Source organism: Schistocerca cancellata, chromosome 6, assembly GCF_023864275.1.
Source record: "Schistocerca cancellata isolate TAMUIC-IGC-003103 chromosome 6, iqSchCanc2.1, whole genome shotgun sequence".
In the NCBI taxonomy this organism is placed as follows: domain Eukaryota; kingdom Metazoa; phylum Arthropoda; class Insecta; order Orthoptera; family Acrididae; genus Schistocerca; species Schistocerca cancellata.
Genome location: NC_064631.1, coordinates 398,626,081 through 398,914,438, shown reverse-complemented (window position 1 = coordinate 398,914,438; position 288,358 = coordinate 398,626,081). Strand labels below are relative to the sequence as shown.

At 42.2% G+C, this 288,358-nt stretch overlaps 1 protein-coding gene and 1 pseudogene across 1 annotated transcript; both read right to left on the bottom strand.

The window, feature by feature from the left end:
- Positions 1-55,956: 55,956 nt before the first annotated feature.
- On the bottom strand, positions 55,957-208,466 carry LOC126190887 (peroxiredoxin-6-like). Its single transcript, XM_049931497.1, has 5 exons — positions 208,326-208,466; positions 164,540-164,696; positions 78,437-78,654; positions 66,251-66,323; positions 55,957-56,432 (listed from the first exon to the last, which is right to left on the bottom strand). The coding sequence occupies exons 1-5, from the start codon at positions 208,406-208,408 to the stop codon at positions 56,250-56,252; spliced, it is 714 nt and encodes a 237-aa protein (XP_049787454.1). The 5' UTR covers positions 208,409-208,466; the 3' UTR covers positions 55,957-56,249.
- On the bottom strand, positions 163,718-163,837 carry LOC126089974 (5S ribosomal RNA; annotated as a pseudogene).
- Positions 208,467-288,358: the final 79,892 nt, after the last annotated feature.

Sequence of the window (288,358 nt, the reverse complement as noted above, 5' to 3'; positions counted from 1 at the left end):
CCTAGCATAATGTGTAATAAGTTGCAATTAAGAGAAATATATTCTTTGAAAAGCCCTCATCCGAAATTTTGAGAAGTACATGTGTCTCTATAATAGCAAAGAGTGTCACAACTCTGATAATATCGTAAGTTACACAGTATAAAATCGCAATGTGCTCTCACAGTTGTAAGGATTACAGAAAGCACTACAATGCTGAGCACTGACCTGCAAACCATGGCAATACGAGCATTTAGGTGAGGGAGAAGCCCCAATTTCAATCGTTTCCGCCTACGTTTGGAAAAAAATGGTTCAAATAGCTCTGAGCACTATGGGACTTAACTTCTGAGGTCATCAGTCCCCTAGAACTTAGAACTACTTAAACCTAACTAACCTAAGGATATTACACACATCCATGCCCGAGGCAGGATTCGAACCTGTGACTGTAGCGGTCGCGCGGTGCCAGACTGAAGCGCCTAGAACCGCTCGGCCACTCAGGCCGGCACGTTTGGAGAATCAGTTCTTTTAATGCACGGTTTTTTTCTGTCCTTGTCTTGCCGTTTCCACCTGTTGATTCACCAACCGTGCCGTATTAGTTATTGACAGAAGTAAGTCGGGTTTTGCATTTCTATCCTGACCTGGCTGGAATGTTTACCGGCCAGGCTTCAAGCCCGCCCATGTGGGCACGCCCTCAGGCAAGCGACAGAAAAGGATCTAGCGTTAAACGTAGCTTCCAAGTTCCATAATTAGTTACTGTTTTCGAGCCACTTAGTTTTCACGTACAAGTAGAACAGCGATGGGATTGAAATGGCGGCCGCTGCTAGGTGGCCATACTCTTCCCATAAGAGCTCTACAGGAGACAGTTTCCTAGTTGGGTCTGTCAGCCAATTGTCTGACTACATGTCCCACCCACTATTCGATTTTTATTTTAGCTGCAATTATGTCTTCCACTCTAGTCCGTTCTCCGAGTCAGTTGTTTGTTTCTCTCTGTCCTGGTAATTCCTAGCATAAGTCTTTGCATTGATCAGTGAGCAACCCCATGTTTTAAATAATTTTCGCAATAAAAATGCATATCGCACTACTCTAACAAGGGAACTGCATGTATCGCGGAACCGGAGGAAAATATGCTTAGAATACAAACCAATCAATCAAAAAACAATATTATGAATCATTCGTATGCAAAACGCAGTTGTCTGCTAGCGCCATTCGATGGTGGCACGCTGTACCTGAACTATCAAGTACTTACCCTAGTTGTGTGAATAGTATAGCTGCAGTAAGCGGCCGTCTTTCAGTTTTCGGTTCTGGGTTGGAGTGTAAAGCGTGCACATCGGTATCTGTGGCGAATTCAAATGGTTCAAATGACTCTGAGCACTATGGGACTCAACATCTGAGGTCATTAGTCCCCTAGAACTTAGAACTACTTAAACCTAACTAACGTAAGGACATCACACACATCGTGCCCGAAGCAGAATTCGAACCTGCGACCGTAGCGGTCGCACGGTTCCAGACTGAAGCGCCTAGAACCGCTCGGCCACAATGGCCGGCGCTGTGGCGAATTCGTCCCATGAATATTGTCAAAGTGTTAGAGCAAAGTTGCGACGTGGTGCGTATCACAAGTAACGTACCGATCGTTGTTTTATCGCCTGATTTCAGTTTGTGCTATACAATCGGTTTATGTCACCGATATACAAGTAGACTTGGTAAAACTCAGGCTACGACATTGACATGCCAGTGTCATTGTTTGCAGATGTAATTAGTGTGGGGTATGACATTCGGCTCCTTGAATGCCAAAGTGATGATGAATGCGAAAAAGTGGCTTCAGTCAGATGTGTATTCTGTTCTGTTCAACTTTGCTTTGACTACTTTGCTGAAACCCCACAACGAAGACTGAATATCTCTGCGACACTAAGAGGTCAACATAAAAAGTTTGTTGTTCAGGCAGCGTAATTATTTTAAGCAGAGGGAAATACAGTAATACGTTTCGACACAGAAAAATGTGTGCTTTTGTTTCTATTATATCGATGTTTTCTTCTATCGCGATACCAAAGTTCCTCTCTTAGACCGATTATTCCGTGTCACTTGTAGTAAGACGTGAAGTTTTGTGTGTGATTGGCTCATATCACTGTTTTTGGGATGAGAGATTTTTATTTTAAGCACATTCTCGTGCAGTAGTGAGCGTTAGAGGTCACGCACTTCACTTATATGTCAAAAATTGGAAATACTCACAGATTGTAGGCTTTATTTAATAGAAATTGAAGACTGTATTTTGAAATACCTAGTTCGTTTACCAAAAGCAATGAAAGCTATTTCTTCTCTTCTGTTTATTTGTTTTATTGCACAAACAGCCAGCGTCTTCAGCTACTCTAAACACAAAAACTAACCAACTGGTTCCACCAGTTGTCAATTTGTACAAACTTCTCTTCGGTATGTTAGTCGAACATTGTTTTAGTCTTATTACAACTGATTTTCATGTCTGCTTTCAAACCTGCTTTATGAAAGTTCTTCCATTTCACGACGAAGCCTATTGACACTGGACACAATCAGCACGAAGTCTTCAGCCAAATTAAGATAGTTCAGATAAATTCAATTAAAACTTACCCCACCTTCATTTTTCCACTTTAAGGCTCTGAAAGCTTATGTCGTCTCACAGTTGTGAATATTTCACTATCCTGAAGAGCCTACTAGGAACGGCAGCATCGCCATACGGGTTTTCTTCAGTATACGAAATTCCTTGCACCATGCCTTGTTTCTCAAGAACCCGAGAAAATTCTGATCCTATGTAAAATCGCTAAGAGGGTCTAAGGCTCCCATTCAGTTCCTTGTTTACCAGTCTGACGACAGCAGTGCTGGACGATGCGAGCTGTGTGAACAGGGGAGTGTCGTCTTGGAACGCAGCATCAGCACTGGGGAACGAACATTGTATCATGGGACGAACCTGACCAGCCGAAATGGCCTCATAATCTTTGCCCGTTATGCGACCTTGCGGAGTACGCATGGAATAAAACGCCCAAGTCATCACCGAACAGCACTCTTCGCAAAAGCACTCTGCATTGCAGGCTTGGGATGGCGTGCGCCAGACGTGAACTCGGCCAGAAGTTGGAAACGACCTGAAACAAGACTCATCCGACCAAATGACTTTCTTCCATTGGTCCACTGCTCAGGTTTTATGGCTTCGGCACCACGTTTTCCTGTTACGGGCATTTGCATCAATGATGTGTAGTTTTAGAATTTCAACTCTCTCTTGAATTCCCAGCCTACTGAGCTCTCTTCATGTTGTTTTGATGGTAACAGGGTCCGCGAGTGCGACATTCAACTCTGAAGATACCTTTGCAACTGTGTCGTCTTATTTGTTGTTTCAGTCTTCTACAGTGACCGTTTGTCACGATCACTCGATACACACTTTTATCCGCGTTGCGGCTTAACGGATGATGTTTTTCAGCTTTCCTGTGTGTGGTACAAAACTTCGATGCGGCGCCTCTTAAAGTATCAAACACTTCTTCCACACTGGTTGCGGAAGCACCCACCATAGGAGCACCAACAAGTTTTCCACTTTCGAATTCACTTAGCTCCGATATAACACATTGACAACTACACAGAACAATGTTCTGACCACGGCTAACACTTGCAATGTACTGAGGACATTGCACGGGTGCTATTCGTGGCCAGATACAACAGCACTACCTGCATTTATCTTCAGGCATCCATTTCCCGCGTTGCTCCCATATTTTTGTCCATCCCTGTACGCCACGGAGCATATCACGAATCGAAACTTGGAGAGATGCTATGCCCAGTGATATGTATTATTTCTCTGTATGTGTTGAAGTGTTCGCTTAATTGTCTTGTATTGGAGCAGGATAGCAGCATAAGTCTTTTCACTCTTTCAGCATGAGTAAGTTTGTTGGAAGTGGTATGAGACAGATGGATATAAGTTGCATATGAGACTCTCTGTGTGTTTGCAGACTAATGGGTCAGACCTTGGTAACTACCTTTATTTGTTGGCAATTTATATAGTTACTTACATGATCCGTAGAGCATTTGAACGATTCTGTTATCGGGATGATATCGAAAGAGTCAGTTTACAGGATATGTATATATGAAGATGTTAACTCTTGCTCCGACAAATGCATCATTATGGAGCTTCTATAAACAAATGAAATATGTTACTGTGTTCACATATATCTTTCGCTCAGTGTTGAAGCTGCTTGAAGCAGATCTTCCTTGGTGCAAGACGAGATAAAAAACAGACAACAGAAAAAGTGGTGAATGGTTTGCGCTGCTCTGAGGTTACAGTTGGTAGTGACTACCGCAAAATCCTATTTTTGGAGTTTGGATCTGGATCTTCTGTCTGCAGAGCGTAGACGATTAGGAGCGCACCGCACAGACCACTTATTTTCGTTGCCAGGAGGGAGATTTTCAGGCAGTTGAGGAGACTGACGATAACTTGCAACTTGTGATTTCCATGTTTATATTATTTCTTTTTATGGAGTCGTTTGCAACGAGTTGCTAATTTTCATGAACCTTTCCCAGGTGCCGGCCATTGTGACCGAGCGGTTCTAGGCGCTTCAGTCCGGAACCGCGCTGCTGCTACGGTCGCAGGTTTGAATCCTGCCTCGGGCATGGATGTCCTTATGTTAGGTTTATGTAGTTCTAGGTCTAGGGGACTGACGATCTCGGATGTTAAGTCCCATAGTACTTAGAGCCATTTGGACTATTTCCCTGGTCTTGAATCTCTGGGCGGTTGGTACATAATCATGCAACGGATGACTCAGCTTGGATATCAGGATTCTTCTTTCTGTACTGGAAGTAACCTCACCTGGCCAGAGAACCTTTCTCGTAACAAGATCATTGTTGCAACCGATTTGCGACATGTTCCGCCATCATGTTGAAACCAAACCTCTTCGGCATTCACTCGTTCTGGTACAGATCACAAAGCCTCTTTCAGCTTACGGCAGTGCAGTTCGCTATCTACTGTTAACGCGTTTCTGACGCCATCTTCGCCCGTGTCCCAAACGCCATTCACTCGTTGTGAATGTAATCGGTTCTCCATATTTACTCGTGGGTTTTCTGTGCTCGAAATCCTGCAATTTTTCTTGTTCGCTAAGCCATTCAACAGAAAATGCATCTCCTCAGCGAACATTATTTTCTTAATGAAATTGATTTCCGCTCTTTGTGCCACAAGCACCTAATGCGCAAATGCTTGCCGCTTTTCATGATCGATGGGATTTAGTACTTGTGTCAGGTGGATTTTATACACTGACAGGTACATTCATTCAGAATTCGTTGTATGCTGGTTCTGGGAATATTCAACTGTTGTGAACATGGGCGAATATATTTCACCGGTCTTGCAGAAACATTATCACTTACGTTGGCGTTGTTTCCCAGAGAACAACTAACACGAGGACGCCCCAAGTGTTTAATGTCCACAATCGAAGCGGTTTCCTGACATCTGGCCACCAGTCTCATCAGAGTCATCTTATTTATGCATTAAGTTGACATAACACCCACGAAGTTTGCAAACAGTCTCTTCACAACATATATCAAACTTGTAGTAAGTTTTCACTTGGACAACAACTATTCAGTTGGGAAACACTCTTTTACTAACCACAAATGAAACAGATCAAAATCATGCAACGATCAGCGCTGCCAAATCACTTGAACAGAAATGGAAGGCATTTCAATACTTGTATTCTTTATGAGACACCATTTGCAACATCCAAAGGAAGATAATCGACAGATCATGGATCTCTCAGTCACGAACTTTAATAATGGCAGTAGCTGTCTGCTACTCCCTGTCAGAACAAGCATTGTCTTGCCTGCTGAAGGTCTGCCCGCGCTAAAGAAGTGGACAGGGCTATAAATGAGAAGGGCACTCTTATTACTAGATCTCTGACACCTTCATCACTTGCCGTGGTATATAATTTGGAAGATATTGCTGCAATTTCACCAACACATTAATGTTCGTTGATGAGGTGCGGTTTCTGTTGAATGGCTTTACAGGATTGCGGACGCAGAAAACCGTCCAGTAAATATGGAGAAGCCATGACATCCACAAAGAGTGTTGTGTGGTGTGGCACCTGCGAGATGGGCGTAAATGGGCCGTACTTCTTCGAAGATGGCGACGAACTGCACTGCAATATGCTGAGAGAGGTGTTGTGATCTGTATCGGAAAGAGTGAATGCTGAAGAGGTTTGGCTTCAGCACGATGGCGCAAATGTCGCATATCGATTATTACGAGAATGGTTCCCTGTCAAAGAGATTCTCGCAACTGTGTCGTGAATAGGCTACCCAGATCTCATGATTCGACATCATCTGATTTCTCTCTGTGGGTGTACCTGAAATCTAGTGTGTACGCCAACAAACCACGATCACTTCCAGAGCTCGAGGGTGAGATTCAAAGCGTAATTTCAAGCCTGGAGATGCAAGTATGCCGAAAAGTTGTGGAACATTTCATCGATAGAACGAGAATATGCCTGCAGACTCGTGGAGAGTATTTGTGTAGCATTTTACATTATTAAAGGTAGCATACTTTGCAATAATGTGTATATTATTTGCCGGCCGGGGTGGTCGGGCGGTTCTAGCCGCTACAGTCTGGAACCGCGCGGCCGCTACGGTCGCAGGTTCGAATCCTGCCTCAGGCATGGATGTGTGTGACGTCCTTAGGTTAGTTAGGTTTAAGTAGTTCTAAGTTCTAGGGGACTGATGACCTCAGAAGTTAAGTCCCATAGTGCTCAGAGCCATTAGACCCATTTGTATATTATTTAATTTTCTAGATAAATTTGTGTTATGATGCACTCAAAACTTGTGTACCTTATGGGACAAATGTTTACCTTCCACTTACGGCTTTGCAATACATCTATCTACAAACACTTTAAAACGAACATTGTTAGTGATCACTATAATTTCTATAAAAATTGTGGATTTATCTACAATTTGCTTTAGACCAGACGTCACCAAACATTTTCTTAGCTATCCAGATAACTGAAAAAATGACGAGCGCTCGTCACATCACCATTCTGCACAATATTTTCAAACCAGAACGAAAGCTCTGGAAAAAAAGAAGAAACTAAGTTCGGCATTTCGTGTTAATAGTGGGTGAATTGCATGCAATGAATAAAACAAGAACAATCAACATATTTATTTACTAAAAAGTTGTCAAAGAGGGTGACGTTAAGAAAAAGATAATTACACCAGACCTAGGATGCACATATCTGAATCTCACAAACTAAGCAGCATAAAACGTTAGTGAGAATTGTGAAACAGACGTTTGGCTTTCTAGATATCATCAGTGTTTGGTTTGGTATTGCTGCATCCAATCGAGAGCAATTGGTTTCAATTGTATATTAGTCACTCTCATTCGATGTGCTGACTTCAGATACTTCTTTTCTGTGCTTCTGTTTCTCTCTGCTTTTCTTTCTCCGTCCTTTTCTTTTTCTGTGCTTTCCTTTCAACAAGGTATTTACTTGCAAATGAGTGAGCCCCCAACTGTGATTCTACTTCCACAGCATCAAGGTTACAATGGTTCAAAAGGCTCTGAGGACTATGGGACTTAACTTCTGAGGTCATCAGTCCCCTAGAATGAGAACTACTTAAACCTAACTAACCTAAGGACATCACACACATCCATGTCCGAGGCAGGATTCGAACCTGCGACCATAGCGGTTCCAGACTGTAGTGCCTAGAAGCGCTCGGCCACACCGGCCGGCAAGGTTACAATCAAACGGATTCTGCATCAGAAGAAAGTCACGCTCAGTTCTGTCAAAATCTGCAAACCTCTCGAACATGCTTCCTCAAGTCGTTAATAATTTTCTTCGGAAAGCCAAGGTTGACATCTTTGGGGTTGCAGCACAAAATTATTTAAAATGCAAAAGGAGAAAAGTTTTCTCCTTTCAGCCTGCGACAAACAATGACATCTTTCTCCGAAATCCTTCGATGATAATTTAGTGATCAGACGAGGTTATCCTTTCCCTGAAGTTTCAAGTTCAGTTCATCCATGTGGGATGTGATGTCGACGAAAACGGACCACTTTGACAGCCAGGGAAGATCTGACAGCTGCGGTTCAACTGTCTTTCTAACTGAGAAAAATATGTATTTCTTTTCGGAGCTTGTAAAAACGAAATAGAATTTTATCGTACTGACAAGTCACAGAACTCGGAATGATTTTCTTCCGGAAATGACGGCGATGACTGCATGTCACCGAATGATAATAGGGAGAATACGGGACAAGGGCTCGTGTACGGTGTTTGTAACGGTGATTTGAGAGAGTCTGCACGGAACACGACATGAGAACACGTCTGTAGATCCTTGTGTACAAAGGTTTGTAGGTCGGGATTCTGGCGACGGGCGAGGTTTGGAGGTGGACCTCTTGAGTTGGGTTGTTTTGGGAAGGAGACCAGACAGCGAGGTCATCGGTCTCATCGGATTAGGGAAGGTCGGGAAAGGAAGTCGGCCGTGCCCTTTCAAAGGAACCATCCCGGTACTTACCTGGATCGATTTAGGGAAATCACGGAAAACCTAAATCAGGATGGCCGGACGCGGGATTGAACCGTCGTCCTCCCGAATGCGAGAACTCTTGATTTGTTGATGTAGGAACGAAGGTTCTCGTGACGGATGTTCACGTTTTTGCTCAAAAACCTCGAAGGGGATGGTGAGTGGTTCAGCATAAACGAAATCAGTTGCAGAACCTACAACTCAGGTCCAACAGCGGCATGTGGTCGTAGTAACACCAGCAGTAGGGCAGATACGTCCATACGTTTTATCAGGGAAATCCAAGAGCCATCGGCGGGCAGGATCCGGCCCAGGACCGCATTATGGTGACCCCTCCTTTAGAAAAGTGGATGGTGTTATTAACTTAAGGAACGGTTGTTTTATGAATCTCTGAAACGAAAGGCAAGAAGCAAAATGAGTTAAAAGTGATAACGAGCTGCGAAGGTGGGTATCGGGATGGTAAAGTAGCTAAAGAACAATTATTGTGCCGAAGGACGCAGTCATCTGCGAAACGCCGCCAACAGTCGTGTGAGAGCAGCTAATCCTGCCGCTGCGCCACAGTCGTCGCTGTCGTTGCACGCTGCGGTGGAGCTTCGCTTCGGCGTCCACGCACCGCCTCGCCCACGCCTTGGCTGCGGGTGTAATTGGAGGGGCGGCGATCAATAGAGACGCCACGCGACGCCGGCGGCCACCACGGCGCCGGGGTGGCGCTGCCACCGTCGGGGCACGTGTGCTGTCAAAAGTCCGATGCGGCTTCCACCTGTTCATTCTCACCCACAACGACGACGGGATTAAAGCTGAGAGATAGAGATCTGCAGGACGACTCACCTTAATCTGCACCCATACTCTTCGGACAATTGTCAAGTGCTTGATGGATGATACTTCCCATTTTATCAATTATTTGGCCTTCTTCCCATTCCTCTCACGTGTGGAGCGGGTAAGAATGATTGTTTAAAAGTCTTTATTAAACGGGGTCCTCGCCCGGCCGTTTAGGTCAAATGGATTTCGACCGGCCGGCGTGTCGTCCTCCGCCTTGCAACGTCTTGCAGATGCGGTATGGAGAGGCACGTGGTCAGCACACCGCTACTCCGGCCGTTTTGCAGACTTTCCGGATCTTGGAGCTGCTACTAGCCGGTGAAGTAGTCCTCAACTGGCATCACGAGGCTGATTGCCTCCCGTACCAGTCCTTCCACCGCGGAAAAATCCTTAAACATACCGGGAATCGGACCCGGCTGCTTCGCATGGCAGCCATCTACGCAGACCACTCGGCCACGGAGTACACATCTTTATGCGCGCTGTAAATAGACTAATCTAGCCCTCGTGATGCCTCTGTGAGCGATGTGTAAGGTGCTGTAGTATATTTGTAGACTCATCATGTAAAGCCGGTTCTGCAAACTTCGTTAGCAGACTTTATTCAGATAGTATTTTCAAGAGTCTACCAGTTAAATCCATTCTACATCTCTCTGACACTCTCCTGCGATTCAAACAGGCCTGTGACCATTCTTGCTGTCCTTCTCTATATACGTTCAATAGCCCCTGTTAGCCCTATTCCCACACACTTCAGCAATATTCTAGGAAGGATCGCATGAGCATTTCGTAAGCGGTCTCCTTCGTACTTTCCTCAGTATTACACCAATCAACCGAAGTATGCCACCTGCTTCACCTACGACTGAGCTATGTGATCGTTCCATTTCATATCCATACAAACAGTTACACTTAGGTATTTGTACTAATTGAACGAATCCAGTTGTGATTTGTTGATATTGTCGTCATAGGATACTACTTTTCTGTTCTGTGTTGTGCACATTTATACATTCCTGAATACTTGGAGCAAGCTGCCAGTCTTTGCACCATCCTGAAATCTTATCAAGATCCGAATGATTGGTTGTGTAGCTTTTTTAAGACAGTACTTCATTATGGATAACTATATCACGTGCGAAAATTCTGGCGTTACTGTTAATACTTTCACACCAAACGGCGACCGGCTTTATTGCTGTCGATGTGGTTACATACCCCAAAAGTAGTGATGTGAGAGTTATTACAGTTGAAAGAATATTCCAACAACCTCTATCCAGACAAATACAGATACCCAAGTTCCATGTGCTGCTGTAGCTGACGAGACGTTTTCTAGGAACACTTACAAAATTAAACATTGTACAGGGTTTGTTTTACATTTTCGTTATAAATAATTGGATTTCGGGACGAGAACATACAGCCATCACAATACTGGGAGATATGACAGCGTCATTCGGCAGTACCGAGCATTCGTTAGGGCCAAGCCGTACATTGATACGAAGTTGTATAGGCTTAGACCTGTGATGTGATGCCAAGCAGGCGATTTTCCTGTCAGATATGACGCTGGGAAGGTAAAGACAACAAAACACCCACTCCCCGTCCCGAGAAAATCTCCCCTTCGCTTAGCAGTCTGCCACGCTGTCCCCCGAGCTACAGACAGTTCAGATCCTCGGAAGCGTCACTTCACCTGTCGCTTGAGCCGCTCTAGAAGGACGTCAGAAACTCTTTTGGTTTTATGACTCATACATTTAGGCTTTCCAATAGATTCAGGCCATTTTAGAACACACAGATTACATAATATTAACCACTTGCTTACCGCATGAGTGTATTCAACATACGAATCAAGGGTGCACTATCTCATTATGCAGTAAGTGGATTTTACGAGCGAGGGTCACAAACTGCAAAATTTATGTTTACAAGGAGGAATGAAACGACCGACAAAACGTGTGCGCAACATAGATGTAAATGGTAAAAAATATGTTTGTAATCTTGGTTCATAATTTGTCGCTATTAATAATGTAATAGGTAACTACGGTAATAAACATCAAGTTTTGCAACGTTTATTTGTATTTCCACTCCGCTGCACATGACTCCATGTTCCTGATGATGAATGAAACAACAAAAAACTACAAAATGAAAAAAAGAAATCAGGTAACTTCAACTTTTCTTGATTTGCACTGCCGTCAAAGAAATCACGATACGGACAAGGAGAAAATTTCGTTTGGAAGAAATCTCACAGTCAAAGTATGTTGGCACCGGCACGCCCACTTGAATACGCCCACTCATATTCTGCCAAGAATATTTTTAACTACAAAGGAAAAGTACTTATAAGTCAATTAAATATTTCCGAAATGAGATTTGTGTACCGTAGCCGTTCCTCTGTGGAGAAAGTGTATCGTGAGTGGACTCCCTGCATCATAGTTAAGAAAGGTAGTGTGAAATGCGACGGTGCACATGCCATAGCTGTACAAAGCAAATAGCGCTCCTGAAGAATAACTGAGTTTTCTTTTATCAGTCTTCTGACTGGTTTGACGCGGAATGCTAATGTTTCATACACCGTCTCTACTTATCGAACTCAATTATTTCTTTTATATATTCTAATAGCTGTCTTCCCCTATAATTTTTGTCATTTACGGTTTCCTACCCCTAGCGGTAGCGTTTTTGACTAACAATGAAAACGTTCTGGACCCATCTGCCTATACTTAAATTTTGAATAAACCTCATCAGTAATGGCGGCCGAAGATTTCCGGGATAAGAAATAACCCTCGTTCTGCCAACGGCCTTGTCAAATAGGGTGGACCAGAGTACAGAGTTTCAGGATACCAGCTGACAAATGGGGTGGAAAACTACCCCTAAAAGACGGAACAATCAGCAACGATCAACGGCACGAGGACGTAGAAGGCAATGGAAACCGCTGCATTAAAGACTCGTAATGCGTATCCACAGGGCATGTGGCCTGTAATTGAAAAAGCGTCATGATAATGTCTCTATTGGCCAAAGATTCCGGACCAGTCCTCCATTCCGTTCTCCGGGAGGGGACTCCAAGGGGAAGGTGAGAAAAAGATTGAATAACCAATGAAAAGGTAACGTTCTACTAGTCGCGGTGTGCAATGTCAGAAATTTGAATGCTGCAGGGAAGACAGAAAATCTGAAAAGGGAAATAGTAAGGCTCAATGTAGATATAGTGGGGGAAGGGGGAAGGGGGGGGGAGTGAAGTGAAATTAATGGGTGGACAAATACGCGGTAATACCAACATGCAAGGGTTCATCTCATCAAAAGCGACAGTAAACCAACGTCGATGACAATAATTCAGGTATACATGCCAATGTCGCAAGCAGAGGAAGAAGAGATAGATGAAGTATGTGTGGCTATCGAACGCGTGATTCAGTATGTAAGGGGAAATGAAGACTCTAATAATCATGAGGGACTGGAACGCGGTCTTAAAGGAAAGAATAGAAGAAAGGGTTACGGGATAAGAATATGGACTTGAAAGCAGGAACGAGAGAGGGGAAAGACTGAGTTCTGCAATAAATTTCAGATGGTAACAGCTAATACTCTGATCATATAATCTAAGCTTTCACGGCTGGTACTGACATCACTTAGAACTTCCTGGCTAATAGCCCGTGGTTGATGTATAAAACTTTGTCCTGCGTTTCCTCTCCGACTGGGGGAAACATCTGCAGAGGTAAAATGTCGAACTGCAAAAAGAATTCGAGGGAGTGCTGAATATATGGGCAGTGTAGAGGGCACCACAGTCCATCACGTGACGTCGGCTTCGAGATTATCTCTGGTAGTACCAACATTCTCGGCTGAAAGTAATCGATCCTCATTCTTCCTCTTTTTTTACGAACAGATTGTCAGGGTGGCTATGGGCAGTCCACACAGTCCGGCAGTGGCCAATTTGTTTACCCGTATGGAGAACTTTGAACAACGGGCGTTTGCAGACTGCCAGTAAAAGACTAGTCAGGTGGCATTGCTTTGTCGATTATACTTTCGCAGCATGGACAAACGGTGCAGAGGAACTGGGTGCCTTCCTCATACATCTCAACAGTATCAATCCAAAAATACAATTTACTACGGAGACGGAGAATAACGGCCAACTGAATTTCTAAGATATGTCTGTTATCAAGCGAGGAGATGGGACGTTGAACCATACAGAAAAGTCACGCACACTGACCGTTACCTGTACAAAGATCCTAACCACCACCCCAGACAACAAAGAGGTGTGATGGAAACCTTGGTGGACAGGGCGCACAAAATTCGTGAACCGACTTATTTAAAACATGAGCTTGAACTTCTACGGTCGACATTCAAGAAGATTGGTTTTTCGAACAAATAGATAGATCGAACACTTCGCTCTAGGTAGAGGATCAAGATCGACTAGGCTCGACGGCCACCCAAAGGGAAAGTTTTCTTTTCGTTCATCAGTACGATTACAGATCGCACAGGGGATATGTTGAGCAAGTATGGTGTGGAAACTACCTTCAGACCTACCAGGAAGGTAAAAGAATGTTAAGATCGGCAAAAGATATACGACATCCCTTGGCTGCGCCTGGTGTACGTAAAATTCCTAGTAATGGTGGTCAGGTTTATACGGGTACCACGAAAAGAAGTGTTCACACCCGTCTGGTTGAACACAAGAGGAATTGCCGCCTGGGACATACGGATAAATCTACTGTAGCGGAACGTGTTTACCATGAGCTTGGTCATGAAATAAAATTCACGGAGACGAGTGTTCTTTCGAAAACATCACATTATCAGACCAGTGCGAGTATGTACAGAGAGACTATCGAGATTTATAAGCACCGTATAAACAGAAAAGAGGAAAGAGTTAAATTAAATAAAATTTAGATCTCAAAATTGCAACGTAGGAAAGAGGATCGATTACTTTTAGTCGAGAACGATGGCACTGACAGAGATAATCTCGTAACCGACGTCACCTGATGGATTGTGGTACCCTCTACACTGTCTGTATTTTCGACGCTCCTCGAGTTCTGGTTGCAGTTCGCCATTTCACCTCTGAAGACGTCTTCTGCAGCCGGAGACGAAACGTTAGGAGAAAGATTTGTATATCGACCACGGCCTATTAGCGCGGAAGTTTTAAGTGATGAAGCTAATATTCTGTTCAAGAACCACAAGAGAAAGATCGGAAAAAGACACGAAGACACACGAAAATTCCAGCTGGATTACGTCATGTCAGACAGAGAACCCGACAGCTGATATTGGATAGTAAGGCATGCCCAGGTGCGGACAAAGACTCGCATCACATTTTAGTAATGATGAAGAGTAGACTGCAGTTTAAGAGAATTGTCCGGAATACTCAGTGTGAAAGGAAGTGGGATAGAGAAGTAGTCAGGAATGATGAGACGCGTTTGAAGTTCGCTAAGGCTGTGAACAGTGCGATAAGGAATACCAGAGTGACAGTCCAGTTGAAGAGGAGTGGAAATCACTAACAAAGGCAAGCACAGATGTTGGACGACAAACATAGCAACAAGGAAGGTAACTGCAAAGAAACCTTGGGTAACAGAAGAAAGACTTCAACTGATCGACGAAAAGGAAAAGTACAAATATTTCAGGGAACGTCTGGAATATAGCAATATAAATCCTTTAGGAATGAAACAAATAGGAAGTGCAGAGTAGCCAATGTGAAATGACTGCTGGAAAGAAACAGAAAAACTGACGATTCCCAGGAAAACTGATTTGTTATACACACAAGTCAGAACAACCTTCGGTGTAATTAATAGTAAAGGTGATAACATTAAGAGTGCAACGGGAGTTCCTCTGTTCAACGCAGAGGAGAGAGTAGATAGGTGGAAACTGCAGTTTGGACGACTTGTCTGACGACGTGCTAGATGAAGAAATCGAAGTCGATATGGAAGACTTAGGGGATCCAATATTAGAGTCGGAATTTAATAGAGCTCTGGAAGATCTGAGATCAAATAATGCAGAAATATTTAATCGGAATTTTTGAAATCATTGTGGGAAGTGGCAACCAAACGACTTTTCAGGTTGGTGCGTAGGATCTATGGGACTGGCGATGTACTTGTATACTTCCGGGAAAATATCATCCTCACAATTCCGAAGGTAGCAAAGGCAAATAAGTGCGAGAATTATCGAACAATCGAATTAACAGCTTATGCATGAACGCTGCTGACAAGAATAATCTACAGGAGAATGTAAAAGCTTAGGGAGTGGCGGGTAATATACAATATATACAAAAACCAAGAGGGAGCAAAACGACTGGAAGATCAACAACGAAGTGCTCGGATTAAAAAGTGTGTAAGACAGGGATGCAGTCCTTCGCCCCTACAGTTCAATTCAAACATCGAAGAATCAATTACGGAAATAAAAAAAAAAAGATTCAAGAATGGTATTAAAACTAAGGGTAAAAGGATATCAGTATTACATTCACTAATGACGTTGATATCTTCAGTGAAAGTGAAGAAAAATTACAGGCAGTCTCATGAGCACATAACATGGATTGAGAGTAAACCGGAAAAAGACAAAAGAAATGAGAATTAGCTGCAATGGGAACAACGAGAAAATCAAGATCAAAATTGGTGACCACGAAGAGGACAAAGTTGAGGACTCCTGCTGCCTTGGAAGCATAATAGCCTATGACGGGCGAAGCAAAGAGGACATAAAAAGCAGACTATCACAGCCAGAAAGGGCATTCCAGAAGTCTGCTAGTATCAAATATAGGCCTTAACTTCGGGAAGAAGTTTTTGAGAATGTAAGTTTGGAGCACAGTATTCTATGTTAGTGAATCATAGACAGAGGGAAAACTGGAACAGAAAAGAATCGAAGCGTTTGAGATGTGACGCTACAGAAGAATGTTGAAAATTAGGTGGACCGATAAGGTAAGCAATGAAGAGATTCTCAGCAGAATAGAAAGAAAGGAACAGATGAAAAACTCTGGCAAAAAGACGGGACAGAATGATAGGACGTGTGTTAAGACATTAGGGGATAATGCCTATGGTACTAGAGGGACCTGTAGGGGGTAAGGATTATAAAGGAAGAAAGAGATTGAAATACAAACAACAAATAATTGAGAACATAGGATACAAATGCTACTCTGAGATGAAGAGGTTGACACAGGTTAGGAACTTGTGGCGTGCAGCATCAAACGAGTCAGAAGACTGATGACTCAAAATAATAATAATAATAATAATAATAATAATAATAATAATTAATCAACGCAGTGTGAACTGCGAAGATAAATTGTATGCGAATGGGCCGTAGTCGTACGAAACAAATGAGGCACGTGCAGGACAAATGAGTTTTCTTTTATCAGTCTTTTGACTGGATTGATGCGGGACGCCACGATCTCGTATACAATCACTACATATCAAAGTAGTACTTGCACCCAGTGCTATCAGTCATTTGATCTGTGCCTTCTAATCTCTGTCTTCCACTGTAATTTTTACCCCCTGTGGTTCCCTGTAGTACCACAGAAGTTATTCGCTGATGTAACACATGTCCAACCACCCTTCCCACTAGTTACTATTTCGCACATGTTTCTTTCCTCGTCAGTTCTGCAGTTAACCTTCTCATTTCACATCTTGTAAATCCATTAAATATTCATGATCCTTCCGTATCAGCACATATCAAACGATTCAGTTCTCCACTTTTACGGTTTCCCTGAAAAATCCATGATTAACTTCCGTAGAATGCTATCTGTGCTCCAGATAAACCTTTGAAATTTGTTACTCAAACTCAGGCCGCTTTTTGATGCTAGGGAATGATGTCTCTTACTGCGCTGGACTGCTTGATAAGTGCTACTTATTTCGCCAGACGTTATTTTGCTTCCAAGGCAGCAGAAATCCTTCATTTCCTCTACTTCGTGTTTGTTTTGAATACAGTCAGAGAGAGTCCCTTTAGTCAACCATAGTGCCAGTAGTGCTAGTGTTTGTTTTCAATACAGTCCAGAGACAGGTAGCGCTATTTTCATTGTTTTCTACAAGAAGTGGCTAGCAATCACAGTTTAGTCAATAATCAGCCGCCTTTAGTGAATTATCAGTCTAGTTAAAAGATGATTAACTCTCTTCAGTAAATTGATTCCTTAGGATGGATAGGATGTGTGACTGCTGTGTTCGGTTGCAGGAGGAGCTGACCACTGTTCGCGAGCAGCTGAACGTGTTGATGGCCGCGGTCAGCCTCGGAGTGTAGCGGCAGTGGGAAGATTGGTGCGTCGCATGGTACACCCTAGGTGTTACATGCTTCACCCACTGTCCCTGCTGACGAGCCATCTTCGCGGGTACCGGGCGCGGTTGGGCCACCCTCTCTCCAAGAGGAGTGGCGGGTTCAGCGGCGTTCGCGGCGCACGAGGCGGAGGGTAAATGTGGAGGCTGGCTGTGTGGCATCGCCCGCTCTGCCTGTGAGTGGACATGTGGCTGCTCCTTCAGCAAGGTCCGAGCAGGCACACAGGGGAAGGGGTTTATTAGATATTGGGAGCTCCAACGTTAGGCGGGTGATGGAGCCCCTTAGGGAAATAGCGGAAAGGTCGGGGAAGAAGGCCAGTGTTCACTCTGTCTGCTTGCCGGGGGGTCTCATCCGAGATGTGGAGGAGGCCCTACCGGCGGCGATAAACAGCACTGGGTGCACCCGACTACAGATTGTTGCCCATGTCGGCACCAATGACTCCTGCCGTCTGGATTCAGAGGTCATCCTCATTTCGTACAGGCTATTGGCGGAATTGGTGAAGGCGGAAAGCCTCGGTCGCGGGGTGGAATCAGAGCTAACTATTTGTAGTATCGTTCCCAGAACCGATCGCGGTCCTCTGGTTTGGAGCCGAGTGTAAAGCTTAAACCAGAGGCTCAGACGATTCTGCGGAGATCTGGGGTGCAAATTTCTCGACCTCCGCTATCGGGTGGAGAAATGTAGGGTCCCCCTGAATAGGTCAGGCGTGCACTACACGCCGGAAGCGACTACAAGGGTAGCGGAGTACGTGTGGAGTGCACATGGGGGTTTTTTAGGTTAGAGAATTCCCTCCCTAGGCCCGACAAGACGCCTCCTGAGATGCGGCAAGGTAGGAGTAGTCAAAATGCTACGGGGAATAACAATATTAATGTGCTAATAGTAAACTGCAGGAGCGTCTATAGAAAGGTCCCAGAACTGCTCTCATTAATAAACGGTCACAACGCCCGTATAGTACTAGGGACAGAAAGTTGGCTGAAACCAGACGTAAACAGTAATGAAATCCTAAACTCAGATTGGAATGTATACCGCAAAGACAGGCTGGACAGTGAAGGGGGAGGCGTTGAAAGGTGGCTACACTGAGCCACAGCGCCAGAGATCGCGCCAGAGACTATTGTTCCGCCGCCTCCACTGGCAGTGATTATTGAGAAGTAGCGGCAGGCAGTTCTTGCCGAGAAGTTGTGGTGGACACTGCTTGTCGTGAAGTCGGAGTGGAGATGTGGTAGTAGGGAGTGTTTGTTCCATGTTTTATGCAGTTATTTGATGGGAGAGATAGCAGATGTTATTCTAATGGAGATATTGTAATGATCAGAGTGCATTTCGTCAATATATATGAAGGTAACAAAACACTATGTTCTTTTATCATTTCTGTGTCTTACATAATGCATCATTACAGGTTCAGTCAACAAAGCATCTGGCATGTGTTCTTGTATTAGAGTGTAATTCTGGGTTTCTTGCGCAATTATAGTATTTCTAATTTTTTTAATTACTTCAATATAAATGGTATTTAAAATTTCTTGTCTTGTTGAAGAAGAACTGTGCCAGATGTGTACGTTGAGTCACACTCCCACACACAGAACAATTATACTTGTGCTTTGGTTTCGTAGGTTTTATAGTTGCTGGGGACTTAATTAATTAATTGTGTTAACGGAAGTTGTCTTTCATTCCTTGTTGTTATTCCATGCAGTCAGATTGCGTACAAAAACTAGTCAGGGCCAACCGTTTACGAGACTTGCGTAACCGGACATACAGCTACTAAAAATATTTGCATATTTATATTAAATTAAGCCCCCATGCACGTGGCGACCGCTGCTTCGGATCGTCCCTTGGAATCTTCTGATTGTAAAAATAGTAGACGGTAGTATTGTTGTAGTAATTTGTAGTTTAGTAATTGTAGTCTATTTTGCATGTGTAGATTTGGTAATTGTCATTCTTCTAGTGGTATTTTTTTCTCAGAATTTGATTTGTTGTCTTGTATACGCGTTTGACAATTTAGTGCAATTATTTCAATTGTTCGATTAATCGTGTTTGAGGGAAACATTTCATGTAAATGGTATTGTTGGAGATAAAGAGTCATTGTGTATAATTTTCGTACAGTGACGAGTTTTGTATGTTTTGTAAATGATTACGCGATCGATGAAAAAGGCAAAAATGATGGATAGTCAGAATGACGAAATTGTTGACATGGCGAACTCGCCAACACAGGAGAACAGTGTGATGAATAATGAAGTGGAAAACAATGTAGTAAGTCGGGAAAATAGTCCGGAACCATTTCAAAATTTTTCTCAATCAGAAAATTCAAAGAATACGAGATTAACGATAGAAGATTCTGGAATAGTGTCGAACACAGATAGCTTTACAACTATGACGAAGGAAACTGGATTTGCGGAAAATGTTAGGGGCGAAAAGAATTTCGAACCGGCTAACATGGAGCAGTTGATGGGTGTAATATTAAATTTGGGATCAGAATTAAAAACACGGTTAGACTCACAAATAGGAACAATTAAAACTGAGATGGGAACTTTGAGATCTGAATTAAAAACTGATATGGGAACAATGGAAACACGGTTTGGATCTGAATTAAAAACCGAGATGGGAACTTTGCAAACACGGTTAGATTCACGAATAGGGACATGTTTCAAAAATATGAAAGATGAATTAAAGAAAGAAATCAGAGAAGAAGTACAACCGATTTTGAATTCTCACAATAATAGATTAATTGCAGTAGAGATTAGACAAAGGGAACAGGATAGAGAACAGGAGGAAAGAGATCGCGTGATAGTACAGAAATTTTCAGAGTTAAATTTGCAACGTGCACACGATAAGAAAGAAATATTTGAGAGAATCGAGGAATCCGTACCGAATGACAGAATAGATAACCTAACACAACAGTATGAACAGTTAACTACTAAATGTGTTAATACTGAAACCCGAGTCGCGACACTTACGGAAGACGTAAATAAACAGAAAGAACGAATAGGTGATTTATCGGAAAGATTTGAGGAGATTTCAGACAAATTGACAAGTCTTAGTTTAAATGGGGACAGAGATTCAGATGATACAGCACCATTGCCATTTGCAGAAACCGAAGAGTACCAGAACATAAATAAGCATGTTGAAAATCAGGGAAAATTTAATGAACGCGTTAAAAGGGAAGTTGAGGCATTACGAAAGCAAGTCAAACAGATCGAAGGCGAAATCGTAGGAAAAGATAGCAGAAGAAATTTAGAATCACGGATAGCAGAGGGCTTTGAAGAAAATAATTTGTTTCATTTACGGGATGCAACAAGAGATCGCCAGGCGCGCGAACTTGACAATAATCGACATTGGGACTGGGACAGACGCGGTAGGTCTTTGTCGCCACGAGGCGAAAACTTTGACTATAAACACTTTTTGACTGTTCGGAAATTTAAGATCTTCCGCAATTCTAAGAATGACATACATCCATGTTCATGGTTAGATCAATTTATGTACGCACTTCCACCAAATTGGCCACTAAGTCACAAACTGGAATTTATGTGTGGATATTTAGAAAACGAACCGGCGACGCGGATGCGCGCACTCATTAGAGATTGTAATAACCTAAATGATTTTTATCATGCATTTCTATCGGCATATTGGTCCGAAAACACGCAAGACAGAGTCAAACACAGTCTTATTATGCAGCGTAATTTCAAACAGTCTGAGTTCCGCACGCCAGCGGAATATTTTGAAGACATGATTCGAAAGAATCAGTTCCTTTCCAACCCTTATAGCCCGACTGAATTAATTCGCATTTGTTTAACTAGGCTGCCACAATCCATAAGACAAATTGCTTTAGCTGGAAGATGTAAAGACGACATCGAGACTTTTAAGACTTTGTTGCAAGAACTTGAGTATGACAACGACGACGGGACTTCTTGTAACTTTTTCAGTAACAGTAATTACAATAGATTTTCAGAGAAAAGGGATAGTGATCGGAACGGGCGTTATATGGGTAATTTTGACAATGACAGACGTAACAGACAGGACAATAGATACCAGCCTTATGACAATAACAGACGTTCTAACAGAAATTACACAGACAATTATAATAACGGTAATTCGTACCGGAATGATCAATCATACGGAAACAGTAATCGGTATCATCAAGACAGAAATTATTCAAACAGTAATAGAAATTCTTACTACAGAAATAATCAGGGTAGTAGATACAACAATAATTTCAGAAGTGACAGTAGAAATTACACAAGAAGTAGTTACGCAGACAGACAGGAAAACAGAAATTTTAATAACAGACACAACCAAGAATTTGTATCTAACAGACAGGAGGGGCCTAATTGGCATCCTCCACGTGACAGAACTTCAGAGAGACAAGTGCAAATCGTAGAAATGGATCCGCGAAATGACGCGAATAATCAAAGACGTGACGCAAACAATCGACAATGACTAGCAGCTTCGGCTTCTGGCAGCAATATAGACGGTTCAGAAAGTAATGACACTACGACTTTACACTACGTACGCCTGGAAGACATGAGAGACATTTTGTTAGACGAAAAGGAAAATCCTGTTATTGAAGTATGTGTGGGTAAGAATAAGTTCACTGCAGTTTTAGATTCTGGGAGCCCATTGAATGTCATTAGTGAATCAGTTTTTCGGATATGTGAAAGAACTATTGCCTGTCCTGTGTTACCTGTTTCTAAAACAACAATTCGAGGAGCGATTTCTGGAAAAAGTGTAGAAGTTAAACAACGGACCAACCTAAATTTCAGTTGTCAAGGATACGAATTTTCTGCTAATTTTATTATTGTTCCATTACTCATTTCACAAATTATATTAGGTATGGAGTTTCTTAACGCACATAAGGCAATTTTGAACTTTAAAGAAGGAAGTGTGAATTTGACTGTTGCCGGAATGCCGAAATGTTTGAAATTTTTCGAGTGTTTAAGAAGATCTGAGTCAGATACAAAATGTTTAAAGTTTCTTACTTCTGATGTTTTCGTTGAGCATTATGACGACAATGTGTTTATTCATGACAACGACAATAGATACAGAGACGCGATGGGTGATATAATTAATAGCGAAGAACTAATTAATGAAAAGGTTAAGAAAGCTGAAGTGCCAGATGACGTTGCAAGAGAAGAGCTGCACCAAATTTTGACTTCACATGCTACAGTGTTTAGTCATCACACGGGAACTATACAAGGCTTACAATATTTATTTAAAGTAAAAGAACACACACCATTTCGCGGGAAAACGTACGCTATTCCTTTGGCTTACAGAGACAAGGTTAAGAATGAACTTCAGTACATGTTAGATCAGGGCATTATTGAGCCTGCAGTCAGTCCATATACTAGCCCATTACACGTTGTTCTTAAAAAGGATGGGTCAATTCGTTTGGTTCTGGATTCCAGACAGATAAATAATATCATCATTCCTGAAACTGACCGTCCACAAAATTTAGATGAACTTCTTCAACATTTTCATGGAATTAAAGTTTTATCCACGATTGATATGCGCGCAAGTTTTTGGCAAATAGAACTCCACCCTGATTGTAGAAAATATACTGCCTTTTTAGCCTTTGGTAACTGTTACCAGTTTCGGAAATTACCGTTTGGACTTACTGTATCTTCAGCAGCATTCATTCGTAGTTTAAACGAAATTTTACCTGTTTATCTTCGTGACAATATTACTTCATATGTTGACGACATTCTTATTGCTAAACATTCTTGGAGTGAGCACAACAAAATTTTGGATTCATTGTTACGTATCTTTGCAAGAGTTGGCATTACTGTGAACTTGGAGAAATCTGAATTTGGTCGTTCACAGGTGAAATTTCTCCGTCACATTATTTCTACAGAAGGTATTCTTCCTGATCCAGAAAAATTAGACGCTATTCGTAACTATGCTGTTCCTACCACAAAACGTGATGTTCGTAGTTTCCTTGGTGTCTGTAATTTTCTTAGACGCTTTGTTAGATTGGACGATTTGGCCACACCTCGTTTATGTGAACTATCTGGAAAGAAATCTAATTGGTGTTGGGATGAGGAAGCTCAATCAGAATTTGAACAACTTCGTGATGCTTTAGTTGCTGCTCCACTTCTTTCACATCCAGATTTATCTAAAGATTTTTGTTTGGCGACAGACTCATCATACAAAGGCCTAGGTGCACATTTATTTCAAGAGATAGAAGAAGACGGCGTTGTAGTCCAGAAAACTATTGCATTTGGAAGTCGTGTTCTCTCTAAATCAGAAAAGAATTATTCGATTACGGAACTTGAAGCTTTAGCTGTTGTATGGGCTTTCACAAAATTTCGCACATTTTTGTTTGGCAGACATACTAAGGTTTATACCGATCATCGAGCTCTGGAATTTCTTATGTCGACAAAATTAACTCATGGCAGATTGTCACGATGGGCGTTGTACCTACAGGAGTTTGATTTTAGTATTGTTTACATACAGGGTTCTTCAAATATTGTTGCTGATGCTTTATCACGTGCACCTATGCGTTTGAAACAAAGTGCTGAAGAGGACTGCAAGGAAAACAATTATTGTTTGATGTATATTCAAGGTGTTGCGTTTGAGAACTTTATTTCGTCTTCGCTCCAGGACATCGCTAAGGAGCAAAATAAGGATCCAATCTGGAAGGACATTAAGGAGAAGTGGAGGAGAAAGGAAAACGTAGCGATTAGACAGCATTATTTAGTTCGCAATGACATTCTTTTCAAAAGAAAATCGGTCGACAACTCTGTTTGGTTAGTTTGTATTCCTGATGAGTGGGTTAATAAGCTGATTTGGTATACGCATCTCAGTTATGCACACTTTGGTCCTAGAAAATGCTTTCATAAATTACGGGAAAATTGCTACTTCAGTAATATGGAAAAACGTATTCGATCTGTTCTGGCCAAATGCGAATTATGTCAAAAGGCTAAGCCGCCAACATTTTCTCACAGAGCAACGTTGTTTCCTATCATTCCAGCGAAATTAAAGGAGATGGCTGCAGTTGATTTGTTCGGTCCAGTGGTTCGTTCTACTAATGGTTTTGCGTACATTTTCGTAGCAGTGGAATTGACATCAAAATATGTGTGTTTTACACCTTTACGGAAAGCAACGGCTCGTTCAGTATCTAACGCTTTCATCAAACATTTTCTTAAAGAAGTGGGACATGTTGATAAGGTTATATCAGATAATGGATCACAGTTTCGTTCTAAAATTTGGCTTCGTACTCTACAGCGTCGTAAGATTAAACCAATTTTCATTTCACTTTTTCACCCTCAATCTAACGCTTCAGAGAGATGGATGAAGGAAATCAATAAATTGTGTCGTCTTTATTGTCATCAGAATCACAGAACGTGGGATCAGTATCTTCATATTTTTCAAAACATTCTGAATGAACTCCCTAATGATTCAACTTCTTTACCGCCTATATTAATATTAAAAAACAAAGCACCGACAAATCGCATTTCTGAAATCGTTCCTTTTCTGCCTTCACGGAAACTGCGGCATTCTGAAGTTGTCAACCTGGCTCTACGAAATATTACATCTGCGGCTGCTAGAAGAGAGAAATCAGCTAAGCATCCTGGTCGTTTAAAAATCTTGTCAGTTCGTCAAAAGGTGTTAATTAAGTCTCATCGTTTGTCTCACAATGGAAAAGGCTTGTGTCGCAAATTTTTTCTGCTTTATAACGGTCCATATAGAATTCGTAAAATTATTCATGATAACACTGTCGAAGTAGAAACTCTTAAATCTCGGCGCTCTAAGGGAATACATCATATATCTAACGTTAAAATTTTTGTGGAATGATATACTTTTGAAAAATTTTTGTAGAATGACATACTTGTGAGAAACTAACAGCTAGATGTAAACATGCGGAGAGTACAAGGATACCGCGCTGTGTTTTGGCGGCGGCATATACTCAAAGCAACAGTCAAGTCTGCGCACCGCACAGGGCAGTCGTTGACCGCAAACAATTGCTTCCCACGTCACGCGCCTACAGCTGATCGAGCGCTCAGTGCGAATGCACTGACAGCCGTAAACAATTACACACTGTTTAATTTCTCCGATTAAATTCAGTATAAAGCTATAATGACTTGATGAATTATGTTATTAACATTCAGTATTTTTCAGGATACGGTTTTATAAAATATTTAAGAATTTCAGGTAAATTCTGTGGGTGTCCGACGTTAAGAGGACTTGCTATCGAGAAAATTTCAGAAAGAATGTAATTTCCAAGAAGAAACTAATAAATTAAAAAGGTAACTATTAATTGAGTTCATTTTTCAGGTAACATATTTCCACTTAGGTACGTACTTTAGACGTAATTTGCTGCTCGCGATTACGTGATTTATACTTCGTGCTAAATTTTATGTTTTATGAATTTACTTGTGAAGCGACGTGCTTGCGTACATTAACTGATTTTGACAATGATTGATTAATGAACAGGGTTGTTATTTGTGTGTTATACATCGCTTGGCTGCACTGCTTTTTCACTGATGTCATATTTTTTAATTATGTGCCTGCTGTGCTTATTTATTTAAATTATAATTGTCACCTGATTAATTGTGCTGATGTGGTTAGGTATGTAAGTTATACTTTGTGATTTATCTGCTTGCGCCTTCATGTTTACTTATTAAGATGACATATGAACATTTATTTGCTTATGCTGATATGATGCTAATGACCTGTTTGCTGCTATGCGTATGGATTGCATATTTATACATCTCTGTTTGTTGTCATAACTACTCTTTAATTTGGTATATAGCAATGCTGATGTACAGTGTACGGACATGGAGTTTGGGTACGCTGTGGTATGGGTTACGGATTGTTCGCTTGGCGAAGCCTCGTTGTAGAAATTGTGCTGCATCCACTTGTTGACATTCTGTTCACTACTGGTATATTTACTCGCTGTTGCTTGTTTTGCTTACGCTCAGTGCTTTATATTTTAACATAAGAAAATGAACTGCAGTAATTCGACGAGAGACTTTAGTACAAGAAACGTCATAGAAGTCACATGAGCTGGAGGTTTTATGGAAGCTGTATAAATTTATGCTAATAGGAAGGAAGCTAACGACATGACATACCAAAACTAGGTTTAGACCATTGACAGTTATTACACTGCATTTTTCGTGAGCAATTGAAATAGGAAGTGACACTTGACACAGAAATACTCCACATGTTTGCTTCTGTTTGCCATAATTCTTGAAGTGGTGTCCACACTGTGAAAAATTAGGATCATTCACACTCCGTAATCGTACTTAATTACTGAGAGTTATTCGAACTAAGTCTGTTAGAGGTCATATATGCATTTCTTTTGTTTATAATTCATAATGAGTAGAAGATTTTGGTCAGATGGATTACACAGAGGTTGTGTGTTGACATTGTGTCTTCAGATTGTATGGGATGATGAGGTTTGCATTAGGATTTTATCTGTACTTGTTCGAGGAGACTGACTAGAGGAAAGAGTTGTTATGGAAGTGAAATGATATTGGTAATAAGGTTGATATGTATTGATGATTGAAGAGGTATTATTGAGGTATTGAGATTGTATGAAGTTAATGATTATTGGAGTTTTTGTGGACAAGAGGTAAGGTAAATGATATTGCTGATAAGATTTATATGTATCGACGTAAGAGGTATTATTGAAGTATTGAGATTATGTGATGCTAATGATTATTGGAGTTTTGGTGAATAAGAGGTAAAGTAAGTGAGGAGCATATTTTTTTTTTTGTTGTTGGTTTATATGGAACAAGGAAGATGAAGATGGCAGACTAGATCACTTAAGTAGAAGGAAGATTGTCTACACACACACTTTGTTAAATCACTAAGCAGTACATATTTTTTTTTTTTTTTTTGGAGAGAGGAAGCATTGCATATCTTGGCTCACTGACAGTTGTTCAGCAACCGTACATTTTGATTTAGCTTGGCAAACATTGGTCTTGACATGATGACTATGACGTTGACTTAACTATTATTGACTGTTATACATTGCTGCCACTACCACTTGATACACATGATGAACATCAAATTTTGACAGAATTGCATTTACACAGTTAACACTATTCAATTACACTGTAGTACTTAATGTGGATGAAAGATGAGTGAGTGTGTTTTGTGTGTTTTCCTTCCCTAATCCTACCCACCTATCTCCTAAATATTATTTTATTTGTTTGTAGTGGCTTGCACTGACACTCATAAATATTATAGGTTTACTGATATTTGAGTATTTGTAATAGTAATATGACAATTATCTGATATCATTTGTGTGTTTATTAGAATTTGTATGTTTAGTGTAAGAGCATTGTAAAAGCATTTGTATGTGTATTCAAACTATTGTTCATGCTTGAACTGTCTGAGTAGTGATGGTGAATATTATGAACTGTTACCTGCACTTTTCAACATGATGTGTGACACTTAGAAATGTTTAATTTCTGCTGATGAACTGTGTGATCAGTAATAGTAAATATTATGGACTGTTACTTGTACTTTTTCTACATGATTGGTGCCACTAGGACATGTTTAATTTCTGCTGATGAACAGTGTGATCAGTGATAGTGAATATTATGGACTGTTACTTGTACTTTTTCTACATGATTGGTGCCAATAGGACATGTTTACTTTCTGCTTATAAACTCTGATGAACAGTGTGATTAGTGATAGTGAATATTATGGACTGCTGTCTGCACCTACTCAACATTGCTGGGTGCCACTGATGGACTGCTTCTACTGAAATGAAGTCACCAGTTGGAGTCTGCACCTGTTCCACATTGCTGGGTGCCACTGATGGACTGATTCTACTGAAATGATGTCACCTGATGGTGTCTGCACCTACTCAACATTGCTGGGTGCCACTGATAAACTGCTTCTACTGAAATGACGTCACCTGTTGGTGTTTGCACCTACTCAACATTGCTGGGTGCCACTGATGGACTGCTTCTACTGAAATGATGTCACCTGTTGGAGTCTGCACCTGCTCATCATTGCTGGGTGCAACTGATGGAACTGCTTTTATTGAAATGATGTCACTTGTTGCTCTCTGCACCTGCTCAACATTACTGGGTGCACAGATGGAGCTAGTTCTATGGAAATGATGTCACTTGTCGGTGTCTGCACCTACTCAACATTGCTGGGTGCCACTGATGGACTGCTTCTACTGAAATGATGTCACCTGTTGGAGTCTGCACCTGTTCCACATTGCTGGGTGCCACTGATGGACTGCTTCTACTGAAATGATGTCACCTGATGGTGTCTGCACCTACTCAACATTGCTGGGTGCAACTGATGGAACTGATTCTACGGAGATGATGTCACCTGTTGCTGTCTGCACCTGCTCAACATTGCTGGGTGCCACTGATGGACTGCTTCCACTGAGATGATGTCATTTGTTGGTGTCTGCACCTGTTCCACAATGCTGGGTACCACTGATGAACTGCTTCTGGTGAAATGATGTCACCTGATGCTGTCTGCACCTGTTCCACAATGCTGGATGCCACTGATGGACTGCTTCTACTGAGATGATGTCACTTGTTGCTGTAGCACCTATTCAACATTGCTGGGTGCTACTGCTGGAACTGTCAACTACTACATTTTATGTGAATATTTGTATAAACTGATTTTTTGTGCATTACTGTTTGTGAAAAGTTATGAGACTCTTACCTGTACATATTCGTCATTGCTGACGCTATTGATTGAACTGTTTAACCACATAATACTTGTGTAAACTATTATGTAAAGTCATATGTATGAAAGAATTTGTATTCCTTACTGTATTTTATATATTAGGCTATTGAAAGGTCACTGCAAAGCCAAAATTTTATCTAGTTATATGATATTTACGTATTAATATTATCTTTTATTTTTGTCTGTATTTTTTTTTTTGACGAATTTGGTGGTATTTTCACCACCAATGTTGGCAAAAATACCATCAAATTCTAGCCCGTGGAGGAGGGGCATATGAAAGGTGGCTACACTGAGCCACAGCGCCAGAGATCGCGCCAGAGACTATTGTTCCGCCGCCTCCACTGGCAGTGATTATTGAGAAGTAGCGGCAGGCAGTTCTTGCCGAGAAGTTGTGGTGGACACTGCTTGTCGTGAAGTCGGAGTGGAGATGTGGTAGTAGGGAGTGTTTGTTCCATGTTTTATGCAGTTATTTGATGGGAGAGAAAGCAGATGTTATTCTAATGGAGATATTGTAATGATCAGAGTGCATTTCGTCAATATATATGAAGGTAACAAAACACTATGTTCTTTTATCATTTCTGTGTCTTACATAATGCATCATTACAGGTTCAGTCAACAAAGCATCTGGCATGTGTTCTTGTATTAGAGTGTAATTCTGGTTTTCTTCCGCAATTATAGTATTTCTAATTTTTTTAATTACATCAATATAAATGGTATTTAAAATTTCTTGTCTTGTTGAAGAAGAACCGTGCCAGATGTGTACGTTGAGTCACACTCCCACACACAGAACAATTATACTTGTGCTTTGGTTTCGTAGGTTTTATAGTTGCTGGTGACTTAATTAATTAATTGTGTTAACGGAAGTTGTCTTTCATTCCTTGTTGTTATTCCATGCAGTCAGATTGCGTACAAAAACCAGTCAGAGACTTGCGTAATCGGACATACAGCTACTAAAAATATTTGCATTTAATTTAAATTAAGCCCCCATGCAGCGTGTTTATAGCGATATGAAGTGTAATAGTATCGAAGGAAATTGACGGAGATCCGAAGTGTGAAATGATTTGGGTGAAGGTCACGGTTAAAGCAGGCTCAGACATGGTAATTGGATGTCTCTATAGGCCCCCTGGCTCAGCAGCTGTTGTGGCTGAGCACCTGAAGGATAATTTGGAAAATATTTCGAGTAGATTTCCCCACCATGTTATAGTTCTGGGTGGAGATTTTAATTTGCCGGATATAGACTGGGAGACTCAAACGTTCAAAACGGGTGGCAGGGACAAAGAATCCAGTGATTTTTTTTTTAAGTGTCTTATCCGAAAACTACCTTGAGCAGTTGAACAGAGAACCGACTCGTGGCAATAACATATTAGACCTTCTGGTGACAAACAGAGCCGAACTATTTGAAACAGTTAACGCAGAACACGGAATCAGCTATCATAAAGCGGTTACGGCATCGATGATTTCAGCCGTAAATAGAAATATTAAAAAAGGTAGGAAGAGTTTTCTGTTTAGCAAAAGTGACAAAAAGCAGATTACAGAGTACCTGACGGCTCAACACAAAAGTTTTGTCTCAAGTACAGATAGCGTTGAGGATCAGTGGACAAAGTTCAGAACCATCGTACAATATGCGTTAGATGAGTATATGCCAAGCAAGATCGTAAGAGATGGAAAAGAGCCACTGTGGTGCAACAACCGAGTTAGAAAACTGCTGCGGAAGCAAAGGGAACTTCACAGCAAACATAAACATAGCCAAAGCCTTGCAGACAAACAAAAATTACGCGAAGCGAAATGTAGTGTGAGGAGGGCTATGCGGGAGGCGTTCAATGAATTTGCAAGTAAAGTTCTATGTACTGACATGGCAGAAAATCCTAAGAAATTTTGGTCTTATGTCAAAGCGGTAGGTGGATCAATACATAATGTCCAGACACTCTGTGACCAAAATGGTACTGAAACAGAGGATGACAGACTAAAGGCCGAAATACTAAATGTCTTTTTCCAAAGCTGTTTCACAGAGGAAGATTGCACTGTAGTTCCTTCTCTAGATTGTCGTACAGATGACAAAATGGTAGATATCGAAATAGACGACAGAGGGATAGAGAAACAAATAAAATCGTTCAAAAGAGGAAAGGCCGCTGGACCTGATGGGATACCAGTTCGATTTTACACAGAGTACGCGAAGGAACTTGCCCCCCTTCTTGCAGCGGTGTACCGTAGGTCTCTAGAAGAGCGTAGCGTTCCAAAGGATTGGAAAAGGGCACAGGTCATCCCCGTTTTCAAGAAGGGACATCGAACAGATGTGCAGAACTATAGACCTACATCTCTAACGTCGATCAGTTGTAGAATTTTGAAACACGTATTATGTTCGAGTTTAATGACTTTTCTGGAGACTAGAAATCTACTCTGTAGGAATCTGTATGGGTTTCGAAACAGACGGTCGTGTGAAACCCAGCTCGCGCTATTCGTCCACGAGACTCAGAGGGCCATAGATGCGGGTTCACAGTAGATTCCCTGTTTCTTGACTTCCGCAAGGCGTTCGATACAGTTCCCCACAGACGTTTAATGAACAAAGTAAGAGCATATGGACTATCAGACCAATTGTGTGATTGGATTGAGGAGTTCCTAGATAATAGAACGCAGCATGTCATTCTCAATGGAGAGAAGTCTTCCGAAGTAAGAGTGATTTCAGGTGTGCCGCAGGGGAGTGTCATAGGACCGTTGCTATTCACAATATACATAAATGACCTTGTGTATGACATCGGAAGTTCACTGAGGCTTTTTGCAGATGATGCTGTGGTGTATCGAGAGGTTTTAACAATGGAAAATTGTACTGAAATGCAGGAGGAACTGCAGCGAATTGACGCATGGTGCAAGGAATGGCAATTGAATCTCAATGTAGACAAGTGTAATGTGCTGCGAATACATAGAAAGATAGATCCCTTATCATTTAGCTACAAAATAGGAGGTCAGCAACTGGAAGCAGTTAATTCCATAAATTATCTGAGAGTACGCATTAGGAGTGATTTAAAAAGGAATGATCATATAAAGTTGATCGTCGGTAAAGCAGATGCCAGACTGAGATTCATTGGAAGAATCCTAAGGAAATGCAATCCGAAAACAAAGGAAGTAGGTTACAGTACGCTTGTTCGCCCACTGCTTGAATACTGCTCAGCAGTGTGGGATCCGTACCAGATAGGGCTGATAGAAGAGATAGAGAAGATCCAACGGAGAGCAGCGCGCTTCGTTACAGGATCATTTAGTAATCGCGAAAGCGTTACGGAAATGATAGATAAACTCCTCTGGAAGACTCTGCAGGAGAGACGCTCAGTAGCTCGGTACGGGCTTTTGTTAAAGTTTCGAGAACATACCTTCACCGAAGAGTCAAGCAGTATATTGCTCCCTCCTACGTATATCTCGCGAAGAGTCCATGAGGATAAAATCAGAGAGATTAGAGCCCACACAGAAGCATACCGACAATCCTTCTTTCCACGAACAATACGAGACTGGAATAGAAGGGAGAACCGATAGAGGTACTCAGGGTGCCCTCCGCCACACACCGTCAGGTAGCTTGCGGAGTATGGATGTAGATGTAGATATTTGTTTCTTTATTTTCTTTTCAGACATCAGTCTTTCGACTGGTTAGATGCGGACCGCCACGAAGTCTTCTGCTGTCCGATCCTTTTCATCTCTGAGCAGTAACTGCAGCGTACGCCCTCAATTATTTTCTGAATGTATTTCAGTCTCTGTGTTCCTCTAAAATTTCTATCCCGTACAGCTCACTCTAGTATCGTATAAGTTATTCCTTGATGTCTTAACTTCCTAGCAACCTGTCCCTTCTCCTTGTCAGTGTTTACCATATATTCATTTCCTAACCAATTCTGTGGAGAATCTCCTAAATCTTTACCTTATCATTCCATATAATTTTCAACATGTTTTTGTAGCACCACATTCAACTGCATCGATTGTCTTCTGTTCCTGTCTTCCCAAAGTCTGTGTTTCACTATCTACAATGCTATGCTCCTAATATACTTTCTCAGAAATTTCTTACGCAAATTGAGGCCTACGTTTGATACTAGTAGACTTTTCTTGGCCAGAACCTCCCTTTTTGACCTTGTTTCGTCCGTCAAGGGCTATTTTGCTGTCTAGGTAACAGAATTTCTTAACTTTATGTACTTCGTGGTCCTCAATTCTGGTGTTAAATTTCTCGCTGTTGTTATTTCTACTATGTCTCAAAACTTTGGACTTTCTTTGTTTTACTCTCAGTCCATATTAAGCAGGTCCTGTAACTCTTCCTCATATTCGTAGAATAAAACAATGTCATCAGTGAGTCTTATCGTTGATATACAGTACTGGCCATTAAAATTGCTACACTACGAATATGACGTGTTACAGACGCGAAATTTAACCGACAGGAAGAACATGCTGTGATACGCAAATGATTAGCTTTTCAGAGCATTCACACAAGATTGGCGCCGGTGGCGACACCTACAACGTGCTGACATGACGAAAGTTTCCAACCGATTTCTCATACACAAACAGCAGTTGACCGGCGTTGCCTGGTGAAACGTAATTGTGATGCCTCGTGTAAGGAGGAGAAATGCGTACCATCACGTTTCCGACTTTGATAAAGGTCGGATTGTAGGCTATCGCGTTTGCGATTTATTGTATCGCGACGTTGCTGCTCGCGTTGGTCGATATCCAATGACTGTTAGCAGAATATGAAATCGGTGGGTTCAGGAGGGTAATACGGAACGCCGTGCTGGATCCCAACGGCCTCGTATCACTAGCAGTCGAGATGACAGGCATCTGTCCGCATGGCTGTAACGGATCGTGCAGCCACGTCTCGATCCCTGAGTCAACAGAGGGGACGTTTTTCACGACAACAACCATCTGCACGAACAGTTCGACGACGTTTGCAGCAGCATGAACGGCTGCGGTTACCCTTGACGCTGCATCACAGACAGGAGTGCCTGCGATGGTGTACTCAACGACGTACCTGGGTGCACGAATGGCAAAACGACATTTTTTCGGATGAATCCAGGTTCTGTTTACAGCATCATGATGGTCGCATCCGTGTTTGGCGACATGGCGGTGAACCCACATTGGAAGCGTGTCTTCGTCATCGCCACACTGGCGTGTCACCAGGCGTGATATGGTATGGGGTGCCATTGGTTACACATCTCAGTCAGCTCTTGTTCGCATTGACGGCACTTTGAACAGTGGACTTTACATTTCAGATGTGTTACGACCCGTGGGTTTACCCTTCATTCGATCCCTGCGAAACCCTACATTTCACCTGGATATTGCAAGACCTCTTGTTGCAGGTCTTGTACGGGCCTTTCTCGATACAGAAAATGTTCGACTGCTGCCCTGGCCAGCACATTCTCCAGATCTGTCACCAATTGTAAACGTCTGGTCGATGGTGGCCGAACAACTGGCTCGTCACAATACGCCAGTCATTACTCTTGATGAACTGTGATATCGTGTTGAAGCTGCATGGGCAACAGTACCTGTACAAGCCATCCAAGCTCTGTTTGACTCAATGCCCAGACGTGGCATATCAAGGCCGTTATTACGGCCAGAGGTGGTTGTTCTGGGTACTGATTTCTCAGGATCTATGCACCCAAATTGCGTGAGAATGTAATCACATGTCAGTTGTAGTTTAATATATTTGTCCAATGAATACCCGTTTATCATCTGCATTTCTTCTTGGTGTAGCAATTTTAATGGCCAGTAGTGTACATAAAACACGCTTGTCCACATGTTCCACATGATCGTAAGTTTGCTTTGACTTTCTATTAACAATGGTCTATTTTGAGTGATGGATTGCGATAATTTTTCGTTCAGTATTTTCTTTCAATTTATTTTTTTTTCAGTATTTCATAATTCAATGTATCGATTTTATCACTTTGTGGTGCTTGCATAACTAGTTCAGCTTGTAAAATTTGATTGTTTGTTGCTAAATATTTTCCTTCGAAGTGAATAAGTGTTTCACTAAATATCTCTTCAATGAACTTGATATTCAATTCTGCATTAATTTGTTGAACCTGCTGCTATACCTCAGGGGTTCTCAAACTTTTTCCATCATGCTCGCATTCTGAAACTTAAAATATTTTTTAGTCCACACCTATTTTGGTTTCCTTCCGCAGTACCTCTCATATTTGGCACAAAAACTACCCATGGTATGTATTTACTTCTGTTTAATTATTGCAGTTATCAGTTACAACACCAAACCTCTAAAAATAATTAGAGACTGTCATTCATATACATCGGAGGTAAACTTTTTAAAAAATTATTACATATTTGTGCTATTCAAAGGTGATACAAGATGACAAATACAACTAGTCCATTATAATTATCCGGGCTGTTATGCCGTGGTCGGTTGATGAATGCTGTGGTGCTTCCCAACGTTTCGTCTCCGACTGCGGGAGACATCTTCAAGGGGGTCCGTAGCTCGATGGAAGGTCCAACACACACACTGGCTCGCTACTGACTGCCGCTAAATTCCGTGTCCGCGCGCCCCCGCGCCGCGGCGTGACGTCACGTGTTTTGAAAATACAACTAGGTTATAAGAAACAATGGCTGTGAGTAGACATAAGACAGCAAATTAACAATGAGTCATCTTCCTAACTTAGTTCATGGAAATGTTAATGTAATGCTAGCACTATTTGTTCATCAGAAGTTTTTTTCTTGTATAATATGAAATATTAATATTTCATTGAAATCCGGCGCCCCCTCTATTACTCTCTGCACAACCAAGGGTGGGCAGCTCGTCACCCTTGCCTCCACTTCAAGGATGGCTGCAATGCATCTTCACTCACATGTTCTTTGAATTTCTCCTGTAATCCAATTGGATATAGTGGATTACACATTGTCAGTATTGCTACAAATAGATCTCGTATTTGGTCTGTGGTTGGTGTTAGCACAGCTTCTTGAAGAGTCAAATCCCAGTAATTCCCATTTGCAAGCAATCGTAACAGCTGACATTCTTCTCTGTACATTTCTCATAGGTATCCATTGACTTTTTTTTCTATCTGTGAAACATGTTGGTCCACGAATTTCATGTAGTAGTATTCAGAGATGCATGCACTTCGCATTTTTTGGATGCATAATGTACTCTCGTTCCAATGAGTCCCGATTTTGACTGCTTTTGTATTTGCCTACCTGTTATTAATAAGGAATGTTTGTAATTTTTGTACCTTTCATAATTTTTGTTCACACTGGTCTTTTGTATGTGAGAGCTCTACTTATAAAAGTATAAAGTAATTCCCATATATTTTATTATAATACTCATTGATTAACTTGACTTGATTTTTATCTTTTATGGGCACTTGGGTTGGACACAGCCCTGTTATTTTACCTTTATTTTCATTTTGTCACGTTCCAGCAATATGCCTTCATTGGTGATATGTATATTTTATCCTGCTAATTAACTTTCCACCAAGAGGTGTGTTATTGTAAATATTAGGTTGTGTGTGCAGTATACCATTACTGTTAGGGGAATTTACTTCATTTTTGTTATTGTTTTCTGTATCAATCTTTAATTATACAGATATCCCCCTACCTTTCTTGCTGGAGTTTTAATTTAGATGAATTGGCACTGTACTGCCACTTACAACTAATAAGGGCTTAACTTTCCATATGTGTGTGCCAGGGAGGTATTTACATCTATTACTCCCTAGTTGTCAGTATGTGCTATGCTATGTGTGGGACCATTCTGCACACATCTTCTTCCCACTGCCTGTGTAGGCACTATACAATTCCTAGTGTTCTTAGCATAGATTTTCAATTTCCCATGGGTATCATTCTTTATCACTGGGATTCTTTTGTAATTTGATTGGGCTCTTAGTATCCCTGTCTTTTCCTAGCTTACATCTCACAAACTGCCCACTGTAAAGATTTTTGATAGTATGTTTTTATTCTATGGTCATCATGGGAATTGGGGACATCTATGTTTTATTCCATGTCTGAAAAGGTCTGTGGTCTTCCTTTTGTTATTTATAATGAAATTTTATCGTATAGTTTATGCTATGTAGGATACAAAAAAATTTTATGGTTGTTCTTTAGGTCTGTTGAATGGAACCTGAGGACGTGGCTTTATAGTCACAAAACTAGTTGTGAACCAATAGGAGAAAAATAAATCTTCTCACAGCAGCTGTTGTGGTTATTTATTTTTTCAAATGGATTTCTGCAGCTGTTCATTCCCCACTCACAAAGTGGTCTGTACACTTACTTTCTTTCATTAGATGTACTGATTTCTGTCTCTTTTTTATTTTCTATAATCTGCACTGGACATGGTTGTTTTCTGAGTTAAAAGGTGTTTGTTACTGGCGTATTTTACAATGGTTATATTGTCATGTAATTAGTCACGACACCATATCCTCTATGCCATAGTCACACAACATGTCTCCTTCAAATAGAATGTCAGTCACACACATTCTTGTGGCAATATGAAGTGCAGTATAAATTTACCGCTACTATAATGTACATCATATTGCAGTAGACTGGTTTAACCCTAGGACTCACTCTGCTAAAATTTCCCTAGTACTCCATCTGGGGTCATACATGACCCCAATCAATATATAATTGACTGTGTGTACTAATCATTCAGAGAACAACGTACTGTCGTTTAATACTGTTTGTTTATATTTTATTTATTATTTAGACACATTTCGCAGCTTTTTTAACAGGTATGTATATAGTAGAATTAAATTACATATGGCAGAGTAATTACATATCAGAAGTTACAGTATTACTCTAAGTCATAATTTGTTTCACTCATAAATGTTTCACAATGGCTTCAAATTTACAGAAAATGTGATGAACAACTCAACAGGAAACATAATTCTAACCGGAATCCGTACCATAGTCATCTGCACATATTTTTCAAGTAGTAACTATTTCAGAATGTTCCTTGCAAACAAATTTGTTACACTTTTTGCATGTTGAACTGTATTTTGTGTCCTTTGATCGGGGGCAAATGGAGCATCTACCTCGCTTTCTCTTCTGATTGTCCGGTATTACGTCTGGATGTCCATTGTCTAACAGATCATCAAATCCACACCGTTTGATACTGCTAATAATATCCTTGTTCTTTGCTTGTGGTAAACTCAAATGACGTTCCACTTGAGGCTTTGCCATTTCTTTGGCCAACTTCATTAGAAAAAGACGTCTCTCTGTTTTTTCAACAGCAACACAGAAGAGTCTGTAGGCATTGAGTGCAGCTAGATCGACAAGATCATAAAATACTGCTAATGGCCAACGTTTTGTACTCTTTTTCACAGAATTGTAAGAGCTCATTTGATCTAGCGTATCAACACCTGATTTTGTTGAGTTGTAATACAACACTACTTCTGGTTTTCGTTTCAAGTTGTTTTCTTTGGGCACTTCAGATGATTGATGTTGTGTTGACAGGAGTAGCACAGCCTTATTTCTTTTTGGAACATACGAAACTAATAGGGTTTTACCACTGTATGCAAATCTGGTAGTGCATTCTTCCCTAGATTTCGAAGGCAAAAACTCTTTTGGGACTTCTTTTCTTGTAGAACGTAGAGTACAAGTGTCAACTTCATTTTCAACAATTCTTGGCCAAGGTCATAGCTCGTGAAAAAATTTTCAGTGGTAATATTCCTACCACTGCCAGCCAGATGACGCACTAAATCTAAGACCACTCTCTCGCCTTGATTCACTTCTCTCACATCACCACTCCTTCCAGTGAACATTTGAAGATTTGTCAGATAACCATGTTCACAGTCTACTGCGCACCATATCTTGATGCCATACTTTCCTGGCTTTGAAGGAATGTAGACCTTGAAACTGCACCGACCTCTGTATACGCAAAGATGTTCATCAACAGTAATGTTGCTGGAAGGTATAAATGATGTTTGACATTGAACGGCAAACAAATCAAATATTTCCTGTACAGCTTCAGCCATATTTCCAGTCCTCTCTTTCCTTTCAAGTCTTGTGATGTGGTCGTCAAAACGAAGGGAACGCAGAATGTCCTGATATCGCCTCCTCGACATAGTAGCACGGAATAGAGGAGTGCCATATTCAGAGTCCCAAAATTCGTCAATAGGTTTCCCCCGGCTCTTCTGTACGCCATACAGAATCAGCAAGCCTAAAAATGAAAGAAGCTCGCATCTGTCTGTATCACGCCAGTCAACTAATTTTCCAGACACTTTCAATTCATTTCCTCGTTGATTTGTGAACTGAACTATTATATCCAGCAATTCATTAGTAATAAACTGCCTGAAACAGTCAACAGCTGAGCTAACACTAACTGTACTAGGAATACCTGCTGAAAATCGTTGTATGTTGCGGATTGGAAATCTACGAATTGATGGTTCTTTTGTACTCCATGCAATATCCCGACCCCTGCTTACCAGTACTGCACTTTCATCTTCTCCACTGTCATCATTTTCAGCAAGAATATCATTTTCTTCTAATTCATGTAAACAAATTTCATCACTTTGGTCTACCTGTGTCTCTGTTCCATCATCTTCGGCGTCACTACCTTCTGAATCACTACTGCTACGAAATAAGTCTTCCACAGCTTGTTCTACACTATAGCCAGGATCAAAAAGTATTCCATCCATGCTGAAATTACACTGCAACAACAAACGTACAAACGAACTTCCAGTTTGAGGTTAGTTCTGAGTAACACCTGAATAACACCTGAATTCAGTGTTACCAACTCAAAATACCTAAGAAAGAGATTGATAGTTGATAATCTATACATTCTATGAATGTTACATATAATCCATCTGGGGTCATAATTGACCCCAACAGTAGTTTTTGTTAATTATTGATTTAAATGCTGCGTCAAGCGCTCTAAAAATTTTTGTGAGAGAACTACAATACTATGTGATAAAAGTCATAAAATTGTGGATTTTTAGAAGAAATAGAAATATTATTTTATCCATAGTAAAGATGATTGGGGTCACCTATGACCCCAGAGTGAGTCCTAGGGTTAGGTACGTGTATAGCACTTGGTTGAATTATTTGTCTTAATATTTAGTTGGGTGTGGTCTTTATTATGATATGTAGAGGTATTCGGTGAAGCTGAAGCTATATCCAGATTTTTGGAGGTGCAACTACAGAACAAAAATACCCTCAAGAAATCCAGATACATTTAGCAGTGTTACACACGTCACGGTATCAGCAGACCTATTCAGTGAAGTTACATTAGAGATGTTTTCTGGAATAAATTACAGTAACAATAAATGCAATGGAACTATGGTCACACTATAGTGAGTAGCATTATGTACAGATATATAGCACAAATAAAAAGATATGTAACTGTCCAGCACTCCACTTCCTCCATCCCACATGAGAACTGAAATACAATGAAAAATTTTTCCTGTATCTATAAAAAATGTATCTTTTTGTAGAATAGGAACAGAGGTTAGATAGGTTTTTGTAATTATTATTGTATCTAAATGGATTGTTGACTTTCATAATAGGAAACAAAACAGAAGAATCTCAGAACTTAAACAGAAATTAAATGAAACTGCAGATGTTTAATAAAGAAAACTCAATGAATATTAATTTGTCATCCATTTGAGATGAATCTGACTTTTTTTCAGAATGTTTGGTTTGAATTGCATTTTAAAGAAGTGAAGAAGGATCACACAGGGAGGAAAGATTCGAGATTGAGATTAGAATACCGGTATAACATAATCTAGATACATTAGTTATTTTTTAAACCTTCGCTCACAACTAAAACAGCAGAATAAACGTTTCTGGAAATTCACAGCTGCATTAATGGGTGAGACATTAAGAAAGGTGCAATTAATTTCCAGTATAGCTGAACACATTAACTGTGCTTATTACTGCATGTGCAAGGATCACTTTTGACAAGCAGATTTTGTAAACTCTCTAGGCACAGGTTATTCTCAGACGGATAGCACTTGTTTTATATCAACTTTTGATTCAACAGTTGTTAGTAGTAGTACTGTTGACAGTATTTTCACTTCAGCATCAGAAGCAAAACACAAGTACACATGACAAATAAATAAAAGGTAAGAAATGTGCTAATAATAAAAGTTGTACATATGTTTCGTTTCATTATCTAATAATGGATGAGTGCAGCCAAAAAGTTGCCCAGTTCAGGAGAAGAGGTAAAGAACACAATAATTTGTCATATAGTAATTTTTTTACAGGTGTCATTAACAAAAAATTTGGCCACAGTCATGAAATGTATACCTTCCTTTGTTCTCAGTTTGTCTTTCAATTGATTTAATGAAGAATTTTGTGGTTATGTAAGTTTATTTTGCTTGAAAGTGGCTGTACGGAAGGGTGATTGCAGATGAGTGAATATGCTTGTGACTGAATATGCATAAATATTAATCAATATAGATCGAGTTTACTAGACATTAGAGAATACCCTTATTTTACAGTACAGAATGTCATCCTGTTTTAGTAACTGACGTTATGATCGTCTTTTAACTCTAAAATTATTTATTTGTACACTCTGTTATAGCGATTTCGGCCATGTGGCCATTATAAAATGAAGATAATTGCGCTTTAGCACATGTCAGAAGCTAGAAATCATCTGACATATAAGCCAAAATATTTTTTTTGTTTTGATGTTTGCTAAAGAGCAATTACCTTCATGTAAGAATGACCACATGTGTGAAATTGCAATATTGGTTTTTACAAATAAATAATTTTACAGTCAAAAGGTGACAACAATGACATTAACAAAATTTGACAGGACTCTGAACACCAGCTACGAGAAGTTGATCTCAGTTTTTCATTAAGATTTCTTAGTTTACTATTTTGCAAGGTCAAAAAAACATTTCCAGGCAGGGACTTTACCATTAAACTATGAGAGCCACCTATCAACTAAAACTAAAAAATATTGTCATCTAATACTTATCCTTCGAAAAACAAAAAGGCATATTTTCTCACTCTTGAAGTTCAGTGACAAACCACGAGGACCACTGCTATCGTTCTCTGCTGCCGCATCGTAACATGGGAAATGCAGTTTTATATTTTAGTGTTCTGTGCTGAGATGGTTGTGAAAATGGCGGTGTCTCCAGTTCACATTTACTAAATTCTCTGAAAATTACTGTCGCCAAAAATACAGGTCAACGACAAGAAATATTGTATACACTCTATGGGAAATTTGAGGATGGATCAGATGCAAACAATGTTCAAAACACTGTATATAAGTTTAACAATGGATACCCACCAATAAGATTTATTTTTATGACAGTGTGCATATTTATTTAAAACTTTTGTTTCCCACAAATCATGTGCTATGACCACTCAAATAACATTAAACAGTTATAAATTATCTGTAACATATGGAAGTCGACGCAATAGTTCTGATGAACCGTTCATTAATTTGCAGCAGTCCATGTACACCTTTCTATTACTGACAAATAAAGTAACTTGTAACTTTCCTTGCCTTACGTTTTTCTACTTCTGCCAACATATCTTAAATAAGAGTCCACATAGTTACTCAGAATTTTTCAAACTCAATGTAGTTGCCTTCTGTCATCTGACAATTGTTGAACTCTGCTGTTCTTCTCTTCTCGCTTGCAAATCTTCATAAGAAAACTGATTTTCCTCCTTCTTCCATCTCCCAGTCGGCTTCTCTTCTTTCTTAATCTGCCTCCATACTTTTAAACAATTTCTACATATGTGATGTCTCATCTCACAGTTCGTGACGCCATACTAACACGGCGGCATTACCGTCTGCAACAACAGTCTCAATTACGTCGGCAATATCTCAAAATAGCTTTACTTTAACTTCTTCTCGTTAAAATACTTCCTTCGGCACTATTTTTAACACATCACAGTCTCAGCATTGCTTCATAATTATTCCTTTCTCATTATATAAAACATTACTCCCTAATGTACCACTGTCAACCTCAGTTCGCCATCTACTCACTGTTAGCTCTTAGCTTAGGGATCGAAAACCATGAAATCAAGATCACACATGAAATCTCTTTTATTTGGATGGCTTACTAGTTTCGGCTAACAATCTAGCTATCTACTGATCATAAAACATTCTTGATTACTGTTGGTGCCATTATAGCTTCACACACAGTTAAAATCTTTCTTAAAATAACATAACGTAATTAAAAATTGCGTTTCATCTTTCGTGGCCAGTGTAATTGAACGATGAAATGCTGATTGTATTTATGTTATGTATGGATGTTGTCATTTTAAGAACACTTTTAACCATGTGTGAAGCCATAATAACACCAACACTAATCAAGAATGTTTTATGATCTGAAGACTGTTGGATTGTTAGTTGAAACTAGTAAACAATCCAAAGAAAAAAGATTTCATTTGCGATCTTGACTTCATGGGTTCTCAGTGCCTAACACAAAAGTCTACAACAGTCAAGTATCTTCAGGGTGACAATTCAACGAACTTGATAATTCTTAACTGTCTACCTCTTCCTCGCTCGATTGCAAAACACAGATATTAATTTTTACCTAATGTGCATAGTATTTGGTTACATATCATAAAACTTACATTGCATACTTTCAGTAGATTAACATTATTGGTTCAAATGGCTCTGAGCACTATGGAGATTAACATTATTCACAAGTAGAATAAAAGGAATACATTTACAAACAAAGTTTCATACATTGAAATGTATTCATTCACATTTTATAATTGTGTTAATAATAATCGGAAACTAAAACTGCAATAACATTACACTGGAATCAAAAAAAGTTAACAAAAGAGTAAATGCTGTCAAACTAACACATAGCAGTTCATAGCAATTAAATAAGACAAAAATCTCTGTCACAAACTAAATAAAAGGGCTGGCAGACTTGTCTACTACAGTAGTTGAGCATACCATGATGAATGGACTGGCAGTTCCAGTGGTGAATACCTTGCAACAATTAGTAAATGGACACAAAGGTATGGGCTCAGTGTTATGGTCTGCCGTTATTTATTAGTATTATTCTACGTAAAAGGTAGACAGGTTTGGCTGGAATTCAAATGATCAGAGAGTATATTCACTCATTGAAATTATAGGCGTGTATGTGAAAGATGGGATTTTTCAGCAGGATAATGCTGTTGACATCTGCCTACAAGATTGGTGAATGTGGTTACTTTTTCAGATTATTTCCCTTTTGCCAAATTGGCGAAATTTGAATGCAACTGAATATTTATAGGACTGGCTCGACATTTGCGTTCTCTCTGAGGATCCTTCGCCACATAAACTGCAACAGTTGCGGTTAAGTCCTGCAGGCAGCATTGCTCTAGATGCCCTTCGCGTTTTAGATGCATATTCTCGGGCTATTAACAGGTCACCTTGCTGGTGTGTGTGTGTGTGTGTGTGTGTGTGTGTGTGTGTGTGTGTGTGTGTGCAACTTTAGTAAATTGCAGGCCATTGGACTATATTCATCAAATAGATCAAGTGCTAATATAAATAAATTACCATCCTTCTTGACTTACATATTGAACCATGATTCTATGTGATTCCACGACTTAGACCATTCAGTTGTGATCTGAATGAAGTTTCAGTTGGAAAATAACTGGGACTATTGATATAACATGAACATCAACAAAAGCAAAACGAGGATAATGGAATGTAGTCGAATTAAGTCGGGTGATGCTGAGGGAATTAGATTAGGAAATGAGACACTTAAAGTAGTAAAGGAGTTTTGAGCAAAGTAACTGATGATGGTCGAAGTAGAGAGGATATAAAATGTAGACTGGCAATGGCAAGGAAAGCGTTACTGAAGAAGAGAAATTTGTTAACATCGAGTATAGATTTGTGTGTCAGGAAGTCGTTTCTGAAAGTATTTGTATGGAGTGTAGCCATGTATGGAAGTGAAACATGGACGAAAAATAGTTTGGACAAGAAGAGAATAGAAGCTTTCGAAATGTGGTGGTAGAGAAGAATGCTGAAGATTAGATGGGTAGATCACATAACTAATGAGGAAGTATTGAGTAGGATTGGGGAGAAGAGAAGTTTGTGGCACAACTTGACAAGAAGAAGGGATCGGTTGGTAGGACATGTTCTGAGGCATCAAGGGATCACCAATTTAGTATTGGAGGGCAGCGTGGAGGGTAAAAATCGTAGAGGGAGACCAAGAGATGAATACACTAAGCAGATTCAGAAGGATGTAGGTTGCAGTAGGTACTGGGAGATGAAGAAGCTTGCACAGGATAGAGTAGCATGGAGAGCTGCATCAAACCAGTCTCAGGACTGAAGACCACAACAACAACAACATTGATATAACAATGATGCTTGCAGATGAATAACAGGTAGGCTCTACAACATTTGGTTATCTGTTGCTGATGTTTACTGGTATTAAATAATCATTATAAAAGGACTAAAAACCAATACAAAATTTATGAGTATGATTAATCCACAGAACAGTCTGCTGAAATAATGTGCTGCAGCAGAAGTAAAACACAAATTTCTGGATATTATAAACCAAACTGTCGTATTTTGAAGATTTCAAAAGAGAGAAAGAGTCATCTAAATGTTCTTTTTATTTTCTTGAAAGTCTCGGCCGAAATTTTTACGGGAATTACAGAGATATAAAACTCTCAGTCTGGGAAATGTAATGTCTGCCAATACTACAACAATATACTGAGACACACATACACATGTGCGCCCCACTACTACACTACTAACAGTACGTATCCATTTCAATGTACCACTCCACTGTCATCCATTACACTTTCCACAATCTGTCAGTAACCCAAGCAGGAATGACAAATGCAGTGAGCGAAAGGGCTGTGACATTAAATTAAGTGAGAACTTTGATATGAGAAGCTTAAGATCAGAAGCACTCAGAGAAAAGCCAGTCGACATACATCAAACACAGGAGGCAAAAAATGAGTGCACACTCTACATCATTGACTTATAAGTAATGTGAAAATTAGGCTATTCTAAAAGTGCTGCTATGAAACATTAAGAATCTATAAGAAAAAAGTGAACAATTATGTCGTTGATATCCTTTGTCTACCACTGAAGATGCTTAAAACTGGGGGAAATTGTTTGATTGAAAACAAAATAAAAATTCATTTGAAAAGGAAGAGTAACAGTTATTATCTAAAACATAAAAACCACTGAAGTAGATGCAAATGTTCTCAGTGGTTCAGAAGATGTTTCCATCTTTCTTGAGGAACACAACAACTTTGAGAAGATAAAAAAATAAAATATATGTGTCTCAAGATTGCATAGAGCTATTCATAATACTGTGAAAGAAAGAAATTGACATATGGACGTTACAGAATAGGAAATTTAAATAATTATTATTGCACAGTAATGCCAAGGACGTGCTCTGAGCTTTCAACATTACTGCTTATGGCACCTTCTGTAACTGTCACGATAGTATGCTGAACGATATAACGAAATACTAAATGGCCCTTTAAACAACTGATACAGACATTTGTTATAAATTTTTGGCGACTGAATAAGTGGTGTTGAAGAGAGAGACATCGTTGTATGATGCTCTTAAAATTTAAACACTGCAATCTACAGACATAACATGGTAACCAGTTTCCTAATTCACGTTTCAAATCATCAACTGAATGTAATTAATAATTTATTTAATAGATTTGCAACTAACATCGTGAGTTTTTGTGGAGATTTTGCAATCGATGAAGACAAAGGGACCACGAACATACTAATGTGTCCTCAAGTAAGTGCCCATATAACATAACGTAATTCTTTGCAATGCTGTTTTAGTGGATATCTTTGAGAGTCAAGAGATATAAACTGGCGTTACAATACAAGACAAAAAGTTTTGACTACGTATTAGACAGTAGTAAACATATGTAAACAGTAAGGTAATGCCTAGTATTTTGAAACATTAACATCTGAAATAGACAGAATTTGTCAGAATAGCTTATGAATGTATTTGGATATCAGCAAGGGCAGGAAAGTAGTAGGCGCTTTTATTCAGATGACGAATACATTTGTGAAGCAAATGTACTTCTCACTGAGTATTTGTCAAGCCATCAAGGAATCCCACTTCTCCTTGATGGGCGGGAATTCCCTGCAGACGATGTTTGTTGCGTGTGGATAGACGACTCTGAGCAGCTGCTACTTGAGGGACACTCCTCAGATTGTCCGTAATGGTTCACCTTCCCTAGATATGTGTATGCACATAGGACACACGGGGATGTTCAGCATTGTTCTCAGTATATTGCATGCCATTAAACTAAGTAATTAACGAGACTTTTAATGCAGTATACTTACAGAAATTGATGTGGACGAGTGAGAGTCATATCTAATTACGTACACAGGATAATCTGCAGGATTAACATTTCATTTCAAGGATCACAATAATGGATACTGGGGAACGTTTGTTCCCATCACGATGGATAAGGCTGTGTAAGGCAATTTTAATCGGTAAGAAGACGATGCGATGGGTGACAGTTGTTACAACACTGAACTCGTGTTGCAAAGTAGCGAGATTCAAAATCGCGATTTCGTTTTCGACGGTGTATTAAACTCATATTAGCTTTAATTATTTGTCGTGAAGGCAGATATGCTACAATAATAATAATAATAATAATTATAATTATAATAATGATAAAGATAATGAAAGGATGAAGAAAAATAAAAATATAAAATTTTCTGCGAAGCATTACCGGAAAGCCAAATATGAAGTTATGAAAGTCTCAACCGAAAGTCAACACGTTAGAGATGGATTTAAATACCTGAGGAATTGGATGTGCCGAATTATTCTGATCGTTTCTGTAAGGAACAATTATTCGATTCCGCCCACCTTGCTGTAATTGCGGCTGCCAGCATGAAAAATCAATTGCAGTCTGTTTTAACTTGGAGAGCAGAAGTACAAAAAGGTGGTTCAGATTGTTACAGTACTTTACGTGGACTATACAGGTATCCTCTAAATCAAAATTTAAAGAAAGGTCTATACGGTGGGTGCAATAAGGAAAGCAGATACTTAATTCTAGCGTTATATCTCGATTCAGGACCTATAGCACTTCGAAAAACTCCGAAGAAATTGTTAATCCCTTAATTCAGATCAAAATAAACAGCAGAACATCAGAAAAAGGAATCCGAAACAGATTAGTATGTGAACAACTTTATCAGTGCTACGGCTTTATAGGGGAACTTACAAGCAGCCCAACTGATGTGCCCAGAGATGAATAATATTCAGTCAAACTTTACCGGCTACACTGATTGTAAGAGTCTTTGTGGCCTGAGCTTTGATTATTCTAAAAACAAAATTGTGTAATCATTTCATTGAAATAGTTCAATTACAATAACCACAAATATCAGTAAATCTCTAGACTATAAAATATTAAGTAATAAGGTTCACGAGGAAATCAAAAGTTTTCATGAACACACAGAACTTCTGACTGTTGCTCCGAGATAAGGAAGTTCATGCGTGCAAACTGATGTGGCTACGTAGTTCAGTTAAGGCACTAGAAGTGAAGACCTAAGTGAAAAGATTAAACAGTTTTTGATGCTGTTGAGAAACAGTTGTATAATATTATGCTTATCCATTACTGATATTTTAGAACCATGACTGTAAATTGAATGTAAATAAGTTATGTGAAACTGCAATCTGTCACTGTTTTAAATAATTATGTTTTATTCCATGAACCTGTTTTCGAACCTTTTCAGGTTCATCTTCAGATGGTTTCTGGAAGTTACATCATTATTTCTAGCATAATGCTGGGTGCTGGCTCTATGACAAAAATATGGAACATTCTTTAATCTATCGCCATGACTATTGCTTACCTGTCGATATGGATGTAAATCTAGTTTTTTACTTACTTTGAAAGTATGGGCGGCTTTTTTCGGTTAGTGTCCATCTTTCTGCCTTCATTTCGATGTCCAGTTGTTATATCACTAAACGCACTTTCACCAAACTACATTAAATTACACTCTGACAGCGAGACTTTGTCAGCATCCAGCATGCGCTTTACAACTGTTGCTTGTAACAGAGATCTTGACAAAAAGATATGGATAGGCCTACTTTTTACAGAGATGTAATTTGTTCTTTTCTACATGTATTAAAGTCGATATAAGGGCATATACTTGCCTAGTCGGCGGTGCGGATCTCCCGCGTCGTTCCCTACACTCTTCGGAGTATGGGACCTCATCATCATCATCATTTTCATCAGCATGAGAAAATATTTGCCCTTATATCGACTTTAATATATGTAGAAAAGAACAAATTACATCTCTGTGCCATATCCTTTTGTCAAGATCTTTGTTACAAGCAACAGTTGTAAATTGCATGCTGGATGCTGGCAAAGTCTCGCTGTCAGAGTGTGAATTAATATAGTTTGTGTGAAAGTGCATGTAGCGATATAACAACTGGACACCAGAATGGAGGCAGACAGATGGATGTTAAGTCCCATAGTGCTCAGAGCCATTTGAGCAGACAGATGGACATTAACAGAAAAAAGGCGTCCATACTGTCGCAGTAAGTAAATAACTAAATTTACATCTATATCGACAGATAAGCAATACTCATGGCGATAGATTAAAGCATGTGCCATCGTTTTGTCATAGAGCCAGCACCCAGTATTATGCTAGAAATAATGATGTAATTTCCAGAAACCATCTGAAGATGAACCTGAAAAGGTTCGAAAACTGGTTCATGGAATAAAACATAATTATTAAAAAAAAGTGACTGGTTGCAGTTTCATATAACTTATTTACAGTTGTATAATAATTTTGAAATGAACACACCGCCATTTGACTGTACTGATGTTTATTTAATTACGACCCATGTTTCGGCCTTTTATGCCATTTTCAAGTGATTGAGTTTATGTCATTCACGTATATTGCAGGACGTCAATAGCAAATTTGATCAACTTCTTATACGTCGTTACCTCAGTAGAAAAAGAAGAGACATTCTCAGCGGCATTGTATGAAACTGACATTTGTATGAATCTGAAAAATCTGCAGCAGTGCAAAAATATGAATGCTGTATGTGATGTTACCAGCAACCGTTTGAATCGCCAAGTGGCCAAAACCGTTTTCTAATGAATATAATTACCATTCTGTGGTAAGCGATTTTTATGTGTGTATCATCTCGGGTCCCACGGGATCTGCAAAGTTACTCGGTCGTATATACGTAGTTTGCAAGATATTGATTTAAAAACCACTGAGATTTGTGACAGTATATACTTATACGAAATGAAAGTCTCAAACATGGTTTTGCGAGGAACTACTGTACAGAATAAAAACGTGCAGTCCACTTAGAGGCCTTCCGGCTGATGGTTGTTACTGATTGAAAAGATAAATAGTCCTATATTTAAAATTGATATTTATCGCTGTTATTTTCATTTCTACAGGACATCTATTCAACATGTAATGTGTTGTATAGTCACACATCACTGATTGAATGCTGCTGTTCTTTTTGAATGAGTCAGTTTTATTAGAAATAAACCACACGAGAAAGAACAAACTTGCAGAGCTGTTGAACAGTGATTTAAATGAAGTTCTTGATCAGCACACTAGAACATCTAGATTTCTCTTTCCTGGACAATGCATGTCTACGTGAATGCATAATATTATCAAAAAATTACGATAATATTTTGGTACCAGTGCAATTACTTTTATAGTGCAGATAACAAAACACTGATTGTATACAAATTCAGCATCCGACTCCAGCCTTTGCAATTAAAAGTATTCAATTTATCTCACTTTTTGATCAAACTGCGATAATAAAGTCGCTTTTAATAAACTTGTGTCAAAGATGTATACATTACGTTTATTGCAGATATGTGTGAATTTTTTTGTGTAAGGCAAGTTTTATTCTACTCACTTCTTTAGTTTCGTGGAGATTCAGTTACCTTCCATGCCTTTCTTAGTAAAATCTGTGTAATGTACAGAAATAGAAAAGATTGAAGCAGAATTGTGTGAATCGTTCATACCAAAATGACATATTAGAAAATTATAGAAGTGTTTCCCAGAAGAGGCAATGTTCTGGCACACAGTTATAATGTGCAAGGAAGTGTCATACATCTAAGAGATTTGAAGATTATGAAATATTGTGACGTAGTGGGAAGACTAACCTTTATTATGCCATTGGAAAGTACTTTTTATAAAGAAAATGTCATTATATAAATACTAAAATATTCAATGAATCTTTGAATTAAGCAACTCAGAGGAAAAATATAACCGCAATCCTCAAGACATTGGGTAGGCTATTGGGAGAAATGAGTAAGATAGTCATTTTCCACAAAGTACCAGAATATTTAAAATAGAACTTAATCAGTTAAGTGTGCAACGATATGATTTCATTGGTGTTCGTATTGTTTGCGCTGGTGAAGAGATTGAGACAAGACGTGAATGCATTATGAATGAGTTATCTTCTTCTATACACAGTAGAGCTAAGGAAATGTGATGCTTAGTCGCATAAAAAAGTAACACATTATGAGACATCACATTGGTGTACTTGGGAATGAAAAGCCATGTAGGAATATTTTGATATCCACGACAGAGTTCAGATATAAATGTGTGGAAACAGGGTAATCTATAGAAGAATTAAAACTCTGAAGATGATTATAAGAACGAAGAACAAGTGTCACAATTCGGCGCTACTCCTATACTTAGAGGTTGTGGCAAAGATCATGTACTTACAGAAGAACTCGAGAGCTACAAAACTATTCGACCTTTTGTTTTTTTAAGGAACTGAACACAGTTTGTGGAGACGGTAGAACATTGGCACTGTATTACTGACTTTAATAATTTCTCATCATATTCCCGTATGGAGGAATACATAGGAAACAAACATAAAGAACAGACAAGATTGTAGGACACGTTTAAAAGATCAGGGAATAACTTGCAAGGCATATAAAGGATCCGTATCAACTAGAAGGGACTGTAGGGAAAGACAGATAGGCGGCGACTTGCCAAGCGGTCCCATTCTTTTAATGTTTTGGAGACGTTCAACGGTGTTACAAAGCCAAGGGAAACACAGGCCGTGGTGCGTACGTCATAACAAGTACACTGCAGGTCTTGTGAGTTTCTCTGGCGGGGAGAGAGTAACTATTTAAGACGAGTTTAGTAATTCTTGATTGTGCGCTTAACTGCATGTGCTCTCGACAACACACGACAAGTTTAAGACCTTTAGTGGATACCTTTACAACTACATACCTGCACGGTGCCGAACGTTCGCAAGGCGTGGCGGACAAGCAGACTGGCGTGACATCACATCACAGGTTCGTTGCAGAGCCTCTCACTTCTGATGTAATGGTGTGGGGGCAATCGAGTATGATTTCAGGTCACAGCTGGTAGTGAATGAGGCATCTCTGACTACGGGACAGTTCGTTACGAACTTTACGGGTCTCGATGTATTACCTCGAACGCGACAGTACTACGGTGCCATTTTTCGACAGGACACAATAGTCACAGATGGGACGTGTCTCTATGAATTGCTTAGTTGATACTGAGGTGCTCTCGTCGCCACCAGATCTTCAGATCTATCCCAACAGAACACGTGGGTGACCAGCTCGGAAGTCAGCTCCACCCCAATGTTTTGGTACTGGCTGAAACAAGTGTCAGCATCCAGGATATCAAGGATGAGCTACAGCAGTTGTTGGTCACCTTGTCTCAGGCCTTGTGATACACTTAGCAACAAAATAAGTGTGTGCATCCAGGCCAGAGGGCCTGAAACGTCATACTGATAAGTGTGCTCATTCTGCCAAGTTCTTTGTAAATTTGATTCGATTTTGTAATCACTGAAATAAAATCAAATACTGTCTCAAACCGTGAGGTTTCATTTCCTTCCCTTCTCGGTGCTCCACTTTTTTTTTTGTCAGGCAGTGTATAAAAATATTACTGACTTCCGAGTATGTGTGTTGTGCAGAAGAGATTAATAATCATCCCTACGGAATGATATTCTGGAGCAGTGCGCTTACTTGATGCTTTAGCGTTAAAGATTAGTACAATAGAAAGTATACATTATATGACAATATTTCATGAAAGGCTGTACATTGATTTCGTTGTGGTGTCATGGAGACTACAATCATTTGCTTTGTCATGTTTATACACGCCGTCGTGAAGAAGAACGAAGCATCAGGCAAATGTGGTGTATTGTGACATCGTAATGAAAATTAGTTACATATATTGAACACACACATAGGGTGGGGACAATGAAACTGGTCCGAAAAATACGAGGGGCATTCAATAAGTAATGCAGCACATTCTTTATCGCCCAATTTCAGTTGAGAAAATGCGGAATTTGCTGTGGGGGATCGCGGAATATTCACGCTTCAGCCTCTATAGGTGGCGGCGCTACATATAGCCTTTAAAATTGCGTCCGTAACGGAGGGGCGTTCCAAGCACAGAACTGCCATTGAGTTTCTATTGGCGGAAAACCAGAGCATCGCAGATGTTCGTAGGTGCTTGACGAATGTCTATGGAGAACTGGAAGCGAACAAAAGCACGATGAGTCGTTGGGCGAGGCGCCTATCGTCATCGCAACGAGGTCGCGCAAACCCGTCCGATCTCCCGCGTGCTGGCCGTCCGCACATAACTGCGACTCCTGTAATGTTGAACTTGAGCGTATTCGTCGCCACAAAAATTCAAACGAACTTCTGCTTCTCCATGAAAACGCGAGGTCTCACACAAGTCAGCGCACCCGAGAGTATCTCGCAAAACTTCACTGACTATTCTTGCTCATCCACCTTACGGCCGGGATGTCACACCTTTCGGGTTCCATCTGTTTGGCTGAATTCCCTCCGCTGGAAACAGTACATGGGGCGGTTACTGATGCAGTTAGATGTTGGCTGCGACATTGACTGGTAGAGTGGTACAGTGCGGGCATACAGACTCTGCCAGTAACATGACGCCGTCGCACTGAATGAAGATCATGCTGAAAAGTAGGGTTTTGTAGCGAAAAGAGTGGATAATTATATGGTGTATTGAATCCTGAATGAAACCAACCTGCTTTCAGAAAAAATGCATTACTTATTGAACACCCCATGTATTTCGTGCAGTCTAGGATGGGCTACCCAACTTGCAACGCGTTCCTTGGGTGCGGATTATGTAGCGCGGAACGTCTATTTTAGGGTGCTGGAAGTATTTTCTGGGCGTACTATTTGTTACGAGGGTCACTCCAAAAGAAATGCACACTATTTTTGTAAAAATACAGTTTTCATTATGCATGAGTGAAAGTTTTACAGTGTGTAGATACATCCTTCCCGCTTGTTTTCAAACTTAGTTCAACCTGTTCCCGTGAGTGGCGCCGTCACAGCTTGTCTTCAAGATGGTTGCTACACTTGACGTTCGTCAGAAGCAACGTGCTGTCATAGAATTCCTGTGCTATGAAAACGAGAGAGTGGGAAACATCCAAAAGAGGTTGAAAGTGGTGTATGGAGATGCTGCTGTCGATTGCAGTTCGGTTAGTCGGTGGGCAAGCATGTTACGTGGTGAAAGCGGGCACGGCAATATTGAGGATTGTCCTCGAAGCGGCAGGCCTCGTACTGCACACACTAAGACAATGTGCAGAGAGTTAACGAATTGGTGACTGCTGATAGACGCATCACAGTGAACGAATTGTCACGCTACGTTGGGATAGGGGAAGGAAGTGTTTGCAAAATACTGGAAGTGTTGGCGTTAAAAAAAGGTTTGTGCCAGGTGGGTTCTCAGAATGTTGACAGTGGCCCACAAAGAAACAAGAAAAACGGTATGCAGCGAACTTTTGGAGCAGTACGAGAATGGTGGAGATGAATTTCTAGGAAGAATTGTGACATATGATGAAACATGGCTCCATCATTTTTCACCAGAGACGAAGAGGCAATCAATGGAGTGGCATCATGCAAATTCACCCAAGGAAAAAAAAAATTAAAAATCACACCTTCTGCTGGAAAAGTTATGGCTACGGTCTTTTTCGATTCCGAAGGAGTCTTGGTTGTGGATATTATGCCAAGTGGAACCACCATAAATTCGGATGCATGTGTGACGACACTGAAGAAACTTCAAGCTCGACTGAGTCGTGTTCGACCACATCGGGAAAAGCAGGATGTTTTGCTGTTGCACGACAATGCACGGCTGCATGTCAGTCAAAAAACCATGGAAGCGATCACAAAACTCGGATAGACAACACTGAAACACCCGCCTTACAGTCCTGACCTGGCTCCATGTGACTATCATCTCAATGGGAAACTGAAAGACTCTCTTCGTGGAACAAGGTTTGAAGATGATGACTCCCTTGTGCACACAGCCAAACAGTGGCTCCAACAGGTTGGTCCAGAATTTTACCGTGCGGGTATACAGGCGCTGTTTCCAAGATGGCGTAAGGCGGTTGAGGGGGATGGAAATTATGTGGAGAAATGAAAATATTGTTCCTAAAGGATGTATCTACACACTGTAAAACTTTCAAACATGTAGAATAAAAGATGGATTTTAAAAAAATAGTGTGCATTTCTTTTGGAGTGACCCTCGTATCTATCAGAAATAATAGAGGGTATCAACCATCGGCAGAAAACAGCAAAGACTGGTTGTTAACTAACAGACGACTATATATTGTGAACAGTGCAACCCACATTTTCGTACGGTTCTTCCTTTTCTCAATAGTTAAACAATTTTGCTAGTTTTGAGTGAGTGATTTGCAAAATTTGTTCACACCCCGGGATTGCAGACGCTAACTAATTACAGGAACGCCTGCTGGAACAGGAACACGTGGCTGAGCGTGTCACGGCAGATCTGTTACATGGACATTGCAGGGAACGGTCAATAGCATCACCGTTGTGTGTGTTTGCCTACAATCACCGTCATTTCTGCCAGGCGCATATGACGTGTTTAACTTTAGGAAAAAAACTAACAAGAATCCCGTCAAATGTGAGGCCAGTGCTCAGCAGTTCGTGCAAAAATTAACAAAGAAGTGATCAGACAGTACTGGAGAAAGTGATAAATTTAAACGATTATTACGAGTATTTTATATTTAATTAACAAACGTTATTTTCAGTACATCAACAACGATATTTATCATACAGAAATTTACCTGTCTGAAAGGTACAAACAGTAAAGTCCGATGATACGCTTTAAAGTATGGCTGCAGTGTCAATGTACGGCTGTGAAAAACATTCAGCTGCTTCTGAAGATTTTACAAATGCAGTGTCCGTAGCGGAGATACGCCAATGATGACTGGTTTAGTTTTCTCGGGCTTCTCGGATGTACAGAAACAGCGAGGAGACCCTGCGAGACGCGCCGGTGCTCAGCTGTCCCAGAACTCGCACGTGGAGGGCGAGGAGTCGTAGTAGAACTTGGTCTTGCGCACGTACGCCAGGCCGGACGGCATCTGCACCGTCTCGACGCGGTTCTCCGGCACGGCGGCGCGCGGCACGGTGCCACACTGCGAGGGCCCGCTGGTCGTGTCCACCATCAGGTCGTCCCCCATCTGGAACACACAAAAATGGTTCAAATGGCTCTGAGCACTATGGGACTTAACCTCTGAGGCCATCAGTCCCCTGGAACTTAGAACTACTTAAACCTAACTAACCGAAGGACATCACACACATCCATGCCCGAGGCAGGATTCGTACCTGCGACCGTAGCGGTCGTGCGGTTCCAGACTGTAGCGCCTAGAACCGCTCGGCCACTCCAGCCGGCTCTGGAACACAGCGCGTCACATCAACTGGTATAGCGTGCGGCCACGCACAGCGTTATGTACAGAGGATAGTAGTCATAAAGCTTTAATTATCCCCTACAAAAAAAAAAAAATAAAGTTACGTCAGGAGCAACATGTCTGCAGTCTTGGCATACACTGCATTCCCAAGCCCTTATCACGTCGTAATGGACAAGTGAGGCAAGTGTTTCCGAATTGATGCCGCCGTTTACAGGGGCGAATATCAATACTGGCCTAGTGATTTGAAGGGTTTGAGAGACAACGAAAAGAAACTGAAGAACAAAATGGATGGTACTTCGTGACTTCTACTGACAATGAGTATTCAAGTCTGTGTTAGACGAATCTGATAGTTTCCTAATTTTCTATTGGATCGTTGTAATTAAAGAGCAGCTACTCACGGAAGTCCGGTGTGGGTTGTATTTATCGGATGGCAATGAAACTTCGTAGTTAATATAGAACATGTTTACGCTGAAAAAAAAGTTCCAGATTTGGCCACCAGGTGCAAATCTGCCGCTGTACACTGTTTGTGTGGCGGTACGACATCCACGCCCTCATTTGACATGCCAGAAAGGTTAATAATAAATTCAACATTATGCCTTTCTCGCTTGTTTGACCTTTTCTGCCCAAGTCCTGTTCCTAAACCATTACATATGGAAATATTTCTATAGCCCTACAGCACTCACAGCGCCAGATGTGCACTTGTTGACCAAAATTGAAACAAATGTTGTTCCAGTGGAAATCGGTCCCGCATTAACGCACTAGAATATCTCCTATTTTCACTGCCATACGATAATTATAGCCCGCACTGAACCTCCCTATGTAGCTGCACTTTAATTATAACCAGACGGTATAACAGGTCTACATCAAAGGACGGGAAGTTCTAGACACCCACTCGTAAGGTTCGTTTCTTACAAGTAGGTACGAAAATGTGGCAGGTTATCGATTCAGGACAGTTGACTGAAACTACAGAGCAGCAGATGGTGAGATTATTCTATAATTCACTAAGTCTGTAATTTGATTTTGTGAAGGACAATTTTATCTACCATCCTTTTCTCAGTTTTGCTGTATTTTTAACTAACTTGGGCTTCAACAGCCGATCTCCAGTATAACTTGAATTAGCCATTTCATTTTCAGACTTCTTTCTAACAGGCATACAGAGTTCTTATGAACGTTATTTGTAACTATTAATCAAGTGTATTCAACGTTTTATCAGATGTTTTGCCCTGCAAAATGCATCGTCACTATGGAAACGCTACACTAATGTCACAGAACGGTATGGTCATTATTAGTAACTCTATGTGAAATCCCAGCACCACAAAAAAATGGCGCATCCCAGATACAAAGTGTACTATCGCGCGATAATTTGCTTCCCGCATTGGAAGGATAACACCGCTGGAACAATCAGTGCAAAGTTCGTGCAAGTGTTCGCCAGTAGTAAATCATCATATGAACGCTTGTGTATAAAAAAATGTTGAGTTTTGCAATTTTTGGGGAAGGCATTGATCCTTGTAAGTGAGGCAGAGATGTGCCATGGAGTGTATATTTCTTCGCTCTCTCCCAACAGAGTCGGTACTTCCAAGACATTAATGGGCTTTGTCCATAGACTGTTGAATTTGGCGAACTGTCATTTGGAGTTCCACATTTTCAGTACGTCTGCAGGCGATTCAAGTATGCATATACACAACAGTGTATTGTATATTTGCATAAGGGGCGTTCAAATGGAAACGAGACATAGAGAAAAGAAGTAGTTTCGAGGAGCATCGTTTCCTAAACAACCAACATGCAAACTTCTTCAACGAGGGTCTACACAAGGCCATCCATTGCTGGGAAAATACTGTCGCATTGATGGTTGAATATGCATAGGATTTACACCATTATATCCCATGATAGCAAGATATTAATTAAAACTTTACGGTGATTTTCGAATTTGGCGAAACATTACACGTCATAAACAAAAGAGGAACAAGGAATTATACTTCAGTTGAGAACATTTATGAAACGCACAAATGTAGTTAGATATTGGAGTAATACTGTACTTATAGCTAAGTGTAACGTTGTTAAAGATGGTGTCTGTGATGAAACTAACCCTGCATTCCGGCCCTGATGTCCATGGAAGCGGACTGCTTACTGAGTCAGTCTCTGCCAATGATGTACTTTCGATTCTAAAAAAAGCAGGTGCTGACAAGTGCGAATATTACCGAATCATCAGTTTAATAATTCATGACTCCAAACTATTGATACGAATTTTTTCAGAAATTACATTCACTACAGGAATAGAAAAATTGGTAGAAGTTGACCTAGGGGAAGATCAGTTTAGGTTCCAGAGAAATGTAGGACCCCTCTGGGTAAAGCTTTTGACGATGTTGACTGGAATAATCTCTTTGAAATTCTGAACGTAGCAGGGATAAAATACATTGAATGAAATGTTATCTAGAACATATCCAGATATCAGACTGCAGTTATGAGTCGAAGGATATGAAAGTGAATCAGTAGTTCAGAAAGGAGTAAGAGAGAGTTGTAGCCTATCCTCGATGCTATTCAATCTGTGAATTCGGAACGGAGTAACGGAAACCAACCAGAGATCTGTAAATGGAATCAAGGTCCAGGAAAAAAAATTGGGGTCTGTCGACGATATTGTAGTCTTGTCAGATACGAAAGGACTTAATCATTTGAACGAAATGGATACTGTCTCGAAAAGAGGTTACGGGATGAACACAAAGTAAGTAATGCAAGGGTAATTGACTGTTGTCGAAATACGTCTGATCAAGCTGAAGGGATCAGATTAGGAAATAAGACGCTAAAGATAATAGACGAGATGCTGTTTGGGTGGCAACAAAACTGACGGCCCAATTAGAGAGGATATAGAAAACACTGGCAATAAAGTAAAAGAGGTTCCGAGAAAAAAAAAATTGGTTAATGTAAATTTAAGTGTTAGGAACTCTTTTACGTAGGTACGTGTCTGGAGCGTAGCCTTGTATGTAAGTGAATCGCGAATGATAAACAAAACAGAAACTTTCAAAATGTGATGCTGAAGATATGTGGATCGGATAATTAACTGCAAGGTGTTGTTGTTGTTGTGGTCTTCAGTCCTGAGGCTGGTTTGATGCAGCTCTCCATGCTACTCTATCCTGTGCAAGCTTCTTCATCTCCCAGTACTTACTGCAACCTGCATCGTTCTGAATATGCTTAGTGTATTCATCTCTTGGTCTCCATCTACGATTTTTACCCTCCACGCTGCCCTCCAATGCTAAATTTGTGATCCCTTGATGCCTCAGAACATGTCCTACCAACCGGTCCCTTCTTCTTGTCAAGTTGTGCCACAAACCCCACTTATCCCCATTTCTGTTTAATACCTCCTCATTAGTTATGTGATCTACCCATCTCGTCTTCAGCATTCTCCTGTAGCACCACATTTCGAAAGCTTCTATTCTCTTCTTGTTCAAACTATTTATCGTCCATGTTTCACTTCCATACAAGGCCGTCAGTAGTTATAGTGGAATGTTGTCTACTCCCGGGGCCTTGTTTCGACTCCCTACAAATACTTTCAGAAACGACTTCTTATCACTAAAATCTATACTCGATGTTAACAAATTTCTCTTCTTCAGAAACGCTTTCCTTGCCATTGCCAGTCTACATTTTATACCCTCTCTACTTCGACCATCATCAGTTATTTTGCTCCCCAAATAGCAAAACTCCTTTACTACTTTAAGTGTCTCATTTCCTAATCTAATTCCCTCAGCATCACCTGACTTAATTCGACTACATTTCATTATCCTCGTTTTGCTTTTGTTGATGTTCATCTTATATCCTCCTTTCAAGACACTGCCCACTCCGTTCAACTGCTCTTCCAAGTTCATTGCTGTCTCTGACAGAATTACAATGTCATCGGCGAGCCTCAAATTTTTATTTCTTCTCCATGGATTTTAATACCGACTCCCAATTTTTCTTTTGTTTCATTCAATGCTTGCTCAATATACATATTGAATAACATCGGGGAGAGGCTACAACCCTGTCTCACTCCCTTCCCAACCACTACTTCCCTTTCATGTCCCTCGGCTCTTATAACTGCCATTTGGTTTCTGTACAAATTGTAAATAGCCTTTCGCTCCCTGTATTTTACCCCTGCCACCTTCAGAATTTGAAAGAGAGTATTCCAGTCAACATTGTCAAAAGCTTTCTCTAAGTCTACAAATGCTAGAAACGTAGGTTTGCCTTTCCTTAATATTTCTTCTAAGGTAAGTCGTAAGGTCAGTACTGCCTCACGTGTTCCAATATTTCTACGGAATCCAAACTGATCTTTCCCGAGGTCGGCTTCTACCAGTTTTTCCATTCGTCTGTAAAGAATTCGCGTTAGTATTTTGCAGCTGTGAATTATTAAACTGATAGTTCGGTAATTTTCACATCTGTCAACAACTGCTTTCTTTGGGATTGGAATTATTACATTCTTCTTGAAGTCTGAGGGTATTTCGCTTGTCTCATACATCCTGCTCACCAGATGGTAGAGTTTTGTCAGGACTGGCTCTCACAAGGCCGTCAGTAGTTCTAATGGAATGTTATCTACTCCCGGGGCCTTGTTTCGACTCAGGTCTTTCAGTACTCTGTCAAACTCTTCACGCAGTATCTTATCTCCCATTTCATCTTCATCTACATCCTGTTCCATTTCCATAATATTCTCCTCAAGTACATCGCCCTTGTATAGACCCCTATATACTCCTTCCACCTTTCTGCTTTCCCTTCTTTGCTTAGAACTGGGTTTCCATCTGAACGCTTGATATTCATACAAGTGGTTCTCTTTTCTCCAAAGGTCTCTTTAATTTTCCTGTAGGCAGTATCTATCTTACCCCTAGTAAGATACGCCTCTACATCCTTACATGTGCCCTCTAGCCATCCCTGCTTAGCGATTTTGCACTTCCTGTCGATTTCATTTTTGAGACGTTTGTATTCCTTTTTGCCTGCTTCATTTGCTGCATTTTTATATTTTCTCCTTTCATCAATTAAATTCAATATTTCTTCTGTTACCCAAGGATTTCTACTAGCCCTCGTCTTTTTACCTATTTGATCCTCTGCTGCCTTCACTATTTCATCCCTCAAAGCTACCCATTCTTCTTCTACTGTATTTATTTCCCCCATTCATGTCAGTTGTTCCCTTATGCTCTCCCTGAAACACTGTACAACCCTTGGTTCTTTCAGTTTATCCAGGTCCCATCTCCTTAAATTCCCAACTTTTTGCAGTTTCTTCAGTTGTAATCTACAGTTCATAACCAATACAGGGCTATTACAAATGATTGAAGCGATTTCATAAATTCACTGTAGCTCCATTCATTGACATATGGTCACGACACACTTCATATACGTAGGAAAACTCATAAAGTTTTGTTCGGCTGAAGCCGCACATCAGGTTTCTGCCGCCAGAGAGCTCGAGAGCGCAGTGAGACAAAATGGCGACAGGAGCCGAGAAAGCGTATGTCGTGGTTGAAATGCACTCACATCAGTCAGTCATAACAGTGCAACGACACTTCAGGACGAAGTTCAACAAAGATCCACCAACTGCTAACTCCATTCGGCGATGGTATGCGCAGTTTAAAGCTTCTGGATGCCTCTGTAAGAGAAATCAACGGGTCGGCCTGCAGTGAGCGAAGAAACAGTTGAACGCGTGCGGGCAAGTTTCACGCGTAGCCCGCGGAAGTCGACGAATAAAGCAAGCAGGGAGCTAAACGTACCACAGCCGACGGTTTGGAAAATCTTACGGAAAAGGCTAAAGCAGAAGCCATACCGTTTACAATTGCTACAAGCCCTGACACCCGATGACAAAGTCAAACGCTTTGAATTTTCGGCCCGGTTGCAACAGCTCATGGAAGAGGATGCGTGCAGTGCGAAACTTGTTTTCAGTGATGAAGCAACATTTTTTCTTAATGGTGAAGTGAACAGACACAATGTGCGAATCTGGGCGATAGAGAATCCTCACGCATTCATGCAGCAAATTCGCAATTCACCAAAAGTTGACGTGTTTTGTGCAATCTCACGGTTTAAAGATAACGGCCCCTTTTTCTTCTGCGAAAAAAACGTTACAGGACACGTGTATCTGGACATGCTGGAAAATTGGCTCATGCCACAACTGGAGACCGACAGCGCCGACTTCATCTTTCAACAGGATGATGCTCCACCGCACTTCCATCATGATGTTAGGCATTTCTTAAACAGGAGATTGGAAAACCGATGGATCGGTCGTGGTGGAGATCATGATCAGCAATTCATGTCATGGCCTCCAAGCTCTCCCGACTTCACCCCATGCGATTTCTTTCTGTGGGGTTATGTGAAAGATTCAGTGTTTAAATCTCCTCTACCAAGAAACGTGCCAGAACTGTGAGCTCGCATCAACGATGCTTTCGAACTCATTGATGGGGACATGCTGCGCCGAGTGTGGGAGGAACTTGATTATCGGCTTGATGCACATATCGAACATTTGTGAATGCTTAAAAAACCTTTTTGACTTTTTGTATGTGTGTGCAAAGCATTGTGAAAATATCTCAAATAATAAAGTTATTGTAGAGCTGTGAAATCGTTTCAATCATTTGTAATAAGCCTGTAGATTGTGGTCAGAGTCCACAACTGCCCCTGGAATTTAAAACCTGGCTCCTAAATCTCTGTCTTACCATTATATAATCTATCTGATACCTTTTAGTATCTCCAGGGTTCTTCCATGTATACAACCTTCTTTCATGATTCTTGAACCAAATGTTAGCTATGATTAATTTATGCTCTGTGCAAAATTCTACCAGACGGCTTCCTCTTTCATTTCTTACCCCCAATCCATATTCACCTACTATGTTTCCTTCTCTCCCTTTTCCTGCTCTCGAATTCCAGTCACCCATGACTATTAAATTTTCGTCTCCCTTCACTACCTGAATATTTTCTTTTATCTCATCGCACATTTCATCAATTTCTTCATCATATGCAGAGCTAGTTGGCGTATAAACTTCTACTGCTGTAGTAGGCGTAGGCTTCGTGTCTATCTTGGCCACAATAATACGTTCACTATGCTGTTCGTAGTAGCTTACCCGCACTCCTATTTGTTTATTCATTATTAAACCTACTCCTGCATTACCCCTCTTTGATTTTGTATTTACAACCCTGTATTCACCTGACCAAAAGTCTTCTTCCTCCTGCCACCGAACTTCACTAATTCTCACTATATCTAACTTTAACCTATCCATAGCCCCTTTTAAATTTTCTAACCTACCTGCCGAGATACGATACTCGTGAAGACTTTGACAGAGTACTGAAAGACCTGAGTCGAAACAAGGCCCTGGAAGTAGACAACATTCCATTGGAACTACTGACGGCCTTGGGAGAGCCAGTCCTGACAAAACTCTACCATCTGGTGAGCAAGATGTATGAGACAGGTGAAATACCCTCCGACTTCAAGAAGAATATGATAATTCCAATCCCAAAGAAAGCAGGTTTTGACAGATGTGAAAATTACCGAACTATCAGTTTAATAAGTCACAGCCGCAAAATACTAACGCGAATTCTTTACAGACGAATGGAAAAACTGGTAGTAGCTGACCTCGGCGAAGATCAGTTTGGATTCCACAGAAACGTTGGAACACGTGAGGCAATACTGACCTTACGACTTATCTTAGAAAATAGATTAAGGAAAGGCAAACCTACATTTCTAGCATTTGTAGATTTAGAAAAAGCTTTTGACAATGTTGACTGGAATACTCTCTTTCAAATTCTAAAGGTGGCAGGGGTAAAATACAGGGAGCGAAATGCAATTTACAATTTGTACAGAAACCAAATGGCAATTATAAGAGTCGAGGGGCATGAAAGGGAAGCAGCGGTTGGGAAGGGAGTGAGACAGGGTTGTAGCCTGTCCCCGATGTTATTCAATCTGTATATTGAGCAAGCTGTAAAGGAAATAAAAGAAAAATTCGGAGTAGGTATTAAAGTCCATGGAGAAGAAATAAAAACGTTGAGGTTTGCCGATGACATTGTAATTCTGTCAGAGACAGCAAAGGACTTGGAAGAGCAGTTGAACAGAGTGGGCAGTGTCTTGAAAGGAGGATATAAGATGAACATCAACAAAAGCAAAACGAGGATAATGGAATGTAGTCGAATTAAGTCAGGTGATGCTGAGGGAATTAGATTAGGAAATGAGACACTTAAAGTAGTAAAGGAGTTTTTCTATTTGGGGAGCAAAATAAGTGATGATGGTCGAAGTAGAGAGGATATAAAATGTAGACTGGCAATGGCAAGGAAAGCGTTTCTGAAGAAGAGAAATTTGTTAACATCGAGTATAGATTTTAGTGTTAAGAAGTCGTTTCTGAAAGTATTTGTGTGGAGTTTAGCCACTTATGGAAGTGAAACATGGACGATAAATAGTTTGGACAAGAAGAAAATAGAAGCTTTCCAAATGTGGTGCTACAGAAGAATGCTGCAGAATAGATGGGTAGATCACATAACTAATGAGGACGTATTGAACAGAATTGGGGAGGAGAGGAGATTGTGGCACAAATTGACTAGAAAAAGGGATCGGTTGGAAGGACATGTTCTGAGGCACCAAGGGATCACAAATTTAGGGTTGGAGGGCAGCGTGGAGGGTAAAAATCGTAGAGGGAGACCAAGAGATCAATACACTAAGCAGATTCAGAAGGATGTAGGTTGCAGTAAGTACTGGGAGATGAAGAAGCTTGCACAGAATAGAGTAGCATGGAGAGCTGCATCAAACCAGTCTTAGGACTGAAGACAGCAACAAACCGTAACAACCTACCTGCCCGATTAAGGGACATGACATTCCACGCTCCAATCTGTAGAACGCCAGTTTTCTTTCTCCTGATAACGACGTCTTCTTTAGTAGTCCCCGCCCGGAGATCCGAATGGGAGACTATCATTTAATCATACAGTAAAGCTGCATGCCCTCGGGAAAAATTACGGCTGTAGTTTCCCCTTGCTTTTAGCCGTTCGCCGTACCAGCACATCAAGACCGTTTTGATTAATGTTACAAGGCCAGATGAGTCAATCATCCAGATTGTTGCCCCTGCAACTACTGAAAAGGCTGCTCTTCTTCAGGAACCACACGTTTAACTGGCCTCTCAACAGATACCCCTCCGTTGTGGTTGCACCTATCGTACGGCCATCTGTATCGCTGAGGCACGTAAGCCTCCCCACCAACGGCAAGGTCTTTGATTCATGGGGGGGAAGGTACTAACTCGAAATGGGAAGAAAATAAATATGTGGCACAACTTGACTAAATGAAGGGGTGGGTTGATGTCCACGCAATTCGTGGCACCAAAGAATTGTCAATTTGTTACTGAGGAGATGCTTGCGAAATATATACTGTACAGAGTGAGCAAGGTTTGACTACAGCAATAACGTTAGAGGTCACACTTGACTAGCAGAATCGCGCATGTGTACCAACATAATAAGAACAAAATATTACTGGAAAACATCGCCAGTGTGCTGTATGCGAGAAATAGTAGCCATGCATCAGCAGTGGTCGTATTTCACGATTAATTAACGCGTATCGTGACACATTAACACTGCTGCGAGTTGCCGTCGCATCGTTATGATTTGTGAACGCTACTTACCGTCCAGTCAACTGGGGTGACGACGCGAAGTCTTTCCGTTAGCATAAGTGAATCGATTACCCTCAGTATCTCACTGTAACAGAAAACATATATATGAATATGAGATAGCGTTTTGCTTAAGGTTACAAGAATATTACAGCAGTTATAAAAAATTACTACTACCAGTCACAATTTCATCGAATGATTGTTTTGATATCTGGAATGAGCACCGTTCATAAAGTATTTCTTAGCAAATCAACGATTGCGTGCGACAGTTCTACAAATCTGAGAAACGGTATCCCTTTGAGGGGGGGGGGGGGCAGCAATGTGTATGCCTGGAGGCTTTCAGACAGAATTTTCTTTAGTTCTTTTTACTCTTTCTTTTCTTTCATTAATGCAATCTGTGTTACATAACATACGTAAATATGCACAAAATATTGTACATGTGTATTTTTTGTCATATGACTGTTATGCAAAGAGGAATCAATGATGTAAAAAGAAAGACTGCACGACTGATCACAAGCTTATTTGGTCTACGAAAGAACGTCGTGGAAATACTGAAAAATCTAAACAGGCAGGAAGTAACCTGGGATGGACTCCTTACAAAAAATTAAAAACAGCAGTACTAAGTAATGAGTCTAGAAATATACTACACCCCGCTAGGTATCTCTGCCGTAGGAACTGTGAACTGAAGACTATTTTATAGCGCGCACAATGGCATTTAAGCAGTTATTTTTCTCGCGTTCCATCTGACGACCACAACAGGAATAAACCGTTGTGTTGTTGTGCTCTTCAGTCCCAAGACTGGTTTGAGGCAGCTCTCCATGCCACTGTGCAAGCCTCTTCATCTCCTAACAACTACTGCAACCTACATCCTTTTTATCTGCTTACTGTATTCATCTTTTGGTCTCCCTCTACGGTTGTTACCCCACACATTTCGCCCCAGTGCTAAATTTCGTGATCTCTTGATGTCTCAGAATGTGTCCTATCGACCGATCCCTTCATCCATTCAGGTTGTACCACAGACTTGGTGTCTCCGCAATTCTGTAAAGTACCACCTCATTAGTCACGTGATGTATCCATCTAATCTTCAGTATTCTTTCGAATCTCCACGTTTCAAAAGCTTCTATTCTCTTCCTGTCTAAACAGTTTGTCATCCACATTTTACTTCCATACACGGCTACACTACAAACAAATACATTCAGGAAAGACTTCCTAGCACTTTCTTTTTAAGTCTATATTTGTATGTTAACAAATTTCTCTTCTTCAGAAATGCTTTTCCTGCCATTGTCAGTTGACACTTTGATCCATCATCAGTTATTTTGCTGCTAAAATAGCGAAACTCATATACTGATTTAAATATCTTGTTTCGTAATCTAATTTCCTCAGCATCACCTGATTTCATTCGAGTGCATTCCGTTATACTTGTTTCGCTTTTGTTGGAATTCGTTTTGTGTCCTCCTTTCAGTACACCGTGCATACCGTTCAACTGTCTCTGACAGAATCACAGTGTCATCGGAAAACCTCAAAGCTTTTATTTCTTCTCCCTGAACTTTAATTCCTACTCCAAATTTTTGTTTGGTTTCCTTTACCGCTTGCTCAACATACCGATTGAATAATATTGGGGGTAGGCTACAACTATGTCTCACTCCCTTCTCAACCACTGCTTCCCTTTCATGCCTCTCGACTTCTAAAACAGCCGTCCTGTTTCTGTACAAGTTGTAAATAACGTTTCGCTCCCTGATTGTACCCCTGCTACCTTCAGAAGTTCAGAGTATTTCGGCCAACATTATCATAAGTTTTCTCTAAGTCTACAAATTCTAGAAAAGTAGGTTTGATTTTCGATCAACTATCTTCTGAGATACGTCGTAGGGTCAGTATTGCCTGACGTTTTATCTACATTTCTCCGAAACTCAAACTGATCTTCCAGGACTTTGGTTTCTACCAGATTTTCCATTCTGCTGCAAAAAATTCGTGTTAGTATTTTGCCACCATGATAGTACGATAATTTTTACACCTGTCAGCAACTGCTTTCTTTTCGATTGGAATTATTACATTCTTCTTGATGTTCGAGGTTATTTCGCCTGCCTCATAGATCTTGTGCTCCACATGGGAAAGTCTACTACCGGAGCCTTGTTTCGACTTAGTTCTTTCAATGAGTTGTCAAATTCTTCTCGTCGTAGTATTTGATATACTGAGAAGTTCCGTCTGTAACGCATCTGACAGTGGTTTTCAGAATATTGATATAGAACTCATAACCCCATCTCCAACTGCTCAAATTATCGCCTTGACAACACGCGACTGCTCAACACGTCGCAATCTCCAGTAACTAGTGTAATCAATCTGACGATGGCCTACTGTAGCTGCCGAAACCGGCCATTTTAAGTAAATGATATTTTGCGATCGTGACTGTTTCTCCATAAGTAAATAGCCTTCTCCTGTGTTTTTCCTTTCACCAAGCACATGTTTTTCCTATTTCATTCTTTTAAATATCTTTTGTTTTCTTTTTTTTGTTTGGGAAAAGAGGAGGGGGGGGGGGGGGAGAGAATCATCAGTCTTGTGATGGTTTGATGCGGCCCGCTACGAATTCCTCTCGGAACTTACAACCAATCTCCTCAATTATTTGTTGACTGTATTCGAATCTTTGTCATCCACTAGTTTTTACCCTCTACCTATCCCTCTAGTACCACGAAAGTTTTTCCTAGATGTCTGTACACATGTCCTCTCACGCTGAGCCGTCTTCTTATCTATGTTTCCCACGTGTAACTCTTCTTGCAGATTCTGTAGAGAACCACCTCATTCATTGTATTATCGGTACACATGACTTTCAAAATTCTCCTATAGTACCACATCTCAAACGCTTCGATTTTGCTATTTTCCGATTTTCCCACAGTCCATGATTTACTTATATACAATGCTGAGCTCCAATGTACATTCTCAGAAAGTTCTTCCTGAAATTAATGACGATGTTTGATACCAGCAGACTTCTTGGAATACCGTCTAGTTTGTTCTTTATGTCCTCCTTACTTCGTCCTTCGATTGTTACTTTGTTTAGAAGGTAGCAGAATTACTTCATTTGCTCTACTCCTTGGTCACCTGTTAAGTCCCATAGTGCTCAGAGCCATTTTGAACCTTGGTCACCAATTTTGATGTTAAATTTATTGTTGCTCTTAAGTCTGCTTCTCTTCGTTACTTTCATTTTTCTTCGGTTTACTATCAATCAATATTCCGCGCTCAGCAGACTGCTCATTAAATTCAGTATGCCCTGTAATTCTTCCACGTTTCGACTGAGGAGAGGATGTCATCAGAAAAACTTGTTGTTGTTGTTGTGGTCTTCAGTCCTGAGACTGGTTTGATGCAGCTCTCCATGCTACTCTATCCTGTGCAAGCTTCTTCATCTCCCAGTACTTACTGCAACCTACATCCTTCTGAATCTGCTTAGTGTATCGATCTCTTGGTCTCCCTCTACGATTTTTACCCTCCACGCTGCCCTCCAATGCTAAATTTGTGATCCCTTGATGCCTCAAAACATGTCCTACCAACCGATCCCTTCTTCTAGTCAAGTTGTGCCACAAACTTCTCTTCTCCCCAATCCTATTCAATACCTCCTCATTAGTTACGTGATCTACCCACCTTATCTTCAGCATTCTTCTCTAGCACCACATTTCGAAAGCTTCTATTCTCTTTTTGTCCAAACTATTTATCGTCCATGTTTCACTTCCATACATGGCTACACTCCATACAAATACTTTCAGAAACGACTTCCTGACACTTAAATCTATACTCGATGTTAACAAATTTCTCTTCTTCAGAAACGATTTCCTTGCCATTGCCAGTCTACTTTTTATATCCTCTCTACTTCGACCATCATCAGTTATTTTACTCCCTAAATAGCAAAACTCCTTTACTACTTTAAGTGTCTCATTTCCTAATCTAATACCCTCAGCATCACCCGATTTAACTTGACTACATTCCATTATTCTCGTTTTGCTTTTGTTGATGTTCATCTTATATCCTCCTTTCAAGACACTGTCCATTCCATTCAACTGCTCTTCCAAGGCCTTTGCTGTCTCTGACAGAATTACAATGTCATCGGCGAACCTCAGAGTTTTTACTTCTTCGCCATGGATTTTAATACCTACTCAGAATTTTTCTTTTGTTTCCTTTACTGCTTGCTCAATATACAGATTGAATAACATCGGGGAGAGGCTACAACCCTGTCTCACTCCTTTCCCAACCACTGCTTCCCTTTCATGCCCCTCGACTCTTATAACTGCCATCTGGTTTCTGTACAAATTGTAAATAGCCTTTCGCTCCTTGTATTTTACCCCTGCCACCTTCAGAATTTGAAAGAGAGTATTCCAGTTAACGTTGTCAAAAGCTTTCTCTAAGTCTACAAATGCTAGAAACGTAGGTTTGCCTATTCTTAATCTTTCTTCTAAGATAAGTCGTAAGGTTAGTATTGCCTCACGTGTTCCAACATTTCTACGGAATCCAAACTGATCTTCCCCGAGGTCCGCTTCTACCAGTTTTTCCATTCGTCTGTAAAGAATTCGCGTTAGTATTTTGCAGCTGTGACTTATTAAACTGATAGTTCGGTAATTTTCACATCTGTCAACACCTGCTTTCTTTGGGATTGGAATTATTATATTCTTCTTGAAGTCTATGGGTATTTCGCCAGTCTCATACATCTTGCTCACCAGATGGTAGAGTTTTGTCAGGACTGGCTCTCCCAAGGCCATCAGTAGTTCTAATGGAATGTTGTCTACTCCCGGGGCCTTGTTTCGACTCAGGTCTTTCAGTGCTCTGTCAAACTCTTCACGCAGTATCTTATCTCCCATTTCATCTTCATCTACATCCTCTTCCATTTCCATAATATTGTCCTCAAGTACATCGCCCTTGTATAAACCCTCTATATACTCCTTCCACCTTTCTGCCTTCCCTTCTTTCCTTAGAACTGGGTTGCCATCTGAGCTCTTGATATTCATGCAAGTGGTTCTCTTCTCTCCAAAGGTCTCTTTAATTTTCCTGTAGGCAGTATCTATCTTACCACTAGTGCGACAAGCCTCTACATCCTTACATTTGTCCTCTAGCCATCCCAGCTTAGCCATTTTGCACTTCCTGTCGATCTCATTTTTGAGACGTTTGTATTCCCTTTTGCCTGCTTCATTTACTGCATTTTTATATTTTCTCCTTTCGTCAATTAAATTCAATATTTCTTCTGTTACCCAAGGATTTCTATTAGCCCTCGTCTTTTTACCTACTTGATCCTCTGCTGCCTTCACTACTTCATCCCTCAGAGCTACCCATTCTTCTTCTACTGTATTTCTTTCCCCCATTCCTGTCAATTGTTCCCTTATGCTCTCCCTGAAACTATCTACAACCTCTGGTTCTTTCAGTTTATCCAGGTCCCATCTCCTTAAATTCCCACCTTTTTGCAGTTTCTTCAGTTTCAATCTGTTCATAACCAATAGATTGTGGTCAGAATCCACATCTGCCCCTGGAAATGTCTTACAATTTAAAACCTGGTTCCTAAATCTCTGTCTTACCATTATATAATCTATCTGATACCTTTTAGTATCTCCAGGATTCTTCCAGGTATACAACCTTCTATTATGATTCTTGAACCAAGTGTTAGCTATGATTAAGTTATGCTCTGTGCAAAATTCTACCAGGCGGCTTCCTCTTTCATTTCTTCCCCCCAATCCATATTCACCTACTATGTTTCCTTCTCTCCCTTTTCCTACTGACGAATTCCAGTCACCAATGACTATTAAATTTTCGTCTCCCTTCACTACCTGAATAATTTCTTTTATCTCGTCATACATTTCATCAATTTCTTCATCATCTGCAGAGGTAGTTGGCATATAAACTTGTACTACTGTAGTAGGTATGGGCTTTGTGTCTATCTTGGCCACAATAATGCGTTCACTATGCTGTTTGTAGTAGCTAACCCGCACTCCTAGTTTTTATTTATTATTAAACCTACTCCTTCATTACCCCTATTTGATTTTGTATTTATAACCCTGTAATCACCTGACCAAAAGTCTTGTTCCTCCTGCCACCGAACCTCACTAATTCCCACTATGTCTAACTTTAACCTATCCATTTCCCTTTTTAAATTTTCTAACCTAACTGCCCGATTAAGGGATCTGACATTCCACGCTCCGATCCGTAGAATGCCAGTTTTATTTCTCCTGATAACGACGTCCTCTTGAGTAGTCCCCGCCCGGAGATCCGAATGGGGGACTATTTTACCTCCGGAATATTTTACCCAAGAGGACGCCATCATCATTTAATCAGACAGTAAAGCTGCATGTCCTCGGGAAAAATTACGGCTGTAGTTTCCCCTTGCTTTCAGCCGTTCGCAGTACCAGCACAGCAAGGCCGTTTTGGTTAATGTTACAAGGCCAGATCAGTCAATCATCCAGACTGTTGCCCCTGCAACTTCTGAAAAGGCTGCTGCCCCTCTTCAGGAACCACATGTTTGTCTGGCCTCTCAACAGATACCCCTCCGTTGTGGTTGCACCTACGGTACGGCCATCTGTATCGCTGAGGCACGCAAGTCTCCCCACCAACGGCAAGGTCCATGGTTCATGGGGGAAGCAGAAAAACTTATAACATAATTATCTTTTCAGCCTTTTTTATCCCACTACCGAAACTTTTTTAAAATCCGTAATTGATTCTGCGACGTCTAGATTGAACAGTACCGGTGAAAGACTATATCCCTGTCTTACGCCCTTTTTAACCCGAGCACTTCTTCCTTGATCTCCCCTGTCCAGATTCTAATCTCTCATAACTACTACATTTTCATCCTACTCCATGTATTTTACTCTTTTGAAAATTACCGCAGATATTATCTCTTTTTCAACATATTTAACAGGTTGCTTGCAGAAACTCGCCACTGTTATTTACATTCTTATTCATTAGGATGACAAACAGGAACCGTTCCCATTACCTTCAATAGTCATGTTACCAGAACTCTGTTCTCTTTCAGTTTCACTCCCCTACATCTTATCAGTTTTATCTAATGCTAGTCAACTCTCTCTCGTCAGATTTTTCAAAACATTCAAACTTTTAAGTTCTTCTTCACTTCAAGGTTTAGGCAGTGGGCCTATTCCGATTTCACATATTCAAGACCATTTTTTTTCTCGACCTTACAATGTGTCTTTTTTTTCCCTAAGGGCTTGTGCTTGTTTACAATGACTGGAATTCTGACCAGTTCAACGTATTTAAGATATTGCCTCCATTTCTATCTTCTTCCACTTTATTGTTTTAAGTACTACTGTTTCTTCTCGTATGTTGTCTTTTTCTGTAAGCTTTCATGTCTTTATTTCGTTTTCAGTTCAAGATTCACAACCATGGTGCAGGCTAATGCTTTGTAAAACTTTAATTTGGTGTCTTTTTTCGTCTAATTCTTCAATGTTTTACACGTAGTTCCACATGTCTGCTGAAGTTTAGCCCGCATCTCGTGGTCGTGCGGTAGCGTTCTCGCTTCCCACGCCCGGGTTCCCGGGTTCGATTCCCGGCGGTGTCAGGGATTTTCTCTGCCTCGTGATGGCTGGGTGTTGTGTGCTGTCCTTAGGTTAGTTAGGTTTAAGTAGTTCTAAGTTCTAGGGGACTGATGACCATAGATGTTAAGTCCCATAGTGCTCAGAGCCATTTGAACCATTTTGCTGAAGTTTATTGATTTTGTTCTGTACATCATTATCGTTATTTAAGCTGATATCGCATCCTACACATTTAAAAATGGGGACTTGTTCCAGCGCCTTGTCTTCAGTAAAATTTTTTGTTGGGTTGGTCGTTTTCTGTGCTGAAAGATAGCTGTAATTTTAGTGGCGGTTATTTTAAGATTCCTAGTTCATATAATCTACACAGGGAACGTTGTAAATTTGATTCATTTTTGTGTATTAAGACTGCATCATCTGCGTACAGTCTAGCGTTCAGAAGATAGCTTCTTTTTAGTTGTATATTTTCATATATTTGATTCGTCCATTTTCTTATAAGATCCTCAATACAGATGTTAAAAAGTGTCGGTGAAAAGCTACATCCTAGCCTGACGCCGTGACTTATTATTATCTCTTCCGTTTTTGAGCCGCTTGTGTTTACGATTATCTTGGAAACTTCATACAAGTTTCTGATTGCCTGTACTAGACGTATGGGATATCCTATTTCATCTGCTATTGTCTATAGTCTGTTTCTAATGACTGAGTCAAAAGTTTTCTAGAAGTCAATTAAAAGCAACCTGTGTGCCTAGATAGTCATCGCGTTGTTTTTCTAGAATATTTCAATACCGAAAATAATATCGTTCTGGGAGCGTCCCTTCCTAAAATCACTCCAGTTACGGATAACATAATTGGTAGCAGGTCTCAGGCTGTGAAGAGGCAGCCGCTCCCAATGGACTTATCTGGAGACAGGGTAACGCTCTGTTCAGGGGAGAAAATATAACACTTCCAAGTAACAAACAGCTTAAGTGTGGGTCTGTTTAGGACCTAATTTTTCATTAGGTGAGATTAGAATATTACAAAGAAGTGCTATTTTTTCTTACCCTTTTTCTACGGGCTCGTTTCCCATGTGTGAAAATTGTTCCATTAATTTTTTGCGTAAGTCTCCTTAGTTGTATTTCGTGAGAGAAGGAATGTTCACTTGCGTTCTTGCGCTATGAGCAGGCTGAAAATAGCCGTAACTTCCTGCAGATTTTGTACTCCTAATTAGCGCACACAGTCTGACAGTGCACGCGGCGTTACGTACATGCTCTCCGGTCGGACAGTAGCTGTTGTTCTGTGCTGTAGTCAATGCGTCCGTTATTACCGCTGTCAGTTTCGACCCCGAAGGAGCGAATGGTCACCCACATGTTGTAACACTAAGATTGCATCCTGGCGACTTTTCAGTAGCTTCTGCGTTGAATAGAGCCTCGCCGCTTGTTGACGAATATAACTGATCCGTCATAATGTCGAGGATTTGATTTACATTACCTTATATGGAGAGCGAACGTGGTGAGATGTTTGTGATGATACAAGTGTGACTGGGTTATTAGTTCAGTATTATTGTTTCCTGTGAGCATTCTTTACTTGAACAGTCTAGTCTTTGTGTTTTGTTAATCTGCGTTGCTAAAGTTGATGTTTTGACCGCTGTGAGGATCATTCCATGTTACTTTATCGTAAGGGGAAATATTTCTCTAAAAATACCGACAGCGTGAGCTGAATTGTGATGACCCAGAAACCGGATTAGATACTGTGCGGTAACTGTTCAACACAGTTTAAATTGAGGGAGCAGTTTATCTGGATCTTCATGGTGTGCTTAGACAGGTGAAGTGCCTCATCACACTCCCTTTGATCTCACCCGTACAAGTCTCAGTTACGACACTGATCAAATTAACTAATTAGGCCTACACACATATCAGAACTGAGGGAGTTTGGTGCAGTCCATGAAGATGAGAATGCAAATAGGTGGATAGGAAGTTCAAATGAAACTGTATGCCAAGAGAGAACTTTTTAAGTCTCAAACATCTATGACGTATATATGCAGACTGAAGTGATGAATGAAAATTTATACTAAGGCTGGGTCTCTTTCTCACTAGGCAGATGCGCTAACCACTACACCACCCTGGCACAGTTTCTTTGCACAACTCCACGGACTATCCTAGCAAGCCTCCCTTCACAATCCAGGTTCCCATTCAAGTGTGCTTTCATCTTTCTTCGATTGATTCTCAGTCCATATTCTGTACTCATTAGATTGTTCATTCCATTCAGCGTATGATGTAATTCTTCTTCACTTTTACTCGGGATAGCAATGTCATCAGCAAATCGTATAAGTGATATCCTTTCACCTTGAATTTTGATTCCACTTCTGAACCTTTTTTTTATTTCCGTCATTGCTTCTTCGTACAGACTGAACGATAGGGGGGAAAGACTACATCCCTGTCTTACACCCTTTTTAAACCGGGAACATCGTTCTTCGTCCTTCACTCTTATTACTCTCTCTTGGCTCTTGTACGTATTGTGTATTACTCGTCTCTCCGTATAGCTTACCCCTATTTTCCTCAGAATTTCTAACATCTTGCACCGTGTTGAGTTGTCGAACCTTGTTTCCAGGTAGACAAATCCTATGAAGATGTCTTGATTTTTCTTTACTCTTGCTTCCATTATGAACCGCAACGTCAGCACTGCCTCTTGGTGCCTTTACCTTTCCTAAGGCCAAATTGATTGTCATCTAACACAACTTCAATTTTCTTTTTTAATTTTTCTGTATGTCATTGTTGTCAGCAGTTTGGATGGATGGATTGTTAAGCTGATTGGATGATAATTCTCGCGCTTGTCGTCTCCTACAGTCTTCGGAATTGTATGGATGATATCTTTCAGAAAATCAGATGATATATCGCCAGACTCGTACATTCTACACACAGACGTGAACAGTCGTTTGGTTGCCACTTCCTCCGAAAATCTGAGAAATTCTGAATGGAATGTTATCTATCCTTTCTGATGGGATGTTATCTATCCAAAGCTCTTTTAAATTTCGATTCTAATACTGGATCCCCTGTCTCTTTCTTATCGACTCCTGTTTCTTCTTCTATCACATCAGACAAGTGTTCCTCTAGTAGATATCTTCAACATACTCTTGCCACGTAGCCGCTCTTTCCTCTGCATCTAACAGTGGAATTCCTATTGCATTACTGTTACAAAATATTAGTCACCCTCTTAGCGCACTGGTCTCTTCGAAGAGCTGTATATGGAGAAAACTGGTATCTGGCCATCACGTGAACGTCGACCATACACTGAAGTCCTGTAAGTGAGGCCGTGTGTATTTGCCAGTCGGTTGTGTGGAGTGAAAACGGTGACGTGTATCAACATGGAGATGTGACGGAATAGCAGAAGGGAACTATCGAAATTGGACGTGCGAATGACTACACCGTTAATGAAGTTTCCCGTTGTGTTGATGTATGAAAATATCTTATCTGGCGGATTTACATGGAAAGGTGTACCGCTCGCCACATAAAATAGCTTAAAAATAGTGGTGGTAAAAAGATCCTCATCTATACCCCTTGTCAGTGACTATCAGTTGCAAACAGACGTATTCAATGGGCCAAAGGAGTTGCAGAAATTGGACGGTAGCTGAGTGGTAGGCGGGTAATGTCATCTGATGTCCGGAGGGGAAGGAGCGCCTGGTCCCCGGCACGAATCCGCCCGGCGGATTTGTGTCGATGTCCGACGAACCGGCCAGTCTGTGGATGGTTTTTAGGCGGTTTTCCACCTGCCTCGGTGAATGCGGGCTGGTTCCCATTACTGTACCACGCAAACATAGGGGTTACACTCATCTGGTGTGAGACGTTCCCTGGGGGGGGGGGGGGGGTCCACCGGGGGCCAAACCGCACAATAACCCTGGGTTCGGTGTGGGGCGGCGGAGGGGTGAAGTGGATTGCGGTAGTCGTCGTGGGGTTGTGGACCACTGAGGCCACGGCGGGGATGGAGCCTTTCCATCGTTTCTAGGTCCCTGGTTAACGTACAATACAATACATACAATGTCATCCGATGAGTCGCGTCTTGCCCCCTCTTAAATTATTATGTAAGACGCCAAGGCATTGACAGTTCAATTAGGTGTTCAACTCATAGTGTGTCGGAGCGTGTAGTTCAAGCCAGATGATGTTCTGTGGGTGTTTCTCGCACCATGATTTGGGTCCAAAGATGTAGGTTACTGTAGACGCGAACGAGGATGCGTATGCCACCACTCTCAGTGACCAAGTGTTGCTCTTCTCCTATATTTTCATGTAGACAGTCCGAAGGTTTACAGGGCTGCACGTCACCGGTGGACACTCAGGGGCGCTACTAAGCCTCGGAAGGTCCGTCAAATCACTCGATCTTAATTCCTAGAAAATGTCTATGACTGTTTGGAAATGCAAGTGAAATGTAGCCATTGACATCCCCCAAATTTGTGCCTCTACACGATTTTTAACGTCAGTGAGTGGCTTCAGATGGATATAATACAGCTGAAGAAACTTGTGGGCTCATTCGTCACTGAGTGGAGACCATTGGCTAGAGCTTGAGGCGACTAATTTTTGTGCGGTGTGTTTCGATGAGAGATTGGAAGACCAAGGAAACCGTGACAACAATTTCCTTTGTGACTGGATTATCGAATTTCCCACCACTTCGAAGAAGAACGGGGAGGAGAGTGAGGAAGCAGCAGCAGCGAGGCTGGCACGCGCGGACTCACTCGACGTTGCGGCCGGTGGTGTTGGGGTAGTACATGGAGAGCCTGAGGCGGCGGTCGGGTGCGATGATGAGCACGGCGCGCACGCTGACCGGCTCGCCCTCCGCGGTGCGCTCCGACTCGTCCAGCATGTCCAGCGCCACGGCCAGCTCGCGCGTCTCGTCCGCGATGATGGGGTACGGGAACTCCGCCGGCAGGTTGCGCGCGAACGACCGGATGTCCTGCGGGCGGAAACGGGCGTCAGTCCTCTGCACGAAATCCACCAAGCCGCCGTCACCACCACCACCACCACCACCACCACCACCATCACCACTTCCTCCTCCATCGCCGGCAGCACCACCTGCTCTGAATAGACTCACTTCGTGTAGGACAGGAGTACTTACACACAGAAAATTTCTAGATCGCAAAGTGCTTATTATTCCCTATGACGCTCTTCGGTCATAATCGTCATCACATCTAATAAAGCAACTGGAAACATATGAGAAGCAATACCTTGTGAGCTAGTTAACGAAACGGTAAGCGCAGAACATCGTAACCCAGTGAATATGTACCAAAATAGCGCCTGAAGCTTAGATACAATGTATGTCAACAACTGAACTGTGCGTTACAGAGGTAAGTGACGGTTGAACATTACACGCAATAGCTTTATATGATAAAATAACGCAAAAGTACATTACTGTTGTTGTGGTCTTCAGTCAGAAGATTGGTTTGAAGCAGCTGTCTATGCTGTGCAAGCACTTTCATCTCTACATAAGTGCTGCAACTTACCTACATTTGAGCCTGCTTGCTGTGTTGAAGCCTCCTTCCGTTTCCTCCCCGCACCCCCCCCCACTCCTCCTTCCGCCCCCGCCCCCACCTGGATCCCTACATACCTCCATCCATTACCAAATTAATCCCTGATGCCTCAGGATATGTCCTATGAACTGGTCGCCTCTTTTAATTAACTTTTGTCATAAATACTTTTCCTTCATAACTCGGTTCAGCGCCACCTCATCAGTTATCCAATCAAAGTGATTAAAAAAGCAACAAACTCGCTCTCCAAGCATCAAGTGCGTTTACATAATACTGCTCTTCGCTCAGTTTCAACTGTAAAATACCGGGCGATTATAATTAAAGTGCACGGAGGTCCAGTGTAGACTGTAATTATCGTATGGCAGCGAAACTTGGTAGGTATGCTAATGCGTTGATGCGGAACTGATTTACGCTGGAAAAAATTAGTTCCAATTTTGGCCACCCGGTTCAAAACTGGCGCTGTAAACCATCTCGTCGACGTCTCCGGTGTCCATATTGAACAAACTGTGTAAGTTGCTGTTGATAAGAAAATCAACATTATGCTTTAGTTGTTTGACGTTTTGTGACAACGTCCCGTTCCTAATCCACTGCATGTGGAAAAAAAATGTACTTTTTATCATTTACAGCGCCAGATTTTCACTTGGTTGTCCAATTGGAACTAACTTTTTCGCAGCGAAAATCGTTCCCACATTAATGCATTATAATATCTACAAAGTTTCGCTGTCATACGTTAATTACAGCCCACACTATAGTAGTTGCGCCTAATTATAAGTACCTGGTACAAAAGTATGAAATATAACAGATACTATCAGACACAGAAAGGAAAGACGGAAAAAAGTAATAAACACATATATTTTTATGTTACCACTATATTAAAAATCTGTGTGTAAGTTCACATGTCACATAACGAAACAATGCCTTCAGGTTAAATGGAAGTAAATCAAATAAACCCTACACGATCGCTTCATTTTTTCCTTTCGGTATCTATCTAATATACACTATGTGACCAAAGTATCCGAACACCTGGCTGAAAACGACTTACAAGTTCATGGCGCCCTCCATCGGTAATGCCAGAATTCAATATGGTATTGGCCCACCCTCAGCCTTGATGACAGCTTCCACTCTCGCAAGCATAATTTCAATCAGGTGCTGGAAGGTTCCTTGGGAAAAGCAGACCATTCTTCACGGAGTGCTTGCGACCGAACCGCTGAATCTTTCCATCAGTAAATGGGGTATGTTCTCCACTGACTCGGTTGTTTTAACCCCCTCCACTGACGGAATGACCCACTTCCCAATTCCGTATGTATAAAACCAATACGGACTTGTAGCTGTCACGCCTTTGCGCTTACTGCTACGTATTTTAACTGTAAATAGCTCAGTCCCAATGGTAAGAGGCAGTAGTGAATTCACGTAGTTAATATTTGAATCCAGCACAGCTGCCACAAGCTCAGCTCACTTTTACTCCACTCCTACCCTCGCCATTGCACCACATTAACTAGGTGCTACGTGGACCTTGCTAAATTCACTTGCGTATACATTTTTGACCGTTACTCGCCAGTATTTACCTAATGAATAGTACACTCCTAACCGGACTATTTCCCTAAGAGCTGTGATGATTGAACGGGTTCGATCCACGGCCTACAGTGCCCTACAGTTCACACGGTAACACTGCCTACCTGACCCACTTAACTTGGTAGTGAGCTTATGTATCCAATCACCACTGCTAGCAGCAGTGGATAATCCTATCAGCACGACGAGAGCAGCAGACTTACCGTCGAATCCTCCTGAAAATACTTATAACTACGGTCGCCAGCTCTGAAGGAGCAAAAGAATAAATCAATTTTTGGGCTCGTTTCAAAGTGAAATGGCTTGAGTTGAATTTAAACTTAATTCTGAATATTACTATTTCTGATCATTCTAGATGATTCTACAAAGCAAATACTCTCTCAATTTCTGTGAGTTGGCTTGGTAATTACTACCAAGACAGTTTATGCAACTTCGGTTAACAAAATTCTATCCTTCAACTTATTTAATGATTTTGGATATTACTCTTTGGACCATTGATACAGAATTAGTTAAGTGACTTTACTTGAAAGGTTGCTCAGAAAAATTTAAGTAACTATAAATAGGCGACTCATTCTGGTGTGACCATTGCTCTTTTCAACATTCTTATACGCTAAAGTATTCTACAACCAAAAGAATTGTAAATGAAAGAGGCGATGGTGGCCTCAGTCTGATTTCACTATACTATGTTTGAGGTTACTACACTTTACAATGAACAACATGCGTCGTAATTTTACTCATTACTATATTCTGTCCTCTGCACTTGCATAAAAGAAAACTGGTATTCTCCTTTTACATGTATACAAAGTTCGACTTAACAATTGCAAGCAGTCTTGCCTTGGGTAGACGTGTCGGTGCTGGTGGTGAGATGCACGTGGCTAACGCAGCTCTTCACGCCTCATGCCCTTAATGGCGGCTGGAACTACGAGCTGTAGCACTCATATAAGCTACTGCACGTCCGCCATAAATTCTGGGCGCAGGAACTCTTACAATCAGCTCCAGTGGCATAGAGGCGGCTTCGACAACCATTCGTCGCGTTCTACTCCACAAACGGCGACGATATTCGCCTCTTCGCTGTTGCACAATCACTTTTGCGTGAGCACAGTTACGCACGTCTGATCACGTCAACACTCCCCAGGCCATTCCATTGTTCAGTCCCTGTGTCTCCAGCTACCCCTAGCTACGCTCGTATCACCAAGAGTGGGGGCGTTCCCCAACCACCTTTTCACCGAAATCATTTAGTATTTAAGAATATTTATATTTACTACCCTGGAGTCCATACCAGTCATAATAATTTACTACTAGCGTTTTACAACATTAAATTATACAGTAATAACTTATAATTACCAAGAAAAAGAATACATTTGACTCTGAGAGCTTAGTGCATTGTCTGACAGGCAGAGCTAATTCCCAGTTTCGCCAATAGATGGCATCAGGGTGCACTCCCTGGCAGTCTCACACAAGCGCGCCCGTTTCAGACGCGCGGGCTCCAAATTACTGTCAACCCATCATCATTTCAGTTCCGTTACATGCTGCATTGAGGAGAGGTATCCATGCCGGTCGGTGAGACCTCACACGAAGTCGGCGTTCCAAAACATCCCAAAGGTGTTCCGTACGAGCCGGCCGTTGTGGCCGTGCGGTTCTAGGCGCTTCAGTCTGGAACCGCGTGACTGTTACGGTCGCAGGTTCGAATCCTGCCTCGGGCATGGATGTGTGTGATGTCCTTAGGTTAGTTAGGTTTAAGTAATTCTAAGTTCTAGGGGAATTATGACCACAGATGGTAAGTCCCATAATGCTCACAGCCATTTGAACCATTTGTTCTGTGGGATTCAGGTCAGGACTCTGTGCAGGCCAGTCCATTACAGCGATGTTATTGTCGTCTAACAACTCCGCCAAAGGCAGTGAATTATGAACAGGTGCTCGATCGTGTTCAAAGATGCAATCGCCATCCACGAATTGCTCTTCAACAGTGGGAAGCAAGAAGGTGCTTAAAACATCAATGTAGGACTGTGCTGCGATAGTACAACGCGAAATAACAGTGGATGCAAGTCCCCTCCATGAAGAAAACGACTACACCATAACGCCACCGCCTCCGAATTTTACCGTTGGCACTACACCCGCTGGCACATGACATTCACCGGGCATTCGCCATACCCACACCCTGCCGTCAGATCATCACACTGTGGACCGTGATTCGCCATTCCACTCGTTTTTCCACTATTCAGTCGTTCAATGTTCACGCTCCTTACACTAATCGAGGCGTCGTTTGGCATTTACCGGCGTGATGTGTGGCTTATGAGCAGCCGCTCGACCATGAAATCCAAGTTTTCTCACCTCCCGTCTAACTGTCACATTACTTGCAGTGGATCCTGATGCAGTTTGGAATTCCTGTGTGATGGTCTGGATAGATGTCTGTCTATTACACATTACGACTCTTTCCCACAGTCGGTGGTCTCTGTTAGTCAACAGACGAGATTGGCGTGTACGCTTTTGTGCGTGGACCTAGGGATATTTAGGAGTGTGAAAATCTCGCGTACAGACATATGACACAAGTGACACCCAGTCACCTGACCACGTTCAAAGTCCACGAGTTCCACGGAGCGCCCCATTCTGCTCTCTCACGATGTCTAATGATTACTGAGGTCGCTCATATGGAGTACCTGGCAGTAGGTGGCAGCACAATGCACCTAATATGAAAAACGTAAGTTTTGGAGGTGTCCGGGTACTTTTGATCACGTTGGGTACATACATACATACATTCATAAGTGGTATATATAGTGTTTATTATACTTTTGCACACTCTGGCTCGAAGATGCTGTACGCATTGATCCGTATTGATCATGGGAATGATATAGACACATATGTGTAGAAAATTTATACACAGTAAAAATCGCATCAGTTTATCCAGCTGTCTATTATCCCATCGTCTCGTCTGGATACCCATAATCTGAGGTACTACCATTGTACTTGTAAGACAGTCCCTGGTTAATAGGAAGAATGGATTGGTTGCAGTGGATACTAGAACTCATCGTAGTGTGTTGCATTTTAGGGAGCACACTGATGACAAGTTACGCAGTTAGTAACAATGGGTAGCTGAATATCGGAATGCAGAGTAAGGGCTCCAGCTACAATATTACCCCATGCGCTTGTTCCATATTACCATGGGCTTCATAATTTGCGTTCACCTAATAAGGAGTAGGAAAAGGTTCGCTATTAATACAGTTGCGGCTATCTAAGCCTAAATTATGTGCACATATCCTAATAGGGCAGATATTTGTTTCAACTGCGATTTTTCGCAATTTCGAGCATTGCGTACGTCATAGCCATAGCATAGCGTGAAGACTCCTGTAACATTTCTAGTTCTAATTATCATCCTTCGTTGAAGAAGGCCAGAAGAGATCAAACACTAATTCACTTTTCGTCAAGGATTGATGACTGTGTCGACCTTTCGTGTAGGAACTGTAGGCATGGAGGAATTTAGACAACTTATAGAAAACGCCGTGAATAAGTTGAACTGGAAGGCGAAGATCCAAGATCCAGTTTTTTCGTAAACAAGGGAATAATTTACACTGAGCTGTGTAGGAGAAATATTAGCAGGGCATCATTGCCAAAGTTAATGGAGTGCCCAGTGACTAAGTAGCGACAGGGTACACAATATGTGCTTTCTCAAACATCTGATGCAACAACGAGCGATAGCGAAGGCCTCCATTATGTGAAGTTTGCGTCTACGGATCAGTTTTACTGAAGAACCATCCCGTTCACGTTTCCTAAGATACAAACAACAAACAACATCGTCGAGGAATGTTACACAAGAGAGCACTAATTTTACCGTAACACACAGCGCTACAGCACTGCGATTAACACGGACGCGCTGAAACCGATGCATCATTCCTGAAGACAGATGTCATGTCATAGTGCCGCCTATTTTTGGTTAAAAGTCTGAATGGGAGAAAAAAGACTCCGTTGAAAATACACAATCGATTTTTGTCCAAATTTTTATAGCCAAGCGAAGAGTGGGAAGCGGATAAATGGAAAAATTGATTAGCGCGAGGTCTAGTTCTCCAAAAATATTTTGTTGTTTGAAAGTAAGAAGGGTAAATAAGGAAAACTTAATTACTGATTTGAGGGGAAAATACGCTATGGATTTTTGTCTGAATTTTCGTAGCCAAACAAAGAGCGGGAAATGAACAAATGAGGTATCAAACTGACCAACGTGAGGTGTAGTTTTGCAAAAAAGATTTTATTGTTTGTAGGTAATCATGAGTATTGAAAAAATTGATTGATTTGAGGGAAAATTGAAATTATTTCACTAACATCTGCTCCTAGCTATGTATATGAAGTGTCAAAGAATGCATAAAAAATTAAATTGGTTTCATATTTTACTCTCAATAAAAAGTGGTTCTCTAACCTATTTTATTTTTTACATTTAGACATATCATTCATATTTTTAGACAAATCATTTCACAACACATTTCACTGTTTTTCCAGTTTTTTCTGTCTTCCTTTTCCGTGGCAAAGAAGTTGTGAGAGCATGCAAGGTCCAACAGACACTCCCACACAACGTTGTCACCCAAATTGTCAATTTGAAAGAATTTGTGTAGTGGTTTGAAGACATGTTTCGTGTAGCGTGTTCACGCTCTCCTGTGCTTGGGAGGTAAACAAATTGAGATATTCATATTTTTAGGGCAAGTGATAAATTCAAAATCAAGTTCAATCCCTCACAACTCTCATTAATCTCCTCTCCGAAGTGGGGGGAAAAATGAAACGTGCTTATGACGTATTTGGCCGGGAGTCCTCTTTTGGGGCGTTTGGCCGCCTGATAAAAGTTTTTTTATCTGACACCACCTCGGCGACTTGCGCCTCGATGAAGATGATGAAAGGATTATGAGTGCAATAGACAGACACACACATAAACAAACAAAAATACACACACACCCCGAGCGAAGGAAAGCGCCGACACGACCAGCAACCGAACCTGAGTCTTCGATATCGAGAGTCAGCAAAGCGAACCACAAGACCACAGTCTGCTCATCCTGGAGTAGAAATGTAAAACAATTAGAAGAAAGTACATATTGAGATATGTATCATTTAGTTACAAAATGCGCCGTTTGTTTTTCGGCCACATACGTCTGTTAGTCGCAGTGTACGATGAGTTACACTTCCCTGTACTGTTGACTGAGGCCTCGAATTCGCAGTTACATACTCGTTTTCTGAGGACTAAGTCTCGACGTTCAGTTTAAATTCTGTGGCACGCACTGTGTAAATGTTTGTTTCACCCATACCGAACAGTTCCTCATAAACTGCGCCCGTACTGAGTAAGATGTGGTCAGTGGGAAAAACAAATCTGGTGTTCTGTGGGTCATATCTGTTAATCTGGAATGTAGGTTACAGAATTTAAAAAGAGAAATGGATAAGTAGAAGTTAGGCTGGTGAAGTGCAGTGACAGGAAGAACAGAACTTCTTGTTAGTTGAGTAAGAGGCTATCAACACAAAATCAAATAGGTAAATCCTATTCATTTCGATGTAAAATAAACGAATGTGATGTTTAAAATGTTTACTTAGCTCTTATCCCCTTGAAAACATTAGGAATGTATTTTATAGTAGATGGAAATTTTGAAATGATGGTTATTTTTTTGTTGTTGAAAATAAAGGCTATCAACACTGAGTTTGCCATATTTAGTTTCTTCAGGAGACGCTGTGTTTGCATAAATAATGTCCTTTTTCTGTTCTTCTTCCTCAGTAATTTTCTGTGTTTGAAGAAAATTTAAATAAGCGATCAAGCGCAAACCTTTATTTATCTTCTTGGGTGCAAAAGATATTCAGAACGAAAATTTTCTGGAGAAAATTTATTTTGTTTACATTTCAGATTAATTCAAATTTTAGATCCCACGTAAATGTATTAAGAGCGTGAATAACTTTTGCTATGTATGTGGTGAAGTGACGTTTGCTTCTCAACATGAACTGACTCCACTAATAAAGATGGTATATTATGATTTCTTCGAATTTAAATCATAAACTGTTTACAGATGGGACATTTAATAGGATCATTGAAGGGAAAAAGAAAGCAGCAGTGGAAGTCTTCGAAAATGTTGTTCACAATTTCTTTGGGAATCAAAGATCTGAAAACGAAGATCTAGCCGCTAATGAACTTCTACGGTCATACTAAGAGCTAGGTTGTAATATGTTGCTCAAGATCCACTTTTTGGACTCACATCTCGACATGTGGAGAGCGCTTCCCCAAGACATTCGAGCAATGGAAAGAGGGTATCAGGGAAAGGGCAACTCATCTGTACTGCAGATTATTGTTGGAAGAGATTTCCCAGAAGTAGATTACAAATAAAAACGGAAAATCAGAAACGCTCAAATGAATAATTAAATAGGTAAGAGACCAAAATGAGAATTTCCATATATATCTTCGAACCAAGAGCTAAAAAAAGTTTCTGGAGTGATTGTTCTTCGACCTGAGTTTGCTTGGAATTGACTATTTTTCTGTGAAGGATAGAGACACCTGTAACTTTGGGTTAGCCACTATAGAAGCATAGTGAACGCATTATCTTTGCCAAGATAGACGCGAAACGCCGATCACAGAAGTAGGATTTTATATGCCTACTAGCTCCGCACATGATAAAGGGATGGAAAGAAAGTTTGATGAGATAAAAGAAATTATTCAGATTGATAAGTGAATGAAAATTTAATTGTGATGGGGGAACGGAATTCGATAATAGTAAAATAGTGGGATAACATGGACTATAGAAAAGAAATTAAGAGGGAAGTCATGTTACATAATTTGGCACAGGGCACAATTTAATCATTCCTGATAGATCACAATTTATTTATTTCTAACAGTTTAAGAAACAGTAAAGAAGGTTTTGGGGTGGAAGAGATTTGGAGACACCACTGCTTATTTAACCCCAAGACAGAGATTTAAAAAACCTGGTTTTTCAGCTGGAAAACGTTTCCTTGGTCTCTGACCATAATTTGTTCATTATGATCTACAGAACTAAATAAACTGCAGAAGGATAAGAATGTAAAGATACGAGAACTGGGTAAATGAAAAAAAAACACTGTTTTGGGAGATATACAAAGAGCGAATTAGACAATAATTGAGTGAAACAGTTGAAAGGAATACAACAGAAGAATGACTGAATAAAAGCAAATCGATGTTTATAGCATTTTTTGATTTAGAGAAATTTTTTTGACATTGTTGACCGGAATGTAGTCTTTGAAATTATAAAGGTAGCAGGGATAAAATTCAGAGAGAGACAGGTTATGTACAGAAACCAATGTGTAGCTACAATAGACGAAGAACATGGTTCAAATGGCTCTAAGGACTATGGGACTTAACAAATGAGATCATCAGTCCCCTAGACTTAGAACTACTTAAACCTAACTAACCAAAGGACATCACACACATCCATGCCCGAGGTAGGATTCGGACCTGCGAGGGTAGCAGCATCGTGGTTCCGGACTGAAGTGCCTAGAACCGCTGTACCACAGCGGCCGGCCGACGCGGAACATGAAAGCAGTAGTTAAGGGTCGAGTGAGTCATAATTGTTCCTATTATCGACGTTATTTAATCTGTACCGTGAACAAGCAGTAAAAGAAACCAGAAGATATTCAGAAAGAAAAACATTCAGGTATAAGTAAATAAAACATTGAGGTGTGATGATGGCATTGTAATTCTGTCACAGACCGCAAAGGAGTTGGAAGATCAGTTCAAGAAAATGAATAGTCTCTTGAAAAAAGGTTATTCGCTGAAAATCAACAGAAGTAAGAGAAGGATAATGGAATGTAGTCGAATTAAATCTGGTGATGTTAAGGGATTTAGATTAGCGATTGAGACGCAAAGCAGGGGATGATTTTTCTTATTCAGGTAACAACATAACTGTTGATGGCCGAAGTGCAGAGGGTATAAAGTACATACTGGCGAGAGCAATGCAACCGTTGCTAAAAAAGAAAAAAATTGTTAACTTAGAATATAAACTTAAGTGTTAATAAGTATTTTCTGGAGGTATTTGTCTATCGTGTAAGAATGCACGGAAATTAAAATGGAGATTGAAGCACTGAGACAAGAAGACAATAGAAACTTTTGAAATGTGGTGCTGCAGAAGAATGCTGAAGATCGGATAGTTAATGAGTAGGTACTGAGGTGAACTGGATCTGTTGAGACACATCCTGAGAGATTAAAAGTCAATTTTCTCGCCGCAGTGGTAACACCGGTTCCCGTCAGATCAGCCAAGTTCAGCGCTATCGGGCTCGGCTAGCACTTGGATCGGTCACCGTGTGGGTCTGCCTAGTGCTGTTGGCAAGCTGACGTGCACTCAGCCCCTGTGAGGCCAGCTGAGGAGCCACTTGATTGAGAAGTAGCGGCACCGGCCACGAAAGCTGACAACGGCCGGGAGATCGGCGTACTGACCACATGCCCCTTCGTATCCGCAGCCGGTGACGCCTAAGGGCTGAGGATGACAAGGCGGCCGGTCGATACCGTTGGGCCTTCAAGGACTATTCGGAAGGTGTTTGTTTTTGAAATATTAAAGAATTGTCCATCTGATGATGGAGCAATGTGGACTGGGGGGGGGGGGAGGAGGGGGGGAAGCGCGGTGGGTGGGTGGATGGGTGGGTTCGTGCGGGGAAGTGATTGTAATGGGAGATCGTGGCTACAATACAGTAAAAAGTTTTAACAGTTACGCAAAGACGCAGAGTTTTGCACGGATGGACTAACATGGAAAGATGCATCAAATCAGCCTTCAAACTGGAGGCTGCAACAATGCGTGCTACATGGAAGGCGTTCTACGGTACTGTCACGTTTCCGAAGGTCCTCTCATTCTCCGTTACTGAATCGAGCAGGAAATATTAAAGGAGGCCTGGGCATCATGGTCTGTACTTTTCACTAGTATCTTGAAACACAGTAACACAAAAACTTTGCTACTGAAATGAAAATTAAACCAAATAATTAGCATATTGGACCTCTCCGTGATACAAATTTAAATACTGTGGAATTTCATAACAGAATGAAAATTGCTTTTTATCTTAGATACTGAATTACGAGCAATCTCTGCTGTATGTGCACTGTACTTTCACACTATTCAAAATGAATGCTCAAAACAAATTTTATTCCTTCAATTATTAACTTGTTAAAATATTAGAGCAGAAATGTTAACCAACTTTTTGTTGTATGTAGTCAAAAAATATTTTCTGGAACTCAATTTTTTCTCCTAATAATTTAAGAACAACTGAGACGTTCCAGCTTAAACGATTTAACACATTGCCTAATAATCTGGTTCACTGTGTAGGTAAGCACCGAATTATTATTCGTGCAAAACTTTGTTTCTGTGCCTGTAACAGTCGCTGAAATAATGACATGTACGTGTGAAAAAACGTTGTTTACTGCAAATTGAAACTAAAGATTTACATGTCATTTTCTTCTCAATGGTACATCTACGTCTACATCATACTCCGCAAGCCACCTAATGGTGTGTGACAGGGGGTACTTTCGGTACCGTTATCTGATCCCTCCAACCCTGTTCCACTTGCGAATAGTGCTTGGGAAGAATGATAGTCGGTAAGCCTCCGTGAGCAATACGCGAGGTGTATGTGGGGGGAAGCCATATGTTGTCCGACTCCTCCTGAAAAGTGCTACCCTGAAATTTCAGTAGTAAATCTCTCCGTGATGCACAACGCCTCTCTTGTAACGACTGCCAGTGGAGTTTGTTTAACGTGTCGAAATATCCCAGCTTCATCATCTTGTTGATTCTCTTCGTCTTCTTTAGTTGTCTTTCTTTTCTTCTTATTATGACTTCCAGTGTTCAGATTTCAGCAGCTTCCTCGCCCTCAGTGACACGTTGCCTGTGCACTCGGCGAAGTCCAATCGTTATTTTTTCCCCAGTTTTGGTGCCTAGTCTTCTTATAGTTTTTAATCTGCTTGTTACCCCATCAGTAAAACATCTTATGACGTCCATCACACTAATGTGAAAAGGTGGCGTGCCAACATACATAGTATTTAGCAAGTGCTGCCATTTCAATTCTGCATTTCGCCATGAAAACATTTTTCCATGGGTTTGAAATCTGAAATATCTATTTATATTGGATTTAGTTCTACCATAATAATTTCTTCCATGGGGCCTGCATGTGTGTGTTTCTGTCCATTTTCTTTACACCTATTTTACTTGTACGCGCCGCATCTACTTTAAAAAGGTATTTAAAAATATAAATGATGTGATAATATACATAAAATGTATACTTCTAGAATCAGGAAGAACCATAGAAGTTTATTACATAGAAAAATCGGAAGTTCAATGAGGCTTTTTGCGGATGATGCTGTAGTATATCGAGAGGTTGTAACAACGGAAAATTGCACTGAAATGCAGGAGGATCTGCAACGAGTTGACGCATGGTACAGGGAATGGCAATTGAATCTCAATTGTGTGTCGTGTGACTAGGGTCTCCCGTCGGGTAGACCGTTCGCCAGGTGCAAGTCTTTTGATTCGACGCCACTTCGGCGACTTGCGCGTCGATGGGGATGAAATGATGATGATTAGGACAACAAAACACCCCGTCCCTAAGCGGAGAAAATCTCCGACCCAGCCGGGAATCGAACCCGGGCCCTTAGGATTGACCTACTGTCGCGCTGACCACTCAGTTACCGGGGGCGGAATCTCAATGTAGACAGGTGTAATGTGCTGCCAATACATAGAAAGAAAGATCCTTCATCATTTAGCTACAATATAGCAGGTCAGAACCTGAAAGCAGTTAATTCCATAAATTATCTGGCAGTAGGCATTAGGAGTGATTTAAAATGGAATGACCATATAAAATTAATCGTCGGTAAAGCAGATGCCAGACTGACATTCACTGGAAGAATCCTAAGGAAATACAGTCCGAAAACGAAGGAAGTAGGTTACAGTACACTTGTTCGTCCACTGCTAGAACACCGCTCAACGGTGTGGGATCCATACTAGATAGGGTTGATAGAAGAGATAGAGAAGATTAAACGGAGAGCAGCGCGCTTCGTTTCAGAATCATTTAGTATTCACGAAAGCGTTACGTAGATGGTAACCTCCAGTGGAAGACTCTGCAAGAGAGACACTCAATATCTCGGTACGGCCTTTTGTTGAAGTTTCGAGAACATACCTTCACCGAGGAGTCAAGCAGTATATTGCTCCCTCCTACGTATATATCGCGAAGAGACCCTGAGGATAAAATCAGAGAGATTAGAGCCCACACAGAGGCATACCGACATTCTTTCCACGAACAATACGAGACTGGAATAGGAGGGAGAACCGATAGAGGTACTCAAGGTACCCTCCGCCACACACCGTCAGGTGGCTTGCGGAGTATGGATGTAGATGTAGAAAATACAATTATCAACAAGGACAGCAGCAACATACCGTCTTCTTTTCGAAATGAATGACGTAACTAGGAGGGAAGTCAATTCGAAGGAAGCGCTAAACTATTTGAAAGACATCGCGTTAGACAAGGCAGAGATGTATTCGTTGTTCAACACTTATCCCGTCATGCTGATCACTAATTGTACAGTAGGAGTGGTATGGCAGCTGAAACTTCATACTTGAAGGTGATTGCCGTGAAGAGTAAGACGAAATTGCACGGCTGTCTGCTCGTGGCTACGGAAGGTGGCAGGTGAAAGACACGCTGTCTGCTGTGCCAGTTACACCAAGTCTGTGCGAGAGTGTGCGATGCATCGCAGGTACACTGCGCTCTGCAGTGTACTCTACACAATTCCCAGCGCCACGTTTCCTCGTTCCTTATCTGTCGTCTAAGTCATCTACGATTTTCACATACTGTGAATGCCTGTTACTCTCATCCTCCTCAGCAATTTTTAACGACCCTCCTCCATTTAAGTATTTGCAACATGTCGCATTACGCTGCTATTTCTGCCAGTTATGTTTTACCGTACGCCTCTTGCTATGTCGGATAGTCCAAACAACTTCCTTTTCTTATTTACTTACAAGGTTTTCAGATTTTGTAAGTGCGCAGACTACTGTCGTTAAATAGTCAGAAGTTTTGTTGAAGAGGTGCAACACTTATTCACTTTGCTTATGCTAGTGTACCTAATGCATATTACATGTTATGTTTTGCATCGAACCTAGATCTATTCATTCACTCGTTTCATAACGGCAGTTTCGCTACTTCACATTATATTTGTTGTCCTCTTATTTGTCACTTCTTTACCTGGGTCAATAGCTAGGCAGCTTTGGTGATACATTGTCATGGCTCATAACGTTTCGCCATGTGTATACCCAGACATGTAATTTATTTCTTTTCCTTTCCGTAAATAGTATTCCCTATCTCTCTACCGCTCAATAATTGTGATGACAAAAAGGTGTTAAAAGTTTGCCCAGAATTAGTCTTAGTCCTGATATCCGTAACACAGTCACAAAAAATCCAAAACGCACACAGGCTCCATGCGTGCTGTAATTTTAACTCCGGTTCCAAGGGGAGGGGTTTATTTTTGGGAGTAGAAATTTATTGAGCTAATCGACTCGATCAGAAACAACTTCGAACTTAAACTACCCGTACCAACTGCTACCACATATCGCTCTTCTACTCTACGCTAGGCGCAAACTGAGACGCGTATAGCGCGTGTGGCGCGGCGCAGCGCATAGCGCATTTTTGTAACTTTACAGGTTCAAATGTGACCGCGCTAATTGGGACGCGACGCGACTGGGACGCGACACGCGCCTGCGCCAGGTCTCGCGGCGTTGTGGTTTTGGCACAGTTTCTCGCGCCGTTCGCCACAGGAGTACTGCGGGAGGAGTGAGGCGGGGAGCGGGAAGGCAGTCCTGCGATGTGCTCACTTCGGAATGGCGTATTTTGGCAGTGGAAGTATCGCCCATCCGAAAAATACAGCCTTACGGTATACTGAATTCTATTATCACTGAGTAGTGTTTCGTTTTTCGCTATTTAAGCGCTCCATCTATTTTCGTTAGTTTTCAGTTACATATATCCGTACAGTTCTTTTGTTTTGTTTATTCTTTTTTCAAGATCAATGAATAGTTCATTAACTGGTGAACCATTAGTCACTCGGATTACATCTTCTGCCTCCACAATGTTTTCATGTCGTAAGAAGGGACAGACGATTCACCGTGAGGGTAATGAATAAGGAAGTAAGGAATATTATAAAATCACGTGATCTAGAAGAAAGACAGGAAAGTAAAACAGGGTTTTCTACTTGCTGCCTGTTATGCTGACGTATCTCTACGATGTGTTGCAAAAAGTCGAAAAGGCGTAATTTCCACAGACGTGACCCCTTTATGCTTACGAGATATTACACTGTGTACATGTGGACATGATATTTCCACTGCAAGCTAGAAACAGTAGAAAAGCACTCACAAATAACAATGCTTTAATTGGCTCGTCGTGACGAGAAAAAGCATTTCAGTTGTTGCATACACATTATCAGCGTTAATAAACTAATTATACAACAGGCTACACAAATGAAAGAAATGGTCGGTGTTATTACGAAAGTATGAGTATCTTGAAAGAGTGTGGTGATTAGATATATTTCATTTATTGAAATGTATTGCTGACAAAGGCAGATCTACTTTCATGACAATGTTTTTCGTACGACGCGAACTTCCACTCCAAGGCACACATGGACAGCTTCCCCATTCCCGTCGCTCGCATCATTCTCAGCTGCTGACAATACACTGACCATTGTGTTGTGCGACAGATCAACTGTTTATTTTTCTCAGTAACAACTATTTTATTCGCGGATCACACATTGTCGGCGCAATGTGTCCGCTGCAAACGCAGTCACTGTGATGCCGCTCCTCCTCCTTGAGGCGAACAAAAATGCGGCCATCATTTTCGAACAAACGGAACCTGGATTCGTCCGAAAACACCATCTGGTGTCGTTCCCGTCCCCAGGGACGTCGTTCCATACACCATTGCCGTCTAGCATATTTCTGCACATTCGTCAAAGGTAGGCGACGCGCACGTAACCTATGCAGTAATAAACGGCGACGGACTGCCACCCCTGATAATGTACGGGTGTGTTACAGACTGTTCTAGGCGCTTCAGTCTGGAACCCTGCGACCGCTACGGTCGCAGGTTCGAATCCTGCCTCGGGTATGGATGTGTGTGATGTCCTTAGGTTAGTTAGGTTTAAGTAGTTCTAAGTTCTAGGGGACTGATGACCTCAGATGTTAAGTCCCATAGTGCTCAGAGCCATTTGAACCATTTGGACACACTGTTACATAGTTGCGCCAGAGCCGAGGAGGACACAGATTTGTCCTGCAATGTCCCTCCTGCGGGGAGGGGGAGTCTGGTTGGTGCAACGTGATCTATCTCGTTGTGTTCTACGGCCTTCCGTGAACCAATCTGCACGCACCCGTTGCACTGCCGAATCACGTCGTCCCACACGAGGAGCAATTTCCCGGATGGAAGCATCTCATTCCCTCATGCCAATAAAGCGCCCTCTTTCAAACTCACTTATTTGAGGTGTGGTTCGCGCATGGGTCTGCGCGGCATCCTGTACGCCCACTCAAGTCACGCTGATCCATTACCCTCGGTTTAAAGCAACAACGAGAGCCGCAGGCAGATTTTTCCGAGACATGGTGTTGCTCCGCAATATCGATGTTGACCTCGATCCCGCAGGCCGGCATGGTTCAAAGCTAATCATTTCTGCAGAACATACTGATGTACACGTCCTGTGAATATTAACGTCCTATCTCTAGTCGTTCAAGACGTTCTGTTTTCTTGAACATGAATGCAGTTACTCGCTCCACGCCGGACACTGTTGCTCGCACTCGTAAGATCTGCAGAATCACTTGCCGTGATAAACACGACCTGTCTTTCTCATCGGCCACGAACACAGTCGGGTGACCAGGCGGGACTAGGGGAAGCAAAAGAGCTTTCACACTGGTTATTCTAATAAAATGAATCAGAAATCTTTGAAGTTATGATGAGATCAAGACAACTAATGCGAACTTCGAGAAAAAGGGACACAAACACATCAGTGGAAGAGACAACATCAAAATGCTCTTGAAGAAAAGTTTGGGGACCCCTTCGAACTGGGTTTAGCCACACAAGGTAAATTAAAAATAAGTCACGCTGTAGTTCTTCCTAAATTTCTAACAATAAAACTAGTCTACATAAAGCAGTTCACGTAGGTGTCTTGGAAGAAACGTATGACCCTTAACACAACAGTCTGTAGCATATCTATTACAGGAATTCACATAAGACGGGTCGCAAAGGTATGTGTGAAAATATTCATCGAGAAACTCTCAGTTCTGCTGTTGCAGTGATCATGGCTATTAAACGAGAGATGCGATCTAATATTTTCAGGAATATTTGGATCTGCTATGATTTACTGATTTAACATTTTTTGGGCAAATGTCTGGAACATACCGGTTTTAAAACTTCTATAGATATACAGGATGATTCACGAAAATATGCAAATATTTTAATACTTTATTCTACAAGTAAAACTAAAGAAAAAAGTTCATGTAAACATAGGTCCGCAAATGTTTAGTTACGAAGCTACGGCTAATAAAAGATTTTACCTGAAATTTAGCAACTTCGGTAATATGAACCCATCGCAAAACTGTACGCGGTTAAAGTAAAGCACGACTTCCATTTATTTTGTTCTTATTGATCTGATGAATCTAATAAAACATGTCCCAGACGTGTATCTGCAGTAGTTTTCCAGAACATCCAGAGAAGCAAAGAAGTAATTTCGTAACATTTTGAATTTATTAACTACTTGCCCAATTTTTTTTTTAATTCCGAATAATTGCACAAAGTTTTCAACAGAAGTTGTTGAGAATTTAATTTTGGAAAAATGATGGTAATAACGTTAATTGAATCTGTATGAATGTGTCAGATAATCTGCTCTTATTAATACAATTTCACAATATATTCACAATAAATGTTCAAAAATGTCTCTACCGAGTTCAGTGCATTTAGCTGCACGTGTATGAACAGATTTTGTTGCTCGTTTCAGTTTCACAGGGTTGTTCTTAATTTCGTCTATTGCATTCATAATGCGAGCAAGTAATGCTTCACGTGTACTGACTTGGTTCTCATAAACTATGTCTTTCATCCATCACCATACACAAAAATCCATTAGTGTCAAATCGGGCGATCTGGGTGGCCACAGACGTGTAGCACCACGACCAATTCATTTCTGGGGAAAATGTTCATTTAAATGTGTAATAAGGGCGTTGGTGAAATGTGGAGGCGCGCCGTCATGTTGAAAATACATTAGCAAGTGGGACAACTTCGAGCAAGCGGGACATTTCTTCTTGAAGGAATTGGAAGTACGTTCAGCAGTTAGACGTCCTGAGAAAATGAATGGTACAATAAAGTGTGTGTTGATTATACCATACCACACATTTATGCTAAATCGCTGATGGAAATTGCGTTGCACTGTTGCATGTAGGTTTGTTTCAGGCCATACGTGCTCGTTATGTAAATTGTTTATACCAACTCGAGTAAACTGTGCCTCATCAGGAAATAAAATGTATTTGTGTAACTGCCGATTAGTATTTAACCAGATGCTCAGCTCCAAGCGAAGGGCAGGATCTCCCAGATGTAAATGATGCACTTTTTGTTTATGTTAAGGATGCAGATTATTGTACTTCAGAGTAAGCCTTATCTTAGACTGTGAAATGCCTAACCGTTGTGAGATACGTCGTGTACTGGTACCCGAGCTATGATGAACACTATCCACAATATCCTCATCATCGTCTTCACGTATCGAGCGCTCGTAATGATTATGAACGCTAGGAAGAGAACCTGTCTTCCGTAACATTCGAAATACTACACTAATTAATGGTTCGTGCATTCAGAATCCTGTGAGTTCGATAACGTGCGCGATATTCCTTAACTGCAGCCGTAGCATTACGGTCATATTTGCCATAAACAAACACCATATCGGTGTATTCCTCCGTCGTAAATTTGAAAGGCATCCCTTTTTCATAAATAATCTACAAAGTACAACAGTTACTGTGTTGTTTCACTTAAATACATTGTTGTTGTTATGTTCTTTCACTGAGCAACACAGATAACTAACTCTTTTTCAAGGTTAGGAAACGACTGAAACAACTCACTAACGGTTGCCAACAATGATATAAACGTTACTACATTCTTCATGGAAAGTAAACAAATTTACTTGTATAATAATCTTTGCTTCTCTGGATGTTCTAGCAAACTACTGCAGATACACGTCTGGACATGTTTTATTAGATTGACCAGACCAATAACAACAAAATAAATGGAAACCGTGCTTTAACTTTAACCTCGTACAGTTTTGCGATGGCTTCATATTAGCGAAGTTGCTAAATTTCAGGCAAAATCTTTTATTAGCTGTAATTCCGTAACTAAACGCTTGCGGACCTATGTTTATATGAACTTGTTTCTTTAGTTTTACTTGTAGATTAACATTTTAAAATTTTACACATCTTCATGAATCACCCTGTAGAACTTTGCAATGAGAATGATTTTGTCCGTCACGACTAATCTTCAAGTCTTGCATTAAAGCGATTTCTTTCATATTCTGTTCAACTATACAGGGTAAACATATAAGACTAACAAACTGTAGGGTCGGATTCCTGGATTGTTGTTGTTGTGGTCTTCAGTCCTGAGACTGGTTTGATGCAGCTCTCCATGCTAATCTATCCTGTGCAAGCTCCTTCATCTCCCAGTACCTACTGCAACCTACATCCTTCTGAATCTGCTTAGTGTATTCATCTCTTGGTCTCCCTCTACGATTTTTACCCTCCATGCTGCCCTCCAATGCTAAATTTGTGATCCCTTGATGCCTCAGGACATGTCCTACCAACCGATCCCATCTTCTAGTCAAGTTGTGCCACAAACTTCTCTTCTCCCCAATCCTATTCAATACCTCCTCATTAGTTACGTGATCTACCCACCTAATCTTCAACATTCTTCTGTAGCACCACATTTCGAAAGCTTCTATTCTCTTCTTGTCCAAACTATTTATTGTCCATGTTTCACTTCCATACATGGCTACACTCCATACAAATACTTTCAGAAATGACTTCCTGACTAAATCTATACTCGATGTTAACAAATGTCTCTTCTTCAGAAACGCTTTTTATATCCTCTCTACTTCGACCATCATCAGTTATTTTGGTCCCCAAATAGCAAAACTCCTTTACTACTTTAAGTGTCTCATTTCCTAATCTAATACCCTCAGCAACACCAGACTTAATTCGACTACATTCCATTATCCTTGTTTTGCTTTTGTTGATATTCATCTTATATCCTCCTTTCAAGACACTGTCCATTCCGTTCAACTGCTCTTCCAAGTCCTTTGCTGTCTCTGACAGAATTACAATGTCATCTGCAAACCTCAAAGTTTTTATTTCTTCTCCCTGGATTTTAATACCTACTCCAAACATTTCTTTTGTTTCCTTTAGTGCTTGCTCAATATACAGATTGAATAACACCGGGTAGAGGCTACAACCCTGTCTCACTCCCTTCCCAACCACTGCTTCCCTTTCATGCCCCTCGACTCTTATAACTGCCATCTGGTTTCTGTACAAATTGTAAGTAGCCTTTCGCTCCCTGTATTTTACCCCTGCCACCTTCAGAATTTGAAAGAGAGTATTCCAGTCAACATTGTCAAAAGCTTTCTCTAAGTCTACAAATGCTAGAAACGTAGATTTGCCTTTCCTCAATCTTTCTTCTAAGATAAGTCGTAAGGTCAGTATTGCCTCACGTGTTCCAACATTTCTACGGAATCCAAACTGATCTTCCCCGAGGTCGGCTTTTCCATTCGTCTGTAAATAATTCGCGTTAGTATTTTGCAGCTGTGACTTATTAAACTGATAGTTCGGTAATTTTCACATCTGTCAACACCTGCTTTCTTTGGGATTTGAATTATTATATTCTTCTTGAAGTCAGAGGGTAATTCGCCTGTCTCGTACATCTTGCTCACCAGAAGGTAGACTTTTGTCAGGACTGGCTCTCCCAAGGCCGTCAGTAGTTCTAATGGAATGTTGTCTACTCCTGGGGCCTTGTTTCGACTCAGGTCTTTCAGTGCTCTGTCAAACTTTTCACGCAGTATTGTATCTCCCATTTCATCTTCATCTACATCCTCTTTCATTTCCTCAATATTGTCCTCAAGTACATCGCCCTTGAATAGACCCTCTATATACTCCTTCCACCTTTCTGCTTTCCCCTCTTTGCTTAGAACTGGGTTTCCATCTGAACGCTTGATATTCATACAAGTGGCTCTCTTTTCTCCAAAGGTCTCTTTAATTTTCCTGTAGGCAGTATCTATCTTACCCCTAGTGAGATACGCCTCTACATCCTTACATGTGCCCTCTAGCCATCCCTGCTTAGCGATTTTGCACTTCCTGTCGATCTCATTTTTGAGACGTTTGTATTCCTTTTTGCCTGCTTCACTTACTGAATTTTTGTATTTTCTCCTTTCATCAATTAAATTCAGTATCTCTTCGGTTACCCAAGGATTTCTACTAGCCCTCATCTTTTTACGTACTTGATCCTCTGCTGCCTTCACTACTTCATCCCTCAGAGCTACCCATTCGTCTTCTACTGTATTTCTTTCCCCCATTCCTGTCAATTGTTCCCTTATGCTGTCCCTGAAACTCTGTACAACCTCTGGTTCTTTCCGTTTATCTAGGTCCCATCTCCTTAAATTCCCACCTTTTTGCAATTTCTTCAGTTTTAGTCTACAGTTCATAACCAATAGATTGTGGTCAGAGAACACATCTGCCCCTGGAAATGTCCTACAATTTAAAAACTGGTTCCTAAATCTCTGTCTTACCATTATATAATCTATCTGATACCTTTTAGTATCTCCAGGATTCTTCCATGTATACAACCTTCTTTTATGATTCTTGAACCAAGTGTTAGCTATGATTAAGTTATGCTCTGTGCAAAATTCTAACAGACGGCTTCGTCTTTCATTTCTTAGCCCCAATCCATATTCACCTACTATGTTTCCTTCTCTCCCTTTTCCTACTGTCCAATTCCAGTCACCCATGACTATTAAATTTTCGTCTCCCTTCACTACCTGAATAATTTCTTTTATCTCATCATACATTTCTTCAATTTCTTCGTCATCTGCAGAGCTAGTTGGGATATAAACTTGTATTACTGTAGTAGGCATGAGCTTCGTGTCCATCTTGGCCACTATAATACGTTCACTATGCTGTTTGTAGTAGCTTACCCGCACTCCTATTTTTTTATTCAATATTAAACCTACTCCTGCATTACCCCTATTTGATTTTGTATTTATAACCCTGTATTCACCTGACCAGAAGTCTTGTTCCTCCTGCCACCGAACTTCACTGATTTCCACTATATCTAACTTTAACCTATCCATTTCCCTTTTAAAATTTTCTAACCTACCTGCCCGATTAAGGGATCTGACACTCCACGCACCGATCCGTAGAATGCCAGTTTTCTTTCTTTCTCCTGATAACGACATCCTCTTGAGTAGTCCCCGCCCGGAGATCCGAATGGGGGACTATTTTACCTCCGGAATATTTTACCCAAGAGGACGCCATCATCATTTAACCATACAGTAAAGCTGCATGGCCTCGGGAAAAATTACGGCTGTAGTTTCCCCTTGCTTTTAGCCGTTCGCAGTACCACAACAGCAAGGCTGTTTTGGTTAATGTTACAAGGCCAGATCAGTCAAGCATCCAGACTGTTGCCCCTGCAACTACTGAAAAGGCTGCTGCCCCTTTTCAGGAACCACACGTTTGTCTGGCCTCTCAACAGATACCTCTCCGTTGTGGTTGCACCTACAGTACGGCCATCTGTATCGTTGAGGCACGCAAGCCTCCCCACCAACGGCAAGGTCCATGGTTCATGGGGGGAGGGGATTCCTGGATATGGAGGAAAAACGTCTCTATGACCGTATGTCCAGAAGTGCATCGTTGCCACGGTAGATGGCGCTGACGAATGAAAATTCCTCTGAGCACGTGCCGTGTGTTCCTTGCGTGTTGCAGGCTTTACTTTGAACGCAGCGTACCGTAAGCAGTAGGGTGGTCTGGCATACATGTCGGGAACAAGCTGAGATGGTGTTTGTGTATGACCAAGCAGATGGAAACGGTCGAAAGGCAGCACGGCTATACCAAAACAATTACCCACACAGACACCAACCACATCACACAACATTTCACGCCCTTTCCGTGGTTCTGTGTGATCTTTGGTCCTTTCAGACAGACGAACGTGCAGGGAGGCGGCAGACTGTTCGTACATCGGGTTTGGACCAAGCGAGGTGGTGCAGTGGTTAGCACACTGGACTCGCATTCGGGAGGACGATGGTTCAAGCCCGTGTTCGGCCATCCTGATGTAGGTTTCCCGTGATTTCCCCAAATGGCTTCAGGTAAATGCTGGGATCGTTCTTTTGAAAGGGTACGGCTGTCTCCTTTTCCATCCTTCCCAAATTCGATGGGACCAGTGACCTCGCTGTTTGATCCCGTCCCCAAATCAACCAACCAACCATACCAGTTTTGGAGGACTGGCTTCTACAGGATATTGAGAAGAACCCTACTACAAGGTCCAGGCAAGTGGCCCGCCAACACGCTGTAGGCTAAATTACGATCATGTGTGACCTATATGACAAACGCTACTGTTCAAATGTGTGTGAATTCCTAAGGGACCAAACTGCTGAGGTAATTGGTCACTAGACTTACACACTACTTAAAATAACTTACGCTAAGAACAAAACACACGCACACACACACACACACACACACACACACACTGGAGGACTTGAACCGCCGGCGCGAGGGGCCGCACAATTTGTGACATGGCACCTCTAATCGCACGGCCACTGCACCCGTACTCTCCCTATCACCTGCAACAAGTGCAGGGATTATCAGCAACGGTCAGAGGAACTTCTATTCGTCATCGCCATACAGCGCAGCAACGATTCATTTCCGGACACATATTCATGAGACCTTTTTCCCTTCATTTCTAGTCCGGAATCTGTCCCAGCGGTTTGTCGGTTTTATTATTATTCACCCTGTGTATGCCAGAGCAGAGGTGGTGTGATGTGAACATTGACGCCCATAATTCAGAGGAGTTATTCATTTCCCGTTTTCTTGCGACACTTGTACTCACTGTAATAACGAAAACGACAAATAATTAGCTATACCACTGTAAGAGCAGGGTTGAAAGTCACGTGTTAATTTTTCTACGACACTGATGCAGTAATTCTGGAATATCACAGTTTGCAAAGCAAGAGCTGCTGTAGCTGTCCGTCAAGCGACGAGATACACACTTATCAGACCATTTATTTACTCCTTACTACGACTTTATTCAGTCAGCAGCTGTCAAACCTGTAGCAGCTTTCAAGGAAGTAAGCCCTGCAGTCTATTTCAGAATAAAATTTTGTACTTCAGCCGATACGTAAGGTGCAGAACACCTGACGTAAATTTCAAGACGGCGAAAGTAAACTTTACTCCTCTATGGCTTACTCAGTTTCCCATCTCTTACGTACTGTGCTTCACTCTTGGATAACTGCTTTTGAACGAATCTGACAGCCATTTATGTGTCGTATATGCAGACGAAATACATTGATGGGAAAAAATCGCAACAAAAAAAATAATAAAATAAACTGATGTAGAGTAACGTATTTAATTGATTATCGTTGCAAGATCAGAGGTTAACGTGAGCACGAGGTATGACACTATAAATACGAAATACTGGCACATTAATAACAGGTGCAATCGCCTGGATGTTGAATGAAAGCATACATTGTATTTTACGGGTGTCGGAGATCAGTTTGTAGGATGGAGTCCCATTGCTGTTGCACTTGCTCGGTCAATAGAGGGACGGTTAATGCTGTTTGTAGACGACGCTGAAGTTGTCGTCCGGTGATGTCCCATCTGTGCTCGACTGAGCGAGCGAGCGACCGCAATGCAGTTGCTCAGTTGAAGGCCCCCCCCCCCCCCCCCCCTTGGAATGTTGTTCATGAATGGCAGCACAACAGGTCAAATCGCAAAACAGACGTAAAACCCTACAATCAGGATGCGTGGGATAACCACGACAGAGCTCCTTCTGTCATACGATATCGTATCTCAGGCCTTAACTCCAGGTGTAGGTCTGTTGTGTCCAGCAAGCAGACGACGGGTTGCAGGCCATCAACTAGCCTCCTCCTAACCAACACACGGCGATCAGTCCCACCGAGGCGGAACTATCTTTCATCAGAAAACACAGACTTCCACTCTGCCCTAGTGAGCTCTCGCTTAATAAGTCGAAAATGGCGGTCGTCTGGGGTAAAGGAATGTACGCTACAGGGCGTCTGGCCCGGACCTGTCCTTGAAGTGCCCGATTTGTAACAGTTCGTTGTGTCACAGTGGTCAAATTGCTGCTGCAGACGCAGTTCAATGCGCCAGGGCCATACGCCAAACACAATTGTGTTCCCTCGCGGTATAATCACGTGACAGTCCGGAGCTCTGTCTTCTTGCGGCCGTACATTCCCGTGACCACCGCTGCTAGCAATCATGCACAGTGGCTACATTCCTACTAAATCTTTCTGCAGTGCCGCTGAAGGAATACCCAGTTTCTCGTAGTCCTACGACACAAACGTGTTTAGTGAGTTGTTGATAATGGCGTCTTTGTTGCCTTAAAGGTATTCTTGACCAACATCAACTCAGCATGTTCAGTCTCAAAGGTAACCAGTGCTCACGACTGTCACAGAGTGTATTTAAAGCAAACCTGATTTGCATCCTCATGACGGCGCTACCAGCTCTTATGCGACTGGCACGTCATTTGAATAGTTATCTTTCAGATGTAGAAACACGCCTACCAACTTTTGTTTTCTTGGTGTTGCGATCTTTTTCTCGTCAGTGCATTTCCGTCCCATCCCTACGGCTAAACTGTGAAATAACGCCGAGTGTAGCATAATTAACAGCGAAAACTTACACATGCGAAAGCATTCGACAGTTGAAAGACATTGCAGTAAACATGAATTAGTAAACGAGCCGTCTGAAAGACAATAGGTAATGTGTGTTACAAGATGACTCAGTCTTCAGTGTGAAATATTGTCCTAATTAGCGCAAATGTATTTGAAATGCAAACTTTTTAACGAAGTCTCCATCTAATTCGACTCAAAATTTCACCCATCAAACAGATACAATAACAATTAAGACGTCTGTTTTGAAAATCAAAACAAAATAAGTGTTGCAATTAATTTAATTGCTATTTATTTATTTATTTATATTGGTATCAGTCTCATTTAACCCATTAAGTCCCAAATTAATTTTTTTAATTGAATTTTTTATTCCTTAATTATAATGTACATACTGTATGAACCACAATAAGTACAAAAATAGCCAAAGAATATTTATACATGCTGATATAATGGCCGTCCTCAAAATAGGACGCTGGGATCTAACAGTATCGTATAGCATACTAAACTGTATTAAAGTCTCAACTATTTATTTCTTGTGAAAAGGTACAGAACACTTCACACACAGTGCTACATGGAATTTAACACAATATGTTTTTGGTTTCCCATTGCATTTAGCTCTTACACATCTTCTTTGCGTGCTTCTTTTGTCAATCATATGACCAATTCCATCAAACCTGATGTCTGGTATCACTGTCAACTGACTTGATGGGTATTCCATTGGACGTCCAATATTCGGTCTTCCAGTGTCCAATTTCAGGTATGTAACTGTAACAGCACGTCTGGAATCCAGTGCATTTTTCCCATGTAGTAGTCTGTAGAAGAGCCAGGCATTGACGAGGGCCATTTCCAGCATACGTGTAAATAGGACCCAGTACCATTTTCTCCCTCTAATTACCGTTGCATATTTTCCAGCTAACCAGTCATGGTGGTCAACACCTCCCATGTACGCATTATACGACTTCAAAACGGCAGGTTGTTGCACTTGTGTCTTCTTACTCGCTTTTTTGCTGTACCACGTAGCTGCTCCCAAAGGTTCAACTTCGTCAAAATTTGTACCAATTGTAACGCATCTGTTTCGTGCCATCGAACAAATAAGACTTCACCATTCCTATCGAACTGGTAGTCACAGTTTCCTCGAACTGTCTTTTTCAGTTCGTTGCTGCTCAGTAGTAGACAGTCACCAACTCGATTCTCTCTGACTTCCCAGTTGCTCGAAAATCCAAATTTCTCAGATGAATCAGAAGATCTCTACTAGTGAAGAAATTGTCAAAGTATACACAATGATTCTCGGATTTTCAATGCAGTCCAGCATGTTTAGGACTACTCGGTTCCAGTAACGTCGTCTGGACCTTCTTCTTCGTTGGTCATACAGTCTACTTCAGGAGGACATACGGTGATATCAATATGGTCCTGATCATCTGACACCGCATTATAGAATGCGTCAGCTTATTATTTCTTCGTTAGTGAGGTATCTATCTCGTCTGAAGGCCATTATAATCTATATAAAATGAAATGAAATAAAATAAAGTGAAATGAAAGAATAATACTTTAGCACAAACTACAGAAAAGGGAATGTGGAAATACCTCTGTCCATGTGGAACTGTATTATTTACTAATGGGTAACATAAAAGAGGGGTCGTTATTTACAACAAAATCTGGTAAAATTACCATGTTCCAAAAAGAAAATACATCAGCAGTAGCAGAGTTTCATATTCGAACGCGCAGCAATACAAATAACTGAAATGATAACACGAAGTCCCAGTGTCCTATTTAGAGTGCACCAAATTTTATAACAATGGAAAACAATGAATATAACTCCAATTGAGCTAAAAATGCAAGTAGTTTAAAAGACACGTTGTTGACTATACTAATCACAAAAAGATCTTTGCCACATATTTCAAATATTACTAAATTGTCGATAAAGTAAATACCTGTAATAACGAAAAGTGTGCCTTAGTATTGAATAATCAATTAATGGCAGGTTTACTGCTTTTAATTTCCTGTAAGCATACATTTGTTATAAAAAGCATCAACAAATGACGTAGAACAGTAATAGTAGCAAATTAATAATTTATTGTGTATTTATACATAAATATGTGCTCTGTCCTCAAAATAGGACACTGGTACTTAATGGGTTAATTATTATTATTGAATTATAGCCGATCTCGTGCTGGAGGCATATTGTTTTTGGTACTTCACAACACTGACGTTACAGAGAGATTACCACATGAGTACGTAAGCCACTTGTTACATGACGTCTATGCATATTCAGCACGTGGTGTCGCCCCAGCGTGAAAGAATGTCTCACGCAACAGGCGGATATGACTCACAAGACGATGAAGTGAATACGTTCACATTCTCCAAAGAGACGAACTTACTTGCGCTCAAATAATTCTCCTGATACCCTTGCCTGTTTCATTTGATGTGCGTAGGGAATGAAAAACCATAGTTGGCGGAAATATTACTCGATGACTTAAGCCAGCATAATGTCTCGAACAAAAATACTGGGCTTTGTGATATGTCTGATCCTACCCATATAGATACTACAGAAATAAAGGCACATACTCTTATGTTCCATAACACGGCATCTTCGGGATGTGGTAATGCTAATCACTCACTGAACTACAGTCGAGTCGCTGCAAGAAGATTCTAACAGCTGCAGTGGGCTAGACGCAACAGCTTCGCGTGTATTCTGCAACCAATCACATTACGCGACTCCGTAAACGTCTCCATGACAACGCCTCATTGTTGCCGGAGCTGTGCAGTTGCCCATCGTTTTCGACTGCACCCGTTTGCGCTTTCTAGTTGAAAAGCTGGCAACAGCGCTGCCAACTGTCAGGGATCAGCTTACGTCGACTCGACTATAGACAATCATTTGTTACTGCTGGTAACGGTTCTATGTCCCAAACTATGGACCGACTGTATGAAGTATTTAATCTTAGGGTAATACGAAAAATGACCTCAGATCAAACTTAGCCTGGACATCTGCGTTGTATAAACGTTAATCCTAGATCATATCGCCGTGAAGTCGGATCATATTTGACTGGCGAAAATTCGCGGTTCAAAGTCACGTTCAGCTCTAATCGTCGGTTTATAGTCCAGCGGCACTACTATCCGTCGCTTTTGTTTTTAGCAGATATCAACTGGAATATTAAAAAATGTTATGAATACAAAAAATGGCAGGTAAATATGTGACTACGTCGTTCCCATGCAGCTGATGTTCAAAATACGTTTTTTCGATCTGGAAGGTTAGGTTACGGAAATTACCGGCTACCATGTGTACTTAACGATCGAACTCATAACAGAGGACTCGTAATTTATGTCATAAGTTCAAAGGCATTTTAGACACTTAGCAGCAGAGTAAGAAAGAAAATTCAACATATTTGCAGCAGCCAATAACGGTTTAATATCATTTGTATGTGTTCTCTTTCGGTTCGAGTAGCAGCAACCATGCAATTATTATTAAATTGTTAACTACAGAACTCGTAAGTACACTAACCACACAAGTTAATTTCATTCATTGCGGTAACTCACGGGTTATGTTGTGGACTGTACTGCAGTACATCGCATGCTCGAATCTGTGTCGATTCCTGAATTTTTTTCCGTTTGTTAGTACTTTCTCTACATTATTGGTAAAAGCAGACCACTGAAACCGTACCACATTCTCCGTTTTCCGAGCATTCTGGACCACTGTTGGGCAAAATTCTGTGTGTAATAACCCTACGCGATGTGAATTCAATGGCCGGCCGAAGTGGCCGTGCGGTTCTGGCGCTGCAGTCTGGAACCGCGAGACCGCTACGGTCGCAGGTTCGAATCCTGCCTCGGGCATGGATGTGTGTGATGTCCTTAGGTTAGTTAGGTTTAACTAGTTCTAAGTTCTAGGGGACTAATGACCTCAGAAGTTGAGTCCCATAGTGCTCAGAGCCATTTGAACCATTTTTTGTGAATTAAATTGTTTCTTCTCATTTACTTTACAAATATCTGATCATTCAGATGTGTCCACAGAGGACGACGAAGACGAGATCCAATGAGCTCCCCACACGTTCCGTGAATGTGTGAACCCACTCTTGGATTTGAATTACACTCATTTAATGTAAATAAGTTACATAAAACAGCAACCAATCACAGCTGGATGCAGGGCAAAGTTTCGCTGTCAGAGTGTAAATTAATATATATTGTGTTAAAGCGTGCGAAGCGAAGTACCAAGTAACCATCAAAATGGAAGCAGACATGTGGACATTAACGGAAAAAGCAGCCCATGCTGTCGCAAGCCAGCACCCAGCATTACGCCAAAAATGATGTTACTTCTAGAAACCATCTGAAGATGAACCTGAAAAGGTTCCAAAACCGCTTCATGGAATAAAACAATTATTCAAAAAAGTGACTGGTTGCTGTTTTATGTAACTTATTTACATTCAGTTAACAGTCACGGGTTCTAAAATATCCGTAATGGATAAGCTTAGAGACTCATTTAAGCTGTGGTTTCGTTTCGAGAAAAGTATTGTAGAGCAGTTGGAACTAAGGCTCAGAGACAGTCTGATGAAATGAATCAAAAGAAACCAACCATTGACTGCAATGTGCATCCTGCTGTTAACCTTAAAACTTTACGTCATAGGAAACTTTAAAATAGTGGTAGGTGATTTTTTTTTAAAGCAGACATAGCAACAGCTTGCAGATCTGTCCATAAGATATCGGGCTTATGAGAGAAAGTCAACAGCTTCTCTACATGCCTTTACCATGTTGGCCACAGAGACTTTGTTTCTTTTTACACTCAGTTACATCTTTGTACGGGCCCAACACAATTTCCAGCAGCAAATCTTTCTCCTATTGAGAAAAGTTTGGCGATCGCTCCTTTTCTGTTTACTTGCTCCCCTGTTTATAGCACGACACCTTCGATAATTAATACTGCGTATGTACGATGATGATAAATATCTTCGGTCGAAGCGCAATAATCGTATCGATAGCCAATTCTAGCCTTGTTGCCAAGCATGTCGTGTGCTACCTAAGATCAAACTGAACCTGCTTCGGTGGACCAAGTTCAGCGTCATACAATAGAGCTGAGCCCTGAACATAGTTCTCTTTCTGATCTAATGTCAAATTTGATCTCCATTCAGCGACTCTTGTATGCTTGCAGGGAAAAAGTTGCATTTGCCATTATTTATTTATGGAGCGACATACTCAAAATGACATTTTTCCTTATTCTTTTACGTTCTTCTCTAAAGAGGTATTATAGACTGTAAGGGGCTATACTAATTCTTCAATCTTCCATTAGCTGCCGGTACAGTAATAGCCCTGTGTAACGAATAGCACAGTTTGCTTGGATCACATTTACCCTGTAGAACACTATGTTCTATATTATTATGTCCACTCCATTGGTCGCTCGTAAGGGAGCAGGAAATTGACCACGTCTCTGACTTTCAACAAAGTTAAGTGTTGCAGCATGAGTAGCTGGAGTGAATACAGGGCCTTAGGAATGTCGAGAGTATTAATTTCTGCAGGGATGGCCGTGTTAAAGACTCGCGGCAGGACGCCTCCGACAGACGTCTACGTTAAAGGAACGAATTCATCGCAAAGAACCGTAACCCATATGATCCGCAAGGGAGGTCTTAAATTAATCAGCTTCTCAGATGTAATCAAACTCATATTCGAACTGCACAAAATGAAGTTCCGCTGACTGGGACAATCTCAACGCCTTTTATTATCACAAACAAAGCATTATATGGACGTAAAAGACAGCCACTCTAAGCAACATGGACTGGAGCGGTGTGTCACGCTCCATTTTGTTTTCAACAAGAGGCACAGTTTACGTATGATACGCATTTGTGATGTTATGTACTCGAACGTTTCCGGTCACGCCTGGAGAACGGTGTGCTAACAACACACCCCTTCATATTCGCATCCGGTGACGCCTATCGACTGTGGTTGACACGCCGGCCGGTCGGTACTGTTGGGCCTTCCGAGACTCGTTCGGATGGAGTTTAGGTTAGTACCCGAACTTCAAAGTGTCCTAGATGCACTAGTGTTTTTTTTTAGATGAGTAGTTATTACCAAAAATATGTACATTGGAAGTGACGGATTGATGCTGTTGTGTGAGGATTGTTAGATAACCAAGTCCCTCTCGTCTATTATGAGTCTCGATTAATTGAGACATCTTCTGAAATTCGGATGGATTTCTATACCTCCTCCGGACCGTCCTTTATATAGAATTTAACGTTATCAAGAATTTGCAATCTTTCTAGTGCAGATTTTCTTTCCCATCATCACTGGCGTAACTAAATACTACGCTGCTTGATGAGTGGAACAATGCAATCGCAAACAACACACGGATTTTACTCATCCTTTCAACTACGAATAGTTTCTCTTCAATGCACTAAACATGATCCCACGCTGTATTAATCACATTCACACTGGTGTTGGCGTCATTTTGATAATCATCTTACAGGTACTGTGTCTTCGCTGAAGGCATTTAGGTGCCATATTCTGTCTTTACAGCAGCAGGCATATGCCGTGAGACTGCTCTTAGTGCTGCACAAGGATTACGAGGTAGCTTCGACGGTGTTGACTTTAACCTTGCTTGATCTAGATAAAACGCGGAAAGGAATATTTCTACAGCGCTTGGAGAGCTCTTGTTACTTCAACTTTAATGTTAAGCGCCTCGTGTGAAGCACAAAACGAAGGAGAACTGTGCCAATCGCCTCTTACGGTTGTTCAAGACAGTATCAGCCTTGCTGTTCGCCTGAAGTCTAGTGTTTATTGTTACGATCCGTAAACATGTCCAACTGATAAATCGAAGAACCTTCCATTTGTCACTTCTGCAGCATGAATCGGGAACCATCTTGGACTGTGTTCATTCCTGAAGCATCCTTGCTTTCGTGAATAGTCTTCCACAAGTCATTCACAGTCGCTTTTGAAATTATTCGTCTAAAGTAACTTTTTTTTGGAGTAACTATTCACTGTTTGTGATTACATGTGACATGAATTTCTTAACTGATTGTAACAAAATTCAGAAAATCAATTTTAATATTATCAGAGTACAACAGTCTTGGTGGAAACTCTTTTTACGAAAATTCTCGAATCACATTTTCCTTGGAACTCTGTACAGAACATAACTGCTAGGTAGACAGTGACATAAAAAGTGAAAGTGTGAAAACGCTGTTTGCGTCCTGGATACTGGCGATTTGAATAGTTGAATATAGCTCCGGAGCTGATTTGGAGAAATAATGATAGTGAGGCGAAGAGTAAAAATCTTAGCGTTGGAGTGAAGTTTGGGGGGTTAATTATTGAAGGTTTAGGGATACGTCTAGAGCGTATATGTAGGCACATAAAACTGGATAAGGAATCAGTGAGGTTGGAGATTTCTAAGATGTGTGTGAAGCATTTTGTATCCAGACAAGCCATTTGCATAACTTGTACGTTAAACAGAATTTTTGCCTGAATAAACCACTAGGGTCGGCAAGTTATTGCTGTTATTCAGTACCCATAATTTGCTACCCAACACACATTTGTTATCAGATTTAAGGCAACCCATTATTTTTTATCACATCCTAATTGGTGATTAAACAGTTACCATTGTAATCAGAGAAAACTGAAAGGTTTATTTGCATGCCCGAATAAGACGGATCATGGATTTCGTACTCTCTTGGTTTGCGAAGAAACTGCATACGATGATATGCAGTTATTCGTAATGTGTTCATAGCGTGCAATTGCACGATTTTTCATTGTCACGATTGGAGTGGAGGTACTTCTATTGTATTGCTAGATTACTGTACACTGACACAGCTCCCTTCAAAAGACAAAACTATGTATGTACTGCGGACTAGCTCTTCTTCTGGTTTTTAGCTGGCTAAGCAATATTTTCGTACCAGACAATGCATCAGACTTCTGCTCCTTCTATTTGCTAGCAAAGACCGCTAAGGTATGTATGATGTGAGTATCCAGTAACCACTGCTCAAAGAAGAAACGATTCGTCCTATTTGGTAGGAAATGGCAACCCTTTCGCTTCTCTTCATTATAGTACTGCTTGAATAAAAAAAACTGGATTTACTTACTCTGAATCAATAAAATAGCATTTATGACTGTTGATGGGCTCATTTGCGACTGAAGCCCAAGCCAATCTTTCAGCTGAGCTGACTTATCTTTTACTGACCGGACACATGGGTGACGAATAGCACCGATGAATGCCACTCGTCTTGGGTTGAGGTGGTGCAGTGGCAGGCTGCTGGTCTCGCTTTTGGGAGAACGCCAGTCCGAAACCCCGTACGGCCAACCAGATTTCCGTTTTCTGTGGCCTCCCTAAATCGTATAGGGCAGATGCCGAGATTGTTCCTTTGAAAACTACGTGGCCCGTTTCCAGCCACATCCCCCCCATCCCGCCTCCCCCCTCCCAATCCATTGAATCCCAGCTTGTGCTTCGTCTGGAATGACTACGTCGTAGACGGACCGTTAAACCTGGTCATCCGTCATCTCGAGCTCTGAGGCACGAGCGTGGCGGCAGCACGTGGCTGCCAATGCTGGCGCAACGCACACCTTGGCGCGACCTTGTCTGTCAATGCTGACAGCAGACACCAGTGGGAGGTCTACACGTAACTTCAGACAGGGTCTGGCCTCGCAGCACAGCACTTAGCACTCGTTTACAGCGATGACGGTGCCTCTTCCTGCTTTCGGTGCTACGAAATTGGAAGTACCGTGCATTAACAACCAATTTTTCAACGAATGAAATCATTCAGATTTTGGTATTAAACACGACGAGCCCACCAGTAACAAATTTTTACGTCGGTCTTATTACTTTAATGGGCAATGAACAGTATATCAGCAACGCAATGACATGCTACAAATGAGTAGCTGGTGCCAAATTAGATACAAAATTGACAGAAGAAAATCCAGAGTACATGTGTGAGGGTGAGACTTCCAGCAGTAGCATATAAAGTATATAAAACTATTGTTACTCTAGGTAAGAGCTGAAATTCAGGAGAACAACATCGTGATCAGAAAGTCTTATTCTGACAATAAAAGATTGTGTTTCTTAGGTAAAAAGTGTACTCCCCTTTCAGGTCGATGTACTTCAAATGGTTCAAATGGCACTATGGGACTTAACATCTGAGGTCATCAGTCCCCTAGATCTTCAACTACTTAAAACTAACTATCCTAAGGACAGCACACACATCCATGCCCGAGGCAGGATTCGAACCTGCGACCGTAGCAGTCGCGCGGTTCCGGGCTGAAGCGCCTAGAACCGCTCGGCCACATCGGCCGGCGTCGATGTACTTGGTGAAACGTTTGACCAGTGAGTAGGTTTCATACCTCCATGATTCTTGAAAATCTGCAGAAAATCCATCTACGTCTGCCTTACCCTCTTCACTTAGATGTTTTACAGGGTGCAAAATATATCAAATAGAGTGGAACAGTTCGTTCGTAAAATCCTTCACTTTTTTCACATTACCAAAGCACTTTGTACTGCTGAAAAATTATCTATTGCTTTTTGCATTCAGGTCTCTACCGTTGCAAAAATTCACCTATTTTCACTGCATGGCTTGCCAAGTATCCATCTTTTATCCTTTTACCTCAGGCAGGATCCTCAAGAAAAAGAATCTCTTCTGTGCCCCAATGAACATTGATCGTAACATTTCCGGTGGTTGAGCTCGATTGCATTTTCATTGGTGCAAGGGTACTGACTCCGATCCACTTTTTCACTGCGGATTAAATTCTGGGATGAACAGATAGACCCAATATGTTGTTGTTGCGGTCTTCAGTCCTGAGACTGGTTTGATGCAGCTCTCCATGCTACTCTATCCTGTGCAAGCTTCTTCATCTCCCAGTACTTACTGCAACCTACATCCTACTGAATCCGCTTAGTGTATTCATCTCTTGGTCTCCCTCTACGATTTTTACCCTCCATGCTGCCCTCTAATGCTAAATTTGTGATCCTTTGATGCCTCAGAACATGTCCTACCAACCGATCTCTTCTTCTTGTCAAGTTGTACCACAAACTCCTCTTCTCCCCAATTCTATTCAATACCTCCTCATTAGCTATGTAATCTACCCCACTAATCTTCAGCATTCTTCTGTAGCACCACATTTCGAAAGCTTCTATTCTCTTCTTGTCCAAACTATTTATCGTCCACGTTTCACTTCCATACACTCCATACAAATACTTTCAGAAACGACTTCCTGACACTTAAATTAATACTCGATGTTAACAAATTTCTCTTCTTCAGAAACGCTTTCCTTGCCATTGCCAGTCTACATTTTATATCCTCTCCACTTCGACCATCATCAGTTATATTGCTCGCCAAACAGCAAAACTCCTTTACAACCTTTAGTGTTTCATTTCCTAATCTAATTCCCTCAGCATCACCCGACTTAATTCGACTACATTCCATTATCATCGTTTTGCTTTTGTTGATGTTCATCTTATATCCTCCCTTCAAGACACCATCCATTCCGTTCAACTGCTCTTCCAAGTCCTTTGCTGTCTCTGAAAGAATTACAATGTCATCGGTGAACCTCAAAGTTTTTATTTCTTCTCCATGGATTTTAATACCTACTCCGAATTTTTGTTTTGTTTCCTTTAATGCGTGCCCAATATACAGATTGAATAACGTCGGGGAGAGGCTACAGCCCTGTCTCACTCCCTTCCCAACCACTGCTTCCCTTTCATGTCCCTCGACTCTTATAACTGCCATCTGATTTCTGTACAAATTGTAAATTGCCTTTTGCTCCCTGTGTTTTACCCCTGCCACCTTCAGAATTTGAAAGAGAGTATTCCAGTCAACATTGTCAAAAGCTTTCTCTAAGACTACAAATGCTAGAAACGTAGGTTTGCCTTTCCTTAATCTAGCTTCTAAGATAAGTCGTAAAGTCAGTATTGTCTCACGTGTTCGAACATTTCTACGGAATCCAAACTGATCTTCCCCGAGGTCGGCTTCTACCAGTTTTTCCATTCGTCTGTAAAGAATTCGTGTTAGTATTTTACAGCTGTGACTTATTAAACTTATAGTTTTGTAATTTTCACATCTGTCAACACCTGCTTTCTTTGGGATTGGAATTATTGTATTGTTCTTGAAGTCAGAGGGTATTTCGCCTGCCTCATACATCTTGCTCACCAGATAGTAGAATTTTGACAGGACTGGCTCTCCCAAGGCCGTCAGTAGTCCCAATGGAATGTTGTCTACTCCCGGGACCTTGTTTCGACTCAGGTCTTTCAGTACTCTGTCAATCTCTTCACGCAGTATCGTATCTCCCATTTCATCTTCATCTACATCCTCTTCCTTTTCCATAATATTGTCCTCAAGTAGATCGCCCCTGTATAGACACTCTATATACTCCTTCCACCTTTAATGACATCAAATTGTAGTCACGTTTGAATTCGGTCGCCGGTTTCTTCACTGCTGTCTATAAAGAACACTTAATCGAATATGGAAAGGAATTTGGCAGTAACCCGTAAAAAACATATGATGGTATAGAATTCCATGCAACCGTTTTCAACGAAAAGCACCGAACTCAACAGGATGCGTTCTATAACCACGAGAGTGCTTCTCCTGTCATATGGAATGGCACCCTAAGCTATAACTCCAGGTGTAGGTCCAGCGTGTCTAGCATGCAGGCATGCTGGTTGCAAGCCCTCAACTGGCCTCCTTCTAACCAACAAACGGACATCACTGGCACTGAGGTAGAACCAACTTTCATGTGAAAACACAATAGACCGCCACCTTACCCTCCAGTGAGTACTCGCTTGGCACCACTGAAGTCGCAAATGGCAGTGGTTGGGGCCAGTGGAATACACGTTACTGGGAGTCTGGGTCGGAGCTGTCCTTGAAGTAACCGACTTGTTACAGTTCGCTGTGTCACTGTCGCGACAGCTGCCGCTCAAACTGCTGCTGCAGATGCAGTTCGATGAGCCATAGCCATACGCAGAACACCGCTGCCACCAGTCACATACGTGGCTACATTCTTGTCTAGTCTTTCTATAATATCGCAAAAGGAACATCCAGCTTCTCGTAACCCTATTACACGACCTCGTTGAAACTCTGTGAGGTGTTGATAAAGGCGTCTTTGTCGCCTTAAAGGCATTCTTAACTAACATCAGCTCAGCAGCTCACGAGCGTTACAGCGTGTATTTAAAATAAAACTGGCTTGCATCCTCTTATGCGACTGGCGCGAAATCTGAACAGACATCGTCTTTCAGATGTAGAAACACGCCTGACAAGTTTATGTCGGACAACTCCTTGGTGATGCGATTTTTTTTCGTCGGTGTATGTAGTTACATATCAGTGTAATCTTTTATAGCTGTTTCGCTTCCACTGGCCGTGGCGATTCAAGTCTTTTTACTTAGAATAGATATTCTTTTCACTTAGAATAGATATTAGAATGAAGAAATATGGAATTAAAGCGACAACTGATTTCGGGAAACATTCAACGGTGTCGCAGTGAAATCATCACAGAATGAAATACCAGCGCTCCGAGCTGAGTGCCGTATCGATGGTGCCACTTATATATGCAAACGGCACTGACATTATTTTTTTACAACTCAAGATTCTCAAAGTTCAGTAACGCTTTCGGAGGCGCAGAGTTCTTCAGCTAGTACTATACCATTGTTTAGACACTGTATGACAACATTCAAACGCTTATCCTGTTTCAGGGCATGGACCAATAACGGACATGTATGAGACATCCTCTACTTACAGGTACCTGCGGTGTCCCGTTACAGCTAAAGCGTTATCGCTGTTTACCGCCACTGATATTAAAAACGGTGCTAGTTACAATGCGGCAAACACATGTTCCAAAATAAAATAACAGTACTTCATAAAGTAATACAAGGTACGTTCATCTATAATGTATTACGCGGGAACAGTTCCAGAAGAAATTAACTCACTTTACGCATCTAGTAAATACAAAACTTGCTTTTTAAGCATGACGAATCATTTGTACACACTCGAACAAAGGGCACCGCTGGTGCAAATTTCAAGGAGCGGAATGGCCCACTTGATAAAATGACTACACACATCTCTCCAATAAATTTAAGATATCTGCTGGGGGCTAGAAGCTAACAGATTGCTGAAGAATTTTATTATTTTCTTTCTTTTGATAATAGTACATCTAATTTTATTATTTTCACTTCTATGAAAGTAAATCGACTCCTTCAGACTTATTACAAACAATTTCACTGCATAATAGTCTTCACCATGCATTCCAACAGGTGTCTACCGTCAGATCATCCCACACATTCCAGCAAAACATTTTTCACCGACTGTCCTGTTAGGAATTATGTCTTTCTGTAATTAATGATTGGCTTATATTTTAACATCTAACGGACATACTGAAACTAACAGTATGTGATTCCTGTGAATTGTTTCACGTGAAAATATCATTAATCATCATTTATCTAATTCAGAAAGAAAGTCTAATTCCTTCATACTCATAAGACTATCGTCTGATTTGATGTCTTACTCCATATCTTCTCATAGCGTGTTTCAGTTCATCCTGTCATGCATACTACAATGAAGACTCTCTTAAAGTGACGACATGTTCGAAAATAAATGCATCAATAAAATAACAATGGAATAATATTTTTTTCTTATAGCCAGTTTGAATACTTATCTTTCTGCGCGAAGATGCAGCCGTGAAGTTTGTACATAATTATGCAACCACCATCTGTTTTAAAAAACCTTAAAAATATCGTCAGCCAAGCGGAGGAAACCTCAAAAGTCGACCGGTGTGGCCAAGCGGTTCTAGGCGCTTCAGTCTGGAACCGCGCGACAGCTACGGTAGCAGGTTCGAATCCTGCTTCGGGCATGGACGTGTGTGATGTCCTTAGGTTAGTTAGGTTTAAGTAGTTCTAAGTTCTAGGGGTCTGATGAACTCAGATGTTAAGTCCCACAGTGCTCAGAGCCATTTGAACCATTTTTTGAAACCTCAAAAATAAAAAGGTATGAGGAAACCTCAAAAATCAAAAAGTGTTTATAAAAAAATATACATATTCCAAAAGGCGTGACAGTAGCTTCCACGATGTAGTTTTGAAACTGCTTAGCACTATATGCTTAAGTAAAGGGTGCGCACTCGAACAATCAATGTCACTACCATCTGGATGACTTAGCAGGTATCCAGTCTAATTATATCTGACTTACATGAGTTTAGTAGGATATTTTCTCTTCAACTATTTTTCAGATGCAGTTTTGCATCAAATATAACCAGAGACAAAAAGACAAGATAAGAAAAGAATCTTTGGAAAACATACGCTACAAAGACGTCACTTATTGTTATAAGGAGACTACAAGAACCACATCTGCCGATCACACCAAGTGTGTTACCTTGGGTTACCACCTGGCTCGTTCTGTATTCAGCTCCCATATTCTACAATATAGTGTTTAGATCACATAAAAAAGTCTGATAGTGACACTCCAGTGGCGATTCGCAGAGGGGGTGGCTGAAATGTTAGAGATCTCTGCGTCGTCGTCACTTTACATGGTAAACATTTCTTTGTCTATCAACAGGATTTCTTTCTGGAAAGTCAACGAAATGTCAAATGTATCCAATCAGCTATTATATCGAAATAGGTTTTTTCAGCCGTGGGTTTGGACAAGCCTTTCCCCTGCGGTGTCCTCTCAGCCAAAATTTGCCAAACTATTAATCCATCTAATTCTGTTTACTTTACATAGATAGCACCTGTAAGTTTCAAAGTACCTAATAAGTTATATTAGTTTACAAATCTGATTTAATAAAAGCTATCGAACCGAGACATAATTAATATCATATAACATAAAATCAGAGAGATTCATGTACTCTCTTCATAAGACGGGAAAAGACTGTACATCACTCTAGATTCATCTTTCAGTAGCTACTAAATCACTGGACCATCTACATTTCTCGTGTAAACCATGAATGAAAAACGGAGTAGTAAATTTAAGTTAAAGTGCAGTTCTGATAAGCGAGCTGGCGATCGAAATTAGAGAGTAATGTTTAACAATAAACAATATAAACGACCGCCCCGGTAGCTGAGTGGTCAGCGCTACAGAATGTCAATCGCAAGGGCCCGGGTTAGATTCCCGGCTGGGTCGGAGATTTTCTCCGCTCAGGGACTGGGTGTTGTGTTGTCCTAATCATCACCATTTCATCCCCATCGACGCGCAAGTCGCCGAAGTGGCGTCATGTCCAAAGACTTGCACCTGGCGAACGGTCAACCCGACGGGAGGCCCTAGTCACACGGCATTATTTTTTAACAATATAAACTCCCTGGAAATGAAATATAATGTACTGTGGTGTTTGTAGTCTCCTCGATGGTGACAGCTGGTAGATATAGGACATTCAACAATGTATTATGCCTCCAAAATGAATGTGAAAACTTCATCAACGTGGCTTTTTAATAATCTTGAACTATCAGAAGACAAAAGTCCAAGACCAGGAGGACCACAGATGGGCAAGATGTTACCGGTCACGTTGTTACAATAAACTGAGTTGACAGAAGACATGGATACCTCTTTGTACCGTATCAGATTTCCTTTTGCTCGGCGTAGTGCAGCAAATCGACGTGGCATGGATTCAACAGGTCGTTGAAAGTCCCCTGCAGAAATACTGAGCCATGTTGCGTCCATAGCCGTCCATAACTGCGAAATTGTTGCCGGCGCAGGATTTTGTCCACGGACTGACCTCTCGATTATTACATGGGATTCACGTCGGATGATTCGGGTGGCCAAATCATACGCTCGAATTGTCCAGAATGTTCTTCAAACCAGTCACGAACAATTGAGCCCGGTGACATAGCGCATTGTCATCCATAAAAATTCCATCGTTGTTTAGGAACATGAAGCCCATGAATGGCTGCAAATGGTCTCCAAGTTGCCGAACATAACCGAGGAGTCAGTCCATTCCAGGTAAACACAGCGCACACCATTATGGAGCCACCACCACCGTGCACAGTGCCTTGTTGACAACCTGCGCCACAATCGAACTCTACTGAAACTGGGACGCATCTGACCGGGCCACGGTTTCCCGTCGTCTAGGATCCAACCTTTATATTCGCGAGCGCAGGAGAGGCACTGCCGGAGATGTGCTGTTAACAAAGGCACTCTCATCGGCCGTCTGCTGTCATAGCCCATTGCCGCCAAAACTTCGCCGCAATGTCCTAACGGATACCTTCGTCGTGAGTACCACATTGATTTCTGCGGTTATTTTAAGTAGCGTTGCTTGTATGGTAGCACTGGCAACGCAAACGCCACCGCCCTGGTCGGCCACTGCATTGTCCGTGGTGATAGGTACTGCCTGCAATTTGGTATTCTCGGCACATTCGTGACATTTTGGATATCGGAATATTGAAACTACTAACGACTTCTGAAATGGAATGTCCCATGCACCTAGCTCCAACTACCATTCCGCGTTGATAGTCTGTTAATTCCTGTCGTGCGGCCATAATCACGTCGGAAACCTTTTCATACAAATCACCTGAGTAGAAATGACAGCTCTGCCAATGCACTGCCCTTTAAAATCTTGTGTATGCGATGTTACCACCATCTGTGTATGTGCGTATCGCTACTCCCTGACTTTTGTAACCTTTTGTAACAGTGCATTGGTCTATTCGAATCTAGATCAGATAATACACGGTCCAAACCATAAAATAAAAAAAAGATTTGAAAATATTGCTGTTTGTCGCAGAAGATGAGCCTCTAGTCCGACGCTTTGGCTTTTTTTGTGATTTCATGTTACCCATTAAGGAAATGAGGTAACTGATGTTATTACGGTAACAATTGGTAGTACTCAACCGTAATATTTATCCTACACGTAACTCAACAACGCGTTTCGAGAGATAATGCTTTCCTCAATTGCTCGTGAACTTAGCTAACGAGGTACGCTAAAATGTCTGCAAACACAATAGCAATTTACGTCATAGATTTTTATGTTTATACCCAAAGCCTCAATGCCTCACCTGGCACTACCAATTTAATATTATCCATTATGAATGTGACATAACGGTTGTTATGTTATTACGTTAACAGTTAGAAGACTTTCTGCTGTTTGAATCTCGTGAGCCAAGTTCGACAACCTAATGATGAGAGCATTGTCTCTCGAAACATGTTGTTTATTTGTAAACTAGCTGGGTACCCTGTGTTTCCCGGATATTTACTTATTCCAGTCACCTATTAGTTCATCTCCGCCTGCCCCTCTCTCTCTGTCCATCTGCTCCTCCTCACACTCTATCCATCTCCACCTCCTTCTCTCTCTGTTCGGGAGTGGAATGGTAGAGAGATAGTATGATTGTGGTTCGATGAACCCTCTGCCAAGCACTTAAATGTGAATTGCAGAGTGGTCATGTAGATGTAGATGTAGATGCTAACATGTAACATAAATGAAGTTCGGAAGTCTTTCTTATAAGTGTCTGTCTGAAATGTAACCTTGTGCCGAAGTGATACATGTACGGTAAACAGTTCAAGCAAGAGGAGAGACTAGAAACTTTTGAAATAGGATGTTATAGAAGAATGCTGAATATTAGATGGGTAGATCGAATCACTACTGAGGAGACTCTAAATCGAACTGGAGAAAAAGAAATATTGGGTGTTCATAAATGTTTGCCCTGATAACAAAACAATGTAACTCTGTACTGGATACACTAAGTGAAACATGCGTTATTCGACATATGCCTCTACTCATTAAATTTTGAACCTTACATAAACATTTTACACAGATGTACAGTTCAACATTTAAATCATTTCAATATATGTACCCCTGGTAACACGCAAAATATCAAGCCGGTATTCAATCTCTTGTCACACATTCTGCGTCTCTGGTGTGATTGTGGCAATGGCATCTCTGATGCGTTATCGCAATGTCACAATAACAGGTGCTACTGTATTTTATACAATATCCTTCACATACCCCATCGAAAGAAATCTAATGTCAGGTGAGCTCGGGGACCATGGATTTGGGCCGTCCCTGCCAATCCACCTGTTGGGGAAGTTTTCATTAAGAAACACGCGGACTTCTAGAGCCCAGTGAGGGGAACGCCATCTCGTTGAAAGATGATAGTGTCTTTCATATCCTGTAAATGCGGAACGACATAATTCACCAACATGTCTATGAAAACGTGTCCACTTACATTGCTTTCAAGTAAGAAAAATGGACCAGTTACTCGATTACACATGAATCCACACCATACATTCACCTCTGGGCTGTCCCGAATGGGTTATCGTGACATGAGGATTTTCTGATCCCCAGGTCCGGACATTATGGCCATTAACTGATCCAAAAACTTGAAATATCGCCTTTTCGGAAAAACTTACAAGCTTCAAGAAATCGTAGTCCTCATCCAAACGGTCCAGCATGTCCATTGCAAATTGTTCATGTTTTGGGGGATCATCATTCTAATGCCTGAACATTTTGGACGTTCTACGCATACAATTTAAGACGTTTGCGAAACACTTCATGCAATGTACTCTTTCACACTTGACGATCCTGCGAAGCCTGTCTAATCGATTTCTGTGGCTACCTCGTGAATGCGGTTTGAACTGCCTACTCAGTCTCCTCTGAAACAGATAGTCTACCGCTGCTTGTCAACCTCTGAACCAATCCCACTGCTAAAAAAGTTTCCATCCATGTTCCGATTAACTTCACATCAGGCGTGTTCTTTCCATAACGGTGTACAAACTGTCGTTTCATGGTAATCGGTGATTTGGTTTCTGCTATCCACACAACACTCTCAGGTTGATGGACAGAGAAAGGAAAGAGGGGAAGTCATTCTTACGATATAGCTCAGACAGCGCTCCTTGTGGCGAAGTGTTTAATGAGACACAACCGTACAGAAACTTCATAGATTTCCTAGTAGTCCCCTGCCGGTCGCTGTGTCCGAGCGGTTCTAGGAGCTTCAGTCCGGCACCGCGCGACTACTACGGTCGCAGGTTCGAATCCTGCCCCGGGCATGGATGTGTGTGATGTCCTTAGGTTAGTTAGGTTTAAGTAGTTCTAAGTTCTAGGGGACTGACGACCTCAGAAATTAAGTCCCATAATGCTCAGAGTCATTTGAACCATTTTGAACCTAGTAGTCCTGTAACAAAATATAAACGTTACCGTCGTAAATGCAATTAACATTTTATCTTGAAGTCAGGGTAAACATTTCTGGACAGCCTGTATGTGGCACAAATAGACTGAAAGAATGGATCAGTTGAAAGGACGCATCCTGATGCATCGAGGAGCCTTTAATTTCGTACCGGAGGGATGAGTACGGTGTTAAAAACAGTACAGTCAGACTAAGGAGTCGAATACATTAAGAAGATTCAAATGGATGTAGATTGCAATAGCTAAGCAGAATGAAGGAACTTGGTGAGATTAGATTAGCGTGTAGAGCTTCATCAAACCATTAATGAATGAATGTATGTATGTATATATGTATGTACACTATATGATCAAAAGTATCAGGACACACCCAAAAACAGACGTTTTTCATATTAGATGCATTGTGCTGCCACCTACTGCCAGGTACTCCATTTCAGCGACCTCACGGACTTCGAACGTGGTCAGGTGATTGGGTGTCACTTGTGTCATACCTCTGTACGCGAGATTTCCACACTCCTAAATATCCCTAGGTCCACTGTTTCCCATGTGATGGTGAAGTGGAAACGTGAAGGGACACGTACAGCAGAAAAGCGTACAAGCCAGCCTCGTCTGTTGGCTGACAGAGACCGAAGACAGCTGAAGAGGGTCGTAATATGTAATAGGTACGCATCTATTCAGACCATCACACAGGAATTCCAAACTGCATCAGGATCCATTGCAAGTACTATGACAGTTAGTCGGAAGGTGAGAAAACTTGGGTTTCATAGTCGAGCGGTTGCTCATAAGCCACACATCACGCCGGTAAATGCCAAATGCCGCCTCGCTTGGTGCAAGGAGCGTAAATATTGGACGATTAAACAGTGGAAAACGTTGTGTGGAGTGACGAATCACGGTACGCAATGTGGCGATATTTTCGCATTCGGAAGAGAAAGTTGGTGACTGAAATTTCGTAAATAGATCTCGCCGCGACGAGAAACGTCTTTGCTTTAATGACATCCATCCCAACTCGCGTATCATATCTGCCACACACTCTCCCCTATTACGTGATAATACAAAAAAAGCTGCCCTTTTTTGCACCCTTTCGATGTCTTCCGTCAATCCCACCTGGTAAGGATCCCACATCGCGCAGCAGTATTCTAACAGAGGACGAACGAGTGTAGTGTAAGCTGTTTCTGTAGTGGACTTGTTGCATCCTGTAAGTGTCCTGACATTGGAACGCAAACTTTGGCTCGCCTTCCCCACAATATTATCTATGGGGTCTTTCCAACTGAAGTTGTTCGTAATTTTAACATCCAGGTACTTAGTTGAATTGACAGCCTTGAGAATTGTACTATTTATCGAGTAATCGAATTCCAACGGATTTCTTTTGGAACTCATGTGGATCACCGCACACTTTTCGGTATTTAGCGTCAACTGCCACCTGCCACACCATAGAGCAATCTTTTCTAAATCGCTTTGCAACTAATACTGGTCTTCGGATGACCTTACTAGACGGTAAATTACAGCCTCATCTGCGAACAACCTAAGAGAACTTCTCTGATTGTCACCCAGGTCATTTACATAGATCAGGAACAGCAGAGGTCCCAGGACGCTTCCCTGGGGAACACCTGATATCACTTCAGTTTTACTCGATGATTTGCCGTGTATTACTACGAACTGACAGGATATCACGAATCCAGCCGCACAACTGAGACGATACCCCATAGGCCAGCAGCTTGATTAGAAGTCGCTTGTGAGGAACGGTGTCAAAAGCTTTCCGGAAATCTAGAAATACGGAATCAACTTGAGATCCTCTGTCGGTAGCGGCCATTACTTGGTGCGAATAAAGAGCTAGCTGCGTTGCACAAGAACGATGTTTTCTGAAACCATGCTGATTACGTATCAATAGATCGTTCCCTTCGAGGTGATTCATAAAGTTTGAATACAGTATATGCTCCAAAACCCTACTGCAGCAAACCGACGTCAATGATATAGGTCTGTAATTCGATGGATTACTCCTACTACCCTTCTTAAACACTGGTGCGACCTGCGCAAGTTTCCAATCTGTAGGTACAGATCTATCGGTGAGCGAGCGGTTGTATATGATTGCTAAGTAGGGAGCTATTGTATCAGCGTAATCTGAAAGGAACCTAATCGGTATACAATCTGGACCTGAAGACTTGCCCGTATCAAGCGATTTGAGTTGCTTCGCAACCCCTAAGGTATCTACTTCTAAGAAACTCATGCTAGCAGCTGTTCGTGTTTCAAATTCTGGAATATTCAATTCGTCTTCCCTGGTGAAGGAATTTCGTAAAACTGCGTTCAATAACTCCGCTTTCGCGCTCAGTAGCAAAGTCTCCTTTTTCAGATATACTTTTAGTGCTGTTGCCAGTCTGCATTTTGTGTCCTCTCTACTTTGGCCATCATCAGTTATTTTGCTGTCTCAAAAGTAATAGACGAGTTTTGCTATTTAATGTCTTTTTGACTGATTTTAATCGACTACATTCCATTACCCTTGTTTTACTATTTTCAAGACACTATGCATTTTGTTAAACAGCTCTTCCAAGACCATTGCTGTCTCTGACAGAATTGCAATGTGATGAACATACTTTTCTGTGAATTTCTCTGCGTTTCTCCTTTTTTTGATTCACAGCTTGCTCAGTGTTGTTTGAATAACATCGGGTATAAGCTACGGCTCTGTCTCACTCCGTACTCAGCTACTCCTTAGACAACGTAATTGTTTTCCTCTCATGTCCTCCAAGACTTACAAATGTAGTCTCGTTTCTCTACAGTCTCAAAGAGTAGTAACATTTGCAGGTATAACTGCAGGTCAGTTGTGCCAAGCGTGTTCCTACATTTCTCCGGAATCCAAACTGACCTCCGGCGAGGTGAGCCTCTATCAGTTTTTCCATTCTTCTGTAAATAATTTGTCTCAGTATTTTGCACCCATACCTTATTAAACTGTTGTTCGGTAATATTCACTCTGGAATTAACACATATTTCTTGAAGTCTTGGAGTATTTAGCCGTCTCATCTGCTTTGCTCAACAGATGGAATCTTTTTCTCATAGGCGACTCTCTTAACAATCTCCTTAATTGTGAGAGGATGGCGTGTCCACCAGGCGCCTTGTTTCGAATTCTGTCTTTCAGAGTCTCGTCAAATTATTCTCGCAGTACCCTGTCTTCAGTCCATCTTCATCTGCATCTTCTTGTATTTCTATCATATTGTCATCAAGTTTATTTCCCTTCTATAGACCTACCAGATATTCAGTATTTATAGATATAATTATCAGGATGCCTATTCGTCAGTAACCAGATAACAGTGATATTAAATTTTATTGCAGTTTTCTCTGCATTACCTTGACACATATACGAAAATTTTTCTCATTTTTTTTTCTATCTAGTATACAAATAAAAATGTAAATGTTCGTTTGTCCAAAATCATGTATCTCCGAAAGTTCTCGTCCGACTGCATTGAAGTTTTGACACAACGTTGCAGTCTAACAATCAAGTGTTTTTATGCACCTACTGGAACGCTATCTGGTATATGTGTAATAAAAGGTAACGATATAAAAATGTATATGTTGGTTTGTTCAGAATCGTTAATCTCCGAAAGTTCTTGACTGATTACTTTGAAATTTTGACACAATGTTGAATTCTGATATGGGCGTGCTTTTAGGTACCTAATTCTTTAATAAGTGTATGGTTTTAATACACACAATATATAAATATGTCTTCTTCTTCTGCTTCTTTTTCCTTTCTTCCTAGGCTAAAGCCTGTTTTCCTTCAGTACCCGTCAGTCTATCTTGAGACTGTCGCTCCATCTTTTCCTTGGACGGCCAATATTTCTTTTACCAGCTGGTCATTTAACTCTTACGATTTTCGGAATCTTCCTTTCACCCATCCTGTCTATGTGTTCGTTACATTCAAGCCCTCTCTTATGTAACCACTTATTAATGCTTTTCATTTCTCTGCCTATGTTTCATTGTCTTCCCTGTAATGCTTCGTAGAATTTTCATTTCCGTGGTTTCCAAAAGTCTCTTTGGTTTTTATGTTTCCAGTCCTGTCTCAGCAGTGTATGTCAAATTTGTCGCACTACTGTTCTCCATATTCTTGCCTTTGCATCTTTCCCTATATGTCTGTTCTCCCAAATAGTATGAATTAAGTGCCCTACCACTTTGTTTCCCTTTTCTACTTGTTCCCTAACTTCCATTTCGACGTTTCTACTGCTGGATAATTCAATACCAAGATACTGAATATCTTTTCGATCCACTTCCAGTTTGTACCTAATTCGTTCCACAGAGGTCGTCATAGATTTAGTTTTTTGAGGAGATATGACCATATGTATGTTTTTGGCTACCACGTTAAATATGTGCAAAAGTTTCTGCAGTGTATCTTCATTGCTTTCCGGAAGAACTGCATCGCCAGCGTAACAAACAATTCTTATTTATTCATTGCCTATTCTATAACCACTACCAGCCAATACTTTCTTTGTCACCTCGTCTACGACTATATTAAAAAATAGCGGGTTTAAAGGGTCACCTTATCTAGTACCACTATTCATTGCGCTGCAGCTAGTTAACCTGAAATCAATTCTCGCCTGGGCGTAGCTGGAATAAACGTCTTCAGCTGTTTTTATTGAGTTGGTAGGAATAACCCGATTATAGAATAGGTTTCAAATATCTTTTAACTGAATCCTATCGAAAGCGTTCTGTAAATCAATATACCAGAGATAAGCTGGTCTGTTGTATTCAAGGGACTTCCCTGCAACCTGTCTAAGAATGAATATTGCATCTGTGCATGATATACCCGATCTAAAACCATACTGCTACTCTGCAAGTGTTGTAATGCTTTTTATTTTATTTCCTTTTACTTTTGTTATGATTTTAAGAACTGAACTAGGTAGATTTATCCCTCTGTAGTTGGATGGGTTCTTCTTATCTCCTTTTTCGTACATGAGAATTGTAATGCTTGTTCTATAATCGTTTGGAATTTTACTACCAGCTATAACATGGTTAATCAACTTGGTTAACTGGTCAGTTAGTGGATATTTTCCATACTTCAGCAGTTCATTGGGAATCCTATCTTTCCCTGGCGACTTCCTATTTTTTAACCGACTTACAGCTTCTTCGACCTCTGCATGTGAGTTTCGCGTCATCATTTACTTGCATATTGATCTCTGATCTCTTCATTTTCTGGTGATTTTTTACGTCTATAATACTCTGTTAAATATTTAACCCATGATTCCTTACTTACGTAGTTCACTTTCAAAATTTCATTTAATTCTTCCCTCTGCTATCGTATCATTCTCTAAATTTGTTTGAGAAACCTACAGAAGTCATGTACTAGAAAAGGTTTCCCAGTGCTCCTGTTTAAAACGGTGGACTCTTGAGTTTTGAGTGTTTTATATTTGAAATAGGCATGCCTTTTTTTACACGTTTCTTTAATCTCTTAGCGAAAAAGGATCTTGTGTTTGTATTTCCTATCTTGCTTTATAACTCGTGAACCTAATGCTTCTTGAGCTGCTGCTTGGATACTTTATTTGATTTTCTTCCAAGCCTGATCTACGTTATCCTCTGCATTGATGTGTTTCTCTTTTATTTTCTCTGCTGATCGTTTCAGATACCAAATTTTTGTAGATTCATTCCGCGGGAAAATATTGTTTCCAGAAATCTTAAAATGCACCTTTCTGATTTATTTCAAATTTTTACACATTACAGTAATAAACGTTTAGACACATATGGACTATAAACCTTTTAACATATAAACATATATATATAAAATAAACAATAGTGAAAGACTGTTAGCAAATAGGATAGCTGTATTTATGGATTATTGTTTGAAGATTACAATACTACTGTTAGAGAATCAGAATTTACTATTGCAACAAACAAGGCTAAGGTCAGAGGGAGGGGAGAAGAGAAGGCGGACAGAGAGGGGCGGGGCAGGAAATGGACTTAGAAAACGGGAAGGAGGAGAGGGACAGAGAGAGAGAGAGAGAGAGAGAGAGAGAGAGAGAGAGAGAGAGAGAGAAGGAGGGGGGGGGTTAAGAGAAGATGGACAGAGGGAGGTGGGGGAGAAGGTGGTGAACTGAAATAGGGGTAGGAGAGGGGACAGGAGGAGATCGTGAGAGAGAGAGAGAGAGGAGAGGAGAAGATGGAGAAAGGGGGAGGAGGAGGAGATGGACAAAGAAAGGGGAAAGGGGAGATAGACAGAGACACGGGAGAGACGGAGATTAGGACGTATATGCAATTCTCGTACATATTAGAAACGCTTGTTTTCTCTTTTCTTTCATTTACATTTAAGCAGCCACAGCAAAGACTGGCTTAGTACAGCTAAAGTATTAGTAAAAAACGGAATAGTTGTATTTAACGTAACTGATCTGACTACCGCATCTCTTCGGTCCATTTACGTACATACAGAAATATCCAATTATACGGCAATCCACTGCCAGCAATTATTACCTACCTAGACATTTTGTCTATAATTGAAAGTGTCTGTGCTGTTCTGATGACCCGTTTAACATGTCTCACTGTGTTTAATAGACTGTGATGTTATGAAACAGTAACCTCGTATAGTCACGAGCAACGCATTTTTAGAAGAATAACAAAACATCAGATATCCGTCAAGGTAACAGTCGGTCGAAACTCACCTCTTATCTTGGTGGTGGTATTCTTGAGATATCTGGAGTGTCACGAGATTGCCCGACGCGCAGATAAAACTGACTGTGCAAGAATATTTTATTTCCTTTTCAAACATTTTATATTTAAGTAAAGTTTTTTTTTGTTTTAGCCAATTTGAACAGATTAAGCTTTTCGCATTAATAACCGCAAGTGTGGTGGGCAACAGTGTTTTGATTTTCTAAAAACAGTGCCTTCTGAACGTCAGATTTTAAGTGAAATTATAATGTTTTAACGACTAGAGACCGTTAATTCAATTTAGCAAATTGTCCATCTCGCCATATCACGCGCAAAAGGCAAGAGAAGCGATGATACATCAAAACTTTTGAAACTGGTGCCACCCTTCCCCCTCCAACAACCACACATATGCGAAAGTTCGTCGTCAGATAATAATTAGTCCCAATTATTTCAGTTTTATGTGAACTTATTTCTGATGGTGAAATCTATAACCATTCACTTATACTGCGAACTTCCGATTGTCAGGGTTAATGTATACACGTTATTGTAAGGAAAATTCAAATACAAGAGTTCAGAGTCATTATTTTCCCAGAAACTGCTATTTAGAGTACTTGTACTTTACATGCTACATTTAAAAACCCACTGCTACGAGTTAGTTAGCGGAAACAAAGGGTTGGAAATTATCTACCTTATGCTCCACTTCATCGCCGAATAATTACTGCAACCTATATCCATGTGAATTTGCTTACCGTACTCGCCTCTTTGTTTCCCTTTACAATATTAATCACCCCCACTCACACTAATAAATCGCTAAACTATAATAAATTGCGAAAGTGACGATTTTTTTCACATCTCAGAATGTGTCCTATCAACCGATCGCTTCTCTAGTCAAGCTGTGCCACAAATTTCTGTCCTCCACAATTCTATTTAGTACCTCCTCATTAGTTACGTGATCTGTTGTGGATTGGCAAGACAGCCAACCCACTTTGACAGGAAGCCGAAAGGCACGCGTTTAAGCTCACGCAGACTGGCGTGAGGTCTGGAACAGGTAAAGTAATTGAGACTAGCAAGTAAAGTACGTAGCTGCTGGAATACTTAACTTTAATCCATTATAGGTGAACATCGCTCTTGACGGTACATGTTTTACAGCATCAATAGTAACTGGTAATGGCGCCTTGCTAGGTCGTAGCAAATGACTTAGCTGAAGGCTATGCTAACTATCGTCTCGGCAAATGAGAGCGTATTTTGTCAGTGAACCATCGCTAGCAATGTCGGCTGTATAACTGGGGCGAGTGCTAGGAAGTCTCTCTAGACCTGCCGTGTGGCGGCGCTCGGTCTGCAATCACTGATAGTGGCGACACGCGGGTCCGACGCATACTAACGGACCGCGGCCGATTTAAAGGCTACCACCTAGCAAGTGTGGTGTCTGGCGGTGACACCACATGATCTACCCACGTAGTTTTCAGCATTCTTCGGTAACACGTCATTTCAGAAACTTCTATTCTCTTCTTGTCTTGGTAGGCAAACATGTAGTCAGGAAATGGGCTGCGAACATGTTACAAGATTAGAGGCCCCGTATTTATCTGGACATGAAATGGTAAACAACTTAAAAAACCATTTCTGGGAGATCGGACAATAGGATTAGAACACCCCCCCCCCCATAATCTTCCGGTGGTAAAACGTGAGTCACTTGCATAAAAGTGTATACTGAACGAAGATATTCGTTCGAAGTACAACAGATTACTTCAGGCTTTGTTTTATATTTTGCAACAATCGCTGAATATTGCACAAATAATCTGCCAACTAGACAATCCGCAACCGAATAATCGGGAATTTGGTGCAGGTATGTGCATGATGTAATAAATATCAAATGTGCGGTATTTGTGACGTAACTGATTTTTAATTAGTGCACATCATGTTTATTCCAAGAAGCGTTGATGCCTTGTGTTTATTTGTGACACTCATGAATATGAGAAAAACAATGCATAAGAATCTATATTTTATTGTCTACATTGACACGATTCAGACATTCAGAGTGCGAGAGAAATTTCATTACCACTTCGAGACAGCTGACATACAACGACAGGGAAGGAGTGAGACACCAGTCCGAAATTCGCCGAGGAGAAACTAAAATATACCGCGAATCAACCCGGAAATGTATGCGTTCACTGACAAGGCTCTTACAGTTGCGTTGGCGCCAGTCAGATAATCATCTGGCTTCTTTGGAGTCCCTTACGTACACAAGACTAATGCACTGGCCTCAAGGGTGCCTTGTTTATACAATATGTTGCAGGAAACGTACAAACTCATGCGCAAAATTAGTCGAATGATAACTGAGTAAAGAGCGCATTACGTATTGGAGTATTGAAAGTTTAATGTTCGCACTATGTGCTGTCTGATTTGTGGAAGTCTACCTGTATATTTTGGTTCTACATGTATTGTTGTTCGGTAGTGTGAACGAATGCCACGTGTCATAATATTTACCCTTTGGAACGATGACATCAGTCAGGCTGTCTCTCTTATTTAAATATTAGGTTCCACTTTTATTTTGCCATCATTTCCTTCTTTGGATATTATTTTTGTAACTTTTTCGAAAGAAGGTTTACTCTGAAACATCTAGGGGAACTTTTTAACTTACTTACACATTTGGTATACGACAATGTCGTTTGCACACGGGACAGAATACAAGGTATATGCATCACAGTACATTCTCGTTTTGAAGAAGAGTCGTCGAACAGACGCACACAATTATAGGCCTACATCGATTACAGTCTGTTGGAGAATTTTGGAACGCGTTGTATGCTCGCGTTTTAGGACCTTCTTTGAGACCGAAAATCTCCATTGCAGAAATCAACAAGTATTCCGCAGTCATATCCCAACTCGCTGTATTCATCCTTGACACCCAGAAGCGACTAGGTACCGGCCCCTAGGCAGATGCCGTGTTCCTTGACTTCCACAAGACGCCCGATACAGTTCAGCACTCCTCTTACGAGCAAAATATGGATGCACGTAATATCTGACTAGCTTTGTGAATGGCTTAAAGACTTTGTGGCAAAAAGAACATATCATACAGAATGAAATTTTCACACTGCAGCGGAGTGTGCGCTGATTTGAAACTTCCTGGCAGATTAAAACTGTGTGCCGAACCGAGACTCGAACTCGGGACCGTTGCCTTTCGCGAGCAAGTGCTCTACACACAGTTTTAATCTGCCAGGAAGTTTCAGATCAGTGCACACTCCGCTGCAGAGTGAAAATTTCATTCTGGAAACATCCCCCAGGCTGCGGCTAAGCCATGTCTGTGCAATATCCTTTCTTCCAGTAGGGCTAGTCCTGCAAGTTTCGCAGGAGAACGGCTGTGAAGTTTGGGAGGTAGGAGACGAGATATTGGCGGAAGCAAAATAGTGAGGAGGGGGCTTGACGCGTGCTTGCGTAGCTCAGTTGGTAGAGCACTTGCACGCGAAAGGCAAAGGTCCGAGTTCGAGTCTCGATTCGGCATACAGTTTTAATCTGCTAGGAAGTTTCAGAACATATCATTCTTAACTGAGAGATATCTGTAGATGTACAACTAACTTTGATCGTACACCAAGAGAGTGTTACGGGCCCATTTACGTTCACAATATACAACAATGATCTCGCCGAGAATATTAAATGCTCCATGATGCTGTTATATATAGAGAATTCTTATTGTTAGAAAACTGAAGTGAAATTCTGGAACCGCAGAGTATTGACGGAGTATGCGTATGAAGTGTTGTAAAGCGGAATGATCACATGAAACTAATTGTATCAATGGCAGATGCTAGACTGAAATTCATTGGAAGACTCGCCAGGTAGCGTACACAAAGAAAAAGATGGCTTACAAAACACTCCTTAGACTGATACTTCAATACTGCCTGTCAGGTATGGCTGCTGGAGGAAACAAAGAAGATCCAAAGAAGAGCGGCACGTTTCGTCCCAAGTTCGTTCACTAAACACGAAAGCGTCACAGAGATGACCGCATATCCAGCTCCTGCGGCTGTGGTTTACTGTTAAAATGTAGAGGGCGTACGTTACTAGAAGAGTCAACCAAATACTGATTCCTCGTGAAAAGACCATGAGGGTAAAATTAAAGACATTTGGACTCACACAATTATTCTTCCCGAGTTCCATTCGCGGCTGGAACAGGAAAAAGAGGGGGGTGGGGAGTGACAATTGTCCACAAAGTACCGTCCGCTATACCTCATAAGGCGGCTTGCGGAGCATGGATGTAGAAAATGGGCAGCATGCACCGACTTCGTTAGTGGTCTCGTACCTGCAAAAACCCTCTGTCCTAGTCCTTCCCGTACAGGAAAAGAATGAATAGTACGAATTTAGGGTGTCTGTATTCAGTTTCGTTTGCGATGGAAAGAAGAAAATTTCTTCCCCCATCACTGAGGAGGTTTTGAAATCAAGTTTTTTTGTTCATGTTGAGCAATAATGCCAGTCAAGGATCAATCTGTGGAGTAGTTTGTTATATGCAGCTTCGTAAAATAATCGTGTTACATATGCTCAGTGGAACAAGAGTTTTAACTTTTTGATTGTTTATCGCAAATGAAAATTCGTCAGAAGTTATCGGGGAATTATAATAGTTACAAAACGATCAGCTGAATGCAGATGGATTATCATACACTTGAATGAGAATGGAACGTAGAACCATACATTAAAACGTCCAGAAAGTGCACGGTGTGGTATTGGGCGACTGACGTTTCAACGCTACAACTGGGTAAGCTTTGCTTGTGCGGCACAGAATTCACCACACCGAGGAAAGGGTATCAACGACATTTTCTGTATAATTATAGGCTGTGAAAATATATAAAAATGAAATCTGTAACTGAAAAATATGTATTTATTTCGAGTATTCGTATTAGTATAACTTTTTTTTGTTACAAAATATCGTCGTATAATTGTACGAAACTGCTCTGCCTGTTAGCTCGTCTACATTTTGTTTTACCGAAAAACAGTAATAAGTTATATTAAGCCTGCAGGCTTTCGGGGGGTCTTCATTGATGGTAAAATCTTCTAGGACGTTAGTCAGCGTCACTTCAATTTTTTTTACTCGACAGATGTTTCGACCCCTATGCTGTGATGTTTTTCAGGAACTTCTTGTGCTCAAGTTTAGCTAACCGTGAACACACGAGGACTCAGAGAGGATGTCAGCAGAGGGGTCGAAGCGCCGATCGTGTAGAAGAAACTGAACATAACGCTGCACAACATCGTGGAAGATTTTATCTTCAATTATATGTTAGTTGTGAAACAAATGAAATGATGCAAGCGAATGGTGTTTTTTGTAGAAAGACGGCTAAACGTAAGGAATAACTCCTCTCAAGTGGAAACTCCGAAGTGATCCACAAGAAATGATTGAAAAATGAAAGACCATGGATACCGCTAAAGCAGAAGTGGTCAGCGTTAGCGTTAAATTACTACCATTTTGGGTAGTTTTTTTTGGCTTTGCCAGTCTGAAGTACAGTTTCGTATCACGGCGTAACAACTAGAGCTATGAAAATCAATTATTTACTAACTCAGCTAGAGCCACAATTTGTTCAAGACATCGGCGTTTTAATCATCTTGGGGCTGAAGCTCACCATGTGATAAAAAGGTATGAGTTCATAATTTATGTGCTTTTTCAAATATCTGTAATTACGATTTAAAAACTAATATTTACATTTATACAAACAGTAAAGATCATTCTCTATCTTTAACAGCCATAAAATAAAAGCCCATTGAAGATGCTGCAACTGCAGTGGAACATGTTTGGATTAAAAAACAAAATTGTCTTTTTCTAAAGGCGCACCCTATCCAAAAACATTTGTATCGGCGATTTAGTTATCAATACATGTCAAATAAGTACTCATTACCTAAAGAATGGTTACTAACTGTGTCCATAGATAGTGAAGAGGTAAAAAATGTCAGTGAACTGAATCTGACATAAAACCAAGTGACTGTTGCTAAACATGGAAAGCTATGCAGGAAACAACGTGGGGAAAATGTTCTACATACTTTATATTCAAAGTTTTTTGACTATTTCTGAATGTAAATAAAATTGTTCTCTTGGCTGATCGATTGGTCGAAAGCGACGAGTTAATGCAGTTTAGTCAACTCCGTAAGAGAAGCTGCCCTCGTCTGTAGATACCTCGTTCCAGTTACCTTGAATTACGCTCGCGAATCGACGAACTAAAAAGACAGGTGAAAGGAAACCGGCATCAGAGACGGCAATGTGCATACTGTGATGCAGAAGCCGACAGGGATATGATAAAAACGAGAAGTACTACTTCTACTATTCTAAATTAGTGCAGATTGTAGGGTGATAAATATTTGTTGGGTGTTGTGAATGGCAGAATCGATGAACAGGAAAGAGACTGACACTACAGCACCAACTGTTCTTCCACAGATATTATCAACGCCGGCCGCCAATATCGCTTGTTTGTCAAAAAGATAACAACTTACGGCAGTGGTCCTTGATAGTGGAGCGGGCACCTCTGTCCTAACAGCAACAAAAATATGTCGAAATAAAAGTGGCTGAATACAAACTGTTGACTGTGAACGGTTTTCAAGTACTAACCTACGGTTAAAAATCATTCAATATTGACCTAGGATTAAACCGCAGTTTCCAATAGCCGTTTATTGTCACGGGTATGTAAAATACGTATTAGACACGGAATTTCTTCATCATTGTTATTTTCTAATTGATCTTTAGAACAAAAGTGAAAGGGAATTTAAGATGAAAGGCCACCTCAGCTGCTGATATATATATATATATATTTTTAAGTCTACGTCCGATTTCCGCCTTTATATCCAGGCCAGTTCCAGAGCCACATTAAAATGACGTGGATTTGAAGACCGTGGACTTTAAGTCTCTATCAGCAACAGAAGCATCATTTCATTAACTGAATATAGAATTGCGGGACAACGGCATTCTGCGACAACGGGGAAACTAATAACGTACTCAAGCGACTGAGACATTTAATTCCTTTCATACCACTTTTCTGAAAATTTAAAGAAATTTCCAGAGTTAAGAAAACCCAGCATCATGCCAGAGGGAGTTGGACATCAATCAATACCTCTATCTAGCAACCCTCCAGTCTTCTGCAAGCCTCGAAGATTACAGTAACATAAATTGCATTCCATGAATCCCAATACATAGTAAACTACAACATTATTGAATCGTCTAAATCGCAGAGGTCTAGTCCTCCAGCTTCTATTCTCTTATCGTCTAAACTGTTTATCGTCCACATTCCCATCATACATGGCTACAAATACGTATTTGACCATCAGCTGTTGTATTGAAACCTTAAACAAGAATCAACAGATACCTAGCCAAAGGTACGAGAGAGGATCGGAAAGTAACGCACGACTGGAGTGTTGAAATTTCACGACGATATAGTTTGAAGTTTGCTCTACAGAGGGTATTTTGTTTTCATGTGCGAGAGATTCCTTAACTACGGAACGAACATGGTGCGCATGTTACTGTTGTCAACCTGTCAAGAGCAGCGGAGCAGCGAAGCGTAGTTCGATATCTGTGGATCACTGGGCATAAACAGAGTCAAATTCACCGGGACAAGCGTGACGTGTATGGGAAGGACAATATGAGCCGTAGCAATGTCTCCAGGTGGTGTGCATTCTTCCAAGAGGGCCGAGTGAACCTTTATGATTCACCACGCTCCGGGCGGCCGGTAACAGATGCAAACCCGCAGAATGTCGGATCCATTGAGGCAGCAGTTTTGAAAGCCCAGGGTGTGCAACTGCGAATCTTATCGCAGCAGTTCAACATTTCCTATGTTTCGGTGTACGATACTGTTCATGATCCGTTGAAATTTCAAGTTAGTGCTCTCTTGAGTGCCTAGGGACCTGACTGACAACCACAAGGGCCAGCGAATGATGACAAGCTTGACACGTAACGCCATAGAAGAGAATCACTTTCTGAAATTAATCTTCACTGGTCATGAGTCGTGGGTGTACCACTGCACGTCCGAAGCCAAGCAGGCCTCTATGGACTGGAAACATGGTGGTTCCCCAAAGTGACTCAGTCTGCTAGGAAAGTGATTGTGACGATCTCCTGCGATATGCACGGTGTGTTATTGGTGACTATGCTGAACACGGGACCATTGTGAATGCTTCAGTCTAGATTAAAACTTTAATTAATTTGCGTCGAGCCCTTCGTGACAAGCTGACGGTGTCAAACTACATGATAACGCTCGCCCCCATTTTGCTGCCCCTGTTCATGAGAAAATCGCCAGATTGGGGTGGGAGGTGTTCCAGCATCCGACATACGGTCCGTACCTTACATCGTCTGACTTTCATCTGTTTGGTCCCATGACGAAATTTCTGGCCGACCAATGCTTTGCGACAGATCAGAAGTGAAATCAGCAGTCCGCAGTCCACAGATGCCTATATTCCAATCAATTGGAGTGCTGAGAAAAGGGCATATTGAAACAGGTATCTCGACTGGAGGAATGTGCTGATTGGTGTTTATGTAGAAAAGAAGGTAAAAGATGTAAGTTTATTTGTTTTTTTTTGTTTTGCTACCTATTATGCTTCTTTGTAATAAAATTATCGTGCGTTATTTTTCGATCTTCCTTCGTGTAAACATAGATAAATATAATTCACAGAAATATGTTAAGAAGTTATAAAGAAGTACAAAACGTACGTGAATACTTACACGGTTAAAAATAGTTCAAGTAAATTCAAGTCTCATGTTATTATTTGATAGTGGATACAGGTCAGGTGCTATAACATGTAATAAGCAAGTTATACACAGGGCATTTAGGGTGCACTCAGTACTGCCGCCAGACAACAGAACAGCAGAAACACTAATTAGAAGGCTAAAGACATAAGTAGCGTCATGGTACATGGTTGGTCAAACACCTTCGCTAAACCTTTCCGTCATATGATAACAAAGTATATCGATCATCAGTTAACTGCTGATTGCAGGAGATTAGATTACCTTTGGCCAACTTCTTTGGTAGTTTCTCATGTAAACAGAAATTGGAAAACGAATTTGTCAATAAAAATATAGGAAGGTACCTGCCCCACAACGAAACGGTACTATGCAATATTTAGATGCTTAACATTAGCATAATTATTGTATAATAATGCATGAGGTTTATAAAAGCAACATCAATCACAACATATACGTTATGTACATGATGTTCATAGCATAAAACTGTTTATAGATAAAGTCCTTGAAAATAGGTGCAAATTGTCAGCTGCCCTTCATTTGCACCTTAGTTACATTAATCAAGCATTACCATAAAATGATAATTATGTACGAAGGATCACATCATTGTGATATCAGTTATATTGTTAATTTTGACAAATCAGATCTAGTAGTAACATTACTATCACGAAAATCTAACCAGCCATAGCTTAACAAAACGAGTTACCAAATTTAGCTTAATGGACTGCTTGTAGCAAGTGGATATAACAATATGGTGATTACACAATCTTCCATTTAAAAACGCAATGCAGCTACGAGAGCTGGCTAATCCGTCGCTGGGATAATGAAGACGCTAGTAGAAAATTACGCCTAATCCGGGTAGATAATTATCAATCAGTCAACAGCATATGTACTTGTAGGCATACTGACCCCAAACAACAGCAAAAGAAACGTAGACCTCAGGCTACTGCTGACTTATCAAACAGAGATTATATAATATTCAAAAATGAGGGTTTAGGTAATCAAAAGTGTTAAAACAATCTCCATGAAGAATAAGTAAGTGCTAAATTAACCTACGTCTAGAGAAGATATGCTGCCACGTACTGGCACGTGCATGAAGACATGCAACGGTGACAATTCATGAAGATGATACAATAATAATTTTACAGTACAGTAGTACTCCCCAATTTTGTCACATACGTCTATACCTCGACGCACATTAAATTTACCTTTTCCTTACACCTATTTCAGTATACTCGCTCCATAACACCTACCTTCAACTTCCTTGTTTTACTCCTTAATGACATTTCATACCTATTATCGTCCTCCCTCTGAGTATACGTGTGTTTTTTATTTTGACAACTATATACTGCTGTGGAGTGCAACAATAGCAAAGTGTCAAGTTCTTGTTTTTATTGTATATATAAGGACATTTTGGGCTTTATTATGTTTACTGACTAGTATTCAGAAATTCCAAGACTTGTTTTATGGGAGATGGTCCTGAAAGTTAATGTTTAAAAATGTTAACAAATTTCTCTTCTTCAATCACTTTTCATGTCGTTGTGCCTACATTTTATAGCCTCTCTGCTTCGGTCATGATCAGTTTTTAGAGATGCCTCATTCAGGAAATACGAAACATTTGTGAGCATTTCTCCGCACGTTCAACCTGCATAGGCTGCTAACCAGTTCTGTTTAGCAGAGCAATGACATCCAGGGCCCATCCTGTGTCTGCTTGCCAACAAGCATTATCGTGATTTCAACGGCAAATAGGTTATCCAAAAAAACTAAGTCACTCCCAGGAGCACCACGGGAAACACGGACAGAAAAAGGCTTGTGACAGAATCCAGCTCCTCTAAAGATTAATGATAGCTGAGAGAGAACTCCCTCTTGACAAGACAGGAGCATGAACCACCTCAAAGTTCCTCCAGCAACTCTGAAAAAGCAAGATTTCAGTGATGGAAATTCATAGAGAAGTCAGTTCTTTGTCTCGCGCTGGGTAAGTTGTGGCTAGCATGTACTGGGAAGAATAAGGGGTTCTTAATAATAATTTTGTAGAACGAAACAACAACTAACGAACGGGAAAAAGCGGGAGATGAGGCCAAGTCTGCAAAAGAAAGAGAACGCACCTGTCCACAGACTGATATATTAGAATTACGAATTTCTGAGACATACACCCTGTTCATAGTATTTCACTTCTTTCTATTCCCATGTGTAAAGAAATTTGTGAATGGGGTAAAAGTGGCTGTAGCAGTCGTATATGGGTATTTTATAGAATCGTTTTGCAGGAATTATTTCCACTCACCTCAGAAACTTTGGAGAAAGCTGATTGTCCTAAACGGGGATTACGTAGAAAAATTATGTTTTTTAAGTAAATACCTCATTTGTCATCGCCAGCAGGCGAATTTTCTCCTTTACTCCGTTTATTTTGATTCCCATACTTCATGCTGCGGAGAAAATCCGAGGCCAAAATTAATATCGATCGATTTCAAAGAAATTATGCAAGTACAGCAGAAATTCTGAAAGATATAATGCTACATCTTATCAAAATATCTTATATTGCTGTAACTTTTTGTCTTGCACACTGCAAAATCTGATCCATTGCGTGTCTACTAGTCGACCCATAGAGGCTCGCAGAACGACTCTTCAGTAGCTTATCACTCTCGTGTAGCTTCTTGGGTAATGATTCCACGCGGCACCCGCTGTTTTTTGGCTTGTGTTCTGTGGTTGTTGGCAGTCTGCGAACATTCCGATTATATGGCGATTATATGGCAGTGTTCATAAGATTTTACATTAATTATAAAACAGTCTAGATCTCAAGGCACGTTTATTATAAGGTGACTGGTTTCGACCATAACATGGTCAACTTCAGGTCTTCAACCATAACGATGGACAACGGTTGTGTATGGAGCAGTTGACTATTGTCATTCAGCGGTTACTGCTCCATACACAGCCTTTGTCCATCGCTATGGTTGAAGGTCTGAAGATGATCGTGTAATGATTGAAAACGGTCACCTTCTAATGAACATGTTTAGCGATCTAGACTGCTTTATAATTAATTTCAAATATCACGTTTGTATCTTTAACTCCCTCCAACAAAGTTTTCAGAAATAATTAGTCCATAAGATGATCTACGAATGGGCGGCCGCAGTGACTTGTGTACAGAGGTCGGCGCGTAAGTGAGAGTCGCGAAGTGCGTATGCTCAAGTCAAGTCGCAGTGTGGTCATTCGTGAGTTGTATTGCAGTACTAACGGATGTTTCTTGAAGCGCACAGACAGCCACAATACATCGCACATAAAGTCAGGAAGCTATTCGTCAAGGTGTTGCTCGACTCCAGCTGCCGTGTTGCTAACGGACGTTATTCGAAGGTTGCAATCTTCAGTAGCGTCATTTAGTATGTTGAAATTTGTTTATTTCTTCCTTTTTAACGATGTTGTTGGTTAAGCAAGTAAACTAATGACATTTTTGTAGCAGCAGGTAAAAATTTTCATTGGTTGTTGCCAGAGTACTTTGTGCATTTGCCTATTAGAATAAAATAGGAAAACCAGCTGGTATTAGATCTTAGTTTTGCGGGTGATTTCAATAGTTTAAAAAACGAAGTCGTAAAATTTTACAACGTATTTTACACTTGCAATTTTCATTTGTGCCTTTTTTAAAAATTAAAATCGTTAAATGGTACGAGTTTATGTATATTTTTATAAAAAGATCTTTTTAACATTAGAAATTCTGAAGTTAAAATTTATTAAATTTTTTGTAAGAAAAATTCTTTGCTCAAAACTGTGATGTTATTTTTTAAAAGGGACTGGACGTATTAATACAGTCATTGCACATTATAAATGCTTGGCCAATAACGTCTACTTACTTTTGTAACAAATGAAAAAAAGGTAACCGTTGTTAAGATACTGTAAGGTAGAAGGAAAATGCGCAAGCTCTGTTTCCCGACTCATGTGTCTCCCGTGTTAGAATCATTAGCGATAGTAAAACGAGGTCCGAGTTTTTCTTCAATGCTCGATGACTGTGAGATTTTGGAATAAGTAATCTGAAGAAGTAGTATATAGTTGCGAGGAATGTATTGAAGCTATGCGCAGTTCCTGAGTAATGTTTGTTAATAATTATAGGTAAATTTCGTAACATTAGACCAGTAATTGTAACTTAAGCAGAAAAGGAACAGAATATTACCCATGATGGTTTTATAGAAAATATCGTGTGAAATTACGAAATAGTAGGAAGTAATTTATGACAAAATTAGATTAGATTAGATTAGATTCAGTTTTCGTTCCATAGACCCAAAAAATGAGATGATTCTCGTGGGTGTGGAACATGTCAGAAAGTATGACATAAAAACATAAAACATTTGAATATAATACTTACTACCCTGATCATTTGTCAGGAGATAGTCGAAAATAAGTTAATACATTGCAGTAAACTGGGACATCTAATATTATATTACAGATATTTTTACTTCAGCTGACTAAACAGTCTCTGTTAAGATATTCATCTATGGAGTAAACGGAGTTGACTATCAAAAAGTCTTTCAAACTCTGTTTAAACCGTGCTTTATCTGAAACCAAATTTTTAATGGTTACTGGCAATTTATTAAAAATGTGTGTTCCTGAATACTGAACTCCTTTTTGGACCAAGGTAAGTGATTTTAGGCCATTATGTAGACTCTTCTTATTCCTAGTATTGATACTGTGTACTGAGCTATTGTTTGGAAATAGACATGTATTACTTGCAACAAATTTCATTAAGGAATAAATATACTGAGAAGCAGTGGTTAGAATATAAAGTTCCTTGAACAGGTTTCTACAAGATGTTCTTGAATTTACACTACATATGATTCAAATCACACGCTTTTGCAACCTAAAAACTTATGCTCGGTTTGATGAGTTGCCTCAGAATATGATCCCATACGACATAATAGAATGAAAGTAAGCTAAGTATGCAAGTTTTTTTATATATTTATGTCTCCTACATCTGACATCATTCTCATGGCAAATACAGACTTGTTTAGGCGCTTAAGCAATTCTGTGGTATGCCCTTCCCAACTGAATTTATTATCTAGTTGTAATCCCAGGAATTTAACACTGTCAACCTCTTAGATCTGCATGTCTTCATACATTATACTCATGCTGGAAGGAAATCTCTTACAGGTTCTGAACTGCATATAGTTGGTCTTTCAAAGTTTAATGACAAAAAATTAGCTTTAAACCACTTATTAATGTCAGTGAAAATTTGAATAGAAGCTATTTCTAAATCTGTACCTGACTTGCTACTTATTGCAATGTTTGTATCATCTACAAACAAAACAAACTTAGCAACTGGCAATGTAACAGATGAGACGTCACTAATATACACAATAAAAAGCAATGGACCCAAAATGGAATCTTGATTAGTACCACATGTAATTAATTCCCAGTCACATGAAGACTGACAAGCGGGGTGCGTTGACTGATGAAGTATCTGATGTACCCATCTGCGTATATCAACATGTACCCTCGGTCCATCAGTTCTGTCGACCCTTTACTTGCTTTGACCATCCAATGGAGGAGTTCTCATGCCTATACTAATGTCTGCGTCCTGCTACCAGCAGTAGGCAGAGGTTCATCTTTTGAGTGGTGGCTCGTGTCTTCTGCACGCCGCCGGGAGGAAGTGACTCTGGTTGGTATGGCTGTTCAGCAGTTGCTGTTGTCAAGCATTTAACAAGTAAGTGGTTTGCAACAGTGCATCCCGCCTACTTCTGTTACAATCTGCTACCAAACAATGCAGACAGCACAGATAATATTTCTTCACATGTTCTAAAATCATTGGGGGAGTTAGTAACCAAATGACTTTTCAAATTAGTTTGTATAATCTATGAGTCTGCAGGCGCACCATCGGATTAGACGCAAGATATCACTCACAGTAGATATCAGTCAGATAAGTGGGAGAACTATTGTGCAGTCAACCTAACAGAGGATTCATTCAAGTTGCTGACAACAATAATATACAGAAGAATGGAAAAGAGAATTAAGGATCTGTTAGATGACGATGACTTTCGCTTTTAGGAAAGGAAAGGCCGCCAGAGGGACCTGGCGTTGCTATTGAAAGTAGAAGGCAGACGTAAGAAAAAGCAAGAGACACTCGTAGGATCTACAAAAAGCGGTGTAGATCATAAAATGATCCAAGATGTTCGAAATTAACAGGAAAATAGGAGTGAACTACAGGGAAAGACAGTATTATACAATAACCAAGATGGGACAATAGCAATGAAAGACCAACAGGCCGTCGGATTAAAAGGGTGGAAGGCAACGATAACAGTTTTTCTTTCCTACCGCTCAACCTGCACAAGCGATGACAGAAATAAACGAAAGTTTCAGAAGTGGGATAAAAATTCACGGAGAAATGACATTGCCATTCTCAGTGAAAGTGATTAAGTACTACAGCATCAGCCAAATGAACACAGAAATTGATTAGAGTAATACGAATAAATAAGATTAACGATGAGCTTGATTACATCTGTAATGAATGAAATATAGTGCGCATTTGTCTCCCATTGAAATTTAGATCAAAACTGCCTACAAAATTCCACTGTAATGGTACACAAGAGTGGCAACCAGTGACGTCACCGTCGGTCTCAGCGATGCTTCAAAAAGCAAGGTGTCGACACATGCGAAGTAAAGATCACATCTTAGAATTTCGTGATACTTGTAAAGTGGGTTAATGATGTTACATTGGCACCAAATTTCACCTCAATTCCACCCAACGCCACCGATGACGTGTCACACGATGAAAAGATCGTCACAGCCTCTCTTATCCTCGTTTTACCTCTTCTTTTGACGCCTCTGCGATGGAGGTCAGAACCGCGACGCCCATAGTTGAAATCCTGGGGTTTTCTTATAAGTGGCCGAGGAAAAAATTTCAGACACCCCGCCTCAAGGGGTGGCGTAAGGGCTGTCAATGAAACCACCCCCTTCTTTTGGCGCACGCGATGAGGGCGACTTGACAACGTTCGACACTGATGACACTCCCCACGCCCATCCCAGACTATTCAACCCTACTCTAAGGACATCATGGGCCACAATACAGCTGAACATGATCTCGCCGCTTTGGAATGTCGTATGACAGCATTTTTTGCTTTGTCATACAGGATGGAACAACTAGGGCCGTTCAAAATCATTCGACGAAATCTGAACGTGATCAGAAGCAATAAAGTTTTTTTATGTTTTTTTATCCGTCATTTCCCGCACCCTCCTGTGGCGTGATGATGGGAGGGTTCGACATTGATACGTGAGAGAATAAAATGGCAAAGTGCCCTTCTAAAATCACCCAGCTCGGCAACATCATCGGTGCTACTCATGCACTTTTCCTGAGTTCGTTAAAAATGTACTTGTCAGAATTCCAACTCCGCCTAGCGACTGCTCTAGCGCCTGAGAGCTAGGCAACCACTTCGACTTCCTTAGGCGGAGTTTCGCTACCACCAGGTGCTATGGTTGCCGTTAGACTGAACTGGTGTCAACGCGCTCAGAGATGGTGTAAGGGTGGCAGCGTAAGGGTGGCACGGCGGGAATGCCAAACTGCGGGGTGAGGGGTCTTAAAGGGACACTTCGTTGTTTTATTGAAGCCAGCGTCAATGCCGAAACCTCCCGTTATCATGCCACAAGAGGGCGCGAAAATGGAATGATGAAGAAGTAGAAAAACACTTTGCTGCTTCGGATCACTTTCAAATTTCGTCGAAAGGTTCTGAACCGTCCCTAACGATTCCACTCTGTATGACACAGCCAAACTGCTGTCACGCTACACTCCAAAACGGCATGATTCAGTGGGGCTGCAGCGCCGTAATTTCCATAGAGTAGGATTGAAACGGCTAGCGGGTGGCAGCAGTGACTAAATTTGTCTAGAACGTTTCCTGTTGCTTATCACATTGCGAACTGTCATTTTCGACCGCGAATTGTGTGGGAATAAACTCCACAAGGAAAGTTGTGATTTTATTGACGCCCTTGATGCCAAGCCCTGCGGCCTTTTCGTGTTAGTTCTGAGGGCGATGTCTCTGAAATGCTTTCCTCGGCCACTCAGTAGAAAACTGTGTGATTTTAACGATAGGTGTTGCGGTTCCGACCCTCATCGCAGAAGCGCCCAAAGAAGGGTTGAAATGTGGGTAAGTGTGTTACGACCTTCTCATCGTGTGACCCATCCACGGTGAAGTTGAGCATAATTTTGGTGATATTTGGTGCCAATGAGGTATAATTAGCCTACCTTACAGCCCACATGAACTTCTGAGCTGTGGCCTCTCTTTCGGATTTGCCGACACCCTTCCGTTTGAAGCCGGAGGGTGAAGTCGCAGGGCGGCACGCTTGTGCACCATTACTCGGGATGATTGTAGGCAGCTTTGAGCCAAATTTCAACCTTATGCGTTGCAATGGGAGACAATTGCAATATTTAGAAAAAAAATGATCCTTTAATTTCGTTGCGATGTGTAGGAAATCTGCTACTCTGGAAGTGCAATAACAAATGAGCGATGAAGCATTTAAGAAGCAGTCTACCATTAAGAGGATATTCCTCGCTAAAATCTACTAGTGTCGAACATAGGCCTCAACTTGGGAGAGAAATTTCTGAGACTGTACGTTTGGCGAGCATAATTGTATGGAAGTGAATCATGGAAGTTGGAAACAAGAAAATAAGAGAGTCTAAGTGTTTGATAAATGGTGTGGCAGAAGGCTGCTGACAGTGAAGAGAAATCACAAAAAAAGTCCTCTGCATAATCTGTAAGGAAAGAAATATGTGAAAAAATTGGCTACAGGTGGAAGGATGATAGAATATGGGTTATGAGATCAGGAAATAACTGCCGTGCTGCTAGCAGTCAGAGAGGGCAAAATCTATAGGTTAAGACAGATATCGGAATATATACCGTAAACAACCGAGGGCGTTGAGAGCAAGTGCTACTCTGAGATGAAGAGTTAACACCGGAGGAGGGAAGGGGGCAGAGGTGAAGTCGTTGATGCTCGCGTGAAACCAGACAGAAGACTGCTAACCCACCCCCTCCCCCCCTCCCAAAAAAATTGATCCCAGCGGCATCACTATCTGAAAGGAAATGTAGAGCTGTAGATTTGTTTCTGCATCTTAATGAGCGCTTGCGGAACGAGACATGTTACATTCAGTGAGACAGTACTGCTTCTGATTTACCAGTAAACACCCGATTCTTCAAAGAATCGGTCTCATGTAAACAGCATCAAACTTTTGATTACTTTACAAATGAGTTAATGTGTTAAACATTTGACGTTAAGCATATAAGCGAGACAAATGGAAAAAAGGTTTGAAATTGTGTTTAATGTTTGTTAGAAGTTAGTGTTAGAAGTTTGTTAGTGCTCTTATTGACGTCATGTGTCGTACAGCGATACAATTTTGAAGGTCCATTATGTGCTGCACAGGGTGTCTCAAACCTTTTGGGTCAAATTGAAACAGTGAGCCCAGAAACAATGGTGGAAACGTAGCTCATAGTAATTATTCAAAGCACCGACCGCCAGTGTGAATGCATGTATTGCAAGGGCGCATGCAGTTCTGCCGCACTCTCGCAAAAAAGATCCCGGTTTTCTGTTGTACACTGGGACAGAAAGTTGGTGATAAGCAGTGTTTACCTCTGACCACCAAATAGACTTGCTGTATACAACTTTGCTCATAGCACGTTTGTCATGTAACGACCGGATGCATCGCACAGGCGCATTAACCTGTGCGGCACGCAGGCCATAATCCCTGGTGATAGTTGTCAATTGCATCAGACAGCCTGTGATGTATCCAAGGTGAGATTTGTTACTGTGTAGGGTTCACGGTTCCTATCTCCAAGTACAACAGACCCAGGGATCTTTGAGAGAGCGCTGATGTACTTCTTGTGCTGTAACCGTACACGCCTTGCATTAAGAATGGCAGAAGTCACTTCGAACAGTTCCTACGAGTTACGTTGTTCTTATGCGGTGTACAATGCGTGTGTCCGTAACGCAATAATTATGCATTTTCGACCATTGGTTCCATGTCTCAATACAATCTTTTGTGGCCCCACTATCACCAGTTTCAGTTTGAACCAAAAGGTTTGAGACACCCTGTACATGGGTGAGCCGTGAGCGGCTCGCGGTGACGCCATTCATAGCTTGGCATCTTGTAACAGCTATAATGGCGTCTCGTTTTCTTAGTTTCTTCACTGGCGCCACTACGTTTGCTCGCCTTGTCTGTCCATGAGTGGCAGCGCAGCGCTTATTGATAGCGCCTACTGTGGTACCATCTTTGGAGCGGCCTCTAGTATTTCCGGGTCGTCGTATGTCGAGGGGAGTAGAGTTGGGACGGAGCAGCAGTGAGGGCCGGACAGCCAGTACTCGCCCGACCACTGGCGACGCACATGCACTGTCCGACGGATGGATGTGGTCGCTAGAGTGCACGACCACGTCAAGGACCGGATTCAGCGAATTTTGTTGAATGGACCGTGATATTCGAGTAGTGCAACTTTCCCCTTTTTCTTGTGTCCGCCCATAGAAGTGGCAATAAGTTGTCAGTGGATGATTTATACTGGGATCTTCTCCGTGCCTGACTTGAGTGTGGACGACCGTTCGTTGGTCTTTTGGTCGGTCGTCGCAGCGGACGACGTGCATTTTGGTTTCCGACCGTTTCTGGCTTCTCTGTGTTTGGCCGACTTATAATTCGAACGTGTTGTTTCACAGTGACTGATTTCAGTACTGTTTGAGGCATTGTGGAATTGTCTTCGCGGATCTGTGTGTATCTTGTGTGGTTTTTAATGTGCAGTTATTTAGGTGATAAAATGGTTCAAATGGCTCTGAGCACTATGGGACTTAACTTCTGAGGTCATAAGTCCCCCAGAACTTAGAATTATTTTACCTAACTAACCTAAGGACATGACACATATCCATGCACGAGGCAGGATTGGAACCTGCGACCGTAGCGGTCGCGCGGTTCCAGACTGGAGCGCCTAGAACCGCTCGGTCACCCCGGCCGGCATGCTGGGTGATAGTTCGGATTCGGACGGAGCAGCTTCGCAGCGGGAGGGCAGGTCGGGACCACTGGCGGCGTGCAGGCACTGTCGGGTCGTGGGACTCTAGCAGACGACCGAACCCAGGACGTTTGGAGTTGAGTTGGCAATGCAGACCAGTTCGGTCGGGGGAGGAAGAAGGTTCGGTTTGGATGGAGGAGCAGCGACATTCGCGCAGCGCCAGGCCATGCCGGGATTGTTGGCGGCACGCCGGCACTGTCGGACCGAGGGGCTGTAGTTGCAAGGGCCACAACCTCGTTGTCCACCGAACTCAGAATCTTCGAGTGGAGGGCACATAAATTCAGTAGTGAATCCTCCGCGATGGTGAGATCTCGCCGTTTGTTGGTGTGTTGCTTCTCGCAGCGAGTGGTGTGTTGTTTTCCCTGCTTGACCTGTCGGTCGGTTGGTGGTGTTCTGTGATGCTGCTCCCAGCGCCGCCGAGAGTAAGAGCGGCGAGTGGTATGTTGCTTGACTACTTGATTTTTCGGTCGGTTGGTGTTGTTCTATGTTGGTCGTAGTGTTTCCTTGTTGCTTCTGGTCGTTCTAAACTCCGTATTTTGAAGACGCAGTGCTCTCTGTCACTTGGCTCTCGCCTGAAATGTTCAATCGTTGTACCAGTGATCAGATGTTAGGTGCATTTGTAAGATTGTTGGTTGGCGTTTAAGCTGTCCCTAGTTGAGTTGCCAACCTGTAACGTGAGCATAACTCTTGGCTGCCTGTCTCACCGCTTACACAGTTGTAGTCACCTTCCTCAGGTCAATCCAAGGAGCAATGTATGTGGATCACTTCGTCTTACTTAGACAAGTTGTCATAATTGTTTAAAATTTAATCTATTGTTTTAACATGTTATTGCCTTCCCCACTTGTAATTCCGGCCTTCAGCCGTTAATTGTTTGTAACACTGCTTGTGGCCTTCAGCCGACAAATTATTTTCAGTTTTCTCTTAATAACGTCTGCAGCCGACGCTATAGCCTGTTACAGTTCGTTAAGAGTGTTTTAAAAAGGTTTTAGTATTTTAACGTGTAACTTCCTTCCTTACTTGTAATTGAGGCCTTCAGCCGTTGAGTATTCTGATAATGGCTTGTGGCCTTCAGCCCCCAATAATTTTGAATTCTTCCTTAATCAGGTATTCAGCCATTATTGTTTGTAACATTGCTTGTGGCCTTCAGCCGGCAAATAATTTTCAGTCCTTTTTTAGTGAGGCCTTCAGCTATCACTATAGCTTGTTACAAGTTATTAAGATTATTAGGAAGGGTTTTAGTTTTTTTAGAGGTGTAATTGTCCACCTTATTTGATATTCTGTCCTTCAGCTGACGGACAATTTTGAACCTTCTTAATCAGGCCTTCAGCCGTTGATTGTGTGTAACATTGCCTGTGGCCTTCAGCCGACTATAACTTTTTTTCTGAATAAGGCATTGAGCCGTCAGTGTAGTAAAATTAAAAAAAAACAATTGTTGAGTTTTATTTTTTTTAAATGTATATGTTTTCTGTGCAACCAACGGTAACTGATTATGCCCCTTGCACACTTTTCCTGGTTACCCTAAGTCCCACGTCTCAATGGGCACTATCTGCAAAATTTGTTGCGAATACGGTTAGCAGCAACGAATAATTAATTAAAAAGTCATGCCTGATGCAACAGTTTTACTGCATCAACACCGAAAATATAGTAAGCGGTAAACTTTTTCTTTCATGTTTGTGGGAGGTGTCGGCGAGAAAAGGTTTCCCAAAGACTTGAAATTATGTGCAAAGCTTGTTGCAAATCAGTAAGTGCTCATTTTCAGATGCTGGATGAATTTCTACATCTACATCTACATCTACATGACTACTCTGCAATTCACATTTAAGTGCTTGGCAGAGGGTTCATCGAACCACAATCATACTATCTCTCTACCATTCCACTCCCGCACAGCGCGCGGGAAAAACGAACACGTAAACCTTTCTGTTCGAGCTCTGACTTCTCTTATTTTCTTTTGATGATCATTCCTACCTATGTAGGTTGGGCTCAACAAAATATTTTCGCATTCGGAAGAGAAAGTTGGTGACTGAAATTTCGTAAATAGATCTCGTCGCGAAGAAAAACGCCTTTGCCTTAATGACTTCCATCCCAACTCGAGTATCATATCTGCCACACTCTCTCCACTATTACGTGATAATACAAAACGAGCTGTCCTTTTTTGCACCCTTTCGATGTCCTCCGTCAATCCCACCTGGTAAGGATCCCACACCACGCAGCAATATTCTAACAGAGGACGAACGAGTGTAGTGTAAGCTGTCTCTTTAGTGGACTTGTTGCACCTTCTAAGTGTCCTGCCAATGAAACGCAACCTTTGGCTCGCCTTCCCCACAATATTATCTATGTGGTCTTTCCAACTGAAGTTGTTCGTAATTTTAACACCCAGGTACTTAGTTGAATTGACAGCCTTGAGAATTGTACTATTTATTGAGTAATCGAATTCCAACGTGTTTCTTTTGGAACTCATGTGGATCACCTCACACATTTCGTTATTTAGCGTCAAATGCCACCTGCCACACCATACAGCAGTGTTTTCTTAATTGCTTTGCAACTGACACTGTTCTTCGGATGACCTTACTAGACGGTAAATTACAGCATCATCTGCGAAAAACCTAAGAGAACTGCTCAGATTGTCACCCAGGTCATTTATATAGATCAAGAACAGCAGAGGTCCCGGGACGCTTCCCTGGGGAACACCTGATATCACTTCCGTTTTACTCGATGATTTGCCGTCTATTACTACGAACTGCGACCTTCCTGACAGGAAATCACGAATCCAGTCGCACAACTGAAACGATACCCCATAGGCCAGCAGCTTGATTAGAAGTCGCTTGTGAGAAACGGTGTCAAAAGCTTTCCGGAAATCCAGAAATACGGAATCAACCTGAGATCCCCTGTCGATAGCGGCCATTACTTCGTGCGAATAAAGTGTTAGCTGCGTTCCACAAGAACGATGTTTTCTGAAACCATGCTGATTACGTATCATTAGATCGTTCCCTTCGAGATGATTCATAACGTTTGAATACAGTATATGCTCCAAAACCCTACTGCAAACCGACGTCAATGATATAGGTCTGTAGTTCGATGGATTACTCCTACTACCCTTCTTAAACACTGGTGCGACCTGCGCAGTTTTCCAATCTGTAGGTACAGATCTATCGGTGAGCGAGCGGTTGTATATAATTGCTAATTAGGGAGCTATTGTATCAGCGTAATTTGAAAGGAACCTAATCGGTATACAATCTGGACCTGAAGACTTGCCCGTATCAAGCGATTTGAGTTGCTTCGCAACCCCTAAGAAACTCATGCTAGCAGCTGTTCGTGTTTCAAATTCTGGAATATTCCATTCGTCTTCCCTGGTGAAGGAATTTCGGAAAACTGCGTTCAATAACTCCGCTTTAAGAGCACAGTCGTCGGTAACACTACCATCGGCACTGCGCAGCGAAGATATTGACTGCGTCTTGCCGCTTGTGTACTTTACATACGACCAGAATTTCTTCGGATTTTCTACCAAATTTCGAGACAATGTTTCGTTGTGGAACCTATTAAAGGCATCTCGCATTGAAGTTCGTGCCAAATTTCGCTCGTCTGTAAATTTTATCCAATCTTCGGGATTTCACGTTCTTCTGAAATTCGCATGCTTTTTCCGTTGCCTCTGCATCAGCGTTCGGACCTGTTTTGTGTACCATGGGGTATCAGTTCCATCTCTTACCAATTTATGAGGTATGAATCTCTCAATTGCTGTTGCTACTATATCTTTGAATTTGAGCCACATCTCGTCTACATTTGCATAGTCAGTTCGGAAGGAATGGAGATTGTCTCTTAGGAAGGCTTCTAGTGACACGTTATCCGCTTTTTAAATAAAATTATTTTGCGTTTGTTTCTGGCGAATTTGGAAGAAACGGTATTGAGCCTAGCTACAACGACCTTGTGATCACTAATCCCTGTATCAGTCACGATGCTCTCTATTAGCTCTGGATTGTTTGTGGCTAAAAGCTCAAGTGTGTTTTCGCAACCATTTACAATTCGCGTGGGTTCGTGGACTAACTGCTCGAAATAATTTTCGGAGAAAGCATTTAGGGCAATGTCGGAACATGTTTGCTGCCTACCACCGGTTTTGAACAAGTATTTTTGCCAACATATTGAGGGAAGGTTGAAGTCCCCACCAACTATAACCGTATGCGTGGGGTATTTATTTGTTACGAGACTCAAATATTCTCTGAACTGTTCAGCAACTATATCATCGGAGTCTGGGGGTCGGTAGAAGGAGCCAATTATTAACTTAGTTCGGCTGTTAAGTACAACCTCCACCCATACCAATTCGCACGGAGTATCTACTTCGACTTCACTACAAGATAAACCACTACTGACAGACACAAACACTCCACCACCAATTCTACCTAATCTATCTTTCCTGAACACCGTCTGAGACTTCGTAAAAATTTCTACAGAACTTATTTCAGGCCTTAGCCAGCTTTCTGTACCTATAACGATTTCAGCTTCTGTGCTTTCTATTAGCGCTTGTAGCTCAGGGACTTTCCCAGCACAACTACAACAATTTACTACTACAATTCCGACTGTTCCTTGATCCAAGCACGTCCTGTATTTGCCATGCATCCTTTGAGATTGCAGCCCACCCCGTAGTTTCCCGAGGCCTTCTAACCTAAAAAACCGCCCAGTCCACGCCACACAGCCTCCGGTACCCGTGGAGCCGCCAGCTGAGTGTAGTGAACTCCTGACCTATTCAGCGGAACCCGAAACCCCACCACCCTATGGTGTAAGTCAAGGAATCTGCAGCCAACACGGTCGCAAAACCGTCTGAGCCTCTGATTCAGACCCTCCACCCGGCTCTGCACGAAAGGTCCGCAGTCGGTTCTGTCAACGATGCTGCAGATGGTGAGCTCTGCCTTCATCTCGTAAGCAAGACCGGCAGCCTTCACCAAATCAGATAGCCGCTGGAATCCAGAGAAAATTTCCTCAGATCCAAAGCGACACACGTCATTAGTGCCGACATGTGCTACCACCTGCAGCTGGTTACACCCTGTGCTCTTCATGGCATCCGGGAGGACCCTTTCCACATCAGGAACGACTCAATCCGGAATGCACACGGAGTGCACACTGGATTTCTTCCCCTCCTTACCGCCATATCCCTAAGGGGCCCCATTACGCGCCTAACATTGGAGCTCCCAACTACCAATAAGCCCACCCTCTGCGATTGCTCGGACCTTAAAGGCTGAGAATCATCCTCTGAAACAGGGCAGGTAGCTGCATCTGACTCAGCCAGAGACAGTGCCTGAAACCTGTTTGTCAGACGCACCGGAGAGGCTTTCTGATCAGCCTCCGGGGACGTCTTTCGCTGCCTGCCATGCCTTGGAACGACCTCCCAATCAACCACAGGCGAGGGCTCGGCCCCACTGCGGGCAGCAACCGGGCCAACCACAGCGGCAGACCGATCTGGGGACAGACAGGACGAGGTTGACATCCCCGTGATACCCAAGTCTGGCTCCCCACAGTGGTGCCCATTGGCAACAGCCTCAAGCTGCGTGACCGAAGTCAGCACCGCCTGCAGCTGTGAGCGAAGGGATGCCAACTCAGCCCTCATCTGAACACAGCAATCACAGTCCCTGTCCATTCTAATCGATGTTGAACGACAGTTACTGAAACACGAGTCCGTGCCTAGGTAATGCAAGGGAAACATGCAAAGAATGTATGAATTAACGTGTACAAATGCCTAATGACTGCACTACAATCTGCCTGAATTTACGATTACAGTAACTAAAACTCGAAATTACACCTCCTATACGAAACTCACACGCAATTTAAGTAAGAATCTACGAAGTAAACACTAAAGCGCGATGCTACAACTCTCAAATACTATAATACGCCCGAAATGTATGAATTAAACAATGCAAGTACCCAAAAACACGCAAAGAAATTAAGAATTAAACTGTGTAACAAATAAGTAACCTAGGGGTATACGACTTGCTGTTGGCAGCTGCTTAACGGCGGCAGGTCGTCTGGGTTTTTGCGAGAAGTGGCTTATGCTGCCTCAAGACGTATACACAGTTTGTAACTGCAGTACATTTCATACTGTGTTGAACCTTCCACATAAGATTATATTTCTTAATGCAAATGTGTGTGTGAAATCTTATGGGACTTAACTGCTAAGGTCATCAGTCCCTAAGATTACACACTACTTAACCTAAAGTATCCTAAGGACAAACACACACACCCATGCGCGAGGGAGGACTCGAACCTCCGCCGGGACCAGCCGCACAGTCCATGACTGCAGCGCCCTAGACCGCTCGGCTAATCCAGCGCGGCTATTTCTTAATGGGTGGATCATGGCAAACAACATTTTAAAATTTAAAGTAGGTCAGTAAGGAGGCGAAATATTGAAAATCAATTTTTTATACACCTGGAAGCTATTAATAGGCAACCCGAAACGTGGTTTGGGTTCCGTGCCCTGTAGTAATCGTTTAGTAATATGCAGGGTGTTAGAAAGAAAGGTGGCAATACTCAGCAAAGCAAGAAAAGAAGTCCCATGAACATGGACTCTGAAATGCATATCTTAAGCCAGTGGTTCCCAGCCTGGGGATAATTACCCCCTGAGGAGAAAATGAAATTTTCTGAGGGGTAAAAACTAAACGATTCGATTCCGTTTCACTCACGAAACTAAATTACTTTCAAAATATCATTACTATTATCACAATTTTTGAGACTCTAATAGTAATTATATACGTTATCAATAATTATTTTTCTCAATTAGTAGCATTGATGCGGCGGAGGTTACATGTTCCTTAGATAGTCCATCCACTACACACATGTTGTTCTTTGTCCCGTACATCGGTGATGATAACAGTGAGACATATAAGTAAAAAATGCTAAATACCTCAAGAAAATGGCTTCTCCAAACTGTAGAGAGCACCTCAGTAGTCCGAAAATTGCTTTATTACTCGCTTCGAAACAGGTAAATGAATTAATTGGCAGCCCGACACAGCAGTCACTACATAATGGCTACTATAGTGCTGTACACAGTGTTATTATTATTAGAAAGGTCAGACACAAAGCATTAACACTCTGAAGTCTTCCAATTTCTGCCAGTTCAGAAGCAAGGAGTGCATCAGTCAAGTGGTTTACGAACAATAAGTACAGTGCATACATTTTAACTTGGTTGACTTTAAATGTGGTTGCAGAGTGCAGGTCAAGCACGAGTAGCAATGGAGAAGAGTAATGCAGGGGAAGTATGTTTTGTAGCAAGTGTCTACCCTCTCTGTGGATAGTTAGCTTTTTTATCTGAGGAGTTGTGGGTAGCACTTGCGATGCACCACGAATTTCTTCGTCATTCATTCTATCAAACACACACACACACACACACACACACACACACACACACAAACCAAATATCATTCATCTTTCATGATTTTAAAAATAAAAGTGTTCCAAGAAAAGTCTTTCATTCTACAGTTTATTTCGGTGCTAAGGTTCGTGATAATGTGGGTGGAGCCGGGGGGGGGGGGGGGGGAGGAGAGGGGGAGGGGCAACAGACCGCAGGGGCGGGGAAGGCAGAGGTACTTGCTGATGTCTAATTGCACTCAGGTATAATGATCTAAGAAAGGTTGGGAATCGCTGCCTTAAGAGCTATAAGGACTCATTCATCTTCGCTACTGTGAAACTCTTCTATTAAAGAAGTGCTCATAGCTCTTAACGTATGCATTTAATGGCCAATTTTATTGGACTCTTCTTCTTGTTTTGGTGAGTGCTGCCACGTCTCAAAATATTCAACACAGTTCTTTAACGTTTTCAGATGGCTGCAGCTCCATCGGTACACTGGATCAGGTGGGGAACACACCCACGAGGCGCTTCTGGCGTGTCCCCTGTGCTTCCGCCGCTTTCTCCGTTGCGTAACACCGCTGACAGAGCAATAAACAGCTTACGTAACTCGCGCTGCGAGGACTCGAAAACTTAACGTCTGCAGCCAGCAGCAGTCAGGTTTTACGACAGTAGGCGGGAAAGGTGCAGTCCTTGGTGTCGGAACTGAGAACAAGATTTGAAATTGCTGCAGCTTGAGACTTCTCCCCAGATTTCTCACCAATGTGCATTTCCCTGTCGTTCTGTCAAAATACACTCCTGGAAATTGAAATAAGAACACCGTGAATTCATTGTCCCAGGAAGGGGAAACTTTATTGACACATTCCTGGGGTCAGATACACCACATGATCACACTGACAGAACCACAGGCACATAGACACAGGCAACAGAGCATGCACAATGTCGGCACTAGTACAGTGTATATCCACCTTTCGCAGCAATGCAGGCTGCTATTCTCCCATGGAGACGATCGTAGAGATGCTGGATGTAGTCCTGTGGAACGGCTTGCCATGCCATTTCCACCTGGCGCCTCAGTTGGACCAGCGTTCGTGCTGGACGTGCAGACCGTGTGAGACGACGCTTCATCCAGTCCCAAATATGCTCAATGGGGGACAGATCCGGAGATCTTGCTGGCCAGGGTAGTTGACTTACACCTTCTAGAGCACGTTGGGTGGCACGGGATACATGCGGACGTGCATTGTCCTGTTGGAACAGCAAGTTCCCTTGCCGGTCTAGCAATGGTAGAACGATGGGTTCGATGACGGTTTGGATGTACCGTGCACTATTCAGTGTCCCCTCGACGATCACCAGTGGTGTACGGCCAGTGTAGGAGATCGCTCCCCACACCATGATGCCGGGTGTTGGCCCTGTGTGCCTCGGTCGTATGCAGTCCTGATTGTGGCGCTCACCTGCACGGCGCCAAACACGCATACGACCATCATTGGCACCAAGGCAGAAGCGACTCTCATCGCTGAAGACGACACGTCTCCATTCGTCCCTCCATTCACGCCTGTCGCGACACCACTGGAGGCGGGCTGCACGATGCTGGGGCGTGAGCGGAAGACGGCCTAACGGTGTGCGGGACCGTAGCCCAGCTTCATGGAGACGGTTGCGAATGGTCCTCGCTGATACCCCAGGAGCAACAGTGTCCCTAATTTGCTGGGAAGTGGCGGTGCGGTCCCCTACGGCACTGCGTAGGATCCTATGGTCTTGGCGTGCATCCGTGCGTCGCTGCGGCCCGGTCCCAGGTCGACGGGCACGTGCACCTTCCGCCGACCACTGGCGACAACATCGATGTACTGTGGAGACCTCACGCCCCACGTGTTGAGCAATTCGGCGGTACGTCCACCCGGCCTCCCGCATGCCCACTATACGCCCTCGCTCAAAGTCCGTCAACTGCACATACGGTTCACGTCCACGCTGTCGCGGCATGCTAGCAGTGTTAAAGCCGGCGATGGAGCTCCGTATGCCACGGCAAACTGGCTGACACTGACGGCGGCGGTGCACAAATGCTGCGCAGCTAGCGCCATTCGACGGCCAACACCGCGGTTCCTGGTGTGTCCGCTGTGCCGTGCGTGTGATCATTGCTTGTACAGCCCTCTCGCAGTGTCCGGAGCAAGTATGGTGGGTCTGACACACCGGTGTCAATGTGTTCTTTTTTCCATTTCCAGGAGTGTAAGTTCAAATGGTTCAAATGGCTCTGAGCACTATGGGATTTAACATCTGAGGTCATCAGTCCCCTTGAACTTAGAACTACTTAAACCTAACTAACCTAAGGACATCACACACATCCATGCCCGAGGCAGGATTCGAACCTGCTACCGTAGCGGTCGCGCGGTTCCAGACTGGAGCGCCTAGAACCGCTCGGCCACCCCAGCCGGCTCAAAATAAGTGCCCCAGGCTTTAAGATACTGTAAACGTATTGCAGATGACTGATATCGTAATGGTGGCGGAAGCTAGAATGAATTTCAGAACAGAATGGGGCGAGGCATACAGTTTACTCTTTGACATGCCACTGAGTACAAGGCTCAAGAGCCAGCGGCGGTGGCCGAGCGGTTCTAGGCGCTTCAGTCCGGAACCGCGCTGCTGCTACGGTCACAGGTTCGAATCCTGCCTCGGGCATGGATGTGTGTGATGTCCTTAGGTTAGTTAGGTTTAAGTAGTTCTAAGTCTACGGGACTGATGATCTCAGATGTTAAGTCCCATAGCGCTCAGAGCCATTAGAAGGCTCACGGCACCATCAAATTTGTTCCCTGTCCAGCGACCAATCTCTTCAACGACTAAAAAAGAAGTATCTAACAATCACGGTACTTGATAGATAAATGATCGTCTAGGTCGAATGTTCCTATACAGTTCACGATATACGGTTTCGTTTTACTGCCATCATCAGGTAATTAAGAAAAAAATGGTTCAAATGGCCATGAGCACTATGGGACTTAACTGCTGAGGTCATCAGTCGCCTAGAACTTAGAACTAATTAAACCTAACTAACCTAAGGACATCACGCACATCCATGCCCGAGGCAGGATTCGAACCTGCGACCGTAGCGGTCGCTCGGCTCCAGACTGTATCGCCTAGAACCGCACGGCCACTCCGGCCGGCCATTCCGATGTCAGTTGAAGTCTGTATCCTAATAATTCAGGCAACAGTCTTATAATCTCACAAATTTTAAAAACTTGCTACATCGATTCAAACATTACCTAAAATAGGACAAGTCCACAGGTAACCGAAAGACTGCCCTCCTTTCAACATATAGAGAACATTCAACTTCAGTTGGACGTAATGTCGTAAACACTGCACACTTCTGAGTACTCTCACCGGAGATTAAATCCATCATAAGAAGACTCTCCCCACTTCGGAGAAATGTCAATATAGCTTCATTTCTCCTCAGTGACTGGAAGGAGCTGTGACACTGGGGAGAGGTTGACTTCACCAAACGCAACTTGTTATCTGTCAGTTCAAGTGCATATCCCTTTTGCCTCAAAAGCGAGGTCATTGCATGTAGAGAGATTTTACATTTCGTCTGTATAGATAATTTTCCTTAGCTTCCTTGGCTGTTATATCAGCGAATTGTTTGCCCCAAATCCTCATGTGCTCTGACACACAACAGAACATCACCTCCTTCCCTACATGTTTGAAGTCATCATATGGGCAAACCCAAACTAGGCCACGTTGACTTACTGCTTCGATTCATCAGTGTAGATTGCCAAATATTTCCACTGCCATTTTTAAAACATGTTTTTAAAGGAGCGCGTGTAAGTAGAGGGCAAGACATGTAATACTTGTACAAGAACCGAGAGGGAGCGATAAAAATGAAAGACCAAGAGGTAAGTGCTCAGATTAGAAAGGGTGTAAGGCATAAAAGCACTATTTACCCCAGTTATTCAACCTGTACATGGTAGGAGCAATATACCCAAGAAACAGTGGCGGAAATAAAAAAAAAGGTTCAGGGTGAAAGGATGCCAGATTCGCTGATGACATTGCTAGCCTCATAGAAAGTGACGAACAATTGCAGAACTTGTTCAATGAAATGAACAGAATATGGCCTAAAAGTACGTTAAAGAAATACAGAAGTACTAATGAGTGTCAGAAATGAATCAGCGATAAACTTAACATCAAAATTTACGACCACGTAGGAAACGATACGATAGAAATCTGCTACCTAGAAAGCAAAATAACGGATGATGGCCGAAACAAAAGCGACGTAAGAAGCAGACTAAGCAGCAAAGCGGGCATTCGTCGCAGGAAGAAGTCTAGTAGCGCCAAACATAGGTCTTAACTGGAGGAAGGTGATAAATACGTTTGAAGCACAGCAGTGCATCGAGATGAATCTTAAACTTTGGTAAAACCAGAAAAGATGAAAAATGAAGAGTCTCAGACGTCCTGTTGCGGAGGGGAATTGACAATTTAGTGGATAGGTAATAGGTGAGAAGGTCATCGGCTGACTCGGCGAGGTAAGGAATATGTGGCAAACATTGGCTATAAAAAGGGACAGGAAGGAGAAATTAGCATTTGATGTTATTTGCCAGGAGCCACCCTCTGAGTAGTGCGCCACCTTGTGCAGGTGTTACTGTCTGACGCCACTTCGGCGACTTGCCCGACGATAAAGGTGTAACCGTTCATTTTTTCTTCATGGTACGTATATATTTTTGACATGGTGTTTTTGGAAATGCCGTTTGACTACCTGGATGATTTGAAAATGGGTCCCGGCCCGGAACTACTCATCAAATAACTAAAAAAGGAAAATTTGCAACTTTGACTTGCTTTTCGTTGTACTGAAGTGATTTGACAACACAAATACTCAGTCCCCAAGGGAAGAAAATTCGGGATTCGGAATTCGAACCAGGAACCGCGCGGGTTAGAGACTTTGATGCTGACCAGTGGAGCACGAATTGCGACAACAGTATGATAGAAAGTTTTCAGTCGTCAGGGAATATTTTTGACGGTATAAGAGAGAGCTGTATTGGTTATAAACTGTAGGGAAACAAAGAGATAAGAACACACAGACTAAGTGCTTGGGTACGGGTAATTGCTTCTCTAAGACAAAGAAGAAGGCATCAAAGCAGTATTTTTGCCCAGTTGTTCAACCTGTATATGGTAGAAAGAATTCACCGAAGAAACAATGGCAGAAATAAAATAAAAGTTCAGTGAAGAACTAAAAACTCACGGTGAAAGGAAAACACAAGAGAAAGTCGTCGGGCCCCGCATTAATTCAGCCAAAAGGTTGATGACCCGTGAAGAAAGTCTCTCTTGTACACTCAGTAGCTACTAGAGCTGGCGAAAACTCCAAGACTGGGTAGTAGTTATTGATATTTTATCCTTCCCACACGTAACGAGCTTTCCATGATTCTCAGTAATAACTAGTTGCATTACTGACACCTTCACTGTACTTCACATAAAATAACAGCACGTTTGGGAGACACTGTTCTCCTCATCACGTTGTCGACAGCTAATTTGTTAAAACACTAAAAACTATCAGCACATTGGTACATTCATAAATAAAATACATGGAACCAGAGATCCTCGTCATGCATTAAAAAATCGGCCGCCTCTGCCCCTGTCAGTCTCATGAGACACACCACTCGCACACCAGTTCATGTCCCCTTCATCAGCAGTGGGAATCGATCGTAACCGCGTGAGCCTTGTCTTGGTGCCTTGGCGTACTTATGTGTTGCTATGCACTGTGTGTGCGCAGCAACTGTGTGAACCACAATATCATTCCAGTGAACACCTACTCCCATAATTTCCAAAGCAAGTAAAGAGAAAGTAACAATAACTACCTCACATTGAACATACGGATAATATTAAATTCCATGGGTAAAACCGACCGGTTAAAACCGATACCGATATTTTAGTTCTGAACAACCGGTGCTTTTCAGTATTTATTTTGTCTTGGTTGTAACAGGTTTTTCTCATGTTTTAGTTATGATGGGGTAAAAAACCAGCATATCAATTTGTCATAGCAGCAGTGCTAAAATTTCTGGTTTTGAAGTAAAACTTTTTTTTAAGAAAACGGTTCCATTGATTTGAACGATTGGCTTATTATAGAAAGCTATTCTTATTACAACGTCCACAGTTATAAACTAGCAACGTAAAAAAGACAATAGGTACAGCATTACTGGCACAACTCCTCCCGAACAGGCCATGAAGGCCCAACGGGACCAACCGGCCGCCGTGTCATCCTCAGCCGACAGGCGTCACTGGATGTGGATATGGATGGGCATGTGGTTAGCACACCGCTCTCCCGGTCATATGCCTGGTTCCGAGACAGGAGCCACTACTTCTCAATCAAGTAGCTCCTCAGTTTGCCTCGCAAGGTCTGAGTGCACCCCGCTTGCCAACAGCGCTCGGTAGTCCGGATGATCACTCATCCAAAAGTGCTAGCCCAGCCCGACAGCGCTTAACTTCGGTGAACTGACGGGAGCCGGTGTTACCACTGCGGCAAGGCCGTTGGCTTGCTGGCACGACACTGTACCTATTAACGTGTGGCATGACCTATTAGACGGTGATCGTGTACGTAGAGTGTGAAGACTAGCCTCTACCTGGTCTATATCTTGCAATATCATATAAGGAGAAAACATCCATAATGTTCCTCGGAAGAGAAAATAAATTTGATATATATAGCTATAATTTTTATTGACGTGTTATAAACTTGGGATGGCAACTGAAACCCTCATTTTGTGGTTGCTTCAGGGTGAAAAAATGTCGCTGCAGGGATGTAATCAGCTTGTGACATTTCGCTCACTGTGTCGCCGCACCCGTCTCCTTCACCTTCACCATCTTGCTGGACACAATGAGGCCAGTTTCTGCCACAGTCTCAATGCCCTATCGATCGAGATCTCCTGCATTTTTCCTTCAAAGTCTACGTCTATTGCTGAAAACAACCGCAATAAGAAAAATCTGTTATTTCATAAACCAGTTATTTTGAGTGGTTTTAACAGCCAGCTTAAACTGCAGAAGAAAAACACCGATACAACCGCAAAACGGTACTTTCAGCGATAACCGCCGTCTCTATCTCGTGGATGGCCGTGTGATCACTTTTGCAACAGCTAGGTAGTAACAAAGGCGTGCTAGCCAACATGTTAAAATGTATGGCAGGATAGCAGCATATTGCAAGGCTTGTTAAGCAGCTGGATGAAAGTAAAGGCGTGCCGTACCTGCAGCCAGACGAGGTGCTTGGCCACGGAGTCGCACGAGTGTCCGATCATGCGCACGCCGCGCTTGGTGAACTCGTAGGCGCGCTCCGCCATGCGCGCCAGCTCCGTGGTGCACACCGGCGTGAAGTCCGCCGGGTGCGAGAACAGGATGCACCACCTGCAAGCACACCACGACTCCGTCACCACCGTCACCTCGCAGGAAACACACGAGGAAAAACTGAATCATCTCAAGACAAGCAGCCATGAGGCCTCTTTGGCACCTTTTACAAGAGGTTCCTCAGCGACAGTTTTAAGCGAGGTGGTAATAAATGAGCGAGAAGTCGAACTTCGTTGCTGATTATTGGCTAATTTGCAAACGCATACAGACTGACTAAGTAAAAGTCACGGTGCGACACCATTATCGATTATAAGTAGTTTATACAGTGTATTTATGTGTATGTAACTATGAAGTGATTGTTCTGTACTAGTTAAGATCTTTGAATTGTCAGAGGGAAAATGGAAGTTTATGATGTATATATTGTAAAAACTTAATAATGTTTAAAAATAATGGAACTCTATAAAATACGTATGCTCGTAAAAGAGAAATTGTACTTTGAATACTGGTTCATACTTAGGGAAGTTGGATTATACATTACTGAATATCTCTGATTTTATGTTCTATGATATTAATTATGTCTCGGTTCGATAGCTTTTATTAAACCAAATACACTACTGGCCATTAGAATTGCTACACCAAGAAGAAATGCAGATGATAAACGGGTATTCATTGGACAAATACATTATACTGGAACTGACATGTGATTACATTTTCATGCAATTTGGGTGCATAGATCCTGAGAAATCAATACCCAGGACAACCACCTGTGGCCGTAATAACGGCCTCGATACGCCTGGGCATTGAGTCAAACGGAGCTTGGATGGCGTGTACAGGTACAACTGCCCATGCAGCTTCAACACCTTACCACAGTTCATCAAGAGTAGTGACTGGGTTATTGTGACGAGCCAGTTGCTCGGACACCATTGATGAGACGTTTTCAATTGGTGAGAGATCTGGAGAATGTGCTGGCCAGGGCAGCAGCCCAACATTTTCTGTATCCAGAAAGGGCCGTACAGGACCTTCAACATTCGGTCGTGCATTATCCTGCTGAAATGTAGGGTTTCGCAAGAATCGAATGAAGGGTGGAGCCACGGGTCGTAACACATCTGAAATGTAACGTCCTCTGTTCAAAGTGCCGTCAATGCGAACAAGAGGTGACAGAGACGTGTAACCAACGACACCCCATACCATCACGCCGGGTAATACGCCAGTATGGCGATGAAGAATACACGCTTCCAATGTGCCTTCACCGCGATGTCGCCGAACACAGATGCAACCATCATGATGCTGTAAACAGAACCTGAATTCATCCGAAAAAATGACGTTTTGCCATTCGTGCACCCAGGTTCGTCGTTGAGTACACCATCGCAGGCGCTCCTGTCTGTGATGCAGCGTCAAGGGTAACCGCAGCCATGGTCACCGAGCTGATAGTCCATGCTGCCGCAAACGTCGTCGAACTGTTCGTGCAGATGGTTGTTGTCTTGCAAACGTCCCCATCTGTTGACTGGGGATCAAGACGTGGCTTTGTGTGAATGCTCTCAGAGGCTAATCATTTGCATATCACAGCATCTTCTTCCTGTCGGTTAAATTTCGCGTCTGTAGCACGTCATCTTCGTGCTGTAGCAATTTTAATGGCCAGTAGTGTATAATGGAAATGGTGTAGGGAACCCTCTCCGTTACGGAAGGGGCTTGGCGCGCAGGAAAAGGTGGCTTTGGCGGTCAATCTGGGCGGCAAGAGAGAGAGAGAGCACATTTCGCAGTCAGTGGCCAGCAGTTGTACAGTCAATACCGTGGGTACCAAGTGAGGCATTCGCAAATCAATTTATGTTGATATTACCTCAGATGTGGTTTCGGCTGTAATATGGTGCTCTTGTATTATGGAATGGCTCTAAAATGATTAATACGTCGCCAAGAAGAAATTTGAAAAGAGCGTTAAACAGCAAGAGGTGAGGCCAGACAGTCGCCACGTGCTAGCCACCACTATTGCGCCACTGCTCCGCCAACTTCAGGAAATCAGATACGTATAGTAGTATGGACCAGTGTGTTTGTGTGTGTGTGTTTTTTCAATGATAATTCAAGTGATAAAATATGTGTGTGAACTTTGGAATTGTCCTGATCATAAAACCGTTTTAGGGTCCTTTCCTAAACGCGCAAAAAACCGAATATCCTGTTTCTGAATAATGATTGAATTGTTTCTACTTTGAATGTGCCAAAGTTTCAATGCTAAAGTGTATAAATGTTGCTAGTTAAGCCACCTGCTTCACAGGTAATGAAAAAGGCACGTAATTTGACTTACAGGAAATCTGATTTTTGCTTTTAATTTTACCATGAACTAATTTCTGAAGTTTCATTTGAGAATAATATTTGAGTAAATTGCTATATAGTACTGAAATATAAACAAATTCAAGTGGGCTTAGAAAGCCACATTAGTGTAATGAAATTTGTATCTGAAATAGTTACAAAAATTTGGCTATAGAGTAATTGACAGTTTGTGGGCCCTAACTATATTCTTTTCTATTATAAGAAAGTTAAACTAAACATTGCTTTTTGCTAAAGGTATCTGAAGTATTTCCATAAAAAAGAGAGTATAAAAAAGTGTTTGTGCAGTGTTATTTTATTAAATTTGTGATGTTTGTTTGTTAGTTAAACCAGGACTCTTGTCATGCTTCACTTAGTCTCGTGATGTCTTTGACAACTTTTTGGTGCTGAATCGGTTAATGGTTGAGATGTTGATTATTAGCAATAGGAGTAAAATACCATTTATCTTTCTGTGACTGCTAATTTATCCGAATGATAACTACTGCTAATCACGGTTCAGTTCGTGCGGTAGTTGTGCGAGTACATTGCACTTTATGAAGTGAGAAATTAATGAGAGTCATTTTTGCAAACTTATAATTAAATTCTTTGAACTTGATGTTCCCACATTATTATGCCTAATTAGGCTGGCGACCGTTTATTATTTCATTCACGAAAACTTTCACTAGTTTCATTATTTCCTAAATTAAAGTCTTGCAGCTTTCTATTAATTGCCGTAGTAACGAAATTTATGTTCGATACCCTCTGTCCATTAGGTTAACACACAGTCAAACAATTCAAAATTCCTCACAGAGAGGAACGCTTATTTTATGTTAAGATCATATTTAGGTGCTGACGTTCAATAAAGGTGTTATAATGGGAAGGCTTGTCCCATCTGAAAATGTGAAGTGCATGATGCAGATATGTTGCGGCAGGTGCGAAGTACGCTATCCGTACAACCCTAGGTAATGTGGAAATGACTGACTGATGTCACGAGAGGTATACCCACCAGAATCAGTGAGGAGAGTTCAATGAGTTTGGACCGCAGTTTTTGACCTCGTGTAAAGGTCTGAGCCACTAGGAACCGTTCATTACCATTCGATGGCGTGTGAAAATGGCTCTGAGCACTATGGGACTCAACTGCTGTGGTCATAAGTCCCCTAGAACTTAGAACTACTTAAACCTAACTAACCTAAGGACAGCACACAACACCCAGCCATCACGAGGCAGAGAAAATCCCTGACCCCGCCGGGAATCGAACCCGGGAACCCGGGCGTGGGAAGCGAGAACGCTACCGCACGACCACGAGATGCGGGCTCGATGGCGTGTGAACATGACGCGAAGCAGGAAAGGCAGCTTATCCTTTTCCACGTCATCCTGTGGCATGATCACGGAGGAGTGAGAAATTGACACATGCGTAAATAAAACGCAAAATTCCGCAGTACAAACCTTTATCAAGAATTTTAAAAATGAACATTTATGGAGACAATCCGTAAAGTAGGTACTGGCGCCTGCAGGTAGGCAACCGGTTGACATTCCTGCAATTCCAGTTGCCTACATGTGTCGATATCCTGCAGTTTGAAGCGTCATCGAGCTCTAGGCTGACATCGCAGGACAGCACCACTTTGCAGAATCACAGAGGAAGGTTGTAGGTGCCTTTGAGCCAAATTTCAAACTTATGCGTCGCAATTGGAGGTAATTACGGGGTTTAGAAAAAGTGATCCTTTAATTCTGCTGTGTAGCGTGTTTTGAGAGAGTTTGCATTGTGTGTTTTAAAGGTTTACGAATTTTAGCCATTATTCGTGTCAAATTACTTCAGCTAGGGCGCTAATCACCTCGTCTTTGGGTGGCCAAAACCCACGTACGTACACACACACACACACACACACACACACACACACCTTTTGAGTTGATAATTACCTTGTTTTCTGTACCAAAGTGGTACCCTTCCCATTGAAAGTATCCACAGAATACACTCTTCTTTGTTATTTTTGACTGTGATCACTGCATCAACAATGTTTTGCTCAGTTCCGTTGTTAGGTTCCACACAGCTAAATTAGCGATCTGTCGCTATTGTCACCTTCACAAGACGTTAAACGAAGCGATTTTAGGTAACTTCCATTGATATTTCTGAGTTACGAGATTAACAGGGTGTAAGGTGGCGTGGTCTCCTGACCTTCATTTCTTACATATTCCGTCCGTCATATTGTGCACATCAAGACGCTTCATTCGACTCCAAACTCGATAAGGTAGAGTCAATTTTGTATGAATTCATGCAAGTGATATGCAAATCTAATCAGTAAACCGCAAGTGCGCACCATGGTTGAAAAAGTCGAGGCAGGTGTACACAACATGACGGCCACAGGAATTTTCGTTCTAGGGAGGCGGTCGGCCCGCTAGGAGGCCCGTCCCATCAGAGGGGTGGTTCGGCGCACACCTACTTCGGCTGGAACGACTGCCCAGAGAGAGGACAGGATAACCCCTGTGTTCAACTTAAAAGCAAATTCCGCTACATTGTGTGGGAGCACCCAGAAGACACATTTTTTGATGGACTGACTGCATGGTTATTGAGTTCTCACAGGAGGACAGTATACGCCTAACGGAGATGCTACATCTTTCCACATTGGTCGACTTAAACGAAACGTCATTCTCCCGTTTAAAAGAGCAACGCTGGTGGAATATTTCTGATGCAAAGAGCCAGTAGGAGTGAGGGAAGACAGCGAATGATATACCCTTGCAACTTTTCCAGAAAAAGGGGCTGTTCCATTGTTGCTCTTGAAGCGGGAACATGTAACGACAGCAAGTGCGCTCATATGTGTACGCAAAGAGCGAGGAGCAAAGTCTCTCCTCAGTACTTCACTGGGAGGGGACCTCTGTCGTTAGTGAATCGGAGTGATACTCTATATTGAGTCACTCACGATTAAGCATTGTTCTCTGTGTCGGCCGCCACATTTACTGTGTGGTGTGAACATGGACAGCATACTAGTTAAAAGCCTTCGAGTGAATATTGAGTGGCATTGCAGTGGACTGGTTATCTGACCGGTGTACCACGCCAATAGTTAGCCTAGGGGTGGATAGAAGTCCTTGACTTCATCAAGGCATAGGGAGAGTTTGATTGGTGAAGGTCAATCCACATAGAAAGAGATTGTTGTGTTATTTGTCAGGAGTGAGCGACGCAGGCAGCAGTCGTCACAGTTCACGGTATTGTCCGCTACAGCGTATGCGAGCCCCATCTATCCTCCATAACAGTACACTCCATTACATTTCTCACGAGACAGCCTTGACCATACCTAGAAAAGTTATTCAAGTTGTGTAGGTGCGGCTCTCAGCCATTCTGCCAAGTAAATAACATTCTTAAAGAAAAGGAAGAAAAGAACCTTTCCATACTTTGTAAATTAATAGCATTCCTATCCATGAGAGGCAATCTACTGCTCCAAAAAGAACCCAGAAATTTATTAATTTATAAGAAAAAGTTTCACTTGATTTCTCAGAATTTTTTTGCAATAAATAATAGTTTTTATTCGTTTAATTTTTTTCTTACACCAACTAGCAATACTCCAGTACCCAAGTAATCCACCAGTTACATAAGAATATATAATATTTTTGTGTCTTTTCCTTACAGCAAACGACTCCAGAAGATATTTGTTGCTGAATGTTTTTCAAGCAGTTCTTGTTGGTAGATTAGGAGTGTCTGTCTGAATTCTGTAGTAGTGTGAGGTGGAAATTACTTCTTGCAGGAGCCAAAGAGTACTTGTTGAATCAATCCATTGCTCAACTTGACAAAATAAAATCCACACACTCACAAGGGTAATAAAAGATTTGAAATCGAAACGAAAATAATACTAAAGAAATATGATTACTGATACAGTGTAAAGTCAAGTGCCAGCACGCCAGTTAGGAATGGTAGAGCAGAGAGCGCTGTGACAAACGCCAGCCAATGCACGCTGATCGACCCATCTCTAGGACGACAACGCGGCAGCAGCGCCTCTATGCGAAGAGGACATAGGCGCCGCGCTCGATTGGTCGCGGCCCAATTGAAGAATAGCTTCAAGACTATTCGTATCGTGTGTACTATGTAGAATTGTATATGCTGAAGAAGCTTGTTTATTTTGTCTGTCGCCATTTGCTTGCGACACATCTATGTAATCGTCAAAGTTAAGTATTGGCATTTAATTTTCGTAATAAAACTCATTAATACGATTTGTTTGAATTGTTCGTCTATCGATCGGAGAAAGCAAGTTTCCTACACACTCCATACTCGACGACTAGGAAGGATTCTACAATCACATTGTCAGTGAATTTCAAAGCGGGAGGAAACAAGGAAGCGCTCGATATTGGTGCATTTCGCTGGTATCGATTATTGGATTACGTTTCAGATAATCCTGTTAGTGACGTGATTTGCTCCTGTGGCGATTCGTTCTCCCTCTGTCTAGCAAGACCCTCACAGCCATTTACTGCACGAGGTCAGGCGGAAGTCCTAATGGAAGCTGATAGGCGCAAATGGAACGGCAGCGCGCAGTGTGCGCGGGAGGCAATGGGGACTGAGATTTGGCTCGACGCGCACTGTTGGCTGGCACGGCGACGATCGAAGTGTGCGCCGTGAATCATTAATAGCCTTGGACCGACGGCACGCTGCGCCGGGCGCAACGGTACGTGCGGGTTGCAAAGGCTGCCACTATTAAGTCCAGACGTCTGTTTTGTTTACTCTCGCAATATGTAGCAGTAGTAGTAGCATAAGAAGCCTTGTTTAGGTTTTATGTTGGTAATGACACGTAGTGCTCTGTATGAAAATCACTGACTGTGCGGTGTGCAGTCTGTGGCTGAGTTGCATTGTTGGAATATTTGCTATTGTAGTGTTGGGCAGTTGGATGTGAACAGCGCGTAGCGTTACGCAGTTGGAGGTGAGCCGCCAGCAGTGGTGGATGTGGGGAGAGAGATGGCAGAATTTTGAGAGCGGACGATCTGGATGTGTGTCCGTCAGAAAAAGGAAATTTGTAAGACTGGATGTCATGAACTGATATATACAGGGTGGCCCATAGATAGTGACCGGGCCAAATACCTCACGAAATATGCATCAAACGAAAAAGCTACAAAGAACGAAACTCATCTAGCTTGAAAGGGGAACGAACTGTTCGTCATAAATTGTGAGCCATATGTTTGTGACTATTACAGCGCCATCTATCACAAAGCGAAAAAAGTGGTCCAACTAAAACATTCATATTTCTTTACCTACTACACGAATATGTAATAAAAATGGGGGTTCCTATTTAAAAAAAAAAAAAACGTAGTTGATGTCCGTTTGACCTATGGCAGCGCCATCTAGTGGGCCAACCATAGCGCAATCTGGTTTCCCCCTTCAAGCTAGACAAGTTTCGTTCTTTGTTGTTTTTTCATTTGCGCTTATTTCGTGAGATATTTGGCCCGGTCACGATCAATGGACCACCCTGTATATTATGACTTTTGAACACTATTAAGGTAAATACATTGTTTGTTCTCTATCAAAATCTTCCATTTGATAAGTATGCCTATCAGTAGTTAGTGTCTTCAGTAGTTAGAATCTTTTATTTTGCTGGCAGTATTGGCGCTCGCTGTATTGCAGTAGTTCGAGTAACGAAGATTTTTGTGAGGTAAGTGGTTCATGAAAGGTATAGGTTATTGTTAGTCACGGCCATTCTTTTGTAGCGATTATTGAAAGATTGCGTTGCGCTAAAAATATTGTGTGTCAATTTAGTGATGGTCAGGATAAGTAAAGAGAGAAATGTCTGAGTGCGTTCAGTTTTGCTCAGCTCTTTGAAAATCAAATAACATAGAAGTTTATCGGCACAGTAATTCATAAATTTTTCTAAGGGGACGTTTCAGTAGTTTTATTCATCCGTGGATCAGTCTTATGAAGGTGACGGGCATGTTACGGAGTAGTATGTTAAGAACAAAAAACAAATCATAATTCATTTGCAGGTCTACTTTAACAGAGATGGGACAGGTAGTCATATTGGACATGTATAAGGAACCATTCCGGCATTTACGTCAAGGAAGTTAGGGAAACCACGGAAAACCTATTCAGAATGGCCGGATGGGGATTAGTCCTCCTCCCATTAAAGAAACTGCCTACACCACGCTTGTCTGGCCTTTTCTGGAGCATATCTGCACGGTGCTGGATCCTTACGAAATACCGTTGACGGAGGACATCGAAAACACACACAGAAGGGCAGTTCGTTTCGTACGAGGGAAGTTCAATAGGTAACGCAACACATTTTTTTTCTGAATTCGGGTTCGTTTAATCCAGGCTTCCAATACTTTATAAATCCTCACTCTTTTGGCTACAAAATCATGTTTTTCCATGAAATCTCCGTTCAATGTGACGGCATAACGCCACCTCACTGGGAGTGCCTGTACGCCTGCGTGGTGTCGTTCTGCTGGTCGACGTCGGAGCCAACGCCTCGCTGCAACAGTAACCTCCCCATCATCCACTTACTGCTTACCGTGGAGTGCGTCCTTCATTGGGCTAAACAGATGAAAGCTCTTCATGGTCTTCAGTTAGGTGGTGAGGAACCCAGCGGGCTCACACTTATGACTACTCCAGCTGGTGTAAAAGTGTGTTGGCACTACCGACAGAGCCGTCCAGTTGGCCAGCGAGGTCTTTCATTGTGATCCGTCAATCACCTCGAATGAGAGTGTCCACACGTTCCAACACTGTACTAATCACAGATGTGTGCGGCCGGTGAACACGCAGGGAATCGGAAAGGTTTGCCAGACAGACGCCTCACCCAACGCCTCACCATGCTCTTGTTCACTGTCAGGTCCCCGTAGACATTCTGTAAGCGCCTATGATTATTTACGATGCTCTGGTTTTCCGCCACAAGAAACTCAATGACAGCTCTCTGATTGGAATGTATTTCCGTTAAAGGCGCCATTTTGAATGTTACATACAGTGCCACCACCTATCTGAACTTTTTATTAAATATATGGGCTGAAGTAAAAATATTTCGTGATGCCCAACATCGAATTTCGGATTTTTTGAACCGAAACTGACCAAGAAAAGGAATGTTTTCGATTGCTTATTGGACGCCCCTCGTAAATAGTGTAAGTGACTGTGTGATTGAGTGGTGACTTAGTCTCTCCATGTTCTACTGAATGAACAAAACTATGTTAATTAACAGAGATTAATCCTGTGTATGGGATTCTGCGCCAAAAGAATGAAATTAAGTTTATTGTGTAATTCAAAAGCAAAAAACTTTACTCATCTACTCACCCTGCACGACCATTCAAACATGCAAAACCAGCATGAAGGCCGCGCGGGGTAGCCGTACTGTCTGAAGTGCCATTCGCGGATTACACGGCTCCTTCCGTCGAAGATTCGAGTCCTCCCTCTGACATGGGTGTGTGTGTCGTCTGCCACTCGGAGTGGCCGAGCGGTTGTAGGCGCTTCAGTCGCAGGTTCGAATCCTGCCTCGGGCATGAATATGTGGTGTCCTTGGGTTAGTTAGGTTTAAGTAGTTCTACGTTCTAGGGGACTGATGACCTCATATGTTAAGTCCCATAGTGCTCAGAGCCATTTGAACCATTTGTGTGTTGTCCTTAGTGTAAGTTAGTTTAGGTTAGATTAAGTAGTGCGTAAGCGTAGGGACCGATGACCTCAGCAGTTTGGTCCCCTAAGACCTTACCACGCATTTCCAATTTCCAGGACGAAGAAAATCATACAAATATTGTATTCTGACATTAAAAATAGTTTCACAAGTGCGTAGGATCAATGTTTCTGAAAAACGCTGTCGCTCGAATCCCATGCAACTCGCGGAATATTGTTAAAAGATCAACCCAAAAGACGTGTATACCAGCTCTAAACTTCGAATACTGCGTGGCTTGCGATTCTCAGCCAATCAGATCAAAGCAAGTTTATGGTAGGTTCGCGCGTACACCGTACAATAGCGAGCTGGAAAGCTATTCATTTGACACAGTTAGTACGTGGGGAATCAGAATCTGCTAAACTTGTCAGATACACTGAATGTGTGCAAGTATACATGACTATTATTTCACCAAATGCAGAAATTTTGTAAGGATGGAGGTGGAGTAATCACTGCATTTATAATTTGATACTGCTACAACTGACACTGTAATTCTGTCAGAGACAGCAAAGAACTTGAAAGAGCAGCTGAACGGAATGGACAGTGACTTGAAAGGAGAGTATAAGATGAACATCAACAAAAGCAAAACAAGGATAATGGAATGTAGTCGAATTAAGTCGGGTGATGCTGAGGGAATTAGATTAGGAAATGAGACACTTAAATTAGTAAAGGAGTTTTGCTATTTGGGGAGCAAAATATCTGATGACGGTCGAAGTAGAGATGATATAAAATGTAGACTGGCAATGGCAAGGAAAGCGTTTCTGAAGAAGAGAAATTTGTTAACATCGAGTATAGACTTAAGTGTCAGGAAGTTGTTTCCAAAAGTATTTGTATGGAGTGCAGTCATGTATAGAAGTGAAACATGGACGATAAATAGTTTAGACAAGAAGAGAATAGAAGCTTTCGAAATGTGGTGCTACAGAACGATTCTGAAGATTAGATGGGTAGATCACATAACTAATAAGGAGGTATTGAACAGGATGGGGGAGAAGTGGAGTTTGTGGCACAACTTGACCAGAAGAAGGGATCGGTTGGAAGGACATGTTCTGAGGCATCAAGGGATCACCAATTTTGTATTGGAGGACAGCGTGGAGGGTAAAAATCGTAGAGGGAGACCAAGAGATGAATACACTAAGCAGATTCAGAAGGATGTAGGTTGCAGTAGGTACTGGGAAATGAAGAAGCTTGCACAGGATAGAGTAGCATGGAGAGCTTTCATCAAACCAGTCTCAGGACTGAAGACCACAACAACAGCACTGCTACAACGGCAATTTTGTCGTAGACCGGCTAAAATTTTTTATGCAGAAACATTATTCGAAATTTGCTGATTAATTTTGTGTACAATTTATAAAATTTGATAGCCTGGAAGTATATTTAATTTACTTTAATTTAATCAGTTGCAAAGGATATTTTCAGGATTTCCTAAATCTTTGTTAAAAGTTAATATCTCGTGAATCATAAGGCTAGAAGACTGTGGTATGATTTAAACTCTAGTGGAAACCTTGCTGCATAAGTCGGTAAAAGTGGCATAAAAGTTGTGAGTCTTGTTTACGTTCTGCTTGCGGTTTTCTTGGTGTAACGGAGGAAGGACAAGAGTTGAAGATACCGCTGTCGGACGGCAAGATTATTAGGAGTCATCTGCTAGACATTACCATCAATCAAATATCAGAAAACTATGATCAAGTCGTAAGAAGCAACGAAAATAACCAATAGTCCTATTAAAATTACTTGACAGTTGACATTTGTCACTTGCCACTATGGTGTCGCAACATCGGCTACTAGCTATGCTCTGTTAAGGGTGAGACACAAACCAGGGGTGTCATTTCACAAATCGATTGTAGACAATGAAAACCTCGTAACTCTATTTTGTTAAATTTTGCAGGAGAAGAAAACACAATTTCTTAAAAAATGTATAAAGTGATACAGATAATGTTGCTACATCTGTAATTATATAGTAGAAGCCTAGTTATTGACAGATTAGAGAATTCTGTACGCTTTTAAATCTCTCTTTCGTAATGTAGTATTAGTTACTGGAATTAAGAGGATTTCGCGGACAGATGGAGTTACGAGTTGCCTAACATCGAAATGCTGTTAATGTGTAACGCGGAGGAATGTTGTGAGTGGCGGCCGTGAGGTATGTCGGAAATGGGAAAGGCTCTGTCGGCAGCTGATTTTAAGTGACCAGTGACTGAACTGCGGCAGACGACTCGTTTTGTAACGCTGAATTTAAACTTACGTCTTACGCTAACCACAATCTTATGAAGTGCAGTGTATCTGAGAAACCGGCGGACAACAATCTACGGCAGAACTAAAATCACGATCGCTTTGTTCACAACGATTGAAACTAATCTCGTACGAACAAACTCATGACGTCAAAGAAAATTAGTTTTTAAGTTAAGTAAACTATAATTTCTCGCTATCATTGGTTACCACACATGTAGCAATTAACTGAATAAAAGTTATAATCAAATTGTTTTGATTACATTTAGTAATAAAAGAAATTCACTGCATGTGACGAGATTCGAACATTCTGCTAGTGAGGTTTATACGATAACTATTGCGTTATGATATGACTCTGGGACACAGCATAATATCTATAACTGCCGTGATCCACTCACAACGCTAAATTGCAGCCTTCAAAAATTGGGTGTCACGCAATGTCATGCGAAGTTTATGTAATGTAAGCCGATCTCTGTGGTTATGGTAACTGTATATGGGACGCTGAGACGCGTCTTCTGCGGAAGTATCCAGTAGCGTTTGGTTAGTGCTGCGCATAAAACGTGTTCATTAGCATCGTTGTGTGTGTGTGTGTGTGTGTGTGTGTGTGAGAGAGAGAGAGAGAGAGAGAGAGAGAGAGAGAGAGAGAGAGAGATCACAGTTTACAGTTTATTCAATATGAAACATTGTCTTTTTTCATTTCAAACGATACTGTGCACATATTGATTTAAAAATGTTGTATCCCTGGCTTTACGCAAGAAAACCAACGCACCAACCACGCCACAGTGTCAACAATCAGCGATCTTCTTGTAACCGCCCTACCACTAGATGGTTCAGCTTCAACAGCCGGCAGTAAATATACATAGGGATATACTGAAACATCTACGTTGCTGTAATACTTGGGTATATTAACATTTATGGCTGAAAAAACGAATGTAACTAAATAATAATAGGAAAAAAATATTTATATGGACTCCCTACAGCTACACACTTACAGTTGACCCTCCCTACCAAGAAACTTTCGTTTCAGTCAGAAATTTACCTAGATACCCTATACGATCGTATTTTCGACTATAAGCGGAAATGTGATACTGAGTCAAATGCTTTTCAGACATCATAAAATACAGCATCTACCTGACTGCTTTGATTCACGGCTTTCAGGACGTCACGGGAAAGAGCACGGTTTGGGTTTCGCGAGATCGAGTTTTTCATAATCCATGGTGGTTGGTATGAAGGTGCTCATTCTGTTCAAGATATCTCATTATGTTTGAGCTCAGAGTGTTCTGAGATGCTACAACAGATGGATATAAAGCATAATACTACTCTTATTGTAGAAGGTTGTCACTGTGCTTTCTTTCAACTAATGGGCACAATTTTTTGTTTCACTGACGAACGATGCATACCCAACCAAAACACACATCTTACACTTTCGCTGCCATGGCTTACTTGGCAAAGTGACTGTGGCTGCATCTAGTAGCATAAAATAGGATACGAGCGAGACTCTCCTCATGATTTCCTTTCATACATTTCAGTCGCTTTCCCATTCTAGTGCCCTTTAATCTTTTCTCTCCTTTTTACTGTTGTTCCACCTAAGCTTTACAATAGATGGCCACACTTATAGATATGAGGATGGAGAACAAACTGTAAGTACAGAAACAAGGAAAGGGATAATATACGAGTGTGCGGTACAGAATCGTTGGCAAATTAGAAGCATGAGCGGTGAACGGAGGTAATCTTGGGGGAAAGGCTGGAACTCACATTCGGAAGCAGTTTCTGAGGCGTGTGAATGGAGAAGAGTGATGAGCTCAGCGTTGAACCGGCGTCCTGTGGAAACTGTGACGATGTTTTAATCTAGAATTAGCAATTTGTCTGTGTTTTTGTCTTGAAGGTCTGTAAAATGTAAGTGATGGGAATAGAGTTCCAGTTACTTCTAGGATGGAAGAAGTGGAAGTTCAGTCGTTAGAAACAAGAAAGGTGCGGCGATATCACGAAGCATAACAAGAGTATAAAGTGACTTTTTAACATAGACAATGTAGCACAGAGGAAATTCAGCATCAGTCTCCGCTATATTGGTGACTACATTAAACCTGGAAATAAATTTGAATGTATACAAATGAAACGAAGAAACAATTGGCGGAATAGATAAAGGGCCATGTTGTTGTTGTTGTTGTTGTGGTCTTGAGTCCTGAGACTGGTTTGATGCAGCTCTCCATGCTACTCTATCCTGTGCAAGCTTCTTCATCTCCCAGTACCTACTACACCCTACATCCTTCTGAATCTGTTCAGTGTATTCATCTCTTGATCTCCCTCTACGATTTTTACCCTCCACGCTGCCCTCCAATACTAAATTTGTGATCTCATGATGCCTCAGAACATGTCCAACTAACTGATCGCTTTTTCTACACAAGTGTGCCACAAGTTCCTCTTCTTCCCCGTTCTAATCAATACCTCCTCATTAGTTATGTCATCTGCCCATCTAATCTTCAGCATTCTTCTGCAGCACCATATTTCGAAAGCTTCTATTCTCATCTTGTCTAAACTTTTTATTGTTCATGTTTCACTTCCATACATGACTACACTCCATACAAATACTTTTAGAAAATACTTCCTGACACTTAAATCTACACTCGATATTAACAAATTTCTCTTCTTCAGAAATGCTTTTCTTGCTATTGCCAGTCTACATTTAATCTCCTATCTACTTCTACCATCATCAGTTATTTAGTTCCCCAAATAGCACAACTCATATACTACTTTAAGTGTCTGGCTTTCCCAAGGCAATCAGTAGCTCTAATGGAATGTTGTCTACTCCCGGAGCCTTGTTTCGACCTACGTCTTTCAGTGCTGTGTCGAATTCTTCACGCACTATTGTATCTCCCATTTCATCTTCACCTACGTCCTCTTCTATTTCCATAATATTGCCCTCAAGTTCATCGCCCTTGTATAGATCCTGTGTATACTCCTTCCACCTTTCTGCTTTCCCTTCTTAGCTTAGAACTGGTCTTCCATCTGAGCTCTTGGTATTCGTACAAGTTGTTTTCTTTTCTTCAAAGGTCTCTTTAATTTTCCTGTAGGCAGTATCTATTTTACCACTCGTGATATATGCCTCCACATTCTTACATTTGTCCTCTAGCCATCCTTACTTAGCCATTTTGCAGTTCCTGTCGATCACATTTTTGAGACGTTTGTATTCCTATATGCCTGCTTCATTTACTGCATTTTTATATTTTCTCCTTTCATCAATTAAATTCAATATCTCTTCTGTTACTCAATGATTTCTACTATGCCTCACCTTTTTACCTACTTGATCCTCTGCTGGCTTCATTATTTCATCTCTCAAGTCTACCCACTCTTCTTCTACTGTATTTCTTTCTGCTGGTCCTGTCAATCATTGCGTAATGTTCTCTCTGAAAAACTCTACAACCTCTGGTTTAGTCAGTTTATCCAAGTCCCATCTCCTTGAATTACCACCTTTTTGCAGTGTCTTCAGTTTTAATCTACAGTTCTTAACCAATAGATTGTGGTCAGAATCCACGTCTGCCCCCAGAAATGTCTTACAATTTAAAACCTCGTTCCTAAATCTCTATCTTACCATTACATAATCTATCTGAAGCCTTCCAGTGTCTCCAGGCCTCTTCCACGTATACAACGTTCTTTCATGATTCTTAAACCAAATGTTCAAATGGCTCTATACGCTATGAGACTTCACATCTGACGTCATCAGTTCCCTAGACTTAGAACTACTTAAACCTAACTAACCTAAGAATATCACACACATCCATGCCCGAGGCAGGATTCGAACCTGCGACGGTAACAGGCACGCGGTTCCGGACTGAAGCGCCTAGAACCACTCGGCCACATCGGCCGGCTAAATGTTATCTATGTTTAAGTTATGCTCTGTGCAAAATTCTACCAGGCGGCTTCCTCTCATTCCTTACTCCCATTCCATAATCACCTACTACTTTTCCTTCTCCTCCTTTATCTACTATCGAATTCCAGTCCCCTATGACTATTAAATTTTCGTCTCCCTTCACTATCTGATTAATTTCTTCAATCTCTTCGTCATCTGCGGAGCTAGTTGGCAAATAAACTTGTACTACTGTGGTAGGCGTTGGCTTCGTGTCTCTCTTGGCTACAATAATGGGTTCACTATGCTGTTCGTAATAGCTGACCCGCACTCTTATCTTTTTATTCATTATTAAACTTACTAATGTATTACCTCTATTTGATTTTGTATTTATAACGCCGTTTCACCCTCCAGAAGTCTTGTTTCTCCCGCCACCCAACTTCACTAATTCCCAGTATATCTAACTTTAATGTATCAATTTCCCTTTTTAAATTTTCTAACCTACCTATCCGATTAAGGGATCTGACATTCCACACTCCGATCCGTAGAACGCGTTTTCTGTCTCCTGATAACGACGTCGCCGCGCGGGATTAGCCGAGCGATCTTGCGATCTTGGGCGCTGCAGTCATGTACTGTGCGGCCGGTCCCGGCGGAGATTCGAGTCCTCCCTCCGGCATGGGTGTGTGTGTGTTTGTGCTTAGGATAATTTAGGTTAAGTAGTGTGTAAGCTTGGGGACTGATGACCTTAGCAGTTAAGTCCTGTAAGATTTCACACACATTTGAACATTTGATAACGACGCCCGCATGGAGGACTATTTTACTTCCGGAATATTTTACCCAAGTGGACGTTATTATATACAGTAAAGCTGCATGCCCTTGGGAAAAATTACGGCTGTAGCTTCCCCTTGCTTTCAGCCGTTCGCAGTACCAGCACAGCAAGGCCGTTTTGGTTTATGGTACAAGGCCAGATCAGTCAATCATCCAGACTGTAGCCCCTGCAACTTCTGAAAGGCTGTTGCCCCTCTTCAGGAACCACACGTTTGTCTAGCCTCTCAACAGATACCACTCCGTTGTGGTTGCACCTACGGTATGGCTCTCTGTATCGCTGAGGCACGAAAGCCCCCCCACCAACGGCAAGGTCCATGGTTCATGGCGGCAAGATTTATGTATGGTGCGAAAATTGTCAATTGACTCTATATAATGGAAAGTGTAAGGTCATCCAAGTGAGTGCTGAAAGTAATCCGCTAAACTTCCATTACACAATAAATCAGTCAAATCTAAAGGCCGTAAATTCAACTAAATACCTAGGAATTATAATTACGAACAAATTAAATTCGAAAGTACACGTAAAAAAGATGAGGAATGCGAGCCAAATGCTGCGTCTTATTGGCAGAACAATTGGAAAATGTAACAGATCTTCTAAGAGACTGCCTACACTACTCTTGACGGTCCTCTTTTTGAATTTTGCTATGCGGCCTGGAATCCTTACCAGGTAGGATTAATGGAGCAGCACCTTTTGTATTATCGCGAAATGGGGGAGAGTGTCTCTGACATGATACATCATTAAACGAATGGCGTTTTTCGCTGCGGTGGAGTATCGCTAGTGGTAAGATACAGGGTGTTTCAAAAATGACCGGTATATTTGAAACGGCAATAAAAACTAAACGAGCAGCGATAGAAATACACCGTCTGTTGCAATATGCTTGGGACAACAGTACATTTTCAGGCGGACAAACTTTCGAAATTACAGTAGTTACAATTTTCAACAACAGATGGTGCTGCAAGTGATGTGAAAGATATAGAAGACAACGCAGTCTGTGGGTGCGCCATTCTGTACGTCGTCTTTCTGCTGTAAGCGTATGCTGTTCACAACGTGCAAGTGTGCTGTAGACAACATGGTTTATTCCTTAGAACAGAGGATTTTTCTGGTGTTGGAATTCCACCGCCTAGAACACAGTGTTGTTGCAACAAGACGAAGTTTTCAACGGAGGTTTAATGTAACCAAAGGACCGAAAAGCGATACAATAAATGATCTGTTTGAAAAATTTCAACGGACTGGGAACGTGACGGATGAACGTGCTGGAAAGGTAGGGCGACCGTGTACGGCAACCACAGAGGGCAACGCGCAGCTAGTGCAGCAGGTGATCCAACAGCGGCCTCGGGTTTCCGTTCGCCGTGTTGCAGCTGCGGTCCAAATGACGCCAACGTCCACGTATCGTCTCATGCGCCAGAGTTTACACCTCTATCCATACAAAATTCAAATGCGGCAATCCCTCAGCGCCGCTACCATTGCTGCACGAGAGACATTCGCTATCGATATAGTGCACAGGATTGATGACGGCGATATGCATGTGGGCAGCATTTGGTTTACTGACGAAGCTTATTTTTACCTGGACGGCTTCGTCAATAAACAGAACTGGCGCATATGGGGAACCGAAAAGCCCCATGTTGCAGTCCCATTGTCCCTGCATCCTCAAAAAGTACTGGTCTGGGCCGCCATTTCTTCCAAAGGAATCATTGGCCCATTTTTCAGATCCGAAACGATTACTGCATCACGCTATCTGGAAATTCTTCGTGAATTTGTGGCGGTACAAACTGCCTTAGACGACACTGCGTACACCTCGTGGTTTATGCAAGATGGTGCCCGGCCACATCGCACGGCCGACGTCTTTAATTTCCTGAATGAATATTTCGATGATCGTGTGATTGCTTTGGGCTATCCGAAACACACAGGAGGCGGCGTGGATTGGCCTCCCTATTCGCCAGACATGAACCCCTGTGACTTCTTTCTGTGGGGACACTTGAAAGACCAGGTATACCGCCAGAATCCAGAATCAATTGAACAGCTGAAGCAGTAAATCTCATCTGCATGTGAAGCCATTCCGCCAGACACGCTGTCAAAGGTTTCGGGTAATTTCATTCAGAGACTACGCCATATTATCGCTACGCATGGTGGATATGTGGAAAATATCGTACTATAGAGTTTCCCAGACCGCAGCGCCATCCGTTGTTGAAAATTGTAACTACTGTAATTTCGAAAGTTTGTCTGCCTGAAAATGTACTGTTGTCCCAAGTATATTGCAACAAACGGTGTATTTCTACCGCTGCTCGTTTAGTTTGTATTGCCGTTTCAAATATACCTGTCTTTTTGAAACACCCTGTAGATACTGCCTACAGGAAAATTAAAGAGACTTTTGAAGAAAAGAGAACCACTTGTATGAAAATCAAGAGCTCAGATGGAAAACCAATTCTAACTTAAGAAGGGAAAGCATTAAGGTGGAAGGAGTATTTAGAGGGTCTATAGAAGGGCGATGTACCTGAGGGCAATATTATGGAAATGAAAGAGGACGTAGGCGAAGACGAAATGGGAGATACGATACTGCGTCAAGAATTTGGCAGAGAACTGAAAGATCTATGTCACGGGAGTAGACAACATTCCATTAGAACTACTGATAACCGTGGGAGAGCCAGCCCCGACGAAACTCTACCGTCAGGTAAGCGAGAGATATGAGACAGGTGAAATATTCTCAGACTTCTACAAGAATATAATAATTCCAACCCAAAAGAAAATTACCAAACTATCAGCTTAATAAGTCACGGCTGTAAAATACTGACACGAATTCTTTACAGACGAACGGAAAAACTGGTAGAAGCCGACCTTGGGGAAGATCAGTTCAGATTCCGTAGAAATGTTGGATTACGTGAGGAAATACTGACCCTGCGACTTATCTTAGAAGATAGATTAAGGAGAGGCAAACCTACGTTTCCAGTATTTGTAGACAATGTTGACTGGAATACTCTCTTTCAAATTCTGAAGGTGGCAGGGGTGAAATACAGGGAACGAAAGGCTATTTACAATTTGTACAGAAACCAGAGCCGAGAGGTATGAAAGGGAAGCAGTGGTTGAGAAAGGAGCGAGGCAGGGTTGTTGCTTATCCCCGATGTTATTCAATCTATACATTGAGCAAGTAGTAAAGGAAAAAAAAGAAAATTTTGGGTATGAATTAAAATCCATGAGGAGGCACTAAAAACTTTGAGGTTTGCCGATGACATTGTAATTCTGTGGGAGACAGCTAAGGACTTGGAAGAGCAGTTGAACGGAATGGACAGTGTCTGGAAAGGTGGATATAAGATGAGCTCAACGGAAGCAAAACGAGGATAATGAAATGTAGTCTAATTAAATCAGGTGATGCTGAGGGAATTAGATTAGGAAATGAGACACTTAAAGTAGTGGATGAATTTTGCTATTTGGGGAGCAAAATAACTGATGATGGTCGAAGTAGAGAGGATATAAAATGTAGACTGGCAATGGCAAGGAAAGCGTTTCTGAAGAAGAGAAATTTGTTAACATTGAGTATGGATTTAAGGGTCAGGAAGTCGTTTCTGAAAGTATTTTTATGGATTGTAGGCATGTATGGAAGTGAAACATGGACGATAAATAGTTTAGACAAGAAGAGAATAGAAGCTTTCGAAATGTGGTGCTACAGAAGAATGCTGAAGATTAGATGGATAGATCACATAACTAATGAGGAGGTATTGAATAGAATTGTGGAGTAGAGGAATTTGTGGCACAAGTTGACTAAAAGAAGGGACATGTTCTGAGGCATCAAGGGTTCACCAGTTTAGTATCGGAGTGCAGTGTGGAGGGTAAAAATCGTAGAGGGAGACCAAGAGATGAATGCACTAAGCAGATTCAGAGGATGTAGGGTGCAGTAGTTACTTGGAAAAGGAGAAGCTTTCGCAGTATAGAGTAGCACGGAGAGCTGCATTAAACCAGTCTCTGGACTGAAGACTGCAACAACAATAACACATATATAAAACTTCCTGGCAGATTAAAACTGTGTGCGGGACAGAGACTCGAACTCGGGACCTCTGCCCTTCGCGGGCGAGTGCTCTATCGAGCTACCCAAGCATGACTCACGCCCCGTCCTTACAGCTTTAATTTCGCCGGTACCTCCTCTCCTACATTCCAAACTTCACAGAAGCTCTCCTGCGAACCTTGCAGAACTAGCACTCCTGAAAGAAAGGATATTGCGGAGACATGGCTTAGCCACAGCCTATGGGATGTTTCTAGAATGAAATTCTCACTTACACCGGAGTGTGCGCTGATACGAAACTTCCTGGCAGATTAAAACAGTTTTAATCTGCCAGGAAGTTTCATATCAGCGCACACTCGGCTGTAGGGTGAGAATTTCATTCTTAACACATATATATATTTTCTAAATCGTTTTGTAATTTGATTTTCTAACGACTTTACCAGACGATAAACAACAGCATCATCTGCAAACAATCTAAGTCCTCTGCTCAGATTGTCTCCTAAATCGTTTATACGGATAAGGAACAGCAGAGGGATCTTTAACATCACCTTGGGAAATGCCAGAAACCACTTCACAAAGTGATGCTTAGTTGTGACAAGAGTTAGAAAGGAGAGTGCCTTTCAGAAGGTATATAAAGGCAACTTCTGTTTCACGATGAACTTTCATAGCTTTCTCGAAAGTTGAGCCCAGAAAGACGTTAGGAAGGCTAAGGTTTTCAATGCTGTTGTAATTAATAAAATTTCAGGTAGATAATGTAGGTTTGTGAGCCAAGCCTTTAAAGAATATCGTGTCTGCATGATAAGACCACTACTGACAAAACTACAAACGTCATGCGTCGAACATCAATCTTGTACCTTTCGTTTAGAAATTAGCAAACGAAAAGTAATAGCGTAGTGGCTAGAAATTTAGTCTGATAATGAAGTTTAGTTTTGATTTCGCTGGTGCAACATTGCGAGACATGCCGAACGGCGAGGTGTGGGCGTTGAAAACAGAACAGACCACAAGAACAACATAGAAAAGAAACAAAACAATCGATATTCAGTAGAATGAAAAAGAAAACCATTGTCCAGCACATGCGCAGACAGAGTACCAGTATGTGAAAAGACGGTACCACGGACTCGTGTAAGTTACGGCATGCATGAACGTTACGTTCTGCTGTAAACAAGCACAGCTACTCCTGATAGCGCCAGATGTTTCCAGCGCGCGTACATCAAACGAGCGACTTCACGAGTGCATGCAAAGCCGTTCCCTTTCTAGCTAGGTCGGCAACTTCTTAATTAATTTAGACTGACATGCGTCCCAGTTTTCCGAGGCATGTACACCCTTCGTGTTAAATTCTGACATCACATGAGGCAGTGCGGCTATCGACTGATAGTCGTCGATAGTGAAGTAGGAATGGTTGTCGACTGCAGTAACGACATCGATGCAGTGTACCGTACATACAGGACATAACATGTCGAGAAACGTTAAGAGTCCACAGAACACGGGAGATAGTTAACAGCCGCACTTCAAACAGCCACATCTCATGAAGGTACCAAAAATTTATGTCGTCTTGGCTTGTGCAGCGTTTCCTGTCTTCACTGAACGTAAACATAGACAGAGACATGTCAGCAGTGAACTAAGTAGCGGTGTTCCAATGTGCTCTCTAGCAAATTTTCTTTTCGTATATTAAGCTTGAGGACTGTACAACAATGAGAAACGTTTGCAGGTTGAGGGCATTTTGCTAGCTACCACGTGAAACAACGGCGCAGACGTCATTAGACACTGTCCACTAGTTCAGTTGTGAAAGGAAGACAGATTATGTCGATTCTTTGTTCATGGAATCATGCTAGCAAGTCCCCTGTAGAGATATATGCAAGCCATGAAAAAAACCTAGGTTGAAGTTTCAGCCCCATTCCTTACAAAAGGGAGTTTATATTTTTTAAAATTTATTTTACACGTCTAGTTCCGTAGGACCAAATTGAAGAGCAAATCTCCAAGGTCATGGAACGTGTCAACATACGAAATTACAAAACAAAAGTAATAACAGGTAAAGTAAAATGTTTATTAACCCAAAAAAGGCAAACCATAAGTTTATTTAAACGCAATCAACAATATAACACAGGAATCAGATTAATTTTTCAAGGACCTCCTCGACAGAATAGAAGAGTGACCCATGATGAAACTCTTCAGTTTCGATTTGAAAGCGCGTGGTTTACTGCTAAGATTTTTGAATTCTTGTGGTAGCTTATTAAAAATGGATGCAGCAGTATACTGCGTACATTTCTGCTCAAAAGTCAAGAAAGTGCGATCCAAATGCAGCTTAGATTTCTGCCTAGTATTAACTGAGTGAAAGATGCTAATTCTTGGGAACAAGCTGATATATTTACCGAGAAACGACAGTAAAGAACAGATACTACTTTCCGAAAATATAACAGCATACGTCATAAGCGAATGAAAATAAGCAAAGTAGACTAAGACTACTTTTTTGTCGAGCTATCACTGACTTCAGATACCGTTCGAATAGTAAAAATGGCAGCATTAAGTTTTTGAACAAGATCCTGAACATGGGCTTTCCACGACAGTTTATTATCTATCTGAACAACTATAAATTGGAACTGTTCACTTTCACTAATCGTACGCCCATTCTGTGAAATTAAAACGTTGGGTTTCGTTGATTTGTGCTAGAAATTATAAAAACTCAGTCTTACTGTGATTTACGTTAGTTAATTTTCTACAAGCCATGAACTTATGTCATGTACTACATTATTTGAAACAGAGCACACAACATCCTTTACTACCAAACTAGTGTCATCAGCAAACAGAAATATTTTAGAATTACCTGTAGTACTAGAGGACATTCTTTCTTTCTTTCTTTTACTTGTGCCTTTTTCCCTCAATGACACAGGGTCGGCATGGTTAATCGGAATTGTCAAGGGTGGCTGGATGCCCTTCCTGCCGCCACCCTGTACCCCCTGGGACGGAATTAGTGTACCCCAACTGTCTGTGTCTAGTGTAATCCATGGAATACGGCAAATGTGTTCAGATGTCTGCGAGCCGAGTAACTGAGACGGTACGTGGGGACCAGCCCGGTATTCACCTAGTGAGATGTGGAAAACCGCCTAAAAACCACATCCAGACTGGCCGGCACACCGGCCTCCGTCGTTAAGCCGCCAGGCGGATTCGATCCGGGGCCAGCGCGCCAACCCGAGTCCAGGAAGCAGCGCATTAGCGCTCTCGGGTAACCTGGCGGATTGTAGTACTAGAGGACGTATCATTTATATAAATAAGGAACAGGAGTTGTCGCAGCACTGATCCCTTTGCCACCCCAAATCACAACAAATTTAGCTAAGAACTGCCTTCATGTCTACAATCAACAGATGACACTCCCGCTACATATTATGTCACCATCGCCAGTGTGACCATGGGAAATGTCATATGCATTTTTATAAAGAAGGAATACATTTCAGCTTAAGGAAAAATTTATACACACATCAACGAAAGTTTTGTAACTCCCAGATATGGCGTGCAAGTGTGTTGCTATGGTGACTATTTCCGTACCGATCGGAAGGGCACCCCTGACGTTGTTTGTAAACACACTCACTGTTACCATGTGCGCTAACTACGGGAAGACTGCCGCACTCGAATGGACTGCAGCATTTAAACTGAAAGTAAAGCACTTGCAGGGAGAAATCTCTGGAACAATAGTTTAATAGGCACCATGCTACGAAAGACGGTCACGACCAGTGATCGAGTCCGCATCATCACGTAATGCGCAGAAGGCTTGTCAACCAGGGAAGTTGCTTGTTGTGTGCACCAGAGTCAAAGTGATGAGGTGCGTACATGGAATCGGTTCCAATTGACACGTAGTTTTGAGGACTTGCACCGCTCAGGCCGTCCATATTCGACAGCTGCACAGGATGATCGATGTCTACGACTTTTGAGTAAAGGAACCTTAGACTGAGAGCTCCAATGCTGAATTATGGGTTCGAAGAGGCTAAAGGGTGTCATGTGTCGTATCAATGTGATAAGAGACTCCTGCATGATGCGAATCTCAGTTCCTGACGAACATGGCAAGCACAAAGTCGTGCACCGCAACAACCATGGACTCCATTACAGATGGGCAAGAAATCATGCAGAGTGGACCAGAGATGCACAAATTCTCCTTCCAGCCTGCCTGCCCCTATCTCTGTGACAACCATTAAATCAACTCAACCTGTAACCATTAAATCAACTCAACCTGTCGCAAAGGAGTCACAAGAGTACATATGTACTGAAGGACAGTGGTTAAAGCAGGCCAACTTGCGTTTCCACTGGCCTGTCAAGTTTCACGGGACCCGTTCAACTTTCTGCACCTTACAACAGGTTGCACTATCAGTCCATCATAACTAGCCACGTATATGTTTGCGTAGGAAATGTCACTGTAGTTCATTTATAACGGTGGGTGCAGTAAAATTAACAAACGAAATTTAAAAGGCCATTGAGGAGAAATGGGGAATATATACCAGTCACGAAACAAAGCGCAAGTTCAGCAGGCGAAAAGTTGACATATGTATACGATGCAGTTTCAAATAAATCGGTAAGTGTATCGCAATGCAAATTGCGTAAAAAATTACTAAACAGTCATTCGGGAAAGTCTAGTATGTTAGGACATGTTGTAAGGTGGCACAATAAATGAATGTAAAAAAAAATGGCTCTGAGCACTATGGGACTTAACTTCTGAGGTCATCAGTCCCCTAGAACTTATAACTACTTAAACCTAATTAACCTAAGGACATCACACACATCCATGCCCGAGGCAGGATTCGGGCCTGCGACTGTAGCAGTAGCGCGGTTCCAGACTGTAGCGCCTAGAACCGCTCGGCCAAAATGTAGGTCAGATTCGCACCTTACATGAGAGCTTTATACATCGCAATGGGAAGGTGAATATGGCACCTAACTTAATTCGGCGGTAATGAGCAAATTTGACTAGCAGTATGCAATGCAAAAAGGGATGACATTCAATCGACGTTAATTAACACACCGTTCCTATAATGCATGTTGGAGCGGAAGGTGAAACAAACAGCGATAGGCGTTTTAGTTTGGAATTCATAGGGACGACGCAGAGGAGAGGTCGTGCTACGGGGAGTACCACAGAAACAAAGGGGTGTCCCAGGCGGAAAGTCAATGACCGACCAATGATAGGAGCCTTGTGATTGGTAGAGAGAGTTTCCACAAAATAAGAGGAACTCTCCTACTGGTCGAAAGAAGTCATGACGTAAAGAACGATAGAACCCTGGTGAGAAGGCAGTTCGGCTATGAGCAATCCAAGACGGAAATTTTCGTGGACTCTTCTCTGAACTGGCGTCAAGTGCAGAACGGAGTGCATAACGCTCTGTACGACGCAGAGGAGTAATTTTTGCGAACGCTGCGTTCACAGCGGCTGATATCCAGCTAGAAATTAGCTGTAGCATCGTTTAGCTCCAACTGGGGAGAAACGAACCACCTAATTAGTTAATTTTTCTTGCGAGAACTGACTTACCATCCACCATAGACTTGATTGTCATCTTAAAAATAGTACCGAACTTTGAACCGGACTCGGACGATTTTCGTAGTACTGACCAACATCATACCGGAAGTGTAGGAACAACTTTGTAAAGAAACTTCTAGTTAAACTTTAATATTGTCGCGTTTAGCAAAACTTAAACTTCTGACACTTAATATTTAATATTATTGTGTTTAGGATTATTTCACTTTTTGATGTTGGCGAGATGCGTTATCCTGACAACTGTTTTTTGTTGTCACATTGAAAACTGTGTAAAAGCGTGTATTTTTGTGCTAATATTGCGACATTAAATATGTCATTTCAACTTAAACAGTTGTCTTGAATCCTAAAATAAGTAAACCATAAAAAAATATTGCAGCTTACAATGCTTGTAAATGTGACCAGCAGTTTTCCCACTCCATAAATATTTTGCAAGAGAACAAAGACTTAGTGACTGAAAAGTGTGTCCACATGTGTGCTAAGAACTTGAGATATTGAGCAGTGCATGGGATTTCTAAATATAGGGTAAACATTGATTGAAATAGGAAGAAATATGGCTCACTGGATATTAAAAACCATATTCTGGTGGCATGCAACGTAGTGCGAAGAAAGCTTATTGATGAAAGATAAGGTTCTTCTTTCAAAAATGTACTTTTTAGAGTATCATAATATGAAAAACGAACTTCGTGTTTGCCAAAATGCATTTGGGGAATTTAGAATGAACTAGTCGACAGAGGGAGAACTTGCAGAGAATCAATAAACAAGCCCGAAATACGCCGGAAAGGAAAAAAAAAAGACAAATCCCCCGTTTACTGGCCTACAAGGATCCAAAATGAATATACATTTCATTGAGCCTCGTCTTGTGATATTCGGGTATTTTTATCAACTTGCGGACCCTACTAGTAACACTGCAATGAAAGCGCACAGAAAAGAAAAACTGCTGTGTAACGTAGCACGGCGGAAAGACGAGCAGGCAAGCAGCACCGCTGTAGCCTGCTGGGGTTGGGAATAGCTTAGCTTGAAGGGGAGTAAAACAGGCTTCCTGTTCTGCTGATAAAGTGTGGGAGATTGCTTGCCTGGCTAACAAGCAAGATTGGGCAGCTTAAAAGCGGAATGTGTACACCTCTATTGTCGGGCATTGTGTGTGGACGAAACTCGGATTTGTTTGTACCCTGATAATCGCAAGCAAGTTGTTTGTAGACATCCCAGTAATATCGAACGCCTCCAATACTGTGCCCCACATGTGCATCAAGCTGGCGATGGAGTGATGTTCTGGGGTGGCATTACACGGGGTCACCATACACCTCTCGTGGTTGTTGAGGGCAATGTCACTGCTCTGTGGTACAGGAAGGAGATTCTGTAACCAATAGCTGGACCGTATGGCCAACATTTTGGTGTCGGTTTCATATTGACGGTTGATAACTCGTCTTTTTATTGTGCTCTTCTCTTGAGCACGTTTTTCTAGCACTCCAGAGTGGAGTGACCTGCCTGTTCCCCGGACTTGAAAGCAATTAACATGTGTGGGATCGATAGAAAGGAACTGCTTATGGACAGCGATAACGCCTACGTACTGTGCGCGAGTTACACAGAATCGCCATGAGGAGTGGGACACTTTGGACCACAGCTGGCTTGATGATCACATCGACGGTATGTCACGATGGATGCAACCTGAATCCGAGCAAGAGGACCTTCCATGACATACTGATGTTGTTTATGAGTTCTGTGAAGAACCTTCCAAGGGGAACAGACGATTTTGTCGTTACACCTTTTTTTTGTTTATTTGCTGATATGGACACATTGCAAATGAATATATACGCATGGGTCAGAGTCAGTTTTTATTCTATATGCCACGACTTTCGAAATAAAGGGGTGATGCAAAACTATTATTGGCGTTTGGAGATACTGAGTCTCAGTATTGCTGAGAACAGTTTTAAATACACGAACAGAAGACATCAGAGATGTGTCTGATACGGTGATAAAACCAAAGAGTCTTCTATAGATGAGCGATTTCGTTTCTGTGTAATCGCTGAAGAATATTCTCAAATGCGTTTGAGCAGATGTGAGCTGCAAATTATTATCAAATGGTTCAAATGGCTCTGAGCACTATGGGACTCAACATCTTAGGTCATCAGTCCCCTAGAACTTAGAACTACTTAAACCTAACTAACCTAAGGACATCACACACACCCATGCCCGAGGCAGGATTCGAACCTGCGACCGTAGCAGTCCCGCGGTTCCGGACTGCAGCGCCAGAACCGCACGGCCACCGCGGCCGGCAAATTATTATCGGTGACGGGGAGAAGGAGTAGGCACATTCTGAGACCAGAGACGTGTAGAAAATCCTACTATTAATAGGTCCTTCCACTGTTCATAATGCTGTACTACAGGCCAACTGATTCTTTCTGTAGGGGATGCTAACAGTTTTGACTAACACTGAAGTCCATCTGCATGTTCGTTGATTCGTGGTTCCGAAAACTCCCAGTGCACCGGTAACATTACAGATACGTTTACCGCTGCAGTTATTTTTAGCAGGCTGACAACAGCGACGGACATGTGTGGCCTGTTGTGATGACCGCATTCTATCAACGTCTCTTCTCGCAAACGCTAGGCTGAAAGCGACGCTTCCGTTCGTTGTATTGTTAACTTCCATTCACCCACAGCTGATAACCACTCATATGGAAAGCTATAACGACACAGAGCTGACATTTCTCAAAGTCAGCAGCTGGTATCATTTGATTTGATAACCACAAGAGAGCTTTATGTATAGAGAACAGGTATTCCAAAACGGTGAACCCTTTAACCAAAATTTAATATAAAATAAGAGAATATTTTTGCCGCATGTGACATTTTCTCGTGTTATTAGTAACTGTGTACGGAATGTGTGGTAGGGGGACAAATTGTATTCTTATTTGTTTCACAGTGAAAAGTGCAAGTGAAATGTTGAAATAAATGTGGTAAAAAAAAAAAACACGCGAATGTCGGCCATCACGATTATTATGGAGACCGAGTAAATACATCTACAGGCCAACACAGATTGATTAACAACATTGTAAATCGCCACTAAAGGTGGACCGCAAGTAAAAGAAGCGAAACGAGTACGGCAAAAACAAACTGCCTTTCATTTAGCATTAATTTGCGAAGACGGAACATGGCTCGATGAAAGATACGAGGGTTGGAACTTTAATAGCGGCAACTATTTATTTACAGCTCGTACAAAATAGATATGTGTTTCAAAGTTTTACTGACCTTCAAAGTAGTCACCAGCATTGTGTATAACCCGTTGCCAGCGATGTGGATGTCGTAGGATACTCTTAGCAGTGCCAGTTGTGTTGAGAGTTCGAGCGGCGCGGTTTATTGGCTGACTAATTTATAGCAGTTCTGAAGCGAATGCAGTGAAATGTTTCCTTCAGTTTAATGGTTCAAATGGCTCTGAGCACTATGGGACTTAACATCTGTGGTCATCAGTCCCCTAGAACTTAGAATTACTTAAACCTAACTAACCTAAGGACATCACACACATCCAAACCCGAGGCAGGATTCGAACCTGCGACCGTAGCGGTCACGCGGTTCCAGACTGAAGCGCCTAGAACCGCACGGCCACACCGGCCGGCCTTCAGTTTAGAAACCGAGTTGAACTTAAGAGGGCTTAAGTCAGAGGAGTGTAGTAGGTGGTATAGCACTTAGCAGCCCCATCAGTCAAACAAATCAGCAACAGGTTGCACTGTACGTGCTTGAGCATTGTCCTGCAAAATGATGGTCAGGTCCTGCAAAAAGTGTCACCAGTTCTGTCTCTATGCTGTTCATTTCTGGAATGCAACCTACGACCAGCTTAGAAGCACAATAAATAGGAATACGGGTACTAGTGACGGAGTAGCTCTGTAAAATCAGGCCTAAGGATTTGACTAATCACGCGGGATTAGCCGAGCGGTCTTGGGGGCTGCAGTCATGGACTGTGCGGTTGGTCCCGGCGGAGGTTCGAGTTCTCCCTCGGGCATGGGTGTGTGTGTTTGTCCTTAGGATAATTTAGGTTATGTAGTGTGTAAGCTTAGGGACTGATGACCTTAGCAGTTAAGTCGCATAAGATTTCATACACATTTGAACATTTTTTTTTTTTTTTTTTGAACCTTTGTATCCTTCTTTGGACAGTGAACTCTCAGCTGAATTGCCGAACCCTAATACGTGCTCGGAAAACATCACAAAATTGGAAGGAATACCTGAAAAGAATTTTCTCCTATATGGAGGTAGCGTTGGAAAAACTCACTGGTGATCCTGGTCTGTCGTCTGGCTCTAAAAATTAATTAGAGATTTGGATACATAAGATAAATTGGTAACTGGCTGCTAACATGAATAACAGTTTTAGGGTTAGTCAAAGACAACATTTACTTGTACGCTCCTAAAGATACAATATATTGCACGTCGAAAGATATATTGTACACTTACCTTTATCCTTAATTTGTGTTCCATGGAACTAGTGTATACTGATTAGCTTTACGTTTCAGTTTGTATCAGTGGTGTTTCTTATTTTATTTTTACAGCTCTAAAAAAAAGTATACAATGACGACTGTAATATCGTCTCACTAATTATCTCCTAAACTATTTATTTATTTAATCGTATGGCTAGAGCCCACCGTCGGGCAGACCGTTCGCAGGGCGCCGGTCTTTCAATTTGACGCCACTTCGGCGACCTGCAGTCGATGAGGTTGATAGGACGATGATGAGGACAGCACTACACCCAGTTCCTGGGCGGAGAAAATTCCCCGAGCCAGCCGGGAATCGAATCCGCGCCCAGAGGATTGACAATCCGTCACGCTGACCATTCAGCTACCGGGGCCGGACATCTCCTAAACTTACGCAAGCGGCTTTCGGAAAGAAGCGTCGTTTTTCTACCAATGAGTTACACCTAAGTTCTGCTGTGCATGTAGACGATACTGTCGTACTGAATCAGCTTGCAGATTGCAGCTTTTGCTGAATGCCTCTGAATTCCTCGGAGCTCTTCCTTTGTCTTGGCGAGCCACTGCCTAAGGAGTTCCACTGTCTGTAGTAACTATTATCTTTACAACTGCTGTAGCACAATCTGTGGCTGCCATTTATACGGTAGTAAAACCGTATGGCATGACTGGGCGGGAGACCACCAGACAGATTCAGTCACCCAATTGGAAAGGTTTTTCCTATTTTTAGCGCCCACAGGCACCTTTCTTTGGCGAAGTATGAGAGCTGTATGTGTGTGAGTATAGCTGTTACATGTAGGTGACTGTAATGGCGAGTGTGTAGTGTAGTGTTCGAGATCATGGCAGAAGGGAGAGAGTGAAACACGGTGCTGGCGTACAGCCTACTCCTCTCGAAGAGCACTAAGGGGACTTCCGAGCTTAAGGTCTCCATCCGATGGACGGGTCACTATCCCCTCACTTGACCAAACACCGTCGAGGTGTTTGGAACTGAATCCAGGACACTGGCGCGAAGACTGGTGCTCAGGGACTTTACACCACCACTCCTCCTGTTTCCTCTGCCGTCAAAGAGGAAATCCGGCACCAACACGCGGTGTCCCCGGACGGTCACTCATCCAAGTACTGGACACCCCCTGCAGTACTTGGCTTCGGTGAGCTGATAGGAACCAGTGTATCCTCATTGCCACGGCCGTTAACGCTGCCATTTATTTCACATACAATAACACCTACGTGATCTCCAAGCCGATCTTATGGTGGATCCATACATTCGAGATTTCTGTGACTGCTTCAGATTTCTATCGTTTCCTAGAGCCACAGTCTCTTGCATCATTGAACTACAAAAACAATCCATCGTATCAACCAAAGCGCAAATTATTTTGTAAAGTATTTATCGCTGGACTTGGTTAGCAGACAGCTGTAAAATTTCTTACTGCATAATCGAATCTTAAATTTTAGGACGAACACAGAGACACATCACTGCAGAGTGGTCAGGTATATGAGTGTCGATTTCCAGGAACGGTCAACATTGTCCTAGTGTCAGTCCGATCAGAACAGCAGCAAAATATTACTCTTGCGCTATAAAAATGGCAACAACTAATCCATATCCACTTCCTAGTTACAGTCAGGAATTGACAATGTTGCTCTGAAGAGACCCAAACTGAGGAGATATACCACTACTCCCTGCCACGTTTCAAAATTGATTCGCTGCGTACTGACAATGAGTGACGACTAGTATTGTCAAGTATTACACGGAGCATGTGACGTAGTGAACGAAACGAAGCTGATGCGTGAGAGGAAGAGAACTTATGCCCATCAGTGTGATGGTAAGGCGGCAACATAACCGACACTTCCAAAATCTCCTCTCGTTGGTAACGGCAATCCACTGTGTCCTCACTCCGTTTAACTACTGTTAGCGCGTATTTCGAAACGTTATCCACAGTACCAGACAAATATCTAAAGGACGATGACATTTTGCAAATTTTGAGTGCTGTTGTGTGCTGATAACACCTATTCAAGCGTTTGTCATATGCAAAAGTGTTTCTCCTGAAGGACACGATCGATATGTTGTGTCTATGACTACTAGGTTAACGATACATTCTGGACCTGTGCTTCATCTATACACTACAATATTCTGTACATTTACTCTCGAAAAATCTCGTTAAAGTAGAAAATGGTATCAGTTGATGAAGAACGTTATGTATATGTTTTGCTGTCCAATATTTCTACTTCCCATGTTCTGAAGGTGCGAAATTTGCTACAAAGTTTTTCTGATGGTTTACATGCCACTGACGACTATCGCCGAGCATTAAAACATTGTCGTTTACAGTAAAACTGAAGAGGTCTACATTGTTGAGATGTGCGTGGCAGTAAGTATATTAATGAACTGGGGATTCGGAAGGGCCGCACTGGTATTTAAACTGTCTACCAGTTAGCATAGGCTTTCAACCACACTCTTCCACCGTACGGTCCTCATGACACTACAAATAACAGTGCGACGCCGAGGCGAAAACGTTTTCGGTCGGACACAGAGATGACGTTAATACCAGATTAACATAAAATTTCTCATAGAGATGAGAAGAGGCGATCTGTAATTGCTTTGAACTGTGTACTTCAAAGATTGTGCATCCATGATGCATTTAGCTCGTCATGTAAAAGTAAACAAGCGCGTGAATGAGTACTGTCACGCAATTCAACATCTAACAAGCAGCAGTGGAATGTAACGCGTGGGTATTATCCATGGTTACACAAGGTGCATTTTCACTGTATCGTTTTTATTTGAGAAACGCCTATTTTTATTTTTAACAAACCTGTGTGGAAGGTGCTACATACTATCCACTACGTCAACATGATATGTGCGATACAAACATACTGGAAAATGACGTATAACAAGAAGTTTTTTAAAGGTCAGTAAATAAGTTTTGGATGCGGTTATCAGGAGTAAAAAGTACTTAATACGATCTTGGCTGTTAAAATTTGTTTCTAATCTGTTGGTACACATTTCGCAAAAATGTTAGTCATTTGGAGTTTGATGTATGAATCATTGCTTTTTAAGTTTTTGAAAAACATTCCTGCTGCATGTTAACCGGATGAACTGGAAAAAAAACTTTTATAAAAACATTTCGTTTTGGATAGTGTATCGTCAACGGAAACTGTCACAGTAGATGATTACGAAGCTAAATCTTTCACTTCAACAGAAAAGAAATAAACAGCTCAATTCAGTTAAAAAGTGGCTCTAAGCACTAAGGGACTTAACATCTGAGGTCATCAGTCCCCTAGACTTAGAACTACTTAAACCTAACTAACCTAAGGACATCACACACATCCAAGCCCGAGGCAGGGTTCGAACCTGCGACCGTAGCAGCAGCGCTGTTCCGGACTGATGCGCCTAGTACCGCTCGGTCACAGCGGCCGGCGTTCAATTCAGTGTGATCACACTTAACGATGATTCTCATGGCAGACCTCCCAAAACTGCAACCAGAGATGAAAATTTTGAGGAAACACGTAACAAGATACTGGGCAGTTGCAGAGCATATGAGGTGGTAGAATCAGAACAACTACACTCCTGGAAATGGAAAAAAGAACACATTGACACCGGTGTGTCAGACCCACCATACTTGCTCCGGACACTGCGAGAGGGCTGTACAAGCAATGATCACACGCACGGCACAGCGGACACACCAGGAACCGCGGTGTTGGCCTTCGAATGGCGCTAGCTGCGCAGCATTTGTGCACCGCCGCCGTCAGTGTCAGCCAGTTTGCCGTGGCATACGGAGCTCCATCGCAGTCTTTAACACTGGTAGCATGCCGCGACAGCGTGGACGTGAACCGTATGTGCAGTTGACGGACTTTGAGCGAGGGCGTATAGTGGGCATGCGGGAGGCCGGGTGGACGTACCGCCGAATTGCTCAACACGTGGGGCGTGAGGTCTCCACAGTACATCGATGTTGTCGCCAGTGGTCGGCGGAAGGTGCACGTGCCCGTCGACCTGGGACCGGACCGCAGCGACGCACGGATGCACGCCAAGACCGTAGGATCCTACGCAGTGCCGTAGGGGACCGCACCGCCACTTCCCAGCAAATTAGGGACACTGTTGCTCCTGGGGTATCGGCGAGGACCATTCGCAACCGTCTCCATGAAGCTGGGCTACGGTCCCGCACACCGTTAGGCCGTCTTCCGCTCACGCCCCAACATCGTGCAGCCCGCCTCCAGTGGTGTCGCGACAGGCGTGAATGGAGGGACGAATGGAGACGTGTCGTCTTCAGCGATGAGAGTCGCTTCTGCCTTGGTGCCAATGATGGTCGTATGCGTGTTTGGTGCCGTGCAGGTGAGCGCCACAATCAGGACTGCATACGACCGAGGCACACAGGGCCAACACCCGGCATCATGGTGTGGAGAGCGATCTCCTACACTGGCCGTACACCACTGGTGATCGTCGAGGGGGCACTGAATAGTGCACGGTACATCCAAACCGTCATCGAACGCATCGTTCTACCATTCCTAGACCGGCAAGGGAACTTGCTGTTCCAACAGGACAATGCACGTCCGCATGTATCCCGTGCCACCCAACGTGCTCTAGAAGGTGTAAGTCAACTACCCTGGCCAGCAAGATCTCCGGATCTGTCCCCCATTGAGCATGTTTGGGACTGGATGAAGCGTCGTCTCACGCGGTCTACACGTCCAGCACGACGCTGGTCCAACTGAGGCGCCAGGTGGAAATGGCATGGCAAGCCGTTCCACAGGACTACATCCAGCATCTCTACGATCGTCTCCATGGGAGAATAGCAGCCTGCATTGCTGCGAAAGGTGGATATACACTGTACTAGTGCCGACATTGTGCATGCTCTGTTGCCTGTGTCTATGTGCCTGTGGTTCTGTCAGTGTGATCATGTGATGTATCTGACCCCAGGAATGTGTCAATAAAGTTTCCCCTTCCTGGGACAATGAATTCGCGGTATTCTTATTTCAATTTCCAGGAGTGTAGTACGCCGCACTTGTCATGAAGAAGTGTGAGTAAGAGTGGAGAGCGGCATCTGCTGAATGCTGACTAGAATAAAAGTACAGAAACAAGTTTCTCAGCAATGTACGGACCTTTTTAACAAGAACCCAACCGGATTTTTTCGTGCTATTTTGCTACAGTGGATGATACATAGATCGCCATTTCAAACAAGAAATGAAATGGCAAGCGAATCAGTGGGTGGAAACCAATAGTCTTGTATTAAAAAAAGGCGAGATCAATTGCCCAGCGCTTTATATTGTCCAAAGGTTTTTTTGTTGATGATTATCTTGTATAGAATGAAGCAATAGCTTGTGAATACCACGCAGATCTAGAGGACGAGTTGATCCTCATATTCGTTAAAGGAGTCCAAAATGGAGAAGATAAATAAGTAAATAATCATTCAATCCACCTTCTCACGAAAGTGCTTTGCCCATGGGAAAATTGTGTAATCTGAAGGATGAATTAGCACAGGCCTTCCCAACCTTTCATGCTGGTGGACCCCTTCTTCAGTCGAAAAACCATGGCGGACCCCTAGTCAGTCAAGAACACAGTAACTTTAAATTTCAGAGAGAAACCCATGGGAACTGAAAGCTTCTTAATGCAAGTGCCATGTTCCCAATGAGGTCCTCCCCGCCCCCCCTCCCCCTAGAAGTATCAATAGTCTTTGGTTTAGGGATGAATGAAGAAACCTTGAAATTAACGATCCAATTATGAGATTTTCTGCAATGGTATGAGCTTTGCCTGTTTTTGCCACTCGATAACTAAGCAAGAAAGAAGATTTTAATGAATTTTCATTAATTGTTTTTGCATGATTTTTCATGCAATGCTGAGAAGCAGCTAGTTCAGCACTCTTCCTATTGAAAAAATCGATGTCTTTAGCATGGAAATCCGAATAAGTACCTTCAAAATGACGGCGCAATTTAACTGGAACCATTGAACTGTTCGGAAGGACTCGCGCACAAATTACACACTGAGCTTTATTTACCCTCCTTTGTCTCCATAAAGCCCATTTCTAAATAGCTTTCATTGTACTTACGCTTCTTGGTTATCCCACTTCCACAGGATATTGCAACCAATGCAGTACTTGCAGCGTTTTCACGTAATAAATCCAGCTGTGGAGCTTGTTGTGAGTGTTCTTCCTTTGGTTGTCCTCCCTCCTCATTCATTTCAACTGGAAACTTCCTTTGTTGTAAAGGCTATGGAGAAACTGCACCCTTCTTCAATGATCCTGACTGCAGCCACCGATCCATGTTAGAAGTAATAAACTGGTCAAAAATCGACTTATGAAATAGGTAGTGCACTGCCAAAGCAGGTTTAACATTTAATGATGCCTGGGGCCGCATACGTGCCAGCGAGCACTGTGATTGGTCGACAAGGCTCGCTCCGCGCATGCGTAAAAGGTTTCAGCGCATCTAGCGCCGTGAGCCGGCGCACAAACGACCCCCGTATTGTTGCGAAACAGTCGATCAGAGAAGCCGCATTCTCCGGCACTAAACTGTGTATGCGTTCTCACTTAGGAACCGCAGAGGCTGCTTGGGAGTACGACCTGAAGTAAAAGTACACATGTTTTTCACACGAAAAAATAGTGATGAATTTGATTTTCGCATTTTTATTCAATAATTTTACTCATTATTTTCACGATTTGGTGAAAGCTGGCCGCGGACCTCCTAGAAAGAACCGGAGGACCCCTAAGGGGTCCGCGGACCACACATTGGGAAGCCCTGAATTAGAATATCCACCGTACTGGAGCTGCAGCCCTGTCATATCCACATATTTTCACAAGTCAAGAAATATGCATCTCAGACTTACGCAGCTGGACCATTTCTTCTGTAAGGAACAATGACTCGCTTGTGAGTAGTCTTGCTGACAGTAATGAGAGACTGCCTTATAAGGCTCTCTCTGTTCTCAAATCTGATCAGGGGTTCGGGGGAGCCGCATGGTCTCAGGCGTCTTGTCACGGTTCGCTCGGCTCCCCACCCCATCCGTCGTAGGTTCGAGTCCACCCTCGGGCATGGGTGTCTGTGTTGTCCTTTCCGTAAGTTAGTTTAAGTTAGGTTAAGTAGTCCGTAAGCCTAGGGACCGATGACCTCAGTAGTTTGGTCCCATAATACTTAGCACAAATTTCCAAGTTCGGGAGACCCAATGTGCTGACTCACTGACGCAGGCCGGTGTTACTAATACAGTGTCTAGCCACGTTAATGTGACCACCTGTCAGAAGCCTGAATAACCCTCTTTTGCAGCGCGGACCCATGTAAGGCGTGCCGGAAGAGTCAATGAGATTCTGGAAGTTACCGACAGAGACATGGAGCAATGATAACTCCAATGACATGGGCAACTGCGCTGGGTTTATCGGTTGAGGACACCATCGCGCGAACAGCCCAATCGAGGTTGTTCTATAGATTCTCGATTGGGTTTTAATCCGAGGTGTTTGGTGGCCAGGGAAGTACAATAAATTCATCCTGGTGCTTTTCCAGCCACTCACGTTCACTGCGAGCAGTGTGACTCGTTGCGTTATCCTACTGGTAGATGCCATCGTGCCGAGGAAATACAAACTGCATGTAGGAGAAGATATAGTCCCCAAGGACAGATGCATACTTTTGTTGATCCATTGTGACTTTGGCGAGATCACCATGGGAGTACTACGAAAAAATTTCCCAGACCATAGTTGTAGCAGGTGTTTGCTTTCAGACGTTTCACGCCGTAAGCACCAACAGCCATCTGCCCGAAAGGGCATAAAACGTGATTTATCTGGAATGACCGCCTGTTGCCACTCACTGGATGTCCAGCTACGATAAAGGCGTGTATATTCCAGCATTCGTCACCGATGAACAGCAGTCAGCGTGGATGATGAATCAGGACCCTTCTATGGAGGCCCATAGGAAGCAACGTCTGCTGAACGCTCGTTAAGGAGACAGTTGGTAACCCCTCGGTTCGTCTGGGGATCAGCTCTTCAACAGCTGCACGTCTATTCGTCCTTTTGCAGCCGTTGATCATCTGCATCTATGGTCCGTGGAGCACAACACCTGCCTCGCCGCCGGTTTTGAACAGCGTCATTTTGCTATGCTCAGTATACTTAACGTTGCGGCATGCGAATTTTTTACATATTTAACCGTGCTTCCACCCCTGGAACGAAATCCAGCGATCATGCCGTTTTGGACGTCAGATAAATCGCTCCGCTTCCGCAGTTCGATAACGACTTGACTGACCCGACACGCTTTATGTAACATCCACTGCTAATGTTGCCACTGCCGTCTGTGAGTGGTTTTTGCACGTTGACATCAAACATTGGCGGTGGTCACACCAATGTGACTGCACTGTATATTATAACCGAGGGTGGTGTCGCAGTGATCGGCGCAATGGACTCTGCATTCGGGAGGACGATGATTCAAATCCTCGTCCATATTTAGGTATTCCTTGATTACCATAAATCACTCCAGGCAAATACGGAGATGGTTCCTTTGAAAAGGGCACGGCCGATTTCCTTCCCCTTCTTTTAGTATTTCGAGCTTGTGCTCGGTCTCTAATGACATCATTGTCGACGGGACGTTAAACTCAAATTTCCTCTCTTCCGCCGGCCGGGGTGGCCGAGCGGTTCTAGACGCTTCAGTCTGGAACCGCACGACCGATACGGTCGCAGGTTCGAATCCTGCCTCGGGCATGGATGTGTGTGATATCCTTAGGTTAGTTAGGCTTAAGTAGTTCTAAGTTCTAGGGGACTGATGACCTCCGATGTTAAGTCCCAGAGTGCTCAGAGCCATTTGAATCTCCGAGTGGTTGGTGGGTCACGTCGTTCATAAACAGCCCTTTTGTATCTGTCCCAGGCATGTTTGATAGGGTTCATGTCTGGAGAAAATGCTGGCCACTCTAGTCGAGCGATGTCGTTATCCTGGAGGAAGTCATTCACAAGATGAGCACGATGGGGGCGCGAATTGTCGTCCATGAATACAAATGCCTCGCCAATATGCTACCGATATGGATGCACTATCGGTCGGAGGATGGCATTCACGTATCGTACAGCCATTACGGCGCCTTCCATGACCACCAGCAGCGTACGTCGGCCCCACATAATGCCACCCCAAAACAGCATGGAACCTCCCCCTTGCTGCACTGACTGGACAATGTATCTAAGGCGTTCAGCCTGACCGGGTTGCCTTCAAACACGCCTCCTACGATTGGTTGAAGGCATATGCGACACTCATCGGTGAAGAGGACGTTATGCTAATCCTGAGCGGTCCATTCCGCATGTTATTGAGCCCAACTGTACCGCGCTGCATGGTGTCGTGTTTTCAATGAGGGACTTCGCCATGGACGTCGGGAGTGAAGTTTCACATTATGCAGCCTTTTGCGCATAGTTTGAGTCGTAACACGACATCCTCCGGCTGCACGAAAAGCATTATTAAACATTGTGGCGTTGCTGTGAGGGTTCCTCCGAGCTATAATCCGTAGGTAGCGGTCATCCATTGCAGTAGAAGCCCTTGGGAGGACTGAGAGAGGCATGTCGTTGACAGTTCCTGTCTCTCTGTGTATCCTCCATGTCCGAACAACATCGCTTTGGTTCACTCCGAGACGCCTGGATACTTCCCTTGTTGAGAGCCCTTCCTGGCACAAAGTAACAATGCGGACACGATCGAACCGCGGTACTGACCGTCTAGGCATGGTTGAACTACAGACAACACGAGCCGTGTACCTCCTTTCTGGTGGAATGAGTGAAACTGATCGGCTGTCGGACCCCCTCCGTCTAATAGGAGCTGCTCATGCATGGTTGTTTACATCTTTGCGCGGGCTTAGTGACATCTCTGAACAGTCAAAGGAACTGTGTCTATGATACAATATCCACAGTCAATGTCTATCTTCAGGAGTTCTGGGAATCGGGTGATGCAAAATATTTTTTGATGTGTGTAGTAGGCAAAGGGACGAGAATTTTTTTTTTTGTACGTTTAACATTCCTAAATGGTAAGATACGTGCTTATCAATCTATTATGGCGTTACTGACTGAACTATGCCCGTCTCCTTAGCGGACCAGTCAATATGTCTGTCTGCTCTGCGGGGGATCCGACTTTCATTTCTGGCACTGTTAGGAATTTTTCCTTAGGGGGAGGAGTGGAACAGGCTGTACTGGGTTTCGCAACGCAAATTATTGAGCTACTTGAGCGAGAGACAGCGGCTTCAAGATTCAGAAAGCTGACAGTGGCTGGAAACAGCGGACTGCTGACCACCTGCTGCCCCTCCCCTTCCCCTCGCAATACAGCATATAATGATGCGGTAGACAGGATGACACGCCGACAGTGTTGAGCACTAAGTTCGTTTTAGTGTGAACTGAAGTGTGTAATTTCTTTTAATGGCGTTCGGGACCTGTCGAAAACAGCTCTGAAACATTTTGCAAAAAAAGGTGAGTACACAAACGTGGAAGTCTAGGCTGCCGTCACAGTTGCATTTTCACCGCTGTCTGGAAACGGTCAGAACTACGCCGGACCGAGCATCTAGGATAGCATAATTAGCACGATCATTGCCTCTCCCCCACCCTACTCCTCCCCCCTACAGTTTTTCAAAAGAACCACTGAAAATTAAAAACTGTTATATCACTGTATATGGATTAAATCATTCTCGAGGAAAAATAACAGTTTTACTAAGAAACGCTTTTCTTTCATTGTCTCGAAAGATCAAACTTTCATCTGTGTATTATAGCTTCTCGACAGCCTTATTTTAGTGTCTTGATGTATTGATTATACGAAGCACACATATTCAAGACATGAAGTTGCTGCATAAAAAAAAAAAGAAAAAGAAAACACGCGAACTGATTTACAATTTGATGCGGACCCTCCATAAGTTTGTATTATACACACTGTAATAGAACACTTAAGCGACGGGTGGAGTAAATCTCACTAGAAGCGTGTGTCCTCCGCTGATGCAAACTTGTGCTAATTCGGAAACAAGATTACACCAGGTGGTCGAAGCAGAGTGACGCAAGGAGCAAGAATGTTGTTACAAACAATGAAACCATTCTTCAGAGTGTCAAATATTTGATAAGAACTAAATCTACTCTTTAATCTATTCTTGTCAAATCACTACTAATTTCGCGCGGATGTGCCCTCTGAATAGTACCGCCCATTAACATTTCTTTCCGTTCCGCCACGGGTAAGGCTTGGTGGACAATGTTGGTTTTAATTCGTTCGTGTAATGTGTTACTCATCTCATGTCGATTTGTCGCTTCCTATGGGATGGATGTATAGGCTTCTGCTACGAAAACTGTGTCCTGCAATTTGCTAAGGTTTTCTGGATTCAGTGAGATTTGTTGGTGACATTTCTCTTACGTATCATGTAGCAGAGCTTTTGAAGCTCTCCTGCAAGTCAAAAACAGTCTGTGGCCAATCACACTACTTTCCTTTCCTGCCCGTGGACTATTTATCCCAAGTAATTGAGTCGAGTTCCATTATAGGTCGTAAAAGAACTATTTTCTACGCTACGTCTTTCGTAAATGTACCACTGTTTCCCAATAAGCAGTCTGTGAAGTGAATTTCTTTACCTTCAGTAGAGCCTATGGTATCGTTATATTTCTTTTCGATTCGTACTGCCAAGGTCGAGCACTTGACTATGGGGAAGGGAACTATAAACATTGAAAAAAGCAGGGGGTGGGGAGGGGGAGTGTCCACCCGGTGTGTCATGTGTTTAGACGTTCAAGACTAAGAAGTCTGACCTTGCAGGCGATGCGACTGGGTCACGAAGGAAAAGGGGGAGGGGGGGTGGAAGGAGGGATCCACCTGATGACAACATCTGAAGTATACAGCACGTTTTGAACGGGACCAAACTTTCAACACGTTGAAAGCAAAGAAAGAGAAAATACCACTAGGTTTACATGGATGTGAGGTATGTTGCGTTTTCTGCGCATGTGTTATCGAAAAAGGGACATTCGCGTACAAAGCGTGTTTTCTTCGCCTCGTTTCTTATGGGATGACTTTCGTAATGGCATGTTTGGCGCGCTATAGGAACGGTTGCAGGTGTATCCTGAAATACGCACCATTCTAATAGTGACAACCGATGGGCAATCGTTTTTGTATACCATTTCGCTAAGGCAAGCACTTTCGGAAGCTGTATTCTACCACATTGTTTTTTCCTGTCTTCAAATTGTCGTTAACCCAGTATTCTGAGCTATAGTAGCGTATTTAGATTCGCTCAGGATGCCGCTTCCTGGATACGGGGAGGCGTGGTGAATTCAAGTGGAGTCTGTTCGGCGTATTAACGGCGAGGGTCGGTGTACCGGTCAGCCTGGATGTGGATTTTAGGTTGTCTCCTACATCCAACAAGGTGAATACCGGGCTAGTACTGACGTCCCGCCTCGGATACAGTATTCGCAACTACTTCTAAAACGTTCTTATACTTTCACATGGACTATAACACTACACGACGCGTACAGATGGGGCGCACAAATTCCGACCGGGGGGAAGGGCCGGCCGCGGTGGCCGAGCGGTTCTAGGCGCTTCAGTCTGGAACCGCGCGTCTGCTACGGCCGCAGGTTCGAATCCTGCCTCGGGCATGGATGTGTGTGATGTCCTTAGGTTAGTTAGGTTTAAGTAGTTCTAAGTTCTACGGGACTGATGACCTCAGATGTTAAGTCCCATAGTGCTCAGAGCCATTTGAATCATTTTTTTTTTGGGGGGGGGGTGGAGGAAGGAGGGGAGGGGTGGCTACAGGGATGGCATCCGGCAGTCCTCTACCACTAACATTGTCAGAACCAAATTAAACATGACGATCGCGTGCAGATACGGGGAACAGGCCAGGACAGAAAAGAAGAAAAGTATAACTTTTGTACAGGACACACAAAGTGCTTAAAACCCACCGCCAGACTCGAGACGGGAATCGATCCAGTGACAAAGACACGGACGCTATGTGGTAATCGCGGCTGCTGCGTCGCACGATGAGGAGCTAGCAGAGCCGGCTGGCAAGCATACTCACGAGTTGCCGAGCCAGTTGTAGAAGCGTATGGGTCCGTGCGTGGTCTGCGCCGTGAAGTCCGGCACGGTGGCTCCCAGCCGCATGTTGGCGGTGGGCGCGCTCGCCGCGTACTGTGCTCTGGGGCAGCCCTGGCCTGCCGGCTGCTGCTGCTGCTGCGTCACCACGCCGGGACCCCCTCCTCTCTCCTCTGGCCGTGGCCTCTGGTCGCGGCGCGCAGCACACGAGTGATAAGAGATGCCTCACAGCGGTCTCTCTTTACGTCTGATGGCCCGATGCAGTGATATCGCAGAAACGACCGGCCATCTAGTACCGCCAGTCACCGCCGACCTCCGAGCGTCGCCTGAATGCCCTGTTTCTCCTCTGCCAGTCCATCACCGAAACGCGAGAAATGAGCTTGTTTATCACACAAGCCATTCAAGACTGAAGATCTCCGTTACGTATCCTCAAACGACTGCAGCAAGCTCGCAGCGTTAAACCAGTGCTGCGAATGATGCCACAAGTTTCTGTACTCACTGCCAATATACGGTTTGTACACCCCTAAAAATGAATTCGTTGGTTGCTTCCCATCGAATTAGGGAAGAATGGGGAAGGAAGTCGCCCGTGCCGTTTCAAAGGAACTATCCCGGCATTTGTGTGAAGCGGTTTTAGGGAAATCACGGAAAACCTAAGTCAGTATGACCGGAAGCGGGTTTGAATCGTTGTCCTCCCGAATGCGGGTCTAGTGTGCTGATCACTGCATCACCTCCCTCGGTAAACAGTGTGTAAGTTGCTGTCTCTATAGTAGTTTCTGTCTGACATTTAGTTCAACTTTACCTCCCACTGTACACAAATCTACAAGTTATCAAAACTATTCTTCAGAAACTACACTACTGGCCATTAAAATTGCACCAGATGATAAACGGGTATTCATTGGACAAATATATTATATTAGAACTGACATGTAATTACATTTTCACGCAATTCGGGTGCATAGATCCTGAGAAATCAGTACCCAGAACAACCACCTCTGGACGTAATAACGGCCTTCATACGCCTGGGCATTGAGTCAAACAGAGCTCGGATGGCGTGTACAGGTACAGCTGCCCATGCAGCTTCAACACGATACCACAGTTCATCAAGAGTAGTGACTGGCGTATTGTGACGAGCCAGTTGCTCGCCCATCATTGACCAGTCGTTTTCAGTTGGTGAGACATCTGGAGAATGTGCTCGCCAGGGCAGCAGTCGAACATTTTCTGTATCCAGAAAGGCCCGTGCAGGACCTGCAACATACGGTCGTGCATTATCCTGCTGAAACGTAGGGTTTCGCAAGGATCGAATGAAGGGTAGAGCCACGGGTCGTAATACATCTGAAATGTAACGTACACTGTTCAAAGTCCCGTCAATGCGAACAAGAGGTGACCGAGACGAGTAACCAATGGCACCCCATACCAACACGCCGGATGATACGCCAGTATGGCGATGACGAATACACGCTTCCGATGTGCGTTCACCGCGATGTCGCCAAACACGGATGCGACCATCATGATGCTGTAAACAGAACCTGGGTTCATCCGAGAAAATGACGTTTTGCCATTTGTGCACACAGTTTCGTTGCTGAGTACACCATCGCAGGCGCTCCTGTCTGTGACGCAGCGTCGAGGGTAACCGCAGCCATAGTCTCCGAGCTGATAGTCCATGCTACTGCGAACGTCGTCGAACTGTTCGTGCAGATGGTTCTTGTCTTGCACACGTCCCCACCTGTTGACTCAGGGATCGAGACGTGGCTGCACGATCCGTTACAGCCAAGCGGATAAGATGCTTGTCATCTCGACTGCTAGTGATAAGAGGCTGTTGGGATCCAGCACGGCGTTCCGTATTATCCTCCTGAACCCACCGATTCCATATTCTGCTAACAGTCATTGGATCTCGACCAAAGCGAGCAGCAATGTCGCGATACGATAAACCGCAATCGCGATAGGCTACAATCCGACATTTATCATAGTCGGAAACGTGATGGTACGCATTTCTCCTCCTTACACGAGGCATCAGAACAACGTTTCACCAGGCAACGCCGGTCAACTGCTGTTTGTGTATGAGAAATCGGTTGGAAACTTTCCTCTTGTCAGCACGTTGTAGGTGTCGCCACCGGCGCCAACCTTGTGTGAATGCTCTGAAAAGCTAATCATTTGCATATCACAGCATCTTATTCCTGTCGGTTAAATTTCGCGTCTGTAGCACGTCATCTTCGTGGTGTAGCAATTTTTATGGCCAGTAGTGTATTATCGAACCTATACTCGTATGCTAACCTTTGAACAGAACCTAATTTGAACTCAACTGTAACTAATCTGAATGCAGCTTGACTTAGTATTACATGTGCAAGGGAAGTAAAACAATTATCTGGCCCTAATCAGAATTTCCATTTACCTCGCCTCTTGACAATATTGTAGCAGATGTCTCGAAAGCACAACAGGAACCAGCAAGCAGGCAGTGGCTAAGCTAGCTGTTTCTATGTACATATTCGAACTGTTGCATGCGGTAATGCGTGATGATAAGCAGTGGGATGGAAAGAGATTCCTATGAGATGATATTCCAAGAAAACGATAGAAAGTCATTCGCATGTAATACATATTGATCCCGTTACCAAAAGATGTAAAGAAAAATAAGCATCATTTACACTGAAGTAAGACTGTGGCACATACGTAACAATACGCGACAGGAATGTACTACAGAACAGCGACTTGCAATTCCGGCAGTAAATAATGAGTCGCGTTATGCAAAATATACCACTACTACCGCACTAAACTTTTATCACTTACAGAAGTATCTGGAACGTCTTACTGATCGTCCCAGGAATTGTGCACTCACTAAACATTTTCCAGTACGAAATTTATGGAAGTGAAACAGAGATTGCTGAAACAACTACACAGCTTTGAACATCATCACTTTTACAGACAGCATGTAGCAGTCATGAGTTATAAAATGAAAAATTTAGTACCAGTTCTGATGAGAAACACTGGTTAATGAGATAGTAGTTGTATTGTTCAAATGGAAAGTCTGTTTTGCAAATAATGGTGGCACTTTGAAATGGAAGTGCACGAAGGATTTTCTGCTAATGCAGGGAATAATTACAGATTGTTAAAGATAAGATTGTGTTGTCTGAACGAAATAATCTGTGCCCGAGGTAATGTGTATTTTTGTGGAGATTTTTATTTTCGTGACCAGTTGTGCAGTAATGAGTCTTGTTTGCTTAGTGGTGTTATTTATGAAGCCTGAATATGGACCATATCACGTGTAAGGATTGATTAATGAAACAGATCAGGAAGTATTTGCTGTTGGTTATTTACGAGACATGAGGATTTTATGAATGAGGAGTTATTGTGATGATGATACAAAAAAATGTTCAAATGGGACTTAACTGCTAAGGTCATCAGTCCCTAAGCTTATGCACTGCTTAACCTAAATTATCCTAAGGACAAACACACACACCCATGCCCGAGGGAGGACTGGAACCTCCGCCAGGACCGGCCGCACAGTCCCTGACTGCAGCGCCCAAGACCGCTCGGCTAATCCCGCGCGGCGGTGATGACACAGTAGAGATAAACATGTTGAATGTTTTAGTGATTATTGATGATGATGATCATGAGGATAATGAGGATAATATGGTAGAAAAATGTTCCCGCCTCTGCATGATATTAGTAGACCTTATTGGGTACATTTTAAAGTAATTTGAAAACAAGTAATAGAAGGCAATTACATATTTAAATCTACCTCTTGCTGTCGGAATTAACCCGATCATATCACAAGATACTACCACTAAGGGTTCTGTTGGAATTATTGGGTGTAGCACTAACTTATTGCTGCAATTAATAGGTTTTAGCTTTTGATATAAGGTGCTCACCTCAAGAATATTTTGTATTAACCGATCCATTCTAAAAGAAAAACAATATTGTTTGATGTTATGTTACACTTAGTAGCACTAAAATATCCACATGAGTGATGTGAATGCCAAAAGAATTCGGAGATATTTTTTTCATGTATACTCACTTCCTACTTCTTTTATTGATATCCGCTCGATGAAACAGGTCCAACGAATGCGATTTATAATTTAATAATTGGTGATCGTTTTCACCTGTTTTCAAAGCATTTATTATACGATTCCTGTTCACATCTTGTTCTTGTAAGTCGGATTAATTTTTACATGTATATTCGTGGTCCTTTCGGCACGGCATATTTTTCAAAAGCATTTCCCTAAAATTCTGGTTGTTTTCACTTATATTGTGTTCATCGCTTAGTCCTTGTCGTAATCGTGATAGAGGGTCGGCTGCTACATTATCCTCCCCTTTAATGTGTCTAATATCGATCTACTATTCCTGCAACAGCAGTGCCCACGACATTAGCCATGCAAGTAACAGTTTGCAGGTAATTAAAAATGTAACAACCTGATGGTCACAATATGTCATGGTCCGTTTCCCGTACACAAAATACCTGAATTTTCGCTGAGTCCATACAACTGCATGGCAATAATATTGCTAAAAGATGAGTGAATTCGAAAACAAATTAACTTGGATGAACACTGAAAGCGATAAGTGTGAGGCCCGGTTTCCATCTAAAATGGTGGTGGATAACAGCCTTGTGATGAACTACAAGTTAAACGTAGGAGAACTCTGAAACGAAGTACAAGGCGAAACAGGAAAAATATTGAGTATCCAAAATGAAATCTTCCACCCCACTCCATTACCACCCGACCCTCTCTCCAACTCTTATCCTGTTTCCTTGTTAATAACTAGTTTTCCCCCTCCCCTCTCTCTTCTTTCGACGCTATGACACCTTTGTTTCTAATCGTCCTAGGTCAAAATTTTCCTACTACAGTACCATAAGTTCCCCTTTCTTCACTAGAACGCTACTCTCCATTATGCGTGAACCTCACCTCACACAATTTCCCCTTTCATTCCCCTTTTTCCTACTCTTTCATATTAATACATAAAATTCCCCGTATACTGAACCTCTTTCCCTTTTCCCTATACGTCACTTACATTCCTGCTCCTCCAGCGCCACCATCTGGCTGTCCCTAAACTCACACAGTTCCTGTTCTGTAACCTCGCCACACCTTTTTTGTGCTTACGACCGGCAAAGGCACTGCAGTTCCTCCACATTCAGTCTGATAGCTGTAAGCGTGTAGCTAACGATGCACCGGCTATTCCTTCTGCTACGGTTAGTTTTAATTACATGGCACAATCTTTCTTATTACTTTCACATTCGTGTCATCCTCCTCCCCCCAACCCCTCCCCATCTCAAATCGTTATACTCAATGTTTTTGCTATTTCACTTTGTAGCTCGTTTTAGTGTTTCCTTGTGCTAACTTGTAGTTCATAACAAGGACGTTTTCCCTCCGCCACCTAATATGGCGACATGCCTTTTAGCGGTATTAGATCCCTTGATCGCTAGGTTCACGTATTTGAGCTGCAGCTATTTTCTTATTGTTCCAGTCTGATGATGCGCTAACCACGTGAAACGCGTAATTGTAATCAATAAAACAATTGCGTAGGCTAATTGCAACAGAGGCTGTTCGCTCACTTGAAATACAATTAACGTTTTCGCAGAATCATGTAAGAACAAAATCTAAACAACAGAAATCTTGATATAAACAGAAGCTGCCTGCTGCTCGTGCGTTTGTTTCACTCTCTCTCTCTCTCTCCCTCCCTCTCTCTGTTTCTCTCCGCAAGCAATCTTTAATTGTAGTCGTTAGTGTATATTATGCCACATAAGGATCAGCTTTTAATACACGAAGATTTAGGTTTAAAGAAGCAAAAAGCTTTCAGTTGGGAGCAGTCGATCAAATGTCGATCGAATGCTTGCAATAGGTTGTTGATTGCATACGACTTACAGCGGGCTCCCAAAGCGCGGATGATCCGGACTGCGAAATCACCATGGATTGATCGACGATTTCTGAAAATACATAGAAACGGAACCTGAAGTATCATGTTCTGATTGGAACGAATATTTTCGTTTCGAATATGCCGTGCACTATAGAACAAGCCTTGTCGCAAAGAAGATGTGGTTTTTTCGAATAAATGGTTCAAATGGCTCTGAGCATTATGGGACTTAATATCTGAGGTCATCAGTCCCCTAGAACTTAGAATTACTTAAACCTAACCAACTTAAGAACATCACATACATCCATGCCCGAGGCAGGATTCAAAGCTGCGACCGTAGCGGTCGTGCGGTTCCAGACCGAAGCGCCTAGAACCGCTCGGCCACACCCGCCGGCCTGTTTTTTTTCTCGGATAACGGAATGAGTTTCACTGGGTACCTTCCAGCGTGCGTTCCGCCACTCGCACATGTACGATCGTGGTTATGAGGCAACACTAATGTTCGAATCTCATGAAACAGTTGGAGGAAGAAAGTTCAGTTGACGGTGAACTTCAGTTTCTGGAAACCCCTGTACGTGATCGATGCAATCCGCGATATTTGTAAGGCTTGGGACAATGAGAAGACAACAACAATGGCTCGCTCGTGGAAGAAAATTGCAACAACCTGCTCTGAAAGTGGTTTTGGATGTTATTGTAGCGAGGAAAGCGACACTACCACTAGTCTGATTGATCCTGTGAAACAAATTATTGCTTGTGGAGAAACAGACACGAAAATGTCCACGAGTGGTAAAATAGCGATGTCTTTGAAGCGAGATTTGAGCAGCTAACAGACTTAGATATGGCGAATGTGTTCGCCAGAGGAAAAGATTGAAGACGAGTCGATCGTGGAACCTGTTATCAGCCACACCGATGCACTCAAAGGCGTCGTTTGTTATTAGTTTGTGCACGGCAGTTTGACTACATTGATATTTTAACTCTCCAGAAAATGAGAATCATTGTCAGAAAACGAGTGAAGGAAAACAGAAAAAGATGAAAAATTGATGTTTTCTTCCGAAAATGAAACGAAAGCAATGGATACTAAATGCAAGGTGTGGAAAGTGTAATTTTGGAAATAACTCGTTAGTTTCTGACGAGTAGAGCATTATATGACAGTGCAAAATCAAATTTGATACATTGCATGTTCTGTAAAAGCAGTAAGTAGCAGTTTCTGGTGAAACGTAAGTTTATTTCAGATTATCCATCCTTTCCGTTGTCCATGCAGTCTCAGGTCCTCATTTACCCCGACGATTGGGAGCTTGTTGTATATTACAAGCGTAATTCGAAATGGTATTTAGCAAGTAGACCTAGTGGCGGACTTCATCATCATCATCATCATCATCTTGTTCTTGTTCTTGTTGTTGTTGTTCTTCTTCTTCATGATCATCATCATCTCTGTATCAGATATATGCATTTTACGCCTTCTTGGTAGAAACTTTTTACAGGGCCTTGCTAAAGATCTGTTGCCGACTGGGGAATAATTCGTCATTAATTTTGGTATTCTACCGTTTTCCATTCTTTTGACGTACTCCTTCCAGCTGTTCCTGTGTTCCTTAATCCGCGCATTTAAGCTTTTCGCTTCCATATCGTCTTTGATGCTAGCAATCCTTCTCCTGTCGGATAGTATGCCTCCAGCAGTTCTTTGTCTGCGTCACATCGCTGATTATTATGTTCTTTGTACATTTTTGGCTTAAAATGTAGCTACCACCTACATTCGCGACAGTCAGTTTCTATAACAATTTGTCCAGTTTCTCTTTCTTATGACAGCAATGGACTAACAGGGGTTGGACGAAAATATGGAATAAAGTGCGAAATGCATACTTGAAAATAAACGCAGATGTTAGCCAAGCCCGCAGGCTTCGCAATTGTGTTTGACCATAAACGGCACCTGTGGAATATCCTCAACACGTTCAAAGTCTCAGTCGCGGTCAGAACAGTGTTCGTACACTCATGAGTGCGTTGCGTCGGAGCTAATGGAACTAAGCTAAACTGCTGGTGCTCGTATGGCTGATACACCCCTAACCAAGGGAACCGACGCGTTTGGTGTTTCAAGAGGCATGGTATCGAAAATTTATACCAGGCACAGGAAAAACGGAAAAACGTGATCGGCTAAGCCACAATGAAGACAAAAGCGTGTGTTGACTGGTCGTGACGGGCGGCCATTGAAGAGGATTGTGACGAAAAATAAACGGATGAGTGCTGCAAAAGTAACTGCAGAACTGCATGTTGTACTCGAAAACATTGTCAACACAAAAACAACATGAAAGGAGTTCCGGGTGTAGAGAACTGCAGGGCGAGCTGTAATGGCGAAACCACTTATTCTGCAAGCCATGAAACGTGGACTCTGGAACACTGGAACAATGCAATTTAGTTATATGTTTAGATATGTCTTGTTTCACACTAACTTCTGGCCGAATTTACATCCCAGAAGTGAAAAATGGGAGGGAGGTTCCGGTGATGATTTTCACGGCCATATTGTGATTTTCCATGGGCCCCTTGATTACTCTGCAAGTTTGCATTATGTCAAAGATTAGGTGACCATTTTGGCTGATCAGGTCCATCTCACGGTACAATGTTTGTTCCGCGATGGTGATACTGTGTTCCAAGACTACAGGGCCCTGATCGCATCATCTAGGACCGGCTTTGAGAACACGAGGATAAATTCTCGCGTCTTCCTTGGCTACCATAGTCACCAGATCTCAATAATGTTGATACTCTGTGGTCTACTTTGGAGAGAATGGTGCGTTATCGCTATTCACGCCCATCATCGTTACCTTAGCTTGCCACTATTTTGCAGGAAGAATGTTGTAAGATTCCTTTAAAAACCACCCAGGACCTGTACTTACCCAATCCGAGACGACTGGAAGCTATTTTGAATGGCGACGGATGTCCTACATCAGTGGTTCTCAATCTTTCTGAGGCCATTGCCTCTAAATGTAATTAAATATTAGCTATGGTACGTTTAAAATTACTTGATATTTGACGTCTGTCACTTGCTACGGTGTAGCCACGTCGGCCGCCAGGTAGCTCTCGGTTATAGTTAACAAACAAACACTGCAAGTCACTCCACAAATGCTGTTCATGTGTAACGCGGAGCAATGTTGGGAGTGATCGCCGCAGGGTATGTCGAAAATGCAAGGCGCTCTGTCTACAGCTGATGTTAAATGATCAATGACTGAAATGCTGCATGAGACGCCTTGTCTAGCCCTGAATTTAAACTCATATCCTAGGCTAAACACAGTCTCGTGATGTGTAGTATATCCGAGAAAACTGTGGTCAACAGACTGCAGCAGAACTAAAATCACGATAGTTTTATTTTACCTCTATTACAAATAACCTCTATGAGAAAACTGTAATTTAAACAAATTATCTAAAACTGCAACTAGTAACTTTTTTGAATAATTATATTTTATTCCACGAACCGATTTTCGAACCTTTTCACCTTCATCTTCAATGGTTTCTAGAAGTTGCATCATTATTTCTAACGTACTTCTGGGTGCTAGCTATGTGACTGGAAGATGGAACACGCTTTAATGTATTGCCATGGCTATTGTTTACCTGTCGATATGGATGTAAATTTAGTTTTTTCCTTACTGCGACAGTATGGGCGGCTTTTTTCGTTAGTGCCCATCTCCTGCCATTTTGCTGGCCGGTTGGTATATCACTTCACACGTTGATGATGTAAGCAGTGCGAAGTGATATACCAACCGGCCAGCAAAATGGAAGCAGACAATGGACACTAACGAAAAAAAAGCTGCCCATACTGTCGCAGTAAGTAAAAAATTTAATTTACACCCATATCGACAGACAAACAGTAGCCATGGGGATACATTAAAGCGTGTTCCATCTTCTTGTCACAGAGCCAGTACCCAGCATTATGCTAGAAATAATGATGTAACTTCCAGAACCATCTGAAGATGAACCTGGAAAGGTTAGAAAACCGGTTCATGGAATAAAACATAATTATTCAAAAAAGTGGCAGGTTGTAGTTTTATGTAACTTATTTACATTCAGTTAACAGTCACGGGCTCTAAAATATCCGTAACGGATAAGCTTAAACTGTAATTTCTTGCTGTCATTGGTTATCCGAAACTATCCTCACTAACTGCATGAGCTACCGCGCTACCAACCGATGAGCAGTCCTCGTTGGCACGCTGATAATAGACGACACAGGCAGACTCACGAAAAAAGAATGAGAGGTATAATAATAAGACCTAATAAAAAGTTAATACGATGACGAAAATGACGTGGCAAAGAATTAGAAATAAAAAAATACATTTAAACCAATTTGTTTAATAAAACCGTTAGTCAAGCTCTTTTGATTAGACTCAGAAAAAAAAAATCACAACATTTGACGCTGCGGCCTTCATTATGGCAGGTTAAAGTACAACATTGAGACAAGTTGTTTTATTTTTGACTGTGATCACCCAGTCGCTATGGTGAATTACAGCCTTCAAAAACTCTGTTTCACACAGTGTCGTGCGAAGTTCATCTAATATTTGCTCCAACAAAGTTGACACTCGGAGCGACTGTAAATGGGAAATGCCTTTACGGTGTCTCCCATCAGCCACCGCGCCGAGTATCAACTTTATTTGCGAAGCCGATCTCTGTGATTATGATAACCGCACTTGTGGGCAGTATAGTTACTGTTGTGCTATCAATTAGTTCGTTTATTGTTGCAAAGTAAATAATGAAGCAATTTCTATTCTGTTGCGGGAACTATCTATAGACTGACCAGACGTCCCGATTTTCCCAGGACAGTCCCAGTTTTCACATAATGTCTTGATGTCCCGAGAAAATCATTCGGGACTTATAATTATCACTGTTTTTAATTGAAAAACTAAATGCGTACAAGAACATTTCTCATTTGATAAAGTATTTGCGGAAAATTAGTTTCCTAGAAGTAGAACGTTAGAGAAATATATATTTTCACAGTATATAAGTCTACCGCATTTGGTTTACTTGTCTTAGGCCGAAAGAAGCAGTAAGAGATACGGAGAAAAGAAAAGAAGGTATTTCGTACCCTAGTCCCTAAGTTGGTGACCTTCCACTTTACGGCCCTCAAGACAAGTAAAACCAAAACCAAAGAAAGTATAGAGGAGCATCACTTCAACCATTTCTCCAAACGGTACTGCAGCTATATCGAAGCTAATTTGTGAAGAATGCTTTCGATGTGGCATGTGTTAGCAGCGCTTATTGAATAATGTTTGGCATGTGTGTACGCTTGCCCTAACAGTTTGCAATAAAACGTAATCTTAAATTTTAGTATGAAATGTATAATTTGTGTCTGATTACTGATTAATAACACTACATACTTTTTATGCTTAACAAATCTAACCTAAATAACTAGTAGCCGGCCTGAGTGGCCGAGCGGTTCTAGGCGCTACCGCTACGGTTGCAGGTTCGAATCCTGCCTCGGGCATGGATGTGTGGGATGTCCTTAGGTTAGTTAGGTTTCGGTAGTTCTAGGGGACTGATGACCTCAGCAGTTAAGTCCCATAGTGAGTGCTCAGAGCCATTTGAACCATAACTAGTAAGTGAGTAAAGATTGCAGAAAAATATATCCAAGCTATTACAATAAAAAGATATAAATATGTCTTATTTCTGAAGAAAAATTTTTATTTATGTATAAAGTAGATCCATTTCCTCTTTGCAATTCACAAAATGGAGATACATTCTTGCTCTGAATTTTTCAGCTACTGCATCGACATAGGCCTATTGTCGATTTCAAAATACGATGAAAATTGACAAAAAAAGGTAAACGTAAATGTAGCAATGAACTCAGGTGTAAACAAAAGTGTACCGTTTTTCTTTTCTCTTTGAAATCTGGTCAACCTAACTATCTAGAACTCGGAGATATTTAAGTACATGTGTTGTATATATCTCAATTTTACTGTCATAGATGCTTAGTACGAAGAACACGGGTAGCGGGTGGACTATAAGAGGGTTGTAACTACAAGAGAAAGTTGTAACCCTCACAACATTGTCATATTTTAATGTTGGTATTTGAAAAAAGAAGTGATTATTGATAACTTATATAATCAATGTTAGTCTCCCAAAATAGTAATAACAGTAATGATCTCTTAAAAGCAATTTAGTTTCGTGACCGAAAAAACTGAATCGTTTTATTTTTACCTCTCAGAAAATTACATTTACCGCTCAGGGGGTAATTACCCTAAGTAGGGAACTACTGTCCTACACCATATTAGAAATGGTGTTGCGTGGTGTTTCCGTATTTTTGTCCACCCCTTTACCTTCACCCAGATTATTTCATATTCGAAATCTCTACTAACATCAAAAGGTACTACCGTATTTTTACGGCTATAAATACTCCTCCACTACTGACGATGAAACAACGTTTGCGATATACATTCCAATTGGAATTTAGAATTCATTGCGACTAAACTCTGGTTTTAGCCACGTTTCTGTCCCTAATACTAAGTAGGCGGCGTTTCCATTTATAAGCGAGACTACATCTTTCCATATACGCTGCTGCAATTAAGTAGTATTATATTAACTTTTTCTTTCTCCTATTTGCCATGATGAGTGCTTTAATACCATTCCTCCGGGCCTGAATCAGAGCGCATCTTATCGGCGCTGTCGAGGCATTTCTTTATCCTAAAAACCCCGCCTCTGCAGACGACACTACCCTAATAGCCGCTTCCCGTGTGCAGTGCACGATTGACCTATAGGCAGGGGTCATACAGTTCTCCACACGATAGCGGAGGTCGATAAATACGCATTCCAGATCGTCACAGAGCCTCTGGTTTCATCCTTCAAAAAATCGTTCAAATGGCTCTGAGCACCATGGGACTTAACATCTGAGGTCATCAGTCCCCTAGAACTTAGAACTACTTAAACCTAACTAACCTAAGGTCATCACAAACATCCATGCCCGAGGCAGGATTCGAACCTGCTACGTAGCGGCTGCGCGGTTCCAGTCTGAACCGCCTAGAACCGCTCGGCTACACCGGCCGGCGTTTAATCCTTCTTCTCGGCTCCAAACCAGAGGCCCGCGATCGATAATGGAAACGATGTTGGAAAGCGCTTCTTTGTTTCCACCCCATGAAAGAGACTCGGATCTGTATTTATCCATTCCGAGAAGACTGGAAGCTGTTTTGAATGCCAACCGATTTCCTACAGCGTGAGATGTCTCGTGTTTGTGGTATATTGCATATTTTTCCCCACCTACTTACTGTATCTGTGATTTACGTGCCAAGTAAACCGATAACATTTTATTTACTCGGAGGAAACGAAATCTCTCTTATTTATTTGTATCAGTCGATGTGGAGGCCGGTAGTTAGCTCAGCCACAACTGTTTTCACGCAGGCAGGCGACGTACTCTGGGCGCACCCAAGGGCGGTGTGTCACGCTCGTCACGGGAGCTGGCAGACTGCCACAGGCAGCCGAGGCAGGAGCGAGCCTGGAGGTCACCGCCTGCCACTCATCTGCCAAACTCTTCAAGATACGCCACCAGACGGTGCACGCATCACTGTCAATGTAAATGTGGTGGGTCGAGTACGAGCTCGGATACGCACTAGCGTGGGCGGAACTAACAAGGGAGTTAGCGCAATTTGCGATCGCAGTTGTTAACAAAGTTTTGGTTTCTATGTAAGAGTTTTACATGTACATTACAAATACGCACACAATATTTGCCGTCGACAATCACACTGCACCTGACAATCATGCGCACTTTCAGTCGCCGAGTTCAAATAGTTGGTTGCTGATAGCTCTTGAAAAAAGATCACTAGGATGAACATGACCACAGAGTATAAAGCGCGGAAAACATAGTTGCTTATTATAGTAGGAGCAATTCATGGCGACGAAGACCAAATGTTTCTAAAACCGAGATAAGCCTGTTCCACCTCTCTAATCGTCTTTCATCAGCAAAGATCAGTCCACAGTTCGGCCCTCTTGGCACAGTCAGATACAACGAAAGTCCAAAATACCTGGGAGTCACTCTGGACAGAACTTTAACATACAAAAAACACCTTTCCAACTTGGCCAAGAAGATGCAAACACGAGTGAACCTTGTGAGAAAGCTGGCAGGCAGTACATGGGGAGCAACCACATCAGTCGTCCGAGGAGCATCCCTTGCAATGGTATACTCTGCAGCAGAAAACTGTGAACCAGTTTGGCTCCGAAGCGCTCACGTAGTGAGCTGAGCTCAGTTATCAGAGTAATTAGTGGTACAGTCCGGTCTACACCTGTTTTCTGGCTACCAGTGCTTTCAAACATATGTCCATCAGACCTCCGTCGAAAGGCTGCTCTTTACAACCTCTGTCAGCAAGTTTCTGAAAACAACTCGATCCCTCTTCATGACGATTTGCTATCACTGCCCAGGAAACGCCTCAAATCTAGAAGACCAGCATATGAAATGGGAGTCCAAATGCTATCCACAGGATTCGACCAGGACGCAGAGTGGAAACGTGAGTGGCAATCTACAAGAACCCGAAACCACGAACTTGTAGACAATCCAACAGTTCCAGTTCCAGGTTTCCACCAACCAAGGGAGGTGTGGGTGCAGTTAAACAGATATCGGACTGAAGAGGGTAGGTGCAAATACAACATGCACAAGTGGGGATTTTCAAGTGACAGTGTGTGTGACTGTGGTGACACCCAAACAATGAGCCACATTGTGAACGACTGTCCAATCAGACGCTTCCCTGGTGGCATTGAGAAGCTCCATCAAGCATCCAACGAGGCACTCCGCTGGATCGAGTCCATCAACATCCGAGTGTAGTCGGAGCCGTTTTAAAATTTGTGTACTATGTATAACTTCACATGTTCATTTTTATATATATTTCTTTGTTTTGCTAAATGTGTATTAATGTAATTGATGCACACGATAATAATAATTCATAAATGGCTGCATGAAGCAGTCTTCCGAGTCACATTGCGTTTGAACATTAAAAATACGTTCGTGTGGTGTTTGAAACATCTCTAATCTGAAGTCATCAGCTACGATCCTGGAGTACCGTCCAAAGTCTGCGAAGACTGGAGGACAGAACTGATTGTGTAGAATACACATCAGCAACGAAACTGAATCCCTCGACGATGGTATGAATAGATAGTCATTAAGAATACTGTGGTCTTCACTCCGCTTCCGCACATTGTGAACTGTCGGAAGAATAGTACAGGGCTGAATATAAAGTGTGCAGCCAGGAGGTAAGGTCTTGACTGTATACACCGTGTTTTGCGGCCGAATAGCATTTATATGAGACATATCACGTTATATCCCAAACGAATCAACCAGAAGAAGAGACTCTTTCGTTGCAAATGGGAAGTAAACATCTTGAAAGAATTTCATCAGGATTTGTCTAGTGATTAGGCCGGATTTCGGGGGAACTGGAATCAAATTTACTGTTTCAGCATGTGTTGCACTACTCGCACTCCAAATTGACCTCTAGGTTTCTGGTAAGTTATCAGCATCTTTGAAAACACGTATCAATTGGCCAACGTAACGGGTTGGATGGTTTAAGAATGAGTTGTTGCAAAATCATGCCACGACCAACTTCTTGCTGACATCTCTCCCTTGAAATGTAGAGTTCGCGATGCGTGATGTTCTTTCCGTATACCACTTTGATCGGTATTATAAATCGCTATACTTTTCATTGTGTTTATTAAGCACACCGCCTGCTTGCGGAACTCGTCACATCTTTCATTCGCATCACTATCTGTAATCCATGCTTTAACTGGGTTGGGTAGGATTGTTTGGGGGAGGAGACCAGACAGCGAGGTCATCGGTCTAATCGGATTAGGGAAGGATGGGGAAGGAAGTCGGCCGTGCCCTTTCTAAGCAACCATCCTGGTATTTGACTGGAGTAATTTAGGGAAACCACGGAAAACCTAAATCAGGATGGCCGGATGCTGGATTGAACCGTCGTCCTCCCAAACGCGAGCCCAGTGTGCTAGCCACTGCGCCACCTCGCTCGGTCCATGCTTTAGTGGTTATACATTTTGTTATTGTCCGTGAGCCAGGATGGCGTCTTCATTTAAATCTAGCAACTTATTCATGGAGACATTCATTGAATCGAGCCAGTCCTATTTCTCGGGCCTTTTCCAAACCCCAAGCACGAATATTCCTGTCGTGAACGTTAGCGTCTAGAACAGTTATTGCCAACCTGAATTTTTCAACGACGTGAGCGCTGATCTTCCTCCCCTTTCTCTTCCAAGTGACGTAAATATCGTAAATGATGTATGTCTTGCACCATACGATATCGTTTCTGTACTGTTCTGTAGGTCAATCTTTTAGTTTTCCCGGAATAATGGAATGAAATTATTTCCTTTGGCTTTTCAAACGATATATCACTCCACTTCTCCGTCTTCGGTGAGTTTGGCAGATAAGCAGACGACGGGCCTCCATCGCTCCGTAGCAACTTTTCATCGCTATCAGGTTCTGGATCATTCATAGTTTTCACAATCAGACAAGTCTTCTCCTGCTATTCATATTCTTCAATATAGTGTATTTATTTTCGGATGTATGTTATTACCACTGGTTACTACTGTTTCACCTGTCACACTGATTACGAATGCAGCCGCATTTCTCCCCTTTACTGCAATATCTAAGATTTCTTTTGAGCTGTAATGGCTAACACCCATGCTCACTGCATCTGCAGGATTCACTATCACAAAGCTGAGCTGACAGTAAGATTAAGGTGACGCGCTTAACACCGCAAACGAACGGATTAACCGCCGAGGTTGATGCAACACAGACGGTATCACTATTATACTGATTTCCTTGATCTTATGTGTAATTCTGTGTTGTTCTCCTAGATGTCGCATCAGACACTTCATCAGGTGACTTTCGATACGGCGCGGCGTGTGCCCACTACAGCAGACACTGCTACATTACGTAGAGGAACATACTGCTACATTACATAGAGGAACACATGGCTACAGTTGCTAAGGCAATGATACCGTGTTAAACATGGTCCACTGGGAAAGGAATATCGCATTATCGTAGCTTACAGTGTACTTGGCGGTGGCACTCAACTCTTACATTTTAATAATCAGCACCTCGAACATATTTATACAAACTACAACCCAACTGCAACTGCGATCGCAGCATGCGCTAACACCGTTGTAAGAGGTAAAAGCAGAATGAAGACGCTAGTTTCTACCGTTTCTCATCGTCCAAGGCAAAAGTATGAAGAAACCTTGATAATACTGCGTGCATGTTCCTTACCGTGCGACGATATAAATAGTCTTCATCATGTGAAGATACAAGAAACAGCTTCAGATTGCCAGCTCTCAGTGAAACAGACAAGGATATTGTACATAATGCGTACACAGAGTCCTCCCAAGTAATTTTAACAGGTCTACTGGAAACGTCTCCAGCGTCTCGCGCAACCTGACACCGTTGGAATCTAACAACTTGACCATATACACTGGAACGCCGAAGAGACTGGTATAGGCTTGCGTATTCAAATACAGAGATATGTCAACAAGCAGAATACGGAACTGCTGTGGGTAACGCCTATACAGTATAAAACAAGAAGAGTCAGGCGCGGTTGCTAAAACGATTACTGCAGCTGCAATGACAGGTTATCAAGTTTTCAGTGAGATTGAACGTGATGTTATAGTCGGTGCACGAGTGATGGGACACAAAATCTCTGAGGAAGCGATGAAGTGGGGATTTTCCCTTACTACCATTTCACGAGTGTACCGTGAATATCAGAAATCCGGTAAAACATCAAATCTCCGACATCGCTGCGGCCGGAAAAAGATCTTGCAAGAACGGGACCAATGACGACTGAAGAGAATCGTTCAACTGACAGAAGTGGAACCCTCCCAGATTTCAATGCTGGGTCATCAAGTGTCAGCGTGCGAACCATTCAACAAAACGTCATCGATGTGGGCTTTCGGAGCCGAAGGCCCACTCGTGTACTTTTCATGACTGCACAAAACAATGCTTTACGCCTCGCCTGGGCCCGTCAACACCGACACTGGACTCCTTGTTACTAGAAACATGTTGCCTGGTCGGACGAGTCCCGTTTCAAATTCTATAGAGTTGATGGACGTGTACTGGTATGCTGACAACCTCGTCAATCCGTGGACCCTGCATGTCAGCAGGGGACTCTTCAAGCTGATGGAAGCTCTATAATGGTGTGGGGAGTGTGGAGATGGAGTCCTTATACGTCGAGATACGACTCTGCCACGTAACACATATGTAAGCATCCTGTCTGGTCACTTGCATTCGTCCATGTCCATTGTGCATTCCGACGGACTTGGGCAGTGCCAGCAGGACAATGCAACACCTCACACGCCAGAATCGCTCCAGGAACAACCTTCTGAGTTAAACACTTCCCGGCCGGCCGCTGTGATCGAGCGGTTCTAAGCGCTTCAGTCCGGAACTGCGCTGCTGCTACGGTCGTAGGTTCGAATCATGCCTCGGGCATGGATGTGTGTGATGTCCTTAGGTTAGTTAGGTTCAAGTAGTTCTAAGTCTAGGAGACTGATGACCTCCGATGTTATGTCCCATAGTGCTTAGAGCCATTTAAACACTTCCAGAGACATGAAAAATATTGAGCATATGTGGATGCCTTGCTGTTCAAAAGAGATCTCCACCCCCTCGTAAACTTACGGATTTATGGACAGACCTGCAGGATTCATGGTTCAAAAATGAATGGTTCATTTGGCTCTAAGCAGTATGGGACTTGACATCTGAGGTCATCAGTCCCCTAGAACTTAGAACTACTTAAACCTAACTAACCCCAGGACATCACACACATCCATGCCCGAGGCAGGATTCGAACCTGCGACCGTAGCGGTCGCACGGTTCCAGACTGAAACGCCTAGGACTACTCGGCCACACCGGCCGGCGTCTGTGTATTGGCATGTGAACAATACTGCCAATGTTCTACACGTCTCTGGATACTATTTCGCCCATCCTTGTTGCTTTCCATAACAGGAGAATGAACAGTAAAATGGGAGATACTTCTCGATGCGGGATGTTTTGTCCGCATAGCAGTGTGCAGGAGATAACGGAATGACTACAGTCAGCTGCAAGTCATCGCTCGTCCAGATAGGCTGACGCAGTACTGTGGAATGGTATGCAGCGTGTCGCAAACCACGCTCCAGCTGCTGATACCCTCCATGTAAGCTGGTGAGTGAAGAAGCAGTCACCACGTGATGTTTTCCCTTTTTTGTATTGTTTCTTTCGTCTTGCAAACTGCTGTTATGGTCACTGGTATCACACCGCAAAGGACAACCGATAAGAAAACAACTTGTCGCGACATTTGCAAACAAATTTCATAGGTACTAGAAACGGAACGTTTGATATTTAGTTCGGATTTGGCTGTGTAACTCGTAGATATATTGAAACTACAGATATTTTACCGTTAGACGTCTTTCTGTTACACCTGTATTGTGACTGTATATGTTTCTGTTAAGATTAAATATTTCATCATCAACGTCATTGTAATTATTTTCTTTTTCTAATGATCAGCCAATCACAGTTCCCGCTTACATTATTTTGGCCATTGTGTAGTTGTGCTTTGGGTATTTTCACATCGGATTTTACGAAATTTCTGTAGACTGAGCCTTACGTATTATATTCTTCCGTATGAAAGCGTGAAGACAACTGAGTAAGAATGGAATAGAGAGGATCAGACCTTTATTTAACATTTTACCATTTCAAACCCAATTTAAATATTTTAACCCCATTTGTCTCCAAATAGTTTGGCATTGGCGCTGAGGACCTGTATGTTGAGCTCCATATGTACAGCCAAACATCCAGTCAATTGCAACATAAAGAAAGAAGGAGCAATCTTATGAGACCTGAGTTTCTACCGGCGTATACAATATTCAGATAACTGGAATGCAAACGGAGGACGTTACTGACAACCGTTGATGTTTCAACAGGTGATCACCCTGTCATTTTCAAGGCAAAACTGCAGCAGAAAATCGAAATGCAAGAGAATTTAAAACTTCAGTTTAAAGAGAAATTCAGGGAAAATAATACACGCACTCACACATACATACTGTAAACATTAGCGGTACCACTAAACGCAGGATGACCGATGCCACAAGTTATCGATAGTGAATATTACTGAACAACAGATGACGTAGCATTAACTCTGACCCCGTGTTTTTGGTAAGGGAGAGAACAAGATTTCACGAAAAATTTCAGCAAAAACCTCCATCTCTATTTAATTGCTAATGTAACTTCATTGCTTCCTTAATAACACTACCCCAATAGCTGGAAGTGCATGCCAGAATCTTTGTGTTGTTATATTCCATAGGATGACCGGTGCGCCGACAATGTTCTGAAATGGCTTATGCTCAGTACGCCGCTCTTCTGATAGTACTGTTCTGATAGTACACTGAAGAGCCAGTATTCAAATACAGATATATGTAAACAGGCAGAATACGGTACAGCGGTCGGCAACGCCTATATAAGGTAACAAGTGTCTGGCGTAGTTGTTAGATCGGTTACTGCTGCTATAATGGCAGGTTATTAAGATTTAAGTGAGTTTAAACGTGGTGTTACAGTCGGCGCACGAGCGATGGGACACAGCATCTTCGAGGTAGCGGAGAAGTGGGAATTTTCCTGTACCGTGCATGTGAGGAATCCGGTAAAACATCAAATCTGTGACATCGCTGCGGCCGGAAAAAGATCCTGCAGGAACGGGACCAACGACGATTGAACAGAATTGTTCAACGTGACAGAAATGCAACCATTCGCAAACTGCTGCGGATTTCAATGCTGGGTCATCAACAAGTGTCAACGTGCGAACCATTAACGAAACATGATGGGTATGGGCTTCCGGAGCCGAAGGCCCAATCGTGTACCCTTTATGACTACACGACACAAAGCTTTACGCGTCGCCAAGGCCCGTCAACACCGACATTGGAAACATTTTGCCTGATCGGAATAGTCTCGTTTCAAATGGTATCGAGCGACTGGATGTGTACTGGTATGGAAACAATCTCGTGAATCTATGGACCCCGCATGTCTTCAGAGGACTGTTCAAGCTGGTGGACGCTCTGTAATGTGTGGGGTGTGTGTAGTGGAATGTGGGACCCCTGATACGTCTATATAAGACTCTGGAAGGTGACACGTACGTAAGCATCCTGTCTTATCACCTGCAGCTATTCGTGTCCATTCTGCATCCCTACAGACTTGGGCAACTCCACCAGGACAATGCGACACCTCACACGTCCAGAACTGCTACAGAGTGGCTCCAGGAACACTTTTCTGAGTTTAAACACTTCCGCTGGGCACCAAGCTCCCCAGACATGAACATTACTGAGCATATCTGGGATGCCTTGCAAAGGGCTGTTCAGAAGAGATGTCCACCCTCTCGAACTATTTATGAACAGTCCTGTAGGATTTGTGGTATCATTTCCCTCCAGCACTACTTCAGACATTAGTCGAGTCCATACCACGTCACATTGCGGCACTTCTGCGTGCTTGCGGGGGACCTACACGATATTAGGCATGTGTACCAGTTTCTTTGGCTCTTCGGCGTACGACCAATATATGGCATGTCGCAACCGCAAAGCGTACGACTGACACACGCCGCAAATCAAGAGCATCCTTAACGGAAACTAGAAGGAACCTATTCTTAGATGTAATCGGAAAACACGTTTCACACAGTATTTCCGCAAAATATAAACAATCTTATTGGAACTTCCTGGCAGATGAGAACTGTGTGCCGGACCAAGATTCGAAATCGGGACCATTGGCTTGCGCAGCACGTCCCAGCTTTCCTGCAGCGTTCTTCACATGATTAAGACTGTCAGGGCAGACTAGCTAGAGACGTTTCTACTCTCTGTCTCATTCACAGATTTCGGTGGAGGTAGGCTGTTGAAGATAAGCTGATTCTTCTGAACTTAAAATTTCTTCAGCCAAATAAATTTCTCTCCTTTGGCGCTCTTCTTTTTTGCCCACTTTCACTTGCTCGTGGAGACTTCCTATCATACAGACCCAATATATACACACAAGTAGGTAAAATTCAGAACAGACCGTGAAGATCTTCAGTAGACAAAGTGATTTCCTAGCATTCTCCCAATGAACAAGTCGTAGTTCCCTTTCGTAACTTCTCACGGTATGTGTTTCGATCTCTGAAGATATAAAAGATAGAAAGGGGAGAAATATATTACAATGTTTAGTCTAGATCGCCAATGTTTATTTCCGTTTTGTTCTTCAAAAATGGCTAATTTTCTCGTTGATCCATCATCACATCATCTCAACGTAAATCATCTGATACAAAATACCTCATCATAGTTATACCGTGCATAAGATGCAAGTGGCAACAAGAATATGAACACTGTAATATAATAACTAAAATGAACGGTATCACTTATTCAGACACTATCTGCTTTTGAAAAAAATAATTTGTTATTTTGCGATACAACAGGAATTGCAATGACTGGAGTTAAAAATCGTGAAGTGTTGTCTTGAATGTTACGAGGGCTAAACTGCTGCTTTAATGGGAATTGTCTGTTTAGATGCCCGGGTGCTCACACTGTCGGTCGTCGGACTACCGTGGAAATCAAACCACAGCTTGGAAAATGGCCGTCACTGCATTGCGTACTGTGGTTAGTTATTTTGCGTCATGTGATAGAAGCGAAAAAAAAGCTTAAGAATCCAGCAACTGATGCTGTAAGTTAATCGAAATGTCGGGTAATGTTAAAGAATATGGTTCTGACATTGACAATAGCAACCTTCGTACTTATATGGTGAGGGGTGGGGGGTGGGGCGGGGGAACCGTGCGGGCGAAAATGATTGTAGTGGAGTTGATTGACGTTTTGCGCAATGTTGATATGCGTGTCCCATTCTTTCGATATTACTGAATACCCCTTGCCAATATACACGTCCTTCTGCATGTTTTTCATTCTGGTCATGCTTGGAGGGGTAGTCTACCGGTGGCAAGGGCTAATCGAATGATTATTATGCATTCTCATTTTCAGTTTGTATCAACAACACTCTGTCAATTACATTTGCCGATCTTCCAACAAATATCATTTGCTGCATTTAAGGATGTCATCGTTGTGATGTGAAATAGTGAGCCTTTTCTTTCAGTTTCCATCTTGATGCACTTCCTTGTAATTCAACTATTTAAATTTCCACAAAAAATTTGCTCTGCGGCGCTAGAGCTTCTTCATATGCATTGGTGACGGACATAACTTCAGCCAACGACGCATCCACATCTACACTTACAACTATATTTTGCAAACCACAGGGAAGCTTACGGCAGAGGATACTTGGAAATTTACTAGATATTGGGGCTTCTTTCCGTTCCCCTCACCTATGGAGTCCGGAAAGAATGTTTATTTAAACGCTTCTAAGCGAGCTGAAATTAGTCTAATCCTGTCTTCGAGATCTGTACGGGAGCTATTTGTACGTGGTTGTAGTATACTCCTAGAGTCTCCACTTAAAGCTGTTTCTTGATAATTTGTAAGGAAGATTTCACCTGGTGATTTTCGTCTATCTTCAAGCGTTTAGCTTCATCCGCATGTACATGATGTTCTCTCATGGGTCAAACATACATGTAAGTATTCGTGCTGCTCTTCTTTGTCGGATATTCCCTGTTAGTCTTATGTGGTATGATATGGTATGGCATGGCAGTATTCCAGGATGGGCCACTCAAATGTTTTGTATGGAATATTCTTTTTAGATTTATTACTTTTCCCTGGTAACCAAACAATGAAATGAAATCTGCCACGTGTTTCACATATAAAAGAGCCTAAATGATCGTTTCTTTCCATATTCATACAAATTGCTAGACCCAGATATTTGTATGAGTTGACCGATTCGAACTGTTTCATCGATAGTGTAGTCATAGGACATAATATATATTTCGTTTGGTGAGGTGCACAGTTTTACATTTCTGGGCATTTAAAGTTAGTTGCCAATCTTTCCATCAGATTGAAATCTCATATACTCATTCCCTACTTCCTTTGCCAAGAGCTCATGGTAGTGTTCGAGTGTGGAGCAGACCCCACAAAGCCATGGACCGAAGTTGTCAACAAGGCACTGTGCAGGCCGACGGTGGTTCCACAATCGTGTGGGCTGTGTTTATATGGAATGTTCTGGGCCCTCTGGTCCAATGAAGCGATCATTGACTGACAATGCTTTTGTTCGGCTACGTGGAGACCGCTGCAGCCATTCATGGACGTCATGTTCCCAAACAACGATGGAAGTTTTATGGATGACAATGCCCCATGTCACTGGGCCACAGTTGTTCGCGACTGGTTTGAACAACGTCCCGTACAATTCGAGCGAATATTTGACCATCCATCGAACATTTATGTGACATAATCGAGAGGTCGGTTTGTGCACAAAATTCTGCACCGGCAATATTTTTGCAGTTATGGCTCAGTATTTCTTCATGTGTCTTCCAACGACTTGTGAGGTCCAAGCCACGTCAAGTTTCCCGAATACGCCGCGCAAAAGAAGGTGCGCACGATATTAGGAAGCATCCAATCTATGACTTTTGTAACCTCATCGTACATAACCTCATATTGAATTAACGCTCCTATATAGTATTGTTTGTCATTCGGGCTTTCACAAGTGGATTTATGAAGAGCACTGATTTCTTTCAGTTCTGCTATCCAAACGCTGTAGGCTACTATTGACTGGTTAATTTCCAATGGTGTTCAGAGGTCACTCCACCCATTCGCGTGGACCAGTGAACTGATAACAAGCTTAATATGTTAGTATAATACAAACTGCAAGGATTCGCTAGGAGACTTTAATTTCTGATTCAGTTCATTCAATTTAGGGTTTATAGATAAAACTGCGTTGCCATACTGGTTCAATCAATCTTGTGACTGGAAATGCATTTGAAGACTCCACTTTTATGCCAGCCAGTCCTCCGCCTCTTTAAAAAGCTCTGGGAATTTGAAGCAATGTGACAGTGTTGTCACACCAGGCTAATTTTGCACCTGCTTTGGTGAATTTTCTGTCGCTGTACAGCCAGATGTTCCTTACGCCATTACTGTTAGGCGTATTGTTGCCTAGGCTTTTGAGATACTCCTGGAGCATGCTGCATTCAACATTGTACTACATCGTTGACAACGGACTAAGGGAGACCCTTAGCGTCTTAAAAAGTGATTAAAAGATCAAGGAGTGTCTGATGCGGACCACTTTGAATCCCGATATGAGACAACTCGTGGCTCAATGTTCAGAATGTAGGTGTGCGAAGCCTGACCCGAACACATGTAAATGTTTGTTAAGTTGTGATCAGGAATAGAAACGCATGGGTTTTCTGTTGATTATTTGGGGCCGCTTCCACGGACCAGAAGCACGAACAGATATACCTCTGTCGTGGTAGTTACCTTTAGCCATTTTCTGTGGTTATTCTCTAGCAGGGGGGTGATCAGTGGTATTACCACTCAACATCTGGAAGGATTTTTTCCTGCTTTGGCCCGCCAAAGCTGCTGAAGTTTTTGCAAGTTTTACTTTGGGAATGCAGTATTGCATGTTACCGCCGTCCACTGTTATCCACATCCTTTGTTTGTGAAAAGATGAATCGCAATTTAAAACCTGTTTTATTATTTTCTGTGGCAAATCACAAGGAAGTGAGGACGAATCGCTGGGGTGGCTCAATTTCGCCTTCAACTCCGCGGCCCACGAAGCCCATAAAACTACTCCGGCAAAATTGCTGCTGGCATGTTCGCTAAATTCATGCACAGAGAATTTATGTAACCATGTTGACTTGTTGCCTGAGAAAGTGAAGAGTAATTGGTCGATGACATTGAAAAATATTTGGTTGGCACATTGCAGAGAGTGTAGGCCGTACACCCAGGGAAGGCGTCCTGCCTAGTTGTGAGGTTGGAGTTTTGTTTTTAGTTATGAATTTAAATGCCCAGATAAAGCTACAGAAAAGATTTCGGAAAAATTATTGCTGCGTTTTGTGTATCCATATAAAAGGATGGAGATCCTTATGTCAGTAATTTTTGAGGTAAAAAGAACAGCCACAGGCAAGTTAACGAGAGTCCATTTGAGTAAAATGAAAGATGGAAATATGTCAGGTCCAAAAGAAGCCCATATTGACGCCTTCCCACAGGTATCAGATTAAGGCCTGCAGTTAGTGTCGTGCACCGGCTTACAGGGGGTAGACAAAATAATGTGAACAGTGGTAGTAGTGGGATAGTTGTGTTTGAAGGTCAACAACCCAGGTAAGGCACGTGTCGCACTGGACTGTGGGTGTTCAGTACGGACTAAGCATCAGTGCAGGTTGTTTACGAGTAGTGCACAATTCGTATTTGCATTCAGAGGCCGAGGTCGACTTGCAATGAAAGACCTAACAGAGTTCCAAAGAGGGCAGATTGTGGGGGCCCGATTAGCTGCAGCATCAGTAACCAACACAGTCAACTTATTGAATGATGCAAGAGCAACTGTTTCAACAGTCATGACACGCTATACAAAACATGGAAAGACATCATCGTGTAAACGTAATAGTGGGCGCAAATAAAAACTCCCCTAGCACGAATTTTGTCAAAACAACACAAAACTACGGCGGCTAAAGTGACTGCAGAGATCAATAGCCATCTTCGAGACCCCGTATCTATCGACACTGTCCACCGAGAACTCCATAAAGCGAATATTCACGGACGAGCTGCTATACCGAAACCATTAGTGACGACAACCAACGCAAAGAAGCGTAACACATGGTGTCAGGAGCATAAATCCTGAGCGGCTGATCAGTGGAAACATGTCATATGGTCGACGAGTCACCGTATTCGTTATTTCCAACATCGGGCCGGGTTTACATCTGGAGAACGCCAAAAGAAGCCTACAGTCCCGATTGCTTGCTTCCAGCGGTTAAGCATGGAGGTGGAAGTGTGATGGTGTGGGCAGCCATTTCATGGTATTCGTCTGGTCCCATCATTATTCCCAAAGACCGTCTTACAGCCAACGATTATGTGAACATTTTAGGTGATCAGGTGCACCCCATGAATCAAATGTTGTTCCGCAACAATGATGCCACATTTCAGGCCAGACAGAACAGTACAATCGTGGTATGGGGAGCATGCAACTCCACTGCAGCGTTTTCCCTGGCCAGCACAGTCCCCGGATTTGAACATTATCGAACCCTTGTGGGCGGTATTGGAGCGCAGACTCCAGAGCAGATTTCCGCCTACCTTGTCACTGCAGGAGTTAGAAGAGATTCAGATAGTAGAATGGCATAACGTTCAACTGGAGACTACGCAATCATTATATGCCAGAATTCCAAAAGAATCGCAGCTGCATTACGGGCAAATGGGGGTCCAACCCCTTATTAACAAAACCATTGCCAAGAAAGTGCAGGTGTTCACATTATTTTGCCTATCTCCTGTATATCAATGAATGTCGGGTACGGCCAGAGACCTTCTTACTTCGTCTTTGAGTGCGGATTTCGGGACGTCCGGATACGAGGTAGCTACGAGGCGACTAAGGAAATGAAGTGCAGGATGCGGTTGCGCGAGCTGTGTCTTACTCGGTACGCGAACTGGTGGTGGTGGCATCTGAGGGCTGGAGTGGTATGTTAGACGACAGGCCGATCGTATGCAGAGTCTATACTCCATGTAGAATGGAGTGCGGCAGACGGTGAGGAAGAATGGCATTTAACAGTAATCGTCCCTGCATATAGTGTATTGCAAAAGATGGAAGGTTACCGCCGGACAGGCCCTAAATCTTGGTGCTGCAGGTTGCTGAGGCTTTTTTCACTGTTGACTCTTGGAATTTCATCCACGTAATTGAATTATCTTAAATGTGGCGAGCTTTCCTTTATTAAAGGTTTTGATTCCTTTTACATGAGTTACATTTTCACCAGGAAAGTGGTGGTGGTAATTTCCTATGGGACCAAACTGCTAAGGTCATCGGTCCTTAGGCTTAAGCACTACTTAAATTAACTTACACTAACTTACGCTAAGGACAAAACACACACTGATGCCCGAGGGAGGACTCGAACCTCCGACTGGGGTAGCCGCGCGAACCGTGGCAAGGCGCTTTAGACCGCACGGCTACCCCGCGCGCCTTGATTCCTTTGAGATCGATTCTATTGTAACGCTCCTGGCCGCAATTTGGCGAACTAAAAAGTACCAGTGTCAGAAGCAATCAACGTGTTTGATAATGGTTTTTTTTATGTCGTGAAGCTAACTTGAATTTGGTTACTTCTCCACAAACTCATTAGTTTAAGTCCATGCGCCAAGTCTTTTCTTCAGTATTTTATGAATCTTTCTTGTATACAGGAACTGGTAATGCATGTATATTATTTTCATGCCCGTTGATAAGGCAACTGTTGCTAAGCCTGTAATTATTTTTGGCACGAATTTCTTGTTCTAAGACCTACTGATTGGAGTATTGCTTGTAAGTAATCACATATGTGACCTACGTAACTCTGGTTTCTTTATGTTGTAGTAACGTGGCCAATTAAGGCGAGTTGCGTTACCAATTAAACTACACGCCTACCTGTAAGGAATTGACCTTAACTTAAATGTTATATAAGCGGCCTTACTACATAGAAGCAGATAATTCTGTATTACTTTTAATCACCAAAATGTTAATTCTATCTGTTAATCTTCCAACGGTGAAGTAAGTAACTTCCGTTTGAAGTGTGTTTCCTTTTTAACTGCGTTAACTACAACAGTGATCTTGAAAGAAGTGTGACAGAACAACAGGGGACTGACGTACTAGAACAAGTATTAAAAGCATTACGTCTTCAGGTCACAAGTGGCCTATCGGGACCATCCGACTGCCGTGTCATCCTCAGCTGAGGATGCGGATAGAAGGGACGTGTGGTCCACACACCGCTCTCCCGGTCGTTACGATGGTTTTCTTTGACTGGAGCCACTGGTATTTGCTCGAGTAGCTCCTGTATTGGCATCACGAGACTGAGTGCACCCCGCAAAATGGAAACAGCGCATGGCGGCCAGAATGGTCACCCAACCAAGTGCCGGCCACGCTCGACAGCGCTCAACTTAGATGATCTGACGGGAACCGGTGTATCCACTGCGGCAAGACCGTTATTAGAGTATGTACTGATACTATGAACTAGTACACTGATAATGGCACTAGCCGAAATCTAGATTTGCCGAAAGAATTGCAAGAAAAGAACGAGTGATTGCTGTGCTCTATCATTTGAAAGTCATATCACAGTCGTTGAGTGCACCCATGTTCCTAATGGAAGGTAACCTGATCCCGACCCTACAGGTTTCTGTGCGGGGCTGGCACCCCATCCCGTTAAAAACAGGTTTTGTTGCGTTTCTCAAATGAAAGTAAACAATGTGGGTGGATAAAAAGCTAGCGATTCATGTTCAGAACAAAGTCTCTGAGTGTGGAACACTGAATGTACAGAAATTGGCAGGAAATATCGAGCATATAATTAAAGAACGTACTGAAAATAGTTTTCTGGTAATTACAGAAAGGATGTGAACAAGAAATGATTGGAAACGGTATTCTGTTTCGAAGTGGAGTGGAAGAGACTGAAAGACCATAATGAGGGATAGCAATTCATATAAGAATAACGAATAATTAATAGGAAGGAAGTGAATGAAAGAATAATCAGTGTAATAATAAAAATTCATGGAATAAGAATGGAATTAATTGGGGTATATGGCGCTTACAAAAATCCATCTGAGGACAAAAGAGAGACTTCTTTGATGACCTATGAGAAGTGGATGACAAATATCCCGATGGACAGCCGGCTGCTGTGGCCGAGCGGTTCTAGGCGCTTCAGTCCTGAACCACGCTGCTGCTACGGTTGCAGGTTCGAATCCTGCCTCGGGTGTGGATGTGTGTGATGTCCTTAGGTTAGTTAGATTTAAGTATCTCTACGTATAGGGAACTGATGACCTTAGACGTTAAGTCTCATAGCCCTTAGAGCCATTTGAATCATTTGAACCCGATGGACAAATAATTGTGGCCTTAAATGGACGAATAGGAAACAGATTAAATGATGACCATGGTGAAGGGATCTGGAGAATGATAACAGCAAGAGGTAGATTAACTTCTGTACGGTTCAGAAGTGTGCTCTTATTAATGGCCACTTCCAGCATAAAGAAATTCGTAAATACACCTGGGCTAATACGTCCAGGAGCCGAAAACCAATTATGGACTTTGTAATAGGCTAGTGTAAACACGTGATTATGGTACAAGATGTAAGAGTAAAAAGAGGAATAGAGTATGGCTCCGATAATTTGTTGCTTCAAAAATTGCTTTTCCGATTAAGACGAAGGAAAACAGGAGGAGGAGAGGGATGTTGAAGTACAAAAAATGGCTCTGAGCACTATGGGACTCAACTTCTGAGGTCATCAGTCTCCTAGAACTACTTAAACCTAACTAACCTAAGGACATCACACACATCCATGCCCGAGGCAGGATTCGAACCTGCGACCGTAGCGGTCGCGCGGTTCCAGACTGTAGCGCCTAGAACCGCTCGGCCACACCGGCCGGCTGTTGAAGTACAGCTATAGAGGGTGCAAAATATAGGATACATCTAGTACAAGAAGAAACTGTGAAAAGTGTGTAGCAGCAAACATTAAATCTTAGATTGTATGCAATGGAGAAGGACTGGAGTTTCATGAAACAGCCAATATTGGAAGCAGCATAATAGGCTTTAAGAAGGGAAATGGAGAGAAGAGTATGAACAGAATGGATGACCACAGAGTTGTTGGTGTTGTAACATCCCACCCGTTGCTTGTCCGATTTTGCGTGTGACAAACAACTTACAGAGAAATTGGGAGTGCAACTGCATGCAAAATGGATAACGCTAGATTTAAATGTGGCCCTGTCAGCCCTAATTAATCTGCTGTGGTAGTGTTGACAATAAATCACACCTATTTTTACTTCCAAACATGATCACGAACACTTAGGGTGTTCAATGACATACACAAATATAAAAAATAATCATAAGGGTAAATTCAGGATCAAATACTGAAAGTAAAGGCTCTGTTGAATCACAATAATTTTATTATAACCTTCAGATCAATGATGAAAAAAACACAATGAAAAATTTACAAATTATCCTCCTAATTCGCACTGGCAGGGAACTATGACAAAATCGGTAAAAGACGGGATCTCTTATAAACGGGTGGACCGACCGACATCGACACAAACGTAAAATACGAAGAACCACTACACCCCAAAGTATCGTGAAACCTCTGTGGAAACAGCAATTGCAATTGATCCAACTATTTAACGTTACTCCTAACACTGGCCGAAGCGGGAGCGATGGAGCGATCTCACCGTAATATTCCTGTTGTAGCGGCGGTCTCCGACGGCGCGGCCGTGCGGTCGGCGTGTGGCGTCTCGGAAAGTACTATCCTACAGTATTCGAACAACAGACTGCTGTCCGTAAACTTCTCTGATTGCGACAATGTTTCCGTCAGCAATGAGCTGGCGCGGCTAACGTCCTCTCAGAACGAAAGACCAAGAGGGGAGACCACTTGGCTAACGCCCTCTCAGTACGAGAGACCAGAACGGAAGACCTCTACCGAGAGCCGAGCAAGATCGCTCTTCACCTCTGTTTTCCCACCTCAACTTTTACTGAGCGAATCACGTCACTAGAAGCTCTAAAAATACCCAGTTTGCCAGTGCCGACCAATGTACAGCCTGGGAATAGAATCCTTTTCCACAATTTTTCCTACAAAATTTCACAACTAAACTCCGCCCTCGCCGGCTGGGAAGAACCACAACTGTGGGAAATAACATATTTACTGGAATTTTTCTCCTAAAGGACCACTCGAGATTTTCCCAGCAAGATTCCCCGTCGTAGCGAACATAGACTCTTGCATTCAAATCCGCCATGGCGGAGGAGAGTGCGGCCCTGAGTGCGGAACTAGAAGAGACGCGTCGGGAGGTGACTCAGCTAAAGGCCGGTTCCCACTAGGGCTGCCGCGCGTCAAAACCGCGCGTCAGCGGCGTGGTTGCCATGGAAACGGCGTCAGCGGCAAGGCGCGGCGGGCTCTGCGTCGCGGTTTGCCCATGTCGAACCGCTTCCGCTGCCGCGTGACGCGCTCCAGGTGCGCGCCGCCAATCACAGAACGCGCTGAGCGTGACGTCAGGTACGGCACCCCGGACCTCACGAACTTCCGCCGAAGCGCTGGCGCGGACGCGGCGGCAGCTATGAAAAACATATCATCCGATTCCAAGGAAACTATTCGGTAGAAAAATTTGATTCTTGGGCATGTTATAGCCTGATATCTTCTCTCGATAAAGGACCGAATTTCTTTTCGTTATTCGTCGTGGTTACTTGCTGTATCGCATTTACGTAAACCTTTACACGAAATTTTAATGAGTGTGCAGAGGTGAAAACGCATTGCGTGGACTTTGCGTACAGTTCATTTTAGGTTATACATTATTACGTATGAAATTTAGTCAACATATCGAAATTGTTTTTAAAGCTGAGAGCAGACCGATAGCTATCACCGTTCTCGAGATATTGAATGATATGTCGGCGGACGGGCTGTGCCGTGACCGCAGGCGGCTCGCTCGCGACGCGACCGATACTCGTCGTAAACCATGTGGTTGTATCAACCGCAAATTTCGTAAACGTTTCAAGAAATCGAAACGTGTTTTTTTGCAAACGATAACTTGTGAAAAGTCATGTATTTCGTCGCATGATAAATATCCTAAATCTGTTTATCTACCGAGATATGAAAGTAACTACAGTTTTTCAGAAGGGATAGATGCATTTTTTTAAACGGCATTAATAGCATGTCGAATGAGAAGTTAAACCGAAACTAATTTGCTGGTATGTCATAAGATGTAATTTACTAAATATGTAGAGCTATTGGTTATTTGCTTTCTTTTTTCTTTATCCAGTGTACTTTACTGATTCAAGACGCGTTTCGCCTTTTACTAAAGTAAAAGGCATCTTCGGTGGAATCTAGAATGATTCAGTTTTGTTTTGATATGTGATACTTGCAGATTATAAAACAGTTCACATTTTTTTTTACGTGAATGACTGACTACTTACAGTGAATCGAGTTTTTGGGGGACATATACGTTTCCCCTCACCTGGTCACATGCTGGAGGTTGAACTAAAACTTAGATTATGGAACATAAGCACATTTTCATGTTCGCTCTTTTTTCTTCTGTCACTCTAGCAGTAGACGTTTTACTGAAAACTCTGATTTGAAGTCGTAACTACAGTGTGTTCGCCTCATGTCCCTTCCTGTCTGGTTTGTTTATGTACATGTTGCCAAACTGCAGAATTATATGCTGAAAACTAAAGTTTGTTTATTTTTGTTCTCCTTATATCTGTATGTGTGTGTGGCTAGCCGGTGATAGTTATAGAAAGTTGAAAGTGAATCCAGTAGTTGTCAGACGGTGGTTGAAAGATTTGGTGTTCAGCTGATTTCAGTTTCGGTTTAAATGTTTTGTGGAGGAGTGCATGGAAGAGTAAATTCACTGCTTACATTAATAGATAAAATAGTAGAATAGTATTTCAACAGATGATTATTATCAGAATAGTATCACCCAACCCCTTTGTCCTCACTCTTTGACGCCTCATAATACGTCCTGTCAACTAACCCCTATTGTGGTCAAAGTTGTGCCGTAATTTCCTGTTCCTCCTCTATTTAATTCCGTACCTCTTCTTCAGTCACACGATACTCGTATCTAATGTTCAGCATTCTTATGAATCACCACGTTTTGAAAGCGTCTATTGTCTTTTTGACAGAACTGTTCATCATCCACGTTTCACTTACGTACAAGGCTGCACTCCACACAAATACCTTTGTAAAATAGTATCCAACCATTAGAATTTATATTCGGCGTGAACAAATTTTCTTTTTCAGCACGCTTTTCTTGCTATTGACAGTCTTCAGTCAGGTTTGCGTCTGCACCAGGAAATGCCTTACAATTTAAAATCTGGTTTCGAAAACTGTTCCAAATATATATTATTCTTTCGTGATTCTTAAGCAAGGTGCTGGCGATGATTAAATTATGCTCTGTGCGAAATTCTATCGATGATTAAATTATGCTCTGTGCGAAATTCTATCGATGATTAAATTATGCTCTGTGCGAAATTCTATCAGGTGGCTTCCACTTTCATCCCTTCCACCTAGCCTTTGTGTTCTTACTGTTTCGTGTACCTGCTACCGTATCACATTTTAAATTTTTGTCTTGCTTAACTATCTGAATAATTTCTTTTGTCGTACATTGTTTCAATGTGTTAGGAGGTAGTGAACAATCGTGAACGGTAGTCATGAAATCTGTTAATGGTGAAATGAGAAAACATGAATAATGAAATATGTGAAAGAGTACATTGTACAGAAAATGAAAAATTGGTATGTCTTCACCCAACTTCGTCTTTCCTTCATGTAGGTGTAAGATATAGTTAATCAAACGCAGCGCGCGTTTCAGTGGGTCCTGCCCCGTACCTCAGTGGCTGTCCGTCATTGGCTACCGCTAACGCCTGCCACTTCCAGATGGGAACGTCACTTCTGCAAGCCGCCGCGTCGACGCGGAAAACGCTTACCGCTGCCGTTGCCGCACGCCGCGCTGCCGCGCTCTAGTGGGAACCGGCCTTAAGGCCGGTTCCCACTAGAGCACGGCAGCGCGGCGTGCGGCAGTGGCAGCGGTAAGCGTTTTCCGCGTTGACGCGGCGGCTCGCGGAATTGGCGTTCCCATCTGGAAGCGGCAGGCGTTAGCGGTAGCCAATGACGGACAGCCACTGAGGTACGGGGCAGGACCCACTGAAACGCGCGGTGCGTTTGATTAACTATATCTTACACCTACATGAAGGAAAGACGAAGTTGGGTGAAGACATATCAATTTTTCATTTTCTGTACAATGTACTCTTTCACATATTTCATTATTCATGTTTTCTCATTTCACCATGAACAGATTTCATGACTACCGTTCACGATTGTTCACTATCTCCTAACACATTGAAACAATGTACGACAAAAGAAATTATTCAGATAGTTAAGCAAGACAAAAATTTAAAATGTGATACGGTAGCAGGTACACGAAACAGTAAGAACACAAAGGCTAGGTGGAAGGGATGAAAGTGGAAGCCACTTGATAGAACTTCGCACAGAGCATCATTTAATCATCGCCAGCACCTTGCTTAAGAATCACGAAAGAATAATATATATTTGGAACAGTTTTCGAAACCAGATTTTAAATTGTAAGACATTTCCTGGTGTAGACGCAAACCTGACTGAAGACTGTCAATAGCAAGAAAAGCTTGCTGAAAAAGAAAATTTGTTCATGCCGAATATAAATTCTAATGGTTGGATACTATTTTACAAAGGTATTTGTGTGGAGTGCAGCCTTGTATGTAAGTGAAACTTGGATGATGAACAGTTCTGTCAAAAAGACAATAGACGCTTTCGAAACGTGGTGATTCATAAGAATGCTGAACATTAGATACGAGGATCGTGTGACTAAAGAAGAGGTACGGAATTAAATAGAGGAGGAAGAGGAAATTACGGCACAACTTTGACCACAATAGGGGTTAGTTGACAGGACGTATTATGGGGCGTCAAAGAGTGAGGACAAAGGGGTTGGGTGATACTATTCTGATAATAATCATCTGTTGAAATACTATTCTACTATTTTATCTATTAATGTAAGCAGTGAATTTACTCTTCCATGCACTCCTCCACAAAACATTTAAACCGTAACTGAAATCAGCTGAACACCAAATCTTTCAACCACTGTCTGACAACTACTGGATTCACTTTCAACTTTCTATAACTATCACCGGCTAGCCACACACACATACAGATATAAGGAGAACAAAAATAAAAAACATTAGTTTTCAGCATATAATTCTGCAGTTTGGCAACATGTACATAAACAAACCAGACAGGAAGGGACATGAGGCGAACACACTGTAGTTACGACTTCAAATCAGAGTTTTCAGTAAAACGTCTACTGCTAGAGTGACAGAAGAAAAAAGAGCGAACATGAAAATGTGCTTATGTTCCATAATCTAAGTTTTAGTTCAACCTCCAGCATGTGACCAGGTGAGAGGAAACGTATATGTCCGCCAAAAACTCGATTCACTGTAAGTAGTCAGTCATTCACGTAAAAAAAGATGTGAACTGTTTTATAATCTGCAAGTATCACATATCAAAACAAAACTGAATCATTCTAGATTCCACCAAAGATGCCTTAAAGTAAAAGGCGAAACGCGTCTTGAATCAGTAAAGTACACTGGATAAAGAAAAAAGAAAGGAAATAATCAATATCTCTACATATTTAGTAAATTACATCTTATGACATACCAGCAAATTAGTTTCGGTTTAACTTCTCATTAATGCCGTTTAAAAAATTCATCTATCCCTTCTGAAAAACTGTAGTTACTTTCATATCTCGGTAGATAAACAGATTTAGGATATTTATCATGCGACGCAATACATGACTTTTCACAAGTTATCGTTTGCAAAAAAACACGTTTCGATTTCTTGAAACGTTTACGAAATTTGCGGTTGGTACAACCACATGGTTTACGACGAGCAGGACGAAGTATCGGTCGCGTCGCGAGCGAGCCGCCTGCGGTCACGGCACAGCCCGTCCGCCGACATATCATCCAATATCTCGAGAACGGTGATAGCTATCGATCTGCTCTCAGCTTTAAAAACAATTTCGATATGTTGACTAAATTTCATACGCAATAATGTATAACCTAAAATGAACTGTACGCAAAGTCCACGCAATGCGTTTTCACCTCTGCACACTCATTAAAATTTCGTGTAAAGGTTTACGTAAATGCGATACAGCAAGTAACCACGACGAATAACGAAAAGAAATTAGGTCCTTTATCGAGAGAAGATATCAGGCTGTAACATGCCCAAGAATCAAATTTTTCTACCGAATAGTTTCCTTGGAATCGGATGATATGTTTTTCATAGCTGCCGCCGCGTCCGCGCCAGCGCTTCGGCGGAACTTCGTGTGGCCCGGGGTGCCGTACCTGACGTCACGCTCAGCGCGTTCTGTGATTGGCGGCGCGCACCTGGAGCGCGTCACGCGGCAGCGGAAGCGGTTCGACATGGGCAAACCGCGACGCAGAGCCCGCCGCGCCTTGCCGCTGACGCCGTTTCCATGGCAACCACGCCGCTGACGCGCGGTTTTGACGCGCGTCAGCCCTAGTGGGAACCGGCCTTTAAGGGTCGCCTTGTACCTCGCGTCTCGCACGACGCCGGACGTGGCACCGAGCCCCACCGGTACGGTGGTAGACGCGGCAACACAAACGACCGCCTCCCTGGCCGACGCGGCAACGCAGGTTGCTAGGGAGGTGGTCATGCAGTCGGGGAAAACCGCCGACAACAAGGGGACGGCCCCCTCGGAAGCAGTCGTCACTCCTGTCTCTGCGGAAACGCAGACGACGCAGGAAATGCCGATGAAAACCGAGGGTGAAAAAGAAGACGAGCCGTTCGAGTGCCTCCCCCTCCCCAACAAGAACTGTGTGAGGGAGGTGCTCACCAAGATCGCAGATTCCCTGCACGACGGTAGCTACCCCCATCATGACCATCCTTACCCTTTCACAGTAGACAACATCCCTCCCCTACCTCATAAACCTTATCCATTCCACTGGGGGTGCGAACCCTTGAACCAGAAGCTTCACAGGAGGGAACTCGTCAGGCGTGCAGATCTGGAGCTGATTAACAAGCATCCGATCTTCACCGACGAGGACTGGCGGTACATGACTGACCAAGCAGTCCAGCAACAGACGCCGCCAGTGGACTTCTCCCGCCTGAAGAAGATAGAATTCGAGCAGCCAGGAAGCAGCAAGAGAAAGAAGAACAAGAAGCCGCCGGAATCACCCGGCAGATAAATTCCATCATCCACAGAAACCAGAGGCCAATCCAAAACGCGAAGAAAAACATTCCCAACAGAGAGGATTTCAGGAGGAACAGCTCAACCAGCTTAAACTCCTACACCTCGGGCCAAGGCAGGACCGTCAATGTATAGTGAGTGAGTGAGACTCCTGCATTGAAAGTTTTTGTTATTCGGAACTCCTGGCCTGCCCCACTTGAGTTACTCGAAGGCATAAAATTAGTGGGACATAGGCGAGAGCACGCACAGGAAAGCCGTCCAGCTATCCACTGCTCTGTTTTGGTAAGCACTTGAATATCTGCAGCCGCGCATCCCTCAGAGGCTGGCGGTCGCTGCGGCCTCTCTAAACGGATTACAGAACTTTCCCAGTTCACCATTCATGCCGTTAGGTTGTGGCCTTCGGCTGCTAGCCGGGGAGGTAGCCGAGCTCTGTCTCGCTTGCAAAATCTTATAATTACAAAATCGCGGAATTCTCGCTGTATTACCTAGCCATCGTGCCGATGCGTTTCCACATAGATTCCCTACACCGTAATTGAGAGTATTATCCAACAAACAACAACTACTTATCTACTAAGCGATTGCGCCGCTGTCAGTCGTTAAATGGACTCATGTAAGGTGCAAAATCGCTGCCACCTTACAGTGTCTGAGGAAGAGAAGAAACTATATCATGATTAAGCTCTGGGAGGGCAGAGGACTGGAACAGATACAAGGTTCAGAAAAGAGGGCGAATAAATTAACAAGGAAATGTAAGTAAGAGGCATGGGAAAGGGTATGTGCGGAAACAGAGCATTCGTTTTGATATACGAGATCGGCGGAGTCATCGGAGATGACGAAGAAGATGAAAATGGCTAGCAATCCCGCACCCACAATACAGCCTTTATCTATTAGACAGTGGAGAAAGCACTTCGAACAACTTCTGGTAGAAAAAACAAAAGACCAGTTAATAGAAGCCAACAATAGAATATGTACATTAGGAAAAGGAAGCAAGGAAGATTAGGATTTAATGTCCCATTGACAGCAAGGTAATTGGAGACAGAGCATAAGCTCCGACCGCGAAAGGATGGGGAAGGAAATCGACCGTGCTCTGTTCAAAAGAACCATCCCGGCATTTGCATGAGCGATTTACAGGAATCACGGAAAACCCTAAATCTGGATGCCGGACGGGGATGTGGAAAGCACTTTAGACAACACGGAACTTATACTAGAGGAATAAGTAAAAAAGATGCTGGAAAAGGCAAGAAGCGGAAAGACGAGAGGATCGGGAGGGTGTTGTGATAGAATTGTGGAAATATGGGCCCCTTCAAATGGTGATGTAAATTTTTCAGGCAGGTTGGGGAGGGGGGTGGAGGTGGGGGAAGGAAATACCGAGAGAATGGTGTATATCACATATATCTGCAGTCTATAAAAACGGAAATACGAAACACCCAAGCAATTAAAGGGGTTTTAGTGTTACTGAAACTTTCAGCAGACCTTTTAGCAGTGTACTGAAAAACTTGTTGGAGAATGAGATTTACGGAGAGATGTGGGAGAACCAGTGGGGGTTGGACAGTCTTTTATGGATTTTTAGACAAATGAGAATTCATTTTCTAAGGTTCAGGAAGTACACCTACTATTTGGGGATTTAGAAAAAGCGTGTGGTTCTGTACCCATCAAAGCACTATAGGAAGAATGGAGCATATAGGCATAGAAACACAGGAAACTACACTAATTCGGACAACATACCAGCAGTTGTAGGCAGTAGTAGGGAGTAAGCTGAGTGACCCATCCCAAACATTGAAAGATCTTAAAGAGGGTTGCAGCATGTCGCCGACCCTGTTTGAAATATATGTACGATATATATTGGGGCAGTGGAATCAAACGTGCGGAAGTATGAGATTCCTTTCCAGCATGGAATTATCTAATTATTATTCGTCGATGACTAGACAAGAACAAGTCAGAAATGAAATAGCTGTCATCCTATAAAAATATAGGAATGTACTGTTTTGAACACCTAGCATTTAATGACAAATTATTAAAGATAAGAACTTCAGCTAAACACGGCGACATAGTAATTATTTTCACACACTACACACGATGTATCATACGTTGAAGAAATGCTTGAAAACATAGGACTAATAGAAACAAGAAGTGATATGAGTAATATAATCGCAGTAGGAGATTTCATCGCTGAAGTAGGGAGTGATCTTGAAAGGATGACAGCAGTGAGATTGGGATTAGGATGAGAGTTGTGTGGTGAACATGCCATTGTGAAAACAAACAAAACCTTCTAACTGCGCGGCAGAACAAGGGGCACCTGGGAAGCTCCAGGCGATAATAATGGAAGTAACATTGATTTGATGCCAGTCAGAGAAACCGTAGAAATTAAATATAAGTTTACCATAGCTATCGAGCATTAGAAGTAGATAATGATCAGGTGTCAATTTTAACAAAATGTAATTTATTATTGAAAAGACCCCAGAAGGTTAGTGCAAAAAGAAGGAACACTGAAGGTGGCACACTTGCCAAGGTACTGGACACAAATTTAGGGAGAAGAGGCTCAAATTCTGTCAAGAGTTAAGTTTTCCACAATTTTCTCTGTATCATTTTCATTTGATGAGAGCGCATCGATGATTCCTTTGAAAAGGACATTGCCGCTTTCTTGCTGCTTACATGTCTAGTATGAACTTGTGTCCCTCTAACGATCTCGTCGTAGACGAGACGTTAAATTTCAGCCTTTTTTTCTCATTGTATTCCTGAATCGAAAGGAAAGACAATCATAAATCAGGAAATCGTGGGAGAGGGGGGAGGGAGGGGGTGCGGTTGAGCTGCCTTCTCTTGAATCTGTCGCAGCCATTCTACATCCTACCTGCAGACTGCTTACCTCGATAAGCATACAAATCGTTAAGCCCGCTTTTCATATTGCGGTAAGATCTAAAATGTTTTTCTATTTTGTGAGATAGTTCCTATTTCAACTCTCTGCTTGTTAGTAAGTAACATTGGATTGTTCTGTTACTGATATGAAGGAAAGTAAAAATGAAGAACTACTATAAAATTATGGAATTTTAGTTCTTGAACACGACATCAGATGAAAATCGAATGTGCGCCGAGCAGAAAGCAAGGAATGACGAAGATTGAAAAAGGTGCTATGTGCTACTTACTGCAATTTAGGACCTAAGGTACAGTGGATACACTGAGGCGAATAGAATGATTCAAGTCACAAAAGAACTGAAGAAAAAGGAAGTAACATCAAGGTTTATCTACCGGGCCAGAATAAACTCCAATTTGACGAGGTTGGAGTAGTATATCGGCCATTTCCTTTTCAATGCAACCAGCAGCCATTTGCCTTAAGCGTTTTAGGGAAACAGAAAGGGAAGTGATCAAAATTATGGTTTCTGGCACACTGTGTTCAAACTACGACTAATATACGTTCTAATGGCTGGTGAACGCTTGGAACTGTTACCCTTGTAGGGGTTGTGAGTAGATTAGTAGATCTGCAAACTTCAAATGCTAATATAACAAAGCCAAAATGAAAAAAAAAACAATTGAAAATGTTTGCTGTTATCCATTTGATGGTACCAACATTCCTAATATTATAGTTTGATAATTTTGATTTGCAGGTATTCCTTTTCGAATCTGGGTTAAGCTGTCTATGGAATAGTTTTCGTTCAGTTCTTACACCTTACCCGATGTGTGAATATCTAATAAGTAATAACATCAACCTCTTTTTGCGACAGTTAAAGAAACAGTAGTCAAATAGAAGGGTATTAAATACTAACAGGTGGGCTGCATTTGCCGTACGTTGCGTTCAAGGTCCCCAATCTGCCTGTTGGACGGTTAAACCACCCGGTTAGCGGAAGTAACAGGTGCTATCCGTGAGGTTTTTAAACAGAAGGGCACCTGTACAGCGGTAGATTCCGGCATGCAGTCTGATGCGTGAAAGCGCCCGTTTTGTGGTAGCCAGTAGTAAGTGCTTCGAATGTACGTGGCCAGCAGTGGGACAAAAAAGCGAGATTCGTGGCATTATTTTCATGGTTTCCCAGTAATTCTACCTAGTAACAGATGCTACAGATTTAGCTAAGATTGAGGGCCCTGTTTACGCAAAGGTTAAGTAAATTAGTTACTTTTTATGCAAGGCGAGAGAAGGCATACCGATTTTTGTGAAACTGTCTGCAGATTGTGGTTTGTGTTACAATGACGGATTGTTTCTTCTTGTAGGCATATTGAAACATGTCCGCAGCTCGTGGTCGTGCGGTAGCGTTCTCGCTTCCCGCGCCCGGGTTCCCGGGTTCGATTCCCGGCGGAGTCAGGGATTTTCTCTGCCTCATAGTGACTGGGTGTTGTGTGATGTCCTTAGGTTAGTTAGGTTTAAGTAGTTCTAAGTTATAGGGGACTGATGACCATAGATGTTAAGTTCCATAGTGCTCAGAGCCATATTGAAACATCTCTTGCCTTCATTACAGGAACAATATCATGTTGATATACAAAATATCTGATTACAAACTGATTTCATATATTGAAAAGCATGATACTGCCTTATTTTCAAAAACATCGGAATCTTTTGTCATTGATCAAAACTAGCGAAGCGAGGTCAAATTTGGGAACAAGTAGCTCCGGTCAAGATACCGCCTCGATAGAATTTAACTGTTCTGAACACACTAAGACAATTTTCGCTGGAGTATTGCCCCACTAACATGCATCAGATAACAAACATCTGTTCTTATCAACACGACCCTTATCCACTATTATACTGTCCAATGGCGTGTATACATTCTTGTAATCAGTGGCTTCTGGGCAGCTACATCACTATGACTCTAGTTCAATCGTTCCATTTTTGCCCTCTGTGCATACAAGAAAATCCTGGGTAATATCTACGCAGTAATGGCAGTACTTCTGAGCTCCTACAATCGTATTCAGTTTGTACTCTTTCTAGTGTTTGCTTTGACTCCTCCTGACTACCCTCAGGACTAAGTTTTTAGCTAGCGCTCATCGCGTACAGCAGCTGTCGGTAGACTTTCAGATCGCTTTGTAGTTAACTCGTGGTTGACTAATTTGATGTGAAGCACCGAGTGCGTTGTTTTATACTTCATATTCGTAATTTTGTCCCCATTCCTTCCCATTCTTGTGCGATATTACGTCTTTCTCAAACCATCATTCCTACTAATCTGCACATCCAAGAACTAACATTAACGTTTGAGGTATTATCAAATGAAGCTTGCTAAGTTACTTAAAAGAACTCTGAAATTTAAAAAAATGTGGTTATTAAGATATGTGAAGGTACGACGTGCGTAATTTTCCCTTACTCGGAAAAATTCCTAATCTTATTTGCCTCACCATTTATTAGCGGATTTCGGCGTTCTGCAAAATGCCTTTTAAACACTAGAAAATGGTATGTAGTAGAAACTAACTCAACAGATACATGGGTTTTTCCTCCCTTTCAGTTCCATCCTTGTATAAAATCTCACGGCTGGTGTTACGAAAACAGTCAGAGCACTCCTATACTCAGGGAATGCGTGTACGTGAACAGATGCAGGAATGCTGCATCGCCGCTCGTGTCAAGGGGAGGTTGTTAGTCAGCGCCTTCCTCCAACTGTTATGAAGTGTCAGGTTTGTATTTGTGTCGTGTGTGCTTGCACACTGTAGTGTTACGTTTGTGTTGTTACGGATGAAGTGCAGAGACGGTGAAACTCGCTGCCAGCACAGCCTTTTCCCCTCAAATAGCACAAGGGGCCATTGAGCTTAACGCTCCCATCCGACGGGCAGTTCTCCAACAACCGTGTCACACGACCTCACTTCACGAGACACTGCGCATAGGTTTGGAATTTGATACAGCGCTCTGGAGCAATGACTAGCCATCAGAAAATTTACGTCAGCATCTGTCCTTCCCTTGCCGGCCAAATACAAGCAATGAAATTTTGCCACCAAAAGGCAACGAAAGGCTTCCCTCTGAGTCGAGAGCAACCGCACAGGGCCGGCCGGAGTGGCCGTGCGGTTCTAGGCGCTACAGTCTGGAACCGGGCGACCGCTACGGTCGCAGGTTCGAATCCTGCCTCGGGCATGGATGTGTGTGATGTTCTTAGGTTAGTTAGGTTTAAGTAGTTCTAAGTTCTAGGCGACTGATGACCTCAGAAGTTTAGTCGCATACTGCTCAGAGCCATTTGAACCATTTTGAACCAACCGCACAGGCGTGAGTTACCGAACACGGCTACGGAGGCTGGTAAAGTATTAAATATGCCTTCGTAACATTAGATTTACCATCTTCGTTAAAAAAGCTGGTCATCCAACAGCAATGGAGGTAGCATCCCTACACCGACTAAGAGGCAACCATCTTTATGAGTTTTAGGATAACACAGAATAAATTTAAATCTGCTATGGTCACGCTGTTACGGCGTACAGTAACCGCTGGCACGTCAGACGGGAACGACAGGAAAGAGAAGGCTATGAGAAGAGATCAGCCAATCGCACACTGACCACTTCAATAGCACCTTCAAGATTAGGCACTTGGATAGCAGCGTCAACGTTGGGCACTTCGACAGCAGTTTAGAAGAGACTTTTCTCAAAGATCAGCAGTCACCACAAAGACTGATTATTTCGTATGTCGCCCTTTGCTTGCGACACATGAGTCAAAGTTAAAAATTGTATTGGTCTGCTGTAATGAAACTTGTAAATACGAGTTGTTTGTTTGTCTTCCTAGACACAACAAACAAAGAGGTAAAAAACAAGAAGTTCAGACAGATTGGGATCGTCCCTTTCTGCAGCAACTTGCTGTCAGGTCATTTAAAGCACTCCCAGCGGCGGAAGTAACAGGTGTTGTGCGTTGGGTCTTTAAACCGGCGGGCAACTGTGCAACGAGCGACTCTGGAAGTAACAGGTGTAATTGGATGGGTCTTTAAACCGGTGGACACCTGTGCAACGGTCGACACTGGCATGCAGACCTCCCACAACCTACAGCGGAAAATACTGTCCCACGGTTTGTTGGGGCTACCCTGATGTCATCGAAAATGCTGAGGAGACACATTAAGCATATCACTGAGTCCTCTGTTTCCTGTCGAATCTCACTGAAGTTGATTCGAAATTATATAGCTCATTGGAAGTTCTATACACTTACAATCGTGATTCATGTTTAATCTTAATGTCAATGTTTAAAGTCGTGTAAAGAGCGGTACGACCAGTTAGCCATTACTAAATCTGTCATGATACTCAATGATCATTTAGTCGGTGAGGATCTTCGTTTTGAAAGAAATCTTCGTTCTGTCGAACTGTAAGCAGTTTCAGGTGCAATTTACTACCAGCAAACCATCATAATTGGTAGGCGGTTCAAAATGGCTCTGAGAACTATGGGACTTAACTTCTGAGGTCATTAGTCCCCTTGAACTTAGAACTAGTTAAACCTAACTAACCTAAGGACATCACACACATCCATGCCGGAGGCAGGATTCGAACCTGCGACCGTAGCGGTCTCGCGGTTCCAGACTGCAGCGCCTAGAACCGCACGACCACTTCGGCCGAGAATTGGTAGGCGGCATCTCTGTCAATGAGATTTCGAGATGTAAGTACTTCTATGAACGCTTGTAAAATACAGTCCTAATGCTGAGAAACTAGCGACAGGATCTTGGTACAATTTTATTTCTCTGTCCTACACTGAGATACTACTCCTAGTTAGTTTCAGTTGAATTAAATTCGCTGGAATAAAGAGGATGATGGAGATGAAATCAATAGACAGCTCGCCGAGACATATACGTTATGGTATTGGCCGAATTTGTTTTAAACAATATAACATGTCTGAGGAATAACAGGATTTATGCTCTATCATGGAATATCATGCATCCTTATGCAGTCTCAGGATACCAAGTGTGTGGAAATAACTTGAAATCACTGGCAAGAATGCAAGATGTTTAACATAATCTTATGATACATGGAGGTAAACTGCAACCTCTCTTTTCAAAACCGTGAAAGCAGAGGTATTAAGGTCACTGATCGGAATTAAGAGATATTTTAGATGTCGTGGTTAAAATGAACAGTATGTGCTGACGACTTTGACATTCCGACATTATGTAAAGCAGAATCAATAGATTTTTTCAGGTAGATTAGAAGAGCAGAAAACAGTGGATATTACAAGATACATTAACCACCAAGGCATACAATGTAAATGATTCTTCCTAGAATGAGTGCTCAGAAAACAGTTTTTGAAAGTGTGGAATCCTAAGTATACAGGTTCACGGTTCAAAATGAAACACAAAGTAAATAAAAAAATTAAAATTCCGTAAATAAGACAATATATACGCTGTAGTCATAGAAAATCTCCTAAGAAATAAACGATTTTAGAATACTTAAAAAACGGTATGTAACCTACTCGAGTTTTAGTGACTCAGGATGAGGAACGTGGGCACTCTTGGTAAAAGATTAGGAAGAACGTCTGAACTCCGAAAACAAATTCCGGACACAGTAGGCTCAAAGTTGTAAATATGTCGCTAAGGAAGCATACTGTAACAATTTGCACTTTCTGAATTCATAATTTATTTCATGTTGACAGGTTTCGGGCCTATGTCGACATGAGACTGCAGCGTGGATACCCTGCACTGTTTTCTCAGTTTTGTCCGGAGGACAAGTATTACTTTACACATTACAGCGTAAAAGTCTGTTAATTGATGTATGTCAGCACATCACATCAGATATGGTGAAATAAATTATACACTCCTGGAAATTGAAATAAGAACACCGTGAATTCATTGTCCAAGGAAGGGGAAACTTTATTGACACATTCCTGGAGTCAGATACATCACATGATCACACTGACAGAACCACAGGCACATAGACACAGGCAACAGAGCATGCACAATGTCGGCACTAGTACAGTGTATATCCACCTTTCGCAGCAATGCAGGCTGCTATTCTCCCATGGAGACGATCGTAGAGATGCTGGATGTAGTCCTGTGGAACGGCTTGCCATGCCATTTCCACCTGGCGCCTCAGTTGGACCAGCGTTCGTGCTGGACGTGCAGACCGCGTGAGACGACGCTTCATCCAGTCCCAAACATGCTCAATGGGGGACAGATCCGGAGATCTTGCTGGCCAGGGTAGTTGACTTACACCTTCTAGAGCACGTTGGGTGGCACGGGATACATGCGGACGTGCATTGTCCTGTTGGAACAGCAAGTTCCCTTGCCGGTCTAGGAATGGTAGAACGATGGGTTCGATGACGGTTTGGATGTACCGTGCACTATTCAGTGTCCCCTCGACGATCACCAGTGGTGTACGGCCAGTGTAGGAGATCGCTCCCCACACCATGATGCCGGGTGTTGGCCCTGTGTGCCTCGGTCGTATGCAGTCCTGATTGTGGCGCTCACCTGCACGGCGCCAAACACGCATACGACCATCATTGGCACCAAGGCAGAAGCGACTCTCATCGCTGAAGACGACACGTCTCCATTCGTCCCTCCATTCACGCCTGTCGCGACACCACTGGAGGCGGGCTGCACGATGTTGGGGCGTGAGCGGAAGACGGCCTAACGGTGTGCGGGACCGTAGCACAGCTTCATGGAGACGGTTGCGAATGGTCCTCGCCGATACCCCAGGAGCAACAGTGTCCCTAATTTGCTGGCAAGTGGCGGTGCGGTCCCCTACGGCACTGCGTAGGATCCTACGGTCTTGGCGTGCATCCGTGCGTCGCTGCGGTCCGGTCCCAGGTCGACGGGCACGTGCACCTTCCGCCGACCACTGGCGACAACATCGATGTACTGTGGAGACCTCACGCCCCACGTGTTGAGCAATTCGGCGGTACGTCCACCCGGCCTCCCGCATGCCCACTATACGCCCTCGCTCAAAGTCCGTCAACTGCACATACAGTTCACGTTCACGCTGTCGCGGCATGCTACCAGTGTTAAAGACTGCGATGGAGCTCCGTATGCCACGGCAAACTGGCTGACACTGACGGCGGCGGTGCACAAATGCTGCGCAGCTAGCGCCATTCGACGGCCAACACCGCGGTTCCTGGTGTGTCCGCTGTGCCGTGCGTGTGATCATTGCTTGTACAGCCCTCTCGCAGTGTCCGGAGCAAGTATGGTGGGTCTGACACACCGGTGTCAATGTGTTCTTTTTTCCATTTCCAGGAGTGTATATTCAAAAAGTGTGGATGGTTGCAAATTTCTTCCTCTGTGATTTATCCGATGACAGCCACGGTGTTCTCAAGATGTCACGGATAAAATAATGATAAAACGACCTTAGAAGCAGAATAGAAATTAATTGTAGATGCCAAATCTGTCACACAGGTAAGATTCTCTAGCGGTCATTTGACATTCATTACTAGATACAAGCACCCTCTAGTGTTTTCCTTGCACTAATGACTTTAGTTTTACATATACACGTCGCTCCTGAATTTTTTTAACGTCGCCCACCCCTCTTCCAAATCGGCGTATTCTCGGTCTTTTCATATCTCTTGGAAACCATCAAACAACTCGATTGTTGAAACTTCCTGGCAGATTAAAACCGTGTGCCCGACCGAGACTCGAACTCGGGACCTTTGCCTTTCGCGGGCAAGTGCTCTACCAACTGAGCTACCGAAGCACGACTCACGCCCGGTACCCACAGCTTTACTTCTCGATTGTTGATTAAGCAGCCATTTATAATACATACTGATCTTGAGTCAAAAATTTGCTATAGGTATTTAGAGCCTGCAACTTAGAATATGCGAAACCACAGCCATTGAAATTCACGGTAAATTGAACTTGAATAAGCCGCAAATAGCTGTTAAGCGATGATTTATTGACAAACGGTGTCGCTGCGTGCCAACGAACGCTGCGGACGTCTCAGTGCGGTTATCTACGTGGTACTACTAACAACCTGAAGATGCTGCTTTAACGCAGCGAAACCGCTGGCTAATAAATCATCACGTAACAGCTGTTTGCGGTTTGTTCAGGTTCAATTTACCATGTATTTGGAGCTGTTGTGTTTAATGTCCTTGCGACTTAAAGAAATCCAGAGAAAATTACGACCGCAAATCACAATAGGGAATGAAAAGGTAACCTTACCGATTGGGACATGAGGGTATTACGGGGAACCGTTATCCCTAACCGCAAGGGAGTCGGGAGCTACATATGCGTCTGGAGAACACAGTGCCAATGGCTGTCGCTAAAATTACGGGCCTTGTCCTTGGCCCTAGTCATAGAAGTTTAAGCTTGACTAAGCTATTCCCCCTCAATTCCTCGCTGTTTGGGATGTTTTGCCTTTGGTTCTGGATGGGCCTATGGTCATCTGTAAGAGAAAGAATTATCGGCTTCTTCTTCTTCTTCTTCTTCTTCTTCTTGTGGTGTCCAGGCTGTCTGAACTCGATTTTGTTCAGACTTGAGATGTCCACTGGTGGCGTGTGCTGTTTGACGTACAGGACGGCTTGTTCCGTCATGTACATCAAGTCGTCGTCGGTGAAGATCGGGTAGCAGTTTATCAACTCCAGATCTGCACGCTGGACGAGTTCCCTTCCGTTGACCTTCTGGTTTAGGGGTTCACACCCCCAGTGGAAAGAGTACGGTTTGTGGGGTAGGGGAGAGATATCGATTACCGTGAAGGGATAGGGATTACCATGGTGGGGATAGCTGCTGTCACGCAGGGAATCTGCTGTCTCGCTGAGTACCTCCCTCACACAATTCTTGTTGGGGAGGGGCAGGCACTCAAATTCCAGCTCGTCGCCATGGGCGTCTCCTCTGCCGTCTGCGTGTCTTCAGAGGCAGAAGGGGCGGCTGTTTCGAAGGGGGCCGTCTTCTTGCTGTCGGCGGGTGTCCCTGACTCCATGACCACCTCCCTAGCAGACGGCGTTTCCGCGTCGGCCAGGGAGACTGTCGTCTGCGTTTCTGCGTCTACCCCTATACTGGTGGGGATGGGCGCCTCTTCAGGTGTTGTGCGAGATGCGAGTTGGAAATCTGCATTGTGTAAACTAAACGTTCAGGGTACCGGTGTTAATTTCCAAATCCCCTGTAAGATACTCGAATCAAACAGTAGAGGTTACAGTTGCACAAGAAACACAAAACCTGTGGTTCTGTTGTACTTTCCTACGGTGACTTAACACTGGTAATCCAAAACATTATGACTATTGCCTGGGGTGATACGAAATGCCACCTGGTGGACACGTGACGTGGTAAGGAGACTGTGCAGGCGGAGCAGAGACGAATGGAGATTTATTACAGCGACGGTACAGGCCGCAAATGGAGAAGTCCTCTGACGTTAGCGACTCCGACAACGACTATCACCTGGGGGCGATCGTCTCGGAAAAGGTGACGCTGGTTGTCTGGACGCGTGCTAATATTTTGAGTATTTATGGACAGTAGCTGAAAGACGGTGAGACCACGAGCAGATCAACACTTGCAGTCACAAGTGGTTTGGGCATATTGTTCAGCGAACATTGTTGAACGTGGAGCTCTGCAACAGACAACCGTTATGTCTTCCCATTTTGATCCAACGACATCGTGACATCGTCAATTACCTTTTCAATGGAATCAAACGAGATTGGTTCTTGAATCAGTGGAACCGTTTCGTCTGGTCCGATGAATTAATTTTCTTGTTACACCATCTCGATGTTCGTGTCTGGTAAACTCCGTTATCAAGGCGAATGTGTGCTCGAAACTTGCACAACAACACGCATGCAGTCCAGTGGGAACCGAGTAATGCTCGGGGAGTTATTCACTTGTGTCTCCATGGGACCTGTGGTAGCAACTGAAGGGGCCATAATAGCTGTGGACTACGTGAACATTATTAGAAACCAACTGCAGTCCTTCGTGCTTGATGTTCTTCACGGCGGCGACGACGTTTTCCAGCAAGACAACTGCCCTTGTCACAAGATCAGAATCGTGCTCCAGTGGTTGAGAAATATGATGGCAGGTTCGCCTAATCTGAACCGACGCAACATATTTGGGACGCTTTCAGGAACAGTTTCGCAACCAGATAACACCGGCCCGCAACTGATTCGTATTTTGTGACCTGTGCTGAGACACCTGGTGCCAAATACCTCTGCAAATCTACTAAGGACCTGTCGAAACCATGTCACGCCGAGTCGCTGCTGTATTGTGATCCAAGGGTGGAGCAATACTCTGTTAAGAATTTCGCCATAATGTTTTGGTGCATCAATGTATAATGTTGTTTCTTGAGTCTGCTTCTAGGCTGCTTCGACAAGTAGAACTTCTTTGATAATGAAGAATGCATACATTCCAGAATTTTAATGAATTCTGAAGGTTCTGTAGGGGATTGTCTAGTCATATCCAGCTTTTAGGGCGTTCTATGCAGTCTCAACATGAGGAGTGGGGGAGGAAAAGTCTCTGGGGTCCAATCCTCATAAGGGGCTCAAGTCCCTCAAGAGTTCGACTACTGCTATTATGAAATAAATTTTGTATCACATAAAAAATAAGAAAAATCTTACCCCAGAACCAGCTTAGCCAATCTAGTTCTTTCTTTACACTTCAGTTCTTCAGTTTTATGATTCCTACAGACCAGCTACATAAAATTCTATTTTGCGTTTAAACCCGACTGCACAGTTTTTTCTTTAAACATCATGCGCTAAAACCACTTTGTGATTGAGTCGAAAATGCGCTTTCTTTAAATATGCCTGGATATCTTACCAAAACGTTTCTCCAACAGATGTACAAGGCAGAAACGTCGTTATAATTTGGTACTATTGCCTATAAAATTCAAAATAAAGCACTTCTGATTCTACCACTAGGTGATTTTAGGCGAAATATACAGAAAATGTTTCGTATTTAAGAGTAGACACAAAATAAAATATGTGTATTTGAATATAGTTCCCCTGAAAAAATCGTAAAAGCGAAGAAATGAAAAAGCACGAAAGAGGTATGTTCGCCATGCTGATGCTCGGATATAAAGCGACAATATTCTTCTTTTGTTCAGCTGTAGAGTAGCCAACTTACGTGGGAACTATCATATTACTTGATGTTACATTTCTTGATCAAAAAATCTTGGTTTCAGATGCTGGAGATTCAAATAATCAAATTTCCTCCGAATATTAGTTCTTTTGTGTCACTATGATCCCGTTCTTGCAAAGCACATTAGCAAGGTCAGAACCGGACAAGAAGCTGCAAAAAGTTTAAAAATGCATTGTCTGTTAAGTGATACTCAGAATGAATTTATTTCTAGTCGTTTCCATCACGTCAGGCATACCATCTTGTAACAGAGAGAAAATTATTGTTGCTGCAACTCGTGATTCAAACCATGTTGAGCAGACATTCATGCTGCGTTATATTTACTTTAATAGGGATACTGATAAATATGAAATGAATAAACGGTTTTTGCAATTTATAGATCGTAATCGGAAAACAGGAGTTGCTATTGGACATTTAATTCAATCAATACTTGTGAAACACTCAATTTCTCTCAGTGAATGCACCGGACAAGGTTATGATAATGGAAGTAAAACGAGAGGATCTTACAAAGGAAGTCAGACAAATTTTCTTCGGTCGAATTCTCTTACAAAATTTTCTCTGTGGGCTTGTCATAGCCTCATGCGGAGAACATGTAGTTATGAGTTGTCGTAAGTACTTTTTGCACAGTGATTGAACTTCTTTACAGTCTGTTGAGTTTAAGTTCACAACTGTAGGAAATTCTGAAACAGTGTGTTGGAAGTTATTAAATTCCATCCCTGATACCCCTAGGAGTGCTCGGGTTGTCGCTGAAAAGCCAATTACAGCTTACTTGCATTAGATTGCCATTGTTGTTGAAACTCTCAGTAAGTTAAATTTGTCAGCTGAAGTACTTTCTGTGGTTCAAGGTGTTTTGGATTATGTGAGACCTCTCAAGTGTTTAATTATAGTATCAGTGTGGCTGAAGTTGTTGGTACCAATCGAGTACAAAAGCAAATTACTACAACCTCGAAATATCACCATCGATGTTCAGGTAAAACAATTATTACATCACTTAAAGTACCTTCGCGAAAATTGGAACACCTTTCTTCCTAGCAGTGCAATTAATGTCGATCCTGTATTTATGGAGGAGTGCACTAAAATTATTTCAGTATGAAACCATAAATGAAGTGGCAGGAGTGAATTCAGAAGCCTTATTCAAGATAAATGTTTTTAAGTCATTGTTGATAGTCCAGCGTCTACCTTGATAACATGATGTGGAACAGTGAAGATTTTAGATAAAACATGTGCGTTTTTATGGGAATACTGAAAGGTGACTGACGATCGGGTCGCCGAGGCATGTAAGTTATTTAGCAATGGATACAGTAATGATGTCACAACGGATTCAGAAGAAGAAATTCAGTATTTGAAAACAATTCATTCTTCAAACTTAGAGTACATTACTCTGGGACCATTGGACTTCTTGAATAAGATGCACGAGCTTAAAATTCCAGTCCCATTTCCGAAATTTCTTTTACACTCTTACAGTCACTGTAGCTGAAGCAGAAATGTCATTCGGCACCCTGGCTCGTGTTAAAAATTGTCTCATTGGCAGATCAACTATATATCAACGACTTCTCACAGATTCGGGGACCCTGGCAAATAAATATAATTTGGCAAGGCAGCTAGGCTTTGATGCTGTGATTGAAATGTATCGCAAAGCGTCATTGACAGTGTTACAGGCACGTAGGTTGTAATGTGCTGCTCGTTGCACACCTCATTGCGGTTTACATACGAGCTCGCTGATGTCTGTTTACTGAAATGTATGGGAATGCAGGGAGAGAAGAGATGGATGGAGAGGGTTTTTTTTGGGGGGGGGGGGACAGAACACTCTATATCGCAACGTCACTGGTTCCAGCCATTGGTCGTTGTTCAAATCAGTAAAATAATGAGCTTTTGTTTTAAAGTTACGTGAAAGTAAGTTAAACCAGTTTAAAAAATTAAATTAAATTAAGCATACATACATTTTACAGTAATTCGTTATTGAGTGGCACCTGAAGTAGAACGTGTGAGTTCGTCAGGAGTATCAGTTTCCTCTTCAGCCGTGCAAGTCTTGGTCGAGCCATTATCCAGTTACCCAGGTATGGTCGTCTTGGGTTCCTGATAACTATCTTCAACACTACTTTTCAAACCAATACTTATTACCCCTCTTTCAGTCCCGTACCCCATAAAAACGTCGTGGCACTGGCATTATTTTTTGATATATTTAACCTTTTCACACTCATTCATGATCCATTCCATTTATTTGTTAGTTCTTTCAAAGCCGCAGTGGGCAAATGGAAACGTGATTTAAAACTGTTTCTTTTTTTGTTTTACGAAGTTCTAAATGATTGTGATTTTAATAGAATACTCTACATGGTGTATCACAATAACTATTTCTAGTTTCCTGAAATCAAAAATATATTTCTTAAAAAAGCAATGCCCAGCCTTGCACCGTTCTGAACTTGTACTGGGATGAAGGAACCTTTTATATTGTAATAAATTTGCTAGAAGGACTTTATTATAAAACGAGTGTGAAATTGAGACCACAATCTTAGCAACAGCACAATTTTTTTCTGCGCAATAACTATAATTAAATAAAATGAAAATTGTAAATATATTTGCAAATGTTATTTAAATTTGTAGATATCAGTATGCATTCTAATTCTGATTAAAAATATACGTGGAAATCAGAAGTGTGGATGCAGGGAATGTGCTCGGAAAAAATTACGTACTAGAGACAGGAAATATAACTTTCAGTGTCAGTCCTGTAATTAGGAAGCCTAACTTTCTGCACTTCCGTAGCAAAACAAATTTACATATTTCACAGAGGCTGTTCTGTAACTTATAATAAACTAACTTCAGTAGTTCATTGTTTCCATGGTAAGAATTACAGCTGTAGCAAAACCATCTAAAATCTGAGTGATGGCTTCTGTATGGAAAACGAATCATTGGCATACATTGTAGGCCTATTACTGATAAATAATATTTATATTCATGTCCTCTTCGACATCAGAAAATTAGTGACAGTTAATTTGGTGTACTTGTATATAAACTTTCTGCTCTATGTCGAAACACTTTGCGCGACTTCTTCGAGGACGTCTGCTTTCTGAATACAATAAAATACAATGCAATGACATATCACAGTCTGTGTAATTTCCTCGAATGTTTACAGCTTACACTACCGCGCGCTCTGATTGACCCTCTTGCACCATGAACAACTATCAGTTTTCTCTCGAGAGCATGTCACGCAACGTGTAGTGCCATAGCACTAAATGCATTTGTGAACATTTGTATAGTGTTTAATAATAAATCACATTTATTTTATATTTCACCCCAATCAGTATCATATGTGTATCTGCAATTTTCCCCGAATTAAATCAAATCACATCAAAATTTCTTTGAAGTAACCATAAAGCTGGACTGTTAAATTTGGAAATGGGGCCCATTCACGTATCCTGTAGCAGATCCAGTCCTGGCTCTCAGCGGCCATGGTTTTATGTACTCACTATCAAAAACCTAATAAAATCTCACCGAGGAATTGCATAAAATTCCCATTACCGCCATTTCGGAAGCATATGCATGCACCCACGTATGAACCAGGGACCTTGTCGTCGATGGGGCGGCTTACGTGCCTCAGCGACACAGACAACCGTATCGTAGGTACAACCAGAACATAGGGGTACCTGTTGAGAGGCCAGACGAACGTTGGTTCCTGAAGAGGGTCAGCAGCCTTTTCAGTTGCTGTAGGGGCAACAGTCTGGACAACAAAACAAATATAACAATCTGAATGACTGACTGATCCGGCCTTGTAACATCAACCAAATTGCCTTGCTGTGCTGGTGCTGCGAACGGCTGAAAACAAGAGTAAACTACAGTCGTAATTATTCCCCAGGGCATGAACCTCTACTGAACGGTTAAATGATGATGGCGTCCTGTTGGGTAAAATATTCTGGAGGTAAAATAGTCCCACATTCGGATCTCTGGGCGGGGACTACTCAGGAGGAGGCTGTTATCAGGAGAAACAAAACTGGCATTCTACGGATCGGAGTGTAGAATGTCAGATCCCTTAATTGGGCACCTAGGATAGAATTTAGAAATGGAAGTGGATAGGTTGAACTTAGATATAGTGGGAATTAGTGAAGTTCGGTGACAGAGGGAACAGGATTTGTGATCAGGTGAATAAGGGTTACAAATAGTCAGATAGGGGTAATGCAGGAGCTGGTGTAATAATGATTAAGAAAATAGGAATGCGGGTAAGTTACTATGAACAGCATAGTGAACGCATTATCGTATCCAAGATAGTCGCGAAGCCCACGCTTACCACAGTAGTAGTCGGTCGTTGTGGCCGAGCGGTTCTTGGCGCTTCAGTCTGGAACCGCACGCCCGCTACGGTCGCAGGTTCGAATCCTGCCTCGGGCATGAATGTGTGTGATGTCCTTAGGTTAGTTAGGTTTAAGTAGTCCTCAGTTCTAGGGGACTGATGACCTCAGATGTTAAGTCCCATAGTGTTCAGAGCCATTTGAACCACAGTAGTATAAGTTCACATGCCAACTAGCTCCGCTGATGAAGAGATTGAATAAATGTATGATGAGATAAAAGAAATTATTCCGATAGTTAAAGGAGACAAAAATTTAATTGTGATAGGGGACTGGAATTCGATATTAAGAAAAGGAAGAAAAGGAAAAATAGTAAGTTAATATGGACTGCGGCAAAGGAATGAAAGAGGAAGCCGCGTGGTAGAATTTTGCCGGAGCATAAATTAATCGCAGCCGACACTTGGTTTATGAATTATAAAAGAAGGCTGTATATGTGAAAGAGATCTGGAGACATGGGAAGGTTTCAGATTGATTATATAATGGTTAGACAGATATTTAGGAATCAGACTTTAAGCTGTAAGACATTTGCAAGGTCAGATGTGAATTCGGACCACAATTTATCAATTTATTGGTTATAAATTGTAGATTAAAACTGAAGAAATTGGAAAAAGGTAGGAAATTAAGGAGATAGGATCTAGATAAGTTGAAAGAACCAGAGGTTGTTGGTAATTTCAAAGAGCGGAGTAGGCAACGGTTGAATAGAACACGGGAAAGGAACGAATGGGTAGCTTCGAGAGCTGAAATAGTGAAGGCAGCAGAAGATCACATAGGTAAAAGGACAAGCCGTAGTAGAAATACTTGGCTAACACATGAGGTATTGAATCTAATGATGAAAGGAAAAAATTTAAAAATGCACCAAATGCAGCAGGTGAAAGGAAAAAAAAAAGAGACTGACAGGAAGTGCAAAATTGCTAAGCAGGAATCGCTAGAGGACAACTGTAATGATTTAGAAGCATGTTTCACTAGGGAAATGATAAATAACGCCAACAGTAAAATTAAAAAGGCCTTTGGGGGAAGGAGAAGCAGCTCTGTGAATACCAAGAGCGCACATGGTAAACCAGTCCTAAGCAAACAAGGGAAAGCTGAAAGGTGGAAGGCGTCTATACGGGGTCCATACAAGAGAGGTGAACTTCAAAGCAATATTATAGAAAGGGAAGTGGACGTAGATGAAGATGAGATGAGAGGTATGACACTGCGAGAAGAATTTGATAGAGCTCTCACAGATCTAAGTCGAAAAAAGGTCCCAGGGATAGACTTTATTCCTTCAGAACTACTGATAGCCTTGGGAGAGCCAGCTATGACAAAACTAATGAGGATGTACTGAGAAGAACTGAGAAGACAAGAAACTTGTGGCACAACTTGATAAGAGAAGGGATCGGTTGATAGGACACATTCTGCTTGCCACGAAAAACAGCTGTCTAAGAGATACCTTCCACTTGCCGGTTTAACAGTCGAAACGCGCATGGGTGAAGTAAAATCTTGTGACTGAAGCACAGTTATATGTTTTTTTGTTTTCTTTTCTTCATAAGTTAAGGGTATGTTGGTTTTGTATTCACCAAATACTGTTATTGTCAGACAGAAATGTATGGCATGAAGAGAGCCTTTAACTACCGAAAGCAGCTGCTATTACGAGGTGTCTTGCTTCCACGCAGCAACTGTATAGTCTCGTCACAGGACCAAACAGGGTTAGGCAACATGTATGGCAAAATGATGGCAACTCAGATTAGGAAGAATTTACAGTCTGAGTTATGGTCAGTGCTGTGCGGATATTAACAACTATATATCCATTGAATGCCAACAAGTCTCTGTTGATTTCTACAGAACGACTAGCTCCATTACGTAAAGTGTTCTCATTTAAGTGTTCTTTTCCTAAACCACATTATGACGCCAGTTTAACGACCGACGGAAATGACAGACTCATTTCGGAATTCTTACAACAGAACCGTCGCTCTAATGACCACGCCATCCAAAACTCGAAGAGAGTATTACAAAAATGTAGGAGGAAGTACATGACACCAGAAAATATAATACTGACACTGAAAAATCTATGTTTAAACAAGATACCTGGAGTAGATGGCATTCACTCAGAATTACCGACGTCCTTGGGAGAACATACCGTGACAAAACTATTCCACATGGTATGCAAATATATGAGACAGTCGATATGCCCTTAGACTACAAGCAAAATAAAATACACCGCCCGACCAAAAAAAGTGAAGCTCCTAGAAGGGGAGGAGGAAACGAAACTTCGTGGACTGAGGTGGTATGTGATGATGTTTCAGTGATTACAAAATGGAGTCACATTTACAAGGAACTTGACTGTATGAGCCCATTTATCAGTATGATATTGCAGCCACTATGGTGTCGACGAGTGCATTGATTAAGTTGGGAAGGGTGTCATAAAATCATTCTATCCGCTGCTGAGGCAAGCCAGCCCAGTACTAGCCGCCGATATCCTGGATATTGGCTCAAGGACGGAGTTAAAATCCGAACAGGGTCCTACACATATCGTGCAGGGGAAGATCTGGGGATTTTGCTGAACATGGGGATACCTCAACAAGCGCAGATAGTTAATAGAGACATGTGCCACGTAAGGAGATTTGTCCTGCTGAAAAACGGCACCATGACACTGTCACATGAGAGGTAACACATAGGGATGCAAGAAGTCTGTGACATACTGTTGTTTCTTGGAAAACCATTTAACTGAACAGTAGGTTAAGGATCTGTCAATCAGAAGGACGGATTATCCCTGGGGTGGTCTAATCCTCCTAGCAGAACAATAGGTTAAGGACCTGTCAATCAAAGGAGAACAATAGGTTTGTCCCTGAACGTATTCTTACCCCTGAAATAGGCAGCCTACACTAACAAATTGAGCTGAGGCTTTGTCCCCTACTTCTGGAGTGAACCCTCAACAACATCTGAGCACACGCTTATCTGTATTTTGACCGTTAGCAAGAAGCAGGAGGAGGCATAGATAACATTCCATTAGAATTTGTAACATCATTGTGGGGAATGACAACCAAACGACTATTCAAGTTGATGTATACAATCTATGAAACTGGCTAGGTACCATCACACTTTCGTAAAAATATCATCCACACAATTACGAAGATAGTGAGGGGCGATAAGTGCGAAAACTATCGCACAATCACTCTAACAGCTCCTGCGACCAAGCTGTCAATAATAATATACAGACGAATGGAGGATTTTGGCCTTAGGAAAGGTAAAGGCACCAGAGGGTCAGTTGTGACGTAGAAATTGACAGTGGAAGCAACACTAAAGAAAAATCAAGACACGTTCATTGGATATGTTGATCTAGAAAAGGCGTTCGACAATATAAAATGGTGCAAGACGTTCGAAATTCTGAGAAAAATAGGAGTGAGCTGTAGAGAAAGACGGGTAATGTGTACAAGAACCAAGAGGTAACCGTAAGACTAGAAGACCAAGAAAGAAGTGCTTAGATTAAAAAGTGTCTAACATAGATACACAGTTCTCCATCCTTGCTGTTCAATCTATACATTGAAGAAGCAATGACGGAGATAAAGGAAAGGTTCAAGAGTAGGATCAAAATTCAGGATGAAAGGATATAAGTGACCAGGTTCGCTGATGACATTGTCATTCTCAATGAGTGTTAAGAAGAATCACAGGATCTGTTGGATGGAATGAACAGTCTAATGAGTACAAACGCACAGCACAACTGTAGAAAGAAAAGAAATGTGACTAGTACAAAATGTGACTGGTACTCAACGATCTTACACTGGACGTCAGAAAGACGATAAATTTATTAGATGCTTGCTTCACGCGGAAACGGGGAGAATAAATATAATGTTTCTAATTCTTTTTATTTATAGAGAAGAAGCACAATAAATTTCAATGAAAGTGAAGAAAAAGAAATATGTATCTATTACACTGATGAAACAATGAAGATCGCTGTGCAACTTAGAACTGTTTTTTAATATTAACGCAATGTGAGGTTGTCGTACCACCGCGCCACAATGGATTGGAATAAATTTTAAAAATTTGCGGAAGACCTGATTAATAGCGTTGCTTACGTTCACGGCATTTGTAAATACATGGCTGATGTATCAGTGTTATGTTAGAGACTTTGGTGATGAATAAAAATGGTTTAGCAGAGATCATGTTACGAGCCCTCTAATAAACTATACGGCAGATTTTATCAAGTAGCCTGTCTGACAATTCGTTTGTATATTTCACATTTCATTTATCATATTTATTGACAATATCTTCCTTATACACATTTTAATAAAATTCTTGAAGTGATTCGCAGATCTGATGCAGACATCACAAACAATCTCAAATATAGTAGCTATTGAGATGCGAGACACTAGCTGCCATAGAAGTCTCCGGTTGTTAATAAGCCGAATGTAAATGGTAGCGTTTGTTCGTGGTCGGTAATTAGCTTTCTACTTTTAAATTTCCTCCTCACTTGTAATGAGTAACCAGTGAAAAGCGCCAACCGACATACATGGCAAGTTTTGAACTAATGCTGAGGAAAACTGCGGCTACAATTCAGTGTTAAGTCCACTGCCTGAACGCATTTCATGTTTCTGCAAGCCGACCGCTGTGACCGAGCGGTTCTAGGTGCTTCAGTCCAGAACCGCGCTACTGCTACAGTCGCAGGTTCGAATCCTGCCTCGGGCATGGATGTGTGTAATGTCCGTAGGTTAGTTAGGTTTAAGCAGTTCTAAGTCTAGGGGATTGATGACCTCACATGTTAAGTCCCATAGTGCTTAGAGCTATTTGAACCATGTTACTGTAAAAACTGAGACACCTAAATTTTTCGTTTCCTAGACCATTTTCCTTACTTCGCCAAAAACACTGCACTCAACATGCAAAATTATATATATTACTGGCCATTAAAATTGCTACACCTAGAAGAGATGGAGAAGATAAACGGGTATTCATTAGACAAGTATATTATACTAGAACTGACATGTGATTACATTTTCACGCAATTTGGTGCATAGATCCTGAGAAATCAGTACCCAGAACAACCACCTCTGGCCGCAATAACGGCCTTGATAGACCTGGGCATTGAGTCAAACAGAGCTTGGATGGCGTGTACAGGTACAGCTGCCCATCCAGCTTCAACACGATACCACAGTTCATCAAGAGTAGTGACTGGCGTATTGTGACGAACCAGTTGCTCGGCCACCATTGACCAGACGTTTTCAATTGGTGAGAGATCTGGAGAATGTGCTGGCAAGGGCAGCAGTCTAACATTTTATGGATCCAGAAAGGCGCCGGCCGCGGTGGCCTTGCGGTTCTAGGCGCTCCAGTCCGGAGCCTTGCTGTTACTACGGTCGCAGGTTCGAATCCTGCCTCGGGCATGGGTGTATGTGATGTCCTTAGGTTAGTTAGGTTTAAGTAGTTCTAAGTTCTAAGGGACTGATGACCACAGCAGTTGAGTCCCATAGTGCTCAGAGCCATTTGAACCATTTGAAACAGAAAGGCCTGTACAGGACCTGCAACATAGGGCCGTGCATTATCCTGCTGAAATGTAGGGTTTCGCAAGTATCGAATGAAGGGTAGAGCCACGGGTCGTAACACATCTGAAATGTAACGTCCACTGTTCTAAGTGCCGTCAATGCGAACAAGAGGTGACCGAGACGTGTAACCAATGGCACCCCATACCATCACGCCGGGTGACACGCTAGTATGGCGATGACGAATACACGCTTCCAACGTGAGTTCACCGCAATGTCGCCAAACACGGATGCGACCATCATGATGCTGTAAACAGAACCTGGATTCATCTGAAAAAATGACGTTTTGCCATTCGTGCACCCACGTTCGGCGTTGAGTACACCATAGCAGGCGCTCCTGTCTGTGATGCAGCGTCAAGGGTAACCGCAGCCATGGTCTCCGAGCTGATAGTCCATGCTGGTGCAAACTTCGTCGAACTGTTCGTGCAGGTGGTTCTTGTCTTGCAAACGTCCCCATCCGTTGACTTCGGGATCGAAACGTGGCTGCACGATCCGTTACAGCCATGCGGATAAGATGTCTGTCATCTCGACTGCTAGTGGTACGAGGCCGTTGGGATCCAGCACGGCGTTCAGTATTACCCTCCTGAACCCACCGATTCCATATTCTGCTAACAGTCATTGGATCTCTACCAACGCGAGCAGCAATGTCGCGATACGGTAAACCGCAATCGCGATAGGCTACAATCCGACCTTTATCGAAGTCGGAAACGTGATGGTACACATTTCTCCTCCTTATACGAGGCATCACAACAACGTTTCACCAGGCAACGCCCGTCAACTGCTGTTTGTGTCGTCATGTCAACAAGTTGTAGGTGTCGCCACCGGCGCCAACCTTGTATGAATGCTCTGAAAAGCTAATCATTTGCATATCACAGCATCTTCTTCCTGTCGGTTAAATTTCGCATCTGTAGCACGTCATCTTCGAGGTGTAGCAATTTTAATGGCCAGTAGTATATATATATATATATATATATATATATTGTCTGGATATCCAAAAGAACAGACATCACATATATATAATTAAGGTAAGGACGACCAGTTGATCACTTCAGTGGAGGTGCACACCAAGTTCAAATCGGTGAAATACCGCCAGTAAAAATGAAATGAACAAGGGGACTACATGACTAATGTGTGGATTAGTCAAGAATTTTGATCTGACTGTAGGCTGCTATGATAGTCCGTACAGTTACGATGACCACTGTGCCCAGATGGCGCAGTGGTCGGCACATCTGCCTAGCAGGCAGGAGGCCTGGGTTCGACTCTTGGTCCAGCACAAACTTTCAATTTTCCTGCCTGTTTTAAATGAAATGTCTCAATCAGTTAATGTTATAGATTCCTTTGTGTCAAAACTATCCTCTCTGGATGTCAGTTTTGGAACGTGGCTCAATATAGTGTTGTATCCTGTGTTCCGATCACTAGCACAAATAAACAAAAATCTAGCGGTATTAGGGAATGTTCGTCGCTTTGTGTTCCCTTCAGTTCCCTATAGTGTAAACACTTGTTCATAGATACAAGCGAATGGTAGTGAACACTGCGAATATGCCTTTACTTTTCGCTGGCATTCGCAACAGTATTAAGGGACCTTCACTCATCTTCCCCGAAGTATGGCGCTCTACGCCTTAAGCCGTAAGAGTAAAACGAAACTCAGCGAGATTTTATGGGCGATTAATTCTTTGTAATAAAGATAACATAACAGAAAAATCTCTAATCAGCTTTATACTTTTCTCAAACCAACGAATCACGGATTAAGTGCTATATTATTTCTGGTAGTCAATGAAGACTGGCTATTGAAACTTGCTAGGAAGCCGAATTTTATTACAATATTGATCACAAGTTTCTGTCCACTTCCTCACCTAGATTCGCTACGGTCGCTAGCCCAGTGACGATCGACTTGGAGGTATCCGTTTCGAGTCCCCCTACTGAAACAGTAGCATAAAGTTTTGCTTACCGGATGTACATACAGCCACATCGGTTACAAAATTTTTTTGTCAGTTGACCATGGTTTCGATTGCACTAGAGCTATCTTCATCAGAATAATAAATTACGTGGAAACCTAAAAAATATAATGACAGGCTTGAAATAAAATACAGTTAACAGGATTATTTCCATAAATTACGTGTTAACAAAATACACTTACACCGTGGTTAAAAACGTCTGAGCAGAGGTGCTCCCGTCAAACAGAAATGTCACAGGAATAAAAGCTAAAATGTAAAATTATAACGTGATTGTCAACTAGATAAAATATTCCATGGAATACAATGACACACGCAAGGTCGCTTAGTGCCAAGAGCGGCATAACATGCCGCTATCGCCAGACTAAACGGCTAACCGGCCGAGGCAGCCACGAAGTGGGCACGAAAACAGATTCGCGCCATCTAGCAGGAAGTAATCGAATTACAGACAACTTAAGAGCAAATGAGGCACTGCAAGGACAATTTTAAAAATTGTTGGTAACAAACAGGAACCGGTGTATGAAAGTTACAACATAACGTAACAGTCCTTTTTTACAAAAGAAAATACAGTTCAAGTAATATACAGAGAAAACATAAAATAGGAAGGGAAAACGATGTTTAGGAGACTAGATTGAGGAGAGTATCGCCATTCTGACAACTTTAATTAGCGTTTCTATACGTTGAAAAAAGTTTCTGTTGCGTGATTCCAACTGTTAGTTAAGAATGAGACCGTCCTTCAGAGATTAGCGTTTAACAATTTCTAGCTCTTCTTCAAGGCAAACTACTTTCGTAGTTCGTACGAAATAGCATGGGTAAATGCTATACCTGACAATCGGACTAAACTATTATTGGAGCGTTTTACCGACTCCCGACTCAGAAGATGTAGTTGCTGAACAGTTCAAAGAAAACTTGAGTCTCATTTCAAATAGTTGCCCCATTCATACAATTATAGTCGGTGGTGACTTCAATCTACCCTCGATATGCTGGAAAAATTATACGTTTAAAGCCGGCGGTAGGCATAAAACGTCATCCGAAATTGTACAGAATGCTTTCGCAGAAAATTATTTTGAACAATTAGTTCATGAGCCCACTCGAAGCATAAATGGTTGCAAAAGCGTACTTAACCTCTTAGCAACAATTAGTCCTGGACAAATAGTGAGAGTCGTGATGAATACAGGGATTAGCGAACAAAAGGCAGTTGCTGCTAGGCTTAATACTGTAACAGCTACAACCATAAAAAAGAAACACAAAGTATATCTATTTAAAAAGCTTATAAAAAAGCTCTTAACGCCTTTTTAAGACACAGTCTTCACTCCTTCTGACCTGATCATGTAAGCGTAGTAAAGTTATGGAATGATTTAAAAGAGATACTATCGAAAGCAATTGAGAAATATATACCACATAAATTAATAAATGACGGTACTGATCCCCACGGTACACAGAACTGGTTAGATCGCTGTTACAGAAGCAGCGAATAAAGCATGCCAAATTTAAAAGAATGCAAAATCCCCAAGACTGGCAATGTTTTGCAGAAGTTCGCAATATAGAGCGTCCTTCAATGCTTGATGCTTTCAATAATTTCCACGACGAAATTCTGTCTCGAAACCTGGCAGAAAACCCAAAGATATTCTGGTCATATATAAAGCACACCAGTGACAAGATGCAATCACTACCTTCACTGCGCGATAACAACGGTGAAGTCACTGATGACACTGCCACTAAAGCAGAGTTATTAAACACGGTTTTCCGAAACTCCTTCACCAAAGAAGACGAAGTAAATATTCCTGAATTCCAATCAAGAACAACTGCGAAGATGAGAAACATAGAAGCAGCAGATATCCTCGGTGTAACAAAGCAGCTTAAATCACTTAATAAAGGCAAGGCCTCCGGTCCAGGTCGTATACCAGTCAGGTTCCTTTCAGATTATGCTGATACAATAGCTCCATATTTAGTAATTACGTACAACCGCTCGCTCACAGAAACATACGTACCTAAAGACTGGAAAACTGCTCAAGTCACGCCAATACCCAAAAAAGGAGGTAGGTGTAATCGGGTGAATTTCAGGCCCATATCACTAACGTCGATTTGCAGTAGGGTTTTGGAACATATACTGTATTCGAACAGTATGAAGTAACTCGAAGAAAAACGATTTATTAACACAGTCAGCACGGATTCAGAAACAGAACTAGCTCTTTATATTCATGAAGTAATGAGTGCTATCGACAGGTGATGTCAAATTGATTCCATATTTTTAGACTTCCAGAAGGCTTTACAACCGTTCCTCACAAGCGTCTTCTAACCAAACTGCGTGTCTATGGAATGTCTCCTCAGTTGTGCGACTGAATTCGTGATTTCCTGTCAGAAAGGTCACAGTTCGTAGTAATAGACGGAAAGTCATTAAGTAAAACAGAAGTAATATCCGGCATTCGCCAAGGAAGTGTTATTGGCCCTCTATTGTTCCTGATCTAAATTAACGACATGAGAACACAATCTAAGTAACCCTATTAGATTGTTTGCAGATGATGCTGTCATTTAACGTATTGTAAAGTTATAAGAAGACCAAAACGAACTGCAAAATGATTTGGATAAGATATCTGTATGGTGCGAAAAGTGGCAGTTGACCCTGAATAAAGAAAAGTGTGAAGTTATTCATATGAGTAGTAAAAGAAACCCGCTAAATTTCGATTACGCGATAAGTCACACAAATCTGAAGGCCGTAAATTCAACTAAATACTTAGGGATTACAATTACAAGTAACCTAAAGTGGAACGATCACATAGATAATGTCGTGGGTAGAGCAAACCAAAGACTGTCATTCATTAGCAGAACACTTAGAAGCTGCAACAGGTCTACTAGAGACTGCTTACACCATCCTTGTCCGTCCTGTTCTGGAGTATATGTTCCAAAACCCTACAGCAAGTAGTACAAAGAAGGGCAGCTCGTTTTGTACTATCGCGAAATAGGGGAGCTAGTGCCACAGACTTGAAACGTGAATTGGGAGTGACAATCATTAAAACAAAGGCGATTTTCGTTGCGACGGGATCTTCTCATGAAATTTCAATTGCCAGTTGTCTCCTCCGATTGCGATAACATTCTGTTGGCACCCACCTACAGAAGGAGAAATGATCATCACGACAAAATAAGAGAAATCAGGGCTCGCACAGAAAAATTTAAGCGCTGGTTTTTCCCGCACACCTTTCGACAGTGGAACGGTAGAGAGACAGTTTGAAGGTGGTTCATTGAACCCTCTGCCAGGCACTTTATTATGAATAGCAGAGTAATCACGTAGGCGTAGATGTAGATTATTGATTTCGCTATCCATGTTGCTCGACCTGGAGCTATCTGATTTGAATCCGCATCGGAGAAAAGTGGCATAGAGTTTTGATCATCATACACCAACCCCTCCCCAACCCCCACCCCCCACCCCTTTCCAAAGCGAAACATCTCTCCAGCGCCTCATGGAATTAATGACGGTGACACTGTCAGATGAAAATGTTAGACGCAACTCAGCAACCGTGCTTTCTGCTTATGTATAACCTTACAGATGGGACACTACACGTCAGACTCACTGAATAGCCCCTACTTCCTAACGGGACCGAAGAAGACAACGGCAGAACACCTTCGATAGCACGTTACCTAAAATACCGATAGGGGTTCCCGCGAATTCCCCAACATTCACTGATGACTTAGGGGCGAGGCCCACGAGAAAGACGGGCCGGTACGTGTACGTCACGATAGTGGGCCTTAGCTCGTTCGCTCGCACACCTTAGCAGACGAAATGCGTTTCTGAACCTGTTAACTCGTAACTGTGTGTTTACTTACTAATGAGAATTGCATATTCTACTGGAATCTGCTTTTATGGGATATTGTTGCTTACTAGTACTACAACAAAATACACAACTGTGCAGTACGCTGCGTTATAATATACATACTTGACATAAATTGTATAACAGCTTGTATATAGCATTTAGTACCTTCTGCTTACGAGTCCTCATTTGATACAAGATGAAGTGCATAAATTGACATAAATTGTATAACAGCTTGTATATAGCATTTAGTACCTTCTGCTTACGAGTTCTCATTTGATACAAGATGAAGTGCCTCATGCAACTGATAATCGTTTTGACATGATTTTAATTTTATTGCACGCAGCATAGCCATAACAAATTATGTGAGCTATAGACTTCTGATCGTTGTAGGAGTCATAAACAATAACATTCCATAATAGCGTATTCCAGCAGACGTACAGTTCTCGGTTGTACGTAAACATCAAATTAAGATTTATCAGACGCAGAAACGCAGTTTGTCATCTCAGGTGAGGCAGCGAGCTCAGACCTACACCCTTGACACGGCCTGTCTTTCTTGTGATCCTCGGTTAGGGGTGGCTGACGTCGCTACAAGAGTGAGAATAACAGAAAATCTCTTGCAACGGTTGCGCGAAGGAGAAGGTCGTTATTTTCAAAGGCGTCGTAGAAAACTGTGTGTTGTTGACGAACAGAACGGCGGTTGACAAGTGCATAATAATTCTCAGTGTTGGCTTCACTTGCGCGTGGCTGAACGGATGTGACAGCTGGTGCGAGGCAGGAAGCCGCGCACTCACCGGTAACGGATGAGGCTCTAATGAGCAGTTGCGGACGGTGGGGAAGAGTCGATGGGGACGTCTTTCCCTTTAGCTTTACCAGCGCTCTAACACATTAACTGTCATTCGGGTAGCCTGAAATTGAGTCTTGTTATCTCTGTAACTACATTTCTCAGTCGCACTGTTCTACTTGTGTCAAACCTAATTTTACTTTCTTGTTTCTACTTTTAACTCTTTGCATGAAACTTCATTATTGGTGTCGTCAATAACTTGTGTTTTAAGTTAGTATAGTTTTCTGGAGTCGAAGATAATTTCTTTCTTGCACTAAGGTATGTGACAAATTTTTGCTTATTCAGGTTGACCTTGTATATGATAATACTACACTGAAGAGCCAAAGGAATTGGTAAACCTGCCTAATACAGTATAGGGCCCCTGCGAGCACACAAAAGTGCCACAACACGACGTGGTATGGACTCGACTAATGACTGAAGTATTGCTGGAGGGAACTGACACCATGAATCCTGCAGGGGTGTCCATTAATCCGTAAGACTACCAGGAGGTGGAGATCTCTTCTGAACGTCACGCTCCAAGGCATGCCAGATATGCTCAATGAAGTTCATGTTTGGAGAGGGGTGGCCAGCGGAAGTGTTTGAACTCAGAAGAGTTTCCGGAGCCACTCGGTGGTAATTCTGGACGTGTGGGGTGTCGTATTGTCCTGCTGGAATTGCCCAAGTTCTTCGGAATACACAATCGACACGAATGGATGCAGGTAACCAGACATAATTCTTACGTACGTGTTACCTGTCAAAGTCGTATCTGGGCACATCAGGAGTCCCTTGCCACTGCACATGCCCACACCATTACAGAGCCTCCACCAGCTTGAACAGTCCCGTTCCGACATGCAGGGACCATGGATTCATGAGGTTGTCTCCATACCCGTACACGTCCATGCGCTCGATACAATTTGAAACGAGTGTCGCCAACCAGGAATCATGTTTCCAGTCATCAACAGTTTAGTGTCGGTGTTGACGGGCCCAGGCGAGACGTAAAGCTTTGTGTCGTGCCGTCATCAAGGGTATACGAGTGGGCCTTCAGCTCCGAAAGACCACAGCGATGATGTTTCATTGAATGGTTCGCACGCTGAGACTTGATGACCCAGCATTGAAAACTGCAGAAATTTGCGAAAGGGTTGCACATCTCTCACGCTGAACGATTCTCTTCAGTTGTCGTCGGTCCCGATCTTGCAGGATCTTTTTCCGGCCGCAGTGATGTAGGAGATTTGATGTTTTATCGGATTCCTGATATTCACGGTACACTCGTAAAATGGTCGTACGGGAAAATCCCCACTTCATCGCTACCTCGGAGATGCTGTGTCCCTTCACTCGTGCGCCGACTATACCACGTTCAGACTCACTCAAATCTTGATAACCTGCCATTGTAGCAGCAGTAACCGATCTAACAACTGCGCCAGTCTCCCCCCCCCCCCCCCCCCAACGGAGTGTCATATTACACTGGATAAAATGACTTCAGGAATCAGCGAATATATTACTTCAACAGATTCAATCATTTTTTAAATAATTTTGTAGCAGAACGGCTGGCTCTCCTTTTGTTAAGCGATATTCCATTCCCCTAACCTCCCCCCTCCCCCGCCATTAGCGCCCTCCCCCCTACCACTTTGACCGACTTCTAGTATCGCCCCTGGCGCCAGACATTTGTCTTATGTAGGCGTTGTCGACCTCAGCGCCGTATTCTGCCTGTTTACATATCTGTATTTGTATACACATGCCTATACCACTTTCTTTGGCCCTTCAGTGTAGTTTTCCCTGTTGTTCCGATACTGTGTCTATGTTTTATTGTTTCCCATTATTACCTTTGAGCTTCTAAACTTATCTGATTGTTAACAAGTGTTGCACAAGGGACGTCCAGGAAGTAAGGCAACACATTTTTTGTCGACCAGTTTCGGTTGAAAAATGCTGAATTTGTTATGGGGCACAATCGAATATTCTCGCTTCAGCTCCCATAGTTTCATGAAGTTCCGATATGTGGCGGTGCTACACGCAGCCTTCTACATGGCGTCTGAAACGGAGGTGCATCCCAAACAGAGAACTGTCATTGAACTTCTTTTGACGAAAGCCCAGAACATTGCAGATATAACCTATATGTGTCCTAAGATCCGATGTGGTGGCTTTAGTTTCGCCGAAATCGGTAATCATGGAATAAAAAGAATTCCTGCGATCTTGGCTACCAGTTTATTGTTTTACAAGCATCTAGATCGCTCCCACATGAGCACAATGTGCTCCCTACAAAACATTGCAGATATTCATAGGCTCTTGCAGAATATCTGCAGGGACCTGACAGTGAACAAAATCATGTTGAGCCGTTGGGCGAGGCGTCTGTCATCATCGCAACAAAGTCACGGAAACCTGTGCAATCTCCCGCGCGCCAGCTGCACACAGCTGTGACTTCTACAATTTTGGAACGTGCGGACACTCTCATTCGAGGTGGTTCATACGAACTTTTCCTTCTCCAGCACAACGCAAGGCCTCACACAAGTCTGGGCACCCGAGAGGAGCTCACAAGACTTCATTGGATTGTTCTTCGTCTTCCATTCGACAGCCCGGATCTCGTACCTCCTGACTTCCATCTATATGGCCCAATGAAGGATGCACTCCGCGGGAAGGAGTACATGGATCATGGTGGTAAGGCGCTGCTTTCAGGCTCCTACCGCCACCTATATAGGATGATCACATGAAAACCAGCCCACCATCTTCAGGACGAACAAAAAACCCCTTCCCCCTGTCGCGGATGGGAGTACTAAAGTGAACAGGGCTAGTACGATGGGCGGCCTGGAAATGCTACGTTATACAGGTATATTACAAGCTCTATATAATTTGCCCACAATACTTTCACTACGATGACAGGGCTGTATTTATTGTTCTACCCGCACTGTTCACACTTTATTCTTCGAATACCTCTTTTCACGGACAAGATGATGAAAAATTGTTTTGAGGAAACTTTTCCAGCAAGACGAGGCGCGGAGTGGTCGCGCGGTTTGAGGCGCCATGTCACGGATTGGGCGGTCCCTCCCGCCGGAGCATGGGTGTGTGTGCTGTTCTTAGCATAAGTTAGTTTAAGTAGTGTGTAAGTCTAAGGACCGATGACCTCAGCAGTTTGGTCCGTTAGGAATTCACACACATCTGAACATTTTGTCCAACAAGGTGGAATCCTGTCTCCTCGAAATCTACCGTGAGAACAAATATTTGTCGAGAAATTTGTTCAGCTCTCTGTTGCTTGAATAACCGAGTGTATCTTAAGCTTCTGTCCACTTCAATAACTCCACTTCAGTTATGAAGACGCCTGTTGCGAAACTTTTCTCTGTGGATTCAAAAAAATGGCTCTGAGCACTATGGGACTTAACATCTATGGTCATCAGTCCCCTAGAACTTAGAACTACTTAAACCTAACTAACCTAAGGACAGCACACAACACCCAGTCATCTCTGTGGATTCGTTTCGCTTTCCGTACATTACATCTTGCTGCGCTACGCAATAAATGCAGCTCTGTAAGTTACTGTATCGAATAATGTTTCCCTTGTGACAACAAATCATGAACTTCAAACGTTGGTAAAACTCAGCTGGGGCGCGTCATGGGCGATAACGTCGATTCGGTTAACATTTGCTTGGTATTATAAAAAAGTGTATTACTCAATCAAGATCTTTTACGCCCTAAAATATTCATTTCCGACCATTGCTCCCTAGCAAGTATAAATCGCAGGAGACCTCGTACCACTTCAAATACTCAGCTGAGACCAATGGCTTTTTATCATCAAAATTTTCAATTTATCCTCTACCGACACACATAATTTTAACCTTCCTAGTTAGTGCAAACTGTTAATATGTTCCTGATCATCGAAGCATGTGGAAGTAATTCGGATTGTGGTTATCTTGGTAGTTAATTGGTTATTTCTTTGCCGTATAATGTATCTTCCACTATACTATTTTATCTCCGAACTGGCAATATAGTGTCCCGTTTCAAAAGGATTATTTCTGATTGTTATACTGTGATGGAACAAACTCGCTAAATCGTAGCCCCTAACACGTGCCATCGATTTGCTAGCAAGCTTGCAAAGAATCAGGGTGTGTTTAACATTTGACGATGCCACTATGGCTCCAGCATATTAGAACACGTTTTTATGAAACAGATCTGAAGATGGTCATTATAGACCGAAACCGGTAGTCTGATGAAAAAAAATTGTGACCATAGACGTGAAGTAAAAGAAATTTAAACAGTGTGTACACACACTACAATTTCACCTCACATTTGTTATTGCATTACGCGCTTTGCTGATGGATTCTTGATGAAAGGCACTCAGGTAGTCCCTGTATAAAATGGTTTTGTCACTCTACAGTATCATACCCGACTTTTCCTTTTGACTACGACTGTTTACCGTCATCGATACCTCTAAACGATTATAGAAGAAAATATATTTTGGTGCTGAGGTTTACTTTTTAAAGTCAGCCTCCTTGTAATTGTTTTTGATGCACTCATCAAGAATTCTACTCGTATATGCCAATCTCACACTGAAGTTTAATTCCACTCTTGAACCTTTCTTTTATTTCTGTTATTGCTTCTTCGGTGGGTATACTGAATAGTAAGGTTGAAAGGATGCACCCCTATCTTACATAGGTTTTTAATATGAGCACTTCGTTCTTGGTCCTTTATTCTTGTTTCCTATCTTGGTTGTTGTGCGTATAGTAGATTATCCGTCTTTCCATACAACTTACTCCGAGTTTTCTCCGAACTCCGAACGTTTTGTACCATTTAACATTGTCGAACGCTTTCCTGAGTCGGTTAATCCTATGAATGTGTCTTAATTTTTCCTGTCTTTTGCTTCGATTATCAAGTATAACTTCAGAACTTCCTCTATGGTGCCTTTAAACTTCCGACAGCCGAACTGATCGTCGCTTATCTGAACCTAAATTTTCTTTTCCGCTCTTCTGTATATAATTCCTGTCAGCAACTTGGATGATTGACTTGTTATGCTCATTGGGCTGTAATTCTCACACTTATCTGCACTTGCTGTCTTCGAGATTGTGTGGATAATATTTTCCCGAAAGTCCGTTGGAATGCCTTCAGTCTCATAGATTCTACACACCGACTTGAATAGTCACTTGATTGCCACTCCCCACAATGATTTTATAAATTCCGAGGCGTGTCATCTATCCCTTCTGTCTTAATTGATCGCATGTCTTTACAAGCTCTGCGAATCTCTGAGTCTATCACTGGATCCAGTATGTCTCTCATATCGACCCCCCTTTTCAACATCAGACATGTCAACAGACAAGTCCTCCACGTTTTTAAAAGCTTTCACTGTACAACGCCCTCCTATCCACTCTCTCCACTTCATTCAGCAGTCGTTAGTGAAGAGAACCTGACGCCAAGTTTCCATGCAGGTATTCCCTTACCAACGTTGTTCTTGCACTAAGTTCCTGGGAATTTGTGCGAATGCCTATGCGTATAGCACTCAGAGTTGACTTCGAAATAAATTGCGGAGGGATGGCTTTAAAGCCACGTGAAGTGCCTGTCCCTCTTTAAATCGATCGTACCTGGGACCTCGTACGCAGTTCTATCGCACTCTCCTCGGTGAACTGAGGGCCGCAATTTGTAGATAGTAGTTCTCTATTGGTAGTATTGATCACAGCAAGCGCCATGAGAGAGCTATTCAATGTTTTGTGTTTCGTGGCGGCCGTCGAATATTCAAATGTCATTTCTCTGGTGTGCGCCACTTCGACGGTCAGTTGCCCCTGCTGACAAACCTTCTTGGCGTAAAGTGATAGTTCTGGCATGGTGTAAATTAAAAGTGACGTTCTGAGGGATGTTGACAGATGAATAATTCGCACAAGCCTCATTCGCCCGCTCACAATTGAAGACAACGCTCGCTCTATTAAACTGCAGTGGTAAAGCTGGTTTACTTTTATCTCCATTGCCTGTGCAGTTATACGCAGTGATTTCCTGTATTCAAGAAACAATGAGGAAGATAAATTTGTTGACTTCATTGTGGTATCTGGTGAAGCATAATTACGGGGGGAAACACACTTTTGCCTCGGTGCAAAAACCACGTGCTATACAAAATAGTGATGGTGGTACAAATAAAATTTTGTTTGTACTGAACCCTTACGGAATAATTCTTAAAATTACAGAAAGTTTTTATCAAAGGAGACTATGGCGCGTCACAGCTTTTAATCCGACAGATTATACATGTTCAGAATTCGGAACTAAAACTAGTTTTCTTAAAAGTAGAAACAGTGTGTAAATAAGATAAAATTTATCCATTGTTAGCAATATATCATTGTTGTTGTTGTGGTCTTCAGTCCAGAGACTGGTTTGATGCAGCTCTCCATGCTACTCTATCCTGTGCAAGCTTCTTCATCTCCCAGTACCTACTGCAGCCTACATCCTTCTGAATCTGTTTAGTGTAGTCATCCGTTGGTCTCCGTCTACAATTTTTACCCTCCACGCTGCCCTACAATACTAAATTGGTGACCCCTTGATGCCTCAGAAAATGCCCTACCAACCGATCCCTTCTTCTGGTCAAGATGTGCCACAAATTTCTCTTCCCTTCAATTCTATTCAATACCTCCTCATTAGTTATGTGATCTACCCATCTAATCTTCAGCATTCTTCTGTAGCACCACATTTCGAAGCTTCTATTCTCTTCTTGTCTAAACTATTTATCGTCCACGTTTCACTTCCATACATGGCCATACTCCATACAAATACTTTCAGAAACGACTTCCTGGCATTTAAATCTGAACTCGATGTTAACAAATTTGTCTTCTTTCCTTGCCATTGCCAGTCTACATTTTATATCCTCTCTACTTAGCCCGTCATCAATAATTTTGCTCCCCAAATAGCAAAACTCCTTTACCACTTCAAGTGTCTCATTTCCTAATCTAATTCCGGCAGCATCACCCGATTTAATTCGATTACATTCCATTATCCTCGTTTTGCTTTTGTTGATGTTCATCTTATATCCTCCTTTCAAGACAGTGTCCATTCCGTTCAACTGCTCTTCCAGGTCCTCTGCTCTCTCTGACAGAATTACAATGTCATCGGCGAACTTCAAAGTTTTTATTTCTTCTCCACGGATTTTAATACCTACTCCGTATTTTTCTTTTGTTTCCTTTACTGCTTGCTCAATATACAGATTGAATAACATCGGGGATAGGCTACAAGCCTGTCTCACTCCCCTGCCAACCACTGATTCCATTTCATGCCCCTCGACTCTTATAATTGCCATCTGGTTCCTGTATAAATTGTAAATAGCCTTTCACTCCCTGTATTTTACCGCTGCCACCTTTAGAATTTGAAAGAGAGTATTCCAGTCAACATTGTCAAAAGCTTTCTCTAAGTCTACAAATGCTAGAAACGTAGGTTTGCCTTTCCTTAATCTATTTTCTAAGATAAGTCGTAGGTTCAGCATTGCCTCTCGTGTTCCAGCATTTCTGCGGAATCCAAACTGATCAATCCGGAGGTCGGCTTCTACCAGTTTTTACATTTGTCTGTAAGGAATTCGCGTTAGTATTTTGCAGTCGTGACTTATTAAACTGATAGTTCGGTAATTTTCACATCTGTCAACACCTGCTTTCTTTGGGATTGGAATTATTATATTCTTCTTGAAGTCTGAGTGTATTTCGCCTGTCTCATACATCTTGCTCACTAAATGGTAGAGTTTTGTTAGGCCTGGCTCTCCCAAGGCTGTCATTAGTTCTAATGGGATGTTGTCTACTCCCGGGGCCTTGTTTCGACTTAGAGCTTTCAGTGCTTTGTCAAACGCTTCACGCAGTATCATATCTCCTATTTCATCTTCATCTACATTCTCTTCCATTTCTATAACATTGTCCTCAAGAACATCGCCCTTGTATAGACCCTCTATATAATCCTTCCACCTTCCTGCTTTCGCTTCTTTGCGTAGAAGTGGGTTTCCATCTGAGCTCTTGATATTCGTGTAAGTAGTCCTCTTTTCTCCAAATGTCTGTTTAATTTTCCTATAGGCAGTATCTATCTTACCCTTAGTGATATGTGCCTCTACATCCTTACATTTGTCCTCTAGCCATCCCTGCTTAGCCATTTTGCACTTCCTGTCGATCTCATTTTTGAGACGTTTGTATTCCTTTTTGCCTGCTTCATTTACTGCATTTTTGTATTTTCTCCTTTCATCAGTTAAATTCAATATCTCTTGTGTTACCCAAGGATTTCCATCAGCCCTTGTCTTTTTACCTACTTGATCCTCTGCTACCTTCACTATTTCATCTCTCATAGCTACCCATTCTTCCAGTATATCATATTCCTTAGAAAACTTCAAAATCTTCCGATGACAATGTTGCAACTGGCACTGTCGATTGTGGGGTTCAGGGAGCAAGATATCTAGTAACGGAATAGAATCAAGTTTCCATTCAGTGCAAGGTTTAGAACCAGACGAGACGTAGTGACAAACGAGCTTTGGGCCAGCTCGTGGATGAAGCCTGGAAGGCCATTCGTAAGGAATATTGGCCGTGTAAGGCAGGGGGCTAAGTTTAAATCCCCGTCTGGCATGAAATTTTAACCCGTCAGCGAGTTTCACAACGGTGTACACTACACTGAGAAATGAGTTATTCGTCCTCAGCTAATTCACGCAACTGTCTATGGACATGGGCGTGTAAATAGAGTAATATAGAAAGTCTCAAATAATAAAAATTAGAGTTTTCCTCCTGATGTGTCTCGTATTTACATGCATGTAACGAGATTTCGCTCTCATTGCACGGCTAAGGTGATCGTGACTCTGAACTGTAGAGTTGTCCGTTGTAGAGGTGACCTTGCATTTAAAGGCCCTTCCTTCCTGAAGCACCTGTTACTTCCCCTGCACACGACGGTTTAAGTGTCCGGGCTGCAGACGGATGCTTTTAAAGCTACCGTACAGGAAACACGAAGCACCTGTCGCTGTTTAAGCCGCGCATCCGTACCAGACTGCTTTCTGCACCCAAGCAGATGAGATTATACCAAAAGTAAAATTGTTTTCTGTTTAGTTAAAGCGACTTTTAACAAAGTAATATGTAAAGTAGTTTAAATGCATGATGCTGCCTTCAATGAACTTTCGCACAAAATTTTCTTTCCGATTTTTTATTCATTAGAATGGTAGCAACAATATTTTTTGTGCGACTGACGTTTGTGTGTTTAACTTGCGACATATTTTGCACGGGACGTCTGCGGCCATTTTATGAATACTGAGCATGTCCTTAACATCGCTTGTTTGCTGCTAATAACAATAGTCCACTTGATAAAACTTGGCATGGCCCTTCACCATAATGTAAGAAAAAAGAATTTAACGTACAGTATTATGCCAAGTGGTGTCTTTCGTAACATTGGTGCTTGCTACTTTTTTTCAGTCCTCAGGCTTCTGACTGGTTTGATGCATCCTGTCACGAATTACCCTCTCGCGCTAGTCCATTTCAGAGTAGCACTTCACACTACGTGTTCAGTTATTTGATGGATGTATTCAAATTTCTGTCTTCTCCAGCAGTTTTTGTCCTCTAGTACCATGGAGGTTATTCCTTGACTCCTATCATCCTGCCCTTTCTTCAAATGCTTCAAATGGCTCTGAGCACTATGGGACTTAACATCTGAGGTCATCAGTCCCCTAGAACTTAGAACTACTTAAACCTAACTGACCTAAGGACAAAACTTGGCGACCGTAGTGGTCGCGCGGTCCCAGACTGAAGCGCCCAGAATCTCTCGGCCACTGCGGCCGGCCTGTCCTTCCTTCTTGTCAGTGTTTTCCATGTGTTCCTAACGCTGAGCCCAAATCGTTCTCAGAAATTTCTTCTTCAAATTAAAGCCAATATTTGCCACCACTAGACTTCCCTCGGCCAGCGATGCCCACTTTGCTTGTGCTAATCCGCTTTTAATGTCCTCCTTGTTTCGTGCATACAAGGTTGGTGAATTCCTTGACACCGTCTACCTCGTGAGCCCATTTTGATATTAAATTTCTCGCTGTTCTCATATCTAATACATCTCACTGCCTTTGTCTTTTTCGGGTTCACTCTTAATCCATATTTTATACTGGATCCTAGAAGCACGTATATATGCATTCTTCCAGCAGCAATATTGCATTCTTGGCGACCACTCTATGGTTCACGCAAATTATGTCAACAACAAAAGCACATAAGATAGCAGACGAAAGCCAAAGAGCGACGAAACACAACTCAAGCGAACAGAAGGGAATTAGAACTGAACTCGACTGAATGCCATTTTCTCACGCGCACCTACCATTTACACCGGAGAGAATTCGTTTCTGTGTAAAAGAGCCTTAAGACACCGATAGAATCCAGGCCCCGGTGTATCAACCTTTCCTCTGGTACGCCGGACAACGGAATGTGGTTGTGAAATAGGTTTGCATTGCTCGTTTAAGCAAATGCTGAGCTGGGCCACAATCTCTGGTTCATGAAACTCGAAACGCACACAGCTAAATTACAATTACGCGGAACAATGTTTACACGGGGATTCACAGTCGGAAGGTGCTCTTCCTCTCTTACGCTGGAAGGAAGGGGATTCGATCAAAATGTTGAAACAAATAATTTGCCAAAATGATTCGCTGGAGTGAGCTATGTGACCAAGTTCAATGTAAGGAAGTAGCAGAATCTCTCGATAAATTTCAGTATATGCGAATTCCTTTTCCTTACTAACACCTTCCGACACATTCCCTTTTTATCACATCGCAAAACATTTTTATTCTATGAAAAACTGAGGTATGTTATAACACACGGACATTAAACTATGGGATACGCTACTTCGGAAAAACACTTCGTCAAACGAGGTACTTTGGTAGCTAATCAACAAAACAAATATTCCCGTGAGTTAAATAATTTTCAGATATGATTGGAAGAAGCTCTTTGCCAGAAGGGAAAATTTCAACCGCCTCGAAAAGTCAAGGTAACTCTAATCTTCAATCAATTTAAGAGCATGTTTTTGACATGCTGAAAGACACAATAGAGAAATTTACCATGTCTACATTTCAGGTTTTCTTATAGTTCCTGAAGACGACGAGCAGACTTGAACGCTATCTTCGATCGCTTCTTTCAGGGGAGCCATATGACGACTGCCTGCAGCACATTATTTAAATTACTCGTTTTATGCTGCTACAAACTACATTATTTATTTATTTCTTAATTTCATACATTGCTATACGCGTTTCAGGCACATTTTGCTCATCTTAAGGCGAGTTAATTGGACGTATAAAAAGCAAAGTTTACTGAAATAATCCCAAATTAACTGCTTGATAATTTACAAACTACGTTTGATATCAGATTGATACACTCTTTTTTTTCTTTTTGGCGGAAATGGGGTTCGAAAGGTGTGGGCCAGGGGTGGGGTGGGGGTGGGGGGGGGGGGAGAGGGCAATGTGAAAATGATGTATTGTCTCTTATTTTTGTTTTTTGTTGTTGTTGTTATGTTGTGCTGAATCTTTTTGACAGTGATTGACAGAAGAACAAAACAAATAATTTATTCATAATACTCACGATATTAACACTCAGCCACCATGGCAACGATCAAGTACACCGCGTCTGTAATATTCGGCTATGGCACCAGGAACTGCTAGAACGTGTCCAGGTACACGTTTCCTGTTCTGATTTTCTTTGCAAAGCAAAACGGCCTTATCACCGTGTCGCACAGTAAGTCACACCAAATATTAAGCTTCAGGCTATCAGGGTTTTGTTCAAGTGTATTGTGTGGGTTTTCGAAGCCACAAATCCTAATTCTGTGGCGATTCATACTCTACGTCGTTAAAAGTATCCGGACACCCCCAAAAACATACGTTTTTCATATTAGGTGCATCGTGCTGTAGCATACTGTCAGGTTCTCCATATCAGCGACATCCATGTCAGACGCCATCCAATTTACGCTGAGGTGAGAAAGGTCATCGGATACCTCCAATATCGTTTCAGATCTCCTTTTTCCCAGAGTAGTGCAGCAACTCGCCGTGGCATGGTCTGAACAAGTCGTTGGAAGTCCTCTGCAGAAGTATTGAGCCATGCAGCGTCTATAGCCATCCATAATTGTGAAAGTGTTCCGGCGCAGTAGTTTGTGGACGAACTTTCCTCTCAATTATATCC

What these genes read in the sequence shown, in the direction of transcription:
- LOC126190887 (XM_049931497.1), bottom strand. Translation starts at nt 208,408, where the DNA reads ATGCGGCTGGGAGCCACCGTGCCGGACTTCACGGCGCAGACCACGCAC. An exon ending in AGCACCTCGTCTGGCTGCAG is followed by an intron (nt 78,655 to 164,539) that starts GTACGGCACGCC and finishes TTCCGCCCGCAG; the next exon opens with GACATCCGGTCGTTCGCGCG. An exon ending in ACCACCGGCCGCAACGTCGA is followed by an intron (nt 66,324 to 78,436) that starts GTGAGTCCGCGC and finishes TTTCTGTTACAG; the next exon opens with TGAGATACTGAGGGTAATCG.